Consider the following 270,435-nt stretch of genomic DNA (forward strand, 5'->3'; position numbering starts at 1 on the left):
GGGAGTGGAGAGGGCGATCAATGGACAGGTGCATTCTGGAGACGGTGGATGTGAGGTGTGAGAATGGGGGTGTCGCTGGTTTGAGAACCCCAGCGGGTGGTGCAGCATGACACCTGTCATCAGTCTGAGTTCACAGACACAGGAGGCTGCGGAAGCCGCTTGGTGGTCGCTGGCGTGGCCATGCCCAGGTGTTTAAAGATGCCATGACGTCACAATCAGCACCCAAGGGCACAGCTGTGCTCGCCAGCAGGGCTGGTGAAGGCTGACCTTGTAGCAGCAGCCATGGCCAGGGCCAGACCACCCGCACCTCTACCCCACGGTAGTCCAGGTGTGCCCATCTGCACCCTCAGCCCCAGTGTTCACTCACCTGATTGTGCTTGGCAATGGCCTCATAGGAGCGCTGCATTGCCCAGAAGGCCTTGGCTTTCTCCCGCAGTGCATGCTCCATGTTCCTGCACTTGGCCTGCCAAGAGGGACCAGAAGGAGGTGGGTTAGGGGGAGAGGCCGGGCAGGGATGCAGCACGCCACATCACAGCTGGAGGTGCACTTCACTGTGGGTACCTCTCGACCATTATTTACTGAACCCAGTCCAGCTACATGCTGGGGGACACAGTGGGGTAAGCTCAGCTCTGATCCTGCACCTGATGGTGTACAGCACAAAGGGCCTCCGATACCCTCTAACCCAGCACCTTTGTTTACACCTGATACAGATAGGGAAACAGCTGAGGAGGTACAGGGACTAGTTTCCATGCTGGTCACAGGACAGAACAGAAGGACATCCTGCTAAGCCTAAAGCAGGCGGAGTGAACAATGTGCTCACAGGCCCCCTTCACAACTTCACGAACTGGACAGGTTTACAGTCATGAAAGAACAGGTCTAATCACGAGGTTAACCCAGTTCTTCCCACAGGACCTTGTCTAAACCACAGTCATCCTGGGTTGCTCCTAGGATCCCCACAGATACTGAAATCCCACGATGCTTAAGTCCCTTATGTAAAAATGCTTCAGTGCTAGTATAAAAGTCTGTGTAAGTAGTTGTAAGTACAATGTAAATGCTATGTAGATAGTTAACAGAGTGGTAACTTTAAGCTGTGTTTTTAGTCCCTAAAGCCTCATCCCCACCTAGGCCTGGTTTAGATGACAAGATTCTGGACTCTGAGCTAATGCTATAATGGGACAAGATGACTGGGGATCCTGGGAGGGGGTGGGAGTGCTCTGCAGGTGGGAGGGACATCAATCACTGGGGCCAGACTGCAGGCAGCTGCCTTGAAAATGACTCTAAGGATCCCCCTTCCCAGTACTGCACTGCTGAAAGCCCCTCCCTGAGGGCTGGATCTACAGAAGACATGCTTCTAATCAACAGAATATGGCAAAAGTGACGGGAGATGAGCTGAGGTGACAAAAAGCCTGCACTGACCCTTTCTCACCCTCTTTTGCTCCCTATCAGATGGAAGTGATCCAACCAACAGAGCAGCCCATGGGGATAGGAAGTAAGGGTATCTAACCAACAGCCCATGAAGACCTGAATCCTGCTGCCGACCACATAAGTGAGCCTGAGTGGGGATCCTGGCCTCCTCGGGCTTTCAGATGAGACTGCAGCCCTGGTCCACACTGCCGCACCATTGAGACCCTGAGGCAGAAACACCCATCCAGTCATGCTCGATTCCTGACCCACAGACACCATGAGACAGTAGACATTTTTGTTTGAGGCCACTATGTTTGGGGTAATTTGTCCCACAGCAGTAGATAACTAGCTCATGTGTCCTACTCAACAGTCTATTCTTTTAAACACACTTCTACAGAAAATAAACAGTGATTTCCTTTACTGCAGGTTTAGTTTTTTTTTTCAATTCATTCTGGTCATCCTTATGTTCTTCTTGACAATATTTAACAGATTTTTAAAAAATATTGTTTTCTGTAATATCTCTAAGGTGTGTCACTTCAATAGCAAAATAACATTAGCATAAGTGTCCCACAAAACCACTGAAATGTCATCCCAATGTGTTATTTGATGGGACGAGATGTTTTGTAGCAAAGTTATGTAATATTATCCCAAAGAAAAATCCCATGATTTGTGAAATAACTGTGAATGTCAGGGGTAAAGCAACTGCCCACACACATTACCCAGGGCTGTGCTAGCCCCAAAGAACACACCCGACCCTCTGCCCTTCAACCTCAAGTTAGGGCAATGAAGAGGGAAGGGGTAACAAGTCCCTTGTCTTTCTCAAACTTTTTAATCACTTGGAGAGTTCTGCTTCAATTCAGCAAGTCCCAGCCCTAATATGTGCCCTTCTCTGAGTTGCTCGCTGGTGAGATTTACCAATGATTGTATTATCGCTGTGCTACGCTAAGTCACTTCAGCCATGTCTGACTCTTTGCAACCCCATGGACCATAGCCTGCCAGGTTCCTCTGTTCATGGGATTCTACAGGCAGGAACACTGGAGTGGGTTGCTGTGCCCTCCTCCAGGGGATCTTCTTGACCCAGGAATCAAACCCACATGTCTTATGTCTCATGCACTGGCAGGCAAGTTGTTTACCACCAGCGCCACCTGGAAAGTCTGTATTATCACTAATGAACAGTGATTACTGAGCATGCACTTTGCACAAGGCACTAAATCAGGTCCTTTACAGATATCATTCTATTGAATTCTTTTATTTCTGCAAGGTAGGCACTATATTCCTAACACATAAAAGAGAAAAGCAGCCCAGAAGAATTAAGTCACATGCCAAAATTATAGTTAGCAGCAAGACCAGGCTCTGTCTGCAGAACTGCCCAAACATAAAGGCCACAGTGTTAACCACAACATTACCCAACCTGTTTCATTAAGGGAGCTACTACTCTGTTGTCCAGTTGTCTTCTGTGTTTCCAAATGTGCCATCTTATTTCCAAATTAGTTGACATCAAACATATTGTCAATGTCTTTGTTTCTGGAGAATAAAAGCTTATAATTCTGGCCATACTTTGCCCAACTCCTTACATAACCTAGCATGTTAATGAAAATTTCCTCCCATAAATGTCTAACTGAACGACACATCTTAAAAACTTAAGGAAAATCAAAAATTGGAAATGACCCAAATGTCGATCAACAAGAGATGGGTGAATAAATGATGATATTATTAAATGGAAAGCTGGGCTTCCCTGGTGGTTCAGATGGTAAACAAACTGCCTACAATGCAGGTGACCCAGGTTCAATCCCCAGGTCGGGAAGATCCCCTGGAGAAGGCAATGGCAATCCACTCAATATTCTTTCCTGGTAAATTCTATGGACAGAGGAGCCTGGTGGGCTACAGTCCATGGGTCACAAAGAGTTGGACAAGACAGAGCAACTAACACTTTAACTTTTACATATGGAAAGCTGCTTAGCAATAAGGAATAAATTATTGATACATATACAGACGCATTTTCTGTGATTATGGTTTCAGTGTGTGTCTAGACACACTGAAACCATAATCACAGAAAACTAGCCAATTTGATTACACGGACCACAGCCTTCTCTAACTCAGTGAACCTAAGCCATGCCGTGTGGGGCCACCCAAGACGGATGGGTGATGGTGGAGAGGTCTGACAGAATGTGGTCCACTGGAGAAGGGAATGGCAAACCACCTCAGTATTCTTGCCTTGAGAACCCCATGAACAGTATGAAAAGGCAAAATGATAGGATACTGAAAGAGGAACTCCCCAGGTTGGTAGGTGCCCAATATGCTACTGGAGATCAGTAGAGAAATAACTCCAGAAAGAATGAAGGGATGGAGCCAAAGCAAAAACAATACCCAGCTGTGGATGTGACTGGTGATAGAAGCAAGGTCCGATGCTGTAAAGAGCAATATTGCATAGGAACCTGGAATGTCAGGTCCATGAATCAAGGCAAATTGGAAGTGGTCAAACAAGAGATGGCAAGAGTGAACATCGACATTCTAGGAATCAGCGAACTAAAATGGACTGCAATGGATGAATTTAACTCAGATGACCATCGTATCTACTACTATGGGCAGGAATCCCTTAGAAGAAATGGAGTAGCCATCATGGTCAACCAAAGAGTCCGGAATGCAGTACTTGGATGCAATCTCAAAAATAACAGAATGATCTCTGTTCGTTTCCAAAGCAAACCATTCAATATCACAGTAATCCAAGCCTACGCCCCAACCAGTAATGTTGATGAAACTGAAGTTGAATGGTTCTATGAAGACCTACAAAACCTTTTAGAACTAACACCCAAAAAAGATCTTTTCATTATAGGGGACTGGAATGCAAAAGTAGAAGTCAAGAAACACCTAGAGTTAACAGGCAAATTTGGCCTTGGAGTACAGAATGATGCAGGGCAAAGGCTAAGAGTTTTGCCAAGAGAATGCACTGGTCATAGCAAACACTCTCTTCCAACAACACAAGAGAAGACTACACATGGATATCACCAGATGGTCAACACCAAAATCAGATTAATTATATTCTTTGCAGCCAAAGATGGAGAAGCTCTATACAGTCAGCAAAAACAAGACCAGGAGCTGACTATGGCTCAGATCATGAACTCCTTATTGCCAAATTCAGACTTAAATTGAAGAAAGTAGGGAAAACCACTAGACCATTCAGGTATGACCTAAATCAAATCCCTTATGATTATATAGTGGAAGTGAGAAATAGATTTAAGGGCCTAGATCTGATAGATAGAGTGCCTGATGAACTATGGACAGAGGTTCATGACATTGTACAGGAGACAGGGATCAAAACCATCCCCATGGAAAAGAAATGCAAAAAAGCAAAATGGCTGTCTGAGGAGGCCTTACAAATATCTGTGAAAAGAAGAGAAGTGAAAAGCAAAGGAGAAAAGGAAAGATACTCCCATTTGAATGCAGAGTTCCAAAGAATAGCAAGGGGAGATAAGAAAGCCTTCCTCAGGGATCAGTGCAAAGAAATAGAGGAAAACAATAGAGTGAGAAAGACTAGAGATCTCTTCAAGAAAATTAGAGATACCAAAGGAACGTTTCATGCAAAGATGGGCTTGATAAAGGACAGAAATGGTATGGACCTAACAGAAGCAGAAGATATTAAGAAGAGGTGGCAAGAATACACAGAACTGTACAAAAAAGATCTTCACGACCCAGATAATCACAATGGTGTGATCACTCACCTAGAGCCAGACATCCTGGAATGCAAAGTCAAGTGGGCCTTAGGAAGCATCACTACGAACAAAACTAGTGGAGGTGATGGAATTCCAGTTGAGCTATTTCAAATCCTGAAAGATGATGCTGTGAAAGTGCTGCACTCAATATGCCAGCAAATTTGGAAAACTCAGCAGTGGGCACAGGACTGCAAAAGGTCAGTTTTCATTCCAATCCCAAAGAAAGGCAATGCCAAAGAATGCTCAAACTACCACACAACTGCACTCTTCTCACACACTAGCAAAGTAATGTTCAAAATTCTCCAAGCCAGGCTTCAGCAATACATGAACCATGAACTCCCAGATGTTCAAGCTGGTTTTAGAAAAGGCAGAGGAACCAGAGATCAAACTGCCAACATCCGCTGGATCATGGAAAAAGCAAGAGAGTTCCAGAAAAACATCTATTTCTGCTTTATTGATTATGCCAAAGCCTTTGACTGTGTGGATCACAATAAACTGTAGAAAATTCTGAACAAGATGGGAATACCAGACCACCTGACCTGCCTCTTGAGAAACCTATATGCAGGTCAGGAAGCAACAGTTAGAACTGGACATGGAACAACAGACTGGTTTCAAATAGGAAAAGGAGTACATCAAGGCTGTATATTGTCACCCTGCTTATTTAACTTATATACAGAGTACATCATGAGAAACGCTGGGCTGGAGGAAGCACAAGCTGGAATCAAGATTGCTGGGAGAAATATCAATAACCTCAGATACGCAGATGACATCACCCTTATGGCAGAAAGTGAAGAGGAACTAAAAAGCCTCTTGATGAAAGTGAAAGACGAGAGAGAAAAAGTTGGCTTAAAGCTCAACATTCAGAAAACGAAGATCATGGCAACTGGTCCCATCACTTCATGGCAAATAGATGTGGAAACAGTGGAAACAGTGTCAGACTTTATTTTCTGGGCTCCAAAATCACTGCAGATGGTGACTGCAACCGTGAAATTAAAAGATGCTTACTCCTTGGAAGAAAAGTTATTACTAACCTAGATAGCATGTTAAAAAGCAGAGACATTACTTTGCCAACAAAGGTCCATCTAGTCAAGGCTATGGTTTTTCCAGTGGTCATGTATGGATGTGAGAGTTGGACTGTGAAGAAAGCTGAGCTCCAAAGAATTGATGCTTTTGAACTGTGGTGTTGGAGGAGACTCTTTAGAGTCCCTTGGACTGCAAGGAGATCCAACCAGTTTATCCTAAAGGAGATCAGTCCTGGGTGTTCATTGGAAGGACTGATGCTGAAGCTGAAACTCCAATACTTTGGCCACCTCATGCGAAGAGTTGAGTCACTGGAAAAGACCCTGATGCTGGGAGGGATTGAGGATTGGAGGAGAATGAGATGACAGAGGATGAGATAGCTGGATGGTATCACCAACTCGATTGAGTTTGGGCAAACTCCAGGAGTTGGTGATGGACAGGGAGGCCTGGCATGCTGCGATTCATGGGGTCGCAAAGGGTCAGACACAACTGAGGGACTGAACTGACTGATACATAGATGAGTCAAAAAGTATATGTATATATTATTTTGCAGGAAAGTACATACAGTTTCATCCCATTTATGTGAAGATCAAGATCAGCACCACTAATCCACGTTGACAAATCAGAATTAGTGCTCCTTGGTTTTAAGAAATACTTCCCTCCACTGAGGTCATAAAGATAATCTTCTACAGTATTTAAAGCTTTACAGCATGTCCTTCCACATAGACTGCTGCTTCTATCCAATCCCCACCTGCTTCACGCAACTATCCCAACATGGCCTTGAAAACTCGACTTGGGCCCCTCCCCCACTTCCTCTAGAACCCTGCTTTGATTTCCCCAGTGTAGTTTAGTTGCCCCTCCATGGACACTTTTACTTCATACCCAGCATCATTGTCTCACATTCCTGGAAAGGCTGCAGGCTTCCTGGGGATAGGTCCTCATGCCTGGTCCTCTCACCAAGCACACTGATGCTCCATAAATTGCAGACAGAATGAAGGCTTGCTCTGCAGAGGCAGAGGCTTTCATCCACTGCTCCCTGGTGGCTCAGGCGGTAAAGAATCTGCTTGCCAATTCAGGAAATGGGTCCAGAAGATCCCCTGGAGAAGGAAATGGCAACCCACTCCAGTATTCTTGCCTGGAGAATCCCATGGACAGAGGAGCCTGGCAGGCTATAGTCCATGGGGTCGAAAAAGAGTCGGGCAAACCTGAGCAACTGAGGATACATGCACATATTCGATAATGCCCACCTGACTCCAAGAAGGCAAGGGATTGGCCTGGCACAGAGCAGGCACTCAGTTCATACCTGCTGGCCCACTGATGGGGGCCCTCATGCACACAAGCCTCTAAGAACCCAAACACAGAGGCAGCTGCCCTCACAGCTCCTGGAAAATTGGGCTGGTAGGGAAGACCTTAGCCCGACACCAGAGAAGGGTCTATCAATGTCACTCACTGGAGTAAGAGCAGAGCAAGGCCCCAGGTGGACTCTACAGTAACTGCTCTGGCTTTAGACAAGTTACTTAATCTCTCTGAGACTCAGTATTACTGTCTGTAAAATGGGAAGAATAGTACCCAGGTGTAGTAAGCTGAATACCAGTTCCTCCAGAAATGTGTGCTAAGTTGCATCCAATTCTTTGCAACCCCATGGACTGTAGCCCACCAGGTTCCTCTTTCCATGGGATTCTCCAGTCAAGAATACTGCAGTGAAAGTGGGTTGCTATACTTTCCTCCAAAGATGTCCTCGTCCTAATCTTGGGAATGTGTTACCTCGTGTGGCAAAAGTGATTTTGTAGATGTGATTAAAATATGGACTTTAAGATTGGGAGATCATCCTGGATTGTCCACAGGGGCTCCCTGTAATCATGAGGGTCTTTTCTTGAGGGAGTCAGAGAAGAGAATGAGACAACAGAAGCAGAAGCTGGAACGATGTACTTCAGGATGAGGGAGGAAAGGGCCTCACAAAGCTGGACAAGACAATGAAAGAAACCCTCTTCTGGCTTCCAAAAGGCACAGAGTCCTGCCAACACCTTGATGTTTGGACTTCTGACCTCCAGAACGGTGGGATAACAAATCTGTGCTATGTTCAACCACAGTTTGTGGCAATTTATGACAACAGCAATTGGAAACTAATACACAATCTCATAGAGTTTTTGTGAGGACTAAATGTGTTGACAAAAACACTTAAGAGTACCTGGTACATAGTAAGTGCTCAAAAAGTATTGGCTGCAGACTTCCCTGGTAGCTCAGTGGTTAAGAATCTCCCTGCCAGTACAGGGGACACAGGTTCAATCCCTGGTCCAGGAAGATCCCGCACGCTGCGGAGCAACGAAGTGTGGGCAACTGAGCCTATGTGCTGCAACCAGAGAGTAGCCCCTATTTGCCACAACTGGAGAAGACCTGCATGCAGCAACGAAGACTCAGCACAGACAAAAATAAATACATAATTTTTTTTAAAAAGGATGTTGTCTGGTATGGTTGTTATTTTTGGTGGAGTATCTCATGTGGTTGCCAAAGCAGTCTCCAACACACAAATCAAACTGCCAAACCCCCATGCAAAAGCTTTTTGGGCTCCCCATTGGCCCTTTCTCACCTCTCCTGCCTTCCCATGCTACTCTCCCTACACCTCCACCTACTCCAATCATCCAGAACTACAACTTGACTCTCTGCTGGCTGAATTCCCCCAGCTCCATGGGGCGAGGGCTCTGGTTTACTGACCTCTGCAGCCTCAGCACCCAGGACAGCCCTGGCACACAGCTGTCTAATACAAGTGATGACAGTTGGCACCAGGCTGAGCACACTCCTCAGATCTTTGGGACTGGACTCCTTGGCCCCTCAGACACTGTCCTGAGTGATCACTGCTCGGATGGCATCCTTCCTCTGCTTAAAACACTCCCACTACTTCCCAGTCTTTTGGGGGGTTTTTTGAGATTTTTTGTTTTGATGTGGATCATTTTTAAAGTCTTTACTGAATTTGTTAAAATATTGCTTCTGTTCTATGTTTTGGGGTGTTGTTTTCTTTTTGGACTCGAGGCATGTGGGATCTTGTCTCCCCAACCAGAGATCAAACTCGCACCCCCTGCAATGGAAGGTGAAGTCTTAAACATGGGACCACCAGGGAAGTCCTCTCTCTACAGTCTTCAGGATAAAGGATAAGCCTGGGACCTCCTGGCTCCTTCTGCATCTCCATCCTCATTCTTTCTCACCCTGAAATTCTCTAGGTACTAGAAAATCTGGCCTCCCTCCTCTGGACCCTTACACATGCCACTGCCTGAAATACCTTCCCTGACCCCTTTCACCTGGCTGCTGCTGCTAAGTTGCTTCAGTTGTGTCCGACTCTGTGTGACCCCATAGATGGCAGCCCACCAGGCTCCCCCATCCCTGGGATTCTCCAGGCAAGAATACTGGAGTGGGTTGCCATTTCCTTCTCCAATGCACGAAAGCCTGGCTAACACCTCCTTATTCCTTGGGTCTTTGCTTAAAGCTCCGTGAAGATATGAATTACTGTTCAGCTCCTGTTGTGCAGTATACCCAGGGCCTAGCAGTACAAGACATCTGTTGAATAAACAGTAACAGGTCATTAGACCGTATGTACTTCCTGGTACCTGGCTCACTGATCTTGAATCCTGGCTTAGCCCTGACCTGGAGGTTCTGCCTTAGTGTTCTTGGCCTTGACCCCCACCCACCTTCCTGATCTATATCTGCCAGCCCCACAGTGACTCATCACGACTTGATCCATGGTGTCCCCTTACCTCGACACCAGCCCCCAGGATGCCCAGAATGCCCACACTTATTAATACATTGGCTGTCTCAAATCAGGACCTGGCAGTTCTGTCCGGTGAAATAAGAAAAAGCATTGCTGTGGGCCACTGTTCAAACACTCTTCAAATAAGCATGTGGATGACACTCTCCTTCACTTGAACTTTGCCAAAATGTATATGGAACTGTCTACTTCCACTGTGAACTTCCCTGGTGGCTCAGCAGTAAAGAACCCGCCTGTCAATGCAGGAGACACGGGTTCGATCCTTGGGTCAGGAAGACCCCCTGGAGAAGGAAATGGCAACCCACTCCAATATTATTGCCTAGAAAATCCCATGGACAGAGGACTCTGGTAAGCTACAGTTCATCAGGTCATAAAAGAGTCAGACACAGCTTAGTGACTAAACAACAACAACAAAGGCATTAAAACAAACTAAAACAGTATCTGAAGAACAGGCATTCTTATAGAATTATTTTCAACTTTTTGAAATACACTTATTTTCAATACACTCATCTTCAGAATAGCTAACCAGTGTTCTCCAAACTGTGGGTCTGACCTATGTATTAGTTGGTATTAGTAGGTGATAAAATAATGTTTTATAGCCTGTGCAATTTTTAAAATATAATGACAGAAAATGCCAGACTACAATAGAGATTTTCACAGAATTTTTGTTTCCACTGATACAGAACATGATACATACATGTGGCTGTTCTGAGTCACAACGTAAAAAAATATTTCTCACTGTGGGAAGCCTGGTGTGCTGCAGTCCATGGGGTCACAATCAGAAACGACTGAGTGACTGAACAACAACAATGGGCCAGCAAAGGTCAAAAATTCTGAAAACTCCTGAGCTGGCTAACCTTTATTTCCTGATCATTTTCCTTCCTATGCCAAAAACTTCATGTTAGTTTTCCCTTATAAGTTGCTCCTTTATTTTTCTTGTTCAGTCACTCAGTCATGTCTGACTCTTTGTGGCCCCATGGACTGCAGCACCCCAGGCTTCCCTGTCCTTCACCATCTCCCAGAGTTTGCTCAAACGCCTGTCCATTGAGTCGATGATGCCATCCAACCATCTAATCCTCTGTGGTCCCCTTCTCCTCCTGCCCTCAATCTTTTCCAGCATCAGGGTCTTTTCCAGTGGGTTGGCTTTCCACATCAAGTGGCCAAAATATTGGAGCTCCTTTATTTATAACCAGTGAAACTCCAGGCATGGGATATGCTGAGAGAGTGATCCAGGGTATACTAGCTGGCCATGGCCAGAGGCCTCCCCAGAGCTATCCAATACATGGGGCCCAGGAAGTAGGTGAGGGAGGTGCTGCTGCTGCTGCTACGTCACTTCAGTCGTGTCCGACTCTGTGCGACCCCATAGATGGCAGCCCACCAGGCTCCCCGGTCCCTGGGATTCTCCAGGCAAGAACACTGGAGTGGCTTGCCATTTCCTTCTCCAATGCATGAAAGTGAAAAGTGAAAGTGAAGTCACTCGGCCGTGTCCGACCCTCAGCGACCCCATGGACTGCAGCCTTCCAGGCTTCGGGGGAGACCTAAAAGCTCCATATCCTTGACCAGGACTTCGGGTGCTGCACCTCTGCCTTCTGTGTACCAAGTTCCAGGGTTACTGGACTTACTCAACCTGTGCTTCTAAAATGGGCATGAGCCACAGTCGCCTGGTAGAAAGGGTGCAGAGCCTCAGCCCTTCAGAGGTGGGCGGGCGGTCTTAAGAACATCTTGTAACCCCAATTCTCAGACTTCCTGTTGACAGTCTCTCCTCCATCTCAGACCCCTTGGGCGGTGCTCGATGTAGGCTCTGTATGTTACCAGAAGAAGACGGGGTCCTGAGAAGGCACTAGCAAGCTGGCAGGGAGAAGAGGGACAGGACTAGGCACACCCAGCCCTGGCAGGCTGGAGTGCAGGAGCAGCGGGGTCAGGATGCTAGGTTCCGGTCCACGTGCGCGCTCTGCCAACCCTCGCCCGCAGAAACTCTTACCCGAAAGTCGTGGGCGGTGTCCTTCACCGGCTGCACGCGGTGTCCCTGGTGCCGGGGGTCGGCCTGGCACGAGCAGCACAGCAGCTCCTTGTCGTCGAGGCAGAAGAAGTTGAACTGGCTGCGGTGCAGGCGGCAGAGGCGCGGGGAGCGGTGGCCGGTCCAACGCGCGCCCTCGGCCTCCTCGCGCAGCAGCTTCTCCACCAGGTTGTTGAGGGTGTGGTTGGTGCGCAGGTCGGCGAGGGCAGCGCGGTCCTTGCACACCGGGCAGGTGGGCGCCACCTGAACCTCCCAGCAGCGGGTCACGCACCCGCGGCAGAAGTTGTGGCCGCAGCGCAGGGTCACGGCATCGCGGAAGGGGTCATAGCAGACGGCGCACAGCAGCTCCTCTTTGAAGGAGCGGGAAGGCCCAGGGGACGCGGTGGGGCCTGGCTCCATAGCCTTCCCGGGTCTCGAGCCGGTAACTTTCGCTCCAGTCCCTCCCACCCGCCTGACTGCTCTCTGGACCCTGAGAGAGGCGCCCACCCTCTTCCGTTCGGAGCACTGAGCGACAGCGGCCCCGGCCAATTGCTCGGGGTGTGCTTAGGAGGCTCCGCCCCAGTTCCGGTCAGCTCGGGAAATCCCGGAAGAGTGGGGCGCAGCCCGTCTGCTCTGCGGTCTGCGCGGGTTCTAGGCGTGCCCGTCAAGTTTAGCCAAGAAAAAGCTACCCGTCCGTGCTCAAGGGCTTCCGCAGCATTGAAACCTACTTCCGATTTCAAATGGAAAATGAAGTCTAGGAGACACTTCCTTAGTTCCCGGAAATCTCAGGCCCGCGAGGTGGGAGAAGCCAGAGCTCCTTACTTCCTGGTTCCGAGTACAGTGTGATCTTACAGCGTTGTTAGCGTTTTCACCGCTTGAGTTTGCAGTGCCCCCTTTGAAAGATCTATGCACGCCCTTGAATTAGTTGTTCACTTATTTTGGCCTGTTTAGTTCCTGCCTGCTGGGGTAAGGAAGAAGCGAGAGCAGGGGGCAGTGGAAGACCTCTGAGAAGACCCAATTCTTGTCTTGTTTGGGCAGGCAGGCAAGTCACAATCTTTAACAAAATCTATTTCCTCCTGAGTGAAATAGAGATCAAAGACGTCTGCAAAGTTAGCTATGGAAACTACAGTCCAGGCTGAATTTTCCCGCCAGGTACAACAGGTCTGAGTCGCTGAACTTGTCTCAGGTTGATCACCTTACAGCATTCAGATGTAGGATTCCTTTCATTAACAGTTTCTGCTGGAAGACAATTCTCCACCTGTATGGTGTTCCTGTATGTTATCCAGAGATACTGCCATTTTTGAACTGTCATTTCAAGGATGTTTCTATGATGAAGAGCCTGGGAAGAGAGACAATGTCACCCTTCAGGCAATCTCTCTGCATTGTAAAAGTTTTGGCTTCTCAACCCAATCAAAACGTGGGCCAAAGAACTAAACAGACATTTCTCCAAAGAAGACATATAGATGGCTAATAAACACATGAAAAGATGCCCAACATCACTCATTATTAGAGAAATGAAAATCAAAATGATACAGTGAGGTATCACGTCAAGCTGGTCAGAATGGCTGCCAGCAAAAAATCTACAAACAATAAATGCTGGAGAGGGTGTGAAGAAAAAGGAACCCTCTTACACTGTTGATGAGAATGCAAACTGGTACAACCACTATGGAGAACAGTGTGGAGATTCCTTAAAGAACTGGAAATAAAACTGCCATACGACCCAGCAATCCCACTGCTGGGCATACACACCAAGGAAACCAGACTTGAAAGAGACACGTGTACCCCAATGTTAATTTCAGTGCTGTTTACAATAGCTAGGACATGGGAGCAACCAAGGTGTCCATCAGCAGACAAAATGGTTTAAAAAGTTGTGGTACATATACACAGTGGAATATTACTCAGCTATTAAAAAGAACGTGTTTGGGTCAGTTCTAATGAGGTGGATGAAACTGGAGCCTGTTACATAGAGTGAAGTGAGTCAGAAAGAGAAAAATCAATACAGTTTATTAACACATATATATGGAATTTAGAAAGACAGTAATAACAATCCTATATGCAAGGCAGCAAAAGAGACAGATGTAAAGAACAGACTTTTGGACTATGTGGGAGAAGGCAAGGGTGGGATGATATGAAAGAATAGCATTGAAACATGTATGTTACCATGTGTAAAATAGATGACCAGTGCAAGTTTGATGCATGAAGCAGGGTACTCAAAGCCAGAGCTCTGGGACAACCCAGAGGGATGTGGGTGGGGAAGGAGATGGGAGAGGGGTTCAGGATGAGGGAACACATGTGCAACCCATGGCTGATTCATGTCAATGTATGGCAAAACCCACCACAATATTGTAATTATCCTCCAATTTAAAAAAAAAAAGATTCAGATTCTCTAAGCTCCATCCTCTGGCCCACTCTACAATGCCTTTTGGGAATTAAGTCAGGAAACTGGCTCAAGTGACTATCATCTGACTACTGAAATTGCTGTTTGTAATAAACTGTCCTTTGTCTCTGATCCAAGAGTTTCATCTACCAGCATTCCTGACACTTGCATACTAAAGTGTCAACTGGAAAAAAAAATCTTAAAGTTGAGGATCATGTTTTATTTGGTGAACAAAACTGAGGACTTAAACCAGGGACACAGCATCTCAGACAGCTCTGAGAGACTGCTCCAAAGAGGTAAGGGAGGAGCCATATATAGTTTTTGCAACAAAGACCAAGTAGTCAAAACTTCAAAAGATTGCTGTTAAGGAAAAGTAGATATCTCAAGGAATTTAGCACTTTTTCTGTGTACGGGAAAATACAACAGTCTGGACTCACTGAAATCATTCCTTTGGTATGCACCTCAGCTTTCTGAGGCCAGTGCCTTCTGCTTTCTCCTGCTGAGCCTCTTCAAGGCACATCATTGATGGGTGGCTGCAGTAGCTGACTGCTAGGTTGGGGCAGCATTACTATGATGGCTTGATGGCTGCAGCACCCTTTGTTGACTGATAAGGCAGGAACCTTTTTTTTTTTTTTTCCATTAATAATTTGTTACCTTGCAAGCAGGCTAAAATGTCAGACCTTTATAGTGCTAGACAATTTCCTTCCAAACTTTTACTCAGAATAGGCCTTTAGCCACAATGCCTAGGGGATGGATGCCACTAATTCTTATTGCCATCTGCAGTATGCTGACAAAAAAATACATAATGTGAGAGTTGTGAGTTAAATTTCATTGGGGGCAAAATGAAGACTATATTCTGAGTTTAAAAAAAAAAAAAAGGACTATAGCTGGGGAGTTAGCATTTTAGATAGCTCTGAGAAATCGCTCCAAAGAGGTAGGGAGGAAGGTCAGTATATATGTGATTTTGGTGAGGGGAAGTACATGAAATCAAGCACATATATTTTGCCAAAGAGGTCTGCTAGTCATGAGGAGCAGATGTCACCGTGAAGGATGTTAGTGCTTTCTAAACATGAGGAGATATAAGAATTGGGCTCATAAAATCAGCTCCTGAAAATATCTAACTATTTGAAGATCTATCCTGCTAGTTTTTCCCAGAGTACAGAGTCTCATTTCTGCTCTCTACCCTGAACTCCTTTCAGAGGTGTTGAAAGTCAGCATCTGCAGCAGCACATGACTTAATCCTTGCAGAGGTAGATGGCAAGTGACAGTTTGTTGTTGACAAGTGTTTCTTGCTCAGTGCCAGTTTGTTTCCTCTATAATCACCTGGGGCACTTTCTAGAAGCACAGATTCTTGAGCCCAGATTCTTTGATCTATTTGCCTCTTTGGATGGAAAGGCCTAGGAATCTGCATTTTCACACCCAAGTGATTTTTTTTTTTTTTTTTCAGATACTCCAGTTGAGTTTGAAAGTATAAAGAGTTACTTGCTCGGTTGTGTCCAAGTCTTTGTGAACTAATGGCTCCTCTGGCCATGGAATTCTCCAGGCAAAAACACTGGAGTGGGTAGCTAGTCCCTTTTCCAGGGGTTCTTCCCAACCCAGGGATTGAACCCAGGCCTCCTCCACGTTGCAGGCAGATTCTTTACCATCTGAGCCACCAGGGAAACCAAGGAATGCTGCTCCAGTTCAAAAATTAACCTTAAGCAATATCCAAAAGGGCCACAAGATGGGGCTCATAACCCCACATGATACGATGTTGTTTAGTTGCTAAGTCATGTCAGACTCTTTGCGACCGCTTGTACTGTAGCCCAATGGGCTCCTCTGTCCATAGGAATTCCCAGGCAAGAATACTGGAGGGGGTTGCCATTTTCTCCTCCAGGGGATCTTACCCACCCAGGATCAAACCCATGTCTCCTGCGTGGCAGGTGGATTCTTTACCACTGAGCCACCGGGGAAATCACATGCCAGGCACCTTGCTGGAAAATCTTATCTTCTAGTCTTGTTTTCTTTCACTGTTTTATTGATGTGTCTCAGTTGCTCTTTGAATCTGTTTTGCTATATATTTGTTTCCTTCTGTTCTTATGATGTTCCTTGTTTGTTTTGTTGTTGGTTTTTTCTCAACTCTCTAAGTAGAGCCACAAATCAAAGGTAAAGAGTGTATATTAACAAATGGATTTTTATTTTTCCTTAAGTAGAATACAAAGGTTAACATTAAACCAGTAAGGTCTTCCTGCTTTCTGGAAATCTAGAAAGGATTTGGTTCTATTTCAAGCTCTACCATTAGCCGGGAACATGACCTGGGAAATAATGTTTCACTTTTCTTACTTCCTTTTCCTCAACTGTTAAGGAAAAATTGGACTAATTGCTGAAAATTCTTACTAGCTCCAACACTCTGAACTTTTTTTTTTATTCTTTGCATAATTTCAGGAAAGAGGGTGACTAAGACATAGAAACCAGGAAAGAGAAGTCTTGGTGATCATAATTCATGTGTCAGCAGCTCCTGTTTCTTCTTCCGGTATAAAGGACCTTCCTTAGAGGCCCTGAAGTTCAGATCTTCTGTACACCAGTTAAACTATTGCAAAACTTGACTGGCAGTTCTCACTGCTATAACTTCCCCCTTTCCATTCCAACCCCAGGCATTTTTGCCAGGGAATACCACATTTCCAACCCCCTGCTATCATCATATACATTTTTCTATTTATTTTAATTTTATTTTTAACTGGAGGATAGTTACTTTACAATATTTGTGATGGTTTCTGCCATACTTCAACAGGAATCAGATATAGGTAAACATATGTCCTCTCCCTCTTAAACCTCCCACCCACCTCCCTCCTCATCCCCCTTCTCTAGGTTGTCACAGAACACTGGGTTAGGGTTCCCTGAGTCATACAACAAATTCCCACCAGCTATCTATTTTATATATGGCAATATCACAAAAATGTATGTCGGGAATGACTTCTCTTTCTTAAGTGTTGTGTTAGGAGAAAAAATATATATTCCTGGGTGCAGAAAGAAGAGTGACTTTTTCTCTCCTTTTTTAAAAGCAGTTGATTAGGAAGTGACTACTGCAAATAAAAAGCAGAGATTGTTAGGTTAGATAAAAAGGCAAGACTCAACTATATAAGGAAACCACTTCACATGTAAACCTACAGGTAAGCTAAAAGTAAAAGAATAGGAAAAGTTATACCACACCAACATGAATCAAAGCTGGAGTGGCCCTATTTTTTTAAGATTTTTTTTTTTTTTGATGTGGACCATTTTTAAAGTCTTTATCGAATTTGTTACAATATTGCTTCTGTTTTGTGTTTTGGTTTTGGTTTTTTGGCATGTGGAATGTTAGCTCGTCAACCAGGGATGGAACCCATACCCCCTGCACTGGAAGGCGAAGTCTTGACCACTTGACTGCCAGGGAGTCCTAGGAGTGGCCCTATTAATACCAGACAAAGCAGATTTACTATTGGAGAATATGATAGGGATAAGGAAGATGACTTCTATATTTGACAGTTACAGAGCTGGAAGTAGCATGAACCATTTTTAGAAACAAGCAACCAGAGATGCCGACATACTTGAACTTGTTCAGCAACATTACCAGGGACGTCTTTGAGGAAATCAGTGTAGTCTCACACTTGATAGTGGACACTCTGGTGGCTTGGGCCTTCTGTCAGGCCTACACCATGAAGAAAAGGAGCTGGGGGTAGGGGCAGTGGGGCTCTGAGTTTGCTTGACTAATGCGGGGAGAACTGTCCTAAGAAACAGTCCTTGATGCAAATGACTAGGGAAACATGAAATGGCAACCCACTCCAGTACTCCTGCCTGGAAAAATCCCATCAACAGAGGAGTCTGGCGGGCTGCAGGCCATGGGGTGGCAAAAAGTCAGGCATGGCTTAGTGACAAATCAACAAAAACAAAAGGGAAACACCTGAGGTAGTAAACCATTGGCGTCTGGATCAGATTCAGTTGCAGACTTCTTTTATTGGATCCATATTCCCCCTCTGTATCACTTATGATCTTCTAAGCTGCCACTTGTATGTATGATCTCACGTAACAGAAAGTCTAGAGGCAAGAAGGCTACATCCAACCCAATGACACAGACCCCCAGATTCTTTCCATTTTTCTGGTCTGCCCATGGCTGCCTTTGGGTTGGAAAATTACTGCACTGCCCCAGACATCTTATCGTGATATAAACCAATGTCCAGTAATGGAAAGGACCATTTCTCCTTAGTATGTCTCCTTTTCAGACCCAAGAAACCCTTCCTACAAACCTCCAGAAGACCTTCCCTCACACCTTATGGGTCAGAACTGGGTCACATGCCTACCTCTAAATCCATCACCAGCAAGGAAGATGAGCCTACTATGACTGGCCTGAATCAATTAGGTTTTACCTGAATCAAGTGCTGCAGAGATTGTCACTGAGATACATCCGGGGCTTGGCTATTTATTACCAAAGAGGGGGAAATCACCACGAAATAGGCAACTAGAGGCCCAAAACTGTTGCCATCATATGCAAATTGGGAGATTTTCCATTTAAAAATAACTTTGCTTTCCCATTGTTTAAAAAAAAATTTAGTTGTGCTAAAATAAGCATAAAATTGGCCATCCCAGGGACAGGGGAGCCTGGTGGGCTGCCGTCTCTGGGGTCACACAGAGTTGGAGATGACTGAAACGACTTAGCAGCAGCAGCAGGCATTTTTAAGTACAGTTCAGTAGTATGAAGTATATTCCCATTATTGTGCAACACAATACCCAGAACTTCTCATCTTGTAAAACTAAAGCTCTGAATCCTTTAAACAAATAGCCTCTTCCTCCTTTCCCCTCTCCCTGGCAACCACCAGTCTACTTTAGGTCCCTAACAATTTGACTAGGCTAGGTACCACAGATATGGGGAATCAAATAATAGTTGTCTTTTTGTGACTGGCTTATCTCACTAAGCATAATGTTCTCAAAGTTCATTCATCTGGTAGCATATCTTAAAGTTTCCCTCCTTTTTGAAAGCTGAATAATACTCCACTGTCTATATGTACCACATTTTTGCTAACCCATTCATCTGTTGATGGACATTTGGATTGCTCCCACCTATGGCTATTGTGAATGATGCTGCTGTGAACACGAGTGTACAAATATCTCTTTGGGGCCCTGTCTTCAGTTCTTTAGAGTATCTGCCCAGAAGTGGAATCCCTGGATTGATTTTTACTTTTTTTAGGAACTGACATACTGTTGTCTACAACAGATTCACCATCTTAACATTCCCAACAGTGCCCAAGGATTCCAAATTTCTCTACCTCCTGGCCAACACTTGTTATTTTCTTTCTTTCTCTTTTTTTTTCTTCAGTGGCAGGCATCCTAATGGATGGGAGGTAATATCTGCATGTGTTTTTGATCTGCACTTCCCTATTGATTAGTGATGTTGAACATCTTTTCCCATGTTTGTTGGCCACCTGGATATCATCTTTAGGGAAATGTCTGTTAAGTCTTTTGCCCCTTTTAAAATCAGGTTTTTCAATGTTTTTGTTGTTGAGTTGTATGAGTTCTTTATATATTCTGAGTATTATCCCCTTACCAGATCACTTGAAAAATATCTTCTCCCATTCTATCATTTTGTTGCCATCCATTTTCATTTTGCTGCCATCCATTTTCATTTTGCCTCACAGAATTTTTTTTAGTTTGATGCAGTCAAATTTTTCTCTTTTTATTTTTGTTGCCTGTGCTTTTGATGTCATATCCAAGAAATCATTCCCAATGTCATGAAACTTTTTCCCTATGGTTTCTACTAAGAACTTTATAGTTTTAGGTCTTATGTGTAAGTCTGCATTGTATTTTGAATTAATTTTTTGTACATGAAGTAAAGGAAGCGTCCAACTTCATTCTTTTGTATGTGGATATCCAGTTTTCACACCACCATTTGTTGACAAGACTGTCCTTTCCCCCACTGAATGGTCTTGGCACCCTTTTTGAAGACCATTTGACCATATATGCAAGGGTTCCTTTCTTAATTCTCTATTGCACTGACCTATATGCCTGGCTTTATGCTGGTACCATGCTGTTTTGATTACCGCAGCTTTGGAATAAGTTTATAAACCTGGAAGTATGAGACCTCCAACTCTGCTTTTGCTTTTAAAGATTATTTTGAGTGTTGGGGTCTGTTCAGATTCCATATTAATTTTAGGATTTTTTAAAATCTATTTCTGTATTAAATGGTGTTCAGATTTTCATAGGAATTGCATTAAATCTGTAGATAGCTTGGGAGTAGTATTGCCATCTTAACAATATTGCCTTCCAATCTAGGAATGCAGGATATCTTTCCATTTACTTGTATACTATGATTACTTCCAAATTGGGAAAGGAGTACATCAAAGCTGTATATTGTCACCCTGTTTATTTAACTTATATGCAGAGTACATCATGCAAAATGCTGGGCTGGATGAAGCACAAGCTGGAATCAAGATTGCCGGGAGAAATATCAATAACCTCAGATATGCAGATGACACCACCCTTATGGCAGAAAGTGAAGAAGAGCTAAAGAGCCTCTTGATGAAAGTGAAAGAGGAGAGTGAAAAAGCTGGCCTAAAACTCAACATTCAAAAAATGAAGATCATGGCACTTGGTCCCATCACTTAATGGCAAACAGATGGGGAAACAATGGAAACTAGTGAGAGACTTTATTTTCTTGGGCTCCAAAATTACTGCAGATGGTGACTGCAGCCATGAAATTAAAAGACACTTGCTCTTTGGAAGAAAAGCTATGACTGACCTAGACAGCACATTAAAAAACAGAGACATCACTTTGACAACAAAGGTCCGTCTAGTCAAAGCTATGGTTTTTCTAGTAGTCATGTATGGGTGTGAGAGTTGGACCATAAAGAAAGCTGAGTGTCAAAGAATTGATGCTTTTGAACTGTGGTGTTGGAGAAGACTCTTGAGAGTCCCTTGGACTGCAAGGAGCTCCAACCAGTTCATCCTAAAGGAAATCAGTCCTGAATATTCATTGGAAGGACTGATGTTGAAGCTGAAACTCCAGTACTTTGGCCAGCTGATGCGAAGAGCAGACTCATTGGAAAAGACCGTGAAGCTGGGAAAGATCGAAGGCAGGGGAAGGGGACGACGGAGGATGAGATGGTTAGATGGCATCACTGACTCGATGGACATGAGTTTGAGGAATCTCCAGGAGTTGGTGATGGACAGGGAAGCCTGGCACGCTGCAGTCCATGGGGTCACAAAGAGTCAGACACAACTGAGAGACTGAAGTGAACTGATGATTTCTCACAGCAATGTTTTACAATTCTCAGTGTACAAGTCTTTCGCCTCCATTTTATCCTTTTTGATACTATTGTAAATGAAAATATTTTCTTAATTTCCTTTCCGAATAACCAGTCTGCCTTTGCTCTTAAAGAAGGAAAGATCTGCCGACAACTGCTACGTTAAGCTCCCTCTTCTACGTGGCAGGAGACTTGAGCTGAAGAGCAGCTGCTCCCTGAAGGAGGAACATTTGTCCCTGTTTGCCGTGTTCCCCATCTAGCCAGCTTCCCTCACACTCCCTGCCTCCATCAGCATTTGGGGTTTTGGCTCGTTGTTTGGAGGTCCCCCTGGTAGCTCAGGCAGTAAAGAATCTGCCTCCAGTGCAGGAGACCTGGGTTTGATCCCTGGGTCTCAAAGATCTCCTGGAGAAGAGAATGACTATTCATTCCAGTATTCTTGCCTGGAGAACCCCATGGACAGAGGAGCCCGGCAGGCCATAGTCCATGGGGTCACAAGGAGTCAGACACAACTGAGCGACTAACAATAACACTTGGAGGTCCCCAGTGAAGGCTACACATTACTGCTACTCCTTATGAAGGAATGAGGGTGGTAAAAATACTCTGGTACAGACTGCAACTTGACAACTTGACAAAATGAAATCTAAACCGAGGTTCCATGTTCCTAAAATTTATCTTTAAGCCCCCAATTATTTTATGGCAAACATTTTCAACAGAAAAGATTTTAAATTACATCATGTGCCTTTCTCTCTCTAAAATAGAGGACGCAGAATATCATTTAAACTTTTCTTCATGACTTACCAAAATAGACAATAATCACTGGGCTAGGCTGGGTAATAATGGGGTGCCCTCAGAAGTTAATGAAGTGTGCAGGATTCTTTTTCTCTGCCCCTTCAATGGCCACAGATCCCTGTGATTTGCAGGTTCTTGCATCGGCTGGGCTTTCTTTCTTTCTTTGTTTATTAGAGCCTGCCTATAGCAACCTGTACTTCTTCCTAGTTGACGCTTCTAGCATAGTGTGGGCTGGGAGCTGATAGCCATGTGTGTTAGAATCTCTGGCATCAACAATGGCAAAACAAGATTCACACAGTCATTTGTGACTTCAGAACTTTTCCATAGGCTGGAGGTGGGGGGACCTGGTGAATTCATCCACAGGTGGGGCTAAGGATTGAAAACCAAAGTAAAAGTCATAGGACACAGAGCTGACCCCAAGTGGGCAAGGCAGGCTCCCCTTCCATGCAAGCACCCTCCAGCAGCATCCCAGAGCCCACTGACCTGCCTCCACCTTGAGGGGCTACAGAAGGACTGGCAGCAGTGCCCCAGGCTGTGGAAACTGCTGAAAAAAAACAATCTTCTGCCTTATCCATCTGCCCTTCCCCTTGGATACCCAAATTAATTTCTCAGTGCATTTAATATCATTTTATTTTTCCAAAGGAGATACTTTGGATTGTGTCCTGGAATTCTTCCCCCCCCCCCCCATGGAAAGATTTTATTTATTTTAACTTTTTTACTATGAATATTTTCAAACACAATGTTAGAGAGAATAGTATAATTAACCCCCACATACCCATCATTCATCTTATGTCAGTTCTAAATTTTGCTGTTTTTGTTTCTCTTTTCCCCTATACTATTGGAGGCAGGATATGGAATATTTCAAAGTAACCATCATTTTTATTTCAGGAACACATTTTTTAAACTTACAACAGGTTATAACACCTCCCATTATTGTCCACTATGAACCACAGCACTAGCAAGAAAACTTGCATGTATTATTTCTAGTCTTCTCACAACTCTGTCAATTATTCCCATTTTATAGATGGGGATGTTGAGGTTCTGCCTTAATTTGTATACTTAAAAAATGAACTAAATGATGGTATATTCAAATGGGCTAAAGGATGCAGTTTTGGCTTTGGTTTTCAACAGAAAAGCCTCAAGGCAGTAGTAACCTGAATGACTGAAGTGTTTCTTTCTCTCTCATGTAAAAAGTTTACCCAGGTCCAGGCCAAGTCTGGGGCCAGCATAGTGGCTTGACGGCATTCAATAGGGACCCAGGCTTCGTCTCTCATGTTGCTTAGCTGCTCTCAAATGCACAGGCCAAGAAGACTGCTTCAGGTTCCATCATCAGGTGGAAGTGGAAAAGGGACTAGTGGAGGGCATACCCATTGACCTGAAGGAAGGACTTGGTCCTGATGCTGCACATATGTCTATGCACCAGCCATCACCCAGAACATAATCACCCAGTCACACTTGCAAGGCAGACTGGGAAAGGCAGTCTTTATTTGGGGCAGCCTCTGGCCAACTAAAACTCAGGGATACTACAATAAGTGAAGAGAGGAGGACAAGCAGGAGTGCTTTTGTGGATGGAATAAAGGATTCTTTAGAAGTCAAGGGCGTGGTTTTGAGTCCTTCATTTTGGCGTCAACCGTGGCCCATTTAGTACACCTAGTGGTACCTGGTTAAATTAGAGGCAGATGGCTTTGGGTCATGAACAACTTAATTATTTAGTCCTTGTGCCCGTGAGTTTTTTCTTTGTTTTTTGCTCAGGACACTTATAACCATGCTGTCCTTTTCAAAAGGAAATGAATTGTAATAGTGAATTTATATTATGTGATTTAACTCCATTGTCCATAATGGAGAGACTCCAATTACTACCATCATGGCCCTGCTATTAATGATTAATAGATTCAGCTTCTCTCTTTACCACGTGGGTGGTGGACAAATTTTTTATTTACCTTCTCCAAGCCTTTTTTACCTTTCTGCAAAATAGGAGTATTATAATCAACCTGAACTGTTGTGAAGATTACTTAGATGATAGGTAAAAGTTCTGGTCATAGTGAATACTCAATAAACTGTATAAATATAACAGATACATATGAAAATCTCCCCACTAATCCCATCCTATTTAATTCCTATCACATCTAAAAATAATAATTATAGTATTTTATAGCATTTTCATAGCTGTTAGGCATTACAGAACCTTATGAAATAGGCAGTGAAGGTAGTCCTTAATCTTCTAGATTAGGAGATAGGAGCTCAGAGAGAAGGATTCCACCTGCTCAAGTTCACGTCTTCCTTCTCGACTGGATCCTTCCCATGTGCGTTTAAACCTGCATCTTAAGCAAAGGATGAAGCAGCCATGTTTCAACCCACAAGCGCCTCAGCACCCCGTCTCGTCAATTTTCCTTTCAGCCAACATGCTGCCTACATGTTCTAACTTCTATTTCATTCATTAACTCCCCCCACCCAACTGTTGCCTCTTCATTTAAGTTTGCTCCTGGCAAGAGCCGGACCTTAAGATCTCTGCTCCTTCTCACTGCTGTCCCAGACCATCTCACCTATTCCTGTGGTCTCAGATGCCAACTGGAAGCTCATCACCTGATCAGACCACTTTACTGAACTCCGGATAGCAGTGTGGGACAGATCAAAAGAATCCTTTTCTTAAGTCTAGGTGTAAAACAGACCGTCACCCATGGCAGGGGCAATAGGACTAGAATGAAAATGATGAATAGGAGAGATGCTTAGAAGGATTCCCAGAACCTAGAGACTGAATGACTATGGGGCAATAAAGGAGAGTCAAAGATGAATCCACCTGCCAATGCAGGAGCGCAACGCACACGGGTGCCATCCCTAGGTCTAGAAGATCCCCTGGAAGAGGAAATGGCAACCCATTCCAGCATTCTTGCCGGAAAATTCCATGGACAGAGGAGCCTGGTGGGCTACAGTCCATGGGGTTGCAAAGAGTCAGACACGATTGAGCACACACACATTGGACAGAATATAAGAAGACCTGAAGATGGAATTATACGTTGCAGGGAATTCCTCAAGGTCTCTTTCACAAATAAAACCTGTGATGCTACAATTCCAAGAGCTAGATTTTGGAGATTCAAAAGAATTTGCTAAAGACTTCAACAATCTAAATATCTGAAAACTTTTCTTCCCCTGAATTGAGTCAATGAAGATGTAGTTCATGGATTTGGCCACACAGAGGCAGCATACACAAATTCACCTTTTATTAAACCAGTCTGGAGTAGCGTTGCTCTTGAGTACCCATTGTCAAGACCAGGCACCAGACTTTCCCCAGTTCACACAGGTTCTCTTGCCTTCACACCACTGGACCTTCATCACCTCATTCCCATGCCAGGAAGACAATCAGGTCACCTCCTTTCTGATGCCCTCTAACAAGTTCCTCATAGAGTGGTCAGTTAGCGCCTCATCTTCCCCCATATGTCCCCTACTAACTCCAGTTTACCCTATCTGACTCGCCTTGTTGCCCAAGCCCTGCCCAAAGTATCCCTGGATACCTACTTGTGTGTCTTCTCACTGCTTTGTAGACCCCGGCAACACTTGGTGCTGAGAACACGGCTGATAAGTGTATGGGATTAACAAGGCTGTGAGTTCCAACAGATGGGTTGTAAGTTACCCTGCATGAGTGGGTGGGTCCCAGGCTCAGAGATTCTGATTTTCAGTAGCCCCAGAGTCACATCCAGGTATCTGCATTTTAAGAGCTACAGACAGTCCACTGATCATACTTGCAGGAAACTGACTTTGATTTTGCAGCCTTGGACATTTTAATCTAAATCTGTTTTCTTTTCAGAAAATGGGAAGAATGAAAGGAAATGTTAACATAGATAAAATGTAAACTGAGTGTTCCTTGGCACAGTGGTTGGCATTTAGATATACTAACCAAATGCTGGCTCTTCTCCTGGGGTGGCCCGTCCTCTGAGTTTGGAAGTGGTGGGGGAAGGAAGACTGGGGCTGGTTGTAGAGTACACTGGGCTGTCACAGGCAGCTGCACAACACCAGGGGGTGCCATGCTCAGAGATGCCTTTGTGAAGAGCATCCTCTAACAGTGTGGGAGATCCCAGTTCTCAGGATACAGAATGAAGTTTGGGGTGGGGCTCTGGAGAGGAACTTTGAGAAGGTGAGGAATGCTGAGTGACACACCAGCTTTTTGACTTTATGCTAAGTCCTGTTCACCTGCTCCTACTCAAGAAAAAGTCTAGAATCTTTCTAGTGACAGAGAAAGGGGTTACTAAGTGTCCTTGAGTCACTGCCTCGACTCTTGCTGCCCTGCTGGCCAGAGTGAAGAAGTAACCAGGCTCTTGGTCAACAAACCAAGTGGACTGATGTAGAGAGGGGACGAGAAAAGGCTGCCCGGCATCTCTGACTATTGTGCCTCTGGTCCTGGCTGTTGTAGTGCAGAGACCTGGTCTATGGCATTCAGACCCCTGGACCAGTTCTGCCAAAGCCCCTGGTGACAGTCACCTGATCTCTGGTGCCCCCACCCCATCCTCCCAAAGCAGCACTTTAGGCCTTGAAGAGACCCGGAGGGACAGCGATGCTGGGAGTGTGGCAGGCTGCTAACAACAGTCTCTAGCTCTGCAACAGACCTGGGAGCTAAGAGGAAAGCTTCCCAGTGGAGAGGAAGGGAGAGCGAGGAGGGGTGGAGTTGGGGGTGCTCAACGGCTCACGAGGTGGAAGCGGTGGTGACAAAGACTATCAGGAGACCCCACGTGGGGTTGGGGGTGGCAGAGATGGCCCCCTCCCAGGTGGGCACGTGCAGCTCCGGGAATTGGCAGCGGCGTCTATTTCAGAGTTTATGGTAAGAGGCTAGAGCTACACACGCTCCGCACCGCAGACAACACACCCCACCCTTTAAGGAAGTGGGGAGGAGAGCGGCAGGGGTGTGGTTAAGCCGGAGGAGGAGAAGGGGAAAACACAAACCTGTCAGCGCTCTTACTCAGCGGAGGCCTCCCGAGCCGCCGCGAGCCCCTTCGGAAGCGCCCCTTACCTGCCTAGCCCCCGCCGCACCTGGCCGAGCAGAGGAGAAGCCGCAGCCGTCGCCACTGGAGCCGGCGCTTCGCCCCGAGTGAGTCCCCTCCCGCGATCGATCGGCGCCGAGCGCCCAGCCAGAAGTTGGAGGCTGGACGAAGGAGGGGTGGGGGGGCGACTCCCGGACCGCGGACCCAGAAGTGGGCGCCTCTGGGCCGGCTAGCCCTCGGCTAAGGGGAGAGGGAATCTATTTGGGGAGTTAATTTGAAACTCAAGGATGTTTTCTTTCCCCTCTTAGTTCTCTTATCGGGTTCAGAGAGGGAAGGCCGGGATTATGATGAGAGGACTCAGAAGGGCCGCCTGCCTGCAAAGGTCAGATCAGAGAGCTTTCAGAATCCACCTTCCACTCCTGCCTTAGAGCCTTTGCCGGCGCCCCGCACTGCACCCCCACCCCCCGCCCCTGCCCCTGAAGACAGCGCGCCTACCCCGGTCACCGGCCCATGAACACCCCGAGGCTCCCCGCATTGGATTCTTGTTCCCCCACCTGACCACCTCAGGAGGCATCTTCTGTATGTTGCACCCCCGACTGGAAGCGAGCAGGGCTCTGCAAGGGCGTAGAAGCAGGACTAATGTGTGTGTGTGTGTGTGTGTGTGTGTGTGTGTGAGTACCTGTGTGCCCTGGGGAACTAAAGTTAACACCCGCTGCCGCCCTGGGTCTCTGTGAAACTACTTGGGAGTGCCCCTAAAGAGTTAAGCTCCCTGCCGCCTTCTGCTCCTGGCAGGCGGTGCGTGGGCAAAGCCTGGGGTGGGTGAGCAGGCAGCATATGGGTGCTGTTCTGAGCCCAGCAAGAACCCCACCAACTGCCCTAACCCTCAGCCATCTGACACTCTCTACTCCCTGCACCCCAAACTTGGTGCTCAATCCAGTTAGACTCCTCCAAGGGTCAGGAAAGGAAGGAACAGAATTTGGGACGCAGGGGACACTCACCAGGGGCACTCAGAAGCCAAAGCAGAGCTTCCCCTGACCTGTAGCTGGACATGAGCCCTCGGGGGCAGTTGGTGCCAAAGATGAGGGAAGGGGCAGGAGGAGGCCCCTCCCTCGAGGGCAAGGAATGCAGTTGTGGACCTAACCCCAGATTTCACAACTCCTCTGGGGGCGGGTGAGAGGAGGCAGAGATGAAAAAGTGAGTGAAGATGGACGGAGGGAGGGAAGTAGACACACCAAGAGACAAGCTCTGGCAGGACACTGGGCTCTCATTCCTTCATTCTGTACACATTGGCTGACTTCCTACCCCAGGCCAGGTGCTAGCACTGGGCGTCGGGGACCCCGGTGTGCACCATCCGCACCCCCCAGCCACCCACCACCCACCAGCAGTGCTGTGGGGAGGAAAGCAGCAGGTGCTGACCGCCCAGTGCTGGGGACTGTGGGAGGAACCGGTCAGGGTGTCCAGGAAGGCTTCTTGGCAGAAGTGGCTCTAAGTGGAGACCTGAAGGATCAGTAGAATTAGTCTGGGAGAGAAAGAGGGGGATGAACAGCGCAGGGCACAGCAAGTGCTGAGACTGGAGGCCAGGAACAGCATGACGCACCGAGGAAACTGAAAGTAGCTCGGGGTGTTCAGTGCGTGGAGAGTGCAGGGGCGAAGTGACGCTGCAGAAGTGGGGAGAGAAGCTCCAGGAGGGTCTGCTCGGGCTGCCATGGCAACTCCTGTCTCTCAGGCCGTAGAACCAGCAGCCTCTGACTTGACTCAAGGGCGGGGCTTCCAGATTTAGCAAATGAAAATATAGAACACTTGGATTTGAATCTCAGATAAGCAACGGTGTATTTGTCAAGTACGAGTATGTCCCAAGCACTCTTTGGGACATACTTGTACTAAAACATTATTCACTGTTGATCTGAAATTCAGGTGTGACAGGACGTCTTGTATTTTATCTGGCACCTGTCTTTCAGTACAGTGGTCCCCAATCTTTTTGGTACCAGGGACCCATTTCATGGAAGACAATCTTTCCACGGACTGGAAGGTGGGGAGGGATGGTTTCAGGATGATTAATGCTCATTTGTTGTGCATTTTATTTCTATGACTTTTACATCAGTTCCACCTTGGATCCCCAGGCATTAGATCCCAGAGGCTGGGGACCACAGGCCTGGGAGAAAGCTGAGGATGATACTGTGCTTGGAAGTGAGGGGTGGGTAGTGTGCAGGCACCAAGGGAACAGTCTCAGGACATATCATCTTGTAGCCAGTCCTCCTAGATTCCACTTTGGGGCTTGTCCACTAATTGACCATGTTGTCTCTTAAAAACAAAACCAAACAAAAACAATTCCTTAGTCTTTGGAGCTGAATGGACCTGGTCATATGCCAGCTTGGCCACCTGCCTGCTGTGAGACCCCCATAAAGCACTTAGCTCTTCAGAGCCCCAGAACCTCTTCTCAGAAATGAGGACGAGAGTACCTGTTTGTCCAGGTTGTAGGTTGGATCCCTGGTCATGTATGTAAATTACCCAGGGAATGCTGAAGAAAAAGTGGTAGATATTAATCTTTGTAACACTTTACCAGGGGTGACCAAAGTAGCATCCTCAAAGGACTTGGGGCTCATTTATTTCTGTTTTTATTTATTGAGTGCTCAGAGGTACCATGGAGAAGGCAATGGCAACCCACTCAAGTGTTCTTGCCTGAAGAATCTCAGGAACGGGAGCCTGGTGGGCTGCCGTCTATGGGGTCGCACAGGGTCGAACACGACTTAGCAGCAGCAGCAGCAGCAGAGGTACCAAAGTCTTCCCAGATGGCACAGTGGTAAAGAATCCGTCTGCCAGTGCGGGAGATGTGGGTTCGATCCCTGGATCGGGAAGCCTTGGAATAGGAAATGGCAACCCACTCCGGTATTCTTGCCTGGGAAATCCCATGGACAGAGCCTAGCGGGCTACAGGCCATGGGGTCATGTGGAGTCGAACACTACTGAGTGATTGAGCACAGAGGTCCCAGGGGAAATATGCGGTGGGGATCCCACTCCCAGGGAGAGAGTGGGTTAGCTCTTTAGAGGGAGAGCCTGGCTCATTTTTCAACTTTGTCTTTGACCTGCTGCCTAGATGCCCTGCTTCAAGGGAAGAGATAACCAGCTCTTCTATTGGAGGATACTGGGGGTGGGGGTGGGGGCGAGGGGAGGGGAATGATTCAAAGAATTAACTGAAAGGAAATGTGAATGAAGTAACAGGGAGAATCCAGGTAAACAGCTAGCACAGTGGCTGACAGAGACACATGTGCCATAAAATTTGGCTGTCAATATTCGCATTTTTATATTTTTAAAGATGTATTTACTCGACTGTACTGGTCTCCATTGCTGTGCCTGGACTCTCTCCAGCTGCCTCCAGCTGGGGCAACTCTTTGTTGCAGCGTTCAGGCTTAGACTCTAGGTGCATGGGCTTCAGTAGTTGTGGTGCACGGGCTTAGTTGCTCTGCTGCCTGTGGGGTCTTCCCAGACTGGGGGGTTGAACCTGTGTCCCCTGCATTGGCAGTCAACCACTAGACCACCAGGGAAGCCCAACGCACCCATTTTTATACTGAGTAACTTATTAGGAAAATAGAGCTCAGGGGTAGAAGAAGTAAGGATGCCTTGTTTTGACTTTTATGGGGGTGTTTGTAAGAGCAAATTAACTGGCATCCTGAAAGGGAACATGGAAGGAGCTAAGAATCTGTTAAGAGAAAGAGGAAATGGAAAGTGTGTTTCCTTATGAGAACTGCTGGATTAAAAATGGCCCTTCTTTCCAGTGGTTGAATCTCCCCATCCTCCTGCCCAGTGATAAGCATTTTGTCCCCAGCTCTTAGAGCAGCATTTGCCAAACAGTATTCAGAGGAACTCTGTGCCATGAGATGGTTACAGGTCTTCCACTGGTGACACGTTCCAAGGAGGCCACTCTCGGATAAATATGCATTTGTCCCGCATGTTTGCATGATCTAGACCATGGTCAATTCCACAGAAAAGTCATCTGTATCACTGAACTTACGTGGTGGTGGTGGTTTAGTCGTTAAGGCATGTCCAACTCTTTTGACCCCATGGACTGCAGCCTGCCAGGCTCCTCTGTCCATAGGATTCTCCAGGCAGAGAATAGAGTGGGTTACCATTTCCTTCTCCAGGGGATCTTCCTGACCCAGGAATCAACCCAGGTCTCCTGCATTGCAGACAGATTCTTTACCAACTGAGCTATGAGGGAAGCCCCAGAAGTCCCTAAATTTGACTATAGACCCCTTGTAGTGGGTTGTTGTTGTTCAGTAGCTAAGTCACATCCGACTCTTTGTGACCCCATGGACTGCAGCAGGGCACTCTTCCCTGTCCTTCACCATCTCCCAGAGCTTGCTCAAACTCATGTTCACTGAGTCGATGTTGCCATCCAGCTGTCTCATCCTCCGTCACCCCCTTCTCCTGCCCTCAATCTTTCCCACCACCAGTGAGTCAGCTCTTCGCATCAGGTGGCCCAAGTATTGGAGCTTCAGCTTCAGCATCACTGCTTCCTATGAATATTCAGGGTTGATTTCCTTTAGGATTGACTGGTTTGATCTCCTTCCAGTCCAAGGGAGCTCTCAAGAGTCTTTTCCAGCACCAAAAGCATCAATTCTTTGACACTCAGCCTTCTTTATGGTCCAACCCTCACATCTGTATGTGTAGTGTATTGGAGAGGCCACTATTACCTTCTCAAGGGAAACAGCCAACCCACACCTAGTGACTGTTGATGTGAGTGCAGTTCTTGGACCAAGCAGATCTTTCCATGGACATCGTTCATCCCATACCTCTAGCCTGGACTCAGCAGTGTCTAGCTTATGGAAGATCTTCAGGTACTTGGTACCATGTGCCCTGTCCTAGCATCACTCGTGCCTCATGTACACAAACCCCGACACGTGTCAGCCTACAGCCTCCTACGACAGTTCCCACCCATTTCCCATGGTTCAGAGGACCCTGGAAAAGTATGTCTCTCAGCCCATAAGCCCTCTGGGGTGATGGAGGAGTTCCGTGTGTTCAGATACTATTAAGTACAATTGAGGTAGGGGAGGGGAAGGAGTGTACCTTGGGCGAACCCTGCATGATAGGTCTCCCGACCCCTAGTTTTCTCCCTGCCCAGGATTCCTAGACTCAGGGACCATGTGGTCCCAGCCTCCCAGGTAAATGGAATAGATATGGATAATCCGAGGTGGCTGGAGTAGAGATGGACAATTGCCAAGATGTGCGAGCAGAAGGGGTGGTAATTAACACAAGTTCTTGCTGGCTCCTGATCTAGAGTTTCTCTTAGACTCTGGGCCAGTTCTAGAGTAAAAGGGGAGGAAGGGGGAGATGGGTAATGGTCTCCAAAACACTAGCGTGGTTGGTGGTTCTGTGGGCCAGTGCCCGGACTTGGTCAGCCAGCCCAGGTTCCAGCTTCAGCTCTGGGACTCATGGTATGACATTGGTTTGGCCAAGCCCTGTCCTCATCTCTGAAATGGAGACTATGACAGGGCTTTCTGTGAGGGGATACCAGGAGTAATAGCCAAAATATTAACAGCTGCTAAGGCCTGGGCAGGAATCTAACAGAACCCAGCCCGTTGTGTCAGTGCTCATGGGTAACCTGGGGGGTGGACCAGGTAGGCAGCCAGGGTGCTGGGGGAGTGGACGTTTACTGACTTGGATGGACTGCTGTGCTGTGCTAAGTCACTTCAGTGGTGTCTGACTCTTTGTGACCCCATGGACTGTAGCCCGCCAGGCTCCTCTGCCCAAGGGATTTCCTAGGCAAGAATACTGGAGTGGGTTGCCATGCCCTCCTCCAGGGGATCTTCCCAACCCAGGGATCAAACTCATGTCTCATGTCTCCCCCATTGGCAGGCAGGTTCCTTACCACTGGTGCCACCTGGGAGGCCCTCCAGTTTGGAGGGACTAGTCCAGTGTTTTCATCTCCCAGATGGACTTATGCACCAGCTTCATCGCCTTGACTGTACATAAGACATTCAGTCCTTTATCAGGCACATGGTAGGCATCCAATAAGTGTCAGCTCTCCTTATCATTCTGTAGTCACACTTAGAGTTAATCTGAGCTGATGGGGAAGGAGCTTTTTTTTTTTCCCCTGGTGATAAGTCCTTCTTCTGAGGGGCAGAAGTCAGCTTCTCACATGGACTGTCTCACCAACATGCAGTCACATATGAGGCAGAATTTGTGTCTTGCCTCCAACCCATACCCCTTACTCCTGCCCCCAATTCACTCTGTCAGCAGCCTGGCTGGATCAGCTCTTTAGCCAACTGAGAGCCTTTCGACTCCCACGCATCAGACACTAGAGCCTGTATGGTCACTGAAGGTGCACAGAGGGCTCACAGGAGAAAATGGTGGCTTCAGCTTCCGGGGCGCTAGGCATCCAGCACAAAGCTCTGAGCTGTGTGAGGGGGTGGTGTTGGGGGAGGGGTGCAGCTTTTTTAGTCACTCTGCTGTTTCCCAGGATATAATTATTACTCATGATGATGGTTTGATTAAGAGAGCAGGCTAGAGACTGTGCTCCGATGTACTTTTTACCTAGACCTGAGGAGTGGGTTGATAGCGGTGCAAGATTTTGTCTCCAAGTGACCCTCTCAGTGGACTGTGAGTAGGCTGCAGACCCCACCTAGCTCTGAACTTACCCAGCACTAAAGGCAGCCAGTCAGTGTGATTAGAACCGAGATCAGCCACCTCCAGTGCCTTGGAAGGGAACCTTCCTCTTTTTTTATCCTAGTGACCATCCACTAACATTTTCCTCCTCTTCTGTGTTCTTCCCTTTTGTGTCCTGAAATTCTCCCTCACAGGACCTGGCACCATCACTGCCTAGACAAGAGTTCAAGGAATCCACTGGCCTGGTGTTGAGAGCTTGCTCCTGGGTTTAGTTCTTGTCTCGTGGACTATCTCCCTTTCAATAGAACAATTCTCACAACAACTTGGAGGGCACTCTGTTTCATGCCCCTTTTTTCTCTGACAGTCTTCCAGCTGGCTCGCTGACTCCCCAGCTGTTGCAATCCCCCTGGGACACATGCAGGGTGACCCGTGCAGGGCCCAAGAGTGGGCTCTTGTCTGACACTTGGAAACGAGTTGTCTGAGGAGACACACATACTGAGAAAGCAAGAGACTTAATGGGGAAGGAGGTGCCCAGGCAGAGAGCAGCCGGGTAACAAGGACCCAGGAGAACTGCTTTGCCACACGACTCACAGTCTCAGGTTTTATGGTGATGGGATTTGTTTCTAGGTTGTCTTTGGCCAATCATTCTGGCTCAGGGTCCTTCCTGGTGGCTCACAAGTTGCTCAGCCAAAGTGGACGTCAGCGAAAAGGATTCTGGGAGGTGGTTGGACACATGGCATCTCCTTTTGACTTTTCCCCAACTCTTCTGGTTGGGGGTGGCCTATTAGTTTAAGACAGGATCTCCTGTCATAAAATAACACACACAAATGGTTACTATGGTGCCTGGTCAGGGTGGGCAGTTTCAGTGCTTCCCCTAACAAGCCCATTGGGAATTCTACCCCAAGTTCAAGTTTTGCTCTTCTGAGGGCATGGGTGCCATTTCCCACCAGTGAGAGAACAGTCCCTCCTCTGGCCCGTGCCATTTGGAGCATCACATCTTTTTCGGGTTTCTAAATTAATGTCAATTGTCCCTCGTCAACAACCCCCCAACTTCCTCTCTAGCCTTAAGTAGTCTCTTTGTTCTTCTGGAGCTTTGAGGGTGAGAACCCAGCTCCTCTCTCTTTGGCTCAGGTGTATGCTCTTCCCACCCTTAGCTCCTGCTCCGGCAGGTAACCAGAGATCTGATACTCCAGCACCTTCGAAGATGCTCTTTCCAGCATCAGCTTACCTGTGTTAGCTATGACATAGACACCAGGCGCTGAAACACGGCCATGCCCATCGAGCCAGTTGTGAGTGGTTGTCCCCAGCTGAACTTCTCGAGTCCCCAGCTCAGCACTGACAGATTGTCAGCCTGGGTGAGTGGGAAAATGGTCAGGGGTCAAGGGTCAGGAGACCTGGCTCTGGTTTAGGTTCTTCCAGTCGCTGGCTGTGTGACTTCGGGCAAAGTAACTTCACTTTTCTCATTCAAAATGAAGAAATAGTACCGTGAGTTTGATAGGGTTGTTGAGCAAAACACCTAACTTGTGTGAAGTTGCCCCATAAGACACCCCAGGCATGATTCCTAGAAAGATGAAGAGTTTGGGTCAGAAAGACATGGGTTGAGTCTTTTTTTTCTTGTTATTTATTTATTTCTGGGCTATGCTGGGTCTTCGTTGCTGTGTGGGTTTTTACCTAGTTGAGGTGTGCAGGCTTCTAATTGCAGTGGCTTCTCTGGTTGCAGAGCACGGGCTCTCAGGTGCCCTGGCTTCAGTGGCTGTGACTCCCAGGCTCTAGAACGCAGGCTCAGTAGTTGTGGAGCATGGGCTTAGCTTCCCCGTGGCATGTGGAGTCTTCCCAGACCAGGGATCGAACCCATCCATGCCTCCTGCTTTGGCAGGCAGATTCCTATCCACTGGACCATGAGGGAATCCCCATGGGTTGAGTCTTGATCTGTCACTTTTTTCCCTATATGACATCGCCAGTTATGAAACCTCTCAAAGCCTGAGTTTTCTCACTTGTGATTCATTCTTGGCATTTGTTCAACATTTCTCCCCTCCTTCAGCCCCCTTGTCACTCACAGAGTATATTCTTCCCCGAGTTTGAAGGATTGTATCTTTCCTCAAAGAGTTTGCAGTCTTCTTAGGAACACAATGAAAGTGAAAGTGTGAGTCTCTCAGTTGTGTCTGACTCTTTGCCACCCTATGGACTGTAGGCTCCTCTGTCAATGGGACTCTCCAGGCAAGGATACTGAGTGGGCAAGCCACTCCCTTCTCTAGGGGATATTCCTGGCCATAATACATAAAGATAAATAACTGTGAGACCAGACAGGGACTTTTGGTTCCATAAAGGAGGCACCAATAAAGTACAATGAGGCCAGAGAACAGAGAGAATTCTTCTGTCTTGGGAGTCTGGGAATGCTTCCTGGATGAGGTGGAATTTGAAAAAGCTCTCAAAAGATGTCCAGAGTATGACCCTGGAAACATGGGATGGTGGCTGTGGTCAAAGAGCATGAATTAGAGGGAGGCTGGAAGGCATGATTTGAATGACTCATTTTGGCTGGAGCCAAGAGTATCAAAGGGCGATTAAGATAGGGGTGGAAAATAAGATAAGGTTGGAACATGATGGCTGAGGGATTGGACATGATTCTGCAGGCTATTGGGAGCCACTGGACTTTGTTCTGAACGTGGGTAAAGGGTTAATGATCAGGTTTGGGCAGCAGTGTATAAAGTAGATCAGAAAGAAGAGAGCTTGACCTGGAAAGAGGAGCATGGAGGAGTCTATTATAACAGCTCCTGCCTCAAGAGTCTGGATAAATTCTGTGATGATTTGCAGGTCCTGGAGAGTGTCTGCTGGTTAGTCAGAGGCTTCTGTGTTCTCTGAATTGAAATTGGTCCTGACATGGATTTAACAGATGTAGCATTTATGGGAACATCAAACTGTTTAGGTTATATAAGTAATTTGTCATTTCCCTTAATCTTCTCCTTCCTCCACCTTCTTGGTTCACATGTAAGCCATTTCCCGTGGACCTCATCTTTGGTGGAGATGCACTGCCATCCTGTCTTGAGATCCTATAGCAAGCTTTGTAATGGCGGCCTTCTGGAGAGGCATACAGCTTTATCTACCACCTCCCACTCATCACTTCAGAGTGGTTCCCTCCTCCTGCCTGACCTCCTCCCTTGCTTCAGCTCTCCACTTCCAAGAAACTGTAAGAGATGTCCACTTGAGTAACTCATCTTCAATGCTGCAGGTTGAAAAACAAAACTTGCTGTTTCTTACCCCAAAGCCTTGCCTTCTGGCTCCCCTCCTCTGCGCAAAGTTACAGTTCTCCTGGGCACGCAGTTGTAGTTCTCCTAGTCAGAAACTTCGGGTTATCTCCCCTTTCTCCTCTGCTCACATCTTACCCATCACTAATCCTGCAAATTCTTTCTTCGTGCCTCTCATTCCTTCCTCCCCCTTCCCATGCCCCTACTCTAGTCTAAGCCATGTTACCTGATATCACCGGATGTTGCCTCACTGCCTCTCCTTGCTTCTAGATTCCTCAGAAGGTCTTGTGCCTCTAGGCAGATCTGGATCCCTTACATTTACTGTTTAATGCCCTCTGTAATCTCACCTCCATTTACCTTCTCTCCTAACTTCCCCATACTTTCCAAACTAAGCCCTTCACCCCAAGTAGCCTGGTCTGCTTGCTGGTCCCCATCAAACCTATGCCCAAATCAAATCTCTGCCCAAATCCTCTTGGGCTACCTGCTAGGACTGCCAGCCCCTTCACCCTTCTTCAATCAGACTCCTCCCCCAGGGCTCAGGCCAAGCCCCACCCACTCATCTATCCTTCTTCCAAACTCCCTCAAAATTCCAAGGGTTGGAGATTCCATCTTCCTCCTTTACACACTCATCTGGCTTGGCTCCCTGGGGCCAGATGCAATCTTTGTCCTTCTCTGTGCTGGGCTTCAAAACAGCCGGTTGCAACAGAGAGAGGACTGCATTCTCCATGTCCACCCACCATCCCCTACCCCCTCCTCCCAACCCCCTGAGGTCAGGATGCTTTCCTGGCCTCTCAGGGAATGTGCAGGTTTTTGAGAGCCCAGAGAGGGGGAGTGGGTGATTTAGAGTTTAATAATTCCTTTGTTGAGCTGCTCCTGTCTCTAATCCATTGGATCCTTTCTTTCTTTTCCCTCTCATCTTCCTGCTTATTTGAAATCATCCTAGCCAGGCTGAGTGACAGTAGAAAGTCAGGGAGTAGGAAAAAAGACCAGAAGCTCTGGTCAAGGGTGAAGTCACTTTGAGGATACAGGAGAGATTTGCAAGGCACAGGTTAGCAAAGTGATTTGTTCAGGGGTACGTACATGGTGGTAATGAGAATCTCACTTAAGATTCAGGCTTTGGATGCTGGAAAAAGAGTCTCTCCTCCACTGAAAGCCTGAGTGATAAGGAGATCCTGAGTGATGAGAGCCACAGTTTTTAGCCACTTGGACTTCCACCCACCTGTGCATAGGCCTGGGGCTTGTCGTGGTGGCTGCAACAGAGCTGTCCAGAGGGTGGCTCTCCATGGTCCCGAGTGGCCTCTGGACCTCCTCCTTCTTTCTCTACCTGACTCTCTGTCTAGAAAAACTCTTCCTGCACCTGTTTGCTAAACGCTTAGCGGCCAGCCTGAGTTCACTCCTGGGGAGAGGCGTGGGGACAGAGAGAGTGCTGCCTGGGAAGCAGACCCAGGAAGTGGCCGCTCAGTCACCTCGTTGTCACTTGACCTTGGGTGAGTCACTTGGGTGGGCCACTTCAAGCCTCCGAGTTTTTATTTGTACTTAAAATAAGGGGGCTTGGGAGTTGTTAACCAGAGGATATCTTCTTCAACATGGATCTTAGGGGAAAGCCCAGTGTGTAAACCAGGTCACAGTAGATCTTCCCAAAGTTCAAGCAGGGAGGGCAGGTCCCTCCATGCATCTCGAGGGGCCCAGATCATCTGGGATCCTCTCCAGGCCTCCAGTTCCTGAGGTCCTCATTGTTTATGTGTCTAAACACACAGACAGTGGACAGCAGGTCTAGATTCAGGTGCATTCAGTGAAGAAGGAACTCAAAGTAAGGAATGCAATCTGGGGCATGGCATGTGTACTGCAGGAGCTGAGGAGGGATTGCATACATGAACACCCTTGGAGAAGATGCATAATTTCCACCTCTGAGGAAATGCACACGTTTATGAGAAGAAAGTCCAGAGCTTTCCTCTAAGCTCCAAGGAACCTATGGCACCCCTCCACCAAATATTAAGAACAACCCACAGGGTTTTGTAATCAATTTTACAGATTTTTAAAGGAATGATCTCCAACTTAAGCTCTGTTTTAATTCAAGTGAACTAGGCTGTAAGCTCTGTGGAGGTCAGAACACAGGTCTCAGCGTTTGCACTGAGAGTGAGATGGACAGGTGGTGTTTGATACACAGTTGGCATTTGATACACACATGTTTCATGCCTGGGCACATGTGTCTCCTGATAAGGAGGGTTTCACAGCTAATGTAAATATGTAGACATTTCAAAATGGGTTTCCCAAGTGTCTCAATGGTAAAGAATCTGACTGCCAATGCAGGAGATGCGGGTTTGATCCCTGGGTCAGAAAGATCCCCTGGAGGAAGAAATGGCAACACAATCCAGTATTCTTATCTAGAGAATCCCATGGACAGAGGAGCCACACAAACGTTTCAAAATATTTAGACACACATTTTAAAGCACTTGCTATTTATATAAAATATTACATTTAAAGTATGGCTTTTCCCCAACTCTCCCTGTTTATGAAACAGTCAACATTTCACACACATCTTGACTCCAGTGACCTCGTCACTTTTTGAATCAGCTCTCTGTGTTGTGGCCTATATCACCATCCCAACAGTCTAAAGAGAGTTGGCTATTTCTTATAAACACAGAAGATGTTTGTAGGTTTTTTAGTAACAGCCTTTTGGAGATAGAATTCATATATTATAAAATTCATCCTTTGAAAATGTACAGTCTGGTGAATTTGCATCTACAGAGTTGTGTAACCATCATGGCTGTCTAATTGCATGACATTTGTATCACTCTCTAAGAAACCTCATCCTGTCAGTGGTCACTCGTCATTCTCCCCTCCTCCCAGTCCCTGGCAACCGCTAATCTACTTTCTGTTTTTGTGGATTTTTTTTATTCTGGACATTTCATATAAATGGAATCATGTAACATCGTAGGATTTTTGTGACTGGCTTCTTTCACTTACAGTAATGTTTTTAAAGTTTAGCCATGCTGTAGTGCGTATTGGTCCTTCATTCCTTTATATTTCCAGTTAATAGTCCACTATTTGTATATTCCACATTTTAGTTAACCGTTCATCAATTGATGAACATTTGAGTTTTGTTTTTTTTTTTAATTGTTTCTAATTTTTGAGCATTATGAGTAATGCTTCTGGAAACATTCATGTACAAGTTTTTGCATAGACTTATATTTTCATTTCTCTTAGTTATAAACCCAGAAGAATTGCTGGGCCATGTGATAACTACATTTACCATTTTGAGTAATGGCCAAACTACTTTCAACAGCAGCTGCACCATTTTATACTCCCATCAGCAATGTGTGGTGGTTTCCATTCTTGGAACTCTTGTTATTGTCTGTAATTTTGATTCCCTGGTGGCTCAGATGGTCAAGTGTCTGCCTGCAATGCGGGAGACCCGGGTTCAATCCCTGGGTCGGGAAGATCCCCTGGAGAAGGAAATGTCAACCCACTCCAGTACACTTGCCTAGAAAATTCCACAGATGGAGGAGCCTGGTGGGCTACAGTCCATGGGGTCGCAAAGAGCCAGACACGACTGAGCGACTTCACTCAGCAGCCATGGTGGTACCCTGACGTGGTTTTCACTTGCATTTCCCTAATGACTGAGGATTTGAGCATCTTTTCATTTATTTATTGACCATTCATACAGCACTTTGGAAAAATGTTTCATCAAACCCTATAGAAGATATTTCATTTAGATGTCTAGAACATAACTACTTAGCATATTGCTTTTTGAAAAATGGTCTTTAACAAAATTCAGCACTATACCCTCAAACAAAGCTATACCCTCAAACAAAGTTTCTGAATCTATATTATAGTACTATAATATGGTGGTAAACTTTAAAAACATTACTGTAAGTGAAACTTATAGTCCTGCACTTCTCTAAAACAGTTCTATCAGGTAACCTTTGTAAACAGCCCAAACTAACATTTATTATAGTGGCGTCAAACTAATATGTTTTCCCAGCTTGTTCCAAATAGGGTGATTGTGAAAGCAGCCCATGAAATGAAAGATTACATAAGGACTAGAATGCAAACTTCCTGTTTTCTGACAGATAATTTGGGGAGAGAAAGAGCACACATATTTAAAAACAGATGATTGATGACCGAATGGATGGATGGATGGACAAATAACTTTAGGAATGAATCAATGAACAAAGGAAGGAATGCAAGCTGGTGAGACAGTCAGTCAAGCAGCCACAGCAATCTGGCCCTTTGTACTTCTTTATTCTCATGGAGAAAACCAGCACTGGTCTTTCATCTATACTCCATAGAATCATATATAAATTATTAACTTTTTTGAAAACTTGTAGTTCCAAGTTGGAAACAAGACACTAGATTTTCTGTTGTCTGACAGTCTTTCTCACCTTCTTTAAAATGGGAGAACCAGAGTCTGCCTGGTTTCTAATAGTGGTTGAGAAACCAAAGACCAGGTAAGAGGACTGCATGGTTGAGGGCTACGCGTCGGTGGAGCAGGACCTTTAGGGATGTGATGTGGTGCAAGGGTTTTCTTGGGTTTGCCCTGATCAGGCTCCAAGTCCACCACTGCTCTTCCCACTGGTGTGAGGACTTGGGGTGTCTAGCCCTGGAGGCTTCTCTCCCTCGCTCCTCGGGGGTGGGATGGTCTGACCATCTCACAAACCACATTACCTGGTGATTCACCAGCAGACTCCTCAGAGAGAGACTGGCCCTTCCATACTTCCCTTCTGGTCTTCTCTTAAGACACATGTGAGCTGGAGCATATACCCCTCCTGGGTTGGGAGTATTGCTGCTGCTGCTCAGTCGTGTCTGACTCTTTTGACTCCAGGGGCTGTAGCCCACCAGGCTCCTCTGTCCATGGGATTCTCCAGGCAAGAATACTGGTGTAGGTTGCCATTTCCTTATCCAGGTGATCTTCCTGACCCAGGGATTGAACCCACATCTCCAGCATTGAAGGCAGGTTCTTTGCTACTGCGCCACCTGGGAAACCCAGGTTTGCTGTAAGAGTGAGGAAGGGAAAGAGGAAGATTGACTGGCAGGAGGACCAGAGTGGAAGTTGTGGCCAGACGTGTGAAGAAGTGACAGACAGGGATGGAAGCTTGAGGGGTGGCTTTTAGAGGCCCAGACCCCGGAGGGGAAATCAGTGATGGATGAGACTGCTCTTTAGAAAGACCTTCACAGCAGTCACAGAGAGACAGCCACAGTGTGGCCAGTTTGAGAGGCCATGAACAGCTCAGGGATCCTGGACCCAGCAGGACTGCAGTTCTACTGGAGTGTGTGTGGTTGGAGTTGGAATCAGAGAACAAGGGGTGATGAAGGGAAGTGTTGATGGGCCTGGTCCCCCCTTCCTTTACAGATGGTGGTCCTAAGGGAAATGGGCAGCACATCTGGTAAATCAGGCAAAACCTGGGTCCCTTCCCACGACTTTATTTTCTTTTAAAGTTATATTTTTTATTTTTAAAGTCCTTATTGAATGTGTTAAAATATTGCCTCTGGTTTATGTTTTGTTGTTGTTATTATTGTTTTTGCCACGTGGGATCTTAGTTCCCTAACCAGGGATCAAACCTTCAACCCCTGCATTGGAAGGTGAAGTCTTAACCACTGAACTCCTAGGGAAGTCCCTCCACCACTTAGTCCATTCCTAGGCAGGGTCCCAGCATCCTCCAGTGACAGCTAGTCCTTACTTCTTTGCCAAAGCGGGACTGAGTCTAAGCTCTCTTCCCCTCACCCACCCCCCGTGTGATTGTTTATCTTGATGTTAAACCTCTGCAAGGAAGGAGAGTCTGTATTCTTCCTCCTTGAAGTGCTGTTTCCTTCTTTAAGAATGTGGGATCAGTGGGAGTGTTATGTGGTGAATCTGAAGCCCAGCTCCTCATCACTTAGTACCAACCTTGGGCCAGGTGATAAGCAAGGTGCCAGGGTTACAAGGGTGCACAAGAGAGCATCCTCAAGATGAAAGAACCATGCAAGAGCCACGGTAAAACCAGATGGGCTGCGAGATGATGGCCAAACACTGTAGATACACAAGGTCAAAGCCACCCATGTTATTGGGGGAGGCTAACAATGCTATACTGTTGAGGTGATGCTGGGAAGGGTTTTGAAGAAAGGATAGGAGTGTACCAGGCAGAGAAAGGGCAGGGAGGTGCCCCACCAGGCAGAGAGCACAGCAAGTTTAAAGACAAGGCATCAAAGAGTGTGGATGGTCTGGGAAGCTGTGAACAGCTCAGGGAGGCTGGAGCTGGCTGGACAGCAGTGGGAATAAAGCTGGAGGGATGCAGAGAGGCACTTTATTATGGTCACTTGGCACTGGACTTTGTTCTCTAGCAACAAGAAGCAACAAGACTGATAAGAGAGTGTGTCTATAGGATGTGTAGCCGTAGGAGTTTTTGAGCAGGGAAGCGAGTCAGATTTTTGTTTTGGGAAAGAGGACTCTGGCCCCAGACCAGAGTGGCTCGTGCGCCAAGTGCAGACAAGGATTGGCTCAGAGACCCGTAGACAGGCATTTCTGGGGCATGGGCATGGTCAGCAGCAGTGCCGTGCCAATGGCCCAGAGTTCCCGTCGTCAGCTTGGGTGTCGCAGCTCCCCACACCGCTGGCTGGCCAGAGACGGTGGTGGCGAGGGCTGGCCCACAGGGCTGGCTCTGAGAAAGAGCCTACTTCTCGTTTCCTTCCCCTGGACATCCATCCTTGTGCAGTGAGGAGGGGTCTGAGTGCACAGAGAGGGGCTTGGCCAGGGGAAGAGGAACCAGCCTGCCTTCAGTGGGCAGGTGCAGTGGGTAAGACTTAAGCTGCAGGAATCTAGGAGAGGATGCCTGCTGCGAAGCAAGGGGGATGCCCAACACCCTTCAGTTGGAATAGGGTGTCCCACAGCTATTATGGGATGTATAGGATATTCAGGGCTTCTCAGGTGGCGCTAGTGGCAAAAAGCCTGCCTGCCAATGCAAGAGACATAAGAGACCCAGGTTTGATCCCTGGGTCGGGAAGGTCCCCTGGAGGAGGGAATGGCAAGCCCACTCCAGGATTCTTGCCTGGAGACTGAATCCCATGGATAGAGGAGCCTGGTGGGCTACCATCGATAGGGTCTCAAAGAGTAAAACATGACTTGGAGAGACTCAGCATGCTTGCACACATAGGCTATTCAGGGCCGGAAGACTCTGGGTGGGGAGTGGTGGGCAGAGGGATTTGTCACAGGATGAAAGCTCACACTCTGCCTCCCCCGAGCCCCCCTCCTCCCAGAGCTCTTGGCTGTACCCTCCACTTATGCCAGGCACATGTTATCTTGAGATAAAATTATTTTTTCACAAGTACACGCCTTGTTCAATGGAATGGGGGAAGGCGGGGACCTCACCTCCTGCCCCTGTGTCTCCCGACACTATTCCAGCAAATGTCAGGCTACAAACTCGTGCTCAGTAAACACTTGTACAGACGGAGCTTTTAGGGAAGAGAGCAGAGGAAAAAGTGCTTTATTTAGAGATGGTCTCCAATACTGGTGAAAATGAGGGACATCAGAGGAGTTCAGATAAAGCAGGATGTGAAAAATCTCATCAGCTGCTGAAAGAGACAAGTGGGCAGAGGACTTCCTGACCCCAGGCCACGTGTACCTCGGAGAACTTTTCAGGGCGGAAGCAACCTAGGTCCTCCAGCGGAGCAGACAGTGGTGCTGATCAAACATCAGTGCCACCTCAGAATCAGCTGGAGAGCTTTCAAAAGCACAGGCAACTGGGCTCTAACTCCCTCTGTGTTTCTGCCAGGTTTAGAAGTGACGGTGATGCTGCTAGCCTGGGGACCACTCTGTGTGTTGTGACCACTCTGTTACCCGGGGTGTGTCTTAGAGCTCCCCTGGAACCTCTGTGTCTGTCTGCAGTCAGACCCGCACAGACATCTCTTCCCTGTTTTGGTTTTGCTCTGTTTTGTCCTTAACGCTCCCCAAATGGCTCTGATGCCCACCGAGGTTGAAATACCTACTGCATCTGCACAGACTTTGACATGACGCCTTTCCTGTCCACAGCCGCAGGCTGGCTTCAGCTCAGCATCCTCTCTATCCCCAACACTCTCTTCCTGACTCTGCTAGCACTTTCTTCCTGCCTTGCTTTGTCATTTATTATGTGTGTGCCCTCTGTCCGAGTCAGTGCGGTGGCCATAACGAACTCAACTGAGTGGTTTAAACAGCAGTCCTTTATTTTCTCATGGGTCTAGAGGCTGGGAGGCTGAGGTCAGGCTGTCTGCACGGTTGGTTTCTGGTGAGGACTCTCTTCCTGCCTTGGAGATGGCCACCTTCTTGTGTGTCCTTTCTTGCTTTATCTTTGGTGGGTGTGTGTGTATGAGAGGGAGGGAGAGAAAGAGGGAGAAAGAGAGAAGGAGGGAGGAGAGCACGCTCTGGTCTCTCTTCCTCTTCTTACTGCCACTGCTGCTAAGTCGCTTCAGTCATGTCCGACTCTTAGTGACCCCATAGACGGCAGCCCACCAGGCTCCCGCATCCCTGGGATTCTCCAGTCAAGAACACTGGAGTGGGTTGCCATTTCCTTCTCCAATGCATGAAAGTGAAAAGTGAAAGTGATGTCGCTCAGTCCTGTCCGACTCTTAGCGACCCTATGGACTGCAGCCCACCAGGCTCCTCCGTCCATGGGATTTCCCAGGCAAGAGTACTGGAGTGGGGTGCCATTGCCTTCTCCGCTTCCTCTTCTTACAAAGACATTAATTCCATCCAATCAGGGCCCACCCTTACAACCTCCTGCATGTGTGCTAGGTTGCTTCAGTCACGTCCCACTCTTGGCGACCCCACGGACTGTAGTGCACCAGGCTCCTCTGTCCATGGGATTCTCTAGGCAAGAATACCGGAGTGCGTTGCCATGCCCTTATTAAAGGGATCTTCCTGACCCAGGGAATGACTTCATGTTTCTCACGTCTCCCACATTGGCAGGCAGGTTCTTTACCACTAGCGCCACCTGGAAAGCCTCTTAAGACCTTATTTATCCTTAATTACTTCCGTAAAAGCCTTATCTCTAAATACAGTTGCATGAGCCATTAGGGCTTTCACATATGGATGGGGTGGGGTGGAGGGGGTCAGCGCAGTGGGAAGGTCTCTCTGTCCATAACAGGAAACACTCTGTCCATAACACTGTCTTTCCCAATTAAACTGGAAACCTGGGAGATCACAGGCATGGTGCCCACATGCCCCTCAATGGGTCTGTAGAGGACTAATTCAATCTGTGTTTGCTGAATCACACTGAGCGTCTGAAAGAAACCAAAACAAACTGAGAGCTGTTTACTTTGGCCTCCCCTGGGCCCCCGTTCTTGAAAGACTGAGGTGATGGAGAAGAGAAGGCATTTGCTGAACCCCATCCGTGAGCTGATATGGCCAGGTCCCAGCATTGTGGATGGGCTCATCAGCCTTGAAACTAATTTGATTACTAATCTGTATCACTCAGGGAACTACCACCCCCAGAGCTGTATTAAGAATGTTTTTCTCAGGCAAAAAAAAAAAGTGCTGTCTTTGGCATTCAAGGCAGCCTCAGGAATTTCTTTTTATGATTGATTCTTCTGTTTCTTTTTTTTTTTTTTTGCTCCTTCCTGTACTCCTTCCAGATCTCTCAGTTGACATATAACCAACCCCCATACTACCCTCTCAACACTCAAAAAACTTTCCAACATAGTTACCTTCCCGCAACACTGTCTTGCAGTTCTTGTTAAGAGAACTCACTCCTTTCCAGTGGGGCTGCTGAGGTTCACCGGGAGTTTGGTCTCCCTGCCCTGAGGACTCCTCGTGAATCACAGAAGCCCCAGGTGACCAGCATACATCTCTGGGACCACTGCCCTTTGCTATTTATTTACAACTGTCTAATGACATGTGACTGAATGGTAAAGAACCCACCTGCCAAAGCAAGAGACTCAAGTTCGATCTCTGGGTCGGGAAGATCCCCTGGAGAGAAGGAAATGCAACCCACTCCAGTATTCTTGCCTGGAGAATCCCATGGACAATTCTCCCTGGAGAATCCTATAGCCTGGCTGGCTATAGTTCATGCAGTTGCAACAGTCAGACACAACTGAACAACTAAACAACAACAAATGACAAAGTCAGCCGGGAGGAGACCACAGTTTGCAGAGGCGTGCCCTTGGTAATCCTTCTACAAGCTGTACATTATTCATTAACCTTGTCCCCTGCCTTCTGGCCTTTCCTCTCTGTTTTGTTCCTCTGAGAGCTGTGACTAAGTTAAAAATGGCCTCAGATTGGAGAATGGGCTCCCGGACTCTGTTCTTGACCCCCATCTTTCACTTCTCAGGAAAATGGCAAGCATATCAGCTGCCTTATTTGTGTACAACCACCCCCCAACCACTCCAAATTCTCCCCTCCCCAGCCTCCACCGGCTCCCCAGCACAAGCCTGGGTCTGACATTATTCCTCACTTAAACATGGGGAGTTGAGTTTCCCAAGGAGGCAGAGGTTCACCCAGCTCGCACAAAAACAGTGACAATCCATCAGCGAGCAGCGTTGGTAACTGGAAGGAGCAGTGGTCTGCATCCTGCGCCCAAGGTGTGGCTCCTTACTCCCCAGCCATGTGGTTGCTAATCCTCAACTTTCCTCCCAAACAGTCATCAGGCTAGTGCTTTCCTTAAAGGGATACTGCAGAGATTATAGAGACATAATATGGTTATGTATGTAAAGCACTCGGCCTGGGTGCAGGGCATGTAACAAGTACTCCATTCATGGAGCAGTTGCTCTTATTAATGGTACCTACGATTGGAAGACAGAAGAAAGTGCAGCTGAAGTGTCTCCGGGGGTCCTTGCTCCTCACCTGTCTGGTCATGGTTGACAGAAACCCCAGTTCCATAGCCCATGCCTGCCCATGATCTCTGCCAGTTTTAGATTCACTTCCTTGTGCCTCTGGTCATCTGCCATCAGGTCTTTTTTCTGTCACGTCTCCCCAAGGCCCAGAGCTCAGCCCCCTTCCCCAGTTCCCTACACACAGATCCTACAACGTTCCATTCATTCTCTGGTCTCCTCTCACCCCACCCCTTCCATTCATTGTCTCCATTCTTTCCCAACACAGTGAGTAAAGCATACCTGCCGGGATTCCCTGAGCTTCACCTCCTAACTCCAGTGATGCAATAGAGTATTACCTTAGTCGCTTGACAGCTGAAACAAGATACCATAGATTGAGTGGCTTATCAGCAGAAGAAATTTATTTCTCAGTTCTGTGACCTGGAAATCCAAGATTAAGTCACCAGCAGATTCTGTGTCTCATAGGCACCTGCTTTCCGGTTAGATAGAAGTCTTCTCGCTGTGTTCTCACATGGTGGAAGGGGCAAGAGATCTCTCTAGGGTCTCTTGTCATGAAGGCCCCACCTTTATGAACTCATCATCTCCCACCTCCTCATACATCACTTTATGAGTTAGGATTTCAACATATGGATTTGGAAGGAACACAAAGATTCAGACCATAGCAGACATATTTCTAAGTAACTACAGCTTTATTCCTGGAGGAATTCTGTTATCATCTCCTAAGGGAGTAGACATCTCATCATTCTTTTTATTGATTGATTGATTGCTTGCTTTAGCAGTATCAGGTCTTAGTTACAGCCAACAGGATCTTTGTTGCATCATACAGGATCTTTCCTTGCAGCACGCAGACTCTCTAGCTGTGGCCTATGGGCTCAGTAGTTGTGGCACATGAGCTTAGTTCCTCCACAGCATGTGGAATCTTAGTTCCCAGACCAGGAATCAAACCCTCATCCACTGCATTGCTAGGCTTATTCCTAACCACTGGACCACCAGGGAAGTCCCTCTTTATTCTCTACATGTGTTTAAGCAAACACAAGATGTTGCCACATCCTGCCAACAGGACCCCAAAGTTCATGTCTGGGGAGCTGAAATGGTGAACAAGGGGACAGCTGCCCATGGCTGGGGACAGAGCAGTCGGAGAATAGAAATTATGAAACAGATGCCCACTCCCTATGAAGGTAAACTGAGCCTAGTTGGGGTGTTTACTGCTCATGAAGGGCGGCAGACTGCAGACCAGGCATTCTGGCGATGAGACTTGTTAACTCCCACATGGACTTCCTGATCAAACAAGTCAACAAGAGAGAGAGAGGTTCTGTTAGCTATGGATGAGTCAGACTTGGAAAATCGAACCAAACCTAAGGCAGGGTTGATGCATCCCAGGGCAGGTGAGTCAGATGAAAATGTACAAACAGCTGCCATAGAGGAGACAGGAGCTCACGACCCTGGAGGTCTCAGCAAGAACTCCAGGCTGTGGTATGGAATTTTGAGAAGCAGGAGAGGCTCAGGGAGGGACTAAGCCTGTCCCACTTACCCCATCACAGGGGTCCAAACGCCCAGTCCCCCAAAGTGCTATTTGCTCTCACACTTTTTCCCAGAAGGGGATTCTCTGATAGCTCAGCTGGTAAAGAATCCGCCTGCAATGAAGGAGACCCTGGTTCAATTCTTAGGTTGGGAAGTTCCGCTGGAGAAGGGATAGCCTACCCACTCCAGTATTCTGGCCTGGAGTATTCCATGGACTGTATAGTCCATGGGGTTGCAAAGAGTCAGACACAACTGAGCGACTTTCACTTCACTTCACTTTTTTTGCCAGAAGCGCTGTTTCATCTATCCAACTGCTCCTCAACCCCACATCTCACTCTTTTTATTCACCCTTTAAAATTCTTCTCATCTTTCCCCCACACCACCCGTGAAGGGCCTTCCTGAGTTCCTCTTGCCCATCATCAGAGTGAACCGCCCTATTCTCACTGGTCTCCTAGCTCACAGCCTTGGGTGACAGTGGGCATTCCCCTCCTTCTGACTCCCAGTGAACTCTGTAAAACAATCTAACCTGTTTTCTAATCCACTCTCAGCCTTATCTAGTGGCTTCAAGTGTCTGGAATGCAGTAAGGTCTCCACAAATCTTTTAGAAATCCACGCAATGAAATTCTAAAATTTCAGTTTCGACTGAAAGTCTGGTCACTCAAGACCACGTTTGGTGTCATGGGCAGTTGGCCCTTGTGGAGTTTCCACTTTCCACTTGCAGATGGGGAAGAAAGAGCTCAATAAGGATGTTCTGTGGATCCTTATTTCTACTCTATTCTTGTAGAACTACTTGCCTTCTACAGGCCATGCTGCTGTGAGTAATGAGAAAAGTGATGGAGAATTTCTTCTGAGCACAGAAGAGCAGAGCATCCCTAAGGACCAGAGATTACCCTGCTGATCAGAGCATTATTTGGGGGAAGGAGCAGGTGGCCTGCTGAAGTTGTCTAATCTAAACTCGTGAAGAAAACTCTTCTTTTCCTTGAGCACTTATGGGAAATGCCTCATCCATAGAACTCATTGTTGCTGGAAAAGTCTTATAGCTAGAAGGTTCTTCCTTTCACTGAGCCAAAGTAGCTCTGAAACACACCCCACCAGTGCTAGATCTGCCCTCTGCAACAGCTGTGATCATGACCTTTTCAATATGGCTGCCCTGAAAGATAGGGACCACCCACCCCATGATTCTTGTTGAAGGCTTCACGTAAAGAACTGTTTCACCTCTTCCTTGTATGACATAGTTTTCAGATGCCCTGCCTTTCTGGCTCTCCACTTCTGCGTGAGTGATTTTGTTGCCATCTTAAAAATGCCAAAGCCAGCCATAGACATAAACACTCCGTGAGAAACAAGACTTATTAGCTGGTTCCAGCCTCTTTATCACTTATGGGCTCCCATCTTTCCCCTGTGCAAGTGGGACTTCTGTTTTGAAACATCCTCATTAAACTTAAAAAGTAAAACCCATCTACAGTCCCTTTGAATTCCTCAGCCTGGCTCTCATGTTCCCAGAAACTCCCATCGGTTTCTCTCTGGTCCATTCTCTCAGTCTTGCTTCTCATCATTCTTGTATTCCTCAGCTCAGCCACGTAACAAATACCGCTGACTGGGCAGCTTAAACAAACATTTGTTCTCTCACAGTTCTGGAAACTGAAAGCCCAAGATCAAAGATTCGCAAGATTAGCTTCTTCTGAGGCCTCCCTCCTTGACTGATAGATGGCCACCTTCTCCTGTGTCCTCACGTGTTCTTCCCTCAGCTCATATCCTTGTCTGTATTTCCTCTTCGTACAGGGACACCAGTCATGCTGATGAGGGTCCACCCCCAATGACCTTGTTTTACCTTAATTACCTCATTAAAAGTCGTAGGTCCAAATACAGCCACATTCTGAAGTCCCAGGGGTTAGGACAATAACATGTGAATTTGTGTGTGGGGTAAGACAATTCAGCCCATTACATTCTGCCTTACTTTTGCTGGTTTGACCCAGTCTTCTCAAAACACATCCTTTACTTTCATCTCTCCTGCCTTTGTTCCTCCTGCTTCTTGCCCTGCCTACCCTGCTTCTCCTTCAAGGCCACTTTTCATAGAAACTCTCATGCCAAGTGGTTGTCCAGTCTGTGTAGACACCCCAGAGATGAAGAATTCCTGTTCTCCTAAACCAGTCCTTTCTCCTGGCTTCCACAGCTTTCTATACCAGCAACATGTACCTAGAAGCTCCAAGCTTCACAAACAGAAGGAGCTTCCCCTTCCAATTTAGATAAAATGATCCCAAATAAATAAAATGATCTCTGGACACAGTGAGAACTGAATAGCATGTGGGGGAAAAAATCTGAAATATTCCGGAAGTTGAAAACTAGTGAGACTAGATGCCTGAGAACTGTCTACCCTGAGATATTGTTCCTGAGATACAGACTTAAACAGAACTCAGTCCTCTTCTCATATGGTAAATAGTCAGGTTTCTTCATTGGTTCCTCACAATTCAGAGTCTTGCAGTCTCCTCCATGTTCCCTCCACAAGACAAGGCTCTCCCAGACTTCACCTGTCGAGATGCCTGAGTTAAACTGAAATCCACAGAGCTTATTTCTCTTTCCACTCCACTCTGCAACTCTTCCTCAGCATGCACACTCTCCAACACACATCTCCCAGAGCTTCAGCCTGGCATATCATCTTAATGCTGTTGCTTAGCAACGAGCAGGGGAAGTGTGATCACACCTCCGCGCACTGTCCATGGAGCACTGCAGACAATACAAACAGTTCCCTGGTTTCTCTGTGCAACAAGAGGAAGGTAACTGTCAGAGGTGGCCAGCATCATGCTCCAGAGATATTGGCTCATCCCCCGGGAACCCTAAATTGGTTGCCGTTTCGCTCTTACTTGGCATTGGGTAATGTCTTTGTGGGGGCGGCTGGGTAGGTGGTTCTTGAAGGGCCGGATCTCTCTGCTTGCACTTGTTCTCAGGATGCCTGTGATGCAGACAGGGCAGCTTGCAGATCCTCTCTGCTCCCACGCAGCCCTGCCCTGCTCCAGGCCCGCGTCCCCCAGCCCCCAGCCGCCGCAGTTCCCCTCACTTTCTTCCGTTTGGAGGTGGTTCTTCAACGTGCTGGCACTGCCCCTTCCCCACCCCACCCCCTTGCAGCCCCCTGTTCTTCCAGTCCCTGGTCCCTCTGCCTTTCAGATGCGCCTCCTGTGACCAGACAGCCCCCAGTTCCTCAGATCAGCAATTCCCCTCACCTTACCGCCCCCCACCCCCCGCCCCCTCCTCGCCATTTCCTGTATTCCTGCATGTTCTTTACATTCCAACCTCAGGCCACTGGGCCAGACACCACTCAGTGGACTGAAGTCCTCCTCCTACCCGCTGTTGGTGCCCTGATCAGAACCGGATCTTTGTGAGTTGGAGTTCACCGATGTGGTGTATGTAGCATGAAACAGTAGAGAAGGTGAGAGTCTGAAGTCTGAAGACCTATATTCCAACTCCTGATCCTCCTTTTTCCCCTTGATTCTGTGATTTAGATCAAGTTTCTCTAGCCTCTCCAAGTCTTTGTTTTCTAAGGGGTTTGGAATATTTGCCTCACCAGGCAATGATGACAGTCATACAAGGTAACATAGAAAGAGCCCAGCAAAATACATTGCAGAGAGCTGGAGAACTCTGTTTTTGTCCTCCTTCCATCTCTATCTCTTTACCCTTTCTTTGGCAGCTTCTCCCTCTCAAGGGAAAACCAGTTTTCCGGTTGGATTCTCAAGTGGCACCACTGTGCAATGACAAGGACATGGGGCCCAGAGGGGGTGGACATGCTCCAGGTCTCCGGGTCAGTTCCTCTGATCTTGGGTCCTGCCTCAATAGCCCTGAGGTTCCCTCTGTTCACCTGTAAAATGGAACTAAGAACACCTGAGTTGTCGAATGCATGTTCAAATGCATGTTATCTCCTTTGAGCTGTGTGCATGCTAAGTTGCTTCAGTTGTGTCCAATTCTGCAACCCCAAGGACCATAGCTCACAGGCTCCTCTGTCTATGGGATTCTTCAAGCAAGAATACTGGAGTGGGTTGCCATGCCCTCCTGCAGGGGACCTTCCCTACTCAGGGATCAAACCCACATCTCTTATGTCTCCTGCACTGGCAGGTTCTTTACCACTAGCACCACCTGGGAAGCCCATCAATATCCTTTACACATTTTAAAGTCTTTCACAAATTTTAGAGATCAGGATTGTTTTGGACAACCTGGTCCCATTTCCCTCCTTGTCAAATGAAAGAGTTAGATTAAAAAATGCCTAAAGCCCCCATAAATGCAAAAACTATAGCAAACTGAGAAATGGCAGTGCCCTTCAAAGGCCTCTGTGGAGAGAACTGAATCCTTCTTTACAGAGTGTATTTGTCCTGTGGCCAGAAGAATAGATTCCTCGTCTCTGGACCCCATGACCAAGGTGGCTGTTTATTATCCAGTTAGAGGCTTTTTCTAGTTCTGGTTTGGAGTTATATGGAGAGCTCTGTCTTTTCAATAATGAAAACGAATGAGTCAGAACGTGCCCAAGGTGTGACAGAGGTGCTGAGGAAGAGGCGTTTGGATGGGTATTGTGGAGACTTCCATGGTGCTTCTTTGTTTAATAGTGACCTGAAAAGGCTGAATTTGCAAATCCAGGAGTCCTGAAGCCAGAGATACAAAAGTTTGTGACGTAAGCAGTTTACAGGAAGTTAACAAAATTAAAGTGTAGCCAAACCATAGATTTGGATGTTACTGAAATCTTGAAGGGACTTTCCTGGCAGTACAGTAGTTAGACTCCAGGCTTCCACTGCAGGGACTGTGGGTTCTATCCCTGGTCGATGCAGGTAACTAAGATCCTGCATGACTCATGGTGTGGCCAAAAACAAAAATCTTGGAGCTTGGGAGTCTGGCCAAGGATGAACAAACATTCCAGAGCCTTTGCAGTTTCTTCAGTGAGACTTCCCCAGGCAAGCACAGTGTCTTCATACAAGGAAGATCCCAAGAGGAAAGATGGATACTTTAAGCAACTCTCAAAGCTCTGGCTTTGCCCAGAAGATCTATTTCCAAACCCTTAGGAGAGAGGGGTCAATTTCACTCAGGGCCTTTACCCATTCTCCAATCCCATGGCTTCAGGGGAAAGATGAATAAACACGTTACAAAGTTGGGAATTCTTCCTGGAGAAGGAAATGGCAACCCATTCCTGTATTCTTGCCTGGGAAATACCATGGACAGAGGAGCCTGGCAGGCTATAGTCCATGGGATCGCAAAAGAGTCAGACATGACTTAGCTGCTTTGCTAAATAACAATCTCAGGCCATGGGGTATCATTTTTTAGCAATCATTTGTGAATCACTTAAAATTTTATAATAAAAATTTGATATTTTTTGAGAGTCAACAAAAATTTGGGAATTCTTGCTTTGTAATCAAGCTGCAAGGGGTCCTGTATTGTACAAGTATCAATGGTTAACCACATATTACCACTAACTTTTCAAAAATATAGGTGTTTGGTGGGGGAGCGCCAGGGAGACAGATCTGATGTCTGTTATGACTGGACCCATGTAATAATTTGGCTTCCCAAGTGGTGCTAGTGGTAAAGAACCCGCCTGCCGGTGCAGGAGATGTAGGAGACGTAAGACATGTGAGTTCAGTCCCCGGGTCGGGAAGGAGGAGGGCATGGTAACCCACTCCAGTATTCTTGACTGGAGAATCCCATGGACAGAGGAGCCTGGTGGGCCTGGTGGGCTTGCAGAGTCGGACACAACTGAAGCGACTTTGCATGCACACGTGGAATTATTAGTCATCGAATTAGAGAAAGTTAAGCTGGAAGGGACCTTGGGCATCACCCATGACAGTCCTTTGGTCAACGAACAAGACAAGAGTCTGTGACATGTAAACAGTACTTCATTTGGAATTGTGCAAATGTGGGTGACCACCACTTTCTAAATTTTGCTTTTCAAATAAAAATACAAAAATGAGAAACCCGGAAAGTGATTTGCCTGGGGCCCCATAGAAGTGTCAGGACAGAACCTGCCAAGCCCCCCTGTCAACTTTTGTTCCTCTGCTTGTCCCCAGAGGATTCCACCCAGGGCTAGACCTAGGCTTGCCAAAAGATCGTTTACAATAAGAACAGAATCATGCCTCCAATGAGACTCCACAGTTTAAAACCTGAAATGATCAGCGTTTTCCAGTCATCCAGGTTCATCTTATAAACATTTTCTGTTGAATACCAAGGAGCCTCACTCTGTGTTGGTCTTGCTGCTGTTGTTTAGTTGCTCAATTGTCTCCGACTCTTTGTGACCTTATGGACCACAACCCACCAATCTCCTCTGTCCATGGGATTCTCCAGGCAAGAATACTGGAGTGAGTTGCCATTTCCTTCTCCCTGGGATCTTCCCGACCCAGGGATTGAACCCGGGTCTCCTGAATTGAAGGCAGATTCTTTACCACTGAGCCACCAGGGAAGCCACCTCACTCTCTGGGGAATGTTAAAAGTAAAACGTCAGTTGTAAGCCAGTCTCTTCAAACACACCTGGTTTATGGGGTTAAACCCGCCCACTGAAGGAGGATGTGCAAAATGGAACCTGTGTTTGATTTTCTTAACCCACAGCCCACGTAGCCCGTCCACTTGAGGAAAGAGAAACGCTGCTAATGGGTGGTAAAAGCAGTGTGAATGCTGGCCCCCGCACAGGCTCCCAGTGACAGCTTTTGTTCCCATGGTCTCTTCAATAAGTATGACTCAATCCGCTGTTCAGGCTCCGCTTCCCCAAGCTGGGAGCTGACTTCGGCACTTGCTCTGCAGGGCCTGTCATGCATGACTCAGGGGGCATGTTGCGGAGGGTGGGGGGGTAGTGGGACCCTGATTGAGTTACCTTCCCTCTCCCTTGCTGATCCCCCTTCTGTTCTTTTGAGCTCCAAGACCCACACACTTCCCACCTTTCAAAATGCTCACCCATTAATACAAATGGTGTCCCCCTACCACCCCGTTTTTTAAAATGTTCTCTACACATATCCTGACAAAGTGCCAAAGCTTTTTTTCTCACTCACCTACTCATCCTCAGAATTGGTAGTCTCCAGCATAGGCAACATAGGCATGATACCCTGAAGGCCAAGTCAAGGTCAACATGGGTTCCTGTGAGCAAGGAAAACAAAAGACAGGAAAAGCCTTGCAACCAGCTTGCCTCATGTCAGTGCTTGTTAGAGCAAGAACACTATCCTCACCATGCAGAGGGGACGTGTCATCAGGGCCAGCCCACACTTGTGGGCTTGTTTTGGCTCTAGGAGTCAAGAGAGGAAGTTTAATTAATCGGAAGGCACATGATTTTGAACCCAAGGGGATGGCATGGTGTCCTGGCATTTTCTATCTCAAGAGCAGCAAGAAGCATTGAAGGAAAAGCGTGTCTCCTTCCCCTGAGACAGAGGAGGCCACGCCCCTTCAAGGAGACACAAGGCAAAGAACTACATGCTCACAAGACTGCCTATCTAGTCTCAGACTTGAAGGGGATTCATTCCAGAATCCTACTCCAAAAGAGATCCAAAAAGTCTAGAGCAGAAATTTGCCATGAGCTCTTCATGGATGGGGTTGTTCCTGTTGGAGGTTTGTTCTATCAGATGTTCAAGATGAAGGCAGTGGGGCAGATAAAGAGCTACCAGGCCAAGCCAGCGAGTCACCCTTAATTTGGGGATGGGCTGCCTGTCCCAAAAGTCTATTGTTTACAAGGACAGAGACAGTGTCCATTGCTTTCTAATCCATTGTCAAGTTTTTTCTCCCTCCTTTCTTTTCATGGGATTCGCTCAGTCATGTCAGACTCTTTGTGACCCCATGGACTGTAGCCTACCAGGTTCTTCCATCCATGGGACTTTCCAGGCAAGAATACTGGAGTGGGTTGCCATTTCCTTCTCCAGGAGATCTTTCCCACCCAGGGATTGAACCCAGGTCTCCTGCATTGTAGGCAGACTCTTTACCATCTGAGCTACCAGGGAAGTCCAAGGAAGGAAGGGCTCAGCTTGGACTAATTGTACGTGTTGACCTATGAATTATTCTTGTTGCTGTTTAGTCGCTCAGTCTTGTCTGACTCTTTGAGACTCCATGGACTGTAGCCTTCCAGGTTCCTCTGTTCATGGGATTTTCCATGCAGGAATACTGGAGTGGGTTGCCATTTCCTTCTCCAGGGAGTCTTCTCGACCCAGGGCTCAAACCAGTGTCTCTTGCATCTCTTACATTGGCAGGCAGATTATTTACCATTGTGGCCACCTGGGAAGCCCTGTGAGTATGAATAAGCAAAGTCCCTAGTGCACTCATTCACACATTCACAAGCTCTCTCTCTCTCTCTCACACACACACACACACACGCACTCATGCTTTGTTTACCACAACACAATCTCCATGTGTACCCTGTAATGGCAGCTTACATCAAGACCAAAGCTTAAGTAAAAGAGGCACTTTGGTCGCAGGATTGTTCTAAGGTGATGCTGCTTTGAAGGTATGATCTCCCACTATTCATCTGCTTGAGGATGACTAGCCTGCAAGTGCCTACTCATGAAACATCATCAGTCACATGGGTGGCTTTGGAATAAGTTTCCCAAAAGCAGGAGCAAGAAAGCATCCACAGAAAAGAACCTGCTGTTGAGGATAGAGCAAGAAAAGGAAGGCATCCCACACCTGTCATCGCCACTGTCAATAGCCTTGTAGATGCAGATGACACAAACCCCAAAGATGCTAGTCCAAAGACAGGATTTGCAGGATCACATATCCAAACTAAGGGAAGATTCAGGAAGCAACTGAACTCAGGGTCAACTCAAATCAGGCATTTAGACATGGCCACGGACTCCTGGCTCTGCCCGTCTGCCTCTCTGGCTCTCATTGCATGTTGGCTTCATTCTTTCAGAACAGCTTCTCCAAAAGCCAGGGGCATTGCCACTAATTGTGTCAAGTTTTCATCCACAACCTTCTCACCCAAAAGGGAAATCCTCACTCCCTAAGCCAAAGTTTGAAAAATGCCAAAGAAAACTATGATTGGTCTGGCTAAGGTCATGTGTCCTTTTCTGGGCCACTGACTCATGTGAAAAGACCCTGATGCTGGGAAAGATTGAAGGCAGGAGGAGAAGGGGGATGCCAGAGGATGAAATGGTTGGATGGCATTACTGACTCAATGGACATGAGTTTGGGTAAACTCCAGGAGTTGGTGATAGACAGGGAGGCCTGGCGTGCTGCCGTCCATGGGGTCACAAAGAGTCAGACATGACTGAGCAACTGAACTGAACTGAACTGAACCTCCTGGCCAACAGGGCGAGTGCCATTTTGCCCTAGCGAGGGTGTCGCATCCTATCTGTGGTCCAGACAGAGGGAGGAGATGGTCTCCCATGATGGCCAGCTTCCACTAGAACCAGCTGGTTGCCGTGGAAGGAGGACTAGCTCTGCACAAAGAGAACTAGGGAAATTCTGAAGAAGGTGAAGGAGGTTTGAAGGCAGACAAAACAATGGAGGTCCCCCTGCAGTAGTCTTCCCAACTTTGATCATACAGCAAAGTTACATCTGCTGGCAGGTATGTGTGTCTGTTGGCAAGATAATTCAACTTGAGGAATGGAGGGAAATGGTGACATCTAAAGTGCTTGGGAATTGGCAATGTAGAATTATGTTACAGCCAAGGATTAAATACAGCTTTGCAGAAAGGACGGGTTGTAAGGTCATAAATTATACGTCCATAAATCATTTAATACTGCTGGACTGCTTGACAACAGTTATTATATGAAGGAGGAGATGACTGAGTTCGACTTCCTGGTCATGCAGTCAAGCTTGTAGGATCTCCCAGACCAAGTCACCTGCTCACTGGTTTTTCTTTCCTGGACTTGAAGGCAATGTCACTAATAGTGGTGATCTTCCCACAGAATCATCCCTGATTTTCTTTTTTATTTATTTATTTTTTTGGCCACACCATGCAGTACTTGGAACTTCCCCATCCAGGGATCGAACCCAAGCCCCCTGCAGGGAAAGCCCAGAGTCTTAACCACTGAATCATCAGGGAAGTCCCATCCTCGGTTTTCAAGAATGACATTTTTATTGTACTGCCTATGTCTGAAATTTTAAAACCAAAGTGTCCTTTTGTCATGAGTGAAAGTTGTTTTTAGAGTAAATGACTATTTTCAATTCTGCCTCTTCAGTCTCTAGACTACGCTTTGCTCTTGTTCAAAAGGAGTCTTAATGCTTTAGTACTGTACACCTGGTGTATAATCAGAACCTCCCAAAGATGGCCAGGTCCTAATCTGAAAACCTGTGAATGTGCTGATTTACAGGGCAAAGGAGACTCTGCAGATGTGCTTAGGTTAAGGACCTTGTGATGGGCAAATGAGCCTAAGTTACCTGCTTGCCTATCACATGGGGTCTTATAAGAGGGTGACAGGAGGGTGTGGGTCAAAGAAGGTGATGTGACGTCAGAAGTATGGCTCACATGGAGAGTGTTGAAGATGTTACTCTGCTGGCTTTAAAGATGGAGGTTGGGACCAGCAAGCTAACAGACAGTTTCTAGAAGTTAGAAAAGAGAAGGAAAGGGTTTCTGAAGGAATGCAGCCCTGTGTATCTGTGTCTGTGCTCATTCATTAAGTTGTGTCTGATTCTTAGCGACCCCATGGACTGTAGCCCACCAGGCTCCTCTGGCCATGGAATTCTCCAGGCAAGAATACTGGAGCGGGTTGCCATTTCCTTCTTCCTTCTTCAGGGGATCTTCCTGACCCAGGGATCATACCCACATCTCTGCATTGGCAGGCAGCTTCTGTACCCCTGAGCCACCAGGGTGGCTCACACAATCCAAAACTACTCAGTAAAAAGAAAGGGACTGTTGATAAACACAACAACCTGGATGAATCTTGAGGGCATTATACATAGTGAAAAAAAAAGAATCAATGCCAAAAGATTCCTGTATGATCCCAATATGTAACATTTTTACAAGACAAAACTGTAGAGATAGAGAACAAAGCAGTAGTTGCAGAAATGAAGGGTAACACAAGTGAGTTCTTTCATGGTGTTGGAACAGTTCTGCATTTTGATTGGGGAGATAGTTACACAATCATACACGTGGCATAAGATTGCATAGTACTACACACACAAATCCTTGTGGAAAATGGTGAAAATTGAATTAGGTTTGTTGTCCATGGTGAAAATTGAATTAGGTCTGTTGTCCACTCACAGCAGTAAACCGATGTCAGTTTCCTGGTTTAGATATTTCAGCATCACGGGAAGATGGATCAAGGGTACTTGGACTCTGTACTACTTTTGCAACTTCCTATGAGTCTACAATTATTTCAAAATAAGAAATTTTTTAAAAGCTACCAACTAAAATTCATCTGTCTGATGATATTTCTTCTGTCCCTAAGAACTTCCTCACCACTCAAATAGTTCTGGGTCCATTTCAGTTATTGTTTGAACACTTCATGGTTCCCCCATCACTTTTAGACATCTGCTCAGGATGGGGAGATGATGCTAGCAATTGACAGCAGAGAATAGAAAACTCACCTCCTCCCAGATCTCTAGTGCTGTGCAACACTCCACGCCTGCCTTCTCCCTCAACAATCACCGGGAGCATCATTTCCTGGTATATAGGGAGATTGACTGCGTTTATGAGACACACTGGACATATGAGAACCTGGCTTTCCTCTGTTTCCTCTGCCAACTCTGGATGAGGGAGGGGAAATGGCCAGTAAACAGACTGGAGAAAGGAGAAGCCTTTGTTGTGGGAGGAGATCTGGGGGAAGTGAAGAGACAGATAGTTAAGATTAAGATGGGTAAAATAGGTGCTATAACTTAACAGAAAAAGCACAGACTTGGAGTGTTATCTGAATTCATCCATTGATTCAGCAAGCATCTTTATCTGTTCAAGCTGCTGTAACAAAAGAACCATAGACTAGGTGGCTTAAACATCGAACATTTATTTCTCACAGTTCTGGAGGCTGGGAAGTCTGAGATCGAGGTGTCTGCAGTCTAGTTAGAACCTGCTTCCTGTTCACAGTTGTCTTCTCCTGGTGTCCTCACGTGGTGATGGAAGAGTAGTAATTCCTCTGATATCTCTATTATAAGGGTGCTAAACCCGTTATTGGGGCTCTCCCCTCATGACCTAATCACCTCCTTGGTGACTTGGCTTCTAATTCCATCACTTTGGGCACCTGCACAGTTCTGTAGAGCTCAGACCACATGAAGTATGGAAGGTGAAAATTCTTCATGTATTTCTGTTCATTTTTGCTTTATATTTTTATTTCATTGTGTTTTGATATGTTCATTATTGTATCTTCTTGGTAAATTGTTTTCTTTTAAAAATCATTCTTCCTCATAATCATATTTTTATTTTTTTCTTCAAATCCAGCTAGTTTGTTATTTTATATACTTGTATCAACTATCTTTCATTTAGTAATGGTCTGATTTACAGTTTTCCCCTTATCTTCAACTTTTCTAATATTTTAGTTTTATTTCTTGTAAAGTACATAGAACTGTTTTTTTAAAAATTGAATCCAAAGGTTTTTGTGTTTTAACAGGCAATTTAAGCTTTTTTTTAAAAAAGATTATTAAGACTTCTAATATATTCAGTATGTTTCTACTATATTATTGTATATTTGGAAATCCATTTTCCCTTTGTCTTTTTCCTGGCTTATTGTCTTTCACTGGATTGACTGTGCTGCTTTAATTTCCTCCTCTTTAACCCTCCTACTTTAGAAGTTATACATTATAGTTCTATTATTTTAGTGACTTACCTCATCTTTAACATGTTACTTGATTTGAAAGTCTGCTGCTGCTGCTGCTAAGTCTCTTCAGTCGTGTCCGACCCTGTGCGACCCCATAGACGGCAGCCCACCAGGCTCCCCCATCCCTGGGATTCTCCAGGCAAGAACACTGGAGTGGGTTGCCATGTCCTTCTCCAATGCATGAAAGTGAAAAAGTGAAAGTGCAGTCACTCAGTCGTGTCCAATTCTTAGCGACCCCATGGACTGCAGCCTACCAGGCTCCTCCATCCATGGGATTTTCTGATTTGAAAGTCTAGCATTAGCTAATATCATTGTCCTCCTCTGCAAAGTGGAGGATAGGACACCTCAGCTCCAATCTTTGACCCTCCATCTTTCAAGCTATTACAGACAAGCATTTTAATGTCACCTTGTTTTTAAAATTCTCCCTCCCAAATTTAGCCTAATTATCATCTTCCATTTCTCATATCTTTCCCCTGCCCACTCTCACATTTACATATTTGAAATAGACTCTTTATGGTCCTGGAATTATTCTGTTAACCCCAGGTCTTGCTTTTCTTTTCTTTTTTTTTTAATTTAAATTTATTTATTTTAATTGGAGGCTAATTACTTTACAATATTGTATTGGTTTTGCCATACATCAACATGAATCCACCATGGGTGTACACACGTTCCCTATCCTGAACCCCCCTCCCACTTCCCTCCCCATACCATCCCTCTGGGTCATCCCAGTGCACCAGTCCTGAGCATCCTGTATCATGCATCGAACCTGGACTGGCGATTCATTTCACATATGATATTATACATGTTTCAATGCCATTCTCCCAAATCATCCCACCCTCACCCTCTCCCACAGAGTCCAAAAGACTGTTCTATACATCTGTGTCTCTTTTGCTGTCTAGCATACAGAGTTATTGTTACCATCTTTCTAAATTCCATCTATATGGAATACTGTATACTGTTATTATACTGTATTGGTGTTTTTCTTTCTGGCTTACTTCACTCTGTATAATAGGCTCCAGTTTCATCCACCTCATTAGAACTGATTCAAATGTATTCTTTTTAATGGCTGAGTAATATTCCATCGTGTATATGTACCACAGCTTTCTTATCCATTTGTCTGCTGATGGACATCTAGGTTGCTTCCATGCCCTGGCTATTATAAACAGTGTTGCGATGAACATTGGGGTACACGTGTCTCTTTCAGTTCTGGTTTCCTTGGTGTGTATGCCCAGCAGTGGGATTTCTGGGTCATATGGCAGTTCTATTTCCATTTTTTTAAGGAATCTCCACACTGTTCTCCATAGTGGCTGTACTAGTTTGCATTCCCACCAACAGTGTAGAGGGTTCCCTTTTCTCCACACCCTCTCTAGCATTTATTGCTTGAAGACTTTTGGATCGCAGCCATTCTGACTGGTGTGAAAGGGTACCTCACTGTGGTTTTGATTTGCATTTCTCTGATAATGAGTGATATTGAGCATCTTTTCTTTTCATGTGTTTGTTAGCCATCTGTATGTCTTCTTTGGAGAAATGTCTGTTCAGTTCTTTGGCCAGGTCTTGCTTTTCAAATCTAAGATTTTTGTCTGCTGAGCCTTCTTCACAGGTGGGTTGTTAATCTGCATGGTTTGTAATTTTGAATTGTGTGTTTGTATATGTGAAGGGTGGGGATTCCCACTTCATTTCTGATTGACTTATCCCCCCCTCAGCAAAGAGTTTTGTTTTTTCCTCTGCCAGAATCACTTGTCACTATTTCTATATTTGTTTTCATTGATTATTTTTAGTCATGCCACCACCATGGCATGTAGGATCTTAGTTCTTCGACCAGGGATCAAACCCGCAGCCCCAGCAATGAAAGTGAGGGGTCCTAACCGATGGACCACCAGGGGAGTCCTTGAATTTGTTTGTTTTAATTACTTGGATTAGAATTCCTGGTGCACATTGCTAGAATGGCACAGGCTTTGGTTTCTAGGAAAAATTTCTTTCTTTCTTTTTTTAATCGGGCCCCAGACAGAGGTCAAGCTTTCTCACCTCTCTGGGCTGGTAAGCGGTGTTCCCAGGGCCCATCTCTATTTATTCTCTGTGCTCCACCCTTGCCTTGAAAGGATCTGGACCCAGAAGTCACCCTCTGCATGTGTTCATCTATTCTGGCTGTGAGTGCTTCCATTTCTGATACCTAAGAATCTCCTCTCTTGATGTTGGCTGTGATAAGATTTTTCTGTTGTATTCTGTCTAGCATTTCTACATATTTGGAGCAGGGCGGGCCAGATCTATACTAGGTCAGTCTCACTATGACTGTAAGTCAGCCGATCACATCTCACGTTCTTAACCCTGACGGAAGCCCACTTTCATTCTTTTCAGTCAGCAAACATCACTGAGCCAATGAGCTCAGAGGGCTACAGTGCAGAGTGAAGATCTGCCCTGCCCTCCCAGAAGGTAACACCCAGAGAAGGAGAAAGCCTTGAATCAGGTAGCCTGAGAAATAAGTGTAAATTTGCAACCTTAGCTAAGAAAAGGCATGTTATTGTGTCCCAACCGAGGCCTGATTCAGCCAGCAGTCATGAGCAAAGCAGCCCAAATGTCACAAAGGCTGAAGGACCAGGCACCCGATGTGATCCAACCTTACAGGTGTGGGAATGGGTGGCAGGGGCAGGATTTCCCCTGGCACGATGCCCTAAAATACTGCAAAATACCCTCACATATGATGCCCATATATGCTGTGAACAAAAAAAGAAAAAGGATGTGAAAGACTTGTCTGTGGAACACTGCACCTGGTATATTTTGACTGGCAGGATGGAGGGGCGGGGGAAGGCAGAACTGTGTTTCTTTTGTCTTCTGGGTCTAGGACTGGGGAGTCCTTCTCCTTCCAAACGATGACCAGAAGAAAGGGTCCTCGATTATCCTCCAAGTACAACATTTTGGTTATTCAAATGGCCCGGGGGGTGAAGAAGGATGGGTGCGTGCATGCATGCCAAGTCGCTTCAGTTGTGTCTGACTCTTTGGGACCCTATGGACTGTAACCCACCAGGCTTCTCTGTCCAGGAGATTCTCCAGGCAAGAATACTAGAGTGGGTTGCCATGCCCTCCTCCAGAGGATCTTCCCGACCTAGAGATCGAACCTACCTCTCTTATGTCTCCTGCATTGGCAGTCAAGTTCTTTACCACTAGTGCCACTTGGGAAACCCGAAGGATAGATGGGGAGGATGCTTTACAGGAAAGAGCCCTGGGAGAACCACGGCCCAGGTCTTTCTCCAACTTCCTGATGGGACCACGGTCAGGGGCACCTGGCACCAGGCCCCTTCTCTGTAAGGTGAGGAGGGCTCTGGGTCTGGAAGGACCCTTCTACCTCTGATGTTCAAGATGCCTCCCAGGGGAAATGGGGTGCTGGGGAGGCCCAGCCACCTGGTTCCCCCAGGGTCCCCAGTGAACTACCCCTATTCATGGGGCTATGGAGCAGCCTCCCAGCTCACCTCTGCACCCCGCCTCCAACTTCCTGTCACTGGTGACCCTGTGATCCAGCACCCTCCCTTAGTAATTCTTCTCGTCTTCAAATCCATCTTGGCAGCCAGCTCAGCCCTTTCGTGCCAAGAAAACAGTCTCTGCGTCATGAGTGTGAGTGTGCACCTTCTCGGTGTTTACCAACCTACCCACATCGGGTGGTGGGGAGCCTGGGCCTGGTCTCCCTTTGGAACTTCCATTTATGGACACAGACTGCTGACCAACCCTTTACAGGCCTGTACTAATCCAGGGCTGGCCCTGAGCCTTCTCCCTCCCCCAGTTCTGCTGACCCAGTTTATAAGCCTGCAGGCAGGGCAGATGGAGTTGAAAAGTCAGAGCCTGCAGCAGTCAGGAACCCCAGCTTCCCAGGGCCTCATTCCCCTCCCCTTTCCCCCACCCCGAGCTTCTCTGGGCCAACCAGTTCTCCCCTTTCCACTTCCGGGGCGTGATTCACTCAGAGGCTCCCTCTCAGCATGGCAGGTGTGTGTCATTTCCTTATTGCTCTGAGACCCAGGCTTTGAGCGTGTCCCACCCCCCGCTACCTCCGAGACCCCTCTGATCTGATTGAACTGGACCAAAAGGGTTGGACCTTCAAGCCCACTGCAGCATCCTGGTAGGGATTTATTTTTGGAGTGAATTTATCTATCACCTGCGGGAGAGGCTGTTTGTGTTTTCCACCGGGAGGTGTTTGGGAAAAGCAGGGGCCTGGGACAGTGGGCTTCATCTTGTTCTCTGCCACCTCCACCCCCACCTCCGTCCCCACACCCTCCCCACCAGTCCCCAGAACTGTCCCACTTTCTCTTCACCTTCCCACCAGTGATGCATTCTTTGGCCTTGTGGGCAACCCTGATGTGGCAGCCTGCCGCTCCCTGGGAAGGCCAGCGGGGTGATGCTAGGCGCTGTGACTGAGCAGGAAGGATCCAGCCTCACAAATCCATCCCTGGCCTTCCTGGTTAGAGCAGGATGGGAGAGACCAGCAAGCAGGCAAAGAGCCGTTCCGGGGTGAAAACTGGAACTGCTGGGTGGAAATGAGGTTCCATCATGCGGGCATGGCACCGCTCGTAGGCACTGTCCCGCCTCTCCGTGACCTGTGGTGCCTGTGATGCCCACACAGCCAGAGATCAGCCAGGAATCCTTGTGATGTGGGCTCCAGGGGCAGGTCTTCTGAGGAGAGCAGCCATCCTGCTGCTCACCGTGGGAAGTGGGGAAAAGAGCAGGGTCCCATTGACCTCAGGGAAGTCTCCCTGTTGGCAGAGGGACCAGGATTGGGCCAGCACAGTCTAGGAGGCCGTGGTACTTCTGTGGTCTCAGACCCAGTTCTGGAGGGCCCCATCTCCATATAATGGTACAAAGCTTGCTGGGAGGATCTAGGTAGATGAAGGAGCCGAAGGTCGCGCGAGAACTGTCTGAAGGGCTGGAGAACCCCTGGAGGAGCAGGTGAGCTGCTCTCTGCTACCAAAAGGCTGTTCTGTGAAAGTGAGGTGTGCTTTGTCAAGTGGAGGTCCAGGAGACAGACTCAGAAAGTTACAGAACAGTGTATCTGTTCTGGATACAGGAAACAAACGCCTGCCTATAATGAGAGCTTTGAATAGTGTGAACAGACTGCTCACATTTTGAGATAGTGAGCTTCTTATTGCTAGAGGAACTCAAGCAGAAGTTGGCCAAAACGGAGCTGCTGCACCTGGGTTAAAGCTCAGGCTGCAGGGTTATTCCACTCTCGCCTCTAAGAGTCTCTGATCAGCTCTAGCTCTGCCTGTCTTCCAAACCCACATCACTCTTGCCGCAAATCTCCATCTTTGTCATCGTGGGACTCCTCCCCTGAGCGAGACAGAAGCCCACAGTCTGGCCTGTGCTCCGGCCTGGGGTGGCGCTAGTGGTAAAGAACTGCCTGCCAATGCAGAAGACACAAGAGACATAGGTTTGATTCCCGAGTTGGGAAGATCCCCAGAAGGAGGGCAAGGCCACCCACTCCAGTATTCTTACCTGGAGAATCCCATGGACAGAGGAGCCTGGCAGGCTACAGTCCATAGGGTCACCAAGAGTCGGACATGACTAAAGCGACTTAACACACACACCAGCCTGGGGTGGGCTGGGTGACAGCTCTTGGCAGAGGCCCCAGAAAAGTCTGCCATGTGTTGAGCCAGTCCAGTCACCAAGCGTTTCTGTGACACATGTCTGTGAGTTCTTACTGGTCATCTCATCTACCCACCAGTCCTGTGGGTCAAGATTACTCTCCCTCAGGCTGCAGATGAGGAAGTAAGGAAATATCCAGGCCACTGCAGGGCTAAGATTAGGCCTGGAGCCTGGCCTGCTCTTTCTGACGCTGTTCATGGGGTGCCTGCATGTTGTACATCCTACACACAACCTCAAGTCAAATCCTTAAGGCCAGTCCGAAACAGCTGTGTTATCATCTCGTTGCACAGAGGAGGAAACCGAGGCTCAGAATAGTTGGAACTGTGCATAGGACACAGCTAGTAAGGGACAGAGCTGTGCTGCTGGCATCTCCACCAGGAGCTGTAGGGACATCCCGTGGACTTGCCGGAGGGAGCCCCAGGCAGCTACCTGCATGTACTCCAGGGTTCAGGACCGAGCAGTTCCATTCCATACTCCTGGAGGTGTGACCTTCTCCATAGATTCCAGGCCCTGTGCTAAATACAACAGGGGTGGAGGGAGGAAGAGTACGAGGTACCATTTCCAGCTTATGAGAAAGCTGTGGTCCCAAAAAGTGAACATTGCGTGTTCACAATAAGCCAGGTGCACCTCACTGGGCCTAAGAGGTCAGCGTATTGAAGGACAGGAGGAAAAGCTTCGTAACAGAGATGGAACTTGAAATGGACTTTACCAACAGGAGCCTTGGGTAACAGAATTGGACCTGTGAAGTCTTGAGCTGTTGTTTAAGCAAGCATACCTGACCCTCAAATTTGCTCTATCCACCCTTGGGTGGCCCCAGCCCCCAACAGAACTGTTCAACCCAAGCTTCTCCTCTGACTTAACAAAGAGCCTTACCAGGCTGCCAGCAACTGGAGGTTGTAGTAGGCGACATCAGGGCCTCTTCCAACCCACTAGTGATGCCTGCAGCCTCTCTGTGGACACCTCCCTTTATCTATCCTTTACTGCTACCTCCTATCCTAGCCGAGACTCCCATGCTTCTTGATTAAATCAACCTGTCAGGCACCAGGGTCTTTCCCTGCAAATCCACCTTACGCATAGTTATGCGTAGAGTCACCTTTATAAACCTTGGCACTTCGACTGAATCCACAGCAAGACTTCCCTTTGCTGTGGTTTGGCCCACATTTATTCTAGGCTTTGCTGACAACCTTCCCTGCCCGTCTCCTTTGTTTTACAAACTGTTTACAAACCTCACCACTCCCGCCTCCCAGTGCCGCACCTCCTCAAGTGAAGTTAACTCCTTCTGTTTCCTTGCTCGGGGGTGGGGGGGGTGGGGGGGGTGGGGGGGGTATAATTGGATCTATGCTCCTCTGCTAGCACATAGGACACTTTGCCACATGGAGTTAATCTGTGGACACGCCTGCCTGTCTGCCTAGCTTGGCTCTAAGTTCCCACATGGCGAGTCACTTGCCTTTGTTGTCCCTCTTCTGTCAGCCCGCTCATGGATTTGATTGTAATCACAGGGCCTGAGGTCCAGCCCCAGACTGAAGGGATGCAGATGGAGACCCTGGGAAAGCAGCTGCACACAGGGCTTGACCTTGGCAGAGCACCATACACGCTTTCTATGGGAAAAGAAACAAGTTAGCAAGAACAGGGACCTGCCATTGCCATGGCTGTTCTCCTCCACTTTGTGACAAAGTCCTGTATGTTTCCTTGAGAGATGTGTGATATACTGTGAAGGAAGTGGGAGCCAGATCTGCAGCTTCCAAGCTCCATGACCCTGGAAAAATCATTTAACCTCTTTGTTCCCCACAAGTAACATGGCAGGAGAATAATAGTGTTGACCTCTTTGCTTCATTTTGAGAATTAAGTTAATATTTATGTCACTGGTATATTAAAAATACCCAATATGTGTTATTATTTAAGGTTATTATATTAACCTTATAAGTATAGTTGTGTTCGTGCATGTGTGTGCTAAGTCGCTTCAGTGGTGTCTGACTGTGTGACCCTATGGACCATAACCCACCAGGCTCCTCTGTCCATGGGATTCTCCAGGCAATAATACCGGAGTGGGTTGCCATGCCCTCCTCCAGGGCATCTTCCTGACCCAGAGATCGAACCTGTATCTCTATGTCTCCCACATTGGCAGGCGGGTTCTTTACCACTAGCACCACCTGGGAATACTATAACCTAAATAATGTAATAATAATATATTACTAATAACCTGGCCTCCTCCTAGCAGGCAAGAGGCACATATCTGAGAACCAGAGATCCTGAAGGGGGCCCAAGTGATGGGTACGGTTGGGGATAGTTGTTGGAAATGTACCTTCCTGACCACAAAACAGACCCTGGGAGGGCTCAGATGTGAGCTAAGGTCTGAGGGGCTGCTGACTGAGCAGTCCTGAGAAAAGGACTCACAACACTCTTCAGATCTCATGTTATAATGTTTCCCACTGGCGTTACCCCAGAAATACAAGACCTCCAGCCAGCAGTCCTACCAGCACCCTCTCCTTTGCTCAGCCTCTTTCTCAAATAGAACAGTAACCCATCTGACATTCCACTTCCTGTGCTCAACAGGAAATCTGAAACCAAACAGGCAAATCAGGCTAGGGACTTGAGTCTCAGGGAAAGCAAGCACATTCTAGAAAATCTTAAGGGACTCCAGAATTAATTCAACCTCCCTGAGGACAGGTGCCCCCTGGGCACTCCCATCTTCCTCAATCCCTCCATCTGGTGTGACCTGAATATGTGACCCCACCCCACCCTGTCACCACACACAAATCCATGTGTTCAAGTCTGTAACCCCCTCAGGTGATGGTCTTAGGAAGTGGGGCCTTTGGGAGGTGATGAAGTCAGGAGGGTGGAGGCCTCATGAATGGGATTGGTGCCCTTATAAATGAGACCCCCTCCTAGTTTCCTTAACCTCTTTTCCCATGTGAGGACAGAGTGAGAAACCTGTCAGCCGACCCAGAAGAGGACACTGTCACCCTGATCTCAGACTTGCCAGCCTCCACCTGGCTGCTCAGCCACCCCACCCTGCCCCTGTAGGCTTCAGACTTATTTCAGACTTTGGACTAATTCCCACCCCTCCCTCTTGTGGCATGATAGATTTTCCAATAACCCAGTTTGTTTCCCATGTAAACTGCACAGTCTGTCCAGGCAAAACCAGCTTCTAAAGATGTGGATGCCTCATTCAGTGCAGGTCTTTCAGCTGCCCAATCAGCATCTGCCTTGAATGGTCCAGAGTCTGTCCCAGGCCAAGATCAGAGTGGCATCAGGGGATGGCAGAGACCTTCAGCCTCTTCCTTGTCCCCCTTGCTACCTAACCTTCCCCTCCCCACCCCCACTCACCGCCAGGGAGGTACTGCCTGAGCAGAGCTCCTGTGCTTATCTGGTCAGACTGCACAGTATGCAAATTGCTCACGACAGAACCTGTATCCCCCAGGGAGGCAGTGGAACAGACTCCAAGAGAGAACAGCTCAGGGCTCTAGCTCATGTTTGTCTGGGGTGTTTGTGCTTATGGGTCAGTGTGGGGGGGTTGTAGGGTGGGAGTGGGGTGGGTGCTGGGCAGAGGGGAGTGATAAGCAGCAAGGGAAGTGGAGGAGAGAAGATGGGAAGGGAGAGAGTGAGAGACTATTCTCTGGCTTACCTGGCGTTCGAATCTTCAATTTTAAAAAGTAAAAGTTCCCTGATGATGGGGACTCTCAGGTTCTAGAGAAGTCTGGACTACTTCCATTTTTGGAGGCTCTCTGCATTAAAAAAGCAGAACTATCAAAGGAGGGCAACAGATATCATGATGCAGTTTAAATGTTTACTTTCAACAACTAATAGTTTTACATACAAGACACACACACAGAGATATATGGTGACTTTGTGAAGAGACTCACTTAGAAATAATAACAGAGGCCCTTTGTCCTGTGAAGCCTGAGCCAGTGGCCCTCTTGGCTTTGAGGCAGCCCAGTCCTCCCTGAGGGACCATCTTGGGGGCACTGGGGGACAGAAGGAGACCTTGCATCCTGGGAAGTTAACAGAAAAGTCCAGAGCCAGGGACCAGGAAGGCCCCATGAATCAAGACTCGGTGGAGTCAGGCCTAGGCTGGGCTGTTCTATGTGGGAAGTGGCCCACACTGCCCGTGTGACCAGTTCCAGGTAGTGAGAACTGTCCTTTCACTCTGCCCCAAGGTGACCATCTTGTGGCCCTTATGAGAGCTGATGCTCATTCTGATTTGTTTCTGAGGAAGGAAAGAAGGGAGGCAGCAGCTCTTCATCCCAAAACTACTCTCTACTTCCATCCTGCTGACAAGGACCCTGTCCTTGACCGAGCTTGAGTCAGGAGCCCTCTTCTCAATGGGGCCCCATCCTGGGCCTGACAAGTTCAGTGCTGGAATATCCCCGCCCCTGACACCTAACCAAGTTGCTCTTAGTCATTTTCCATCCACTAATTCCCTCTACTGCCTGTTTGCTGTAAGCCCCCAGCTGCTTCTGTTGTATGGAGATGAGCTCATTCTCTCTCCCCTGCTGCAGTAGTCTTGAGAAAAGTCTGCCTGGCCTGTTGGCCTCCCTCCCGTGCATTGTTTTCTTTGTGTACATGTACCAACACGCTGTTAACAAACTCTCTGGTTCTGTTGGGTCATCTCATTATCTCTCCTGAGCAGAGGAAAGCTGCTGGGAAAGGATATTCAGGTCCAGGGAGAGTAAAGCCATCTGTCACACCCTGCCATGGGAGCCATCATGGGGATGGGTTGATCACTGTTACCCAGGCCTGCAAGTGATGGTAGAGCCATGTTCAGCTCCAAGCCCTGGGACTCTGGGAAGAACCACGACTGCCCTGAACTGGAGGGGACAAGAGGGAAGCCGTCAGTGTCCCCTTCTAGGCTCTTCCTGCTCCCATTGCTTGAAAAGAGCTGTTCTAACCTTGGTTCCCGCAGAAACATTCTGTCATTAGAGGCGTTTCTTGGCATATCTATTTTGGAGCTGCAGCTGGTTGCTTCTCAGAATAAACAGAGCTGTGATATTGAGATAAAAGAAGAAAGGAATATCATCTCCTCTTTATGCCCTCACTCCTCCCCATGTTTTCTAGTCTCCACCTTCCTCTTTTTACAGGTCTTCCCCTAAAATCCTTCCACTTCCCTCCCTGCCCTGTAGCCCTCCTTCAACCATCTGATAATCATAGAATCCCCTCCCAGTCATGGATGGGTCCCTGCTATAGCCAGCCTGTGCTAGGCTTGGGGGCTCCTGGGCCTACAAATAACCCAATGTCAAGTGATACAAGGATTCATATACTAAGGACTTGGGTCATAGACTGTTAAGAACTGGCTCAGTCCCTCCTGCTTAGATAAGCAACTGATGTCTTGCTGGGGATGTCCTGTGCTAAGGATTAAGGTAGGAACTGTAACACCCTGACTTGCAGTTGTCCTCAGACCCTCCTGTTTTGTTTTCAGAATGGGTGTGGCTTTTTGTTCTGTTTTGTTTGTCTTTTATTGAATTTGTTACAATATTGCTTTGGTTTATGTTTTGGTTTTTTGGCTCTGAGGCCTATGGGATCTTAGCTCCTCAACCAGGGATCAAACCTGTACTCCTTGCATGCATGTGTGCTAAGTCGCTTTAGTCGTGTCAGATTCTATGCAACTATATGGACTGCAGTTAGCCAGGCTCCTCTGTCCATGGGGATTCTCCAGGCAAGAATATTGAAGTGGATTGCCATGCGCACCTCCCAGGGATCTTCCTGACTCATGGATCGAAGCCAGGTCTCTTATGTCTCCTGCATTGGCAGGCAGCTTCTTTACCACTAGTACCACCTGGGAAGCCCCCTGTACTCCCTGCACTGGAAGGCAAAGTCTTAATCACTGGACCACCAAGGAAGTCCTGGCTGTGTTGTATTGCAATCATTGAAATGAGAGCTCGTTGCTTCTGGGACAGAAAGAGAAACCAGACTGTTGTTTGTTCTAGATAAAGCAAATGTGGCATATCTAGAGTACTTATGGACTGAAATGGCCCCCTGGAGGGATCCAGACAATGATGCTTTCCAGATACATGCTGGTGGGAGGGGTTGGTCATTAAGAAGCAAATGAAGAGACGTGTGTATGTGGCCACATTCCAGACCAAGTTCTTAGTCATCCTTTGCTGTGCCTTCTACTCCAGATGGGTCTCATGGGCATCCATGATTTGGTAAACCTCCCATCTCTTTGTGGTCCATCTGGAGCTCCTCCTTCACCTCCCACTCCTGCCTCTTTCCTGTGCTTGCTGTGTTTTGCCATTCATGAGCTTTACCTAACTCCACTCACCACCCACTGTGAGCTGACACTTGCTGTGCAGCTTGACCCACGTTGGGTTACAGAGGCCAAATGTAAGGAGGTAGTAGTTTCTAGAAATTGTGCACATTTCCTCAAAGCCTTCTTCCTTGCCAGGGCCAAGAGTGGTCAGCTCCCCTCAGTCGCTTTATGATCTGGCCTCTCAGCCTGGGCGTCTGCCTGCTCAGTCTCCTCTGTTCCCTGAGGCAGTTCTGAAACAAGGAGGTGAACAAAGACCTCTGCAGCCAGTTTCCCGTCTTGCTTTTGTCTTATTTTTAAAAATGAAACTGTGGTTAGATGCTCAAATTAGTCTTTCAAAACCTCAGTGGACAGCTTGGTAGCAGGGCTATCAGTGTGCAGGCGGGTGAGGGGTGCTGAGCTGTGAAGGCTCTCACTCCAAGCATCCACATTGGCTAAGAGAGTGGTAGGCATGAATGTCAAGGTCAGGCACTGGAGACCACCACCCTGACTCCAGGTTCTTCCATGTTCACTGGGAAGAGGGCTGAGGGTCAGGAATGTGGGATGCTAACTCAAGTGATCTTGGGGTTGTCTCAGCTCCACCATTCCTTAGTCTTGTGACCCTGGGTATTATTAGCATCTCTGAGATTCCATTTCCCCACTTGTAACATGAGGATATTAACTGTATCTCTTTTTAAGAACATTTAATTCAATGCATAATTCATTGACCACCCTCTTCTTGGTAAGTACTTGCCAGGCACGAGCATCATTGGTGGGAAAGATTGATATGGCTCTTGTCCTCGTGATACTCAGGTATTCCAATAAAGGACTAGGTGATGTTCAGATTAAGAAAGTACATGTGTATATGTATTTGTGTGTATATATGTGTATGTGCATGTTACCTATCATCATACGTGCTTGATAAATGGTAGTTGTTACTGTTATTATATTTCTTACATCTAACACTAAAATATGGTGTAAATGGCCAGGCAGAGAATCAGAAATGATGTTTTCATTCAGTAAAATATATAGCTTCTTCAGACTTATAGTTCTCCTTTGGTTAAAGAAAGACTGTATTAGGCAGGGTCTCCCAGAGAAACAGAAACGGTAGGAGATGGGTGTATATATATATATATATAATATATATATTAATATATATGTATCTCATATGTATGATGCATATATGTGTGTGTGTGTGTGTGTGTGTGTGTGTGTGTGTGTACGTGCTATGCACTGAGTCATGTCCAATTCTGCAAACTCCTGGACTATAGTCTGCCAGGCTCTTCTATCCATGGAATTTTCCAGGCAATAATACTGGAGTGGTTTGCATGTATATGTGAATGTATAAAGAGACTTATTATAAAACATTGGTTTATGTGATTGTGGAGGTTGACAAATCCCAAGATCTGAAGTCCCAATCTGGAAACCCAGGAGAGACAGTGGTATAGTTGGAGCCAGCAGCCTCAGTACTCAGGAGGAGCCAGAATTTTAGTTCAAGATCAAAAGACAGGAAAAATCCAATGTCCTACTTCAAAGGCCATAAGACAGGAAGAATTCTCTCTTATTTGGGGGAAGTTCAGCCTTTTTTTTTTTTCCCTATTAGGCCTTCATCTGATTGGATGAGGCCCACCTACATTCAGTTCAGTTCAGTTCAGTCGCTCAGTCGTATCTATCTGACTCTTTGCGACCCCATGAATCACAGCACACCAGGCCTCCCTGTCCATCATCAACTCCCGGAGTTCACTCAGACTCATGTCCATTGAGTCAGTGATGCCATCCAGCCATCTCATCCTCTGTCGTTTCCTTCTCCTCCTGCCCCCAATCCCTCCCAGCATCAGAGTCTTTGCCAATGAGTCAACTCTTCGCATGAGGTGGCCAAAGTACTGGAGTTTCAGCCTCAGCATCATTCCTTCCAAAGAAATCCCAGGGTTGATCTCCTTCAGAATGGACTGGTTGGATCTCCTTGCACTCTAAGGGACTCTCAAGTGTCTTCCTCAACACCACAGTTCAAAAGCACAATTCTTTGGTGCTCAGCTTTCTTCACAGTCCAACTCTCACATCCATACATGACCACTGGAAAAACCATAGCCTTGACTAGATGAACCTTTGTTGGCAAAGTAATGTCTCTGCTTTTGAATATGCTATCTAGGGTGGTCATAACTTTTCTTCCAAGAAGCATCTTTTAATTTCATGGCTGCAGTCACCATCTGCAGTGATTCTGGAGCCCCCAAAAATAAATTCTGAAACTGTTTCCACTGTTTCCCCATCTATTTGCAATGAAGTGATGGAACCAGAAGCCATGATCCTAGTTTTCTGAATGTTGAGCTCTAAGCCAACTTTTTCACTCTCCTCTTTCACTTTCATCAAGAGGGTTTTTAGTTCCTCTTCACTTTCTGTCATAAGGGTGGTGTCATCTGCATATCTGAGGTTATGGAGGGAAATCTGCTTTATTTGGTTTACCAATTCAAATGTTATGTGCTAATGTGCTCAGTCATGGCTGACTCTTTGCAAACCCATGGACTGTAGCCCACCATGTTCCTCTGTCCTTGGAATTTTCCAGGCAAGAATACTGGAGTGGGTTTCCATTTCCTTCTCCAGGGAATTCAAATGTTAACCTTAATCCAAAATACTCCTACAGAAATATGCAGAATAATCTTTGATGAAATATCTGGGCACCCCAGTCAAATTGATATATCACAATCAACCAGCCCCGGGACCTATGGCTGGAGGATGTTTTAGCTGAGCAAGTCCTTGAGGAATCACTGAGTGACCAGCTTATCCTGACAAGGAGGGTAACCCTGGCTGAGGTCAGGATAGGATGCAAACTAGTTGTCCTGGGGCTCTGTCCAATCCAAAGATGTATTGTTGATGATTTATGCTGTACTTAATAAGTTTGTGCCAACATCTTGAAGAGTTCCTATTAAAAGTCTGAATTTCTAGCTTCTTATTAAAAAAAAAAAAATAGAAGGCTTCCTCAGTGGCTCAGTGGGTGAAGAATACACCTGCAATACACAGGAGATGCAGAGACACAGGAGACGTGGGTTCGATCCCTGGGCCAGGGGAAGATGCCCTGGAAAAGTAAATGGCCACCCCCTCCTGTATTCTTGCCTGGAAATTCCCCCATGGACAAAGGAGCCTGGCAGGCTATAGTCCATGAGGTCACAGAGAGTCAGATATGACTGAGCACATGAAAAAACAAAAGTGATTGTGTAGAGGTTAGACATCTGAGCTGGGGCTGCCCCCCACCATGAGGTACCCCCAACCTGTTGGCTTAGCCTCCATCACCCACTCCTGACTTGCTGCACTCATGTCTATTACTATCACTCTGCAATGTGGGAGACCTGGGTCCAATTCCTGGGTAGAGAAGATCCCCTGGAGAAGGGAATGGCTATCTACTCCAGTATTCTTGCCTGGAGAATTCCGTGGACAGAGTAAGTAGCCTGGTGGGCTACAGTCCATGGGGTCACAAAGAGTTGGACATGACTGAGTGACTAACACTTTCACTTATTCACTGCTATAGGAACAGAGACACCCGACCTGAACATCAGCACCCCACCACCACCACCCCCAGTGGAGGGCCTGTGCCAACAGCAGGCTGTGTCCTCTCCTTGTGAGAGCAGAGGGAGAAGCAAGGATGAGACTGTTCAAAGCACTCACCAGGATCTTGCCCAGGTCTCCTCACAAGCTTCTCTAATAAGCTTCTATCCAAAGTAGCCCCATGGCCACAGGCCCTCCAGAGTTCCATGACTGGGAAGGATCTTGGATGGTGGTGGGAAAGCTCGAGATGCCCTCCAACCAGGGAACAGCCAAGCCATCCAGAGGGAATTGGCCTTGAGTGAGTGGCTGGGCGCGGACCAGCAGCCCCATGCTACTACCATGTTTTATGAGTTCATAGCAACATTTAAAAGTTCGATTTCAGATTCAAAATGTCATGAAAACCTAGGAGAAGTGGTCACATGTAAGTCAGGCATCTTTAAGATCAGGGTGTCGTTTCTTCTTCTTCAAGCCCAATGCTCAGAGAGGGGCCTTGGGATGGAAACATCTAGAGTCACAGAATCATGAAAAACATGACTTTCCACTAATGAAGCACAGTGAAGGAATCGGGGGTGTTGAGATGGGAGAAGAAGTGCCTCTAGGGCAACCAAGAGCTGCTTTTAAAAAGCTGAAGGGATGTCATATGGAAGTTTGGGACTGCACCAATTTGGTACATCCCCAGAGGGCAGGCATCAAACCGGGGACCAACAGTCATGAGAAGGCAGGTTTGTGGTGAGCATAATGCAGACTTTTCTAGCAGAGAAGGCTCCTTGGAAGTAGAAAGGCATAGTGCATAATACAGTAAAGCCCCATGGCCATGGGGACTACAGAGGGGATTTGACCTGTAGACTGGAGGATGACTGTATCAAGAGTCCCAAACCTCCTTCATGGGTGGTACACATAGGCAATGAAAATATTCTTACGACAATAGGAGGTTGACTAGTGGGAATTTTAACCCTTAAGGGGTTGCATACCAGCCCAGGGTTCTAGGCCATGGCAGTTTTGAGGAGATCAGGGCTTATTATTATTGTTTAATAATTTCAGTTGTTTATTTGTGGCCATGCTGGGTCTTCACTGTTGCGTGTGCTTTCTCTCATTGTAAAGAGTGATGGCTAGTCTCTGGTTGTGGTTCGTGGTCTTCTGATTGCAATGGTTTCTCTTGCTGCCGAGCATGAACGTTAGGTACACAAGCTTCAGTAGTCATGGCTCCCAGGCTCTAGAGCACAGGCTCAATAGTTGTGGCGTGTGGGCTTTGTTGCTCCTCGGCATGTGGGATCTTTCCGGATCAGCGCTCGAATCCATGACTCCCGCACTGGCAGGCAGATTCTTTACTACTGAGCCATCGGGGAAGCCCAACCAGGGATTATTTTTAAGCAGGTCTGGAAAGATGTGCAGACATGGAGATGACAGGCATGCAGGAATAATCCTGTGGACAGAAGAGCCTGGCGGGCTACAGTCTACAGGGCCGCAAAGAGCTGAAGTGACTTAGCATGCGTATCATGCAGGAAGAAGTTTACACACATGGGTTTCTAGAATAAAAGGCAAAACATGCCACACAGGGGGCCACATAGGGAAGCACCAAGCTGTGTCAGGAGGCAGCGTGAATGAGGGGGGAAATATGGGGAAGAGCCATCCATGTGATTTTTTTTCTGAATAACATCAGAGGACTCTGGGGCATGGGGACTGTCTCTGGTTGTCTGATACCTGGCCCTGGGATGATGAGGAGAAGGGGGTAGCGACCAGAGTATGAGAACCCAGTAAATAAGGTGATTAGGAGTGATTAGGGACTCAACTGGATTTAGAAAAGGCAGAGGAACCAGAGATCAAATTGCCAGCATCCACTGGATCATCGAAAAAGCAAGAGGATTCTAGGAAAACATCTACTTCTGCTTTATTGACTATGCCAAAGCCTTTGACTGTGTGGATCACAACAAACTATGGAAAATTCTTCAAGAGATGGGAATACCAGACCACCTGACCTGCCTTCTGAGAAATCTGTATACAGGTCAAGAAGCAACAGTTAGAACTGGACAACAGAACAGTTCCATGTTCTGACATGGAACAACGGACTGGTTCCAAATTGGGAAAGGAGTACATCAAGGCCGTACATTTTCACCTGCTTATTTAAATTATATGCAGAGTACATTATGCAAAATGCCAGGCTGGATGAAGCACAAGCTGGGATCAAGACTGCGAGAGTAATATCAATAACCTCAGATATGCAGATGACATCACCCTTATGGCAGAAAACAAAGAGGAACCAAAGAACCTTTTGATGAAAGTGAAAGAGAAGAGTGAAAGAATTGGCTTAAAACTGAACATTCAGAAAATGAAGATCGTGGCATCTGGTCCCTTCACTTCATGGCAAATAGATGGGGAAACAATAGAAACAGTGAGAAACTTTGTTTTCTTGGGTTACAAAATCACTGCAGGTGGTGACTGCAGCCATGAAATTAAAAGAAGCTTACCTTGGAAGAAAAGTTATGACCAAGCTAGACAGCACATTAAAAAGCAGAGACATTACTTTACCAACAAATGTCCATTTAGTCAAAGCTATGATTTTTCCAGTAGTCATGTATGGATGTGAGAGTTGGACTATAAAGAAAACTGAGCACTGAAGAATTGATGCTTTTGAACTGTGGTGTTGGAGAAGACTCTTGAGAGTCCCTTGGACTGCAAGGAGATCCAACCAGTCCATCCTAAAGGAAAGCAACCCTGAATATTCATTGGAAGGACTGATACTGAAGCTGAAACTCCAATACTTTGGCCACCTGATGGGAAGAACTGACTCATTTGAAAAGACCCTGATGCTGGGAAAGATTGAAGGTGGGAGGAGAAGGGGACGACAGAAGATGAGACGGCTAGATGGCATCACCGATTCAATGGACATGAGTTTGAATAAACTCCAGAAGTTGGTGTTGGACAGAGAAGCCTGGCGTGCTGCAGTCCATGGGGTCACAAAGAGTTGGACACGACTGAGCAACTGAACTGAACTGAGGGACTCAGGATTGGCAGGTTTTTACATGAAAAGCACCTTCTCAAGAATTTGCTAGCAGAGGGAGGAGCAGTCCCTCCAGAGTCAGCGCAGACCCTGGAGTCAGAGCACCAAACACAGAAACGAGGAAACATGGTGCTTAACAAGGCTCGGCCCACATGCTGGGGGCTGAGGAGATGGGTTCCTCCAGGTGTACCAGGAGGGGAGCGCCAGGCCAAGTGATGCCTGCATCTCCTTCCAGCCCAGAGGTGCTGTCAATCAGGTAGCACCTCTAAGCCAGAGGTAACCCAAGAGTCCAGCCTTACTCTTGCTTTGTTCAGAGGGGACCCTGGACCCAAAGGGGTAAACAGACTCAGTCAAAGTCTCAGGTTCACTTCAGAGAAGGGCCTGGAACCCAGTGCCCCTTTGGCCACTCTCTGTGGTTAGAAGGGGCTAGAGGGAGGCGGCACAGATTCCTCATGCATAAAAGTCCACAATGGGAGAATGTGGACTAGCCAGCATGTCCTAGGGGCTGGGGCTCCTGTTGTTGCTAGTCACCAAGTTGTGTCCAGTTCTTTGCATCCCCCTGAACTGTAGCTGGCCAGGCTCCTCTGTCCATAAGATTTCACAGGGAAGGATACTGGAGTGGGTTGCCATTTCCCTCTCCAGGGGATCTTCCTGACCCAGAGATCAAACCCACTTCTCCTGCCTTGGCAGGTGGATTCTTTACCACTGAACCACTTGGGAAGCCCCTGGGGTTCCTAGGGCAGGTCAGAAGTGCAGTTTCTGGTAGTGTAGCAAAGCTCCTGATTTCCCCTCCTCTGCCCTGGAGGCAAAAGGAAGACCTGGAACCAGGGTCTGCAAGCAGATTCAGCCTGGGGGGAGGAGGTGCCACACTGGTCTCAGCTTTGTTGGCCCTGCTCCAAGTGTCTCACTTGGGCAGCTATTTCCCTCCCTGTCATCAGGCTTATCAACTGTGATCCAGTCATTCCCAACCTGCTGCCTGATATCCTCCCTGTTAAAATGAAGTTTCCTCTTTCTTTGCCCCACCCACTCATTCTGCCTGATAGACCTTGAGTTCTACTGTGATACTGCTACTGTTCTTAGTAGCTCAGTCGTGTCTGACTCTTTGCCACCCCATGGGCTGTAGCCCACCAGGCTCTTCTGTCCGTGGAATTCTCCAAGCAAGAAGACTGGAGTGGGTTGCCATTTCCTTCTCCACGGGATCTTCCTGGACCAGGGATCAAACCCATGTCTCCGGCACTGGCAGATGGATTCTTTATCACTGAGCCACTATTGACTTCACTTTTCCCTAATTACTTCTTTAAAGGCCAAGTCTCCAAATGCAGTCACATCTGAGGACCTGTGGGGAGGGCTTCAGCACAGGAAGCCCATAGCCCTGTCTCCTGAGGCTACGTTTCTGCTCTGGCCCACATGTCTCTCCCACAGTGGGCCTCCCCCAACCCGAATCCCACCCCCCATTATGCACTTAGCCCTGCTCCCCACTGAGCCCAGTGTATACAACAAGTGCACTGTGTCCATCCACATCAGGGTCAGCATTCTGCCCATACCAGCTGTTCGCCCTCAGAAGGACTGTGGGCTGCAACGTGGGGCAGCCTGTGCTCTGGGTTCTTTATTCCCCTCACCTGGCACATGGCCAGGTACAATTAGACACTTGACAATCGATGGCGGCGGTGGTGGCAATATTGACAGCTGAGAATAGTGGGAGGTGAGTCTGCTCAATGGGTGCTATAGGGACTAAAGGGGGCAGGTATGGTTGCCCCCCCAGCTCGAGGATGAGCAAGGACCAGTGCTCAGAGTGGACTGAATGTCCCCAGGAGCCACATCGGTGACTACAAGGCCATGGGGAAGATCTAGTCTTCAAAGTCTGTTTGTTGTTGTTGTTTAGTCGTCCAGTCATGTTCCACTCTTTGTGACCCCATGGACTGTATCCCCACAGTCTCCTCTGTCCATGGAATTTTCCAGGGTAGAATACTGGAGTGGGCTGCCATTCTCTCCTCCAGGGGATTTTCCCAACCCAGGGATCAAACCCATGTCTCCTGCATTGGCAGGCAGATTCTTTACTGCTGAGTCACCAGGGAAGCCCTTCAAAACCCATGAAGTGAAGAGTTAGTCGCTCAGTCATGTCTGAGTCTTTGCATCCCCGTCGACTGTAGCCCACCCTGTTTCTCTGTCCATGGAATTCTCCAGGCATGAAAATTGGAATGGGTTGCAATTTCCTTCTCCAGGGGATCTTCCTGACCCAGGGATCAAGCCCGGGTCTCCTTCTTTGTACAGAGATTCTTTTCCATCTGAGCCAACACATATGCAGCTCTAAAATCCTAAGAACATAAGTCTAGATCCAGAGACCTGGGACCTGGGGCAGGCTCAGGCCAGGCAAGTCTGCAGGCTGAGTGGTCTCTGGAGGTGTCCAGTTGCCATCACACTGGTGCTGGCATAGCTCATCCATTTGATTTCTATGGGTTTCTTGCCATTAAGATGTGTATGTGCAGCAGGTGGTTCTGGTGTGGAATGATCCAAGAGTCCTGCAAACCCCCCTATTTCCCTGCAGCCTTGTGTTTGGAACCAGGACTGGCTGTGCCAAGGATAGGTGAAGGGGCAGAGCTCATGATTAGCAGCTCCCGAGGCAGGTCCAGCACTTACTGATATAGAAAATTGCCTTTAACACATTACAGGAAAAACCTCTCTAGTACTGAAATTGGCCCCAACACGGGACAAATGAGTTCTTTGACAGGAATGAGTCCTTGTCACGGAAATGTTTGTGCAGATGCTTCAAGGAACCCAGGGATTGTGGATTAGGTATGATTATGACCAGAGCTCAAGGATTTAGTGTTTCCCCAGTGCTTTTTTTTTTTTTAATATTGTTGTAAAGTTCAGTTGCTAAGTCATGTCTGACTCTTTACGACCCCATGGACTATAGCACGCCAGCTTCCCTGTCCTTCACTCATTTTATTTATATATTTATTTTTGGCTGCGCTGCTCTTTGTTGCTGCCCACAGGCTCTCTCTAGTTGCAGACAGCAGGACTACTCTAGTTGCTGTGTGCAGGTTTCTCATCGCGGTGGCTTCTCTTGTTGTGGAGCACAGGCTCCTGAGCGTCTGAATTTCTGTAGTTGTGGTGCACAGGCTTATTTGTTCTGTGTCATGAGGGATCTTCCCAGATCAGGGATCGAATCTATGCATTCCAAGACAGACTCTTAACCACTGGACTGCCAGAGAAGCCCCTATGAAATGCTTTTATATACAGTTTTTTTTATTCTTCTTCACAGCAGTTCTAGGGAAGATAGTATTAACATAGCTAAATTTTGTGAGTGAGCACACTGAGATGCAGAGAGGTAACAGAATTTGTCCCAGATGAGTGGCCTGAACCAGGACAGACCTCCAAACATGTGCTCCTTCCAGCATGATATGAACTTTGTTCTCCTGGAAGGCCTCCTTTGGCTGTTGATTTGGGAGGCTTCAGTTCTGTTTCCAGCTGAGCCATGGACCTTAACTTTTCTAAGCCAGTGTCTCTTCCTCTGTAAAGGGATCAGTACCACCTCCAGAGAGAGGAGGAAGGAGAAGGACAAGTTCTCTGTGGACTGTTACTTTCGACTACCTGTGTGAGGGGGGAGTGTTTCTCGCTTGAAAGTGTGAAAGTGTTAGTCACTCAGTCGTGTCCAGTTCTTTGCGACCCCATGGACTGTAACTCACCAGGCTCCTCTGTCCATGGAATTCTCCAGGCAAGAAAACTGGAATGGGTTGCCATTTCCTTCTCCAGGGGATCTTCCCAAGCCAGGAATCAAACCCATGTCTCCTGCCTCTCCTGCATTGCAGGGACATTCTTTACCGCTAAGTCATTGGGAAAGCCCCGTTTCTAGCTTAGGTCGCCATTGAAATGTAGACTTCCTTTCTGGGCAGCAAGAAAGCTCTCCCAAGAGGGCTGTGCATGATGGGCAGGGCAAGGTAAAGAACACAGAAGTGTTAGAAGGAGATGCAGAAGGTTCTAGAAGGCAGAGTCCTCCTCTGTTTAACCCTGTTCCTGGCTGGCATCACCTACATAGTCAGTCCCTATGGGGTCGCCTGGACTCTAGCACCCACAGGGGATGCCCTTTTGGTGAGATGGACCTCTTGACAAAGACTCAGGCCCCCCAAGTTCTGTGGCTGACACATCAAAGGGCCCCTGCTCTGCTCCCCCACATCAGGATTTCAGCTCCGTGTCTTTGGGAAGGTCACTTGATATCTCCGACCTCAGTTTCCTCACCTAGAGGTGAGGTAAAAATAAGACAGAAGAGGTAAAAATATGTCATTTATGAGCCCCTTCAGCTCTGGTTCTCACCACCAATGAGCTTATAATCAGAGTCATTATGTTTTCTCACTCATCAATATCCCAAATCATTCCTTTTCTTTTTGTACTCATGACTTACCCCTCCCTGCCCTTGTTTGAATGACCCAGGGTCTCTCCTTGGGACTAATGACCTCAGCTCCCAGACTTTTCCATCTAAGAGGGCCCTTTGGGAGGCATCTAACCTGGTCCAGCTGTTCTAGCCTGGAACTCAGGGCCATTGAAAAGGACTTGGGTGGGGGGTTGCAAAAATGGAAGCATTTTCAGCCAAACAATGAGCTGAGCCACCCCAGGAACCCCTTTTAAAGTGAAACGTTCGTGCTCTAGACTTTGTTTGGAAAAATCTTCCTCTTACCCAATCCCCTCACTTTTTAGATGAGAAAAATGAGGTCCCAGCAGGTGAGGTGACTTGGCATAGTTAACCAAGCATTTCTTTGGCATTTAAGTTAGATGTGATTCAAAAGAATTCACATGCTATAGCTTTTGTGGGTGTATGTGAGGTAACCAGAAAATTCTCAGTCAACAGAAGGAGGGAGGTACCAGAACTGGGTTCCTCTGGAGGCCCTACAAGACCTGGCTGTGGACATAACCCCTGCTGCTACCCTCCCACCTATTTCTGCTGTCTCCCATCCCTGCCCTGTGGGGCACGGAGGGCCCACCGGTCCCCACACCCCTCCTCTGACACGAGGCCCTTTCTGGGATCTCCTGTGCTCTGCACCCCACCCCCACCGCTTCTCATCTGTGGTGATGCTGTGGAGGAGTGGGTTGCTGTTCTTTTTTCTGACTTCCTGTGTGCTTCGGAAACCTCAGTGAAAGACCAGCTAAAGGAAGAAAGGGCCAAGGACCGTTATGCCAAACATAGACTTACATCCGACATGCAGGGAGCTAGATTCATGACTTTTATAGACCCAGACCCCAAGATTCTGACCCCTACCTGGTCTCTAGGGAACACAAACGCCTGGAAGTAGGTAGAGGGATCCTCAATATTTTCAGGCTTGGGTCCACTATGCCTTGGGAGGTAGCCCAAATGATTCTTGAGAAAAATGTATCACCGAAATCAAATGTGTTAAAAGAGAATGCTTACTTACCTCTTTACCACAACCATTTTAATTTTTCTGTCTGCTTTTCTGCATGCAGCTAGTTGTAACCATGGGAGCATATATATTTGTGTAACGAATATGCATTGAATCTTTGGAGTTTTTTTATATTACTTTAATTTTATATGCCTAAGTTGTCTCTTTATTAAATACTTTTTAGAACAGACCAGAAGTAATATATGAGTGAAATTTTGTACCTGGGTGAGAAAGACAAAACTGTGGAGAAATACCAGGCTCCTCCTTTCTTTCTCTTTCATTTTTCCTTCCTTCCTTTCCTTGTTTTATTTTTTTTTTAATTTTTTTTGATGGCACATTGCTGAGCTTCTGCCCATAAACCTCCATCCTCAGGGCCTCCTACTCAAATCATGACTCAAACTTGGGTCCCTAAGGGTCAGTTCTTCCCCATCTTAGCCTGGCCACCTGGCATCAAGTTTGTATGCCTGCCTTTGGGTACATGAGACCTTTTCCTTGCATAGCCCTTGTAAAAGGCTAACAGTAATTTTGCTACCTTTTGGGCTCAGGAAATTTTGGCTTGGGTTTTCCCTTTCTATTTTGTTTTATTTTTCTAACCAGGGAAGGAAAAAAAATCCTACCACACTTTGAGAAGTGGTTGAGAAGATAGTGAGAGAAGGGGTATAAGCTGGGGGATTTCTTGCCACTGCACTGAGGGTTTCCCTCCCTTGGAACTACAGTGGCTAGAATTTTCAAAGACCAGAGTTCCCCCAAATTTTCTGATTTTTCTGAGCTCTGAATAACTGAAGCCACCTGTCTCTTGTCGCTCAGTCCATTTCCCAATAATAGGCTTGGGTAACAACAAGAAACTGAAATAGAAACCAGTACTGTGCTTTGCACTCAATCTCAATGACAGCCAGGAAGGCCCCACACTTAAGAATCATAACTCACTGAGACCTGTCTGCACCAAGTGTTTATCAGACACCACCCTGCTAGTGGGAGCCTGCAGCCTGGGAATGGGGAGACCTGGGGTTCAGCCGAGTTCTCAGATTTTAGTCTCTCTGAAACTAAGTGCTCACCAGGGAGACAAAGGCCAAACCAGCTGTTCTGCACCCTCAGTGTTATGTATCAGAATCACCTAGTATGTGATTTAAAAAGTAGATGACTGGGCCCCAGCACAGAGGGCGTCTTCATTCATGGAAACTAAGATGAGATGTCTTGTTCTTTAGTAGCTCAGTCGTGTCCGACTGTTTGTAACCCCATGGACTATAGCCCGCCAGGCTTCTCTGTCCATGGGATTTCCCAGGTAAAATTGCTAGAGTGGTCTGCCATTGCCTTCTCCAGAGAATCTTCCCGACCCAGGGATCAAACCCGAGTCTCCTGCATTGGCAGGTGGGTTCTTTGCCACTGAGCCACCACGCTTTGGTATATTTACACATGTAAATTGTTAAAGCAAAACTATTAACATTCAGAGGCTCGCTAAAGAATGGTAAGGCAGACCTTATTCAAGGGAACTACTACAGTGGGTTTTTGCAGTAGGGGAAAGAAATTGAAACAAAACAAGGGAAAGAGGAAATTATTGCCAAGAACCAGAGTGGGGGATGGGGGTCAGTGAATAGACAGAGTAAGAGGACAGGGTATTTCTTTTCTAAGTTAACCTAACAGGATTCTTACTGAAGGCAGGCTACAGCAATCAGATGTTACCTTGGGAGTGGGAGTAGGGAGCTATAGAAAGTAGGGAGTTCTGACTAAATCCGCTTAGTGAGATTCTTACTAAAATCTGGACTCTACAAAGACAGAAACAGAGAAGCTGATATCCAGGCCTAATAGAGCAGAGGGGCTCAGACGGGCCAGACTAAAGTTTGGTCAAGGAGAGAATCTTTATCCATACGTGTATTAGCACATGAGCTCACAGCCAGCTGAAGAAGGCAGAGTCCAAGTGCTGTTAGGTGTTATGTATCAGGTCAAATAGTCCACTGTTTTCACCATTAGAATTCAGAGCCCCCAAAGGAATTACCCTGGTGTCTGTGTGCCAAGGCCTCCTCCCCAAGTAGTCCCAGACACAATTACTGTGGGGTATGGCAGTCAAGAGCCCACACTCAGAGCCCTCGGGACAATGAGGAATCCTTTTTGGTCTCTGCCTCCCCTGTGACCTTGGGGAAGTCACTTTGCTCAGCCTCAGCTGCCCCTTCTCAATTTGTTGTTAGGGCTGAACAGGCTTTGTGTGAATTGCTGCCAGTTCTCAGAAGTGAGCCTTCCACAGGCGTGCAGGGGAGAAGGAAGGGAACATGGGCCCACGCTGGAGACCTGTGGCAAAGAGCCCCCCACCAGGTCTTGCCATGTGCTCTGGTCTCTTGGAGGACTGTCTTGGGCTGATGGTAACTTTCTATAGCTCCGGGTTCTCTTGGTAGCTTTTATTGAGCTCCCTCTCTGCCTTTTTACCCCAATTCCTGCTTTGAGTGGGATGCTGACATCTAGATATGGGGTCTGTTTGCTCTCTAGTCAAGCTCTGGGGTAGGAAGATTGGCCATTCTGGGCTACATGAAGAGCACAGAAAATAAGAAAGTCAGACCATCAGAAGGGGAGCTGGAGGTCAGAAGGAGAGACAGGGCCAGCTTCTAGCCTTGTAGGAGCCACTTAATATTTGCTTATATTTAACCAGAGAGATAGACATTGTGTGCATTCTCAGTTGTGTCCAACTCTTTGCGACCCCGTGGACTATAGCCCACCAGGTTCCTCTGTCCATGGGATTTCCCAAGCAAGAATACTGTTGTGGGTTGCCATGCTCTCCTTCAGGGGATCTTCCCAACCCAGAGATCAAACCCAAGACTCCCGGGTCTCCTGCATTGGCAGGCGGATTCTTTACCACTGAGCTACCTGGGAAGGCAACCTAACATCAAAAGATCTTAACGTCTTTGCAGTTCAGTTCCGTTCAGTTCAGTTCAGTTGCTCAATCATGTCCGACTCTTTGCAACTCCATGAATTACAGCATGCCAGGCCTCCCTGTCCATCACCAACTCCCAGAGTTCACTCATACTCATGGCCATCAAGTCGGTGATGCCACCCAGCCATCTCATCTTCTGTCATCCCCTTCTCCTCCTGCCCCCAATCCCTCCCAGCATCACAGTCTTTTCCAGTGAGTCAACTCTTCGCATGAGGTGGCCAAAGTATTGGAGTTTCAGTTTTAGCATCAGTCCTTACTGTATGTAATTCAGAATGTATTTTTACATAGTTACAATCTGTACGTAAGCCCCATTCCCTGTCACTTAACATTTTTAATATAAACATTAGATTGGCCAAAATTCATTCAAGTTTTTCCATACGATGTTGTAGGGGAACCCAAACTAACTTTTTGGCCAACCCAGTATTTTCATGAATTACCACTGTTCATGTTTTTAAATGGGGTTTATCATTATGGATATTGCCTAGATAGAATTCCCCCTCAACATTTCCCTGAGCATTTTGTTCTGATTTCACTTTTACTCTATTATAAATATTATAGTTATGAACATTTCTGTGCACGTGATCCTTGCTTCCTCTTTAGATATGTGGGGTGTGCATTTCCCAAAGTTGAACGGCCATGTCAACCTATATCAGTTACTTGTTTTGTTTTTGTTTTTGAAGTATAGTTGATTCACAGTGTTGTATTTGTTTCTGGTATACAGCAAAGTGACTGTTATACATATATGTGTGTGTGTATATTGTGTATTTTCTTCAGATCCTTTTCCATTAGAGATTATTACAGGATATTGAATATAGTTCCCTGTGCTGTACAGTAAACCCTTGTCGTTTATTTTATATATATATATATATATATATGTATGTGTGTGTGTGTATATATATATATATAGAGAGAGAGAGAGTAAGGTTGTTCTGTTAATCCCAAACTCCTGACTTATCCCTCTCTCTCCCCCTTTCCCCTCTGGCAGCCATAAGTTTGTTTTCTACGTCTGTGAGTTGTTTCTGTTTTATAAATAAGCTTATTTGTATTGTTTTTTAGATTGCACATATAAATGATATCATATATGTGTGTTTGTCTCACTTAGTGTGATAACCTCTAGGTCTATCCATGTTGCTGCAAATGGCAGTATTGCATTCTTTTTTATGGATGCATAATATTCCATTGTGTGTGTGTGTGTGTGTGTGTATCACATCTTCTTGACCCATTCATCTGTCAGTGGACACTTAGGTTGCTTCCACATCTTGGTTTTTGTAAATAATGTTGCTGTGAACACTGGGGCACATGTGTCTTTTCGAATTATAATTTTCGTCTTTTCTGGATATATACCTGGGAGTGGGATTGCTAGATCATATGGTGGCTCTATTTTTAGTTTTTTAAGGAATCTCCATACTGTTCTCCATAGTGGCTGCACCAGTTTACATTCCCACCAACAGGGTCGGAGGGTTCTCTTTTCTCCACACCCTCTCCAGCATTTGTTATTTTTGATAGACTTTTTGAGCCTAGCCATTCTGACCCGTGTCAGGTGATGCCTTGCTGCAGTCTTTATTTGCATTCTTTAATAATTAGTGATGTTGAGCATCTCTTCATGTTCCTGTTGTCTTCTCTGGAGGAATTTCTGTCTAGGTCTTCTGCTCTTCATCAGTTGTGTTCTATTCAACTAGCTTATTCTTCAGGAAGCTGGTTCTGAATCAACTGGCAATTGTACTAGTTTTATTTCAGGTCCATAAACATAAGATTGTATTATTTTCTCCAGCTATGTTGGCTTGTTTAAAAGGTTTGTAGTGGTGCCTCAAAGTGTTTTTTTATTAGTATTTTTAACTGCTGAAGATTTTCCCTTCTATTTTTAATTTTCCCAAGTCATTTCACACACAGGTAGCATCCTGTTTACTTGACAGGGCATCTAATTTCACTAAAGTGAAAGACAATCACTGCAGTGTACAGACTGGGGCCACCAGCATGTTTAATGGCTTGGATATCTGTGTACAAAAAGCAAATTTGTAGTGTCTACTGAAGTTGCAAAGAGCAGCATACTGGGGGCTGTCAGGTGGAGAAGCTTGTTCAGGAGGATGTTTTGGTTGTTTTCAAGTGGTACTAGATGAGAAGACAGTACCATACTGTCAGACCTGGGTTTGTACTATCTAGTTGAAAATAAAAAAAAAACTTGAGTTTTCTTTTCATGGTCAATTTTTTTCTGTTTATTAAATGTATCATCAAAGATAAAATTCTATACACCATGATTATAATATTAATATATCAAAAGGCAAGTATCCTTTTTGGCACTGCAGGGCTGGAAATTTGATGTTTATGTGTGAGCTTTCGTCTGAGCAGAATTCTAGGGGCCATATCAGAAAAGCAGTGTCCACCTGAGCACAGGAATCACTTGCTGTGTGAAGACAAAGCACAGAGTTAGGGGACTCAGGCTGTGGGCTTTGTTTGTTGGGTTAAGATGGGAAATTCTGTGTTCTGGTCCTGCCTCTGCCATTTAACAACAGTGACCCCAGGCAAGCTACTTGATCACTTTTCCTCATCCTCCAAATGGGAGTGAAGTCTGCCTTGAGAGAGAGCAACAAGATAGCAAGTGATGGTGCAAACAGTCCAGAAATGGGTGCACAGAGGGTATGATGTGTGTATAAAGACCCTCTTTCCTCCCATCCGTCTGTTGCACTTTTAAAATATTTTTTAATGTGGATAATTTTTTAAAGTCTTTGTTGAATTTGTTACAGCATTGTTCCTGTTTTGTGTTCTGGTTTTTTGGCCTCGAGTCATGTGGGATCTTAGTTCCCCAACCAGGGATTGAACTCGCACCCTTTGCTTTAGAAGGCAAAGTCCCAACCACTGGACTACCAGGGAAGTCCCTGTTGTACTTTTTTTAAAACAATGACCTGAATGGGGTTAGTGAGTCCATCTCTTGCATGGCAGCCCTGCAACCATTTGAAACCAGCCATCCAGTCCTCACTTCCCAGGACTCTCATCTCCCTTTAGCCTCAGGGTCGGCCCTCCAGGTTTCCAGGGCTCTGAGTGTCCTGGGAGATTCATCTTAGAACACAGCCTATCAAACCTAGGAGCCCTAGACCAGCAGTTCCATAGATGCAGTTGTTACCATGCAGAGCCCCAGGGGGAAGTCACCATCCTTATATTAGGGATTTTTTCTAGTAACCCCAACAGTGTTAACTTTTTGGCAGCTATTTCATGGTGACACAGCTTACGCCCCACTTTTTAATCCATGCTGTTGTTCAACCACATCTTCCTCATTCCAGACTGAGGGAGATTTTTTTTCTCTACATGAAGAACTTCACATTTAGCCCATTTCACTGGTTGCATTCTGTTTCCCTTGGTATGTCTTCCCTCTCGTGCAGATGTCAGGGGTCCTTCAGCCAGAGCCACAGTCTCCCCTAATCCTGTGCTGATCTTGGTGCTTCTTGTCTGACCACCACAAACTCCTTAAAGCCAAGTGCAGCAGTGTGAACAAGAGCCAGTTTGAGCAGCCATTGGTCCTCAGGTTAACACAGACATTTGATCAGTTGTTGGGGAAACCTATTGACCAGTTGTGAATTCACCTGCTTGTCATCTGGCATCCTCATTCACTTCTCAGGAAAATGGGGAAGAGCTCAAAACACCCAATGGAGCATGGATTCATCATGGTGCCAGATTTCCCAGCCCAACAACCAACACTTAAGCCCGCACAAAAAGAGAAATGGGGTTTGCTGGAGCTGAAAGCTGGAAGAGATGGAAAAGCCTGAGACTGGGACTCATAGTGGAGAAGTTGGAGAATTTAGTTGATGGTTAATGAGGACAGGGTGTGGCTTTGAAAACTACAACTTTTAGGAAACTGAAAAGAAACAGAAGTTCCTTGAAAAAAGGAGCTAGTCTTAACATTCTGTGCTTCTGGATCTTCCCTGGTGGTCCAGCAGCTAAGACTCCATGCTCCCAATGCAGGAGGCCAGGGTTTGATCCCTGGTCAGGGAGCTAGATCCCACATGCCCCAGATAAGGGTTCTCCTGCCCCAACTAAAGTTCCCACATGCTGCAATGAAGGTCAAAGATCCTGCCTGCCGCAACTAAAACCTCGAGCAGACAAATAAATACAATAATTGTATATATTTTAAAAATTCTGTGCTTCCGTACACCTTATAGTATGTTGCTATCTTGAAGTACTGGCTGGCCATATCGCTGCCAAGAGCAGGCAACATCCAGGGTCAGAGGTGGGCCTGAAGCAAGGGCTCTAGTCTCTGCCCCCATCCTACTCCCAGATCTCTCCCTGATAAAGCCCTGCAGTGCTGGAACCAGCGTGAGACACCCCTCTCTCCCCGAGTCTGCTGTCAGTGAGGTCACACTGGTAGCTTGAAAACAGAGATGTCAGAAGCATTTACACCAGAGAAATCTACAAACACTGCAACTGAGCCATCTTTCCTCTGGATTGCTGGTTGTGAAACTCATGTGCATGCTCAGTCACTTAAGTCGTGTCCAACTCTTTGCAACCCCATGGACTGTAGCCCGCCAGGCTCCTCTGTCCATGGGATTTCCCAGGCAAGAATACTGGAGTGGGCTGCCATTCCCATCTCCAGGAGCTCTTCCTGAGCCAGAGATGGAACCTGCATCTCCAGCATTGGCAGGTGGATTCTCTACTACTGAGCGACCCGGGAAGCCCAATGTGAAACTCATACAAAGGCATTACCTGAGCCTCTCCTCCTGCCTCCCATCTCTCACCTATGCTTCACTGTATGGCCCAAATTCTATTTTCTGAATGAAAATCTGCCTCTCCACAGGGTGGTGTGTTGCTACCACCTCATCTCATTTCCCAACAGCCCTTCGGCACCCTCCTGGCCAGCCCTGTATCATGTCACATGATTTCCTGATCTTACTGTGTCCCCTTTTCCTGAGACCCCAGGTGCCCAGAGGCAAGTCCTCTTCTTTGATCCTCTGACACCTAGGGGAGACCCCATTAGATCCTGTATCACATTGTGGCTGCTTTGCTTAATCCTTTTCCTTTTTACTGGATGAGTCCCTGCTTATGGGGACCCTCTTCTTTCTTCTGTTTATCTTCTTATCTCTGGATTCTGGCATGCCTCCTGAAACATAGCAAAGCAGAAAGGGAGAGAGAAAAGTGGGGGGAAGGAGGAGAAGGGAAGAAGAAGAAAAAGAAGGAAAGAAAAAAGGAAGGAAGGGAGGGGGAGAAAAACCAGCCAGCCCAAATCACTCATGAACTGGCCAGTTAGAAGCAAGGGGAGGGGGATTTCATGAAGGGTTGGGGAAACAGGGGTACCCAGAAGTCACCAGGAGGTAAAAACTCTCTGCCCAGCTGTAGGGCTCAGAGCCCTTGAACCAGTGAGAGAACAGAGGTTCTGTGAACAAGAAAGGGCAGGTCTCCCACCCCCCCGAGAGCCAGCCCCAGTCAGGTGACCTCTGGTCACAAAGTGCTGGTAAGAGAATGATCCGAAGTAGGTAATGTGTGCGGAGGTGGCAGGCTGAAAATGCAATAGAGTCTCAGTAGAGGATTTTTGAATGACATTGAATTACAGCTGGCATTAATCACAACCTTCCTGGGTCCTTCCTTTGCAAGGTAGTGGGGAGGGATGCTTGGAGAGGAGGGGAAGGGATTAAACAAGTGATGGATTGGGCTTCCCTAGGGTGAGCAGAATGCTGCCACCCAGTGGGAACTGGAGCTTGAAAGGGCTTGGGCTGGGGAGGGGCACTGCATGGAGCCAGTAGGGCCCGGCTTCCCAGAAACACAGGCCTCACTCCCCAAGACTGCAAGGTCATTGCCAATTCGTTAAGTGGCTGTTCTCAGCAGGCCTCTGCAGAGGAAAGGCATGTGTTCCCCATTTTGTTGATGTGGAAACGGCAAGAGGAAGTGACTCAGAGACAGAGTGGAAATAAAGTGTGTGTCTCATGACATTCTGGCTTCTGCTGGACGCAGAGGACTGGCCTTTCAACTGTGTCCTAGGGGGCCTCCTTCCATGTACAGAACAGACGATGGCTCTAAGTGTGAGCAGAGGGTTAGAGGCGGAGGTGATCTTTTCAGGTGCCAAGGTAGATGGAGTGGGTGGCACTGGTACTGGAGATAGGAAGGATTGTCACAACCCCCTGAGCCTTGACTTACTGGCTCTGTTTAATCTTTTACAAGCAGACACTGGTATTGGGTTTCTAGTTCTTTCTTCTGCCAAGTCACAGGCATTTAAAAAAATACACATGCCAGGGAATCTATCTAAGTAATCTCTGATTTTTCAGAAAATTCTCTAGGATAGGTAATGTTAGCCTCCTATCCCAAGAAAGGAAACTGAGGTCTTGAGAGATATCCTTGTCCAGATCACACAGCTGAGAAGCAGCAGAGATTGAAGGCCACCACATTGCCTAACTGTGAAATCCCTCGTGAGTAACGCCCCAGACTTGTGCAGCATGGCAGCCCCGGGGACATGAGTTTTAAACCAGGTTCAAATGAGTCAGGTGTCTGTGCTCTCTTCCTGATACTGTGCCATCTTCCTGACTAATGGTGCCCTGTCTCTGATCCCTGAAATCCAGGGCAGAACTTCCAGTCCTCAAGACTTTGCCTTTTACCCTTGGAACTCCCAGTGTCACCTCAAGTCTGGTTGCCCAAGAGGCCCAGCTTCAATGTCAGTTGCTAAAGGCTATTACTGTCATCTCATAAATTAATGAACATTGGAAAACCAAACCAAAAAAAAAAAAAAGGTGGAAAGACAAAGAATGAAAGACTGCCCCTGCACTTCAAATGGAATACATTGAGCTTTATGATGGATTCTCTATAGTGTCCTTATTTTTTCTCATTTTTCCAAGGACACAGCAAAATATCACCAAAGGCCATCATCCACCTGCCAGCTGCTGTTTGGGAACTCTGTCCCATCCCAGCCTGACGTCTCAAGGTACAAGGGCTGGTTGGTGGCAGAGCCGGACACTTGGTTGGCAGGACGTGATACCATGGGCCCTCTAATCTTTGGCAACTCGGCAGCCTTAATACTCTGCCCTTACCAGTTGTGTGATCCTGACAAAGTCACCTCACTGGACCTCTCTAACATTACCTATCCTGCAGACTGTTTCTAGAGAATGAACGGTTGCTTACACAAGCTCCCTAACACACAGTGTGTGTTCAGTAAGATGTAACGTTACCCTGCAACATCTTCAAAAACAAGAGTATATTTTTCTAACAGAAACAGACTCATAGACTTAGAGAATGAATTCATGGTTGCCAGGGAAGAGGATGGGAAGAAGAGATAGTTAGGGAGTTTGGGATGGATGTATACACCTTGCTATATTTAAAATAGATAGCCAACAAGGACCTACTGTATAGCATAGGAAACTCTTCTCTATGTTGTGTGGCAGCCTGAATGGGAGGGGCTTTGGGGAGAGAATGGATACATGTATATGTATGGCTGAGTCCTTTCACTCTCCACCTGAAAGTATCACAACATTGTTAATCAGCTATCCTTGTTCAGTTGCTAAGTCATGTCTGACTCTTTTCGACCCCACAGACTACAGAACACCAGGCTTCCCTGTCCTTCACTATCTGCTGGAGTTTGCTCAAACTCATGTCCATTGAGTTGGTGATGGTATCTAACCATCTCATCAGCTATACTCCAATATAAAATAAAAAGTTAAAAATAAATAAATAAATATCCTAATTTCCCCCCTGCCCCCTTCAGGCAGATGAATGTCTCGTGTTCAGGAAGAATGTCCTGTATTTTTTTCCTGAAGTCTTCAGGGATGCAAAGACTGTTCAGCTTCCGTCAGTGCCCTTGGCAGGTCTTGTCCAAGACGTTCTTAGAGCCAATCAAAACTTTTCCTGTTTTAATTTGAGCCCATTTCCTTGTGTTTGTTATTCTTTGGCTCTGACTTGGGCGGATCTGGGGGCTGGGAGGCAGCCTGGAGCCCACACTGGCTCACTGCCAGGGTTCTCCCCAGGGTGGTGGGATGATCTCTGCTCTGCCAGTGCTCGCAGGGTCTGGGGCTGGCCGGGACGCAGGGAGAAGGGGTCACCAGGCAGTGGTCCAGGTCTGGACTGGAAGGCAGGGGTTTTGATTCACACATGGAGAGCCAGAGGATTTTGTGATCATCAAAATCCAGAGGCAAGCTGTCAATGAGAGATTCAAGTTATCAGGCAAAGTCTGGAGGGACAGGCAGGTTGTGTTGTCAGGAAGCATGAGCTAGAGTCAGTGGGCTATTCTCCTGTCTTCCACACTGAGTCCACTGCCGTACGTTGGTAGATTGAAATCAGCCGTGGTGGGCTGGGAGAGAAGACCATGCATGAGGCTGAGGGCTGTTTTCTCTAAGACCCCAGGAGGGACCCCTTTGGCAGTTCACTGCAGATCTGCACTGACAGCTGGTGGTTTTGGATGCCCTTGAGGGAGTTGCCATGTGTCATCAGAGATGTGGGTACCACCTTTCTGGACTGAGGTCTTTTGTCCAGACTCTTAAGTCCCTCCAGGACCTGTCATGACCACATCCTAGCTTGGGAAGGGGTGACACTCTCTAAGCCAGGAGGATTCAAGACTCTTTACAGATTGGGATGTTCCATGTTGGGCTGACACTTTTTTTTTTCTTGCATGGAGTTTGTGCCAATATCAGTGGTATCAAGGTACAGAGATTTCCTATCTACCCCCTACCCTCAAACATGCATAGTCACCCTGGCTACTAACATCCCCCACCAGAGTGGTACATTCATTACATTCTGGTGTGTAGTGTATGTTCAATCGCTCAGTCATGTCCAACTCTTTGCAACCCCATGGACTGTAGCCCACCAGGTTCCTCTGTCCTTGGAATTTTCCCATCAAGAATACTGGAGTGGGTTACCATTTCCTTCTCCAGGGGATCTTCCCAACCCAGGGATTGAACCTGCGTCCCCTGCTTGGCAGGCAGATTATTTACAACTGAGACACCTGGGAAGCCCAGGTCCTTATTAGTTATCTATTTTATATGTAGTAGTGTGTATATGTCAGTCCAAATCTCCCAATTTATCCCTCCCCTCCCCTTATTCTCTGGCAACCAGAAGTTTGTTTTCTACATCTGTGACTCTATTTCTGTTTCATGAATAAGTTCACTTGTCACTCCATCCTTCAGCCCGCAACTCCTAGTCTAGGAATGTTCCCCTAAAATCACAGTCTCTTGTTAGAAGGGAGAGATTTCTCTGTAGGAATGGGTTTTGATGAGAACTAAACTTAGTCTAGAATGGAAGTTCCCAACCTAGCCTGAATGTTAGAAACATCCTTGGAAACTTAAAAATACCAGTGCCAGGCCTCCTGCAGACCACCTTACTGACAATCTCTGGGCATGGGTCTAGATTTATACTTTCTTAACAGCTTCCCAGGGGATATTAATGTGGAGCCAAGGTTGGCATCTCCAGTCTGGTGTCAGACTTCCTTTGCTCCCTTTGAGCATTCCTAAAGCAGGAATAGCTTTAGACCAGTGATGGTAAACCCTACAGAGCTGTTGTTGAATCAAGAAGCCAGGGCCAATGTTGGCTGAGATTCGGGGTGAACTGAAGAGTCCCAGGATACTTATAGTCCATGTAGATGTCAACCAAACTGTCGTCAGAACTGGGCTGGGTCTTCTAGGGGCCCAGTCGCACCCCCTAACCCCCTCGACACCCCTCCTCCAGCAGAAAGACCTCTCAGATTGGGATGCCAGGGTGCCATCTGATATGGTGACAGATGCTCTGGGAGATGACTTCCAGTGGGACCGAGGCTGCCAGCCCTGAAACCCAGGCTGGCGGCTGCAGGTGGGTGCGGGCAAAGCCATCAGCCCCCGGCTGGTCCCCTACCTGGATCCTTTCCTGGCTTCCCCATCCCACTGCCCTCCAGGCTACCCATTTTCCACTTCTGTTTTTTCCCGGCTTCTCCCCCCTTGTCCCTGTTCCTCTCCTGCTATTTTCTACTGTCTTGCTTTTCACTTTTTCTGCTCAGCTGTGCCTTGGAATCATGCTGGGGCCGCCTCCTCTCACAGCTGCGTTTGCAAAATGTGGGCCCCTTGCCTAGGAGCCAGTGTGGGAGGAAGAAAGTGATGGGGAGAAGGGGCCCCTCACAGAGAGCGCCCGCCTGCACACACCCGATCCCCTGGCTGGTACCTGGAAGTTCATTCAGACTGCTCCTTTGCACTTCCGCTTCCCCATCCTCCAAGCTGGATGCCTTTAAGAGGCGTCTTCAGGAGTAGGAGGAGGTGTGCTTGCTGGGTGCTGCCCCTGGGGGGTGAGGCAGGTGGGCCCACGCCCATCATTTCAGGGCCATCCCTCTACTGTCTCCGCAGGACTGCGATGTGCTGGTCCTAGCCGCCGTCAGAGAGGATGTCCAGGGTGTCTGAGGCCCTGAGCCGAGTGAAGGTGGGCACATTACGTCAGCCTGAAGGCCCCCCAGAGCCCATGGTGGTGGTGCCAGTAGACGTGGAAAAGGAAGACGTGAGGATCCTCAAGGTCTGCTTCTATGGCAACAGCTTCAACCCTGGGAAGAACTTCAAACTGGTTAAATGCACTGTGCAGAGCGAGATCCGGGTGAGTGTGGCGGGCACCACCTGCTCCATCCATTTGTCCATCTCTCCCTCACTCTTCCTGGGTGGCTGAGCATCTCTCCTTCAGCCTGACAGCTCTCCTGTATCCACTCCCTGGATGGCAGGGACGAGTGGGCACCAGAGGGATGCTCTCCTCCTGCAGCTCTGGGCTTCCTCTCCAAGGCTCTGCTGCTCTAGGGGTGGGGGCAGAGTGTGTAGCCTTCCTTCAAACCCTAGGTCATTTGCTCAAGCTTTGATTTATATCTCATTTCAACTTGTTCCTTATTTATGACATTTGAGGCTCTGCAAGGGATATACATGCTCCCTCTCGTCTCAAAGAGCTCACACTCTCATGGAATTGGAATACACAAGTGATTGCATTGAACACAGAACAAGAGTGATTTTCCCAGACATGCCCTGGATGCTTAGAAAAGGGAGCTGTGGAGGCATTTAGAGGATGGTAATAAACTAGAGATGCCCTTGACCAGGTGCCTGGTTGCCAGGCCCTTTCTGAGGCTGTACTTCAACTGGTTCATTCTCATCCAGAGTCACAGAATCTGTTTTGCAAATCCAAGTACCCACAGTCACCAGGGCACCTTGACACCAGGAAGCTAACTCACCTTAACCAAATGTATGAGAGCTTGTCATCAGAAGCAGAGCCACAATACACCGATTAATTTTAAATGCAACATTTATTGAACAATTCCTATATACATGGGGCTTCCCTGGTGGCTCAGATGGTAAAGAATCCACTTGCAATGCAGGAGACCCAGGTTCAATTCCCAGGTCAGGAAGATCCCCTGGAGAAGGACATGGCAACCCACTCTAGTATTCTTGCCTGGAGAATCCCATGGACAGAAGAGCCTGGCGGGCTACAGTCCATGGAGTCACAAAGAGTTGGACATAACTAAGCAACTAACACTTTTCTTTCTTTCCTATATACATGCCTGAATCAACCCCTCTACATTATCTGGTTGAACCTTTGCGATAGATACAGCAAGGATATCACTTTCCACTGCTCAGAGTATTCCTTTCTGATGATGCGAAAGTAAGCCAAGGCCAAACTGATTCTCCAGAGCTGGCTTTGCTGGGTTTGTCATTTGAACAAAGGAAGCAGGAGGATCTTTGGAACACTCATCAGATCTGAGAGAGCTGGATGAACCATCTCTAGTCCTGTAATCACCAACCCTGCCATGTCCCAGAAGTCACCATTTCCCAGACTCAGAAAGCGTCTCTTCCAGTCAGCACTGGCAGCAGCCTCTCCACGTCTGTGCATTTGGCTGCCTTCTGGCTGTAATAGCACATGCTGTGCTTCAACACGCCGAGCCAAATGTAATTGATTAGGTCTCTGTCTTGGCCTATTGTCACAATTGATTCTGGGTTGGTTCTTCCCTCTGTTTCCTATAACTGATCTGATGAGGGCCTTGTCTGCATCTTATGGTTCCAGATATGTGTGTACAATTGTGTCCCAGGAGAAAGTCCTAGGCACTTTCCTCCAAAAGGATGTTTTCAGATCTCCTTAACTCTCTACTTCTTGAGCCTTCCTTTGAGTATGTCATCTTTGCAGATAGCTGATGCCATCTACAATGGGGTTTACTAGTTTAATTTCAGAAGGCAATCCAATTTCCATGTTTGGAGCATCTTCTTGCCCTTTCTGGCTGAAACCCAAAGAGCATGTAGTTAAACTAATCAGATTAGGATGTGCTCTGTGGTGTGCACGCATGCTCAGTTGCTCAGTTGTGTCCAACTCTTTTCAACCCCATGTACTGTAGCCCATGCTTCTCTGTCCATGGAATTTCCCAGGCAGGAATACTTGTGAGGATAGCCATCCCCTTCTCTAGGGTGCCTTCCCATCCCAGGGATTGAACCCAGGGCTCCTGCATTGCAAGCAGATTCTTTGCCATCTGAGCCACCAGGAAAACCCATGTTCTGTGGAGGTATGGTGAAAAGGAACCCAAAAGGATTGGTGGATTGGAAGAGGCAGTACTGAAGAGGGCTTTCTAAGAGGAGGACACAGCAAGAACAAAGACAGGGAGGCTGCTGAACAGTGGGTAGTTGGGTTTGGCTGGGGCATGTGTTATATTTAGAAAAGTATCTAGAGTGAAGATCAAAAAGGAAATTTGATGGCGGATAAGGGAGGGGCTAGAATATCAAGCTGAGAAATCTGGGCTCAGACAGGCACTAGAGACACACAGCTTTCAAGCAAGAGAGAGGCTTTCCTGGAGCCATCTGATGTCTTGCTGGGAGCTTAAGGGGAAAAAATAGAAAAGCCTACAGAAAGGGCAAGGAGACCTGAGCTTAGAAAGAATGGTTCAGGGACTTCCCTGGCATCCAGTGATGAAGACTTCACCTTCCAATGAAGGGGGTGCAGGTTCAACCCCTGGTCAAGGAGCTAAGATCCCACAGGCCTCATGGCCAAAAATCCAAAACACAAAACAGAAACACTGTTGTAACACATTCAATAAAGACTTTACAAATGATCCACATCAAAAAATCTTAAGAAAAATGAAGAATGGCTAGTACTTGAAGTATTATCTGGAGAAGTATAAAAACAGAGGTGGAAAAAACAAAGAAAGAAGTGGTAGCCTCCTAGGAGTTAATGTCCCAGCCTTCTGATTTTTCCTGTTTCACATCTGTCCTAGAGGCAACATGTCACCTGCCCACTGAAAACAGCCATGCCTTTAAAATCGTCTAGACCTTGAGCTTTATACCACTCTACCCTTACTGGTTGTATGGCCTTAGACCCAACACTTAGCCAATCTGGCTCAGTCCCCTCACCTAGGGACTATGCCTGCCTGTAGCCTCATTGTTAAGGATCAGAGTTGGTAGATGAGAAGCATCCAGAATATAGCAAGAGCTCAATCTTTGGAAGTTATTGACTGTGTGGGTATTATGTCCTTACCCTGCTCAAGAATCTCCAAGGGGTTCTAATCCCCTGTAGAATAAAATTAAAATCATCTTCTTTTAGTGTTTATCCACTTACCTGTCATATCTTCAAGTAAAGTAAGATGATCAGATTTGTAGTTTGAAACAGTTTGTAGTGTCCTGCAAGATGTTAGGAAGTACATTCTGGAGAAGGTTTTTTTAAGGTCAAAGGAGTTTGGAGATGCTTGGTTAAATAATTCTGAACCAATTCCTTTGTGACAGGACTTCTTAGAATCTTTAATATGCTGTTCTGCATGATGGGTTCTAATAAAGAGCCACAGCAGTGATGTTCTCTTCAGTTCAGTTCAGTTCAGTCCCTCAGTCATATCCGACTCTTTGCAACCCCATGAATTACAGCACGCCAGGCCTCCCTGTCCATCACCAACTCCTGGAGTTCACTCAAACTCATGTCCATTGAGTCGGTGATGCCATCCAGCCTGTTGTCTCCTTCTCCTCCTGCCCTCAATCCCTCCCAGCATCAGAATCTTTTCCAATGAGTCAACTCTTCACATGAGGTGGCCAAAGTACTGGAGTTTCAGCTTTAGCACCATTCCTTCCAAAGAACACCCAGGACCAATCTCTTTTAGAATGGACTTGTTGGATCTCCTTGCAGTCCAAGGGACTCTCAAGAGTCTTCTCCAACACCACAGTTCAAAAGCATCAATTCTTCGGTGCTCAGCTTTCTTCACAGTCCATCTCTCACATCCATACATGACCACCAGAAAAACCATAGCCTTGACTAGACGGACCTTTGTTGGCAAAGTAATGTTTCTGCTTTTGAATATGCTATCTAAGGTGGTCATAACTTTCCTTCCAAGGAGTAAGCGTCTTTTAATTTCATGGCTGCAATCACCATCTGCAGTGATTTTGGAGCCCCAAAAAATAAAGTCTGACACTGTTTCCACTGTTTCCCCATCTATTTCCTATGAAGCAATGGGATCAGATGCCATGATCTTTGTTTTCTGAATGTTGAGCTTTAAGCCAACTTTTTCACTCTCCTCTTTCACTTTCATCAAGAGGCATTTTAGTTCCTCTTCACTTTCTGCCATAAGGGTGGTGTCATCTGCATATCTGAGGCTGTTCTCTTAAGTCAATCATTTCTTATTTGCCTAAGAAACACTTTCTCCTATAAGTTGGACAACCAGTTCTCTAAGAAATCATTTAGGGATCTGTTTCCCTCAACTCCTACCAAAGTACAAAAAGTGTAGGAGAGAGGAAAGGCTGGTGAAAGGCAGAAGAATTAGAAAGCCATGGCTGTAGCGTAGGTGGGATATGATAAACTAAGGGAATGGCATAGGTTACAAAGACAAGTCAACAGATCCAAGTGCATCTAAACAGGCAGAATCAATAGAACTTGATGATTAACCTGATGTAGGGAGGGAGAGAAAGAAAGGAAACAAGGATGATTCAAGCTTTTGCTTGGGCAACTGAATGGGCGTTGGTACCATTCATTGAGATACCAACAGAGAAAGGAAGGACATTCTGAGATTTCAGCTTTATGAGTGTTCTGTTTGACATATTTATGAAACACCCTCATAGAAGGGCATGGACTTGGAGCTGAGGAGGGAGAAAGGCCCTAGAGATGAGGATTTGGGAGTCATTATGCAGTGGATATCATATGAATAGGTAGGATCACCCATGGAGAATTAGAAGAGCAAAAAAAAGGTTCTAAGTAGGAAAACTTGGGCAATCAACTTCTAAGGGGATGATCAGTTCAGTCGCTCAGTCCTGTCCGACTCTTTGCAACCCCATGAATCACAGCACTCCAGGCCTTCCTGTCCATCACCAACTCCCGGAGTTCACTCAAACTCACGTCCATCGAGTCAGTGATGCCATCCAGCCATCTCATCCTCTGTCGTCCCCTTCTCCTCCTGCTGCCAATCCCTCCCAGCATCAGAGTCTTTTCCAATGAGTCAACTCTTCACATGAGGTGGCCAAAGTATTGGAGTTTCAGCTTTAGCGTCATTCCTTCCAAAGAATACCCGGGACTGATGTCCTTTAGGATGGACTGGTTGGGTCTCCTTGCAGTCTAAGGGACTCTCAGAGTCTTCTCCAACACCACAGTTCAAAAGCGTCAATTCTTCGGTGCTCAGCTTTCTTCACAGTCCAACTCTCACATCCATACATGACTACTGGAAAAACCATAGCCTTGACTAGATGGACCTTAGTCGGCAAAGAGGGGCAAATGAAGGAAAAAAGAAGAATCATCCAGAGGAAGATGAAAAGAACCAAGAGAGCAGAAAGGAGAGACAAAGGCAGAGGAAACATTGAGGGAAGAGTGGTTAGCTGTGTCAGATTCTCAGAAAGGTCAAGTCAGATAAGGCTAAAAGTAGACTCATTGACTTTACCAGCAGGTGCTATAATGCTCTTTTTCTGGTCAATTTCAATGAAAAGATGGGGGAAGAAGCCATTGTGCAGTCAGTTGGAGAGCAGAGACAGTGAATGTCACCATTCCAGAGAGGCTTTGCTCATGTAAGGAAGGAAAGAGGAAAAGGCAAGAGGAACAGTGTTACTGGCAAAGTAAAGAGCTTTTGCTAAGATCCTGAAGTGACCAATACACCTGTTAGTTTTGAGGCTAAAGGATGTCCAAGGCTGACTAGCTATTTTGGATTTTACCCCATCTTCCATGGAGAGCTACTGATATAGTTTAATGTGAGTGACATGAGATTGTGTTTTTAAAAGATCACTTGGGTTACACAGTGGAAAATAGATTGGAGAGGGCAAGAATGGATGTAAGAAGATGTTAGGGGGCTATTGTGATGATCCAGATAAGAGATGATGGTAGTTTAGATTAAGACTGTAGCCATGGAGGTGATGGTGGTGATCACGATGGTGATGGTAATCTTGAAAGGGTTGATGATGCTGGTGGTGGTGATAATGGTGCCGGTGGTAATGATGGTGGTGATAATAATGATGACATTTATGGTGATGGTGATGGCAGTGATGATGGTGGCAGTAGTTGTGATGATGACAGCGGTGGTGATGATGAGGATCAATGATGATGATAATGTTGATGGTACTGATAGTGGTGGTGATGATGATGGTGTTATGGTGATGGTAGTGATGGTGATGATGGTAGTAATGGTGGTGATGGTAGTGATGGTAGTGATGATGGTGGTAGTGATGTAATAGTGGTACTGCTTATGGTGGTGGTGATGATAATAGCAACTAGCAATTTTGAAAGTACATCATAAGCATTATCTCATCAACTTCTCAGAAGAAACCTAGAAGCACATACTACTATTATCTCCATTCTCTATATATGGAAATAAGGTTCAGAAGTGTTAAGCAAATTGCTAGTAAGTGGTGAAACCTGTTTTCAAACCCAGGCAATCCCCTTCCAGAGCCTGCACTCTTAATCACCATGGTCTATGGAGAGAAGTGATTGTAATCCAGAAAATTTAAGAGATGAAAATGAAAGGTTTTGCTAATGAACCAGAGATTCAGAAACAAAGAAGAAGGTGTCAAGAACAGCAGCCCTAGTTCAGGTGGTCAGGGTCCCAACTCCCTAAGGTGAAAGACACTTGAAGAGAAACTGGTTGGAGAGTGGGGAGATCCCAGAACCAGTTGTGGACTGTTGAGTGCAATTGGGATGCTCTGACATTTTCATGTTACATTATATATGTGAAATCTTCCCTGGTGGCTCAGACAGTAAAGCGTCTGCCTACAATGCAGGAGACCTGGGTTTGATCCCTGGGTCAGGAAGATCCCCTGGAGAAGGAAATGGCAACCCACTCGAGTACTCTTGCCTGGAGAATCCCATAGACGGAGGAGCCTGGTGGGCTATATAGTCCATGGGGTCGCAAAGAGTCGGACACAACTTCACTTTCACTTTCACTTTCACTATATATGTGAAGATGTTGAGTAGACTGTTTAATACGTGATTCTGGAGGAAAAACTGGGCTGGAGATAGACACTTGGATCTTGTCAGCCTCTGCATGGTGGTTAAAGCCGTGAATGTGGGTAAAATCATCAAAGAAGCCCTGAATAATTTCATCATCCATTTTACAAGGATGTGTTGAGTGCCCCCATGTACCTGGCACCATGCCGGTTATGGCATGGAAGTAAAATCAAACCCCAAACACAAATACAATCCCTGCTTTCAGTGGGCTTTCAGGCCAAGGACCCACAGAAATGAATGACACTGACCCCCACTGATGAATGAACCTTCACAAATGGAGACAAGTGCTCCAACAGGAAGAAAGAAATTCTGTGAGAGCACAGAGTACAAAAGATCTTGGTCTAAACATCAAGGAACTGTTTAGCTATTCATGGCCTGTTTGTAGATGCTATGTTCCAGTCATGTAGATGCTATGTTCCAGTCATGTAGATCCAGACCAGTTTCCCTGCCTGGACTGGGCCCTCCCACTCTCTGCTTCCAGTATTTCTTTCCCCAGCTGGGCTTCATCCTCTGATGGATTTTTCTCCTTGCAGCTCTGTATCTTCTTTCACTATCTTTTCTGCGTCAAAGTACTGCCAGTCCTTTCAAGCTTGCCAAGCACTTGTCCTTCCACAAGAACACTCCAGAAATTCTGACCTCCAAATAGTGGAGGTGTCAGAATTGTGTCTGATGGAATATATAAGCCATGCAGAATGGCCCTGGCACAGTCCACTTGGCAACACATTTCCAAAACATAGTTACTCCATGTGTACTTGCTGATCTTGTGTTATCCCCTTTTTTCTCAGCCTCTTTCTACATAAATACAGTTGCCTCAAGATGTTTTCTCTAGGTTGTTAAAAGCTTTGTAAATAAGCTCTGGCCCCTGTGTTTAGGACCCAACAGAAATTAGACAGGTGTTGGAGAGAATGGAGCAATGTGCTGAATGAGAAATGGAGACTGCTCCTCTTGATTTCCTGTTTCCCTTTTGTTTGATATTCATAGGAAAATGTGGGGCGGGGGAGCTCTGGAGCAAGTGGAGGCTTCTATCATCATATATTTTTCTAACAGCTAATTTGCTTGTCTGGGAAAGAGGTTAAGATAACACTTTGCAAACAAGCAGCTGAGTGCCACCCAGACATGCCCACACAGGGCGTCTCTCTTTGACTCTTACTTACAGCCTCTCCTTTCTCTCTCTCTCTCATCTCCCTCTCCCTCCTCTTTTCTCCTTCTCTTCTCTTTCTTTAGGGTGTGTTGACCATATGTCCCAGTTGTATGGGAGAGTCCTTCTTTCCACACACTGTCCAGGGATGAATATGAACAGTACCCCTGCCAATCTCAAAAGCATCATGATTCGGAGGATAAATCACCTACGGCTAAGTGCCGTTCTCACTCCTCTCTGCATAACACACTGATTGGCTGGTTCATGGTGTTTTCTCTCCCCTGCTGACACCAGCTGACCCACACCCTGCATGGACCCATCTCTCTCCATCAGTGGACCATCTGTGTCTCACACAAGAGGGCCTTAAGCAGAAAATGAGGCACTTGTCTGTGATACGGTGTGGTTCCAAGGATGGCAGCAGAGCCCCCACATTAAAACCCTCTCCCTCGGCCAGCCTCTATTGTGCTGAAAAGCCATGATCAAGATCTGTCCTTGGGACTTCCCTGGGGGTCCAGTGGTTAGGAGTCCGTGCTTCCACTTCAGGAGGCGCGGGTTCACTCTCTGGTCAGGGAACTAAGATCCTGCATGACATGTGTACAAAAGAAGACAAACAAACAAAAAGATCCATCCTTCCTTAGTCCCGAAGCATCACCCTACTTAGAATCCACGTCTACATCCCTGGGAGGGTCAGAGACAGAGCCATCCTGTGCCCTTTCCCGGATGGTCCAGTTCTGTCCCCTCCCCTCTACAGCAAGGATTCCAGGCTGTGGGGCGGCCAGTAGAGGCCACTCACCTGGCGAGTGAGGAGAGCACAGTCCAGTCCAAAGGCAGCCTGCTGTACACCTGCTTGGACTCATTGCCCTCCCTGTAGATTCAGTGGTCTTAGAGTACATCCCAGAATATTCCCAGAGAGGCCGATCTCAGATGCTGCCACCCATTGTCCCTGCCCTAACTTGTCAGACATTCATCCCAGTTACTCTTGAGTTTAAACCTATCACTTAACCAGACACAGGGAATTATGGCTTGAACATGTGACCCCTCCCCCCTAGGTGGCTCAGTGGTAAAGAAACCACTCTGCCAATGCAGGAGACATGGGTTTGATCCCTGGGTTGGGAAGATCCCCTGGAGAAGGGAATGGCAATCCACTTGTCTTCTTGCCTAGAGAATCCCCATGGACAGAGGAGCCTAGTGGCCTACAGTCCATGGTGGTCACAAAGAGTCAGACATGACTGAGTGACTGAGCAGGCACGCCCCCTCCAAAATCCATATGTTGAAATCCTGACTCCCAGTGCAGTGGTATTACGAGGTGGGCTTGAGGTCATGACCTTTAAGCTCCCATGAGGTCTTAGTGTCCTGAGAAGAAGGTGAAGAGGCCAGAGCTCTGTCCCCTGCCATGTGAGGACACAGCCAGAGGGCAGGTCTCTGCAAACCAGGAAGACAACGCCCACCAAGAATGGGGTCTGCCAACACCTTGACCTTGGACTTCTCAGCCTCTCCAACTCTGAGGAGTACATGTTGGTATGTAAGCCACCCAGTCTATGGTTCTGTGTTACAGTAGCCTCAGCAGACAGAGGACCAAAAGCTCCTTGTGGTCAGAGGAGGGTCTACAGGCCACAGTTCATGGGCTCAGGTTGTTTCCAGAACAATCCAAGCTGCCTTTATCATGTGTCTCTGGGGCAAACCATGAGGCTGAGGGGTAAGAGGAAAGGAATTCATGTCCTGGGAAGCTGCTGTTGCTAAGAGAAATGTTACTCTAAAGAGCCACACAAGACCAGCCCCCCATGCAAGACCAGTCCCTGGAAACCTGAGACAAGGGGTTCAGCCAGGAAACCACAGATCGACACCACAGAGACACAGTGGGACAAAAAAAGGTACATTCACAAGGACCTCCTCCTTTCAGCACCCTCTCCCCATTTCCTGTGTGTGTTTGGCAGCCCAGCCCACCCACCCCCAACACCCACAGAGGTGAGTGCGAGGCAGCTGTGCAGACCTCTGTGCCCCTTTATTCACTGCGCACCCAGATCCATGACATCCACAAATTAGCAGTGAGGTGCTAGTGCTCACATTTCTATTTTTAAATGGCAGTGGCATCACTGAATGTCCTTGTTTAGCACATACAAATGAATGCTTTCAGAGTGATAAATCATGTTAACTTTTATTATTTTGCTCTTCAGGCACTTTTTAAAAATTATCCCTTAGGTGTGTGGAAAACTCAGAACTTGTCCTGCTGTTGTTATTTGTTTCCTAGAGCGGCTGTTGTAAATCACTGTGATCCTTGTGGATTCAAACACAAAAGTGTTTTCTCGCATGGTTCCCAAGACTGGAAGTCCTGTATCAAGGGGTCCCAGGACTGGGCTCCCTCGGAGGCTCTAGGATGGAATCCTTCTTTGCTTCTCCAGCTTCTGGCCACTCCAGACTTCTCAGCTTGTGGGCTTATGGTTGCATCACTGCACTCTTTGCCTTCATCTTCATGTTCCATTCTCTCTCTGTTTCACTCCTTTGTGTGTCTTTTATAAGGACACTAGTCATTGGATTTAAGAGCCGCCCCCCACCTCAGATAGTCCAGAATGATCTCATCTTGAGATCCTGAACTTGATGGCATCAGCAGAGACCCTTTTTCCAAATGAAGTCATGATCACAGGTTCCAGGACACCCAGACTCATTTTCAGGGGGCCACCATTTAAGCCCTCAGTGGGATCACAATGGCAGATGCTGGTACCCTCGTTCAGGAGCCCATAGGCCTGTGTACACAGTACACAGAGTGATGTGAGTACTTTGCACACCTTTGCACACCTTTGCACATCCACACTGACACAAGGCCAAGTGTCATAAAGTGACCACAGGCTGATGAAGGCCTATCACTTTGCCCTGCTTTCTCCTGGGACTCTCAGTTGCTGGCCAGCTGTGGGCTGTCCCCACTCCAGCCTGATTCCCATGACAGTCAGCCCGGGTGACACCATAGGCTGGTCCCTTGTCACTCCGCAGGTGACCTCCAGTCACAGAGCCTGAAATTCTGATTTTACCCAGTGGCACCTAAATGTGTAATACTGGCTCCAGCTTCCTTCCATGACCCCAGGCCATAGGTACACCTACCTCCCCGCCATCTCTACTGGCTGCCCACCTCCGTGTGAAGAAACAGCTCAGAATGCTCTCCTGAAATTCAGCTTCTCCTCCAGTCTTTCCAGCTCCATCAACTGCAGCTCTGTTCTTTCAGTGACCGTATCTCCAGCTGTCAACCTCCGAGTCCTCCTTGAATTCTTTCTTTCTGTCACACTCTGTACGTCATGTATTAGGAGATCCTGTCTGCTCGACTATTAAAACATATCCAGATTCTGAGCATTCCTCCTCAACACCTCCGCTGCCTCTTTCCTGGTCTAGGCCGACAGCATCTCTTACCTAGAATAACGCATTCACCTCCTTCCTGCCTCTGCCTGTATCCCCGTGTGCTCCATTCCACAGGCAGCAGACACGGTGAATTTTTCAAACACAAGTCAGTTAGAGGGATACCGTTAAGGTACACCTTTGATCATATCACTGCTCTGCTTTAAACTCTCTGGAGCCTACTTTCCTCACCCAAGGTAAAATCCAAAGTGCTTGCCTTGACCTGCAATGGGGCCTGGAGGCCAAATATGGCTCACTACCTGTTTTTGTTAACAAATTTGTGGTGGGGGGGGAACCTAACCACACTTGTTTGTGTATTATTTCTGGTACATTTGAGCTACAATAGCAGAAGTGAATAGTTGCAACAGAAACCATCTGGCCACAAAACCTGAAGTATTTGCTACCTGATCCTTTCCAGAAAAAGTCTGCTGACCTCTGGCCTGGCCTTCTGACATTTTCTGCCGTCATCTCCTCTGTGCCTTCCCCACCTCAGCCCCACTGGCCTCTTTACAGTTCCCCAAATGTGCCAAGCACACAGAGCTTCATAAATGCTCCCCTCGGGGACTCTGTACTTCTGGTCCCTTTGCCTGGAAGATCCTTCCCCTCACAAGGCCATCCTTCTCTCCCTGACTTCCTTCAGAGATCCATTCAAATGCCCCCTTATCAGAGAGGACTTTGCTGGCCACTCCACCTGGAATGGCTCAGATGTTAAAGAATCTGCCTACAATGGAGGAGATCAAACCCAGGTTTGATCCCTGGGTTGGGAAGATCCCCTGGAAAAGGAAATGGCAATCCACTCCAGTATTCTTGCCAGGGAACCCATGGACAGAGGAAACTGGTAGGCCACAATCCAGGGGGTCTCAAAAAGCTGGACACAACTGAGCACACACAAACACACCACACAGAATAGCAGCCTCTCCTGACCACCATTCTGCTGCCCTGCCTTCTTTGTTTGTCTTCCTGGTATTTATTAGGACCTATGATATTATTATGCTTATTTGTTTATTGTTAACCCTCCTCCCAACAGAAAATAAGCTCCATGAGAGAGCAAACTTTTGTTTTCCCAGTTTGCTGAATTGAGTAGTTACTTAATGATGGATGGGTGGATGGATGAACTCCAGTTATAAAGTCAACAGAGACTGGCTGGAATTCCATGTCTCAACTCTAGATTCCAGCAAGGGAGAGAGACTTTTGGACTGACCTGGTGTGTACAGAGGGCATTGTCTGGGGTCAGTGGCATTGAATGCCAAGAGATGCTGTGAATAGGGCAGGCAGAGGGGTTCAAATAACCACTACTACAGTCTTCCCAGATGAGGCAGACACGCTAAGTCACCAGGGAGACTGAAAGTATCAGTTTTCCAAGTCACATCCCAAATTCACTGCTTTGAAATCTCAGGTTGCTGGGATTTGTCACTGCCCCGAAGTACCCACTTCTGCCTGCAGGCTGCCCACCTAGCTCACATGCCCTGGAGAAGAATCATCAACCATCACCCAGGTGGGCCGGAGCCCAGGCTACAGAAGCATGGTAGAGGATCTGAGAGCTCACAAGATACTCAGAGTCTTGGAGGATCTGTGAAAAAGTGACAAGAGTAGGTGGGATGGGGTGAGGTGTAGGTGGGTTTCATGGGGTTGGAGGTGGTGCCACTGTGCTCCCGTTTCCCTAATCTGAGCCCTAGAAAGGTTGTACGGTGCCTGCCTCTTGTCAGCCTCTAAACAGAGGTGGCTTCCTGGAAAGCTGGGACTATGTCTCATTCACCATTGTCTCCCCAGTGGCCACTTAGTGCCTAACAGAAAGCAGACACTCGGGTCTGTACAATAAATGGATGAATGAGTGAATGAGCTGAGCCTGTAGGTCACAGAGCAGACCAGGAATCTCCTACGTCACTTGATGTAAAGACAAGGAGGAAGTTGACCTCAAGGAAGCTTGGCCTTCATAAGTGATAAAGTATAGGAGAGTTAACAGCATTTCAGCTGGCTTAAAATAGAATCTCCTGTATATTCCTGGGCAAGTCACTTGACCTCCCAGGCTCGCAGTTTCTTCATTTAAAAACTGAATCAAATTAAGTGATCTCTAAATTTACTTAAGAGTCTAGAATTCCGGTCTAAGTTTTATGAGCTTATTAATGTCTGAATATTTGAATATCTGTGGAGTTTTAGATTGTATTGCTGTGGTTGCATCAGTGAGGTTTGCTTTTACATATGAGCTTCCAGGATCCAGAAGGCAAAATAGTTGTTCAACTTAACTTTCATCAAGACCTAAGTGAGTTTGGGCCATTGTTTTTCTTTGATCCTGTGACATTTGCTGTCCAGTCAGCATTTTAATTTTAGAGTGTTATATTGCCCAGGGAGTTTGTATATCTCTTAGGAGCTGATCCTATAAGTTGGGTAGGAGGTCTCTACTGGGTAGCATGTGAGCCAAGCATGTAAGCAAAAGTTACCATTTGTCTCAGACTGGAAGCCGATGTCTGCTCTTATTTCACTGTGGATTTTTTATGCCTCATCTGCTAAACTAAGCCTAATAGCCAAATTTAGACGTTTATTTTCAAAGTTTTTTACAAGTATAATATGAATATATGAAAGACAGACATGAATGGAAAACTATAAATCATTATCTCTCATGAATATACAGGCAAAAATACTCAACAAAATATTAGAAAATTGAATCCAATGATATGTAGAATGGAATGCATGTTCATCCAATAATAGTACTTGCTGTTGTTGTTGCTGTTTTTTAGTCGCTAAGTCATGTCCGACTTTTTTTGTGACCCCTTGGACTGTAGCCACAAGGCTCCCCTGTCCATGGGATTCTCCAGACAAGAATACTGGAGTGGGTTGCCATTTCCTTCTCCAGGGGATCTTCTTGGCAGGCAAATTCTTTACCACTGAGCCACCAGGGTATATATATACTACACCTCCCATTTATAATAGAAGTGTTTTCAAAAGTGATTACAAGCTATTTATACAATTTTTGTAAAATTATACTAGCACATAAACCCTATGTGGTCCTCCCATCACTTTAATGGTCCTTTTCAAACTATTGGTGGCTTATGCTGGGGCTTTTGCTCTTTTTACAACTGCTACAGTGAGTTTCTTTGTAGACAGAATATTTCTGGGGTTTGAATCAGTTCATCAATTTATGCTTTGGCTGCTGTGACAGCGTGGCCACCATAACAGCATGGCCACCGTAACAACATAACACAGGCTGCGGGGCTTAAACAACAGAGAGTTGTTACTCCCAGTTCTGGAAGCTGGAAATCCAAGACCAGGGTGCCAGGAGGGCTGGGTTCTGGTGAGAGCCCTCCTCCTGGCTTGCAGACAGCCACTTCTTGCTGTCCTCACATGACAGAGAAAATGTTCATCACCCTTTTGTCTCGTCTTATAAGGGCACTAGTCTCCTACGTGAGGGCTCCAGCATCATGACTTATCATGACCTATCAAAGGCTTCACTTCTAGATACCATCGCATTGAGTACTAAGGCTTGAGAATATGCATTTGGGGCTGACACTAGCAGTCTATAGCACACTTCCAGGCATAGAACTAAATCCAAGATATAAACACATTTCGGATACTTGATGTTGTGCTGTGCTTAGTCACTCAGTCATGTCCAACACTTTATGACCCCATGGACTGTAGCCCACTGGGCTCCTCTGTCCATGGGATTTCCCAGGCAAGAATACTGGGGTGCATTGCCATTTCTTCCTCCAGGGAGTCATCCCGACCCAGGGATTGAACCGGCATCTCCTGCATTGGCAGGCAGATTCTTTACCGCTGAGTCACTTGGGAAGCCCTTCAGATTCTTGATACTTTGCACTAGGATGGGAGCTCCCCAGGTACAGGACTTTCTCTCATTCTCTGCTGTATCCACAGCACCTAGAAGGGAGCCTGATGCAAGAGTATGTTAATTATTGAATGCATGGATGAGAATCATTGAGAGGTTTTCTTGTGTAATTTTTGGTGTCGATACATGCAGAAGAAAACAGTACCAAATAGATGAGTTGGCAGTTCACCCTGAGGGCTGTTCCACATCTCCTGGAACCTGGCATTTGGAAACATGTAGGGGCCTTCTTTTTTGCTTGTCACATTGTCATCATTGTCAGAATGACGGGGGCAAGGCATTCAGTAGGCTGCAGCCATGGGTGCCACATGGCACCACACAGCAAAGAATCATCTGGCCCCAAATACCAATGCCTGTTAGGACTCACTGATGTGAGTTATGGAGCATTATGGTGAAATGAACAACCTGGAACCCATATCCCTATGTGAGAATAAAGCTTCACCAGTCACACTGAAGCAAACTCGCTCTAAGGCAGACACTATACGCCACACAAACAAATCACCAAGTCATGACTTCAAGAGATATTTTGGTAGGAAGACTTTTTCAAAGAAGGACATGAGGGACTTCCCTGGTGATCCACTGGTAAAGGACCCGCCTGCCATTGCAGGGGATAAGTGGGTTCGATCCCTGGTTCTGGAAGATCCCATATGCTATGGAGCAACTAAGCCTGGGCACCTAGAGCCTGTGCTCTACAATAAGAGAAGCCACTCCAATGAGAAGCTCGTGCACCTCAACGAAGAGTAGCCCCCACTCACTGCATGAGTGAGAGCCTGTGTGCAGCAATGAAGACCCAGTGCAGCCAAAAATAAATAAATGAAAAAATGAAAAAAATTAATATTTAAAGAAATGAGAAAGAAAGAAAGAAGTACATGAAGTCCTCTTGGTTCTGTCATAATGGATTATCTCATTCCTCCTCCCTATATTAATAAATCTCAGCCTGGCAGCCAGAGTCTTTTCTTGGGGTTTATTAGTAAATCCAAACATTTGACAGAATGGTCTTATTCTTAACAGAATATTTTCCAGAGGACACCTCTTATATTCTGTACAAGTCATTTAAAAAGAAGTCCTTTTCCACCTATTTCTGCCTTTCTCAGAACTTCACTTCCTGTCTCTACGTGTGGCTGAAGGGGAAAAGAAGAAGCCTGCTATCATGAGCTTTGCCTTGGGAATGCAAAGCCCTTTGTGGCTTTCTTGCTCCGGGCAGAAGGAAGTCATTTTTCTCTGCACTATTTCTTCCTGGGCGACTTCTCCATGGCCATCACCTGACATCCTCTGAGGCTCATTCATCATTCGTCAGCCGCCTGCTCCCACCAGGACTATCTTCAGCTTAGAAACAGTCTCAGATCCTTTTACCAGAGACGGCTTTCCTTAGCCACCCGGACCCCTTCGATGGAGCTGAAGAGCTGTTACCAGAAGTTACTGGTAACCATGGCTCTCTCTTTCTCCCTCAGCCTCTACTCAGATAGTTTCTCCATGGGTCCATTTCCCAGGGCGCCAGCTCCCACTAGGCTGGGAGAGTCAGAGGAGCCTCTGGTCAGGCAACTTTAGACTCTATTTCAGGCTCTCAGATTTTGTGTCTCAGCTATAGACTTCTTGGGGATCTTCCTGGTGGCTCAGTGGTAAAGAATCCGCCTGCAATGCAAGCTGCACGGGTTCTATCCCTGCATTGGGAAGATCCCCTGGAGAAGGAAATGGCAACCCACTCCAGTATTCTTGCCTGGGAAATGCTGTGAACAAAGGAGCCTGGTGTGCTACAGTCCATGGGGTTTCAGAAGAGTTGGACATGACTTAGTGATGAAAATGATGACAAAATAGACCTCTTGAGTTCATTAACCCAACTCCCAGGATAACTTGACCTTGAGCCAAGCTCATCTCTCCTCCTTTGTCCACCCACCCTGACAATGGCCACTGTTTATCAAGCACCTCCTCCTCTGTGTTAGTTTAAGGCTAGGTAAGCTTGCTATGTAAGCTTTCTACGTAAGCTCTTTACATGTCTGGAACCCACCAAAGCTTGGCCAGCTTACTTATCCTTGAGGCCAATCTTAGTAGTATCACATTCCAAAAAATTATTAGTCTGCTATCTTAAAGTCCATTCTGAAGGAGATCAGCCCCGGGAAGGAATGATGCTAAAGCTGAAACTCCAGTACTTTGGCCACCTCATGCAAAGAGTTGACTCATTGAAAAAGACTCCGATGCTGGGAGGGATTGGGGGCAGGAGGAGAAGGGGACAACAGAGGATGAGATGGCTGGATGGCATCACTGACTCGATGGACGTGAGTCTGAGTGAACTCCGGGAGTTGGTGATGGACAGGGAGGCCTGGTGTGCTGCGATTCATGGAGTCGCAAAGCGTCCGACATGACTGAGCGACTGAACTGAACTGAACTTGAATCTTTACAGTAATCTCTTAGGGGAAAAATATCATTGAGGGATCACTTTTAAGAAAAAGAGCAACATTTCTTAACATTTTAATAATCATGTCTTAATATCCAATAGGGTTGACTGCTGACCAAAAATATCTTTACTTGCATTTTTTAAAAATTCCTGAAATCCAGCCCACGAAGGCTCTTATCTTCCTTCCCTCTACTGCTCATGGCAAAATCCATTCTTCTTCTTTCCTTAGTCAATTCTTAGGCTCCCCAGGTGGCACTACTGGTAAAGAACTCACCTGCCGATGCAGGAGATGTAAGAGACTCTGGTTCGATCCCTGGGTTGGGAAGATCCTCTGGAGGGGGGCATGCCAACCCACTCTAATATTCTTGCCTGGAGAATTCCATGGACAGAGGAGCCTGACGGGCTACCATCCATAGGGTTACAAAGAGTCATACACAATTGAAGTGACTTAGCACACACACGTACAGTCAACTGTTTGCTTCTTCCAGTGTATAATTCAAATTCAACTGCATTGCTTCATGCTCCCCATTACCAAGTTCAAGAGTTGAGTGGTACATGGAAACCTCCTTAAAAGGTGGAAAAGGGACAGTGTTACATGTTTATAATTTTATATCTGCTCCTTATATTTATACCACATGTTATCTTATCTAATCCCATGCAAAAATCTCATAACAAAAGAGGTATTCTCCCCATTTTTCAGATGAGAAAGTAGAGGTTAGGTAACCTGGTCATGGCCTACTACACAATCGGCTGGATCTGATAGATGCCAAAGTCTTGGTGATGCCATTAGCCACCACACTCTTGATTTCTTGAACATCTTTTAATGTGGGTCCCTGTCTCTCATGACCCTGACTTCTTATCCAGAGAGCTGGCTTCTATTCATTTACTCATTCATTCATCCCGCTTCTTTATGATCTTGAGACTCTCCTGTGGGCCAAGCACTGGGCTTGTCAAGAGGATAATATTGTATGTAAGGTTTGGCTTCCGACCTTGCATTTGAAAGGTTAGAAAGACAAATATCAACCATTGTCTTAGTTCTAATTGGTGAATGTCTGTATTAATTTCTTCTGGCTTCTCTAACAAAGTAACACAAGTGGGGTGAGTCAAAACAACAAAAATCCGTTTTTATCACAGATCTGGAGGCTAGAAGTCCAAGGTCAAGTTGTTGGCAGGGCCATGTTCCCTCAGAAACCTGTAAGAGAACAATGTTTCCTTGCATCTTCCTCACCTTGGGTGGTTCCCAGCAACCATTACCATTCCTGGGCTCGCAGAAGTGTCACTCAGAATGAAAAGGAAAAGTTAAAATTTTACATAACCTCCTGCTCTTTCTGCCTCTGTAACTCAGCTTGCTCCTTGCAAAGTCTGGATCACCTATATCATTTAGTCTCAGAAAGTGGGGACTTAAAATACTAGAAACTGGAGCTTATCTCACTCACCCTTGTGCTGCTTTTTGCAAGGCCCTGCAAACCTGCTTAATCGTGCCTCTCCATGTAAAGGTCAGGCATCCCCTTCCCCATCTTGACTGCTATTCCCAGTGCGCGAAACCCCTTAGTTTAAACCAGCCTATTAGCAGCTAGTGTTGCCCACTATAGTCTGTCTATAAAAACTCTGTAACCCCTTTGTTTGGGGCTCAGAGCTTAGAGTGTTAACTCCTGTGGTCCTGCCGGCGTCATAAACCTGAGTTCTCCAACTCTGCGAATATGGTGCTTGGTTTCTCAATTACTGGTTTCTGCAATAAGATCCCCTATCTTCACATGGCATTCTTCTTGGGTGTGTAACTCCCATTGCATCCGAATTTCTCTTTTTTATAAAGACACCTGTCATATTGGATTAAGGTCCACTCTAACTACTTCATTTTAAGTTGATTAGTTTCTAAAACTCTTGCTTCCAAATAAGGTCATGTTCTAAGGTCTGGCAGTTCGGATTTCAACATATCCCAGTGGGGAGGGTGGGAAATTCAACCCATAACAGCAACCTGAAAGACAAACATGAAAGTGAAAATCACTCAGTCGTGTCCAACTCTTTGCCATCCTATGAACTGTAGTCTTCCAGGCTCCTCTGTCTGTGGAACTCTCTAGGCCAGAATACTGGAGTGGAGTGGATAGCTGTTCCCGTCTGCAGGGGATCTTCTCAACCCAGAGATCAAACCCAGGTCTCCCGCATTCTGCGTTGCAAACGGAATCTTTACCATCTGAGCCACCAGGGAAGCCCAACAGCATCTTAGAGTGTGCAAACTTCTTTGGGAACCCAGGGACGAAAACAAACCCTGTCAAGGCAATTCAGGCAGGGCTTCCCAGGGGACCTCAGAGAGCTTGTTGTTATTGTTAAATTGCTAAGTCCTGTCTGACTCTTTGCAACAGGCTTTGCTGTCCTTCACTATCTCCAGGAGTTTGCTCAAATTCATGTCCATTTAGTTGGTGATACTGTCTAACCATCTCATCCTCTGCTATCCCTTTCTCCTTTGGCCTTCCATCTTTCCCAGCATCAAGGTCTTTTCCAATGAGTAGGCTCTTCGAATCAGGTGGCCAAAGTGTTGGATCTTCAGCTTCAGCATCAGTTCTTCCCATGAATATTCATGGTTGATTTTCTTTAGGACTGACTGCTTTGATGGGACTGCTTTGATGCAACTCAATCAGGAGAGGACAGGAGGGGAGGGGACCTGGCATCCTCTAGGAGGGAAGAGCCTCCTGGGCATGGAGAGTAATACTGGGAGATGGCAGGTGCTTAGAATTCATTGTGTGTCAGCGTGGGAGATGATCTGGAAAAAACAAACGGAGGAAAATTCCAGAGAGCCTTTTATGCCTCATGTTAAAGAGTCTGGATCTTATTGTCTAGAAAATGAGAACCCAGTAACAAATGTCACCTCCTTAAATGTGCCTTTCATCTCAAAGGGGTAACTTTTAAAGTACAATTTAAGCAGGACTTTATAAAACCAAAGTTTCAAGTTATTAAAATTTTAATTTCTATTATTTTTAAAAGATTTTTTTAAAATATGGACCATACTGTTTCTGTTTTACATTTTTGTTTTTTGGCCAAGTGCATGTGGGATCTTAGCTCTCTGACCAGGGATGAAATCCAAACCCTGTGCATTGGAAGATGAAGTCTTAACTATGGACCATCAAGGAAGTCCCTAAGTTCCATCATTTTGTTTTCATAAGCCAAAGAGTAAGAAGTAAGGAGAGTGAGTTAGATCAAGCCTGGAAAGCAAATGAAGGCCAGAGCCTCAGGTGGGTTCCCAGAAAGCAGACCCTAATGATCTTTGCAGGCAGGAAGCATCAGTGAGCATGCCCATGAACCTCACCTGGAGCGAGTGATTAAAAAAAACAGGACTGGGCAGAGAAAAGAGTTGGGCTGTGAGAGGACATGTCACAGGGAGCACTGGAGCTGGGATGGGACAGCTTTGCTGGGCATGAAAGGATAGGGGCTTGAAACCCCCTCGGTGACCAATCACTGGTTGCAGGCTTCCCCCAGTAAGGGGTGTGACATCAGGCATGATGGTTTAGTTGCTGGCCATATCCGACTCTTTGTGACCCCCTGGATTATAGCCCCCAGGATCCTCTGTCCATAGGATTCTCTAGGCAAGAATACTAGAGTGGGTTTTCATTCCCTTCTTCAGGCAGTCTTCCCAACCAGGGATCGAGCCCGGGTCTCTTGCATTGCAGGCAGATTCCTTACTGTCTGAGCCCTCACACTATATATAAAAATCAATTTTAAAAAAAAGTCAATTTCAGATGGAAAAAAAATGTGACTCAACTCCAACAAAAGAGCAAGAAAATGGATTGAGGACTAATTGCTTGGGTGATCTTTTTTCTTTAGAACTACATTATCCTGGGCATGGGGATAGGCATCTAGTCCTGCCTCTTGTTTGTTTCTGACCTGTAAGAGGAGATGCCAGAGAACAGGGAGAGAGGTGAAGACAGTCTGAGGTCTTCACGCTGGTTGATAAAGCCAATACTTTTATGTCAGCCAAGCAGGAGGAAAAGCCACAGAAATCCCACTGTTTGCACATCTGAAGCTGTGACCCATGGGCTGATTGGGGGCCTGCCTTTCAGTAGCCCTCGCATGGGCAGAAGGAAAGATTTTCTTGTAGCAAAAAAAAAAAAGAATCCTGGGCTTAGCTCAATAATAATTGATAAAATTAAGACACCTTCCCCACCCCTCCTTCCTATCATGTTACATATGGCAAAAAAGAAAGAAATATGGAACTCATTAATGACAGTTTATGAGCTGTGGGCAAAGGGCTGATACTGCTGCTCCCACCGTTTGGACAAGAAGCTATGTGGATGTGAGAGAAGAGGCAGTGAAGGGTGAGGGGGCTGCAGGATTGATGCCAAAGCTTCCATGGTGAGATCATGTCAAACCTCAAAGTTTTTTTTCTTTTAAATTGATTCCCCAGCTCACTCTAGGGCCCCCCTCCACTTAAGCCACTTTCTCCCTTCTACTCCCTGAAAAGAAGCATCTTCTTTTTTATTTATTTTATTTTTAAAGTTTTTATTTTCTACCAGAGAAGAGCCGATTAACAATGTTGTAATAGTTTCAGGTGAACAGTGAAGGGACTCAGCCGTACGTATACATGTATCCATTCTCCTCCAAACCAGGCTGTCACAGAACATTGAACAGAGTTCCCTGTTCTATATAGTAGGTTCTTGTTGGTTATCCATTTTAAATATAGCAGTGTGTACATGTCCATCCCAAACTCCCTAACTGTCCCATCCCCCCATCCTTCCCCTTGGCAACCACGAGTTCATTTTTAAAACCTGCAAGTCTATTTCTGTTTTGTAAATAAATCCATTTATATCATTTTTCTTTTTAGAGTCTGCATAGAAGGGATATTGTATTATATTTCTGTTTTTCTATCTGACTTACTTCACTGAGTATGACAGTCTCCAGGTCTGTCCATGTTCCTGCAAATGGCATTATTCTATTCCTGTTAATGGCTGAGTAATATTCCATTGTATTTGTGTATCACATTTTCTTTATCTATTTGATTTGATCTTCCAACCTTCCACCTCCTCCTCCTCAGCCAGGCTAATATCATGTAATTCAAAGTTCTAAATCTCTAATGACATGGTTGGTTTTTCCAACAAGGCCAGCCCCCATCATGAGACTTTTCAGGGGCCCGCCATGAATCACTTCATCAGCATAAACCTCAGTCCAAGGAACCCACCAGGAACAATAAAGATACTCTAAGTGATATTTAGGAAATTTCAGGGGTTCAGAGGCTCCCTTCCCAGAAGCAAGGACAAAGAGCAACCAAGTTCTTTTATGTACAACATCCTTTCATCAGTAACTAGTGGGGTGACAGTGATGGTGATGGTGGGTGGAGTAGCCATTTGGTAAAGCTCTCTCCCCGCAGGAGCTTCAGGTTTCCTCCTCTAGGAAGAATGCCTTCTGGTAAAAGCCTGCTCCGTACCAGGCAGCCCCCCAGATAGTACACTTCATACTCTTCCTTACCTGAAGCTGAGATCAATCTTCCTGTGAAAATCTGTTGGATGAAGAGTCTCTTAATGAATTTCCACTCTAAAGATCTAGAGTTAACCTTATCCCAACATCTCTATGATAGAAGTTGGTTGCATTTTAGAAGGAAACCTAGGGGAAAAAATTTGCACCAGTTATGCCCTGGAGAGTTTTACAAACCACAGAGCAAAGAGTGGATACAGTCTGGTTCCTCTCAGAGACTCTGAGTGGAAGAGAAGCTGGACGCAAGGCCCCTGTCCAGCTGGGCAGAAATTCTATCAGTCCATTTGATATGGTGCCTTTAATTCTTATATGGCTGGGAATCTCCCTTACCAGAGACTCTCTTCATTTTGAAATTATTTAAAACATAAAAAAGTTGAAAGACATGGCCGAAGTCCCGTATCACCTACATCCAGATTTCCCAGTCATTTAAATGTGTCATTTTCCATATGTAGTGGCCCTATCTCTTCATAAACATGCACACACTATTCCCACTATCATTATTCTCTTCCTGAGTTATTTGAAAGCAAGTTGCAGCAGTACTGCTCCATCACTGAAAAGACTTCAGTGTTTATTTCTCCCACACAAGGTCACTCTTCTACAGAATTGTGACCGTCTAAAGTGGGAAATCACCATTGCTACAATCACCACTACCATCTAAACCATTTGTTGTTCAGTTGCTAAGCCATGTCCTACACTTTGTGGCCCCCTGGAATGTAACCCACCAGGCTCCTCTGTCCATGGGATTCTCCAGGCAAAAATACTAGAATGGGTTGCTATTTCCTTTTCCAGGGGATCTTCCTGACCCAGGGATCAAACCCATGTCTCCTGCATTGGCAGGTGAATTCTTTACTACTGAGCCACCAGGGAAACCCAAACCATAGAACCCATTCAAATTTCACCAACTGTGCCTAAGATATGTATTTTTCCTGTCTAGTCCAGGAACACACATTGCATTTGATTGTCATATCTCTCTGGTCTCCACCAATCTGAAAGAGTTTCTCAGTCTGAGAGAGTTAACCCCTTTATTCCATCTATCAGTCTCTGAGGAAACCACTCGCCCAGGTCCGTGCCTAGACTCATCGTGAACTCAGAGCAGAGACAGCACAGAAATGATGTCCTGTACCCATCTCAGTGTATCAAGGTGGGAGGCATGTCCTCTTTACCTTGTTCTAGCACTGGTGAAGTTATCTTTGTTGACCTGGTCATTTATGTCTGCCAGGTTTTCCTTTGTATTTGATTAGTGTCTGAAAGGAGATACACTCAGACCATGTCAGTATCCTCTGCCCTCCAGCCTTATCTTCCATTGATGAATTATGCCTGAACTAACCAACACTGAGTTTGTTGACGGTTATTTTCTATTTCCATCCTTTCTTCTATATTTCCTACTTAGTATTCTACTCTAAAGAAAAGCATCCTCTTCTCCCCCATTTATTTACTGATCTGTCCTAGATTCTGTTTTATTCTGTGGATGCACTCCACCATGGTAGACTATAATGCTTATGTTCTCCCAGACTTGGCTTGTCCAGCTCCTTTAAGCTGATACTGGTTCCTTGTTATGCATCCCCCAACATTCCCTAAACACTTCCTTTTTTTCTAGCACAAAAAGATATTCCAGGCTCATCTCAGACCTTCTTTGTCCCAGCCGGGGAATCAGCATTTCTCCAAGGAATCCTGGATCTGTTTATTACAGAAGGGTATTTGGAAAGTAAGACTGGGTGTTTGGTATCCAGCTGACTGTCAGGGTGTCATTGGTCCTAGGTTCTCTCAATAAACAGACCTTTCTCTCTCAAACCATGTTGTTGTTGTACAGTTGCTAAGTTGTGTTGAACTCATTGTAACCCCATGGACTGCAGCATGCCAGGCTTCCCTGTCCTTCACTATCTCCCAGAGTTTGCTCAAACTCATGTTCATTGAGTCAGTGATTCCACCCAACCATCTCATCCTCTGCCGTCCCCTTCTCCTCCTGCCCTCAATCTTTCCCAGCATCAGGGTCTTTTCCAATGAGTCAGCTGTTTACATCAGGTGGTCAAAGTATTGGAGTTTCAGCATCAGTCCCAATTGTTAAAATTAGGAATGAATTTAACAAAAGACCTGTAAAACCTATACACTGGAAACTACAAGTCATTGCTGACAAACATGAAAGACAAGCAAAATGAGTGGAGAAGTATACCATGTGTGAAGATTGGAAGGCTCCGTGCTGTTAAGATGCCAGTTCTTCCTCGCTAAGCTATAGATGTAACACAGTCTCAATCACAATTCAGCAGATATTTTAAATAGAAAGTGACAAACTGATTCAAAAATGTATATGGAGATGCAGAGACCCAGAATAGCACAATAATCTTGGGGAAGAAATGGCGGAAGGCTTATGCTGTTTGACTTCAAGATCTCCTCCAGGGACCTCCCTGGAGGTTCACTGGTTAAGAATGGTGGTTTGGCGGTTCACTTGTTCTCTGGTCTGCCTGCCAATGCAAGGGACACAGGTTCAATCCCTGGTCTGGGAACTAAGATCTCACATGCCCTGGTACCACTAAGTCTGCACACTGTGACTACTGAAGCCCAGGTACCTAGAGCTCCTACTCCGAAACAAGGAAAAGACACCACAAAGAGAAGCCCGTGTACTGCTCCTGGGGAGTATCCTCCACTCACTGCAACCAGAGAAAGCCAGTGTGCAGCGATGAAGACCCAGCACACCAAACTAAATAAAATAAATAAATAAAAATTTAAAAAATCTTATCTAAAGCTACAGTAATGCAGACAGAGTGGCGTTGGCACAGTGCAGGCAGAAGTCAATAGAACAGAACTGAGAGCCCAGAATTTATATGGCCAATTGATTTTGACAAAGACAGCAAAACAATTCGATTAGGAACTGAAAATCAACAGCCAATGCTGAATAACCATAGATCTTTATGATTAAAAAAAAGTTTATTTGACCCCTACTTCATGCCAGACACAAAAGTTAACTCAAATTCAATCACAGAGACAGAGGTAAAGCTAAAACTATGAAGTTTTTCTTTTATAACCTTTTAAAAATCAATTAATTTTTGGCTGCACCAAGTCTTTGTTGCTGTGTGCAGCCTTTTCCTAGTTTTGGACAGCAGGGGTTCCTCTCCGGTTGCAGTCTGCAGTCTTCTCTTATTGTGGAGCATGGGCTCTAGGGAACGAGGATTCCAAAAGTTGTGGCACACAGCTTTAGTTATCCCTCTGCACATGGAATCTTCCCAGACCAGGGATTGAACCCACGACCCCTGCATTGGCCACTGGACCACCAGGGAAGTCCTAAAGCTATGAAGTTTATACAAAAAAACAGGAGAATATATTCATGATTTGGAGACAGGCAAAGATTTCTTAAGATGCAAAAAGCACCGACCATAAAAGAATATTTTGGTAAATGAGACTTTATTGAAAGATGCTGTTAAGTAAATAAATAATAGGCACAGTGCAGATCTGGGCTTCCCTGGTAGCTCTGCTGATAAAGAATCCACCTGCAATGCAAGTGATCCTGGTTCAATTCCTGGGTCTGGAAGATCCCCTGGGGAAGGGATAAGCTACCCACTCCAGTGTTCTTGGGCTTCCCTGGTGGGTGAGATGGTAAAGAATCCACCTGCAATGTGGGAGTCCTCAGTTTAATCCCTGGGTTGGGAAGATCCCCTGGAGAAGGGAATGGCTACCTACTCCAGTATTCTGAGCTAGAGAATTTCATGGACAGAAGAGTCTGGCAGCCTACAGTTCAAGGGGTCGCAGAGTCGGACATGACTGAGCAACTTTTACTTTCACTTTCTTTCACAGGACAAATCTAGAGAAGATATTCATAAAACATATGCAGAGTACTTTTATCTAGATTGTATAAAGACCTCCTACAATCAATAAACACACACACACACAATGGACAACGAATTTGAACAAGTACCTCACAAAGGAAGATATATCAACTGTTATAGGCAGATGGAAGAGTGCTCAATATTGTTAGTCTTCAGGGAAATGCAAGTTTAAAACACAGTGGGATACTATGCATACTCACTAAAATGTCTAATATTCCACATGGAACAACAGACTGGTTCCAAATAGGAAAAGCAGTATGTCAAGGCTGTATATTGTCACCCTGCTTATTTAACTTATATGCAGAGTACACCATGAGAAACGCTGGGCTGCAAGAAGCACAGCTGGAATCAAGATTGCCAGGAGAAATATCAATAACCTCAGATAGGCAGATGACACCACCCTTATGGCAGAAAGTGAAGAGGAACTAAAAAGCCTCTTGATGAAAGTGAAAGAGGAGAGTGAAAAAGTTGGCTTAAAGCTCAACATTCAGAAAACGAAGATCATGGCGTCTGGTCCCATCACTTCATGGCAAATAGATGGGGAAACAGTGTCAGACTTTATTTTGGGGGCTCCAAAATCACTGCAGATGGTGACTGCAGCCATGAAATTAAAAGATGCTTACTCCTTGGAAGGAAAGTTATGACCACCTTAGATAGCATATTAAAAAACAGAGACATTACTTTGCCAACAAAGGTCCGTCTAGTCAAGGCTATGGTTTTTCTGGTGGTCATGTATGGATGTGAGAGTTGGACTGTGAAGAAAGCTGAGTGCCAAAGAATTGATGCTTTTGAACTGTGGTGTTGGAGAAGACTCTTGAGAGTCCCTTTGGCTGTAAGGAGACCCAACTAGTCCATTCTGAAGGAGATCAGTCCTGGGTGTTCCTTGGAAGGAATGATACTGAAGCTGAAACTCCAGTACTTTGGCCACCTCATGTGAAGAGTTGACTCATTGGAAAAGATTCTGATGCTGAGAGGGATTGGGGGCAGGAGGAAAAGGGGACAACAGAGGATGAGATGGCTGGATGGCATCACTGACTCGATGGACATGAGTTTGAGTGAACTCCAGGAGTTGGTGATACACAGAGAGGCCTGGCGTGCTGCAGTTCATGGGTTCACAAAGAGTCGGACACGACTGAGCGACTGAATTGAACTAAACTGAAAAACATTTCTAACACCAAAAGTTGGAGAGGATGTAGTGTAATGGACATCTCATATATCACAGTATATATATAAAATGGAATCATTGTAGCAATCACTTACAAAGTTCATCTACCTTTGACCCAGTCATTTCTCTCCTAGGTATTTGTCCAGAGGAAATGACAACACACATACTCAAAAAGACTTGTACATTAATGCTTATAGTAATTTTATTTACAATAGCAAACATGAGGAATAGCCCAGGTATTTAGCAACAAGAGGATGAATAATATATATGAAATGATTCCAATTATATAAAGTTCTACAACAGGCAAAGCTAAGTAAAAGTGGGAGGGAAAAATTGTCGCCTAGAACCGGAAGTAGGAATGTACCATGAAAATTGACTGAAAAGGGATACGAGGGAACTTTCTGGAGATCTGGAAATATCTTAATTGATACGTGGGTTGCACAGTGTGTTCATGTGTCAAACTGCATAGCTAAACTTTGTGTCTTTAAATTAATATAAATTTCACTGTGAAAGAAGAACTGTAAGAATTGATGATAGTTGAGTGGTAGTTAAGTAGTAGATGGTGGTGTTATAGAATTAAAAATGGCGAAATGTTAGTAACTGTTGAAGATGGGTGGGGTATACATGGGGATTTATTATACTAAACTACTGACTTGTGTCTTCTTCATATATATTTGAAGTTTTCAATATTCACAGGGGTCTCAGACTGAGTGACATGTACTGCAAAGATACTCAGCAGAGATTGGTTAGTGCTTGTGAGTTTTTCATTTGCCTTTAGAGTACTTTTTACTCCATCGGGAATGGGCTTGATTGACCAATTATGTGTGGAACTCCATGAGTAACCTGAGTTAAAGTGGAACCAGTGTGACTTCAGAACTAGGCAGGACTTTATAGATGGTGGTTTTCCAGGCTGCTGTCAATAGGCCTGTTAATGCAACTCAGGCTCCAGGCCAGGAAGCTATGGCATCAGGCTGTGAGGTGAGCTGGCTTCTGGTCAAGAAGGAATAAGGAGGGCACCTAATTTTTTGTCAACACTCTGTTTCTGGTGGCCAAGCTTCCTGTGCAGAAATGGTGCCACCTAATCCCTAGTGCGAGTCTGCCCTTCTATCTTACCCTGCCCACCTTTCCATGAAGCAGCTTGATCTGCTACTAGTCCTCAGAGTCCAGGGCTCAGAATCCATATTCCAGCTTAATGCCATGAGCTGTGTGATCTCCATTAAAGTGAAGTGAAGTGAAAGTCGCCCAGTTGTGTCTGACTCTTTGCAACCCCATGGACTATATAGTACATAGAATTCTCCAGGCCAGATTATTGGAGTGGGTAGCCTTTCCCTGCTCTGGGGGATCTTCCCAACCCAGGGATTGAACCCAGCTCTCCCGCATTGCAGGCAGATTCTTTACCAGCTGAGCCACAAGGGAAGCCCAAGAATACTGGACTGGGTAGCCTATCCCTTCTCCAGCGGATCCTCCCAGGCCAGGCATTGAACTTGGGTCTTCTGCATTGAAGATGGATTCTTTACCAACTGAGCTATGATCACCCCTGTGATCTCCATAACTTTCCCCATCAGCCAAATGGGGAGGTAACACCTGCTCCCTTGTGTTGCACAGATTCAGTGAAATAATGTATGCACAGTTCCCAGAAATGCCTGCTGCAGACGCTTAGTAATGCTGGCTGAACTGGAAGCCATTCAGAGGGTGCTTCTTACATGGTCAGTTATGGATTGGTTGGGTTGGAATGAAATGCATAAGCATGGAATCCATGCTCTTTGCCTCACTGCATTTTCTCCTTTGCTTCTCCTCTCAGTTCCTCCATCTCTGTCTGACTTTGCAAACTTGCTCATTCATCACATAGAGCCTTACACTAGGTGCTAGTGAATCAGAGACGAATAAAACGTTTAAGTCAGAATCCCACCCTAGAGAATGACACTTCCAGGGGCTCTGTGAGGACTGTGGGAGCCCAGAAGGGCATACCCCTGAGTCAAGCCTCCTCTTTTCTCCTCTGTAGGACGTCATCGCCTCCATCCTGCTGAGCGGGCGGATCGGGCCCAACATCCAGCTGGCTGACTGCTATGGGCTGAGGCTGAAGCACATGAAGTCAGACGAGATCCACTGGCTGCATCCGCTGATGACAGTCGGGGAGGTGCAGGACAAGTATGAGTGTCTGCATGTGGAAGCCGAGTGGAGGTAAGAGAGGAGCCGCGGGTTCTGGAATGGGGGCGGGGAAAGGAGGAGACCCTGGGAGGCCTTTCCTCAGAGCACTTACCAACCTCTGAGAATATCCTAGAAAATCTGAGTGGCGTATTAGGTTGGCCCTTCTGCAGCATCCAATGCATGTGTTTGCTGAGACCTAATAAGGGCTCATCACACATCCGCATTCCAAGATGGATATCTAGGTGCATCCCTGGACTGGATGCTCTTGGTGCTATGGAGGAGGAGGAGCAGAAGTGCAAGGAGGAGGGGAAGCCAGGCCAAGGGCTGGGGAGTGAACCTAAGGAGAACAGCTACCATCGTGGGGAGGAGAGGGAGAGTCAGAACCAGCGCTGACTACTGTGGCTGGCAGCCCACCCCTCTGTCCTCTGCGGTCCTCCACCCACCCATGGAAAAGAAGGAAAGAAGGAGCAAGTCCTGAATGGGTAGCCAGGAGCTCCGTGGGCAGCCCCTGGTGGGACCAGCTTCCCTCTGTCAAGCAGAGAATTTGAACTTCCTGTCCCAGGTATGACCTTCAAGTCCGCTACCTGCCGGAGGACTTCATGGAGAGCCTGAAAGAAGACAAGACCACGCTGCTTTATTTTTACCAACAGGTAAAAGTATTTTATCTTCCAGTCCCCTGGGTCCTATGACCATCCTCTCCTGGGGAGATGGAAAGACAAGGCTTGCATTTTGAAGGTCTCATTCCAGGAAAGTTCTCTCAGGGACATTCCTTGGTCCCTGGTCAGCTATCCAAACCTGCTTCCTTCACACCTGAGGGCTGAATGACCCCTCCCCATAGGCACAGGCCCTCTTGGATTTTCCTAGTGACTATTTTCTACCCAGACAACCTGGCTGGGGAAGCAGGCAGAGCACGTCCAAAGAGAAGGGAAGCAATCATAGCACACAGGCTCAGCTGTCTGACACACCTGGTTTCTAGCCCAGTTTTGCCACTTCTCAACCTGAAACCCCTCGGGACCTAATTTACCTGCATGAGGTTGTTTCCTCTTCTATAAAAAGGGGGTGATAAGAATACGTACATTACTGGGCTGCCATGAAGACCTAACGATAGTACTAGCAGTGTTCTGATTTGTAGTACTTGCCAATTTCCATGGTGTAAATAACCCCTGGTAGCTCAGGCAGTAAAGAATCCACCTGCAGTGCAGGAGACCTGGGTCCAGAAGATCCCCTGTAAAAGGAAATGGCAACCCACTCCAGTATTCTTACTTGGGAAATCCCATGGACAGAGGAACGTGATGGGCTACAGTCTGTGGGGTCTCAAGAGTCAAACACAACTTAGCAACTAAACTAAATCAAATACTCCCATCTTGGCCTATTTCAAAAGATTAATATATCAAGCAGCTCACAAAATTTTGGAAAACTTAATAACTGACTTCCATGAGCTGTTTGGAGCTCACCGCACTCCTGGCTGTAGTGCCCCTGAGGTGCCCAGCACAAGACATGGCGGCGAATAAGCACTCCGTGCACGAGAGCTGCCATGGCCATTTTGTGTCTGGCCTTTGCCCCAGCCTACGTCTCCTCCCGGTCCTCTAGAGACCGAGTCAGACTTTTCTCATATCTTGAGTGACATCCGTCACTACTTACCAACAAAGCTTTGGGTAAATTACTGTGTGCGTGTGTGCTCAGCCACTCAGTCATGTCCGACTCTTTGCAAACCCAAGGACTGTAGTCCGCCAGGCCCCTCTCGCCTCTCCAGGCTAGAATCCTGGAGTGGGTTGCCATGCCCTCCTCCAGAGGATCTTCCCAACCCAGGAGTCAAACCCTCATCTGTGTCTCCTGCACTGCAGGAGGATTCTTTAACTCTGAGCCATCGGGAAGCCAGAATAAATGACTAACTCCTCCCCCGACCCCCATTCCCAGTTTCTTTATCTCCAAAGTGAGGGGTGGGAGAGGGGAACCTGAACTTCCTGTCTTGTGGACCCTTAAAAAAATGTGCTATGAAAGTACTTCAAAAACTCGATCACGCCTGTGGGGGCACAATCAACACTACCCAGGGCACCTCCCCCTCCTGCTACACGGTTGTGCATTTGCGGGGGGAGGGATGAGAGACCACTCAGGGCAGCAGGATGGTGTTCAAAGCCCCCTCCACCTCCTGGGGCCTCTGCTCATCTCAGGGAATGGGGAGCAAGGGCGGGAGTCTGAACCGTGGCCTTTCTCCCTGACAGCTCCGGAACGACTACATGCAGCGCTATGCCAGCAAGGTCAGCGAGGGGATGGCCCTGCAGCTGGGCTGTCTGGAGCTCAGGTAGGCGGCCTCCAGGCCACTCCAGGGAGGTTGCCTGCTCCTTCCCTCCTCCACTGGGCTCTCGGCCAGCCTGGACTCTCGGCCAGCCTGGACTCTCCTCCAAGGCAGGAATGTGAGAGCCAGAAGGGGACAAGTGGTGGCTGACAGACGGTAAGGCCCCGAGGTGCTCACCGTCTGGCCCTGGGAAGAGAGGCGCCAGCCCTCTCTCTGGTCGGTGTCCCCTGTCTGCCTTTCGCTGCCACTGTTCTTGCCTCCAGGCTCTGGCTTCTTCCTTCTACCTGCCATCCAGGTGATCCAGTAAACGTTCCTTTGAATACTAGGCAAGCTTCTGGGAGATACTCGAATGCTCTGTGTTGCTCACTGCTGTATCCCCCGCTCCAATAGGTGCTAATAGATGTGTACAGAGTTAGTAAATCATCCAGCTCAGACACTCAGTCACTTCTGACTCTGTGACCCCACAGACTGTAGCCTACCAGGCTCCACTATCTGTAGGATTCTCCAGGCAAGAATACTGGAGTGCGTCGCCATTTCCTCCTCCAGGAGATCTTCCCAACGCAGGGATCGAACCTGCATCTCCTGAACTGCAGACTAATTCTTTATCACTGAGCCACCAAGGAAGTCCCCAGAGTTGTTTGCTTTCCCTCAACAGTCTTAGAAAACCTCAGAGCACGCCTGTGAAACACACCTTGATAACGGGCAGGGTGACCCTGGGCTCTTCCTACAGTGCCCACTCAGGGGTCTCTCCATCTTGAAGTCCCCCGTTCCCCAGGTCCACCCCACCTACCCCTCCCTGCGCAGATTGGCCATAAGGCCGTATGTGTCCACCACTCTGTCAGATGCCAAGTGGTCCACATGCGCTAGTCTGAAATCCGTCAAATCCTTGAGCTCTGGGTTGGTGCCACCTTCTCCTGGCACACAATGAGGGCACAGTATGAATTTGTATGACTGGGTAACCGTGAAAGATCTGAAGACCTCTTTGCTGGTGGACACGTGCTGACATTTATTTTGTAGAGTTACTTAACTGCATGCAGCATGCCAATATGGTCAGTTACCTGGAAGTACATTTGCAGCTCACCCAACCCAGGGGTGTTGCGGATGGCCACACTGCCTTGTACAGTGTGGAGTATTTGGAACATGTAGAGAAGGAGAAAAAGTGACTAAAATCATTCGAAATTCCATTAACCAGAGATAACCTCCATTAGCAGAGTAGCTCCAAGTCAGGTTTTTTCCAATGCATTTTTTTTCCTCTAAAATCGAGACCATAATTATTACTACTTATCTTGATTGACAATATGTTCAAAAATACCATTTATTAAAAATTGTTAAGGACATAGCACTACATGTTTTAAGTTTTTATGTAGATCTCTTCTATGATTTCATGCTTTAGATATTCTTCTCAGTTCCATGATTTGAGAATATTTCTCTAGCTTTTCTTCTAGTTTTAAAATAATTTCATTATTAACATTTTCCCTTTAATCTATCTAGAATAAATATTTAGAATAAAGTGTGAGATGAAGGCCTAACCATACTCTTTTCTAAACACTGTAAATTTTGTAAATTTATTGTTTATGAATCATAAGTTACTTGCCCTTCTCTGCTTATGGTATCAAAAGCATAAAACTATTCCCAGATGTGCACAAGGACACATGGGTTAAAGTAACATTGAGTTACTAATGTATGATCAGGAGCAGGACAATGTCTGCAACAGTTGAAGAAATTACTAGACACAATGATCCAAACGGGGAAGGGAAGATAAGACAAATAGTATTGGCTATTTGGTCTCCACGTAAACAATTATTATAAATAAGTAATACCCAAAAATCTCTAGGAAGACATATATTTTAAGGGAAAATCATACTTAAAGAATATGTATAAAAATTTAATAGATGTCACCCCAGGTGGTAGGATTATGGATTTGTTTTATTTTCTTCTTCTGTCTCATAAATGCTAAAGTTTTTATATGTACTATATTTTATAATTATTTGCATGCATACACATAGATTTTCAGAGGTAGCAAATGAGGGGAAAGGAAGTCACAAAGGGAACACAGAACCTAAAAGGTGGATGTCAGTGTTTCTCAGCTATAAGTCGAGTGTTGGCTGCCTTGGGTCATTTATTTTTAGAGAACACTGATAGAACCCCTGTCCTCCTCCTCTGCCCACCAACTGCATAAGCCAGAGGTGGACACCCTGGAGTACAACTGGAGTCTTGCCTAGGAAGGAAATTTGTGGGTTTTCTAAAATTCATAGTTTTCTAAATACTGAATTTTTCACCTCTCCTTCCTTTCTCCCTCCTAGTGGTTCCCACATCAAGCAGGGGAGGGTGCTTCTGGGCCAACATGTGGGTGTTGGGTGGCCCAGCTCTGATGGCTTGTGGCTTCTCTCTCTGCAGGCGGTTCTTCAAGGACATGCCCCACAATGCACTTGACAAAAAGTCCAACTTCGAGCTCCTGGAGTAAGTCCTGGGACTGGCCCCAGCCTCTCTTCCCTTCCCCTCTCCTGCTTTGCTCTTCTTGCTCACCTCCTTTACACCTCCATCCCTAGACCAGAGCCAGGCAAGACCCATCTCCCTGGTGTGCTCACCTTTCCCTGATCGGCCCGAAGTCCTGAGTTAGGGATATAGAAAGTATTAATCACTCAGTCTTGTCCAATTCTTTGCAACCCCATGGATGGTAGCCCACCAGGCTCCTCTGTCCATGGAATTCTCCAGGCAAGAATACTGGAGTGGGTTGCTGCTGCTGCTGCTAAGTCACTTCAGTCATGTCTGACTCTGTGTGACCCCATAGACGGCAGCCCACCAGGCTCCACCGTCCCTGGGATTCTCCAGGCAAGAACACTGGAGTGGGTTGCCATTTCCTTCTCCAGAGGATCTTCCTGACCCAGGGATCGAAACTGGGTCTCACGCAACACAGGCAGTTCTTTACCATTTGAGCCACCAAAGTGAACTCAAATGCTGCTTTTCCCCCTCTTACTTTCAGGAAAGAAGTGGGCCTGGACCTGTTTTTCCCAAGGCAAATGCAGGAGAACTTAAAGGTAAGGAAACCAGTGGATGAAGAGCCCAGAAAGTCTCCCTTCATGTCTCCCTTATGTCGCCCAAGGAATAGATCTGTAAGGGATGGAGCTGGGGACCTGTGGGCAAGCCAGGGTGTCTGTGCTGCCTTAGGCCATCTGGACCTGGGACTGCTCCATGCATCCCGTGGGCCCATCTGTGTCCAGGAATCAAGAAACCCTGCTCTAGTTCCACATCAAAGGCCAGTTAGCTCTATGGCCTGAGCACCGGGGGTGCTACCACCCCTGCCTGCCTCCCAGGGCCATGGTGAGCTCCCTTGAGACCACCATGGTGTAAGAGATCACCACTGCCCTCAAGGTCTACAGAGGCCTAAGGAACTGTCCTACAGCAGTGTGCAGGCCTGTGGTGAGATCCTAAGGGAAGGAATCGGGCCCCGCTCACCCCTGACCCTCTCACCCAGCCCAAGCAGTTCCGGAAGATGATCCAGCAGACATTCCAGCAGTATGCCTCGCTCCGGGAGGAGGAGTGCGTCATGAAGTTCTTCAACACCCTCGCAGGCTTCGCCAGCATTGACCAGGAGACCTACCGCTGTGAACTCATTGTAACACCGCCCTCTTTTCATTCTCTCCCTGACCCAAATCCCAAGTCTCTCCAGAGAGCAGGCCATGGGGGCAACTCAGGGTGGGGATGGGGGTTGAGACAACCCTCCAACCTACTGCCTGTAGGTTCTGTGGCACCAGGACCTCCCCCAGTATATCTGAAAATGCAACTAATGCTAAGCTACTTGCTTGCCAAAGGGAGCTGAAACCTTGGCTCCAACTCTGGGAGGAGGTGGGCAGTGCTGGCAGAGTGTTGGGAGCAGGGTGATCTGTATGGTGGGAGATTAGGATAGAAGGAGCTGGAGGGTCCAGGAGACATGGCTTGTGTCTAGCTAGTGAATTGTTTTCAAGCCTCTGAAATATGGGCAGACAGAACAGAGGCAACAACCTGTCTCTCCTTTGATTCCAGCAAGGATGGAACATTACTGTGGACCTGGTCATTGGCCCTAAAGGCATCCGCCAGCTGACAAGCCAAGATGCAAAGGTAGAGAGAGATGGGGTGGGGAGGGGGGCAGGCCCCACCCAGCTCCAGGCAGAGCGCTCTTTCCCTTTTGGCTGCCTCCCATCCTGGCCTGTCCCATCGGTTCTTCCACTCCACTGCTGAGAGCAGAGAGGCTCTTGGTATCAGCAGCTGTGAGGAGGCTATTTGGGATAATGGGATGGGGAGCGTGGGCCATTACATCCCTGGGACTGTCCCTGGCACAGAGCGGGTGGGGACAGGTGTGGTTAAGGTGGGGGAGGGGAAGAGGGAAGGATACTACTGTTGCTCTTCTGGCAATAGTAGTTGCTCTTTCAATGGCATATGGGGCTATCACGTCCCTGGGAGTCAGAAGAACCAGGTTCAGCCCTGGCCCTACCACCAGCTTGGCATATGACCGTGGGCAAACCTTGACTCTTTCCAGGTTCATTTTTTCTTCTGCAAGGGGCTTGGGCTAGGTGATCCTTCTAACCTGAATGGTCTTTGATTCCCTCTTCATCCCCGCCGAGAGACTCCAATGCCTGGTTCTTCCTCGCTCCCTACCCCCACCCCATACTGATCAATCCTCGTGGCCCGATCCCAGGAATGGCATGGTCTGAAGGAACCCCTCCTTTCCCACAGCCCACCTGCCTGGCTGAGTTCAAGCAGATCAAGTCCATCAGGTGCCTCCCTCTGGAGGAGGGCCAGGCAGTACTGCAGCTGGGCATCGAAGGCGCTCCCCAGGTGAGCATTTCTGAGAACACTGGGCATGCCTGCTCAGGCCAGCCTGGCCAGGGCTTCCCTGGCTGCTGAGATCTTGTTAAGTAAAGGGCACCTAGTTCTTAGACCAGGTAGCAGGATGATGTCAAACTAAGGAAAAGTATATCAGGAAGCAAAACTGTTGTTAAAAATGTCAAGAAAGAAGTTGTAGGAAGTTTGGGGGAGGGCAGGAGTAAAGTGACCAGAAATCAAGGTACAGATCAGAGGTCTAACTGTGAACAGGAAACAGTGACTCAGAGCCAAGACCTTGGGGACCCATGGCTTTTTGTAGGTGGGAGAACGAGAGAGACCTCAGACCACAAACAGATTGTATGCCCGTCCTTTCATCCACGTGTCCTCTGCCCCACTCCCTCCCTCTTCCCTTTTCTCCCTTTCTGCTCAAGCATACAAGGCATGTGCTGTGTGCTCAGTGCCTAGAAAAAGGAATTCCCTTCCTGGAGTGTAAGGTGGTCAGTTGGGCGCGGTGACGAGAGCGCCCCCTGGTGGCAATGGGGAATACAAGCCCAGCCCCAGAAGAGGAGCTGGTGGAGTCCAGGCAGGCCATGGTTAGAAGTCCTGCAGTCCCGTGGGGGTGACTCTAGCCAAGGCTCTGGGGTCTCATCCTTGGCTGGTCTCTTCCCTGCAGTCCTTGTCCATCAAAACCTCCTCTCTGGCAGAGGCCGAGAACATGGCTGACCTCGTAGATGGTTACTGCAGGCTGCAAGGGGAACACAAGGGCTCTCTCATCATTCGAACCAAAAAAGGTGTGTTTCCACTTGAAGGTAACCTGGCCCAACAGGCAGTGGGTGGCATACCCGAGCCAAACCTCTGGGAAGGAGCAGGAAAAGCTAAACCATTGACGGATGTGTGAATGAAGAGCATTTCGAAGTGTGGGGAGGGGCTCCCCCAGCCCTTCTGGACACTCCCTGTAATCCCATCCCAGATGCCTGGCTACAGCCCTGGCCCCGCTGACCAAGGGTGGCATGGGGTGCTGGGGGCAACTTCTGATGGAGAGATGTTTGTCACCCCGGGAAGATCAAAGCTGTTGCCAGAACATTGCTGGTCCGTCCTGTTTGGGGATGGAATCAGAAAGCAAGAGTCAGGCTGGGATGTGTGGCAGTGGCAGAGGAAGTCTGAGAGTCGCTTCTTAGTGCTAAAGGGTTCCAGTTCAGGGCAACAGCCTATCCAGCTTCCACTCCGACTCTCAGGAGCCGTGGAGTGGTGGGAGGGGTCTCCTTTGTGTCGGCTGGTAGAAGCAATGAGGTCCATCATCCATCTGGGACCCTGTGTCCCTGGTTCCAGCTCCCCTTCTTCCTCTCCTCTCCCCAGATGGTGAGAAGCGGAACAGCCTGCCCCAGATCCCCATGCTGTGAGTACAACCAGCCGCGAGGGAGAACCGGCCCCGTCCTCAGCCCATGTCCTTACGAAGGCAGACCGAACAGGGAGGGGGCCTCCCCTGCCACGTTTTCCAGTTTCTGGCCCCCAGGAGAAAATGCTGGAATTCCAGCATTTCACAAGTGGTTATTTTTCACCAGTAAATTTCTCCCAGTAAATTCATGCAGGGTTATTCCTATGTCCTAAAGCCACCTGGCACCATCTTGGGCGGGGGAGGGCGGAAGCGGGGGTGATTGCTGCTGTCCCCTCAGGTGGCGTTAGTGGTAAAGCACCTGCCTGCCAGTGTAAGAGACATGGGTTCAGTCCCTGGGTTGGGAAGTTCTCCTGAAGAAGGGCATGGCAACCCACTCCAGTACTCTTGCCTGGGGAGTCCCACGGACAGAGGAGCCTGGCCGGCTACAGTCCATAGGATCGCAGAGTTGGACACGACTGAAACGACTTAGCAAGAAAACCTCCCTCCTGTCTCCTGGTGGCCTGGGCCATGCTCCCAGCTTAGTGCCATCAGAACACGCTGCTTCTCCAGGCAGGGTGGGAGGAAGAGAGGGGGAATGAGGCTGCCCTGGGTGGGCACTGCCAGGCTCTGAGCTCACTTGGCTCCTGCCCTGTCCTCTCCTCCCGTAGAAACCTGGAGGCTCGGCGGCCCCACCTCTCAGAAAGCTGCAGCATAGGTAAGCCTGCCCACCTGCTGTCCTCTGCCTGCGCCCAGAACCTCCCTTCTGCCTGCTCTTGTGGCATCCTGAAGGATTCCCTCAAAGTTACAGAAAAATGAACTTTTCCTATGACTGCTCAATGACAGCTAAAAATATAATAGCTAATATGTATTGGGCGGGGCTTCCCTTGTGCCTCAATGGTAAAGAACTGACCTGCCAATGCAAGAGACATAGGTTAGATCCCTGGGTCAGGAAGATTGCTGGAGAAGGAAATTGCAATCCACTCCAATATTCTTGTCTGGAGAATCCCAGGCAAGGCTACAGTCCATGGGGTTGAAAAGAGCTGGACACGACTTAGCAACTGAACATGAGCACAAACATGTTAGACAGCTAGTATGAGGCACCATGTTTGTCTTGGTCAGCTCAGGCTTCATAAAAAAGCCACAGACTGGGGAGCTTAAACAACAGACACTGATTTCTGACAGCTCTGGAGGTGGAAGTCCAAGTCCAGGTGCCAGAGTGGTGGGGTCCTGGTGAGGTCTTTCTTCGTGGCTTGCAGACAGCCGCCTTCTCTGTGTCCTCGTGTGGTGCACAGATGGAGAGCTCTAGTCTCTCTTCCTCTTCTTCTAAAGACACTCATCCCACCATGGGGGCCCCACCCTCAGGACTTCATCTAACCCTAATCACCTCCCAAAGACCCCTTCAAACACCACCACTCCTGGGGTCAGGGTTTCAACATATGCATTTGAAAGGACACAAGCATTCAGTTCATGACAGTGTTAAATACATAATCGGTATTGTTTTCTTTAATATTTACATTCCCCAGAAATAGTCATTTCACACAAAGGGAAGCAGATTAAAGGAGATGAACCAACTTGCCCTAAATAGACAGGCAGCAGCAAGGAGGGATTCAGGCCGAGGACCCTGGGCCCTGTGATGTCAGCTTAGTTCCATTGACCTGTGGCAGGCGGGGCAGGAAGGGGGCTCATACCTGGTTCCTGGTGATGTCCCCCTCAAGGCATCTTGCCCATGTGGCGTCCTCCTGTCATTTCAGAATCAGACATCTATGCTGAGATCCCTGACGAGACCCTACGAAGACCAGGAGGTAGACCCCTGACCACCCCCCAACCCATGTCAACCACCGCCAGGGCCGTGGGATGTGACATCTGGGGACACATATGACATCACAGGGGGACTTTCTTTCTTTCCTGTGTCGTCTTCCATGTGTGTCTCAGCCAGGGACACAACTGAGTGAGGCACCTGTGATTTGAAAGCAGAGATCACTGTTTTTATCCCATCACCGTTGACCCTTGGTGTGTCTGTGGTGGAGGAGTGTGCCAAGAGCATGGACATGGGACTCAGCTTTCCCAAGTCTGAGACAATGGAACCTTCTAGACCCCCTTTCCCAGCCTAGCCCCTGGTTCCTGGCTGAGGCGTTGGTGGGGGAGGTCTGGTCACACCTGGGCAAGAGGGGTCGGAGCCTGGTGTTAGAGCCTCTGGATACTCAGAATCCCGGGAATATGGGCATTCAGAATCCCCAGGGACGTCGATTCTTGGATTCCCAGGGGGTGCCAACCAGTTTCTGTGCCCCAGGACTGTCTGTTTTATCACCTGTGCAGGCCCACAGTATGGCATCACCCGGGAAGATGTGGTCCTGAATCGTATTCTCGGTGAAGGCTTTTTTGGGGAGGTCTATGAAGGTGTCTACACGAATCACGTGAGTTTGTGATATGCAAGTTCTGTTCTTCTGTAGAAAGAGAAAGGAGCTCAAATACTCTAGTGTTGGGGGAGGGGGTGTGCTGTGGTGTGTGGAAATTCACACATTTGGCCTTTGCAGTGTTTATGAAATACGCAGAGAGTGATGAAAACAAGAGTCATTTCCCAGTAAGGCTGTAATTGCAGGGATCGGAAGAGAGGCAACATCTATGGGGCATGGGATGGGGCCCAGCGGTGGGGACTGACTCTTATGGGAGAACATGAAGGGGGAAGCTCCATGTGACGCACTTGTGAGAAAGGGAAGGTGGACTCCAAGGTCGCTGATGGGGCTGGACAAGTTTGCCTTTGTGTTTGTGCTTCAACCAGGCCTGGGGGAAAAGCAAAATTGTAAAAACCAACAATAAAGAGAAAAAGGCCTGGACGCCATATCTGACAATGGCCTTGCATGTGACCTGCACACACTCGCTAACTTTGGGCAGGTTGCGTGGACCCCCAGCCTCTGTGTCCTCACCTGGACAGCCAGGGGCTCAAGAGATCTGATCTTCAACGTTCCTCCAGTCCAAATGTACCCTGATCAGGAGGAAGTGGGTGTGGAAGAGAGGAGGGGAAGAGATAGGAAGTGCAGGCTTTGCAGAGACCCAGATGTCACCTATCTACTGGGGACGCCGGTGAGGGGAGCTCTGGACAGAACTGAGGGTCCCTGGACACACTCTTATTGCAGAAAGGGGAGATGATCAACGTGGCTGTGAAGACCTGCAAGAAAGACTGCACTCTAGATAACAAGGAGAAGTTCATGAGTGAGGCAGGTAGGTGTCCCTGGGGAGACACCAGCACAGGGGCTGGAAAAAAGCCTGGAGACTATGCAGACCGGGAAGCGGGAAGGGGTTGAAGCATCTGCGGTGGAGGTCAGGGAGGCAGTGGACAGAGCTGATATCCACAGGGGGAACAGGCTGCACCCCTGGCTCTGGGTCCAGACAGCAGACCTTGATTGTTGCTTTGGACCTTTGAGGCGCTGGAGCACCTATCCCTAACCCCTAGTTCCTAGTCCCTAGCACCTAAACCAAACCCCTCACCCTAACCCTAACACCTAACTGCTAACCCTAACACCTAACCATAACTCTAACAGCTAACCCTACCCTAACCCTAAACCTAAACACTAGCCCAAACCCTAACCCTAATCCCTAACCATAACCCTAAACGCTAACCCTAACCCCTAAACCCTAACCCCAACCCCAACCCTAAACCTAACTCCTAACCCCGAACCCTAATACCTCACCCCAACCCTAATCCCTAACCCCTAAACCCTAACCCTAACTCCTAATCCCTAGCTCCTAACACTAATCCCTAACCCTAACACCTAACCACTAACCATAACACCTAATCCCTAACCCCACCCTAACCCTAAACCTAACCCCTAACCCTAACCCTCTCACCCCCACTTGCAGTGATCATGAGGAACCTGGACCACCCACACATTGTGAAGCTGATCGCCATCATCGAAGAGGAGCCCACCTGGATCGTCATGGAACTGTACCCCTACGGGGAGGTGAGCTGGAGCCAAGGAGGACCCCTGTGATGACAGCTGGGCTGCAGTGGAGCAACACCTAGAGAGGGGGTGGCCAGGGAGCATGCATCTGGAGCCAGCGGCCCTTAACTCCCGGCAAGGCTGTTTGGAGAGGAAGTTGCCAGATTCTTCTGCCAGCCTGGGTGTCCCCTACCCCATCGCCCAGCTCCACACCCAGGTCAGGCAGAGTCCTCAGGGCATCTTCCCTTTCCTGCAGCTGGGCCACTACCTGGAGCGAAACAAGAACAGCCTGAAGGTGCTCACTCTTGTCCTGTACTCGCTGCAGATCTGCAAGGCCATGGCCTACCTGGAGAGCATCAACTGTGTCCACAGGTGGGGCTGGGGAGGGGCCTGGAGAAGGTGGGGTCAGGCACAGACCAGGGTTGAAGGCCTGGCTTTGGTCCCACATAGGACAGCTTGAGCACCTTCTTGGGACCCATGTCCCCCTCTAAAAGTACAACAGCCAGAGGTCCCTCCCAGGATTGCTAGGAAGAGGAAATCTGAAATCAGGGGTGTCTGCCTGTAACTCAGTAGCCCACATCCCTGTGGGTGCAGGAAATCACTTCCCTGCTTGCTGCTCACTTATTCTCTGGCATTTCCATTTGGTGGCACTCAGCCTAGCAGGAGAAGGCAATGGCACCCCACTCCAGTACTCTTGCCTGGAAAATCCCATGGACGGAGGAGCCTGGTAGGCTGCAGTCCATGGGGTCTCGAAGAGTCAGACACGACTGAGCGACTTCACTTTCACTTTTCATTTTCATGCATTAGAGAAGGAAATGGCAACCCACTCCAGTGTTCTTGCCTGGAGGATCCCAGGGACGGTGGAGCCTGATGGGCTGCCATCTATGGGGTCGCACAGAGTTGGACACGACTGAAGCAACTTAGCAGCAGCAGCAGCAGCCTAACAGGAGAGACTGGGTTCTGGCAGCACTAGGACAATCCTGGGGTCCCGGGCCTTCCAGCCCAAGTGAGTGGCACTGCCCTGGTCTCTGACACCTCCAAGCTGCCAAGTCCAGTCCTCTGTGTGACTGTGGCACTGGTCCCTTCTCTACCTGGCTTTGTCCCCTTCCCTGAAGGGAGGTCTCCATCATGGGGGATACGATCCTCTGGAGGAGACAGAGTTCAGTTCAGTTGCTCAGTTGTGTCGAATTCTTTGCAACCCCATGGACTGCCCCACACCAGGCTTCCCTGTCCATCACCATCTCCTGGAGCTTGCTCAAATTCATGTCCATCAAGTCAGTGATGCCATCCAACCATCTCATCCTCTGCCATCCTCTTCTCCTGCTTTCCATCCTTCCCAGCGTCAGGGCCTTTGCCACTGAGTCAGTTCTTCACATCAAGTGGCCAAAGTATCAGAGTTTCATTTTCAGCATCAATCCTTCCAATTAATGTTCAGGACTGAATTCCTTGACTGATTTGATCTCCTTGCAGTCCAAGGGACTCTCAAGAGTCTTCTCCAACACCACAGTTCAAAAGCATCAATTCTTCAGCACTCAACTCTCTTTATGGTCCAACTCTCACACTCATACATGACTACTGGAAAAACATAGCTTTGACTAGACAGACCTTTGTTGGCAAAGTAATGTCTCTGCGTTTTAATATTCTGTCTAGGTTGGTCATAGCTTTTCTTCCAAGGAGCAAGCATCTTTTAATTTCATGGCTGCAGTCACCACCTGCAGTGATTTTGTAGCCCAAAAAAACAAAGTCTGTCACTGTTTCCATTGTTTCCCCATCTATTTCCCATGAAGTAATGGGACCAGATGCCACGATCTTCATTTTTTGAATGTTCAGTTTTAAGCCACCTCTTTCACTCTTCTCTTTCACTTTCATCAAGGGGCTCTTTAGTTCCTCTTTGCTTTGTGCCATAAGGGTGATGTCATCTGCATATCTGAGGTAATTGATATTTCTCTCTGCAATCTTGATTCCAGCTTGTGCTTCATCCAGCTCGGCATTTTGCATAACGTACTTTGCATATAATTTAAATAAGCAGGTGAAAATATACAGCCTTGACGTACTCCTTTCCCAGTCTGGAAGCAGTCCGTTGTTCCATGTCAGGTTCTAACTGCTGCTTCTTGACAGATTTCTCAGGAGGCAGGTCAGGTGGTCTGGTATTCCCATCTCTTCCAGAATTTTCCACAGTTTGTTGTGATCCACACAGTCAAAGGCTTTGGTGTAATCAATAAAGAAGTAGATGTTTTTCTGGAACTCTCTTGCTTTCTTGATGATCCAACTCAAAGCCCTGAGATGAGCAGGTGAATTCTTCAGTCCAACACCATCCCCCTCAGATATGGGGCCATATGGCTGACACTATGCGCAGCGATGCTGGGGGATGTGAATATGCATCCACTCATTCATTCACTCACTTGTGCAGCAAATATGATGGAACTCTTCCTGTGGGCCTCCAGGCAGTGTCCTAAGCTCTGGGATTAAGTCACAATCAAAACAAACAGAAACCCCTTTCCTTGTAAAGCTCATCTTCTAGCATCTTCTAGGATGAACAGTCAGGGGGCAAAGTGGTATAATAGATTTGCATCCTTGTGTGACATTGTTGGGCTTTGAAGTCATCTTTTCAATAACAAAGACAAACAGTGGGGTGCAGAACCTGCCTGGGAGAAGCAAGAGATAGATAGAAGTGATGGGGGGTTAGAAGTGATGTGGGGATTCAAGATGACTGAGTGGGTAAGGGCTCCCAGAGTGGGGGATTGAAGTGGGGGGGTGAGAGCTCAGCTCTGGGTGGCACCTCTCACCTGCCAGCTGCCAGGTGTGTTCCTCCAGCTCTCTGCCCCACTCTCCTCCATACCAGGGGTTCCCAGGGACTCTGAGCCAGGTCCTGGCTCTCCCAGTGCCCCCTGAAAGTGAGCTGTGAGCGGCTGTGGGGTCACAGAACAAGGAGAGGTTAATTGTGATCAGGAAAGTGGTCAGGCTTCCTCCCTGAAGTGTGAGCGGGGTGACGGCATCTCCAGCAGAGGGGACAATACATGCAGTGACTGGAGCAAATATGGGGAACACAAGACAGGCTTGAAGGTGGAGATGCATGAGAAGGGATGACGGGAGACAGGGCTCAGCAACGAGATGCAAGGAGGCAACAAGGGTGTGTAAGCAGCAGGAAAGACCAGCCAAGGCTCCTGCCTGAGCCAAGTTCCAGCAAGACGAGTTGTGGGGCCAGGAAGGGCTGACCCACAGAAGCTGCTTGATTCTCCTCCGGAGGCTGGGGCCCTGAAGCTCTCTTCTCCTCTGCCTCTCTGTCCATCTGTCTGTCCCCCTGAAGTGTTATGAACCACCTCACCCTGGTCTCTGCCTCCTTCCAGGGACATTGCTGTCCGGAACATCCTGGTAGCCTCCCCGGAGTGTGTGAAGCTGGGGGACTTTGGCCTTTCCCGATACATTGAGGATGAGGAGTATTACAAAGGTGAGGTGGGGGGTGTGTTACAGCTTTGTCCCCGAACGGCAGTCCTGAAGCCAAAATCTCCCCAAAAGATGACTATAAGGCAAGTCTAGGCCAACAGTCTCTGGAGAGTAAGCTGCCTTTCTGGATAAGTCTGGATCGTTCTTCTCTAAGAGCTCCCATAAACCCTTGGTCCACCCACAGCCTCTGTGACCCGTCTGCCAATCAAATGGATGTCCCCCGAGTCCATCAACTTCCGCCGCTTCACAACCGCCAGCGATGTCTGGATGTTTGGTGAGCAGACTCTCCATAGGGCGTGGACAAGGGTTTGATTACCTCTCTGTGACCAGGATAAGAGGGGGCACAAGAAGCAGGGGTCTGGACCCTCGGGTTCTGTTTTGCTGCCACCACTGAGGAGTCCCGGAGGTGGGGAGTCAGTGGTGGATTGGGGGTGACACGAGCTAAGGGCAGCCTGCATTCATCTTCATGGAAAAGGCTCTTGATATGAGCGTGAGCTCCCAAAACAGCCCCAGGACTAAGGTGAGGCCACCCCACAGGGGACCCTCAAAGGCAGAGCTGAGCTCTTCTCAGAAGAAGGTGCAGGGTGAGGAGAGAGGAAAACCAAGTGATGGACAGCCACTTAAAAGGCACACAGCCATGTAGATCCTCTGTCTCAGATCTCCACAGCCTGCCCAGTACAATCTCATCATTCTTCTTCCCATTTTCCAGACAAGGAAACTGAGGCTCAGCAAGTCAGGGGCTTGCTCGTGATCACACAGGCAGCAAGCGTTGGCTCTAGGCTTCGTATGCTAGCTTTCTGATGGAGGCTTGGTTCCTTTGACGGTCCCCTTCTCCAGAATCCTAACAGCTCCATGTGGAAAGGGCCTGGGTATGGGAGCTTAGTTCACTTACAGTCATAGGCGATTGATCCCTTAGCAGACCACCACATGGGCAGGACCCCCAGAATGCTATCTATAGAGGAGAGAGAGGAACACAGGGCGGTCCCCAGGAGGCACTGAGCGTTGACCGCACGGCGCTCTCTGGAGAGGGTGGGCTGCCTCTCCAGGTTCGAGTCCCCTCAGCACGGGCCCTGAGCCCTCTCCTCCCGCCTGCAGCTGTGTGCATGTGGGAAATCCTGAGCTTCGGAAAGCAGCCCTTCTTCTGGTTGGAGAACAAGGATGTCATTGGGGTGCTGGAGAAGGGGGACCGGCTACCCAAGCCTGACCTCTGCCCGCCCATTCTCTACACCCTCATGACCCGCTGCTGGGACTATGACCCCAGTGAACGACCCCGCTTCACCGAGCTCGTGTGCAGCCTCAGGTGAGCAAGGAGACAGGTATGGGGTGGAGGACTGCAAGCCCAGGGCCCCCTGAGAGCAAGTCTCCTCTTTAGCAGCACATAGAGGTTTATAGCTGTGTGTGTGTGCTCAGTCACTAAGTCATGTCCAACTCTTTGTGACCCCATGAACTGTAGCCCACCAGGCCCTTCTGTTCATGGCATTTCCCTGGCAAGAATGCTGAAGTAGGTAGCCATTCCCTTCTCCAGTGGATCTTTCTGACTCAGGGATCAAACTAGGGTCTCCTGCATTACAGGCAGATTCTTTACCATTTGGGACCACATGAAAATAGATTTGGGGGCTATATTTGGCCTGTGGGCCTAGTTTGCTGGCTCCTATTTTAAGGAACCCAATGCTTAATTAACATTAAATACTACAGCTTTAAATACTCTAGGCAACTTTTGGGCATTTTTTTAGAAAATCATCCCCAGAAACTGCCATTTGGGAAGGCACCACAGGAGAGGCTGGGAATCCCAGGTCCGGACAATGGGAATCTTTGAAAAAAATTTGCACAGTGTGAGAGCTGGGAGTTAAGTTTTGTTGCAGGCAAAATGAGGACTGCAGCCTGGGAGACAACATTTCAAATAGCTCTGAGAAACTGCTCGGAAGAGGTGAAGGGGGAGCCAGCTTATATAGAAGTTTTGCAACAAAGGGCAGGTTGTCTGAACAGCAAACAATTATTGTTAATTAAAGAAAACCAGATACCCATGTTAAAGCATTGAGTGCTTTTCTATGTATGGGAAGATCTGAGAGTCTGGGCTCACTGGAATCACTCCTTTGATCTGCATCTCAGCTCTCCGGGGCCAGTATCCTGTGTTTTCACACCCTGAGTTTCCTCAGGGCTCACCATAGGGAATGGCTGCAGTTTGATGGCTCCCAGATGGCAGGTTTTCTTTCCTTCCTGAGTTCCCTCAGGGCTCACCAGCTCACTATCCATGGTGGAGGCAATTGCTGATGACTGTGACATCCTTGTTTACTGATATGGCAGGAAATATTCATTTCTCAGAATGATAGTGCATTTGTTTATAGGCAGGGCTCTATAAACAAGCTGTATCATGAATTTTTGTATTGCACACAATAGAATGCATATAAATCTGAAAACATGGTACCAAATATTATATGTTTAGTAGTACTGTTTAGGGCTTCTCTGGTGGCTCAGATGATAAAGAATCCACCTGCAATGCAGGAGACCTGGGTTCAATCCCTGGATTGGGAAGATCCCCTGGAGGAGGGCATGGCAACCCACTCCAGTATTCTTGCCTAGAAAATCCCCATGGACAGAGGAGCCTAGTAGGGGGCTACAGTCCATGGGGTCGCAAAAAGCTGGACATGACTGAGCAACTAAGCACAGCACAGTACTCTTTAAAATGATTAAACAAAGCAATTTAAGTGATGCAGACAAACTTTTACACTGCGTGAAGTGGCCATCTCCATTTCCAAGGGCCAGAGCAGTGGCAAATGGGAGCGGACGGTAGGACACTTTTATAGGATAAAGAATAAGGAACAAAGAAGAGATAATTAGAGAATGAATAGGGAATAGGAAACAAATATAAAGCTGAATGGGCTTCCCTAGTGGCTGAGATGATTAAAAAAATCTGCCTGCAATGCAGGAGACCTGGGTTCAATCCCTGGGTTGGGAAGATCCCCTGGAGGAGGACATGGCAACCCACTCCAGCATTCTTGCCTGGAGAGTCTGCATGGACAGAGGAGTGTGGCAGGCTGCAGTCCATGGGGTTGCAAAGAGTCAGACACTACTGAGCAACTAAGCACATAAAGCTGAATTGGCATTTGGATTGGCATTTGGGTTGGCATTTGGGATGGTACTTTAATTCTGATAAAGCATAACATTTAGAAGGATGCAAAAGTTATCTGCATTTTGACCTGCTGATGCTACCCCCTGGGCAAAGGCAGCTCCATCTTGGGCCTATAAATGTATTTCAACAACACACAATCCCTGTCTGCAGACAGTGCTTGGTACACTTGTGGATTCATGGACCCCCTGCCTTTATTCGAGTCCTTGGAGGTGTGTGGTTCCCAGGTTGGGAACCACTGTTAGGTAAAAGAAAAAAAAGGCAAGAAGCGTGCATTCAGCTAACCTCGGAGGAAATCCACGGCCCTTTCCCATTAGCACATACCAGGAATGCGTGTGTACCCTTTCCCATTAGCACACACCAAGAATGCATAGGTTGGGGCGGCTGCAGGGTCCACGATACTGTGGCCTGTCTCCTAGGGATCTCCCCAGTGCCATCTGCAAAGGACATGGGAAAAGACTTGGGAGTAGGATCCCAGCCGCAGTAGAGCACAGAGGGGAGCCCCCAGGAATGTATCTGACCTTGTTTCTGTCTCCTTATCTGACCTGACTTCCTGGCAGTGACATTTACCAGATGGAGAAGGACATCGCCTTAGAGCAGGAGAGGAACGCTCGCTACCGACCTCCCAAAATCTTAGAGCCCACACCCTTCCAGGAACCCCCACCCAAGGTGAGCCAAGCCCTGAATTCATCAGCCCCATTGGCCCCATGAATCACAGCGGCCCTGTCCAGCCCCTCCCAGATCTGACTGTGCAGCTCCCCTTACAGTGGCAGTCAGATGGGCCCCGGCGTCTTCTCAGCCCTTCCACCCAACCATCCATCAGCCCTGAGGTCAGCCCCCATCAGTCACCTGGGCAGATGGAACCTGAGACAGCCAGAGAGCAGGCATCTTGTGGGACTGCTCGAGCAGGCAGTCACCCTGGAAGACACTTCCCTCGGGAGACAGTAGCACTTTCCCTTTTGGTGTTTTTAGGGACAAATTATATTCCCTTGGAGGTACGTAATGGGGAGCCCTGAAGTCCAGCCTCTGATGTCCATGGCATCTCTGGGCACAGGAGCCAGTGCCCTTCTGCCCCACTATTAGACGGGTGGGACCATGTCTGTAGAAGTCAGCTTGGGCTGCCATACAAGATACTACAGGCTTGGCAGCTTACACACAGACAGCATGGAGGCTGGGAAATCCAAGATCAAGGTGTCTGGTGAGGACTGTCTTCCTGGATGGCAGACGTGTCCTTCTCACGTGTCCTCACATGGTGGGGAGAGTGAGCACTGGTGTCTGTTATTGTTATTAGTACAACTGCATGCTAAGTTGCTTCAGTCATGTCTGACTCTTTGCCACTCCATGGACTGTAGCCTGCAGGGATCCTCTGTCCATAGGATTCTCCAGGCAAGAATACTGGAGTGGGTTGCCACGTCCTCCCCATGGCCTCCTCTAGGGGATTTTCCCTACCCAGGGATTGAACCCACATCTCTTATTCTCCTGTATAGGCAGGCAGGTTCTTTACTACCACCTGGGAAGTTTATTAATGGTACTACTAATAATAAGAATCATAGGAGTCCTACCCTTGTTACCTCATCTGATCCTAATTACCTCCCAAAGGCCCCACCTCCAAACACCATCACCTTGGGGGTTAAGACTTCAACATATGAATGGGGTGGGTGGGGTGGGGTGGGGGAACAAACATTCAGTTCATAGCAAAGCCCTGTGGGTGCTGGGCCTCTTTTCGAGGTCCCCCTGATCTGCTGTGCCCTGCACCTTCCCGCAGTCAGGCCCAGCTCAGGTTTCATCACCTCCAGGAAGCTGCTATGGACGCCTGGGCCTCCATGACTCACCTCTGGATGTCTGCAGCTCCTGATTACTGATTTGGCAAACTCTGCACATCCAGGGTTCACATACTGTTGAAGCCTAGCTTGAAGGATTTTGAGCATTACCTTGCTAGCTTGTGAATTGAGTGCAACTGTGCAATAGTTTCAACATTCTTTGACACAGCCCTTCTTTGGGATTGAAAAACTGATCTTTTCCAGTCCTATGGACACTGCTGAGTTTTCCAAATTTGCTGGCATGTTGAGTGCAGCACTTTAACAGCATCATCTTTTAAGATTTGAAATAACTCAGCTGGAATTTCATCACCTCCACTAGCTTTGTTCATAGTAATGCTTCCTAAGCCATAGTTGACTTCATACTCCAGGATGCCTGGCACATGCAGAGAGGCTACACAGAGACTGGCAATGCCTCCAGTTAGCAGTGACCTCCAGAAGAAAGGCCACTGGCCTCATATCACTCAGCAGTGATAGATGCACAGTTAGCGGACATGAATGACTTTAGTGATTACTCTGTCCCTCGTCTTCACCATCCTGAACAACGCTGACCCGACTCCTACCTGATATTCCCCTTGGTGAGCTGTGCTCCCTCAAGAGGACAGAATGAGGGACTGACTCATCTCCATGTTCTCTCTGCAGCCCAGCCGACCCAAGTACAGACCCCCTCCCCAAACCAACCTTCTGGCACCCAAGCTGCAATTCCAGGTAAACACGTAAACTGGAGGGCTGGGGAAGTGCAGGCCTCATCTCTGTCCTTCCTGAATTTCCATCCTCGTGCCTTAGCAGAGCAGCAGTCCTATCTACTCAGGCAATGGAAACAGTTCTTCTTGAGTACCCAGAAAAGAACTAAAACTCAAAGTGCCCAGAGATCAAAGAATCTAACTGAACCTCTACCAGGTTGTCCTCAGTTAAGACGACTTCAACCCACATCTGTCTGCCCACAGTATTGGCTGCTGCGTGCGCCCACCTACAGCTAAGTCTCTATTCCTGGCCTCCCCAGCCCTGAGCTGAGCCTCTGAAAAGGAATCCAGGCAGCTAGGGACCATTGATGTTCCCCAGAGAATGGAGCTGCTCACTGGGGCTCCCTGCAGGGACCCTGCTGAAAACCTCAGTAGCTGGTGGAGAGAGAGCAGGGTTCCCCCTGTGCTTCCCCCACCCACCACCTCCATGGTTACCAACCACAGGACCTGCCCAAGCTGTTGGTCCCCCTCAGGATGTCTCTGTCCTGTGTCTCTCTGTTGCATCTAAGTCAGAAGGAGCCAGGGGCCCCCTCTCTTTTCTTCCTTTTTATCCCTCAGCTCAGAGTCCCTCCTTTAAAAATGGAAACAGTGTCTTTTATTTGGTGCTTCTTCATTTGGTGTCCTGTGGTCAAGGAAATGCTCCTGAGCCAAAACAAGCCTAACCAGGAACAGACAGACAAACCATCTTCATATGAAAAAAAGAAAAAGAAAACAGACCTCAAGGCAGAAGACAGGAACGATATCCCTAGAAAGAAATATACCCCTTTGTGATGTTTAAAATAGTGGGTTTTATTTTTTTTTAAGATTTTTTTTTTAATGTGAACCATTTCAAAAGTCTTTGTCCAATTTGTTATGATATTACTTCCATTTATGTTTTGGTTTTCAGGCCTTGAGGCATATGGGATCTTAGCTCCCTGACCAGGGATTGAGCCCAAACCCCCTGCATTGGAAGGTGAAGTCTTAACCATGGGACTGCCTGTGAAGTCCCAAAATAGTGGTTTTTAAAAATGTGTGTGTGTATATATATAGACTTCCCTGTGGGCTCAGTGGTAAAGAATCTGCCTGCAATTCAGGAGATGTGTGTTTGATTCCTGGATCAGGAAGATACCTGGAGGAGGAAATGGCAACCCACTCCAGTATTCTTGCCTGGGAAATCCCAGGGATAGAGGAGCCTGGTGGGCTACAGTCCACGGGGGTTACAAAAGAGTCAGACATGACTTAGCAACTAAACAACAACATATATATACACGCATATGTTTGTTTGTTTTAGTTGCTCAGTCATGTCCAACTTTTTTGCATCCTGATGGACTGTAGCCCGCCAGGCTCCTCTGTCCTTGGGATTTCCCAGGCAAGAATACTGGATTGAGTTATCATTTCCTTCTCCAAGGGATCTTCCCAACCCCGGATCAAACCCATGTCTCCTGCATTGTAGGCAAATTCTTTACCACTGAGCCATCAGGGAAGCCCGTACACACACATACTTGTGGGTTAACAGTATCTGTTAGTTTCTAACACAATGATGACTTTTCCCTGGAGAATCCTGAAGGAGGAGATGGAGTCAGTAGGTCAGCGCCACCCGTGGACCTATGGTATGCACAGCATCACGGGAACGGTTGTTAGATGGAAGAACAGCCACCACGTCTGTGCTGACTTCTAGCCAAGAGCCGTGTATGTCGCTCTGCCACGTCTCCCAAACAGTACCAGTGAAATGCCCACACTGTGTTCTTTATAAGCTCCTGGAGCGCAAGTCCCATTTCTCCCATGGAGCTCCTGTGTCGTTTCTCTGTGCTCGTGTTCGTAGCAGCTAACTGTCCACCTTCTTGCCTTGTCCCCGTGCCTGGTGCTCCTCTGCTTCTCCTGAATAGGTCCCTGAGGGTCTGTGTGCCAGCTCACCCACGCTCACCAGCCCTGTGGAGTACCCATCTCCTGTAAACTCGCTGCACACCCCACCTCTCCACCGGCACATTGTCTTCAAGCGCCACAGCATGCGGGTAAGAGGGCTCTGCATGCTGGGTCCCGGCCAGGACAAGGAGGCTGCTGGAGGGAGGTGCCTGGGATACTGGGAACCCTGCGTCCTCAGGCTCAGGAGGTGCCCTCCCTACACCAGTCAGCCACAGAGAGGCTCTGTGCCTCCTGCACCTCTACAAACAACAGAGTTTGGGGGCCAAGCCAGGCACTGCCCTTGAGACTCCAGCTGGACCCAGACCTGCCCCATCCCTACTCTGATGCTGTGGCCTTCCCTCAGCTCTGGTGATAGTGTGAAAGCTCATGAGCAGAGGGCAAGGAAGCCTGATGGTGCCAGAAAGTAAAAGATCCTGGAGGTCTTGTCCCGCTCTGCCCGTCCTCCTGCCTGATTGTTGTGATTGTTCAATTTCTCCTCAGTCAAAGGAAAGTCTGCCTTGTGGTTGCCACTCCTGCTGCTTTGCAAAAGTTGCTGCTATGTGAGAACAAACTTGGGGACTAGCACAGGGCTAAGCCATACCCTCCCCAGTCACCTCTTTGTTGTCAACTACCAATGAAGCCTTGAGTATTTCATTGTCGGTCACTCAGTCACTCACTCATGTCTAACTCTTTGCAACCACATGGACTGTAGCCCTCCAGGCTCCTCTGTCCATGGGACTTTTCCCCAAGAATACTGGAGTAGGTTGCCATTTCCTCCTCCAGAGGATCTTCCTGATCCAGGGATCGAACCTGAGTCTCCTGTATTGACAGGTGGATTTTTACCACTGTACCACCTGAAAACTATCTTCTAATTGTCAGGTCTCCTTTAAAAAAAAAAAGTGCACCTTTGCTTGTCCACTTGTTACTAGTCACCATCCATCTTTTCTTCCTTCAAAACAAATGGCCCCCATGGTCAGTTGCCATGAGCATTTGATATATTTCACTGAACTGAGTCTTGATATGTGATATAACATACTAAAACCCTTATTACTTTAGCTCTAACTCTGTAACCATGCATCATATTTCAGACTCAGGTATATAGAACTCTAAAAATTGGGGGAGACTACATTTCTATTACAATAGATATACAAAAGTGTAGGAAAGTATGTTGAGATATACTTGCTGTTTTTCTTAATTTAGTAAAACTATGAAATGATTAAGATAACTTAGAATTCAAGGCAGTGAGAGCTTAGTGGAATAGGTTTTCCCCTGACCTAGCTCATTTTTCTTTTTTACGTTAGTTTAACCAATTTATGTCTTAGCATATACTCAACGATAATAAAACTGCATCTGTAAGCATGCACTATCTTTTAGGTAGTGCTCAACTTCTCTCTCCTGCTGTTAACTCTTTATTGATAATTAATTGGGTTTTAGTGAGTTTGGCTTTAAAATATGCCCTTTCAGAAAGAAAGTGTTTTGCACATTTGAGGGTCGGCACTGCCTTTGTCTAACCCCTGATTCACCATAAGGACTTTGTTCCCTTCCATAAAGACAAACTGTGCAGCAGGAAAAAGGGCCTTTTGTGTCAGGGGTTTAGATGTACTTGCCATAGGAAAGCCTATGAACATAAAAAGAACATAATAAGCATTTCTTAAAATAAGCAAAAAAGAAAAAAGTTAAAAATATAAACTCCATTTTGTGATATGCATCAGAAACACCGAGAAAGCCTCTTCCAGGTAGAATGCTGAAAAGGTATAATAGACTCCCTGCAAAGCATTTGAAAGCATTTAACGAAAATCAGAGATGGTTTTCCCACAAAAACAACTTTTCTAGTGACTAACTCTATTGCCTGACTCATCTGAGAATCTGTGGGATTCAATTCCGGAGTCAGAATGGCAGCAGTCTCCCTCTTGAAGACCTCACAATTGAAGTTTAAAACAACAGTTTAGTAAACACCTTTTTTTTAAGGGACACTTTGCTGGGCGCTGTCCTAGGTGCTGAAGGGAGAATTGCCTTCAGTGAACTTACCATCAGCCAGAAGGAACAGGGCAGATGGTTGCCTATAATGTAAACCAGAGAGCTGTGAGTAGCACACAGAGGTACAGCCAACATGCAGCAGAAGTTTAGAGAGTAAAACAACCCTTTCCAGCTTCTTCTTCTTCTTCTTTTTTTTTTTTTTTTTTTTTTTGCAGTTGGGCCTCAATGGATGGGAAAAATTAGAAGGATCCCAGGGGATGAGGAAGGCAGAAGCATGAGTTGGGGCCCAGATTGAATGATGGGAAAATTTACGATGAGTGCAGGAGCTGTTTAATTACAATAGAAATAGGCCTGGCAGGATGAAGAGTCAATTCCTGGAAGGGGTCACAGCTTATCAGAGTCTTTTTTAAACACCCCAAAGGTCTAATTCCTCTTAAAAATGACCAGCAATGAAAGCGTTCATTGCCTGATAAGAATTCTTGAAGTATACTTTGGACAGTAAGCCCTAAAGAGATCAAGTGTTTTTTTTTTTTTAAAGTCTCATTTGCTTCTTGAGTTTTATTAGAAAATTGGAAGACATAGGAATACATCCACCAATATATGTTAAAATATTTGGTCAGATGGTGATCAAGCCTGGGGCATACTAGACATTTGAACGGTAGGAATCTTCTTTGGCAATTTCAAAACTACAAAGTGTTTTCTTGAGTCTGGAAACTCCTCCTGTCAGTATCTACTCTAATCTTCTTCTGTCCATACATTTTCCTTACTTGGAGATTCCTAATGCTATATTCAGCATGTTTGACACTTAGTTCCTATTTGTCATGATTCGCCAATAGCCTGATATAGACACACCATTGTGTTTGCACATGCTGGCATTTAACTGAGGATATTTACAGCCCTAAAACCCTTTCATTTGGGGGGCATAAGCCTTTATGAAGTAAATCTTATGTATTTTATAAATCCTATGATGATAAAATAATCTTATGTTCTGAAATTTGCTTTTATTTTTTAATTGGGATAGGTATAGTTGCTTTACAGTGTTGTACAATGAAGTGAATCAGCTATAGTATACATATATCCCCTCCTTCTTGGACCTCCCACCCCATCCTACCCCTCTGGGACATCACAGAGCACTGAGCCAAGCTCCCTGTGCTGTTCAGCAGCTTCCCACTGGTTATCAGTGCACATACGTCAATCCCAATCTCCCAGCTCATCCACCCTCCTCCCCCACACCATGTCCACAAATTAGTTTAAAATAAGGTCTAACTGAGTAAGTCAACTCTGGGTGGACATTTGGTAATGTGTGGAGACATTTTTGTTACAACAGGGGAGGTGCTGTAGGCTTCTAGTGAGTGGGGTTGCTGTAAGCATCCTACAGGTTACAGGAAATCTTTCCCCAATAATGAATCATCTGGCCCCAATGTTAATAGTGCTAAGGCTGAGAAACCCCAGTCTGCAATTGGTTCCATAGCCTCATGAAAACAGGAAGGACACTGCGTATTTAACCATCACTGCCCTCCCAGCCCAGCCTGGCCCAGCCCTGTCCCTGCCACATAGTAGTTGCTCAATAAACAGTCGTTGACTAGCGTAATGAACAAGGACTATTTCAGCAAGACATCTTATAAGGAGAAGTATTGTTAGAAATTGAGAGCAGTTATTGTAGCTGACAGCCTAGGAAAAACACACCAGTGTCACTATTTTCAAACTGTGCTGTTGAGAGACTTTAGTGGAGATAATCTTTTTTAGAGGCTTGGCAGAGATTATGGCTTGTTAAAGTAGACTGAGAATCATTTTTAGCATTTTATGTAAGTGACTTGTATGTAAATGGGCCAGTTCAAAGAAAGGGATCTGAGCAGCTTGCGGACCTCAACGTCATAAAAAGGTCACCTGCCCCCAGCAAAGGTCACCCCAGGCTTTACACAATCAAAAGAATGCTGGTAACACTCGTATGTCCAGGAGACCCAGGTAATCTTGGGCAGCAGAAAAAAGCAAGCCAGTTTAAAGGAACTGAGCAGATATTTATATAAATGAAACCCTGGGGAAGATTGAGGGAAGAGAAATAATAGGAAAGGGAAACATGCAGGGAGACATAACAGGGAGAACTATGAATAGTCCAAAGCCCCACAAATGAGTTGAAATGGGGTTAGATTAATAAAACTCAGGAGAGGAACCACTTATTGCATATCCATAGATCCTTATTTCTTTAAATTTTGTGCTTCACTTTATCTCTTAGCTCATGCATCTCTTTTAACCTTTGGTATCATAACCCAGGCTAGTTTCTTAATCAAGAGAATGATGCAGAAAGATTCTTTACCTTCTGAGCCACAGAAAGTGAAAGTGAAGTTGCTCAGTCGTGTCGGACTCTTTGCGACCCCATGGACTATAGCCTACCGGGCTCCTCCATCCATGGAATTTTCCAGGCAAGAGTACTGGAGTGGGTTGCCATTTCCTTCTCCAGAAGATCGTCCCAACCCAGGGATCGAACCCAGGTCCCCCACATTGCAGGCAGACACTTTACTGTCTGAGCCATCCATAACTAGGATGGGGAAGCCCAAATAACGAGTATCTTCTGATAAAAAGGCACAATCAGATGGGCACACGCTCTTGCTCCTTCTTTCAGTCTCCACCCTTCAGTGGACAGCTTTGGGGGACCACACACCACTGCTCCTTGAAGCTTCCAGACCTACCATCTTGGTTTTAGCTAAGCACTCAAGGCCTCCTGGAGGGCTGGCTTTGCATTCCTAAGTGTAAATTCAGTGACAGCAGCCATGACACGTGCCAACTGAGAAAATAATATTAGGACAGTCACTTGAAAATAAAATGGTACTAACGGATCACGTGACGATTTGAAACCAGTACCTGTTAAGCCCTATACCCTATACCCTGTGATTCAGCATTTCACGGACACACTGCATGTGATTGGGGCTGATGGAGCCAACAGTAATAACCATCTGCATAGATGGCTGCAGATCTGAGGCCAGTGAGGCCCAAGGCGTGTGGCTCCCACAAGGCTCTCCAGAGGACTGTCCTCCCTGGGTGCAGAGACTGGGCTGACTGTGTCCTCTGCCATCTCCCCCCGCTGTGCTCCCAGGAGGAGGACTTCGTCCGGCCCAGCAGCCGGGAGGAGGCCCAGCAGCTGTGGGAGGCAGAGAGGCTCAAGATGCGGCAACTCCTGGACAAGCAGCAGAAGCAGATGGTGGAAGATTACCAGTGGCTGAGGGAGGAGGAGAAAGCCCTGGTGAGGAGAAAGCCCAGCCAGGGGAGGGAGACGACATGCCCCCACTGCTGGACACCTTCTTTTTTAAAATAATTTTACTTATATTTTTATCTTTGGCTGTGCTGGGTCTTCATTTCTGCACACGGGCTTTTCTCTAGTTGTGGCAAGCTACTCTACAGTTGCAACACCCAGTCTTCTCATGACGGTGGCTTCGCTTGCTGCAGAGCACAGGCTTTGGGGAGCTTGGGCTTCAGTAGTCGCGGCTCACAGGCTCTAGAGCACAAGCTCAGTAGTTGTGGTGCATGGGCTTAGTTGCTCCGCAGCATGTGGAATCCTCCAAGACCAGGAATCAAACTGGTGTCTGCTGCATTGGCAGGTGGACTCTCTACCGCTGAGCCAGCCGGGAAGCCCCTGAACACATTCTGCTCCCCTGGGAGAGATCCATGCCATCTTGTCCCGTTACGGCTCCCCACCTGGCTGGAGTGAACTGCTCTCCAGGCATCCTTGGAGTTTTTGGTTATAGAATCCTAACTCCTCTGATTTGTTTTCCCCCTCTGTAGGACCCCATGGTTTACATGAACGACAAGTCCCCATTGGTGAGTCACCGGGAGAGCACTCTACCTGGACGGAGGGCTTGCAGGGTAGTTAGTGGGACCTCCGACTCCACACCTGCCCACCTCGCCCTCTCTGCCTCACACCACGAGAACACCTTTTCCCACTTCACTCTGATCTTGGGGTCTCCTTGCTGAGCTCACACTTGATCTGCACTCTTAGCACCACCCCGCCCCAGCACAGGCCGCCCCCTCCCCAAGTCACTTCTGGTCAGGGAGTCCCCAGGTCCCCCTGCAGCTATGACCTCCAAACCTCTCAAGGGGGATGGGAACAAGCTAAGGGGGGACATGGGTGGCCCCCAGAGTTGCACCAGTGACCTCTTCTCTTTCCTTCCTTCCAGACCCCAGAGAAGGAGGCCGGCTACAGTAAGTGTGAGCACCCTTCCTCTTGGCGGGAATGTCCCCGGGCGTGGCATCTTGTGTGCAGCCGCCTTCCCTGCCCCTTGCAGAGAGCAAACGGAATATATTTGCCATAGAAAGAAACATCTGTCCTGAGTTCAGAGTGTGCAGAGAGGCCCAGTTTGGGAGTCGATATTACACCACCTCCTATCCTCCACCTCTACCCGACTGCTGCCCTCAACCCCTCTCACGGCATGGCTCCGGTTCCCGCCTCTCTGCTGCATTTATTTGGAGGACTTGGTGATCCTTCCTGTCTCCCACCCACTCTATCGGAAGCTCTAAAGTAGCGCCATGGCATCTCTCCCAAATGACTCTTCGCCTCCCTAGGCCCCAGTAAGGGAAGAAAGAAAGAGGGCGGGGCCAGCTGATTTTCCCACCTACCCCTGCCCCGACCCCAGGGTCTTTCCAGGAGCCTCCCTGAAAGGCAGGGAGGGAGTGGTATCGGGCAGGATGTTGGCCTTTCCCAATTAACAGAAATTGACTAGAGGCCTGACAGGAAATTCAAGCAAAGTTTATTGGGCTCCTGCGCTGCAGGCTGCAGGAGGAAGTGAAAACAGGCTCCCTTGCTTGCTCCCAGAGGCAGGGGTGAGTTCATTCCTTACATGGGGTGAGGATGGGGTGGATCCAGGGCTCATGCAGGAGGGGTGGCTTAGGTGGTTTGCCCACCCTTCTGTGATGGTGCGTGCAGTGGGGCATGCAGCAGTACCCTGCTTTTGCTCCCAACACCCAGTTTTTCGCTCCTGGCTCTTCAGAAATGGTTCTTGGGTTTTATTTTGGGTTTCCTTTTTGTCTTTTTTGTATCTTTTGGTCCAGAATTTGCCCCAACTGCGGCATGGACACAGCTATTTTTAGTCCCACATCATTTCTTTGTATCGTGCTGGTGCAAAATTTGCTGCAGAGGTTCCCAGGTCCCTGCAGTGAGCCAGGCTCTTCATCACCATGCCAGGGGAATGAGGCTGATGATGACGGTGATGGTGACCATGGCAGCCACCAGACCCAGTGAGAAGCACTGACCCCAGTGCTTGAAAATACAGTTTAAACCCCACAGCAGTCCTTCCTATGCAATAGGTACAGTGTATCATGATGCCCGTTTTACAAAGGACATGAAGCATACACGGGAAGGGCAAGCGACTTACCCAAAGTCACACAGCTAGTGACTGCTGCAGCTGCTGCTAAGGCGCTTCAGTCGTGTCCAACTCTGTGCGACCCCATAGACGGCAGCCCACCAGGCTCCCGTCCCTGGCATTCTCCAGGCAAGGACACTGGAGTGGGTTGCCATTTCCTTCTCCAATGCATAAAAGTGAAAAGTGAAAGAGAAGTCGCTCAGTCTTTTCTGACTCTTAGCCACCCCATGGACTGTAGCCTACCAGGCTCCTCTGCCCATGGGATTTTCCAGGCAAGAGTACTGGAGTGAGGTGCCATTGCTTTCTCCTCAGCTAGTGATTAGCAGGGCCTAGATTTGAGCCCAGGCATCTGGCTCCTGCAGGGCCCTTCTAAGCAAACCTCCTACTTGACAGATGACACTTAAGGCCCGGGGCCTGTCAGTGAGCTGCCCTAGTCTCACGCCACTCTGGGGGAAGAGTCGAAAGTGGAATCAGGTCTTCTGACTGTTACTCCAAGCAGTCCCACGCGGCCTGTGTGTCTTTGTTCATCAGAGTGGCCAGAGAACAGCCTGCTTCTAGCAGTTCACTTCCTTGACCCCCAGATGGACAAAGCAGACAATAGGGAAGCTTCACAAATCTATCATATAGGTGGCTGTTGCACCCACTGGGTGAAGCTCCAGGATCACCTGCTGCCTTCAGAGCAGGTTTCTCCCTCATGACAGTCAAGATCAGAGTCTCAGGGCCCAGTGTGCTGGAACACCCACCGCCATCACTCCATCTCCACGGGGACTTTGGCTTTTTCTCTCTTTGAAATGGACAGTAGTACCTGTCCCTGCATACAGAGGACGAGGGAGACCAGAGGTTACTTTCCATTGTCCTGGGTTTCAGGTCCCATTTCCCTGGGGTCTCCTGGTAGTAGTGGAGAAGGGCTGGGCTTGGTCATCAGCACCTATGAAGGGAGGGGTCAGGGTGCTGAGGACAACCCCTACTCATTGTCCCTTCCCTTTGCAGCGGAGTTCACAGCCCCCCCGCAGAAACCACCACGGCTCGGCGCACAGGTATGTGTTGGCTCTGCTGAAGCTGGTCATGGATTGGAATCAGGGCCCCACAAGACTGAAGGCCTGGACTGCAAAGACTGCAGAAGCCCACAGAAAGAATTGAGTCCTGTATCCTCATTATATAGCTGAGGCCCAGAGAGGGCAAGTGCCTTGTCTACAGCTAATTCATTAAAAAAAAAAAAAAAAACAGGGGGAAAACCAGCCCCCTCCCTGACCTGGAGGAAAGCTCACCTGTCCCAAGGAGCAGGAGGTGTGGACCCCCATTGGCTCCCTGCACCCCCGTGTTCTGGGGTAGCTGCTGCTTTCTTCGCTCTGGAGCAGCAGTTCTCAGCGTTGGCAGCCCATGAGAATCCTCCGAGAGCTTTGACACTGCCTGGCCCCCACGCCCAGGTGATGGTTTGGTTGCTTTGCTGTGAGGCTGGCCTCCAGCACTTTTTTAAGACACCCAGGCAGACTCTCACATAAGAACCATTGCCCCAGAAGCAGAAGGGAAGGAGGCCCCCCCAGGCCCAGGCACTATTATTTCAGAGAAACATCTTGGTGGCTGAATTGGCACCACTAGTGCATGCCCAGGAAAGAACAGTGTGTCCCTCTGACTCGCCACCCTCCCCTCCGGCCACCTGCTTCTCCTCCTCCTCTCCCCGCCACAGTCCATCCAGCCCACAGCCAACCTGGATCGGACCGACGACCTGGTGTACCTCAATGTCATGGAGCTGGTGCGGGCCGTGCTGGATCTCAAGAATGAGCTCTGCCAGCTGCCTCCCGAGGGCTACGTGGTGTTGGTGAAGGTGAGAGCCAGGGAGGAGCCAAGGACTTAGGGGACGGAGGCCACTCAGCCCATCCCTGGAAGGACGTGGGAGGGGCTGAGCTTCCCAGTCTGCCTGATTAGACCCCATTAGAGCAAGGTTGTCAAAGAGAAGTTAGTTCCAGGTAGCCTCAGAAGGCAGGCACCATCCCAGGAGGGCTCTTCTCAAGGGAGACATGGCTTTCTCAAAAAGCAAAGGGTGGGACTTCCCTGGAGGTCCAATGGTTAAGACTTCACCTTCCAGTACAGGGAATGCAGGTTCAATCCCTGGTCGCGGAGCTAAGATTCCCACATGTCTTGGGACCAAAAAAACAAAACATAAAACAGAAGTAATGTTGTAACAAATTCAATAAAGACTTTAAAAAAAAAAAAAAGCAAAGGGTGACAGCCACCCGTCCCTCTCTCTCCCAGAATGTGGGCCTGACCTTGCGGAAGCTCATCGGCAGTGTGGATGACCTCCTGCCCTCCTTGCCGTCGTCTTCACGGACAGAGGTGAGTGTCTCGGTGTCCCTTGCCCCCTTGTCCTGCTCCAGCTGTGTTTCAACAGGAGACCCACAAGGGCCACCTGGGCAGCTCCATGTCCTCTTTGAGCCTTCAGGTGGCTCTGCACTGTATATCCCTGCAGGTACCACTAGGGGGCGGAGTTGGAACCCAGGGACCTCGCCGGCTTTCTGGGGCGAATTTCCTAGTTTAGGTCTCAGATCGTGGCAGTGACTTCTTAATGCCTGAGGACAGGCAAAGGAAGACACACATACTCCTTTTTAGCCCCATCCTGTCCATTACTCTTTGTCTAGTCACCCTTCTTACTAAGGTTAAGGTGAGTGTGTCACAGAAATAGCAGTTAAGGTTTCTTCAATTGATCATTTAATCTTCTTTATTTAAATGAGAAGCAACCACTGAAAACCAAAATGGGAGTGCCAGTGCTCTATCTTGAGATGGTGCCAGTGGTAGGCAGAATAATGCGCCCCCATAAGATAGCTGGAAAAGACCCTGATTCTGGGAAAGATTGAAGGCAAAAGGAGAAGGTAGCAGCAGAGGATGAGATGGTTAGATAGCATCAGCGGACATGAGTTTGAGCAAACTCCGGGAGATAGTGGAAGACAGAGGAGCCTGGCATGCTGCAGTCCATGGGGTCACAAAGAGACATGACTCAGCAACTGAACAACAACCAAATAAAGGATGTCTGGGTCCTGTGTGACTTTACATGACAAACAGGACGTTGCAGGTGATTAAGTTAAGGATCTTCAGATGAGAAAGTTATGCTGGATTATCCAAGTGGGTCCAGTGTAGTCACAAGGATCCTTGTAAGAAGGAGGTGGAAGCAGAGGTTTGTTTCATAAGAGTCAGAGAACAAGATGGGATAACAGAAGCAGAGGTTGGAACGAGGCCATTGCTGGAAGGATCCACAACCCGAGGAAGGCAGCAGCCTTGTGAAGCTGAAAAAGGCAGGGAACAAATTCTCCCCTGGAAGAAGGAAGTTCCCTTTCTGGCAGAAGGAACTTAGCTCTGCCGTCACCTGGCCATTGGCCCCAGGGGACCCATTCCAGACTTGTGACCCCCCAGAACTGTAAGAGCATAAATCTGCCTTATTTTAAGCCACTGTGTGGTAATTTGTTATTGCGGGACTAGAAGCAGGCAGTGCCTCTGAGCATTCTGTCTGGAAACCCAGTCACAGACCCCCACACCTCCTGCCAGGCTATAGCTTAAGCTGCCACTGTCTCCACCATCTGTGACCACTCAAAACAGGCAGGACAGGGCAGGGGGGCCTGGGCACTTCCCAGGTCCCTTCAGGGTGGCTGCGGCAGGCCAGCGGAGCACCCTCTGGGTTAGTCCCGTCTGGCATGAGAGCACCGCACCTGGGCAGTGAAAGCCAGTCTTTTCTTTCACTTGATAAATATCTCTTGAGTGCCAAGTCTTTGTTCAGCAGTGCACTAGATACCAGGATATAGTGGTTAATAAAACCCTACGAGCCCAGACCACAGTCTGTGATCTCCTGATGTGATTGTAGAGAGTTAACAGATGTGTGGAGGCGCTTGACTTCTCTCCATTCACTCTGTGTCAGGCCAGCACCCAGGCATTTTGCCAGGGAGGAGGGAGTGTTTGTGGGGCTGGATCAGAGGGGGCTGACTTGGGTAGTTTGGGGCCTGGGGTGCCTGCAATGTTTGTCCTAGACGACCTGGCTCCAACCAGCACGGGCCTTGGACTCAACCCAGGGCTGGGTCAGACCTGGCCCCAGCCCCTCTCCAGGCCCCACCTTCCTGGGCCAGCACCGAGGTGGACCTCTGTAGGGCTTCCCTGTCCTCGGGGTCTGGACTTGGCAGCTCCTCAGGGTCCCAGCCCCTCCCCTGTGCTCTTCCTGCAGATCGAGGGGACCCAGAAACTGCTGAACAAGGACCTGGCGGAACTCATCAATAAGATGCGACTGGCGCAGCAGAACGCCGTGACTTCCCTGAGTGAGGAGTGCAAGCGGCAGATGCTCACCGCCTCCCACACGCTGGCCGTGGACGCCAAGAACCTGCTGGACGCCGTGGACCAAGCCAAGGTCCTGGCCAACCTGGCCCGCCCACTGGCAGAGTGAAGAGGGCGGCGCCCCGCGCCCGCATCTCCGCCCCACCCGCCCGCCCCTCCCTGTTCCTGCCCTTGCCCCTGCCTCGCCTTCGGTCCGTGGGCCCACTTGGGGAGGGAAGGCCGAGAAGGGTCCTTCTTCCCTTGCTGTTTTGCACGACCCCTCTCCTCCACCCTACTCCCAGACTGTGCTGCCCAGGCCGCAGCTGGACAGAGGGGACTCAGGGCTGCAAGACACCAAGGGGCTACAAAGAGGCTCAGAGGGAGCATGGCTGCTGCCCACCAGCCACTCCTACCTGGCCCAGGGGGGTCACATGGCAGTCCCTTGTGGCCAAGATGGCTTTACACAGGGACAGGGCAGGCCGATTGGGGAACCAAGCTAGTCCTTCTCCTTCCTGCTCCGCCCACGGAGGTCCCCTCCCCTAACCGCGTGCACAGAGGGAGGGGCCGAGAGGGGTTTTCAGTGGGGAGGCCGGTGGCTGGTGCCGTGAGGGATGGACCTGGCCTTCTTGTATAGTGTATATTGGAATTTATTTAATGTGAGTCTGGTCTGGACAGACAGCCGTGCGCCCCCACTGAGGGGCGGAGCAGGGCCTGGGACGGTCAAGGGACAAGCTATTGGGAGCTGGCGCCCAGGAGGCTGTGTCCTCCACACGCAGAGAGGGGAGGAGGGGAGGTGGGGAGAAGCAAGTCCACACTGGACCTGGGCGCCTTCCGCACTCCTCGCCCCGTGGCTTTCCTTCCCTCCCTGGCCCCTTCCTTCTCTCTTCTTACTGTCTTTTCTTACTTGTCTTTTCTCGCCCACACCCTGTCTCCCTCCCTCTCTTGTGTTTGTGCAGAACACTCTTTTACCTCCTTTATATTTGACTTGTGGATGAATTAAAATTGTACCATTTGCTTTGTGGTTTGATTGTTTTGTTTGTTTGACCTTCTGAGACCCTGGAAGGAATCGATTGTGCTTGTGTTGGGCAGAGATCAAAAAGCCGAAAGAAGCCAGGGCTCAACTCCCAGTTCAGTTCAGTTCAGTCGCTCAGTTGTGTCCAACTCTTTGCGACCCCATGAATCGCAGCACACCAGGCCTCCCTGTCCATCACCAACTCCCGGAGTTCACTCAAACTCACATCCATCGAGTCAGTGATGCCATCCAGCCTTCTCATCCTCTGTCATCCCTTTCTCCTCCTGCCCTCAATCCCTCCCAGCATCAGAGTCTTCTCCAATGAGTCAACTCTTCACATGAGGTGGCCAAAATACTGGAGTTTCAGCTTTTGCATCATTCCTTCCAAAGATCACCCAGGGCCGATCTCCTTTAGAATGGACTGGTTGGATCTCCTTGCAGTACAAGGGACTCTCCAGAGTCTTCTCTAACATCACAGTTCAAAAGCATTAATTCTTTGGTGCTCAGATTTCTTCACAGTCCAACTCTCACATCCATACATGACCACTGGAAAAACCATAGCTGTGATTAGACAGACCTTTGTTGGCATGCTTTTCAATATGCCATCTAGGTTGGTCATAACTTTTCTTCCAAGGAGTAAGTGTCTTTTAATTTCATGGCTGCAGTCACCATCTGCAGTGATTTTGGAGCCCACAAAAATAAAGTCTGACACTGTTTCCACTGTTTCCCCATCTATTTCCCATGAAGTGATGGGACCAGATGCCATGATCTTCGTTTTCTGGATGTTGAGCTTTAAGCCAACTTTTTCACTCTCCTCTTTCACTTTCATCAAGAGGCTTTTTAGTTCCTCTTCACTTTCTGTCATAAGGGTGGTGTCATCTGCATATCTGAGGTTATTGATAGTTCTCCTGGCAATCTTGATTCCAGCTTGTGCTTCTTCCAGCCCAACGTTTCTCATGATGTACTCTACATAGAAGTTAAATAAGCAGGGTGACAATATACAGCCTTGATGTACTCCTTTTCCTACTTGGAACCAGTCTGTTGTTCCATGTCCAGTTCTAACTGCTGCTTCCTAACCTGCATATAGGTTTCTCAAGAGGCAGGTCAGGTGGTCTGGTATTCCCATCTCTTTTAGAATTTTCCACAGTTTATTGTGATCCACACAATAAAGGCTTTGGCATAGTCAATAAAGCAGAAATGGATGTTTTCCTAGAACTCTCTTGCTTTTTCCATGATCCAGCGGATGTTGGCAATTTGATCTCTGGTTCCTCTGCCTTTTCGAAAACCAGCTTGAACATCTGGAAGTTCACGGTTCACATATTGCTGAAGCCTGGCTTGGAGAATTTTAAGCATCACCTTACTAGCGTGTGAGATGAGTGCAATTGTGCAGTAGTTTGAGCATTCTTTGGCATTGCCTTTCTTTGGGATTGGAATGAACACTGAACTTTTCCAGTCCTGTGGCCACTGTTGAGTTTTCCAAATTTGCTGGCATATTGAGTGCAGCACTTTCACAGCATCATCTTTCAGGATTTGAAATAGCTCAACTGGAATTCCATCACCTCCACTAGCTTTGCTCATAGTGATGCTTCCTATGGCCCACTTGACTTCCCATTCCAGGATGTCTGGCTCTAGGTGAGTGATCACACCATCGTGAATATCTGGGTCATGAAGATCTTTTTTTGTACAGTTCTTCTGTGTATTCTTGCCACCTCTTCTTAATATCTTCTGCTTCTGTTAGGTCCATACCATTTCTGTCCTTTATCGAGCCCATCTTTGCATGAAACGTTCCCTTAGTATCTCTAACTTTCTTGAAGAGAGCTCTAGTCTTTCCCATTCTGTTGTTTTCCTCTATTTCTTTGCATTGATCACTAAGGAAGGCTTTCTTATCTCTTCTTGCTATTCTTTGGAACTCTGCATTCAGATGCCTATATCTTTCCTTTTCTCCTTTGCTTTTTGCTTCCCTTCTTTTCTCAGCTATTTGTAAGGTGTCCCCAGACAGCCATTTTTCTTTTTTGCATTTCTTTTCCATGGGGATGGTCTTGATCCCTGTCTCCTGTACAGTGTCACAAACCTCCATCCATAGTTCATCAGGCACTCAATCTATCAGATCTAGTCCCTTAAATCTATTTCTCACTTCCACTGTATAATCATAAGGGATTTGATTTAGGTCATACCTGAATGGTCTAGTGGTTTTCCCTACTTTGTTCAATTTGAGTCTGAATTTGGCAATAAGGAGCTCATGATCTGAGCCACAGTCAGCTCCTAGTCTTGTTTTTGCTGACTGTATAGAGCTTCTCCGTCTTTGGCTGCAAAGAATATAATCAATCTGATTTCAGTGTTAACCATCTGGTAATGTCCACGTGTAGAGTCTTCTCTTGTGTTGCTGGAAGAGGGTTTTTGCTATGACCAGTGTGTTCTCTTGGCAAAATTCTATTAGCCTTTGCCCTGCTTCATTCCATATTCCAAGGCCAAATTTGCCTGTTACTCCAGGTGTTTCTTGACTTCTTACTTTTGCATTCCAGTCCCCTATAGTGAAAAGGACATCTTTTTGGGTGTTAGTTCTAAAAGGTCTTGTAGGTCTTCATAGAACTGTTCAACTTCAGCTTCTTCAGCATTACTGGTTGGGGCATAGACTTGGATAACTGTGATATTGAATGGTTTGCCTTGGAAATGAACAGAGATCATTCTGTCGTTTTTTAGATTGCATCCAAGTACTGCATTTCAGACTCTTTTGTTGACCATGATGGCTACTCCATTTCTTCTAAGGGATTCCTACACGCAGTAGTAGATATAATGGTCATCTGAGTTAAATTCACCCATTCCAGTCCATTTTAGTTCGCTGATTCCTAGAATGTTGACATTCACTCTTGTCATCTCCTGTTTGACCACTTCCAATTTGCCTTGATTCATGGACCTAACATTCCAGGTTCCTATTCAATATTGCTCTTTACAGCATCGGACCTTGCTTCTATCACCAGTTACATCCACAACTTGGTATTGTTTTTGCTTTGGCTCCATCTCTTCATTCTTTCTGGAGTTATTTCTCCACTGATCTCCAGTAGCATATTGGGCACCTACTGACCTGGGGAGTTCCTCTTTCAGTATCCTACCATTTTGCCTTTTCATACTGTTCATGGGGTTCTCAAGGCAAGAATACTGAAGTGGTTTGCCATTCCCTTCTCCAGTGGACCACATTCTGTCAGACCTCAACCCCCAGGGTACATGCTAAAGCCAGGGTGGTGGGGTCAGGTACCTGCGTACTCCAGCCCTTTGCCCCGGTGCCTGACCCAAGGGCGGCTTTCCAGTGGGGACCCAGACAGCCCTTCCACTGCCACAAAGAAAAGCCGGTGCACCCTCCCAGCTGCCATCCACGTAACCAGGGCTCTGGGGGGCTGGAGAGGGGTCCTAGCTGCCTGAGCAGTGACTGCGGCTTTATTTGCTCTCTTTCCTCATTTGCAAGTTGGTTGGAAGACGGATTAACCAGAAGGAATATCTCTACATCAGGAGGTCAAGGCTGGGAGCATCCCTGCTTCAGGAGAGGTGGGAGGAGGGGTAGCGGGGCTGGGGCTGCATCCACAGAGCAGGAGGGGTCAGAAATAAGAATGACCCCTGGAGGGGCGGGTCTTGGAAAGAACTGAGGCAGGTGGACTGGGCCTGGGGTGGCCAGTTTTCCCTGGAGTGTCAGGGAGAGCATGTGGAGGTGTGGAAGGGGTGGGCACCTGAGCTGCCTGTCCCCTGAGGCACGCTCTCCCCACACACCCCTCCTTCGATGTCTGAGCCTCCTCACGTGGCCCCATCACGCCCCCTGGGTCCCCCAACTTGGCCCTCCCATCCTCTTGCATGCCAGGAGCATCTTATCACCACATCACCATCTTCACATCGTCCTCACCACATGGTAACCCTCTGCAAAGCAAGTTCCTCCTCGCCCAACGCCTAAAACCCAAACAGGGCTCTGTACCCAGCAGATTCTCAGCACATAGTATAAACATGTCAAGTGAAGCATTCTAAGAAGACTTGCACGTTGGGACTCCATGGAGAGACACCTGCAGTCGGATGGCGTTGACCCCAAAGGCGAACTCCAGAGGTGGCAGCAGGGAACGACAGTCGGCCATGCCACCTCTGGGCCAGAGCAGGTGATGTGACATCAGATCATTCCAGCCAGGAAGGGAGGGAGGAAGAGTCCGACGGTCCCCAGGAAGCAAACGAGGATAAACAACCAGAGGAATATCCTATCAATGACCATGGCCACGTACCTCCAGTCTTCCTTCACCTGCAGGGGGAGATGGGTGCACAGTGAAAGGGGAGGTGACCCATCAACACGCAGCCCCTATGAGGATGGTGCTGGGGGCGGTGGCAGCCCCACTGAGACCTTGGGAAGCTAAGGCAGTGGAGGGGGCGGGGACAACAGAGATGTCTCAAGACTCAAATAACCCTCACTTAGTGATTTCCACCCTATCCCACCCCTAGGACAATAGCCCACAGCCTTTCCATGGGCTCTCAAGTTCCAGGTTATGGAAGTTAGAGGGACACAGAAGGTTCTAGAATCACCCAGAGGCATGAACCCTCCCTGGAGGAGGGTGATTTTCAGCACAACACTCAGAAGTTGCAAAATGGTGAAGACTTTGTTTCCTCCACAGTTGCCTCCCCAACCACTCACCCAGCCCCTGGGAAGGTAGGTGAGGGTATGGCCCAGAGAAGGCTAGCAGGCGGTATATGCAGTGGGGGTTGAGGGTTTCATGGATGGGGCTCACAGCCCAGCCAAGTGCCTCCAGATTAGATAATAATTAATTTTTCTTATCTACTCAACAAGGCCACCCAGTCATAACCTCCTGGCCTTTCATCCTTCCCAAGGTTGGTGAGAAGAATTCTGTGACCCTGGGCGGTGGCCTTGTCACCTAATATGCAGAACACAGCAGGGATGGGATGGAGGGGAACCCACTTGGCCCAGCCAAGCTCCTCGGGGTTTGTGGGTAAATAGTGAAGTTGACAAAGTGCCCAGAACCCAGGACAAGGACAAGGAAGGGGAGCCCACCAGGACAAAGGAGTCGGCTGGTTTGGGGGGATCTCCTGATGAATCCCCTCCGCCTGCCTTCGCTCATCCCCATCCACCCACCTATGGGCACTGATGGGAAATGGCTGGCATGAGGATGGTGTGGGGGACCCCTCCTCCTCTGTCCTGCTGCCTCCCAGTTAAGCTGAGCTGGGACAGCCTTTACTGCTGTTCTGCCAACAAATGTCATAAGAGCGGCCAGCCAGCTGTTCTCCATCACAATGTATTCCAGATTCCAAGGCCATGACTAAGGGAGTTGGTCCTTATGGGGGAGACTGGGGTGGTGCCAGCTAACACCCTTGGGGGAGGGGGAGTGGTTCCATTCTAGGCTGGCAAAGTCACCCAGGGGAGGGACCCTCCCCTAGCCCCCACTCACCGAGGAATCAGCATCCTCAGCCCGCAGGTGATCAGCAATATAGTGCACACCCTCCAGGGCCTTCTGTACACGAGGGGAGAGCAGGAGCCCGCCCTCCAGCACCTGAGCCTCTGCCTTGGGACCCGAGGCCGCTGGGTGCAGACTACCATGGGTGTAGACGCCCATGGAGGGGGACGAAGGACCCGCACACACCCATCTGCCTTCCTCCTCCTCCTCCTCTCTCTCCTCCACATCCACGTTGGTCTCCAGCCAGTGATAGGAGGGGCAGAGCTTCAGATCCGGAGTGCCTCGGAGCTCCAAGGGTGGCAAGGGCCGGCTTATCAGGAGCCACCGGGACACACAGCCCAGAAAGGCCACCCTCACCCAGCGGGGCATGTTGTGGGTGCTGGCAGAGCGGTGGTGGACATTGAGCACAAAGACAGTGATGACAATGGACAGGGTGACGAAGATCATGGTGAAGAGCAGGTACTCGCTGATGAGTGGGATGACCAGCGAGGTGGACGGGATGATCTCGGTGATGAGCAGCAGGAAGACGGTGAGTGAGAGCAGCACAGAGATGCACAGGGTGATCTTCTCGCCGCAGTCGGAGGGCAGGTAGAAGACGAGCACGGTGAGGCAGGAGATGAGCAGGCAGGGGATGATGAGGTTGATGGTGTAGAACAGGGGCAGGCGCCGGATGATGAAGTAGTAGGTGACGTCGGCGTAGACCTCGGCACAGCAGTCGTACTTCTTGGTGTTGTAGGTGCCCGTGGCGTTGACGATGGCCCACTCGCCGCTCTCCCAGTAGTCCTTCAGGTCCACCGTCTGCTCCATCTGCTCCAGGTCGATCTTGGCCTTGTCGTACGACCAGGAGCCAAACTTCATCTTGCAGTTCTGCTGGTCGAAGGGGAAGAAGGTGACGTCGATGCTGCAGGAGCTCTTGTAGATGGCGGGCGGTGCCCAATGCAGCAGGCCCGAGGAGAAGAGGTGGGCCTTGGTCATGTGGGTCACCACGAACTCCCCATCTGCACTGAGGAGAGGAGAGGCGTTGGAGGGGGCGGGGGGCCTGGGGCACCCCAGCTGCCCAACCCAGGCTACTCCAGATAACTACCAGCAGGGGGACCCCGATAACACAGCCAGACCACGCCGGGTTGTTGGGACTTGAAGAAGCAAGACTCTTCAGCACACAGACAGCTAGAGCTACCTGAGTTGTCTTTCAAACACCATCTTCTTAACAACAAAAGTAGGAATTTTGAAGAATATAGGAAAAGTACCAAGAATTTTAAAAATAATCACTGTTGTTGATGATATATGTATATATATACATATCACATATATTTGCTCATCATCTAGATAACACATATAGAATTTTTATATATTTGTGATCATAGGGTATATACATAGTTTGATGGCCTGTTTGTATTCATTTAACATTTTAGGGTAATTGTGCTGTGACCCCATGGACTGGAGCCACCCAAGCTCCTCTGTCCATAGGATTTCCCAGGCAAGATACTGTAGAGTGGGCTGTCATTTCCTTCTCCAGGGGATCTTCTCCAGAGGACTCAGGGACTGAACCCATTTCCGGCATCTCCTGCATTGGCAGGCAGATTCTTTACAGCTGAGCCACCTGGTTGTTTTTTATTATATCCCCCACCATGTAACTGCAGGTGGTGATGAAGTCCCTCTGCTGGAGGTCTTGTCTTTTCTACCTGGGATTTTAGTTTCTTCCTCAGCAGAGACCTGATAATTTTGCTGGTGAAGAAGGAATCCACCCAGTTAACAGGCATATTTGAGTCAGCTGCCCCCACCAGGGCCACTATAGGGACTGGTAGGGGGATGAGGTGGGAGACTCAACGCCTGCCCTGAGGGAACCACGAGGAAAAGATGAGCCTCGAGCATCTACAGTCCAAGGGAGGCAGTTTGGCAACAGCATTAGGAGGCCAATCAGAGTGCTCCCCAAGAACTATTGGGGGGAGCTCCCTTCTGGTGAGCAAGCTGCCATTTTACCAAAGCCTTCATGGATGGATGGTAGGATCTGGCAGAAAGCTGGGGTGGAGAATGGACCAGCAGAGCTTCCGCAGAACAAGGAACGGAGGATGAAAGGCTATGGCTCACAGACAATGCTTGGGCTAGGGAACTGCTGGACGGTGTGTTGGGGGCGGGGTGGGGCCTAGGTGGGGGTTGTGAGAGAGGAAGCCAGCAGCGTCCTGAGGCTACCCATCTAAGGGCCCATAAGGACGCTGGTGACACTGGGACAGCGGTGACCAGTCCAGTTGGGCTTCTTGGGAGCCTGAGTCCCTGACTGCCCCTACAAAGTGGCACAATGGGCTCTTAGCCCCAGCCATACTTCCCTCCACAGTTTCCACAGTCAATCCTAAAAGCAGGTGAACCAGAATACACAGGAAGAGACACTTCTTTCCCTTGCAGTAGTTCCAGGCTAGAGATTTAAGCCGAGTGGAAACCGGAATTTTGAAAAGGAGGTACAAACTGATTAGGGCAAAAGTTTGTTTAATTTCTTAAGACATCATACTCAATGACCACTAGATGGCACCATGGACCCCTATTTTGAGGAAAGAGCCAAACACTGTCCTGGATCTTCTTAACCTGAAGTGGAGGGTTTGGCTGGAGGAAAGACCTTTCTTCAAATGTCTGTAAGAATTTGATTTGAACTTTTGTTCTGTCAAAGGCATTTCCTGTTAAACCAGGTAACACTGGCCTTATTGGCAATCATAAAACTCCAGGCTCTAGCTGATGCGAGGACTTTGCTCCTGCCCTCTGCCAGAAACGAGAAGCAGAAACTAGAGGGATCCTGAGTGAGGTGAGTGGTCTAACAGTGGCAGTGTGAGACAGTGCGGATAATCCCTGCCGATTGTGTGTTTACAGAGATGGCTCAGATGAAAGGGCTCTGGACCTGATTGGGGCTGGGCAGTGTAAAGGGATCACTGTCGTCTTCCTGACCCATCTAAGGACACCAAACTTCAGAATTGAATCTGTTTCCCTTTATTCTATTGTTTAAAAATAGCTTTTTCCAAATTTGGGTCAAACGAATTGGGAAATGCTGGGCTCAGGGGGTGTCTTGTCTGTCCAACTTCTAACAACATTTAAAACGACATTTTCCAAAGAACTAGGGATGGGGTGCCAAAGGGGTTTTAATGACATACAAGGTTATCTAGAATTATTTGACCACAAAACTATTTTTCATACCTAGTCATATCTCCAGGGACTAGTGCTTTCTGGAGCCCCACTTTAGAAAACATTTTTAGACAAATATCATGCCAAACATCTCTTAATTTTCAGTTCTTGACTTCTAAATAAATAATTACTGGCTACTAAACATAAATGAAGTTATAGTTCTTTATATCTTCCATTTAAAAAAAACCAACCTAGTCCTCTGGGGCTCTCTTTAGATTCCCCTGCCTTTTGTTTTGGGGCTTCTTTGGGGGCTCAGATAGTAAAGAACCTGCCTGCTAATGCAGGAGACCCAGTGAACCTGGGTCAGGAAGATCCCCTGGAGAACTTCTAGTCCTTACACTCAAAGACTGATCTTTTTTTGGGTCTGAATACAAGGCAACTATAAATAATATTTTTAAATGTCATTTTCACTCCCTTCAAAGGTGCTGCCGGGAGATGCTGCTTACCTGTTCCAACAGTCATGCCATCCTGCAAAACTCCCACCCTTAGGCATTGTTTTCGCAGCCTGCATCAACCGCATTTTTCAAACAATATTCAGTGTTGGCAAATCTGTGTCCTACTAGCAGAGCGCAGGCACGGATATATAGTAGGTTCTCAGTAAACTTGGGGTGTGTGAGTGAAAGCATGAAATGAAAGAAGATAATCAAGAGACAAGGTGGAGCGTCGAGCAAAGCAGGAGTTTGAGAGGAAGGCAACGCAGCTGGGCCACGAGGGGGCGCGCCTCCCAAGGCCAACGCAGCCCAGCACCCAGTTACCCGCCCCTCGCAGGCACGGTGTCCCAGGACCCCAGCCGCTTCCTACTTGTTGTAGAGGACTATGTCTGGGATCCAGATCATCTCCGAAGGGACGCGGAGGGATGTGATGTTGCCGAAATCGACCGGGTTCCAGCGCAGCTTGTAGTCGCTCCACTCCTGTGCGTGGGGAAGGGAGTCCTGTAAGAGGCCCTGCCAGGGGAGGGGGCCTGGGAAAACCCCAGGCAGCTTAGAGACGCCCCGCAGCCGATTACAGAGCATCCGGAGCTCCTCATCTGATCCTGCAGCATAGAAAGGGCCACGATGCCCCAAAAGGGCCCTGAGATGGGAAAGGGGAGTTCAGTCTAAAACAACCAAGCTCTCGGTTTTGCCCCAACTCTAGTACTCAGAGTCCGGGTCACATCTGACCATGGGTCACCCTACTCCCTCCTTTGTTATGCCGGCAGTGGCACCCTACTCCAATACTCTCGCCTGGAAAATCCCATGGACGCAGGAGCCTGGTAGGTTGCAGTCCATGGGGTCCTTAGGAGTCAGACACGACTGAGCGACTTCACTTTCACTTTTCACTTTCATGCATTGGAGAAGGAAATGGCATTCCACTCCAGTGTCCTTGCCTGGAGAATCCCAGGGACGAGGGAGCCTGGTGGGTTGCCGTCTATGGGGTCGCACAGAGTCGGACACGACTGAAGTGACTTTGCAGCAGCAGCAGCAGCTGGACGACCCCGGCAAGCAACCTCACTCATTTATAGTAACATTTGTTTTTTTCAGTGCATCACAGCTTACAAAGGTTTTTCACACCCTCTGTCTAGAAAGAGCCTCAATGGGAAGACCTGGGCAAAGAGGGCAGAGCAGGTAGAAGTGTTGCCCCATCTAACAGATAAGGAAACTGAGGACCAGATGGATAAAAACAACACACCAGTTACACAGCTGAGAAAGGAGAGTCAACCAGTGACTTTCCAACTGTGCTCCAGAGCGCCCCCTAGTAGCCCTGATTCCACTGGCTGGTTCAAGTGAATCTGTGTTTTTCAAGTGAAGCTTGGAGGGTATGCTGTCAACAAGTGGCGGCGCTAGGGCTTGAACCCAAGTCTCTGAGTTGTCAAACTTGCCCTAATTCTAGGGGTCATTTTTCTTTTGTACATTTGCACTAAAATAGTGCAGTGGTGCACTCTTGAAAAGGCTCCCGTGCATGGTAACCTTTCCCCTTCTAAGGATAGCTGTGAAACATTTACACAAACTCATCAACTGGGTAGGGGTCCAAGAAGGAAAACAGGAGGCTTTGCAGGAGGCAGGCGCATGAGAGGAAAAGCATTGATCCTCCTCAATGATTCCCAGACTTCAAGCATTCAAGCCCCAACTTCATAAGTTTTGCCCATATATATGCACCACCTTAGCAGTGTGTTAGCATTTACTTAGCTTTAGTATTACGCATTTACTTAGCATTTTCCTTTAAACTGATTCACTAGCTTAGTTTAGTTTAGTTTAGTTTAGTTGCTCAGTCGTGTCCGACTCTTTGCGACCCCATGGACTGTAGCCTACCAGGCTCTTCCATCCTTGGGATTTTCCAGGCAAGAGTACTGGAGTGGGTTGCCATTTCCTTCTCCAGAGGATCTTCCCAACCCAGGGATCAAACCCGGGTCTCCCATATTGTAGGCAGATGCTGTACTGTCTGAGCCACCAGGGAAGTTCTAGTTAAGCTTACATAAATTCTTGAATTTTACATCACTGAAGTAGCTGGAAAACCCACATCATTTGAAGCTATCTACTAAAATATACATGTATGACTTTTTAAAAAGAGGTTTTGGAGCCAACTAAAATCATCTCAAGAAACTGCCATTGGTACCAAAACCATGCTTGGGAAGACATTGGCTTAGCAGTGGTGCTAATTATTTGTGTGTAGGTGAAAGCTTCAGAGAAGGAAATGGCACCCCACTCCAGTACTCTTTCCTGGAAAATCCCATGGATGGAAAAGCCTGGTAGGCTACAGTCCATGGAGTCTCAAAGAGTCGGACATGACTGAGTGACTTCACTTTCACTTTCAGATGAAAGTTTAGACAGAAAGAGAAGCCAGATTGCAAATAGGAAAGATAAAAATGTTCCTAAAATTGTCATGATTTTTCAGGACATTAAGGAACCATTTTGAAAGGGATTGGCCTTTGCAAATATTTCCCTTTCCCCCAGTCCACTGTGTGTCAAGTTTTCAGATTCGACCAACAGTGGAGGGGCATCCACACCAAGATGGGTTATATTAATTGGCAGATAGATTGTAGTATCCCCATTTTACAGATGAGAAAAGTGAGGCTCTGAGACTAACTTGCATGGTATCACAGGCTGGTCAGAGGCGGTGCTGTTGGCCTGACTCCTGCTGCGGTGCTTCTTTCTCTCTTTACTACCCCAGTCCCTGAAGCCACAGGGACAGCTGCAGTCACCCAGGTTCAAGATCTGATCTTCGCACTGCTGTGGCTTTAAGTCCCTTCATGGCTCTGCCGCTCATCTGTAAAGAGGAACCTCATGGCCCCCGCAGTTCCAAGGTCAATAGCATCAGAGGGGTCTGATCCACGCCATCCATCTAAATATCCAGTTGTAAAGCCTGAATGGCCAGCAGACAGCCCCCCACCGTCTACAGCCTATGGAGCAGGAATGGCACACCCGCCACTGACCGAGTATCCCTGGTAGTCCAGTGGTTGAGAATCTGGCTTGCTTCTGTACAGCACAAAGAACTATAGTCAATATCTTATAATAACCTATAGTGGAAAATAATTTCAAAAATAATGTGTGTGTATAGGCATAACTGAACTACACAAAAAAGAAACCTACTTTTTAGATTTAGTTATGTTTATCTTTTTGCCAGTTTTTCTAAATGTCCTGTGGACATCTAATAACAGCATATGAGATACAAAAGTTTAAATATATTTGTGTAGGATATAAGATTTATACAAAATAACATAAATGGAAATCTATCATATTTAAATTGTTAATAACATCATTCAAGATGCTCCTATTCTTATTTTTTCTGCACTTGATAAAATATTCTCAGAGAGATGTTAATGTGTCTCACTATTATATTTTTTTCTTTTCCCTTATATTTCTTTCGATTTTTGCTTTATATATCTTAGCTTCTTTACTGTTTAGTGTCTAATGGTTTATGATGTCTATTTCTTTGTGCATTGTACCTTTTTTCGTTAAAAATATTCATCTTTGTTTCACTTAAAAATAAATTAATTAAAAAAAAAAAGAATCTGGCTTGCAATGCAGAGGATATGGGTTGGACCCCTGGTCTGGGAAGACCCCACATGCTGGGGAGCAACTAAGCCCAAGCACCACAACTACTGAACCCATGTGCGGCAACTACTAAAGCCTGAGTGCTCACCATACTCTGCAACAAGAGAAGCCACCACAATGAGAAGCACGTATCCTGCAACTAGAGAAAGCCCATGCACAGCAACAAAGGCCTAGTGCAGCCAAAAATAAATATATACATTTTAAAGTGACTCAAACAGAAATGTCCATCAAAATTCTGATGGTTATAGTTTTCAAAGTGCCAGCCTCTGAGATGGGGAGGGTTAGGTTGCCAGTGGGTTGGGGAGAAGATGCCATGGGAGGGACGTAGGCAAAGGGCTGAGCCCTCTTTCTTGTCTTCTCCCATCTCCACTTCAGGGTCTGGGGAAGGGTGAGCAAGGAGGAGGGCAAAGGAGAGAGATCTAAAAAGCCCGTGCACCCGAGTTCTGCCCTCGTGAGTGGCACATCAAAGGGGGCCCCGTTACCAGAACTGACGCTGAGCCAGTTTCTGGTTAAGAGGCAGCAACTACATTTCCTGTCTCTTGGGACCCTTTCTCTGGGGTCCCTGGGCCATCAGGTGAGGAGTCCAGCGCCTCTTCTGGAGAGAACAGATGGAGAGACCCTGAAAGTGCCTGGAGGAGAAGGCATGGCTGGGCCTGGCTTCCAGAATCTTTCAGAGTCTTCCAGACGTCCTTGCTGAGGGATGGACAGGTGAGTGAAACCACCTTGGACCCTCCAGCCACCAGCCAAGTGCTGCCAGGAGTCTCCAAGCAAAGCACTAAAATGCCTGGCCATAAAATCTCTTGCTATAATAAGCTATCTGTTGCTTTAAGCCAGTGAGGTCTGGGGAAGCCTGTTAGGCAGTGTAGACACAGAGCACTCAGTGTTCTCCAGTAGAAGGAGCCTGGGATACACAGTGGGACACACCTGGCTTCTCTTCTAGCCGAGATGCACTCTGCTTCTGTTTCCCTTGGCTGTAAAGTGGACAGAATAAAACTGCCCATGTTTCCAGTGACAGTTCAGTGAGCTGACCTGCAAATGTAGCAGGGATGTAGGCAATGTCCACTCCCGGAAAGGGAACCATGTGGCTCTTGCAGGTGGAGTCTCTATACTGGACTCAGAGCCTGGCCACAGGAGCACAGCCCCTCGCAAGAAGCGGCCTGAAATCGGCTGGTTTTGGAAGGGCCCTGAGTGGCAAGTCTCAGGCAAAAGGTGAGTTTAGAATTATGCTGCTAGCGAAAGAGTCCTGGGAGGGTCTGGGGTTCATGAGTTCCCACCCTGCTCCTGCCTTGCCCCGGGGAGGGACACTCACCTGCTTTAGCCAGACGTTGGTAGTCATCATTTGGTTCTTCTCATCCTGACCAGTAGCGGGAGAGAAAGCAGTTAGACTGAGGAGCGAGTCCCAGGAAACAGGGCAGAGTGGGAGGAGCTGATTCAGGATCCCACTCACCAAAGAAGCTTTGACATGACACCCCAAGTCCAGCCCACCCTCCGCCCCTCCTGATACTGCCCTCCTCACTCAGATTCTTCAGGATCACACGGGCCTCTGGGTCCTCTGGGCTTATGTCAGGGGACACAAGGAGGGCATTTAGAAAACCCACTGCTGCCAATCACCATCCTCCCTGGAGGGGCTCCAGGGCTGAGAGTGGGAAGGAGACTGAACACCTGTGAGGCTGAAGGGTGATGCTCTGACTGAGGTGGGCAGGGAGGCCTGGAGATGGGGAGGAACAGAGGAGCCCTGGAAAGGGGTCCGTGCTCGGGGCTGATCCCAAGGGGGAAGGATGGTAGGACAGACGCACCACATCGATGAGCTGGGCGATGGACAGCCCAAAGCGCACGATCACCACGTCCGAGGTGTTGGGCACCGGTCTCGCCCAACGGTTGTAGCCCCTAAAGAGGTGTTTGAAGAGGCGGTCCTCAGCATGGGTGTGGGGGGCCCTCTTCGAGGATACTGTTGGACAGGAAGGGAGATGGGGGTTTCCAGGAGTGCTGGGTGCTTGGCTCCCTCTCCCGTCCAACCAGAGCCACTCAACCTCACTGAACCTTAGTTTCCTTATCTGCAAAATGGGCACACTAATCCAGTACCTATGTCAAAACACTGCTGAGAATGAAATATAATAATGTCTGTTCGAGCTTACAAAGCAACTGATCAGTGCATAGTGGGCACTCAAGCAACATCAGTTATTCTATGACTACTGGATAAGGACTGATGCTGAAGCTGAAGCTCCAGTACTTTGGCCACCTGATGCAAAGAGCTGACTCATTGGAAAAGACTCTGATGCTGGAAAAGATTGAGAGCAGGAGGAGAAGCGGGCAGCAGAGGATGAGATGACTGAATGGCATCATAGACTCAATGGACATGAGTTTGAGCAAACTCCAGGAAATGGTGAAGGACAGGGAAGCCTGGCATGCCAAAGTCCACGAGGTCACAGAGTGTCGGACACAACTTAGCAACTGAACAGCAACAACAATGGATAAAGGGTGAAAACAAGTGCTCAGAGGGGTGCAGAGCAGTGGGAAGAAGTCAGACAGAGGGAAAAGATAAGCCTGAAACTGAGGAGACCCAAGGGACAGCAAACTGTGAGAGGCACCTGATTGTGAGGGGTGAGCTGGCCCTGAGAACTTTCACTCCCATCCTCTTATAAGGAACCTCTAATGCTAACCATGAAATTCTCTGCCACTCGGAGAATCTCCCCTGTTTTTCCTCAAACCACTGGTATCTGCTCCTTCTCATCAGCTAGGTAAAGTGTCCCCAGATTGTCTGATGGAATCACCCTTGTCTGGTTTCACCCTGTTCTGCAAACAGCTTCATCTCTTCAGGGTTCTCCTGCCTGAGCAGATCGAGAACCACCGCTCTAAAATTCAAAACATCGATAGCAGCTACTATTTATGTATCTCAGGTGCTAGTCACTAGCCTTCATTCCACACCACACCCCCATGAGCCCTGGGAGGGTCACAGCACAGTTAGCATTTTGCAGATGGGGAGAACTGAGCTTGCGAGGTTCAGATGCCGCAGCGAGCGCCCCCTACCTTCCCGCGATGGAACAGCTACCCTGAGACTCGCGGGTCACCACCAACCAACCCACTTGCAGCAGTTTCAACCCGAGGCATGTGCGCTCGCATGTGTGAGAGGATGCCCTGGGGACCGCCCCTGCTCACCTGCCGGGATCAGAAGAAGCCACCAGAGCCCGATCTTTGTCTTGAACGGGATCACAAGACGGGAGGGACCCATGGCTTCAGAGGACGGGTCTGGCTGCTGAGAGACATCAGAAGGAAGGCCGGCTTGGGCTTGGCTGTGGGTTGAAGCTGGGACCACTCTCCCAGCAGGGCCTGGAGAGCTAGCACGGCAGAACTCCCTGGGTGATTCCAAGGGGGTTCCTTCTCACCTCAGAACCTGAGTGAGCCCAGCAAAGTGTTCTTAGGGTGATGCCTCCTTGACACAAGAAGGCATCACCTCCAGTGCCTCACACCTTTGACGTCATTTGGACCTCCCATCAATCCTAAGAAGGTACAGGGAAGGGGATAGTATTATCCTTTTTATTTAAATTAAAAATACTGATGATCAGAAAAATTGACTGATTTGCCTGAGGCCACATAGTTATTGATGCTTTTAAATTGTGGTGCTGGAGAAGACTCTTAAGAGTCCCTTGGACTGCAAGGAGATCAAACCAGTCTATCTTAAAGGAAATAAACTCTAAATATTCACTGAAAGGACTGATGTTGAAGCTGAAGCTCCAATACTTTGGCCACCTGAGGCGAAGAGCTGACACTGGAAAAGACCCTGATGCTGGAAAAGACTGAAGCAAAAAGAGAAGAAGGCGGGAGAGGGTGAGATGGTTAGATAACATCTCTGACTCGATGGACATGAATCTGAGCAAACTCCAGGAGATAGTAGAGGACAGGGAAGCCTGGTGTGCTGCAGTTCATGGAGTCACCAAGAGTCGGACACAACTTAGCAAGTGAACAACAACACAGTTAACAATTGATGAAGTTGGAATTCAAGCTCACATCTCAGCTTCTCAACTATAACGTGTTCTAGTGCCACTCACTCAGCGGTGGCAGCTAAAAAGATAGTTGTGTATGGGCGACTCGGCCAGTACTGGCCTGTGTTTTGTAGGTTGTGACTGTCATTGCTCTGCCACAGTCACAACTGAGGTCTGTGAAAGACAGGTGTGACAAGGCCCAGGTGCCCTACACCAAAGCCAGTCTCACCTAGATCCAGAGTTCTAGGAGATTCCTCCATGCACAGCTTCACTCCCTTCTCCTTCCAACCAGTATCATGGCTGCAGATCCCAAGACTATAATCTGTTTCACCTTCCCACCAAGGGCACTAAATAAAAGCATGGTTTTTTCCCCCAATCATAAGAACAGGGGGAAAAGAAGTAGAAATCAAGGCATGCTGAACTTGCACCATATAAAGATTCAACCAGAGACATCCAAGACCCTCTGGAAGAATATGCAAGGAGAAACTGTTCCGGGTAATTAGCAGTAACTAGAGTAAATTTCCACCTCTTGTTAGAAAGATATGAAAAGAGAAAGAGCCCCAAACCCTTTAATCTTCTACATGCCTGGACTGGCAGGTTAGAGGGGTGGTGCCTGCAGGGTGATGACCCTATTTGTAAAGTGGGTCTGGATGAAGAGGGTGCACGGGGAAAGCTATGCAAAAAGTATTACATATATAAAGGACTCAAGGCTTCCGTGTGGCTCAGATGGTAAAGAATTTGCCTGCACTGCAGGAGACCTGAATTCCATCCCTGGGTCAGGAAGATCCCCTGGAGAAGGGAATGGCTACCCACTTCAGTATCCTTGCCTGGAGAACTCCGTGGACAAACGAGACTGGCAGACTACAGTCTATGGGGGTTGCAAAGAGTCAGACATGTGACTAACACTTTCACTTTCATTTCAAAGGGCTCAGACATGCTCACTGGGCTTGCATTGCCATGACTAGAGCTCTGTACACCCCAACCCAAGCCAGCCTCTCTTGCCCACATCCTGAACCCTGATTCCACTGCAGTCAAGGTGGTATGCACTGACTTCTTCATCCATCTTCCCACGGCAGATGGTTTTCAACTTCTCACACTGTTCTACTCTTTTCACAAGGCTCACCTTCTCCACTCCAGTACTTTTGCCTGGAAAATCCCATGGTTGGAGGAGACTGGTAGGCTGCAGTCCATGAGGTCGCTAAGAGTCAGACACGACTGAGCGACTTCCCTTTCACCTTTCACTTTCATGCATTGGGGAAGGAAATGGCAACCCACTCCAGTGTTCTTGCCTGGAGAATCCCAGGGACAGGGGAGCCTGGTGGGCTGCCGTCTATGGGGTCGCACAGAGTCGGACACGACTGAAGTGACTTAGCAGCAGCAGCAGCAGCACCTTCTCCATAAAACCTGTTTGCATCTCGCTGAGCCCCTGTCCATTACCCGGCACATCCCCAGGCACGGGAGTCATTGCTCTCCTGTAACTGTCAATACCCCAGAGAAAGTCCCTCGGTTAGAGGAAATAATAATGTTTCTTCTTCCAAATCACTTCATCAGAACTGCTTAGGCAGTGATAGAGAGAGCCTGTTTCTAGCTTTCTTATGATTGGCTCAATATATTGATTAATCATAGAAGCTTAACCTCTCAAGGTTGGATGGAATCTTAAAGGTCATCTGGATTACCACACCAGCTGGTCATTTTCCTGGTTATTTTCTTTTACAAATTCCAGCCTCAGGGGGGAAAAAAACAGCAATGATAGAACTTGCTACTCTCCAAGCCAGTGAATACCATGGATGTCTGTTAGACTTTATTCAAGGATATGGAATACTGAGTGAATAAATAGATGACAAAAGAGGAATAGTGATATTAAAGACATAGAAGCAGATTCAATAAAGTAAAGCCAATAATGCCTGAGATTGACCTACCTTCACAGTGAGAGGAGGTGACTGTCACTGGACTTGTACAACCCCAGCAGGGACAACCAAAAAACTAAAATTTTTATAGAGGCAGGCATCCTCCAGCAGTCTGACATACACCGCCCCCCGACAAGTACCCAGGAGCTGCTAATCCTCTCATATTCCTTTGACTCACCCACTTAATGTCCACATACCCACCAAGCTACCAACCCATGCTGGGGGCGGAGGGGGGCCCCTTTCTTACCTGTGACCACAGAGAAGACAAGCCATTCAACAAACCAGCCCAGTTTGGAGGTCCTGATCAGCTGGCAAAAGTTCCCCGTCCACTCCAAGAATAGAAAGTCAGGCACAAACCAAGGCTGGGTGACTTCTCTTCCTGGTCAGACAGATGCTGGGGCAGGACTTGCCTCGGTGCGTGAGAGAGGTCTGACTCTGACAGGCAGGTTGTCTTCCTGGGGAGGGCTGATTAAGTCCTGAAGTCAGGCTGCTGTTTCCAGGCTCTCAGCTCTGGAGGCAGAGAAGCTGCACATTTAAGTCCTACAGAAGAGCCTGGCATGGAGGCTTCTGCAGGTAAGAGTCAGGCAGGTCCAGGGCAGGGATTGCCAGCTTGGCAAGCACACAGATTCATGCTCGCATTCTGTTTCTCTCTCTCTGTGTGTCTCTTATACGCGCACACACACACACTCTAGAGGGGAGGAGGAGGAGCCTCTGACTTTCCAGTCCGTGTCCAGTGGGGACCGACAGCAGATTGCTCACCCTCTGCGTGGTTACCAGGATTCTTCATTCTTTGCTGTGAAGGATTCTGTGCTCCAAGATCACTTCCTGGGCCCCTGACCCTCACCCATTAGATGGGGAACCTCCTGGGTCCATCTGTCGATAGAGCAGTGTAGTTTCGAGTAAAGCAGGACCACAGAGAGGGCGGCAGGTCGGCAACCTGCCATCCTCTCCTTTCCCTCCCCCCGCTAGGAACCACTCCCCCAGCCCTGCCTCCTCCCCGCAGCCAGCCTCCTGCAGGACCCAGGGTCACTCGTGCTGAAACCTGGTTTGGCTACAGCTTTCCTGTCTCCTCCTCAGCCCCCTTGCCAGTGACCTTGCCTTCAATTTCCTAGACAAGTAAGGTCACCTGACTTCAAACCAGAAACTGACCCCTTGCCTCCTTCTGGACCACATCAAACCAGGACTCCTGTTCCTCCTGCCATGTATGGTATATGGTGGAGCTTGACCCTGGGGTTCTGACAGCGACTCCATCTATCAGATGTCCCCAGGCTTCCTCATCTCTTCCTCTCCTCCTTGTTCTTGCCCCTCAGCCCATAAGGAAGCTCATCCTCCATTCTAAATACACCCTTTGGGGTCTGCTCTCTGCTGTCTCATCTCCCATATATTGTTAAAAGCCAAGGACCCAGGATATGACTGCCAAGGTTTTGCTTCGCGTTCTGCTCCCTAAAAGCTGTATGGTTTTGGACAGGTCTCTAGTAGAGCTTTCTGTGCCTCAGTTTCCTCATGTGTAAAAGGGGGATGTGAATATTGGTTCCACTGAATAAGTGTGTAATGATGAGTAAATGAGTCAGTATAAATAAAGGGCTTAGAAAATGGAAATTATACATGATACATATATGTAAATATGTAAATATATAGGTGATACATATGTGCGATAGCTACAAATATGGGAGCCCTGGTGACTTAGTGGTAAAGAATCTGCCTGCAATGCAGGTGATATGGGCTCAATCCCTGGATCCCTGGCTTGGAAAGATCCCCTGGTGAAGGGCATTGCAACCCACTCCAGTCTTCTTACCTGGAGAATCCCATGGACAGAGGAGCCTGGCGGGCTACAGTCCATGGGGTTGCAAAGAGTTGGACACGACTGAAATGACTAAGCACTCACACGCACACATATGCAAATATGATATATATTTACATATGTGTAGATGATAAATTATCTTTTAACAAAAAGATAATAACCCATAAAATACAAAAAATTTAACTACCCATATTCCTGCTATCCAGAATTAATGAAAGGTAATATTTTATCATGTGTACTTTCATATTGATATATATGAATATATATTTAACTGTGTTCATAGAGTTAAAGTATTAAAGGCATAAAGAGAGAAAGATTAAAGGAAGGAAGGAAGGAAAGGGGGAAATAATCATTGATTGTATCAATCAGGGTTTTTGGTTTGAGCAATAAAAAAATCTATTGATTAAGCAGAAAGCAATTTTATTAAAGGGCAACAGGAAGTTCATGGGTGCACTTACAAAGCGAGAGAACCCCATTGGGGCACAGGTGAGAGTGAGGGAAATGCCTGTTGGAGTAGAGCCCGAGTCACAGGCCATCCCCTGCACAGTGGGCCCTGCTGCCACAGAACTGGATGTGAAGGCTTGCACCATCTGTCACTGGTTCTGTGTCACCGCTGTCCCTGGAAACCAGCCACTCCTGCTGCTGCCAGAATTGCTTCTCCTCTCTCCCTGCTTCTCTGTGTCACTGGCTCCCAAGATAAAGGTCAAGACAGATATATCTGATTAACCTTGTGCTGGCCAACTATCTGTATGAAGCCTGAGGAAGCAGGAATCTGGTGTTTTGAGTTTCTATGTGGAAGGTAGCCTCTGCCTCCTTCAAGGGGGGGGATCTTTCACAGAATATAGTAACCTTCTGGTTGCAAACTTTCAAAGATGAGAACGTGCATCTGGTTCCTGCAAGGAACCAGAGCCTATGCCATCAACGTCAGGTGTGAGTGAAATCACAGCCTGCCCTCCGTCTTCCGTGACTGATGACCCTTCAGCTCCACCATCTACCACCTCCTCTTCCCCTGCCAATCAGTAACTCTTCTTGCCTGGTCAGGTGATCCCAGCCTCTGTATGCCAGCTGTCGTACTGGACTACTGTACTTTTCAAGGTACTGTACTGATTAAAAATGATTAATGATTTAAATCTTTAATGATTAAAGATTTTAAATGTTTTATTTTTGTGGGGTTTTTTTATGTATTATTTGTGTGAAAAGTATTATAAACCTATTACAGTACAGTACTATATAACCAATTGTGTTAGTTGGGTACTCAGGCTAACCTGTTGGATTTACAAACAAATCAGACCTACGAATGCACTTTCAGAATGGAACTCATTTGTAGGTAGGGGACTTAGTGTATTAGAAAGCAATTTAAATGCTGGGAAGCTCCCCCAAATCAAGCACTTTGGCTCTTACAATAAAAAAAAAAAAAGAGGTTGACACACCCAAGTTTCTTTCGTAATTACCCTTTGAAAAAATGCATACATCTACATATCCTGTTCTAAAATGTATACTGAGAATCTGTTTTAATCAGGTATGGTAAGACATGCAGACATGTGAATGATTTCATGGAGGAAGAAGTTTATATGCACAGATCCCCAGAAGCAGGAATCATAGCATGTACGGTAGGGCCACTTGGGGAAGCACTTGGGCCAGACAGGGCAGAAAGGGCAGTGGAGAAAGCAAGTCCCAGAGTGTGTACTGGAGTTTCTGCAGGGAACACAAGGCAGGACAGGGCAGCAGCCTGGGACTGGAGGTTTGGGGTGTGACCGCTTCTCCTCCCAGGTTTGTCCTTTGAACCTGCATGCTGGGGCATGTGGGGACCCAACCCTTGTTCAAGGTTAGAGGCAGTGAGAGGTGGTTAGGGGAGGGAAGAAAGATGGCTTGCCCGAGATAAATCTTTTAGATGAAGAGGGGAAGGGAGTCAGGGGAATGAGTGAAATAGGCAAAGGACACTAAGAGGTATAACTCCCAGTTACAAAATAAGTGAGTCAGGGAAATGAAATATACAGTGGGGAATAGAGTCAATAATACTGTGATAATTTGGTAGAGTGACAGATGGTACCTAGACTGTGGTGATCCCTTTTGTAGTGCATAGAAATAGCGAATCACTGTGTTGTGCGGACGGAATTAACAGGGTGTTGTAGGTCAATTATACTTCAACAAAAAAAATTTAAGATTAAAGAATAAAAATCCTTAGGTGAGTTTGTTGCAAGAATTTTTGCTAAGGCAGAAACGAGCTCATCTGATAGAGGAAGAAAAATACATTTCCCTGACAAGGGAGGCTTCCTGGCATTTGTCCTGGGATCTTGCCCACTCCCCTGCTATAGATGCTATAAATTAAACTGACACAATAATTAGGCAAATCACAGGATCTAAACCTGAGTTTCAACTTTACCGCTCTAATCAGTTATCCAGGTTCAGCCTCTCATTTCTAAATGTAGCTCTGACACATGTTTCAAGCATTTCTCCTTTGAAGGGTGCATGATGCTAAGCATTCTCAGGAGAGAATTCTGAGGAGACATTGCAGGTGGAAGAGAGACAGGTTTCCTGCAATTCCCAGCACAGACAGGGCTGGGGTGCAGCTTGTAGTCTCAGCATGGCAATCACTTCTCTGCAGCTTTTTGAACATGAAAACCAGAGGCCTGTATGGCCTTCACACAGAGCTGTCTGTGGCCAGGCAGTCACATATGAGAAAGACGACAGAAGAGAGAGTTTAGGGAGGAGGAGATCAGTTGAGATAACCAACAGGATGAATGTAGATGAAGAAGAGAAGAGGCCCAAGGACTGACTTTTAACTTAGAAATCAGAAAAATGATGGGAAGAGGGGACTTCTCTGGTTGTCCAGTGGTTAAGACTTTACCTCCCAATGCAAAGTGTGTGGGTTGGATCCCTAGTTCGGGAGCTAAGATCCCACATGCTTCCTGGCCAGGAAAAAAAAAATATATATATATATATATATAACAGAATACGAAATTCAATAAAGAGTTGAAAAATGGTCCACATCAAAAAACAAAAATATTTTTAAAAGAAAGGAAGAAATGATAGGAAACCTGCAAAGAACACTGTAACTGGTATTGCTTAAGGCGGAGGGCCATGGCACCTGCATCACCTCTGACAGCTGTGGACCCAGATGCTGCTGCCGCCCTGACAGTGCCAACCAAAACCCTTTTCCTCTCTCCTTGTTCTCCTCACCAGCCCCTGTTGTATAGTCTGGGCTGGGTGCCTCTGATTTGCTGGGCTAAGCTAACTGATCTTCACCCCCGCCTCAAAGCAGGGAGCTGGGAAAGTGAGCACTTGGCAGTTTTAGATTCTGTGGTCAAGGTGGCTCTTCCAAGATTCATAAGGTAGCTACATCTGGAGTGTGTGCTAAGTAGCTTTAGTTGTGTCCAATTCTGTGAGACCTCATGGGCTGTAGCCCACCAGGCTCCTCTGTCTGTGGGATTTCCCAGGCAAGAATACTGGAGTGGGTTGCCATTTCCTCCTCCAGGGGATCTTCTAGACCCAGGGATCAAACCCATATCTTTTATGTCTCTTGCATTGGCACTAGCGTCACCTGGGAAGTCCTAGCTACGACTTATGGGGTTCTTATTTGCTACCATAGACATTTCTCTTAGTCTTACAAGAAAAAAGGGGCTTATTGCAGGATATTGATAGCTCACAGACTCTCAGGGAGGATGAGAGAAGCAGGTATGGAAACCACACAGCCAAGAGTAATGTAGTGACAGCAAATCATGCCAGCACAATGTTAAGAAGGCCACCACTGTGCAACAAGCACGCCCAAGATTAGACTGCAGAAGCTCTGTCTCAGCTCCCCAGTGAGTCTGAAGTGGGAGATAGATGGGCCCCTGGGCTGGACAGCTGGTGCTCATCAAATGGAGGATCACCCAGACACTCCAAGGACAAAGCTAGTGGCAGAATCTGAGCTCTGCTGAAGTGAAGGGATAAGATGACTGCTCCTGAAGTCAGGAAAACTCCCCTGCCCACACATACACAGGAAGGCTCCTTGGGGGTAAAAAAGGGAGGGGGTGTGGACATAATAAGTGTGGACATGCACCCATAGTCCTCTGTGGTGGGATCCATCTTAACAAAAAGTTGCATATAGATGTTGGGGAGGGCCCTAGGGGGAAAAAAAAACGAGATAATTGGCCAAAGGTAAACAAAAACTAGGAAGGACTGTCCTATACAAGAGATTTAAATCAGGAGTTCACAACCTCCGGGATCTAATGCCTAGTGATACTGAAAGGTATGTGGTGGGCCTGGCTGCTTGCCTCTCCAAAGCCAATGAACAGGCCAGGTTGGTGGAAAGGAAAGTTTGTTTTATTTCAGAAGCCAGCAACTGGCGGGGGAGAGTGGACACCTGTTTCAAGGCCAATTCCCCCAACCCCGCATGACAAGCAGGGGGTGACAGCTTCTGTGGACAGAGTGGCAGGAACAGCTTTTGTGGCCATGCAGAAACAGCACAGTCAGCTCTAAGAGCCACCTTCAGATTGGTTGTCGGTGGTCTCACCAGCATCCTCTTGGTTGTTTTAGATACATGACTCGATGGACATGAGTTTGAGTGAACTCCAGGAGTTGGTGATGGACAGGGAGGCCTGGCCTGCTGCGATTCATGGGGCCGCAAAGAATCGGACACAACTGAGCGACTGAACTGAACTGAACTGAATCTTCAGCTTCAGAGTCTATTTGTTACCATTTCTCTGTGGTCAGTTCACGGAATTGTGGCAGCTTATGTCATGGCTACAATCTGGTCATCAAGCAAGTAACTTCTCCACCTGCTGTTTTAGTATCTATAAGACAGCTCATAGGACATGGCTCAGAATATTATCTGTGGCCCTCGAGAAAGAACTAAATGTCCTTGACTATGTTTAATGACTCATTATCATTATTTGGTCTCCTTTGACTATTTTCCTTTGTTTTCACACGTTCTCACTTCTCTGATTAAACTTATTCTTTGACTAAAGTTTTCCAGACAAAATGCAGGCAGAGGACTTGGTAGGACAAGGACCATATTGTCCTGCTCTGTTTCAATTTGAGATAGAGGGGATGTAATAATAATAGAAATAAAGTGTCCAATAAATGTAATGCACTTGAATTATCCTGAAATCATCCCCTCTGCCACCGCCAGATCTGTGGAAAAACTGTCTTCCACAAAACTGGTCCCTACTGCCAAAAAATGTTGGGGACTGCTGATTTAAATCACCTCTTTAATATGTTCCTCATTCAGGACACCTGTGCTCCTCCCTGGGTGTGTATTGCTGTCTCACTTCTGCTTTAAATAAACAAACTGTTTCTCTGTGTGCTCTCCTACATATTATGCTATGTCTCTAATAATAAACTTTACAACTGTTTGTAGAGTTTTTGCCTCCTTGAAACGTTCTTGCTTTCAAACCTGGAAAGAGCCAGGGCCACTTGGCTTCTTCCAAAGATGGAGAAGCTCTACACAGTCAGCAAAAACAAGACCGGGAGTGGCTGACTGAGGCTCAGATCATGAACTCCTTATTGCTAAATTCAGACTGAAATTGAAGAAAGTGGAGAAAACCACTAGACCACTCAGGTATGACCTAAATCAAATCCCTTATGATTATACAGTGGAAGTGAGAAATAGATTTAAGGGACTAGATCTGATAGACAGAGTGCCTGATGAACTACGGATGGAGGTTCATGACATTGTACAGGAGACAGTGATCAAAACCATCCCCAAAAAAAAGAAATGCAAAAAAGGAAAATGGCTGTCTGGGGACACCTTACAAATAGCTATGAAAAGAAGAGAGGCAAAAAGCAAAGGAGAAAAGGAAAGATATACCCATTTGAATGCAGAGTTCCAAAGAATAGCAAGGAGAGATAACAAAGCCTTCCTCAGTGATCAATGCAAAGAAACAGAGGAAAACAATAGAATGGGAAAGACTAGAGATCTCTTCAAGAAAATTAGAGATACCAAGGGAACACTTCATGCAAAGATGGGCTCGATAAAGGACAGAAATGGTATGGAACTAACAGAAGTGGAAGATATTAAGAAGAGGTGGCAAGAATACACAGAAGAACTGTACAAAAAAGATCTTCACAACCAAGATAATCACGATGGTGTGATCACTCACCTAGAGCCAGACATCCTGGAATGGGAAGTCAAGGGGGCCCTAGGAAGCATCACTACAAACAAAGCTAGTGGAGGTGATGGAATTCCTATGAACAAAGCTAGTGGAGGTGATGGAATTCCAGTTGAGCTATTTCAAATCCTGAAAGATGATGCTGTGAAAGTGCTGCACTCAATATGCCAGCAAATTTGGAAAACTCAGCAGTGGCCACAGGACTGGAAAAGGTCCGTTTCCATTCAAATCCCAAAGAAAGTCAATGCCAAAGAATGCTCAAACTACTCCACAATTGCACTCATCTCACACGCTAGTAAGGTGATGCTTAAAATTCTCCAAGCCAGGCTTCAGCAATACGTGAACCGTGAACTTCCAGATGTTCAAGCTGGTTTTCAAAAAGGCAGAGGAACCAGAGATCAAATTGCCAATATCCACTGGATCATGGAAAAAGCAAGAGAGTTCTAGGAAAACATCCATTTCTGCTTTATTGACTATGCCAAAGCCTTTGACTGTGTGGATCACGATAAACAGTGGGAAATTCTAAAAGAGATGGGAATACCAGACCACCTGACCTGCCTCTTGAAAAAACCTGTATGCGGGTCAGGAAGCAACAGTTAGAACTGGACATGGAACAGCAGACTGGTTCCAAATAGGAAAAAAAGTGCATTAAGGCTGTATATTGTCACCCTGCTTATTTAACTTCTATGTAGAGTACATCATGAGAAACGCTGGGCTGGAAGAAGCACAAGCTGGAATCAAGATTGCTGGGAGAAATATCAATAACCTCAGATATGCAGATGACACCACCCTTATGACAGAAAGTGAAGAGGAACTAAAAAGCCTCTTGATGAAAGTGAAAGAGGAGAGTGAAAAAGTTGGCTTAAAGCTCAACATTCAGAAAACGAAGATCATGGCATGTGGTCCTATCACCTCACAGCAAATAGATGGGGAAACAGTGGAAACAGTGGCTGATTTATTTTTCTGGGCTCCAAAATCACTGCAGATTGTGATTGCAGCCATGAAATTAAAAGACGCTTATACTCCTCGGAAGAAAAGTTAAGACCAACCTAGACAGCATATTCAAAAGCAGAGACATTAGTTTGCCAACAAAGGTCCGTCTAGTCAAGGCTATGGTTTTTCCAGTGGTCATGTATGGATGTGAGAGTTGGACTATAAAGAAAGCTGAGCACTGCAGAATTGATGCTTTTGAACTGTGGTGTTGGAGAAGACTTTTGTGAGTCCCTTGGACTGCAAGGAGATCCAACCAGTCCATCCTAAAGGAAATGAGTCCTGGGTGTTCATTGGAGGGACTAATGTTGAAGCTGAAACTCCAATAATTAGGCCACCTGATGCGAAAAGCTGACTCGTTTTAAAAGACCCTGATGCTGGGAAAGATTGAGGGCAGGAAGAGAAGGGGACGACAGAGGATGAGAAGGTTGGATGGCATCACTGACTCAATGGACATGGTTTTGAGTGGACTCCAGAAGTTGATGATGGACAAGGAGGCCTGGTGTGCTGTGGTTCATGGGGTCGCAAAGAGTCAGACACGACTGAGCGACTCAACTGAACTGAACTGAACTGAACTTCGCTTCTAGCTTCTAGCCCCTGGCAGTCTAGTGGCTAAGGTTTCTGGTTTTCATCCAGGTTGCTGCTACTGCTGCTAAGTTGCTTCCGTCGTATCCGACTCTGTGCGACCCCATAGACGGCAGCCCACCATGCTCCCCCGTCCCTGGGATTCTCCAGGCAAGAACACTGGAGTGGGTTGCCAGTTCCTTCTCCAAAGCAGAAAAGTGAAAGTGAAATCGCCCGACTGTTAGCAACCCCATGGACTGCAGCCCACCAGGCTTCTCCATCCATGGGATTTTCCAGGCAAGAGTACTGGAGTGGGGTTAACATATATGTAAAACAGGACAACCACAAATCAAAAATATACAATAAATTCACAAAAACCAAAATGAAGAGAACATAAGCATAAAATAAAAGGAAATAAAACCAAAAAAAAAAAAAGAAAGAAAGAAAAAGGAAAATGGAACAAAGAACCAACTGGAAAACAAGGTTTAAAATGGCAATAAATATATATGTATCATTAATTACCTAAATGTCAATGAAGTGACAGCTCCAATCAAAAGACATTAAGTAGCAGACTGGATAAAAAAACAAGAGCTTTGCTACCTGAAAGAGACTTATCTTAGGGCAAAGGACACACACAGATTGAGAGTGAGAGGACTGAGAAAGACATTTCGGGCAAACGGAGATGCAAGAAAGGGGAGTCAGTATTCGTTCAGACAAAACAGACTTAAAGGTTACCCAGGTTCAATTCCTGGGCAGGGAGTTAAAAATCTCTCTTCAGGACCACTCATAGCTATCTCTCCAAGATCAAAGCTAGATATTTCTGCCACTGCCAATGCTGGAAGCAAGTTCCACCTCACACGACTGTCACTTCAGCTTGCTCATTCCCTTACCCAACAGGCGAGCACATTGACTGGCACCACCCAAGTCATGTGATCAGTAGGACAGCCTGACTAATGTGGTGCTTGTGTAAAATTCAAAATGTGAGAGATATCAAAATAGAGAGATGTTTGAAGAACATTATGCATCTCTGACTGACAGATGTCCACTTTGGGGCAGAATTTTCTAAAGGTAGCAAGAGTTTATAAGTGTTGCTGCTGCTGCTGCTGCTGCTAAGTCGCTTCAGTCCTGTCCGGCTCTGTGCAACCTCATAGATGGCAGCCCACCAGGCTCCGCCGTCTCTGGGATTCTCCAGGCAAGAACACTGGAGTGGGTTGCCATTTGGCAGCCCAAAAACTGACAAGAAAAAACAACTTAAATTTTAAAAAAAGTCTGGCAACTTTCAAAATACAAGCTTTACACTTCTATTAAGCTTATTTTTATTATTTTATTCTTTTCGATGCTACTATAAACGGAATTGTTTTTTACATTTTGTTTTCATATTTTTCACTGCTAGTGTATAGAAATACCGTTGACTATTTTATATTGACCCTATGTCCTGCAACTTGCTCAGCTTACTAGTTCTAGCAATTTTTAGTGGATTCCTTAGGATTTTCTATTTTTAAGAACATGTCTTCTGAAAATAAAGACAGTTATATTTCTTGCTTTAAAAAAAAGGTAGCTAACATCACTATTCCCAGTCTCATTTTTCTCATTGCCCCACAAGCAACTGGCAACTCCTTAATTCATCATTACACTAAAAATGGAAACTTTTCGTTCCTATTTTTGGTCTGTTTTATTTCCCAGTGGACCCCAAGTGCTGAGAAAGTACCTGGCACACAGCAGGTACTTGATACGTATTTGTTGAATGAATAAAAGAAATTCATTTGCTGCACTGAATAAAGACCAACCCTCATGTGAAATGAGGGCTTAGAAAACACTTGAGACAATTTTGAGCTTGATTCAAACACCTACAGCAGGAGAAGCAGCGCTGTGAACCTCTCTCTCAACTATTAGGAATTAAACAGAGTTTTAAAATAGGGTTGGAGGATTTCCCTGGTGGTCCAGTGGTTGAGAATCATCCTGCCAATGCAGGGGCCATGGATTCAAACCCTGGTCCACGAATATCCCACATGTCATTGAATAACTAAGCCCATGCACCACAACTATTGAGCCTGTGCTCTAAAGCCCTCAAACCACAACTGCTGAGCCTACAGACCACAATTACTGAAGCCTGTGGGCCTAGAGCCCGTACTCCACAAGAGAAGCCACCACGCTGAGACGCCTGCACACCACAATGATGAGTAGCCCCTGATGACTGCAGTGAAGACCTACTGCAGCCAAAACTAAATAAAAATAAATACGTCTGTAAAATAGGGTCGGAAGACCAATGTCTGGCAGGAGGTGGGGAAGGGGTTGCAGGGGCAGAAAATCCAAAATAAAATCTGATAGGCTTATTACAAATTGAGTGGTTGATAGCAGGTATAATTTCTGAATTTCCACTACTATACTGGTCATGTTTTATGATTCCAGTGCTATCACCTCAAACATATTTATAAATATTAAGATTAGTAGACATAAGAGTTAGGATTTACATCCCAAAAAAGTATACCATTTCCATTGTCCAGCTGAGTGAACACACATCTTCCTATATCTTGTGTGGCAGAAAACAGAGGGGGACAATGACCTATGAGAAAAAGTGGAACACAGAGAAATGCAATTGAGACCTCTCATCTTTCCCTAAGTAATTCATCCAGGAAGTCCTGTAACTCACAAGGTATTATACAGTAGTCCAGATCAAAGCACTCTCCTAGTTTACAGCCCTGGAATAAACAAAGGGTCACAATTTCGTCTTCAGCAAAGATGATTTCCATCTAAAGTGGGGTCTCATATTCTAACTTTCTTATTTTTTTTCTCAAAGGGGTGATTTATAAAATATAATTCTGCTGATGTGACCTTCCTCTTCACTTCGCTGTATTTCACAAACACATATATGTATTCCTAAACAGTACTGCATCAGTCAGGCAACAGAAATCACTCTAGTTAATTTAAATAGTGAGAGACTGAATACAGGAAATTAGGAACCTGTAGAATCTTTGGGGGAAAAATGGCAGAATGAGCTCCAGACAGGGCCTTTAAGAAAGCAATAGCATATGATATTCCTCTTTCTCTGTCTGAACTACTTCATTCAGTATAACAATCTCTAGGCCCATCCACATTGCTACATATGGCATTATTTCATTCTTTCTACAGCTGAGTAATATTCCATTGTAATGTGAAACAAAATATTTTGCCATATTGGTGGGTAAGAAATGTCACAGCTATCCATGATCCTGGCCCTCCAAATGTGAGTTTCTGAACCATGTTGACAAGTGCTCAAGTTCCTACATGACGAACGTAAGGATTTTATAATCATCAGTGATTATAGCACTCCAGTGTGAACTGCAAGGTCTTAAGGAAATTCAAGAAAGAGAAAAATATCTCTGTGCAGGATGCTGGCCCCAGATAGCTGAGATGCATATGAAAGGAATGACTTCAATAATCCCATACTCTTGCATCTTTCCATGCATAGAAGAATGCTAAATTCCCTAATTTGATATCTGGTTTTCCTTACTTCACAATAATCTTTGATGTTCAGACTGCCTGCTCCCTATGTTGCAAACTTGCATATAGCCTGATTCCCACTCCTGCCTCTTCAGAGCAGTCTTCTCATGGCTGCTGAAATGATATCTCCCAGGCTTGGAGTCCTTAACATCCCCACCAAATAAAGTAACTCTACTTTCAGGTTGTGATTAATTTTTTAGTCGACGGTATATATGTACCATATCTTCTTTATCCACTCCTCCGTCGACGGACATTTAGGTTGCTTCCATGTCTGGGCTATTAACTTTAGGGTACATGTATACTTTCAGACATGTTTTTCTGCAGATGTATGCCCAGGAGTGAGCTTACAGGATCATATAAATGGGAAAAGAATTTGAATAAGGATACATGTATCACTTATACAATATGTATAGCTGAATCACTTCTCTGTACATCTGAAACTATCACAACATTGTTAATCAACTCTATGATAAATTGCATATGTTGTCACTCAAATGTTCATGATTAATTTATAAAAGGATGATTAATAAAAAAGATTTTATTTACTTAAAAGAAAAAAAGACTCCCAGAAAAACAACACCACTGAACTGGAAGCTGTCACCTCTGCCCCAATTAGCCAGCCTCTACTGGGATTAAGTTCAAGGACACACTTAGCTGGAAACCAGGGATATGTAAGCCGCTCCGAGTTTTTTAGATTGAGCCACTGCCTGAATGGAAATACCCTTTAGTAAGACCTGGAGCAGACTTGGGAGGTGTGAATGCAGCAAGAACTCTGTTTCAATCATGAGAAATTCAAGATGCCTATGAGATATTCATGAGAAGGTACTGAGTAGGAAATTGCATGTGCATATGTGGAGACCACAGAGAAGTCTAAATTGTAGATTTCAATTTAAGAGGTTTTAAACTACATAAGTCAGGCAGCCATTTCCTTTCTTTTTTTTTTTTTGACTCAATTTTACTTTTGAGATCACCAACTTTTTAAAAAAATTTTCTGATGTGGATCACTTTTAAAGTCTTTTAGTGAATTTATGACAGTATTGCTTCTATTTTATGTTTTGATTTTATGGCCCCAGGCTTCCTGACCAGGGATGGAACCTACACCCCCTGCATTGGGAGGTGAAGTCTTAAGCACTGGACCATCAGGGAAGTCCCTAAGATCATCAACTTCTTGAGTGACTACTGTGTTTATTCACTTTAACTCTGGCTCAGTCTTCAAACCTAGGGTCTTTGAGCATGCATCCTAAGTTGCTTCATTTGTATCCAATTCTTTGCAACCCTCCCTGTGGACTGTAGGCCCCCAAGCTCCTCTGTCCATGGGATTCTCTAGGCAAGAATACTGGAGTGAGTTGCCATGCCTGCCTCCACGGAATCTTCCCAACCCAGGGATCGAACCCACATCTCAGCAAGTTGGAACATTAGGCCAGGAATATGCTTTAACTCACAGAATTTACTACAAAGGCACAGAGAATCCATCAACCCATTAGTAAGCACAGCTCGGACACTCCTAAGGTTTAGGTTTTCCAAAAACACAAATGAGCCAAGAGTTTAGTTTAAAATGAAGTTCAAACATTTTAAGGCAGCATTAGCATAAAAAGAATGTACAAAGGAGTAATCATAGTTCAAATGTATGTCTTTTGTAGGAATTCAACCCTGAATAAAAAACTCATTGGAAGGACTGATGCTGAAGCTGAAGTTCCAATACTTTGGCCACCTGATGCAAAGAACTGACTCATTCGAAAAGACCCTGATGCTAAAGATTGAAGGCAAAAGGAGAAGGGGGAGGCAGAGGATGAGGTGGTTAGACAGCAACACTGACTCAGTGGACATGAATTTGAGCAAATTCCAGGAGATCATGAAGGACAGAGAAGCCTGGCATGCTGCAGTCCATGGGGTCGCAAAGAGTTAGACAGGACTGAGCGACTGAACAACAATGTCTTCTAAACCTCATTCCACAAGAGGCTGGGGTGGATGTATTCCGGGTTGGCATACCATACCTGGGGCATTCTATTTTATTCCAGAATTACATTTTGACTTGACAAACAAGTGTGACTAGAGGCACATGGTCAGGATAGTGAGGAATCTGTATGTACTGAATCCAGAAAATAAGGGACACAAATCTATTATTTTCCTAGATATTCCAACTGAGATGAATATAGAAGATCCAAATATTGAATGAAGAAAGATTTGGCAACACACACACTCTCTCTCTCTCTCTCTCTCTCTCTCTCTCTCTCAAAGGTTCTGTGGCCTCTGGCTTTTTCTCAGGTCCCCATCTTTGCCCAGACTGGAAATTCTGGCAAGTACACTTTAAAGCCTGTCAGCCCATTCCCTGGCCTGGGTCCATCTCTTTAAGCAGCCACTGCTCCGGCCTGAGGCTACTTGTTGTTTAGTCGCTCAGTCAGGTTCGATTCTTTTGTAACCCCAAGGATTGTAGCCCACCAGGCTCCTCTGTCCATGAGATTCTCCAGGCAAGAATACTGGAGTGGGTTGCCATTTCCTTTTCCAGGGGATCTTCTTAAGAATTTCGTTTTGGGGACAGAAGATGATGCAATCAGAAGCGAGATTCCAGCCCCAGATCCAGGCGCCAGGAGGCAAGGAGATGGAATCCGGGCCTCGGACGGTGCGGGTACATCAAAGGAGGCCTCATGGGACCTCCTGGCGACCCCAGCGGGGACCAGGACAGGAGCCAGGCGGAGATGGGTGGCGACCAAGTCTGGCACGGGGGGGCGTGGCTGAGGCGGGGCAGGGGGCATGTTGGAGGGGCAGGGGCGGGGCCGGGATCAGGGGATGGGGCGGAGGTGGGTCGCGGTCGAATCTGGTACAGTGGGGCATGGCAGAGGCTGGGGCAGGGGCGGGGCCGGGGCCAGGGCAGGGGGCGGGGCGGAGGTATGTCCAGTCTGAAGGCAGGGGGTGGGGCCGAGCTCGACTTAGGTAGCCTTGGTGGCCCGCTGCTCCAGTCTGGCCGCTCGGTTTTCGTGCATCTTGCTTCGCTTGGTTTCCAGTTGAAAGATCGCCATGGCGCTGCGTGCGGCCGTGTTCGACCTGGCCGGGGTCCTGACTCAGCCCTCGATTACCAGTTTCTGGGATCGCGCCGAGGAGGAGCTCGCGCTGCCCAGGTAAGGGACCCCGCGTCGCTGCCAGTGCTCAGAAGCCTGCGTGGGTTGGTCCGGGCGGCTGGGGCGCCACTCCTTGGAGAAGTTGCTTTTCGAGACTCCGCAATTCCGATTTCAGATTGCTTGCTGTAGGGAGAGAGCGCTGGGTGGAAGGTTAGAACAATTACTCGGCCCTCAAATACCACTCTGTGTAAGTAGATCCACTGTCTTTCTTTTTTTTTTTTTTTTTAACTTTATTTTACTTTACAATACTGTATTGGTTTTGCCATACATCAACATGAGTCCGCCACGGGTGTACATGTTGAGTGTTTAAAGCTCTCTGAGGACTCCAATGGCACCCCACTCCAGTACTCTTGCCTGGGAAATCCCATGAACGGTGGAGCCTAGTAGGCTACAGACCATGGGGTCGCGAAGAGTCGGACACGACTGAGCGACTTCACTTTCACTTTCATGCACTGGAGAAGGATATAGCAACCCACTCCAGTATTCTTGCCTGGAGAATCCCAGGGATGGGAGCCTGGTGGGCTGCCGTCTATGGGGTCGCACAGAGTCGGACACGACTGACGTGACTTAGCATCAGCAGAAGGACTCCAAAATTGACCTTTATATTGAAATCTTTTCTTAAAGTCAGAGAAATTACTCCCTGAGGTGTCTGCTGCCCACTTTCTTCTCTGTAATGGAATGGGCTCGGGCTTTCCTTGTGGCTCAGCTGGTAAAGAATCCGTCCGCAATGAGGGAGACCCGGGTTCGATACCTGGGTTGGGAAGATCCCCTGGAGAAGGGAAAGGCTACCCGCTCCAGCGTTCTGGCTAGAGAATTCGATGGACTGTATAGTCCATGAGGTCGCAAAGACTCGGACACGACTGAGCGACCTTCAGTTCACTTAGAGAGCTGCGCTGAAGGTTTCCAGAGGAAAATCCTGTGTTTGCACAATGTTAACAGCAAAGCAGAAACGGCCCCCAAACCTAACTACTGGAAAATGGTCAACCAGGAAGCGTAACCAGTAACCGCAGTGTTCAGGATGGAATTTCAGTGACGTCAGAAAATATCTGTTATAATAAGTGCAGAAAAACCAACCCACCGAATGTACAATTCTTTATACAGCTTGGAAACTATGGGAAAACTATTTCAACTATGGAAAAACAGCTACATGTTGAAGATGCCTGAAAGAAATGTTCCAAAATATCCTTGTGGCTGCACCAATTTACATTCCAGTCAATAGTGCAGGCAGGTTTCTCATTCTCCACATCCTTGCCAAACATGTTATTGCTTGTCTTTTGATAATAGCCATTCTAACAGATGTGAGGTGATATCTCACTGTAGTTTTGATTGTCTTTCCTTGAAGTCCTTTTAACCATGGGATTGTTTCACTTTTTTTAGCCTGTAAGTTGTATTATTATTTTTTTTAAAGACGTAAAAAGAGAGTAAGGTATGTCGTATGTTTATACCTGTGACTTCATCAGTTGGGGAGAGAACATGACTTGTGAATGTACAAGTCACAAGAATACTTGTCAGTATACCAGTGCATATACTTGAGAGTATATCTGTGAGTACACAGGTCACAGGTAGTCGTTTACAAATGTACAAAATTTCAGAGTCCAGAGTGCTAACCATTACACAATGGAACCCACAAATGTACAAAATTTCAAACAGCACTGAACTTTGAGTCTGACCCAGGTTAAAAATCTCAGTTCTAACACTTAGCATTGGGCCACCTTGCTTAACCTTACTTACTCAACTCAACTGAGACCTTAGTCTTAAAATACCTCCCCTCAAATTTCTGTATGGGTTAGATTAGATGACACGTAAAATAGGTGGGCCACTGTGTTCCTGATCCATTTTTTATTTATTCGGTTCTCATGCACAGGGAGAGCAATGTATTGGGATGTTCTGTTCATCCAGTGTGGCACTGACTCACACACTATTTCCGTGCCCGTGGTGAGGATTGTTCCCAGTAGTCACAAAACACTATAGCAAAGCTAGCTGACCCCGGAAGTCAAAGTCCATGACTTTGAACTTATTAGCCTGTGGACAGAAAATGGAAGTGCCTCTTCACTTTTTCTTGTTCCTCTCTACATCCCAGACATCATCATGCTGCTAAGTCGCTTCAGTCATGTCCGACTCTGTGCGACCCCATAGACGGCAGCCCACCAGGCTCCCCCGTCCCCGGGATTCTCCAGGCAAGAACACTGGAGTGGGTTGCCATTTCCTTCTCCAATGCATGAAAGTGAAAAGTGAAAGTGAAGTCACTCAGTCATGTCCGACCCTCAGCGACCCCATGGACTGCAGCCTTCCAGGCTCCTCCATCCTTGGGATTTTCCAGGCAAGAGTACTGGAGTGGGGTGCCATTGCCTTCTCTGGACATCATCATAGTTGATACATAAATCATTTAGGCAAAACCCAGGGTTTTATTTGTTTATTTATTTTATAATCTTTTGGCAGCAAAATCTGACCTGGCTTCACTTGGTGGCAAGTCTGATCTGAACAAGCATGAGGTTATTTATCACTGTTATCTCTCCTACTACTGTAGATAATCACATGTGCATGTGGCTTGTGTTCTCAGTCATGTCTGACTCTTTTGTGACTCCATGGACTATAGCCCATCAAGCTCCTCTGTCCATGGGGTTCTCCAGGTGAGAATACTTCAGTGGGTTGCCATATCCTCCTCCAGGGGATCTTCCCAATCCAGGGATTAAACCGGCATCTCCTGCTTCTTCTTCATTGGCAGGTGGATTATTTACCACTTGAGCCACCTGGGAAACCTCAAATAGTCACACCTTTCACTATAAATATATTCATGAGTTTGATTACACAGGCTGCCTCAGGCCCTCCTGGAGATGTTACTTAATATATGGTATATCCCCCATTTTACCTTTACAGTCTGAAAAATGCAGACACATTTATGAATACATTGGTTAGTAGGTAGGTAGGTTGATAGACAGGTAGGTTTAAAACAAACAGTAGAATTCTAGTACATGTATTGTTCTAGGTTTTAACTTTTTATTTAATCTTAACCATTTTATTTCATTCAGCAGTTGGATGTCTTTTTGTTTACACAGACCTACTTTTCTCTTTTTATCCACTCCATAGTATTCCACAATATGCAAGTTACATAATTTATTTAACCATTTTCCCCTGTTGGTGGACATTTATTTGTTAGTGGTCACTATTACAAATAATGTCACTGTCATATTTCCATAGGGTAGTTTTCTAAAAGTGGAGTTGCCAAGTAAAAGCAAATAGTATTTACATTTAAAATATCAACTGATTCTGCCAAGCTATTCTCCAAAAAATGCTGTACCTGCCCTGACTATGCTTGAGTAGGCCAGCCCAGATCATCCCTAAGGTGGAGATGACTCTCTTGAACTTTTGCCAGACATAGAGGGAAAAACGTTATCCTGCATCAGTCTGCATTTTCCTCTCTGCTATTCATTTTTATTGGTCATCTGTATTTTTTTCCCCTTGGTATTTACCTTTTTATACCATTTGCCCATTTTTGCATTTGATTGTCACTTTCTTCTTGATTTCTAGGAACTTTTGATTTCTACCATGATGTTTTATGTTTTTTACTTACCATCTCTTCTGCTACTTCTTTTTAAAAAAATATTTATTTATTTGATTATGCCATGGCATGTGGGATCTAGTTACCTGACCAGGGATCGAACCCAGCCCCTAGCTGTGAAAGCTTGGAGTCCTAACCACTGGACCACCAGGGAGTTCCTGAAATTGTTTTTTTTAAAAAAGCTTTTAAGGCTATCTTTTGTGTAATTTCAGTGGTATTTTAGACAGAGAGAGGAACAGATAAGTGCCCAGAGTGGTGTCTTGGTACAATCCCCTCTTTCAATAGCATCAGAGCTGTAAAGAACAAAGTTCTTGATTTAGGAGTCTTAAGAACGGCAATTCAGGAGAAACAAATTTGGGTAAAACCGAGAGTGTTTTGGGGAAGAGAAAGAGTCAAGGGCTTATTAAGGCAAAAGCCACGAGGCTGTGCTCTGATTCGAGAAAGGAAATAGTTGCCCTTTGGGGAGGGAGCCTGAGTTTCTGGCAGGTATTCTGATGTCTTCTAGGACAGTACGTAGAACAATACATGGTCTCACCTAGAATGAGACTTACATAAGTCACGTGTCCTCAGCAGCCTCCTGGCTCCATTCTAGACCACTCACTTATTCATTATTGATATTGCTCAGTCATTCAGTCGTGTCCAACTCTTTGAGACCCCATGGACTGCAGAATGCCAGGCTTCCCTGTCCTTCACCATCTCCTGGAGTTTGCTCAAATTCATGTTCATTGATTCAGTGATGGTATCCAACCATCTCAATCTTGGTTGCCTCCTTCTCCTCCTACCCTCAGTCTTTCCCAGCATCGGGGTCTCTTCTGGTTTTCCTTTCACACTATTTTAATCAGTGAATAACGTTGTGTGCCTTATAACTCTACTGCATAAATGTTTGTGCCCTTTGTCAGTATAAAAGTTCTCAGTAGGTATACAATTTTTCTAAAGCAGTTGTACCAGATTCTGCTCCTACCAGAAATATAAGAGAGCTATAGTTTCTCCACATTGTCATTAGTACTTGATGTCATTCTGTTTAAATTTAGCAAATCTGGTGGGTTTATGGTGTTATCTCATGGTTCATTTGTATGGTTTTTAGCCCTTGTATTTTAATTTTTACAATGTTGTGTTGGTTTCTGCCATACAACAACTCAACTCAAATCAGAAATAATTATACTTGTAGGCTCTCCCTCTTGAGCCTCCCTCCCTTCCCCCCATCCCACAGAGTGAAATAAGTCAGAAAGATGAAAACAAATACATATTTATGCCTAAATGTGAAATCTAGAAAAATGGTACTGATGAATCTCTTTGCAGGGAAGGAATGGCAACACAGATGTAGAGAATGGACCTGTAGACATGGAGGAGGAAGGAAAGAGTGGGACGAATAGAGAACGTAGCATCAACATATATACACTATTGTGTATATGTAAAATGGATAGTTAGTGAGAAGTTGCTATATCACACAGGGAGCCTGGCCTGGTGCTTTGGCACCATGGCTTTAATTTGTGTTTTTCTGATGAATAATGATGTTGAGCTTCTTATTAGGTGCTTACTGGCCATTTGATAATTCTCTTGAATGAGATAGTTGTTTGTTATTATTTCTTTTACACCATTTCTTTGCTCTTCTCAGGATTTTTATTTTGATCTATCTTTAAGTTGGCTGGAAGTCTTTCTTGTTTTTTTTTTTTTTTTCTTCCTTCCAGGAAAGTCATGATGGCAAACTGCTATATTAGCTTTCCCTGCCTGAACCTGGTCTGTGTGGGTCTCAGCTTAGCAATAACCAATGTTCTGTTTAGGCCAGTCCTCGAGGTTCTTATTGTGATTACAAGACACCCTTCAGCAGTAGCCATTGGGGAACTTAGAAAAAAATAAAGGTTTATTACTTATGAGACCCAGAAGTTGCACATCACACCTGGGGCCACATAGTGAGGATATGAGGAGAATGAGAGCACCTGGGCCTGGGTTCTGCTTTTATCAGGGTTCAGGATGTGGGCCATGGTTTCATGGGCTCACTCTTTATTGGTGAATTTCAAACAAGAGCAGGAATTTAAAGCATGGAAATAGAACAAATAGCCCATTTGATCAGTTATGAAAATCAACCAAGATCTCTAAAACAAAGGTGTCTCCTTGGACATAAGTTGTCTGGGGATAGACTTGGGGGGCATTCTTTCTTGGCATCTTTTTATCTCAATGTCTAGTGTGTATTACTCCACCATTTTCTCACATTAAAAGCTGCAAGCATAGAAGGCTGTTGTCAGTCTGAATTGTTCTTCTTTTGTGTATAGTCTTTTTTTTTTTTCCCCAAAATGTTGCCTTGTTAGACTTTCTTATCCTAAGAATTGAAACATTTCCCCACTCTCTATCTGCTGTGGTTATTTTTTCATTAATTTTTACTGGTGAACACTTTTTTTTTTTGGTGAACACCTTTGATTTAAGAACTCAGATTTTTCTTTAGCCTGGAAACATCTTCTCCCATTTTTCCTTTGACTATTGCTTTCTGATCTTCCCTTCTATGATTCTTCTTGTTTATTGAAGGAATTTGGCCTCCATAGGCCTTATCTTTTTGTACATTAATTCTTTTTTTTAACTTTTTAAAAAATTGAAGTATAATTACAATGTTGTGTTAACTTCTACTGTACAACATAGTGAGTCAGCTCTGTGTATAAGTATATCCCCTCCCTCTTAGACCTCTTTTCTCATCCTCCACCTCTCTAGATCATCACAGAGCACCAAGTTGACCTCCCTGCTTGCACATTAATTTTAATTGCTTCATCATTTTACTCTTTGTCCTTGGAAATTTTGTTGGGTCTTTTGATTCACTAATTTCATTTCTGTGATAGCCATTTCACTGTTCCCTGCTTTTATTAAGCAACCTTAAAATTTGAAAGTCATGCTTTCCGGTGCCAACAACTTATCTCCAATTGCTTCACTGAGACACCAGTAAAAATATTGCCTCCTTTTGTTTTATAGAGTTATCAACCTCTTCTTCTTGTTCAGCTACAGTCTTCCTTCATTTCCTCTTCTTTCGCTGCCGCTGCTGCTGCTAAGTCGCTTCAGTCGTGTCTGACTCTGTGCGACCCCATAGATGGCAGCCCACCAGGCCCCTCCATCCCTGGGATTCTCCAGGCAAGAACAGTGGAGTGGGTTGCCATTTCCTTCTTCAATGCGTGAAAGTGAAAAGTGTAAGTGAAGTCGCTCAGTCGCGTCCAACTCCTAGTGACCCCGTGGACTGCAGCCTTCCAGGCCCCTCCGTCCATGGGATTTTCCAGGCAAGAGTGCTGGAGTGGGGTGCCATTGCCTTCTCCGTCCTCTTCTTTTACTACCCCCAGTTTCAGGCAGCAAAATCAATTTTCCCTGTGCTTTTCCATCTCACTCATCCAGTGTGTAATAGTTATTTATTTGTTGCCTCACTTGTTCTCCTAGGAGCTCCCTAAGAATATATCCATATTTTTTCATTTTTCTATCACAGCACCAGACACAATGCCCTGACGCCTTAGGTCCTCAATGAAATATTGTTGAGTTGAACTGTGTGTTGTTTCTTAAAAGTGGGTGGCAGCTAAGAAGGGCATGAGGGATCTTTTCGAGGTGATGTACCATGCTGTGCTTAGTAATTCAGTCATGTCTGACTCTTTGTGACCCCATGAACCGTAGCCCACCTCTGCCCATGGGGATTCTCCAGGCAAGAATGCCCTCCTCCAAGGGATATTCCCAACCCAGGTCTGGATCGAACCCAGGTCTTCCCCATTGCAGGTATATTCTTTACCATCTGAGCCACCAGGGAAGATAGAAATGTTCTAAAACTGCAACACAGTGATGTTCGTACACCACTACAAAAATTACTACAAGTCATTGACTTGTACACTGAAAACTTGTGAGTTTGATGACATGTAAGTATAATTTAATAAAGTCATATCTGACAAAAAGACAATCAGTGGCACAGATGTGCCAAAGCCATTGTTAATGTTGGAACAAGGCTATAAATAGTAGGGATATATATTTTTTTATCTTATGTCTTAATGTTAATCATTGTTACCTGCAAGAGGATTAGTTGGGTAAAGGTTGTTGACTTATCAGATATGAAACTCCCAGATATCTGTCCTCTTAACATGGAATGTTAAATATTAATACTTTCAACTGGGTTGCCAATTCCATTCCATTCTAAGTTTTTGCCTAGAGCACTATACTAAGAAGGACTATAAATCAGTGTCTGAATGCAGTGGTATAGGATGTGATGGGTTAGAAACATCGGCCAGGAATTTGAGGTAACAGAGTTGTATGTGCCATCTGCTAACTGTCTGCTGTCACCCAGCCAGCCATGGGAAGTGAGAAATTATCAAGAAAATGGAATGGAACCTTTTGTTTTGTAATGTAGGAAAGTAAGAGGGTAATGACCTGGTCTCTCTCTGTCTGCCTCTCCTCTGGGCCACATACACAGGATGAACATGAACCAATGTATTAATCAGCTAGGGTTACCGTAAAGAAGGACTACAAACTGGGTGTTTTCAACAGCAATTCCAGAAGTTAGAAGTCCACCATCGAGGTGTCTGTCCCCTACCTGCTACTGTGATGAAGTCATTTAACCGTTCCCAATGTTTCTTTGTGTCTTGCAGAGGCTTTCTGAGTAAAGCTTTCCTGAAAGGAGGCCCAGATGGTCCCAGCACCCGTGTGATGAAGGGAGAGATCACATTTTCCCAGGTGCAGTGATGTCTCATAGACCCCCTTAAGGAGATGTTCTGTGCCTACACACCCATCTTCCCCCACTACCCATAAGCTCTGTGAGGGCAGGACCACATCTTCTGCCTCATCCATTTACCCCTTATAACACTTAACTCACAAGACTGGTGTGGAGACATTTCAGGCTGGTTTACTGTCTCTTTGAGCCAAACAGAGGGGCATGCCCCAGTGACTAGGAAATTCCCCAAGCCCTTGAAGATGTGTGCCAGGGAATTACAGCAGCCAGGGTAGCTTTTTCTCCCCCTTAAGCTGTAGTTAAATACATATCACATGAAATTTACCGCCGTGATCATTTTTAAGTATACAATGCAGTAATGTTATGTATATCCACATTAGGTAACCAAATCCACCATCCATCTCCAGAACTGTTTTTTTTTTAAATTTTAATTTAATATGTTGTATTTTCTTTCTTTCTTTCTTTTTCGGTCACATGGAATATGGAATCTTAGTTCCCCCACCAGGGATTGACCCTACACTCTGTGCTGTGGAAACTCAGAGTATAATCCTTTGGACCACCAAGCAAGTCCCAGAATTCTTTTTTATCTTCAAAAACTGAAACTCTATACCCACTAAACAGCAACTTCCCACCCCTCCTTCCCCCCAGCCCCTGGCAACCACTATTGCATTTTCCATGTATACTTTACATGGGCTTACCTGGTGGCTCAGATGGTAAAGAACCTGCCTGCCTATGCAGGAGACCCGGGTTCCATCCCTGGGTCGGGAAGACCCCCTGAAGGAGGAAATGGCAACCCACTCCAGTATTCTTGCCTGGAGAATCCCACATGCATAGAGAGAGGTGCCTTGTAGGCTACAGTCCCTGGAGTCACAAGGAATAGGGCACAACTGAGGTAACTAACACTCATGCAGTATTTGTCCTCTTGTGACTGGCTTATTTCACTTTGCATGAAGTCTTCAAATTTCATCCATACTGTAGCCTGTGTCATCATTTCCTTCTTTCTAAGGGTGAATGGTATTCCACTTATGCATAGACCACACTCTCTTTATCCATTCATCTTTCAAAGGATGTTTGGGTCTCCTTTTAGTTATCATGAACAGTGCTGCTATGAACATGAGTGTACAAATATCTGTTTGAAACCTTGCTTTCCGGTTTTCTGGGTATATATCCAGAAGTGGGATGGCTAGATCATAGGGCAGTTTCACTTTTTAATTTTTTGAGGAACCACCATATGATTTTCCATAGTGGCTGCACCATTTTACATTTCTCTGCAACACACCCTAGGTTACCAGTATTTCCATATCCTTGCCAACTTATTATTTTCGTGTTTTTTTTTTTTTAATGGTAGTCATCCTTAGAGTAGTTGTTTTCAGGCCAAGCCACTGGGTCAGAGGCAGTTTTGCTAATTAATAACTATGTGATGGGTGGACTTTGGAATCTAGGGACAGAATGTGGGTCACAGTTCCCACTTACAGATGTGTGAGCACACCATGTCACAGAAGCTCTCAAAGTCAGTTTTGCCATCTATAAAATGAGACAAATAACACTGTCCTTCTCCTAGGCTGTTATGAAGATTGAAAAGTGCTTAGCACAGTGCTTGTCATGTAATAAGTGCTTAAGAAATAGTAGTTATTATTATTACTACAACCTTGACTTTTAAAATTTGTAGTGTATGCATGCTCAGTCGCTTTTGTTGTGTCCAACTCTTTTGTGACCCTGTAGGCTGTAGCCCACCAGGTTTCTCTGTCCATGGGATTTCCCAGGGAAGAAGAATGGAGTGGGTTGCCATTTCTTCCTCCAGGGTAATTTTCCCATCCCAGGGATAAAACTCGTCTCCTGCTTGTGCTGCCATTTTTTAAAAATGCCACAGACTAGGTGACTTAAACAACAAAAATTGATTTTCTCAGAGGTCTAGAGGTAGAAGCTCAGGATCAAGGTGTCAGCAGGGCCGGTTTCTCCTGAGGCCTCTCTCATTTGCTTGCAATTGGCCTCCTTTTCCCTGTCCGGACACTTTGGTTCTTCTGTGTGTATCTGTGTCCTGATCTCCTATTCTTTAAAGGACACCCATCAAATTGGATTAGGGCCCCCAGTGACCTCATTTTACCTTAGGGAAGTGAGTGAGTGAAAGTCACTCAGTTGTGTCTGACTTTTGGTGACCCCATGCACTGTAACCCACTAGGCTCCTCTGTCCGTGGGATTCTCCAGGCAAGAATATTGGAGTGGGTTGCCATTCCCTTCTCCAGGGGATATTCCCAACCCTGGGATCAAACCCAGGTCTCCCGCATTGCAAGTGGATTCTTTACCATCTGAGCTACCTTAATGATTCTTTAAAGACCCTCTTGTCAACGACATCACATTCCAAGGTCCTGGGGTTTAGGACTTCAACATGAATTTGGAGGAAACAAAAGTAGGCTCATAATAGGGATATTTGAGTAGTTTCCAACTGGGAGCTCTTGGGAATATCACTGTTAGAACACTTTGGCTCATGTCTTTTGACATGTGTAGACAATTTCCACTGGGTATGTGTATATGATGCTGGGAAAGATTGAGAGCAGAAGTGAGAAGGGGGAGGCAGAGGATGAGATGGCATCACCAACTCGATGGACATGAGTTTGAGCAAACTCTGGGAAATAGTGAAGGACAGGGAAGCCCACTGTGCTGCAGTCTGTGGGGCTGCAAAGAGTCGGACATGACTGAGTGACGAACAGTAATGTGTCCAGGAACAGATCTGGTGGATCACAGGCAATGCATGTGTTCAGATTAAGTACGTGCTGCCCAAAGCTTTCCCAAGTGGTTGCACCGACTGACAGTCCCTCATCAATTCACTTTTGCAGTGGGTGCCGTTCATGGAAGAAGACTGCAGGAAATGCTCCAAGGACTCTGGAATCTGCCTCCCAGAGAATTTCTCTATAAAGCAAACCTTTGAGAAGCTACTTTCAGCAAGAAAGATCAACTATCCCATGCTTCAGGCAGCTGTCACTCTCAAACAGAAGGGTAAGGATCCGATACTGGCCATTCTCTGAGCTAATTGCAACAGACCCACTGGGAAGGTCAGGTTGTAGTATGCTGAAATGTGATTTGAGATCAAGAATCTTCTGGGCCTAGATGGAGAGCTATTCTTCAAACACAGCTTCAAAGCAAGTTTTAGGAAATGGCCAAAATAAGCACTATCAGAATATCTGGAAGAAAGAATTTTGTTTAATTAGCAATTTATGCCTCATGAACAAAATTTTCTCCCTACCATGGTACCAGTAATGACCTGAATGACCCAACCTCTTGTCACAGTGATTATAAAACAAAGCCTTTTTATTTTGTTTTGATTGTGCCATGAAACACAGAAAATCTAAGTTCCCAACCAGAAATCAAACCCTCACCCCCTGCAGTGGAAACGCAGAGTCTTAACGACTGGACCACCAAGGAAGTCCCAGAAAACAAGGCCTTTTAAGCAACCATGATTTTCTCAACCTCTTCACGTCACAGTGGTTGAGCTATATGAGCTGGCTGACATGGATTCAAGTGGTGTCAAATAGTCCCGGACATGAGGTCATGTCCATTCAATAGGCATTTATTTATTTATCACAGAAATTTTAATTGTTAATTACAAAGATGATTTAAAATATGGAAAAATGGTTTAGACAGGAGGTTAAATAATAAAAGCAGAATGGTAAAACTGTCAGAACACTAAGATTATACTTATGTAAAAATGTAGTTGGGTATAAAGAAGGAAAGGGCTTCCCAGGTGGCACTAGTGATAAAGAACCCACTTGCCAATGCAGAAGACTTGGGTTTGATCACTGGGTCAGGATGATTCCCTGGAGGGAGAGCATGGCAACCCACTCCAGTATTCTTGCCTGGAGAATCCCATGGACAGAGGAGCCTGGAGGGTTACAGTCCATAGGGTTGCAAAGATTCAGGCACAACTGAACACACACACACACACACAAACAACACATACACTAACAAAGTTTGTAGTAACGTGGCCTTGGAGGAGGATGGAGGGTTGGAGTGGTAGTCAGAAGGTGGGATTCTAGGCCTTGCTTGGCTCTACCTGTACTGTGTGGCTCTGGGCAGGTTAGAATTTGTCTGAGCTTTCATTTTCCTGCTGGTAAAGATGGGATGGTAAGGCCTACCCTGCCTGCCCTAAAGGTGTAAGGATCAAAGGGGCTGATGAAAGTTAAAACACTTTGATCAGATGAGCTGACAAATGCCACAACTTCTTGCTCTGCAATTGCAAGGAATGAAGGGATGTATCATCTCCATCCAAAAGCCCTTGGTACACACCATTAGCTGGATCTCATGTCTGCATCAGAAGGGGTGGATGGGTAAAGATGGTGCTTTTCCAACTTGTCAGTTGAGAAGCCAGGCATCAGGAGATTGATGTAAGTGAGCAGAACCCTGTTTGGCCCCATCTTTGGGACTCCCTCAGTGGGACACCCAGAGCTTCTCAGAGCAAAGTTCTGTAGCTGGCCGATTCACTGGCACCTTCTTGCTTAGGATTTACAACCTGCATCCTCACCAACAACTGGCTGGATGACAGCGCTGCGAGAGGCAGCATGGCCCAGATGTTGTGTGAGCTCAAGCCACACTTTGATTTCCTGATTGAGTCATCCCAGATTGGAATGGTCAAGCCTGACCCTCAGATCTACAAGTTTGTGCTGGACACCTTGAAGACCAGCCCCAGTGAGGTACGTGGACACTGCCTTTCAATGGAAAAGAATGTTCTAGAGTGATTGCAATCAAGAAAAATTGAGGGACCTTCCCTAGAGGGTCCAATGGTTAAGAATCTGCCTTCCAATGCAGGGGACACAGGTTCAGTCCCTGGTTGGGGAACTGATATCCCACATGCTGTGGGGTAACTAAGCCTGAACACCCAGGTGGAGAGATCCCAGGTGCCACAACTAAGACTTGATGCAGCCAAATAAACAAATAAAATTTTAAAACATTAAAGAGGTGTGAACAGGTAGGGGACACCTGGGACTTGGCTTAGTGGTCCAATGTCCAGTGGCAGGAGCGACTTCTCCCAGGCCAGGACTTCCAAAGGGTTTTCACCTGCCCCTTCAGTCTAGGAAGTTCTACCAGAGATGGGCCTCTGGTTAATCTCTGTGCCTCTTGCTGGACCTGGGTTAAAACAGGCATCATTGTCCAGACCATTCAGAATGGCTTCCCAGGTGGCGCTGGTGGTAAAGAACCCACCTGCCAATGCAGTGAGACTTCAGAGATGTGTGTTCAATCCCTGGGTCGGGAAGATACCCTGGAGAGCTTGGTTAAAATAGTCATTATTGTCCAAAGCTGCCAGACCAGCTGCCTGCATTTACCTATAAAGAAAGATAGACTCTGGGAGACTTTCCCAAGACCACAGGCTAATGTCACCCAACCAAAGGCTGTACAGGAAGGGGATCCAATCCTACAGGAGTCTCCTTGTAGGCACCCCCACACCCCTAACTCCTGCCTTCATGCCGTGTCTAGGTTCTCTGGTCTAAAATGTTGTTTTTGTTGTGTTTCACTACTCTATTCTCCACAAACGCGGTTGGCCCAAGACAAAATTCCTCTCTGACACTTTCCTGTTGGCCCCTTTCACCCATAAGCTGATTGTTGTGACACACGGACTCTCTAGTTGTGGCGTGCGAGCTCAGTAGTTGCAGAGGCGGACTTAGTTGCTTTACAGCATGTAGGATCTTAGTTCCCTGACCAGGGATCTAACCAGTGTCCCCTGCATTGCAAAGCAGATTCTTAACCACTGGACTACCAGGGAAGTGCCAAAGGATCTTTTTTTTTAAATTTAAATCAGATCTATTCAGAATTTATATAGGGAATAAGTGAAGGAAGGAATAACTTTTCTTCCCCCCAAACAGTTGAAATATTTAATCTTTTAAGTAATCCTTTTCCTTACCAACTGGGCATGACACTTTTATTAGAAACTAAATTCTCATTTGTGTATGAGTCTATTCCTAGACCCTTCTATTTCATTAATATGTTTATCTCTTTTCTAGAACAAAACTTTTTCTTTTTACCTTTTATAGCTTCATATTTTATGAAACCTTTTATTATCTGACCTTATTATAGGTCTATTCCAAACATTTTTTGGAGAGGGTCTATTCATACATGTTGATTTTCCTAGATGAATTTTAAGTTTCATCTGGTAAGTTTATATGCATCTTTCATCTTCTTACAGTTTCAGATTCAGGGAACATGTGTATTTAACTGTGTGTTTATATGTATGCTTACATAATTAAATTAATTACAAAATTAATTTTAAGAATGAACAGTTACATGGAGGGAAAAATAACTCAATATTTTATCAATCTGATCATGAGATTACTAATCCTTTTTTTTTTTCTTTTAAGATTTTCTTATATGGACCATTTTTTAAGTCTTTATTGAATTTGTTAACAACATTGCTTCTGTTTTATGTTTTGGTTTTTTGGCTGAGATGCTTGTGGGGTCTTAGCTCCCTGACCAGGGTTAGAACCCACACTCCCTACACTGGAAGGCAAAGTCTTAACCACTGGACTGTCAGGGAAGTCCCGAGATTACTAATTCTTAACCTCAGCCACCGTCCACATTGTAGCATATTTCAGGCTAGTGGCCCTCATGCTTCAGTTTTGCTTTGATCAAACTAACGCTACCATCCATACTGTTTGCATTCAGGTGGTTTTCTTAGATAACTTCGAAACTAATCTGAAGCCAGCCCGTGAGATGGGGATGGTCACCATTTTCATCCACGACATTGATGTGGCCCTGAAGGAGCTGGAGAAAGTAACCGGGGTGCAGGTAACTTTCCATCTGTACCGAGTCGGATTTCCTTTCACTTGCCTGTGTTTAGCCACACTCAACAAAACACATGGAGTTCCAGGCAAGGACCTCCTGGGTGGAAGACTGTTACCCTTCCTGTAACCAGCATGATGTCTGTGATGAACTTCCTATTGCCTTCTCTGCAGTCAGCAAACAGAGAAAGGATGCTCAGAGAGCAGGAATCTATATTGGTCAGAGGCAGGGGACCAAGACTAGAGCAAGGCCCTCAGAGTCACACATTCAGAGTAAATAATGAGAATGTCACTGCTGGGTCCTCCCCTGCGGTGGTCAGGAGCTCTGTTCTCTGATCTGCCAGGTGATGCTTCTGGAACTCGGGCATAGTGGTTTGGTTCCACCTGGGTCACACCCTCTTGGCAGTCAGAGGGAAGGCCCCAAAGTTAATCTGTTCCTTTCTTAGGAGACAGAGAGGCCCACCAAGATGCTGCTGGGGGCTGCTAGAGGTTAGCTTGCTCTGGCAGAAAGGAGGCATCTTTTGTTCTTTTAAAAATATACTTATTTATTTGGCTGCATCAAGTCTTAGTTGCCACACACTTTCTTTCTGACACTTATTATCACCAAATATGTGGAGGTTTTTCCCCACACCAAGCAGTCCTCTGCTGTTGGGATCCTTTAATGCACCAGAACCTGGTGGTCTGGCGTCGACAATAAGAAAGTGAAAGAAGGAAAGAGGCTGATATTCCCCGGGTTACACAGCTGGCCTTCGCACTCCAGGGAATAAGCCAGAAATAGAGAGAGAGAGAGAAGAAAAGACATGGGGACCCAAGTCTGATGGAACAAGGGTGCTTTATTGAATTCTGTGTGACTATATATACCATATTACAAGGTAGCTTCTTCAGATAAAGATCAAAAGACCAGGCTTTACAAGTTACCAAGGAAACAAGGAGCAGTAGAGGCCTTAAGGCCAAAAGGCAATCCATATCAAAAGAGGGTCGTAGATAATCCCTTTACCAAATGGAAAAGCTAATGCAGGAAATCCTGTGCGAGAATCCCATCTCTTTGACCTCAGTCCTGGGAGTGGCTTGCCACTCCTCTCGCTCCTATCAGGAACTCATAAGGAACCGAGGGTTCAAGAGAGATAGGAAACAGCACACAGGAATCCTACTGTTGAACATTCCCTGACAATCTGCCACATGACCTGGGTGGCCTACAGTTTAACTTAGTTCTGACACCATCTACCTGGAGAGGGTATCGGAGCTCACAGGTTAAGGGCTCAGTCTGACAAGACTGACCCCTCGACTTCAGATGCCAACCCCACATTCAGGTTGTCACCCGTGCTTCCAACTGATTGGCTATAAATTGGAGAGTCTCAGAACCCCACCCCCCAAATCTATTAACTTGTCACAGTGGCTCACGGAAATCAGGGAAGCACTTTTGTTTACCAGTTTATAAAGTGTTATTCGGCCTTTCCTGGTGGCTCAGTCGGGAAAGAATCTGCCTGCAATACAGGAGGCCCAGGTTCGATCCCTGAGTTGGGAAGATCCCCTGGAGAACCCTAACGCTAACCAGTTTATACAAGAATTTAATAAAGGACACAGATGAACAGCCAGATGAAGGGAGGCACAGGGCAAGATCTGGGAGGGTCCCGAGCACAGCAGCCTCTGTCTCCCTGGAGTTGTGGCATGTTACCCTTTCAGTGTGGATTTCACCAGCCTAGAAGGTCTCTGAACTCCATGCTCCTGGAGTTGGGTGGATGTTCATGGAGACTTTCTCATGTATGCTCGATCAATTATTAACTCTACTTCCAGCCCTTCCTCCCTCCCTCCCCTTCTAGACGTTGTGGAGGAGGGGGAGGTAGCTGAAAATCCCAAGCTTCTAATCCTGGCTTTGTCTTTCTGGTGATGAGCCCCGACCCAGGAACCCACCCAGAGTCACCTCATTAGAACAAAAGATGCTCTGAGCACTCTTCAGTTCAGTCCAGTTCAGTCACTCAGTCATGTCCGACTCTTTGTGACCCCATGGACTGCAGCATGCCAGGCCTCCCTGTACATTACCAACTCCCAGAGTTTACTCAAACTCATGTTCATTGAGTCAGTGATGCCATCCAACCATCCTCTGTCATCCCCTTTTCCTCCTTCCCTCAGTCTTTCCCAGCATCAGGGCCTTTTCCAGTGAGTCAGCTGTTCCCATGAGGTGGCCAGAGTACTGGAGTTTCAGCTTTAGCATCATTCCTTCCAAAGAACACCCAGGGCTAATATCCTTTAGAATGGACTGGTTGGATCTCCTTGCAGTCCAAGGGACTCTCAAGAGTCTTCTCCAACATCACAGTTCAAAAGCATCAATTCTTCGGCGCTCAGATTTCTTTATAGTCCAACTCTCACATCCATACATGACCACTGGAAAAACCATAGCCTTGACTAGATGGACTTTTGTTGGCAAAGTAATGTCTCTGCTTTTTAATATGCTGTCTAGGTTGGACATAACTTTCCTTCCAAGGAGTAAGCATCTTTTTATTTCATGGCTGCAATCACCATCTCCAGTGATTTTGGAGCCTAAGAAAATAAAGTCTGCCACTGTTTCCATTGTTTCCCCATCTATTTGCCATGAAGTGATGGGACCAAATGCCATGATCTTCGTTTACTGAATGTTGAGCTTTAAGCCAACTTTTTCCACTCTCCTCTTTCACGTTCATCAAGAGGCTTTTTAGCTCTTCTTCACTTTCTGCCATAAGCGTGGTGTCATCTACATATCTGAGGTTATTGATATTTCTCCCCACAATCTTGATTCCAGCTTGTGCTTCTTCCAGCCCAGCATTTCTTACGACATACTCTGCATATAAGCTAGATAAGCATGGCGACAATATATAGTCTTGACATACTTCTTTTCCTATTTGGAACCAGTCTGTTGTTCCATGTCCAGTTCTAACTGTTGCCTCCTGACCTGCATACAGATCTCTCAAGAGGCAGGTCAGGTCGACTGGTATTTCTGTCTCTTTCAGAATTTTCCACAGTTTATTGTGATCCACAGAGTCAAAGGCTTTGGCATAGTCAATAAAGCAGAAATAGATGTTTTTCTGGAACTCTCTTGCTTTTTCAATGAGCACTCTTACTACTTAAGAATTTATAAGGGCTTAATGAGCTCTGTGCCAGGCACCAGGGGCAGAGACCAAAATACATTAATACATTTTCCTATCTCTTACACAGTCATTGTAGATCCTCAGTAACAGTGGTGCTTCCTTTGCACAAAGCATGTGGTGAAAACAAAGCCAGACCACAGTGGTGCTGTGAGGGGTCTTTTGCAGGGAGTTAAGAGTGGCTCAGTAGTAAAGAGCCCACCTGCCATTTCAGGAGACTCAGGTTCCATTCCTAGGTCTAGAATATCCCCTGGAGAAGGAAATGGCAACCCACTGCAGTTTTCTTGCCTGGAGAATCCCATGGACTCAGAGGAGGCTGGTGGGCTACAGTCCATAGGATCGCAGAGTTGGAGAAGACTGAAGCAACTTAGCATAGCAGACACAGCACAATGACTTCACAACGTTAGAGCGTCTCTCCCAAGCTTGATTTGTCTTTCCGCAAGCCCAGAAGACTTGTGCAGCAGAGAAGAAAGCGCCAAACCTGGATTTAGAGTGGCCACTTGCTGGTCCCACTTACAAGATTTATCCCCTCATCACATCTGAGTCACACACACCAGCCTTGTTGCAATAGGGAAAGTAAGCTATGTCCCACTTGTCCTCCTAAGAGCCATGGGGAAGGTGTAAGGAAAAATGCTAATCATTCCTTTTTAAAGAGGGAAGTGCCTTTTATCTGTCAGAAAGGCTATGGGAATCAGTCATGAGTGGGCTTTATAAGCAGGACAAAAACATGGGAGAACCATGTGTTTGTAGGAAACCCCCACCTTCCCCTTCCATGGAATCAAGGAGACATCCCCTAGTGTGTGACCTGGGAAGTTGGGGACACATTAGAAAAAGGACTCCAGGGTACACTGGCCCTGGGGGCTGTCTTGACTCCCTCATCACTGTCAGAGGTATGCAGTTACCTATCCCTGCTACCACACCCTGGGTCCTTTCTGAACACTGCATAGGTGGAGACCCATCAGTCTCACCCTCTACAGATTCCCAGGCAGACTCTTCCATTTTTAAAAGGAGGTCAGTTTCACAGTCTACTTCCTCCATTATTTGCATGTGGATTTTCACAGGTCTGGTGGTCAGACCACACTCTTCTTTTATTTTTCATGCATTTAAAAAATCTTTTCCATGAGCTTCCCTGGTGGTGCAGCGGTAAAGAATCCTCTTGCAATCCAGGTGATGTAGGTTCAATTCCTGGTCTGGGAAGATCCCCTGGAGAAGGAAATAGCAACCCACTCCAGTAGCCTTGTCTGGGAAATCCCATAGACAGAGGAGCCTAGTGGGTTACAGTCCATGGGATCGCAAAAGAGTCAGACACGACTTAGCGACTACACAACAGCATTGAATATAGTTCCCTGTGCTATATAGTAGGGCCTTGTTGTTTAATCTGTCTTATATATAATAGTTTGCATCTCAGTTCAGTTCAGTTCAGTCGCTCAGTTGTGTCCGACTCTTTGTGACCCCATGAATCGCAGCGCACCAAGCTTCCCTGTCCATCACCAACTCTCAGAGTTCACTCAGACTCACATCCATCGAGTCAGTGATGCCATCCAGCCATCTCATCCTTGATCGTCCCCTTCTCCTGCCCCCAATCCCTCCCAGCATCAATTTGCATCTACTAATCCCAAACTCCCAATCTATCCCTCTCTTCCCCTCACCCCCACCACCGGCAACCACAAGTCTCTTCTCTTTGTCTGAGTCTGTTTCTCTTTCACAGATAGGTTCATTTGTGCGTAGAGTCTACCTATAAGTGACAGTATGGTATTTGTCTTTCTCTTTCTGAGTTGCTTCTCTCAGTATGATCACCCCTAGTTGCATGGGCCATACTCTTTTGTCTGCTACCCATTGGCCAGAATTCAGTTACCAGACTCCACTGACCCAAGGGGAAATGGAGGGAGTGAAGCCTGGCTATGACCCGAGGGGAGAGGGGGCCAGTAGGTCAGTCACGTCATCGGCTCAGGAGGCCATGGCACAACTTGGGGCTCTCTTGCAATACTTTGTGAACTCAGAGGTCTTGTGGACAGAAGCAGAGCCATCTCCCTTACTGTGTGTCTCTTACTTTCAGCTTTTCCAAACCGCAGTCCCCCAGCCCATCTCATGTGATCCAAGCACCGTGACCCATGGATACGTGCCCATAAAGGTGAGTCCATGCACTCTCGCTATCAGCCGAGTCCTCTCCAACCAGCACATGTAAGACGACTCATGAGACATTTGTGAACTCTCCCGGGGAGCTGCACACCCACTATTTACAGGGAAAAGGCCTTTCCCACAAGCATCCAGCTTCCCTGGTGGCTCACTGGTAAAGAATCCACCTGCCAATACAGGAGATATGGATTTGATCCCTGGATCAGGAAGATCCCCTGGAGAAGGAAATGGCAATGCACTTCAGTATTCTTGCGTGGGAAATCCCAAGGACAGAGGAGCCTGGTGGGCTATATAGTCCATGGGGTCAAAAAAGACTGGACATGACTTAGCAACTAAACAACAACACAGCAAAAGTATCATTCCTCAGAACTTGACAACAGACGTGGGCCAGTGTGATCAGACTCCCACCGAACAACAGGCCACGTGGGGGCCTTGCTCGGCCTGCACAGCCTGTGTGTCTGGCCCTTAATTTCATTATTTCATCTGGCGGGTGTGATTGGGGCCTTCCTTTGTGTCAGGCATGAGCCAGATATGAAGGGTGCAGGGAGGCACAAGACCTGTACTGGGGAAACTGCAGGGAAAAGAAAAACAGGGAGATGGCCAGTTTTAAGCCCAGGGATCAGGGCTACGGCAAGACCAAGGCCATGTGCAGAGGGGCCCTGACTTCCGACCCAGTCGGCATACAGGACAGGGCTTTGGGACATCTACTCAGGTCCATTTTGGGATCTTTCTTCATTTAGCACTGTTACAATTTAACTAAGAAATCAAGTATAGCTATGGGTTAGCTGACACACACAAAAAAACCCCAACAGTTGCTTTGGAGCCAGAAAGAACCAGTTAGAATCCTGCTTTGGCACTTACTAAGTCTGCATATATGTGTACGTTTCTTAATGTCCCGAACCTCAGTATACACAGCTATGTGACGTGATGGTGCTAATACCTGGTCTTGGTGTTCTTGTAAGGATTAACTGAAATATCCTGTGTTGATCATGGGGTGTAGTGCCTCATGCTCCACAAAGAAGAGAGCTGAGGACAAAGAGAGCAGGTGTCCTGAGCTGTGGGGTCTGGGACCTGGGTGGGTGGTCGGGGGGGTGTGCCTGATGCCCTGGAGGAGCGCCACAGGGATATTCAGGGAGCATTTGCTATTTGCTCGGCACCTCAAGAAATAACCTAGATGAATGGAGGTCTTCCATGACCTCGGGGCTGTGTGGTCCGCAGTCTGCCAGGAAAATATTTCCCGTGGTGACATCATCGCATGTGGCCTTCCTGGCAGTGACTCAGGTACTCAGAATGGGCGCTATGGAGATGGAGAAAGTGACTAGAATGTAATTGCTGGGGATGAGGCTCAGTGGCGAAGCGGGCCTCAGAGAATGAGTGGGATTTGAACAGTGAGAAAGGGCATTTCTGGTGAGCATCAGTGAGTGTGGTCCTGGGTACTCCTGGAGTGGTGAAGGTTTCATAAGCTCCCTCCAGACCTCATCTCTAATACTGAAGCAGCATGAGGGCCTCCTTGCCTGGGGCGTCTCCAACCCAGTGGACAGTGTTTGTTCTCATAATCCTCCTGATGTTTGCATATCCAGCCAGTTTCAATAGATTCCTATTTGACCTTGAAGGAGTATGATTCAGAGCTGCCTAACCACCTCCTCTGGCCTCACCCCAAACTTAAGGACTGGAGTAGTGGCCTCTGGGGATCCCAGACTCTGAGGGTACTGTTGCCTTGATGCCAATGAAACTCAAAGTGGGCTAATAATAGATCCCTGATTTCTGGCTTAATGACAGTTGTGTTAACAAGTCGTTCAAAGAATGGGAAAATGCATGTGTTTGCTGAGCTACTCAGCTAGAAGAACAAACCTTTTGGTTAAGATCCATTAAGAACAGAGGGTGGTTAGGATCATTTGACTGGACAACAGCACTGTAATATTTTTCAATATAAAGGAGTATAGAATTTAAAGTTCAATTCTCGGAAAAGGAAATGGCAACCCACTCCAGTATTCTTGCCCGGGAAAATCACATAGACAGAGGAGCCTGGTGCGCTATAGTCCATGGGGTCATCAAAGAGTCAGACATGACTTAGCGACTAAATAACAACAATTTTACATATAAAATTCAAGTTTTACAAATTAAAGCATATTAACTGTTGCCTAAACAAAAAAGTTCAATTCCCTTTCTTTGCCAAGTACTGAAGGAAAGACTATAGAACATATTCTGATCAAAAAAAAAAAAAGGACTATTGTCCATGAAATAGTTTGTGAAACATCAGCCTGATGTTTTCTTGAGCAAAATAGCTCATTGGGAATTATGAGTGAAACTTCCAGTTTGGAATGCCCACCTTGGAGTTGTATGAGATGCAGTGAAATAGAGTCATTCCAAGTAGATTTCCGTAAGATGGAGCTTATTTTTTTTCATTTGTTTCCATTAGAAATTTAAAGATATGTATTTTGAGGGGGAAATAAGGTGCTTTGACTATATACTGTTTTAGCTTTTTTGCTTAGACCCTGCTGTAATGGTCAGGGTAGGCTCGGTGCTGTAATAAATAGCCCCACACTTTCAGTGGCTTGACTCCCAAGTTTGTTTCTGTCTGGCAGCGCAATCCAGTGTGGTTTGGGAATGGGCTGTCTCCTCACAGTCATTCAAGCTCTCAGGCTTCTTCTTTTTGCATGTTCTTCCTTCCTCACGGTCCAGTCCATTTGGGTACAGATAGGAAAAGCAAGGGGGAACCAGGTGAGAGAGGTTCATGGCCCAGATGGAACACAGGGCTCTTGCACTCAGACAGCGCTGGCTAGTCACACGGCCACACCCACTGCAAGGAGGTTGGGAGAGGCCTGGAAAATGTCAGCAGAAGCCAAGGAGTAGAGAAGAAGGTGGATTTTTCAGCCCAAGCAGTCTTAGGCACACCTGTGTAGTCCACAAAAGACCAGAAGTATAGCAAAGCTGGGGAAAAAATTTAATATTCAAGAGACAAACAGCTTTTAACGGAACAATCACGGTGTTCTGCACCTTCATGTGAATATTATGCCCTGCACAAGATCAGCCCCCAGTTTACTTTATTTTTAATTAATTGATTGATTTTATTTTTGTTCGTGCCGGGTCTTTGTTGCTGTTCGAGGGCTTTCTTTAGTTGCAGCAAGCAGGGGGCTGCTCTGTAGTTGCGGAGCTCAAGCTTCTTGTTGCCGTGCCTTCTCCTGTTGCAGAGCGTGGTCTCTAGCGCAGGCTCCAGTTGCTGCCGCTCTTGGGCTCCAGAGTGCAGGCTCATTAGTTATGGTGCACGGGTTTAGTTGCCCCGTGGCATATGGTACCAGGAACCCTGACAGGATATGAGGGCCTTTTAGGGAGGAAGGCAAAGTCAGTTTGTTTTCCCATGTTCACTTCAATTCAGTTCAGTTCAGTCATTCAGTCATGTCCAACTCTTTGTGACCCCATGAACCACCACAGGCCAGGCCTCCCTGTCCATCACCAACTCCTGGAGCCTACCCAAACTCATATCCATTGAGTCAGTGATGCCATCCAACCATCTCATCCTCTGTTGTCCCCTTCTCCTCCTGCCCTCAATCTTTCCCAGCATCAAGGTCTTTTCAAATGAGTCAGCTCTTCGCATCAGGTGGCCAAAGTATTGGAGTTTCAGCTTCAACATCAGTCCTTCCAATGAACACCCAGGACTGACCTCCTTTATGATGGACTGGTTAGATCCCCTTGCAGTCCAAGAGTCTTCTCCAACATGACAGTTCAAAAGCATCAGTTCTTCGGCCCTCAGCTTTCTTTATAGTCCAACTTTATAGTCCAATTCTCACATCCATACATGACTACTAGAAAAACCATAGAGGGACCTTTGTTGGCAAAATAATATGTCTGCTTTTGAATATGCTGTCTAGGTTGGTCATAACTTTTCTTCCAAGGAGTGTCTTTTTATTTCATGGTTGCAATCACCATCCGCAGTGATTTTGGAGCCTAGAAAAATAAAATCAGCCACTGTTTCCACTGTTTCCCCATCTATTTGCCATGAAGTGATGGGACCGGATGCCATGATCTTAGTTTTCTGAATGTTGAGCTTTAAGCCAACTTTTTCACTCTCCTCTTTCACTTTCATCAAGAGGCTGTTTAGTTCTTCCTCGCTTTCTGCCATAAGGGTGGTATCATCTGCATATCTGAGGTTATTGATATTTCTCCCCACAGTCTTGACTCCAGCTTGTGCTTCTTCCAGCCCAGCGTTTCTCATGATGCATATAAGTTAAATAAGCGGGATGACAATATACAGCCTTGACATACTTCTTTTCCTATTTGGAACCAGTCTGTTGTTCCATGTCCAGTTCTAGCTGCCTGCATACAGATCTCTCAAGAGGCAGGTCAGGTGGTCTGGTATTCCCATCTCTTCAGAATTTCCCATAGTTTATTGGGATCCACACAGTCAAAGGCTTTGGCATAGTCAATAAAGCAGAAATAGATGTTTTTCTAGAACTCTCTTGCTTTTTCGATGATCCAGTGGATGTTGGTAATATGATCTCTGGTTCCTCTGCCTTTTCTAAAACCAGCTTGAACATCTGGAAGTTCACAGTTCATGTAATCCTGAAGCCTGGGGTGGAGAGGTTTGAACATTACTTTACTAGCATGTGGATGAGTGCAATTGTGCAGTAGTTTGAGCATTCTTTGGCATTTTCTTTCTTAGGGATTGACATTATGATCTTCTTTTCATGCTTTTCTTGTTCCAGTGAAACTGCCTATTTCTGTTGCAGTTTGGCCATTTGTTTCTTCCCAGAAATTTTCTTCTAACATTGAGGGTTTTTGCTGAGAAAGCCAGGCCAGGCTCAAGTGATCTGGGAGCATACTGAAAAGGCCATGTGGTCTGGGGAAGAGGTGTTGGTTCCCTCTGGCCTGCAGGCTGCGATCACTCCCTGTTCCCCTCTCTCTTCTACAGCCTGGGGTGCGTCTGCATTTTGTGGAGCTGGGCTCCGGCCCTGTCGTGTGCCTCTGCCATGGATTTCCTGAGAGTTGGTTCTCTTGGAGGTACCAGGTAAGGGAAACTGGGAGAAGGTACACCCCAGTCAGGTGAGGGGAGAGAAACATCTAGATGGTGTGACCCAGCCTTGGATATCATTAAGAAGCTGAAACCTTGCTGTGGAGCCTCATCTCCCAAGGATGACCATGATATCTCTGAAATATTGGGGTCGGAGATGGCTTCAGAGCTCAGAGCTGTGCTAGTCCCCATATTCCCTTTGCAGATTACATAAAGGTCAACTTCTTCAAGATGCTTCATGCCACCTGCTGGGAAGTGTCTGTAATGATTGTAAAAATCTGCAAGGTCTTTGCTAGGAAAGCTGCTCTCTCTGGTGCTGCATTAGGTGCAGAGTACAAACCCTACCACCACCCATGGCAGCCCCATCCCAGTGAGATTCTGACCCCATGGCGAGGATTCCAGGTAGGGTCATGTGGCACTTAGAACCAAGCCATTTATAGGAAGCAAAGAGGGAGTGTCCAAAAAATACTGATGAGACCACACTGGAAGGGTTCTGAAATGTTTGTGCTCTAGATCCCTGCTCTGGCCCAGGCGGGTTTCCGGGTCCTAGCCGTGGACATGAAAGGCTATGGAGAGTCATCTGCTCCTCCTGGTGAGTTACCTGTTTTACAGCTTTTCCTGTGTGGGTCATGCCCTGGTCCCATGTCAGAGCAGGCAGCCCTTCCAAGAGGTCTGACATCCCCTCTCCCCTCCCAGTTCCTGCAGTGTCCATGTCTGTGCACTTTGGGCCCCAGACGACCCTGGTCCTCATACTCTGAATGAATATAAGAAATCCAGCGGTCTGTGCCCCCAAGGGAATCTCCTGTGAGTCAGTGAGGATATAGAGTATAACTGGTGCCATCTAGCTTCTTTTTTCATCTTGCAGAACTGAATCTCTGGACCATTGACCAATGGCTCCCCATTCTCCCTCCCCTCAGTTCCCACCAAGCTCCCTTCTGCTCTCTGATTCTATAAACTCGACCAGGTACCTCATCTAAGTGGATCATACAGTATCTATCCTTTTGTAATTGACTTATTTCACTTAGCATAATGTCATCAGGGTTCATCCATGTTATACTCCGTATCACAATTTCCTTCCTTTTTAAGGATGAATAATATTCCATTGTGGGAGGCTTAGTAGATCAGTGATAAAAGAATATGCCTGCCAATGCAGGAGCCTTAGGAGATGCAGGTTTGACTCTTGGGTCGGGGAGATCTCCTAGATGAGAGCATGGCAGCCCACTCTAGTATTCTTTCCAGAATAATCCCATGGACAGAGGAGCCTGGCAGGCTATAGTTTATAGGGTTGCAAAGAGTCAGACACCACTGAGGGACTGAACACACACACACACAATATTTTCTTGTATGAATAGACCATAGTTTGTTTATACATGCATCCATTGATAGACACTGGGATGGCGTCACCTTTTGGCTATTGTGAATAATGCTGCAATTAACATGGGTGTACAAATATCTCTTTGCATCCCTCCTGTCAGTTCTTTGGCATATATACCCAGAAGTGGAATTGCTGAATCATACAGTAATTTGTAGGCCAGATTCTTACTTAACCCAGCATCTACTGGTCCTAGTGGGAGCCCATCTGAGGATGTCAGGGCCTGGGAACCCTTGAGACCACGTGTGGGTATATGAGCATTTTCCCTGGGAAGGAAGGAATCCATTATATTTTTAAGATTTTTTTTTTAATTAGGACAATTTTTAAAGTCTTTGTTGAATTTGTTACAACAGTGCTTCTGTTTTATGTTTTTGGATTTTTGGCCAAAGGCATGTGGGATCTTGGCTCCCTGACCAGATATCAACCTGCACCCCCTGCACTGAAAGGCAAAGTCTTAACCACTGGATTGCCCAAGAGTGCATTGTCTTTATCAGTGTCAGAGAGATCCTCAGCCCCCAACCTTTAAGAATGTCACGTGGAGGAGGGAATGGGAAGCAGTCAGGTGTGCAGAAGAGTTGCTGGTCCCTCTGTCGTCAAGGATGCTCTTAGCAGCTTAGTGGGCCCAGGCAGTGGCTCACCACCCCTTTCCTGAGCTGCTGCAGCCACATTCACATCAGCCCTGCTATGTTGAGTTAGAAGCCCACTGACATGGGCTGGGGCTCTCAGGCACTCAGGGGCCACCTCCAGGCCACTCAGCCTATCATGGCAAGAGTGTGCCTCTGTGATTGTTCCCTAAATGTCATCATGTCCCATGTCAACTCAGCTTACTACCTCTTGAATGATGCAGAAGCATTTTAGATAAAAGGAAGGACTCAGTCCAGATATTCAGGAAAGATGTCTAAGGGTATTTTCTTTAATTATTTAAGTGTTTATTTTCATTCATCTCTATTGTAATCTTCCCTGAATCCCTTGTACGGACTATATCAATCTAATCATGTAATACGATACTTTTTTTTTTTTTGGAAAGGGGCCTTTTTAGTGTGTTGGTAACTGGGAGGGATTGGGGGCAGGAGGAGAAGGGGACGACGAGGATGAGATGGCTGGATGGCATCACCGACTCGATGGACGTGAGTCTGAGTGAACTCCGGGAGATGGTGATGAACAGGGAGGCCCGGCGTGCTGCAATTCATGGGGTCGCAAAGAGTCGGACACGACTGAGCAACTGAACTGATTGGTGATGCCATCCAGCCATCTCATCCTCTGTCATCCCCTTCTCCTGCCCCCAATCCCTCCCAGCATCAGAGTTTTTTCCAATGAGTCAATTCTTCGCATGAGGTGGCCAAAGTACTGGAGTTTCAACTTTAGCATCATTCCTTCCAAAGAAATCCCAGGGTTGATCTCCTTCAGAATGGACTGGTTGTATCTCCTTGCAGTCCAAGGGACTCTCAAGAGTCTTCTCCAACACCATAGTTCAAAAGCATCAATTCTTCGGTGCTCAGCCTTCTTCACAGTCCAACTCTCACATCCATACATGACCACTGGAAAACCCATAGCCTTGACTAGACAGACCTTAGTCGGCAAAGTAATGTCTCTGCTTTTGAATATACTATCTAGGTTGGTCATAACTTTTCTTCCAAGGAGTAAGTGTCTTTTAATTTCATGGCTGCAGTCACCATCTGCAGTGATTTTGGAGCCCACAAAAATAAAGTCTGACACTGTTTCCACTGCTTCCCCATCTATTTCCCATGAAGTGATGGGACCGGAGGCCATGATCTTCGTTTTCTGAATGTTGAGCCAACTTTTTCGCTCTCCTCTTTCACTTTCATCAAGAGGCTTTTGAGTTCCTCTTCACTTTCTGCCATAAGGGTGATGTCATCTGCATATCTGAGGTTATTGATATTTCTCCCGGCAATCTTGATTCCAGCTTGTGCTTCTTCCAGCCCAGCGTCTCTCATGATGTACTCTGCATTTAAGTTAAATAAGCAGGGTGACAATATACAGCTTTGACGTAGTCCTTTTTCCTATTTGGAACCAGTCTGTTGTTCCATATCCGGTTCTAACTGTTGCTTCCTGACCTGCATACAGATTTCTCAAGAGGCAGGTCAGGTGGTCTGGTATTCCCATGTCTTTCAGAATTTTCCAGTTTATTGTGATCCACACAGTCAAAGGCTTTGGCATAGTCAATAAAGCAGAAATAGATGTTTTTCTGGAACTCTCTTGCTTTTTCCATGATCCAGCGGATGTTGGCAATTTGATCTCTGGTTCCTCTGCCTTTTCTAAAACCAGCTTGAACGTCAGGGAGTTCACAGTTCACGTATTGCTGAAGCCTGGTTTGGATAATTTTGAGCATTACTTTACTAGCATGTGAGATGAGTGCAATTGTGCGGTAGTTTGAACATTCTTTGGCATTGCCTTTCTTTGGAATTGGAATGAAAACTGACCTTTTCCAGTCCTGTGGCCACTGCTGAGTTTTCCAAATTTGCTGGCATATTGAGTGCAGCACTTTCACAGCATCATCTTTCAGGATTTGAAACAGCTCAATTGGAATCCCATCACCTCCACTAGCTTTGTTCATAGTGATGCTTCCTAAAGCCCACTTGACTTCACATTCCAAGATGTCTGGCTCTAGATTAGTGATCACATCATCATGACTATCTGGGTCGTGAAGATCTTTTTTGTACAGTTCTTCCGCGTATTCTTGCCAACTCTTCTTAATATCTTCTGTTTCTGTTAGGTCCATACCATTTCTGTCCTTTATCAAGCCCATCTTTGCATGAAATGTTCCCTTGGTATCTCTAATTTTCTTGAAGAGATCTTTAGTCTTTCCCAATCTGTTGTTTTCCTCTATTTCTTTACATTGATTGTTGAAGAAGGCTTTCTTATCTCTTCTTGCTATTCTTTGGAACTCTGCATTTAGATGCCTATATCTTTCCTTTTCTCCTTTGCTTTTTGCCTCTCTTCTCTTCTCAGCTATTTGTAAGGCGTCCCCAGACAGCCATTTTGCTTTTTTGCATTTCTTTTCCATGGGAATGGTCTTGATCCCTGTCTTCTCCACAATGTCACGAACTTCATTCCATAGTTCATCAGGCACTCTATCTATCAGATCTAGGCCCTTAAATCTATTTCTCACTTCCACTGTATAATCATAAGGGATTTGATTTAGGTCATACCTGAATGGTCTAGCAGTTTTCCCTACTTTCATCAATTTAAGTCTGAATTTGGTAATAAGGAGTTCATGATCTGAGCCACAGTTAGCTCCTGGTCTTGTTTTTGTTGACTGTATAGAGCTTCTCCATCTTTGGCTGCATAGAATATAATCAATCTGATTTTGGTGTGACCATCTGGTGATGTCCACGTGTAGAGTCTTCTCTTGTTTTGTTGGAAGAGGGTGTTTGCTATGACCAGTGCATTTTCTTGGCAAAACTCTATTAGTCTTTGCCCTGCTTCACTCTGCATTCCAAGGCCAAATTTGCCTGTTACTCCAGGTGTTTCTTGACTTCCTACTTTTGCATTCCAGTCCCCTATAATGAAAAGGACATCTTTTTTGGGTGTTAGTTCTAAAAGGTCTTGTAGGTCTTCATAGAACTGTTCAACTTCAGCTTCTTCAGCATTACTGGTTGGGGCATAGACTTGGATAACTGTGATATTGAATGGTTTGCCTTGGAGACGAACAGAGATCATTCTGTCATTTTTGAGACTGCATCCAAGTACTGCATTTCGGACTCTTTTGTTGACCATGATGGCTACTCCATTTCTTCTGAGGGATTCCTGCCCTCAGTAGTAGATATAATGGTCATCTGAGTTAAATTCACCCATTCCAGTCCATTTTAGTTTGCTGATTCCTAGAATGTCGATGTTCACCCTTGCCAGCTCTTGTTTGACCACTTCCAATTTGCCTTGATTCATGGACCTGACATTCCAGGTTCCTATGCAATATTGCTCTTTACAGCATCGGACCTTGCTTCTATCACCAGTCACATCCACAGCTGGGTATTGTTTTTGCTTTGGCTCCATCCCTTCATTTTTTCTGTAGTTATTTCTCCTCTGATCTCCAGTAGCATATTGGGCACCTAATGACCTGGGGAGTTCCTCTTTTGGTATCCTATCATATTGCCTTTTCATACTGTTCATGGGGTTCTCAAGGCAAGAATACTGAAGTGGCTTGCCATTCCCTTCTCCAGTGGACCACGTTCTGTCAGACCTCTCCACCATGACCCGCCCATCTTGGGTTGCCCTGCAGGCATGGCTTGGTTTCATTGAGTTAGACAAGGCTGTGGTCCTAGACTAGGACCTTGTCTAACTCAATCACACAAATTAAATTAAATTAAATTAAATGTTTCTTTTATTTATAATTGCAGAAATAGAAGAATATTCCTTGGAAGTGTTAAGCAAGGTAAGAAGGGTCTTTGGGTAACATCTGTAACTTCTTTTCCATCCTGTGTTTTCATTGATAAAAGACAGAAGTGTGATTTAAGTCCTAAGAATGCAGCATTTCACAGCATTTGGGTATAAGTTCTTTCTGAAGGTTGAAATATTTTGAAATAATAGCCAACATTTACTGTATATCAAGTAGGTTTTCCCAGGTAGTGCTAGTGGCAAAGAACCTGCCTGCCAAAGCTGGAGACGTAAGAGATGCTGGTTGGATCCCTGGGTTCAGAAGCTTCCCTGGAAGAGGACATAGCATCACACTCCAGTATTCTTGCCTGGAGAATCCCGTGGACAGAGGAGCCTGGCAGGCTACAGTCCATAGGTTTGCAAAGAGTCATGACTGAAGCAATTCAGCATGCATGCACACCCTGTATATCAAGTATTTTTCTAAGTGTTTGATGGAAAAGGAAATTGAGTACGAGGAGTCATATAATTTGTCTGAGATCAACAGTTTTAGAGCCAGGTTTGAATTCTGTAGTAGCTCCCCTGCTCCTGCTCTTAACTACTCCACCATATCACCTTTCCATCCTGAGAATTTTATAAAATCACTTTATTTTGGTAAAGACATTTTTGGTCAGACCCTGGAAGTGAGTGTGTGGACTGGAGACTGCAGTGGTCTTTCTACTCTAAGGCAATAGCACCATTAGGAGGGAGACCCTCATCTCAAGGCTTGCACCCAAACCTCCATCAGCCCTAGAGCAAAAGCAAAGGCTGGAGGGACCAGGAGGAAGAAACAGCCTCTTGTGTGGCCTGAAAACTGGTGATGCCACTGATTATGCTAAAATTACAGATGCTTATTACTGGCAGGATAAGGGGACCGTGGTCTGCCCAGGTATAAGCCTACCTGTCATACAGAAAAAGTACACTTAGTGAGTTTTCCAGTGGACAGTTATCTGGGTAGACCCCTGAGAATATATATGGATCCAGGACGTTCCTTCTGGAAACGATTTCCCCAGGACCAGAGATCCTTCAGGGAACTGTGAGAATGATACTATTTCTTGTTAGAAATGAAATGGTCACAGAAACAGCACAGGATTCTGGCTGCCCTGGAATTAGTGACCCTGACTTCACTCTGGCCTGTGAACAGCCTCTGTAAGTTGCCGAAAAGCAAAGCCCATGCTCTGAGTTGCTTCCAAAGCAGGGTTATGGACTCGGCAAACAGTGCCCGTACACAGGCAAGTCTGAGAACCCAGAAAGTAAGGGAATAATAAAGAAAGAAGGAAGTGGAGAGATGCTCTGAATACAAGTTTAGTGCTGAGGGAGTGGTATGGACAATATCAGCTAGGAGGAAAAGGTAAAGGGGTTCCTGCGTTTCCTTCATTTCCCACATTCTTCCTTAATTGTTTTTCTCGCTCATGGGGGACTCAGATCACCCCAGTCACTGTAGCTGGACCACAGTTCTGCACCCTTCACCCCTTAGAGATGCTCTTACATCAGACAGTCTGTTAGTCAGGAACCTCATGGGTGCTGCCACTTTGCATGTCATGGAGTTTCTGGGAATCCCTCAGCTAAATTCCCCATTAGTGTGTACATTAGTTGGCTCAAGCTTACGTGACAAGACACCACAGACCAGAGGGCTTAAACCACAGAAATGTATTTCTCCCCTTTCTGGAGGCTGAAAGTCTGGGTTCTGGTTCCAATAGGCTCAGGTTCTCGTGAGGGACCCCCTGGCCTGCAGGTGACTGCCTTCTTGCTGCATCTTCACATGGCAGGGAGAGAGAACAACTCTGGGGCTATTCTTATAAGAACACTAATCTTACTGGCTCAGGGCCCCACCCTTATGGGCTCCGTATATGTGGCTCTGTAGACTTATTGTACTGAGCAGAGGCCCTTTGCATTGGCTCAGACAAACAGAGATGGTGTGACAAGTTACCTGGGAGTCTTTTTGGAGAAGCAGGACTGAGAAACAGGAAGCCATAGTTGTTTTCCCTTTTATATTGGATTAAGGCTCATCCTAATGACCCCATTTAACTTCATCACTTTTTAAATGAGTCTACCTTCAGATTTAATACAGCCATATTCTGAAGTACCAGGTGTTAGGGGAATTGGGGGATGGGATTAGGGGTGGGGAGGACACAATTCAGACTGTAACAAAGGCAAACACAGTAATTCTAATCTTCAAGCTGCTGAGTTGGATGGCTACAGTTCTGATTTTGCTGTGTGTTTTCTTTCTTAGGACATGATCACCTTCCTGGATAAGTTGGTAAGTTATCTTGAACTGATCTCTTTGGAGAATTCTGTTTGGGGCTGGGAAGTTAAAGAAAAGACATAACCCTAGAAGATGTCATCTGTCAGAGCTCTCAAGGGGGTGGCACAGGCCGGGAAGTGGGGGTGGTGGGTCGGAAGGGAACACAAAGACAGGTTTGGAGAATACACAGAAGCATTTGTTTTGGTTCTTGTTTTATGAAAAGCATCTTCCGAAGGATAGGATATCTTTGTTGGCTTTAAGCCAGGTGGAGAGCCTTAGTGCCAGGTTAAGAAGTCTCAAAAATATCTTAATATTCCCACAGTGCTTCCCAGGTGGCTCAGTGGTAAGGAATCCTCCTGCCAATGCAGGGGACGTGGGTTTGACCCCTGGGTCAGAAAGATCCCCTGGCAAAGGAAAATGACAGTCCACTCCAGTATTCTTGCCTGGGAAATCCCATGGACAGAGGAGTCTGGCAGGCTACAGCCCATGAGGTCACAAAAGAGTTGGACATGAATGACTTAGCAACTTTATGCAGCAACTGTATGCAGGTCAGGAAGCAACAGTTAGAACTGGACATGGAACAACAGACTGGTTCCAAATAGGAAAAGGAGTGCATCAAGGCTGTATATTGTCACCCTGCTTATTTAACTTATATGCAGAGTACATCATGAGAAACCCTGGGCTGGAAGAAACACAAGCTGGAATCAAGATTGCCAGGAGAAATATCAATAACCTCAGATATGCAGATGACACCACCCTTATGGCAGAAAGTGAAGAGGAACTCAAAAGCCTCTTGATGAAAGTGAAAGAGGAGAGTGAAAAAGTTGGCTTAAAGCTCAACATTCAGAAAACGAAGATCATGGCCTCCGGTCCCATCACTTCATGGGAAATAGATGGGGAAACAGTGGAAACAGTGTCAGACTTTATTTTTTGGAGCTCCAGAATCACTGCAGATGGTGACTGCAGCCATGAAATTAAAAGACGCTTACTCCTTGGAAGAAAAGTTATGACCAACCTAGATAGCATATACAAAAGCAGAGACATTACTTTGCCAACTAAGGTCCGTCTAGTCAAGGCTATGGTTTTTCCAGTGGTCATGTATGGATGTGAGAATTGGACTGTGAAGAAGGTTGAGCACCGAAGAATTGATGCTTTTGAACTGTGGTGTTGGAGAAGACTCTTGAGAGTCCCTTGGACTACAAGGAGACCCAACCAGTCCATCCTAAAGGAGATCAGCCCTGGGATTTCTTTGGAAGGAATGATGCTAAAGCTGAAACTCCAGTACTTTGGCCACCTCATGCGAAGAGTTGACTCATTGGAAAAGACTCTGATGCTGAGAGGAATTGAGGGCAGAAGGAGACGGGGACGACAGAGGATGAGATGGCTGGATGGCATCACTGACTCGATGGATGTGAGTCTGAGTGAACTCCGGGAGTTGGTGATGGACAGGGAGGCCTGGCGTGCTGCAATTCATGGGGTCACAAAGAGTCGGACACGACTGAGCGATGGAACTGAACTGAACTGAACTGACTTAGCAACTGAACAACAATATTACACAACTTTTAAAAAGTTACACCCCTTTTGAAATATTTAAAATCTAATGCCTTCATTTAACGTGGTTTGGAATGTTTGAGCATATAATGAGGCTCAAGGTCTATTTGAGGTCGAACCTTTTGCCATCTTGGGCCTAGTACGTTCTAACAGATTTTTGTGATATCCTGTTCTTAATGGTTGTATCATTCTTTTAATGATTGTGCCCTGCCCACTTCCTTCCAGTGAGGCTTGGAAGGATCTGAAGGCCCTAAATGTGATCAGTAGGTAGGACAGAGGAGGGAGCCCAATTTTAGGTTGGGGGCTGTGTGCATGCTAAGTTACTTTGGTAGTGTCCAGCTCTTTGCAATGCTATGGACTAGCCCACCAGGCTCCTCGTCCATGGAATTTTCCAGGCAAGAATACTGGAGTGGGTTGCCATGCCCTCCTTCAGAGGATCTTCCTGACTCAGGGAAGCATCTCTTATGTCTCCTGCATTGGCAGGTGGATTCTTTACCACTAGCACCACCTAGGAAGTCCTTAGGTTGGGGGACCTGGGTCTGACCTCCACCTGGGACCTCTGCCACTTATCATCCATGCAGCATGGGCAAGTTTCTTGACCACTGTTAGCCATCTTTTCATTTGCAAAATGTGTGTTAGAAGACAAAGAGCTGTGACTCAGTAGGTCTTCCATGGACAGGAGTGTGGTCATTCGTGGTTCCAGCAGCAGAGAAGAGGAAGATGCAGGAAGAAATCAGGAGATATAAGATGCTTTTGAGGCTCTCCTGGCTACTTAGGGGAGAGAAGATCCCAAAAGAATGAGGAACAGAATAATAACCACTCAATGGGAGATAAGCACAGGAGAGGAGGGGAGTCCTTCTAACTTTAAGACAAATAGGAGGAAAGAAGGTGAAAAAAATTTTGATTGGAGAGAAGGTAGAGAGGGAATTCGTGGCCAGTGGCCTCAGTCTTCCAAGAAGATTTGAAAGGCCAGTTGTTTGTGTGGCAGATCTGTGGGGCCCACACATGGGGACAGAGGTTTCAAGACAGTGGACATTCGAAGTAGTTGCTGTGGTTGGACCTCAGGGGAGAACCAGGGCTCCAGCTTTCAGCACCTATCCCCCATCCCAGGAACCTGCTCACACTCTTCCCCTTTCTTTGTCTTCCTAGGGCATCTCTCAGGCTGTATTCATTGGCCACGACTGGGGCGGCATGCTGGTGTGGACCATCGCTCTCTTCCACCCTGAGAGAGTGAGGTAATTAGGCAATGGGCATCAAGAGTTTGGGTCAGACTGGACTTGAATTCCCTAAAATCCTTCCTCAGGTCTTGAGTTCTAGAAAACATCTTGAAAATGGTAGGTTGTTATCTGAGAAGGTAAAACCTTATTCCCTTAGCTCACTGGTGTGTGAGTAGCGTTGAAAAAAATTTTCACAACTCAAGTGTTGCAAGTTTTATTTGCAGCAAAGTGAGGACTGCAGCCTGGAGACAGTGTTTCAGATAGCTCTGAGAAACTGCTCTGAGGAGGTGAAAGGGGGCCAGGTTGTACAGCAGTTTTGCAGCAGATGGCAGATGTATGGCAGAAACAAGCATCATATTGTCAAGCAATTATCTTCCAATAATTTTTTAAAGTTGATTGTTAATTAAAGAAAATGAGATATTTCAAGTTAAGGGAACTGAGCACTTTCCCATATATGGGAAGATGCAAGAGTCTGGGCTCACTGAAACCATTCCTTTGACATGCACTCAGCTATCTGAGGCCAGCATGCTGTGCTTTTACATCCTGAGTTTTCTCAGGGCTCAACATAGGGAGCGGCTGCAGTCTGATGGCTGCCGCTGCTGCTGGTAAGTCTGGTCAGTCGTGTCCGACTCTGTGCGACCCCATAGACGGCAGCCCACCAGGCTTCCCTGTCCCTGGGATTCTCCAGGCAAGAACACTGGAGTGGGCTGCCATTTCCTTCTCCAGTGCGTGAAAGTGAAGTTGCTCAGTTGTGTCCTGCGGGGTCCAGCCCCAGTGGATCCAGGGTATTTCGAAGGGGAGATGGAATCGGTGTCCTAGCAAAAAACTTACTTAATTACAGATATAGAGAGAGATTAGAAAAGGATAGTGTAGTAGGAAATATTAGTGGAGAAAAAGAGGCTGAATAACTTGGTTTACGTGGGATACCAATAAAATTCCAAGACAAGGAATTTGCACCATCTACACTGGGCCACCGGCACCACTTGAATATTGGAAGGTGCCCCTCCTTGGTCTCCTTCTCACGTGGAACTTAAAAGCTGGGGCAAGTAAGTAGACGTGGCAAGCACCCATGCTCCAGATGGGAATTCAGCCAGAAAAACAGGGAGCAAGAAAGAAACAACACAGGGGAATCAGTCTTTCCAGAAACTGATCCGATTTCTTTATTTTTTAGGTTTGCTTATATACCTTGTGTTACACATAGAGATAAATGGAAATTTTAAAGTCACGTGGGGGTCAGCAGTCCTGACCTTTATCAAAATCAGGTGCTTTACATAAAAGTATACATAAGGTCTTAGGGGTTTTACATCATCATCTGGCCATGAGGCCTGCTGACATTTTATGATCCTTTCTTTCTGATAACCAAAAAACTTATTTTTTCCAAGGGTGTTTTTTCTTAAACCAGGCACCACCCTCTGAAGGTAGCAGATAAAGTTGCATTCCTACAGGGTGAGGGTGTAGTGGGTTACAACTAAGAAAGGAATTTATTTAACCTAAGGTTAACATGATTAATCTTAAAGGTTAATACTTATTTCTCCTATATACTAGTTATATTCATTATAAGGACAGAGAATATGGAGATTTAGCAGCAAACATCAGCCCAATAAATGAAAACCCTTCACCAATGTTCCCCTTAAGATCTATTTAGTCTTAAGATAGTGATAAAGTTACATTTTTGCATAGCAGGGACACAGTGATTTATAACAAAGTACAGTGATCTATAACAAAAGAGAAAATTCATTAACTCAAAAAGTCTAGTATTGCTAACATCAAAAACTACTATATTTCCTTTTCTATATTCCAAATAGATTGATTAATATATTCCCAGGTGCCTAAGGATATGGAGGCCTGGCAGCAATCATTGACTCAACAATGAGAAAAGCCCTCTGCTAATTAAGACTTTCAAAATACTCCAAACTCTCTGTGCTATTTATGGTTGAGAGGTTGTCAGACAAGCTAGTCTGTCAGCAGAGAGGTTTGACCTGAGACACCCTTGTCACACCCAGGGCAGGGAATTAGCAGCAATTATTGGCACAACAAATGAAAAACCCTTCACCAATATAATTCCTAACCAACTCACTATACCAATAATTTCTAACTTCCCAAAAGAATCTGCCTTTAGTAAGTCTAAAACATCTCGTGCCTCTCACTGTTGGGAGGCTGTAAACAATCACATGTGGCCGGACAAACCCGTACAGGCAGACTAGATAATCTTCAGAGGAGTTCATAAGTTGAAACACTCTTGTCGTGCCCAGGAATTTTTATTGACTTGGAGCTGTAAGTTAACTCCTTCTCCGAGAGAGGTAATGGGGGTCAGCCCCAAGTAAAGTCAGAGGTATAGGTGAGAGCATGAAACAGTAAAGTAGGTAGACTCTGGTTTTGGGGGTAGATGCTCAGGAACAGGGGGTTTCCTGAGGCTCTATCCCACCTTTGCATATGCTGAAGCCTCCTTCCTCATGACCTTTGCCATGGGCGGAGTTCCTCACGCTGGCTCCCGGCATCCCGACTCTTAGATGGTAGGTATTCTTTCTTTCCTGAGTTCCCTCAGGGCTTACCTGCTCACTTTGGAGGGTTGCAGTTGCTGATGACTGTGACATCCTTTGTTGACTGATATGGCAGAAAATATTCCATTTCTTAGTAGGGACAGTTTAATGAGCTAATGTCTTAGGCACAAGGCCTGTCCCAGTCACCAGTAATGCAGCGAATAATGCAGCGCCCAAGTAGCCAGAATGCAGGACAATGAGCGTGGACTTTGAAGGGAGTGGGTGAGGTAGCAGGGATGTCAGCTTATAGAATTGAGGGCCAGGAGAGACTTTAGCCCTGGTCAGAGTCAAACTTCACCCATTAGACCCTGGTTTCTTCAACCACAAAGTGGTGATTGCCACTCCTACCCAACTATTCCAGGGCTTCCCAAGTGGCTCTGTGGTAGAGAATCTGCCTGATAACATAGGAGCTACAGGAGACACAGGTTCAATCCCTGGGCTGGGAAGACCCCCTGGGGGAGGAAATGGCAACCCACCCCAGTATTCTTGTCTGGAGAACCCCATGGACAGAGGAGCCTGGAGGGCTACAGTCCAGGGGGGTGCAAAGAGCTGGCACAACTAAACGACTGAACACATACACACACACGGCTACCCCGCCTGCAAAGTGCTGTACAGAAGTCAGGTTGGAGTGGTATTTCATGATCATGATCACATCACTCATGATCATTTTCAGAATGGCATTTCAGGCACCCATGGGAGCTTTCAGATGACTTGTTTTGAACCTGGAGGGTCAGATGATCTTTGTGGCCGCACACCACTTGAATTGGTAACTGCAGTTAGAGCCTGTCTGACCTCCCATTTCAGCCTTCTATCTTAGCAAATTAACTAAAACATCATCCTTAGCAGTCATCTGTGTTTCCCTAACTAACCCAATTACCTTTTGTTTGGCAGAGTTTATACAAATGGAAACACTTGAGAGACTTTAAAAATATTTATGCTCAGTTCAACCCCAGTTCATACGGTTGGGTGATCTCAAAGACCAGAAAAAATCAAACATTTCCTAAAATAGTTTTAAAGTTTTTGTGCTCTGTTCTTCTGATCTTTTTAGCTTCTCTCTCTGTTCTCTCTCTCTCAGTCAAAAGCAAGGTAAAAAAATCATCTCTTAAGAATCAGTTTCACCAAAAAGTTACTCTGCAGACTGTTAGGTGCTTCTTCTTTTTTTATTTATTTGATTGCACTGGGCCTTAGTTGTGACTTAGTTGCCCTTCAGCACGTGGGGTCCCAGTTCCCCGACCAGAGATTGAACCCGCAGACCCTGCATTGGAAAGCAGACTCTTAACCACTGGGTCACCAGGGAAGTCCCTGGATGCTTCTTGAAGGGAACAAAAAGAAATAGAGCAACAACATATGGTCTACACATTGTTGTTACTCTATTAAACTTAGTCTCTCTCTCTCTTTGTCTCTTTCTCTCCTATGAGAATTTTAAAAGACTTAACATGAGCCAAGTGAAATTTTGTGCATAATAACATCAGACCTGAGACATGCAGGCATGCTCTGGTTTCCTGTTTCTTTTCTCCTTGTGCCGTTTCCACCATGTCTGCCGTTGGTTCTGGGGTAGTAGCTTCTCCTCCATCTGCTCTCATCAAATCAGCCCTGTTACCTTATTCCTGGGAGGTTGTAAGGGAGCAGAGACCCTCTCAGGGTCTCACATCTCTGGGTCTCCAGAGAATGGGACTGCGCATCTCTGGGTCTGGGAGCATCTTTTATTAAAAAATATTGTTGACAGCACTGATTTTTGCCTTTCTATTCAGACAATGAGTGAAGGAAAAAGAAAAGGCAACATTTGATGTGGAATATTTCTTTGAGTCATAGTTTTGCCTTTCTACTGAAATAAGCTTTGGGGACCTATTTAAAATAAGGATGTACTCACTTGTTTGTTTTATATCCTTTCTTTAACAATCACCTAAAGATGCTGCTGCCAGGAGGCTATGGTTCAGCTTTTTGTAATCTTAATGCAGTTTATACGTACTAAGTAGTCTTTAAGTATTTCAGTTCAGTTCAGTTCAGTCGCTCTTTGTGACCCCATGAATCGCAGCACACAAGGACTCCCTGTCCATCACCAACTCCCGGAGTTCACTCAGACTCATGTCCATCGAGTCAGTGATGCCATCCAGCCATCTCATCCTCTGTCGTCTCCTTCGCCTCCTGCCCCCAATCCCTCCCAGCCTCAGAGTCTTTTCCAATGAGTCAACTCTTCGCATGAGGGGGCCAAAGTACTGGAGTTTCAGCTTTAGCATCATTCCTTCCAAAGTACACCCAGGGCTGGTCTCCTTCAGAATGGACTGGTTGGATCTCCTCGCAGTCCAAGGGACTCTCAAGAGTCTTCTCCAACACCACAGTTCAAAAGCATCAATTCTTCGGCGCTCAGCCTTCTTCACAGTCCAACTCCCACATCCATACATGACCACTGGAAAAACCATAGCCTTGACTAGATGGACCTTAGTCGGCAAAGTAATGTCTCTGCTTTTGAATATGCTATCTAGGTTGGTCATAACTTTTCTTCCAAGGAGTAAGCGTCTTTTAATTTCATGGCTGCAGTCACCATCTGCAGTGATTTTGGAGCCCAAAAAGATAAAGTCTGACACTGTTTCCACTGTTTCCCCATCTATTTTCCATGAAGTGATGGGACCAGATGCCATGATCTTAGTTTTCTGAATGTTGAGCTTTAACCCAACTTTTTCATTTACATGCTATCATCTCATTTAGTGATGGGTTTTTAATATCTAATAAATAATGTGTCAAAGTGATTAAAAAGAAAACCCCATTCTGTCCCATTCTATTTAGTAAACCCATTCTATTTAGTAAAAGTTACAATTTCTTGACTTGTGACTTAAATAATGCTTAAAATGGGTTCACTATGGTATCATTAGAAACCTATAGGCATAAATATAACTTAACCATGGCTATTGAACCTTTGAAATGTGGCCAGTTTTGAATTGAGATTACTATAAGTAGAAAATGCCTTCCAGATTCCAAAGACTAAGTATGAAAAAAAGAATGTAAAATAGCTTCTTAATAATTCTTAATATTGATTACATATTAAAATTGATATATTAGGTTAAATATTAAATTAATGTTTCAGTTAACATTAAATTAAAATTAATATCAAATTAATTAATATTAAATAATGTTTAAAATTAACCTCACATATTCCTTTTTACTGGTTTTAATTTGGCTACTGTGCTGTGCTTAGTTACTCAGTCATGTCCAATTCTTTGCAACTCTGTGGACTGTAGCCTGCCAGGCTCCTATATCCATGGGGATCCTCCAGGCAAGAATATTGGAGTGGGTTGCCATCCCCTCCTCCAGGGGAATCTTTCCAACTCAGGAATTGAACCCAGGTCTCCTGCACTGCAGGCTACTAGAAAATTTTAGTCATATGTGGTTTGAATTATATTTCTATCGGCTGGTATGGAGTAAGCCTTACCAGTCCTTCCTCTGATTATTTCTTTTGCCCTAATTATCCCATTGCTCCTATTTTATATATAAAATACATATATTTTTATATATTGCTTACTCCTTGGAAGAAAAGTTATGACCAACTTAGATAGTATATTCAAAAGCAGAGACATTACTTTGCCGACTAAGGTCCGTCTAGTCAACACTATTGTTTTTCCTGTGGTCATGTATGGATGTGGGAGTTGGACTGTGAAGAAAGCTAAGCGCCGAAGAATTGATGCTTTTGAACTGTGGTGTTGGAGAAGACTCTTGAGAGTCCCTTGGACTGCAAGGAGATCCAACCAGTCCATTCTGAAGGAGACCGCCCTGGGATTTCTTTGGAAGGAATGATGCTAAAGCTGAAGCTGCAGTACTTTGGCCACCTCATGCGAAGAGTTGACTCATTGGAAAAGACTCTGATGCTGGGAGGGATTGGAGGCAGGAAGCGAAGGGACGACCGAGGATGAGATGGCTGGATGGCATCACGGACTCGATGGACGAAAGTCTGAGTGAACTCCGGGAGATGGTGATGGACAGGGAGGCCTGGCGTGCTGCAATTCATGGAGTCGCAGAGTCGGACACGACTGAGCGACTGAACTGAACTGAACTGTTTTTAAATATATTTCATATATCTGTTTTTTTTTAATTTAATGGCTTTTTTTTTAACTGTTTATTTGGGTGGCAGGGGGGGTTGTGCCTAATGGCATGTGGGTTGTTAGTTCCCTGACCAGGGGTCACACCCACACCCCTTGCATTGGAAGGACAGAGTTTTAACCAGTGGACCACCAAGAGAGTCCCCTATATATCTGTTTCTTTTATAGGAAAAAGTTTCCCCAAGGTAAGAGTGGGATATGGAATTCTTGGCAACCAGTCAAGCTAACTGCATTCCTGGTCAACTTCTGTTAGTTCTGCATTCATGGGGTCTTTCAAATTCACCCTCTCTTTTATTCCTATGGGAAGCCTAGTAATTCAGATGGTAAAGAATCTGCCTGCAATGCAGGAGACCCAGGTTTGATCCCTGGGTCAGGAAGATTCCCTGAAGAAGAAAATGGCAACCTGCTCCAATATTCCTCCCTGGGAAATCCCATGGACAGAGGAGCCTAGCTGGCTGCAGTCCATGGGATTGCAAAGAGGCAGGCACTACTGAGCACACATGCACGTATTTGTCTAGGCTTCCTATTAGACTATAGCAAGCTCCTGGAGTATCGGTTTTATGTTTTCTCTCCCCTAGTATGTGGCAAGGAATTACACTCAACACAGAGGAAACAGTGAGTGAAGGAAGGAAGGAAAAATGACTGTGTTTTTAAAATCTAGAGAAAGATTATGCTATGCACTTATTCTAATCGAGATAGATATACTGCGTGTAACATACATGAGGGCATGCTTGTATGCAGTCTTTGTCGAAGGCAAGTAAATGAGAAATACTGCAGTTATGGTTGCTGGGGAGAAGGGATAGTTAGGAACCTTGGGAAGGTCGTGTACACACTGCTATATTTAAAATGTATAACCAGCAAGAACCTGCTGTACAGCACAGGAAACTGCTCAATGTTACGTGGCAGCCTGGATGGGAGGGGAATTTGGGGGGAAATGGATGCATGTATATGCAAGGCTGAGTCCCTTTGCTGTCCACCTGCCACTACCACAACATTGTTAATTGGTCATACCCCAATAAAAAAATGTCTTTGGTTTTGTATTGGGGTATATAAAATAAATAAAAATTAAATTAAAAAAAAAAACCACTGGACTGGAAAGTCAAGGAGGGTGGTTTAGTTTTAGGTCCTGTTCTCCATGCACTGCTGGAGTGAGATCATGTATGTGGAACTCCCCAACTCCGAGCTCACGTTTTGACACATAAGATCCTTTCTGGTCCTTGCAGACTGTCTTCTTATGGAGTCTATGTCTTGACGCCTCTTCTTCCTACAGGGCTGTGGCCAGTTTGAATACTCCCTTCATGCCGTCAAATCCCAAAGTGTCCTCCATGGAGATCATCAAGGCCAACCCCGCCTTCAATTATCAGCTCTACTTCCAGGAACCGGTAAGTTCGGGGCCCTGCCAGCCCACCGAGGGTTTTGTTCTTTCTCCTTCCTCCCTCCTTCTCCCTGATGGTCTGATCTGTCTCTGCCCTCTTGAGTTTTCTGTGGCTTCAGTGAGAAAGGTGTTCACAAGAAGGCTCAGGTGAAGCTGAGCTCAGCTGGTCCTTCCTGAGTGATGGCAATTCTGGATGCATGTGTGTGTATTCGGGGAGTTGATGGAACAGCAGTGTGGTGGATGGGGTTCTCCTGCTTCTCTGAAATGGGGAAGCAGGGGGCTGAGTGTTCGTTTGGAGCCACCTCTTAGTTCTCTGGCTGAGCGGCTGGTGAAACCCACCTCTAGTTGTGAACACCTCCTGGCTTCCTGCCTGGGACCTGATATTTCTGTGTACTGAGGAGTGATGTTTGTAGTTACAGACAGCACCGGAGCCTAAAAGCCCCTCACCAGAACCCCTGCAGATGTCCTTTGAGAGATGTGGGAGGCTTCTAGGTATCACCTGTGTGCCTCAAAGCCTAGGATGCCTTTCAGAGTTGCCTCCCAGGGTTTGGGTGCTGTGTGACGCATGTGGCTGCTTTCCACCTGTCCCTGGATTCCCTGAGAGCAACGTCGTCCAGCCTGGCTGCCCCCCTGCAGCTGCCCTCATCTGATCCTCCTCCGTTTGTGGGCTCTGCACTCTGATGCCCAGCTATGTCTGGGTAATTCCAGAAAGGATAAAAGATGCTCCCTAACACTCCAAAGAGAAAAGGATGGATCGTGTTTATCGATAAAGATCATGACAGCATCTCACCACAGCTATCATCCAGCCTTGCCTGTCTGCTACTCGTGTGTGTGTGTGTGTGTGTGTGTGCTCAGTCACTAAGTTGTATCCAACTATTTGCAACCCGATGGACTGTAGCCTGTCAAGCTCCTCTGTCCATCAGATTTCCCAGGCAAGGAAACTGGAATGGGTTGCCATTCCCTTCTCCAGGGGATATTCCTGACCCAAGGATCTAACTCACGTCTCCTGGATCAGGAAGATCCCCTGGAGTTAGAAATGGCAACCCACTCCAGTATCCTTGCCTGGGAAATTCCATGGATAGAGGAGCCTGGCATACTACAGTCCATGGGGTTCCAGAGTGGGACACAACTGAACATGCACACATGCATGCAGTATCCCACTGTGCGTGTATTTGGCTCATCCATTCTTCCCTAGAGAGCATATTCAAAAGCAGAGACGTTACTTTGCCAACTAAGGTCCGTCTAGTCAAGGCTGTGCTTTTTCCTGTGGTCACGTATGGATGTGAGAGTTGGACTGTGAAGAAGGCTGAGCGCCAAAGAATTGATGCTTTTGAACTGTGGTGTTGGAGAAGACTCTTGAGAGTCCCTTGGACTGCAAGGAGATCCAACCAATCCATTCTGAAGGAGATCAGCCTTGGGATTTCTTTGGAAGGAATGATGCTAAAGCTGAAACTCCAGTACTTTGGCCACATCATGCAAAGAGTTGACTCATTGGAAAAGACTCTGAGGCTGGGAGGGATTGGGGGCAGGAGGCGAAGGGGACGACCGAGGATGAGATGGCTGGATGGCATCACTGACTCGATGGACGTGAGTCTGAGTGAACTCCGGGAGTTGGTGATGGACAGGGAGGCCTGGCGTGCTGCGATTCATGGGGTCGCAAAGAGTCAGACACGACTGAGCTACTGAACTGAACTGAACTGAACTGATTCTTCCCTTGATGGACGCTTGGGTGCCTATTGGGCCAGGTAGTTCTGTTGGCATCATCACGTGGCCTTCTCTCCCATCTTTTCAGCTGAGCTGGCTTGAGGAGTCTTACTCAGCGGCCTGAGACCAGACACTCGACTGGGTCAGGATGCTGACCTTGCCTTGTTTGTCTTCAAAGCCCTCACACCTCCTCTTCAGCCACACTCAGAGGGAGTTTGGATTTAATCTGTGCGTCCTGTGCATCCAAGCAGGGAGGGGAGGGGCAACCCAGGATAAGCTCAAGGTCAGAGTGACCTCAGGGGAGGGGGAACGATGCTTACCAATAACAGTCATTGTAGAGCAATGATTTTTGTTTCAAAGTTTGTTACAGTCATTGTGGAAAAAAATCAGTACCTTTATTGTTCTGTGGTCACTGTTTGGGGCTGGCTTTGTTCTTAAGGACAAAGCTTCTTGGCAGGGAAGTGTTCTATATTCAAATTAGTGATCTGGCTACTAGAAGACCAGATTGAGTGAATCCAGTATCTGGGGCTGGTAGGATGGGCCCCAAGCTCGATCTTAAGGAGAAACCATGGTGGCTGATGAGTCCCTCCAGCCTGTATACTCCCTGCTCAGTGAAGAAATGGACAAGCCCTGTCTGCTTCTGTCTCTACACTCAAAAAAGGTGGGTCTGGTTGGATAGTTTTCATCCAGGTGATAGCTTTAAAGATAAGCTGAATTCAGGCCAATAAACAAAACACAACATAAAGCAACTCTTTGATTCAGGGGTGGGCCCTGGGAGCCCTGGGCTTCCTATGTGGTGCTAGTGGTAAAGAACCCACCTGCCAGTGCAGGAGATGTCAGAGACTCAGGTTCAATCCCTGGGTCAGGAAGATCCCCTGGAGAAGGGAATGGCTACCCACTCCAGTATTCTTGCCTGGAGAATCCCATGGACAGAGGAGCCTGACGGGCTACCGTCCATAGGGTTGCAAAGAGTCAGACACGACTGAGTGACTCAGCACGCCTGCAGGCACTGGGAGCCCCTCTTTCCCACCCTTTACCTACCCTGCACCACCACCACCACCCTCCTACCTACCACAGCTGCCACCTTTCTCCAGCCTGCAGGTGGCATATGTGAGCTCTCAGGGGTCCAGACTCCTGTCCCCAGCCCTCCCACCTCAAGTTCTTCCGAGCACCTCGGGATGTAGCTTAAACAAAAGCCACGTTGAGATCCAGCTCTTTGAACTATTAGCCAACATGTACTGTTCTGTCCTGGGAACTCTCCAAGTCTGGTGGAAATTCAAATCAAAAGCTGTGTTTTTCTTCTCAGGGAAGGGATTATGACCTTCACCTTTTTGTAGGAAGAAAAGGAGGAGGTGGAGAAGGCAGTGGCAGCTCAAGACAGCAAAGACAAATAGAACTGGCTAGGTGACTTCAGTACGACCTGTTCCATTTATTTTTAATCTTAAGATTCTGACCCTGGGGACATCTCAGCACGTCCAGTGTGTCCTATTAACCCTGCCCTCTCCCACCCCCAATACTGCTTCCTCTTTATTTCTCCTTAGCAATGTATTTATATTTTATTTCTTTGGAGATTTCATGGTGCCCATGGGTGTGCACGTGTGTGTGTGTGTAAAACCATAGCTATGGGCAAATTTCAAGCACCAAACACACTTTCAGGTGTTTAACCAGCTGAAAAACTAGGGAATAGAGAGAAAATTTAGGGGGAAATTATAGGTAATTAACAGAGATGGTTTTGAGATAGAAGGAAGGAACCCTGATATCCACATCCACATTACCATCTACATCCACATTACCCTTGATGTTTTGAATCTTTCTTAATCCCCGCTGTTGCTGCTGCTAAGTCGCTTCAGTCATGTCCGACTGTGAGACCCCATAGACGGCAGCCCACCAGGCTCCCCCATCCCTGGGATTCTCCAGGCAAGAACACTGGAGTGGGTTGCCATTTCCTTCTCCAATACATGAAAGTGAAAAGTGAAAGTGAAGTCGCTCAGTCGTGTCCGACTCTTTGCGACCCCATGGACTGCAACCTACCAGGCTCCTCCATCCATGGGATTTTCTAGGCAAGAGTACTAGAGTGAGGTGCCATCGCCTTCCCCATCTTAATCCCTAGAACACAGTAATTCCTTGAGCTACAGAGACTGCTGGTGGTTTGTTACATCATTTATTCTTTAGGTATTTCATGGTTGCTATCTGAAAAAAAGTACTGAGTTGTCTAAAATAAAAGTCAGATCCCCCTTCACTTCTGTAGAACTAGCTACTATGAATAGCTTGATGAGTATTTCCCAGATGTTTTAAAACTAGGCTTTTAAGTGTGCCTGTACTTAAGCATATTGTTGTTCCGTCTCTCAGTCATGTACGACTCTTTGCGACCCCATGGACTGCAACACTCCAGGCTCCACTGTCCTTCACTATCTCCCGAAGTTTTCTCAAACTCATGTCCATTGAGTCAGTGATGCCATCCAACCATCTCATTCTTTGTTGCTCCCTTCTCCTCCTGTCCTGAATCTTTCCCAGCATCAAGGTCTTTTCAGTGAGTCATCTCTTCCCATCAGGTGACCAAAGTATTGGAGCTTCACTGTTAATCTTTCCAGTGAATATTCAGGGTTGATTTCCTTTAGGATTGACTGGTTTGATCTCCTGGCTGTCCAAGGGACTCTCAAGAGTCTTCTCCATCACCACAGTTTGAAAGCATCAATTCTTTGGCACTCAGCCTACTTTATGGTCCAGCTCTCACATCTGTACTTGACTATTAAAAAACTATACAGACCTTTGTTGGCAAAGTAATGCCTCTGGTTTTCAGTACACTGTCTAGGTTTGTCCACCAGGGAAGTCCCAGAAATGCACAATTTTATCCAAGTCAAATTGAGGACTGTAATCCAGAAACAGTCTCTCAGAAAATTCTGAGAACTGTCCTACCAATTAGAGGTCTAGACACAGTTACACTTTTTGAGACAGAGAGCTGTATATTAAATGATATCTTATCAACAGTTTACACAATCTAGTGAGTCATCATGGTTCATCGTGGCCCCTTACAAGGTCAAGGTTATCTTGTAAGGAGTTGTCTTGTTGATATGAGAAGAATGTTGTTCTTTATGGTTGAGCAGGTTGAGCAGGTATTTCTGCTGATGAGGATTTGTTCCATGTCTAATGCAGATACACAGTGCACAGTGTGGGGGAGAGGAGGCCAAAAGGCACAGAAAAAAAAATTTATGTCTAAATTTTTCTTGTCCTGCCATCAGTTCAGTTCAGTTCAGTTGCTCAGTTGTGTCAGGCTCTTTGCGACCCCATGAACCACAGCACTCCAGGCCTCCCTGTCCATCACCAACTCCCGGAGTTCACTCAAACTCATGTCCATCGAGTCAGTGATGCCATCCAGCCATCCTCTGTTGTCCCCTTCTCCTCCTGCCCTCAATCTTTCCCAGCATCAGGGTCTTTTCAAATGAGTCAGCTCTTCGAATCAGGTGGCCAAAGTATTGGAGTTTCAGCTTCAACATCAGTCCTTCCAATGAAAATCCAGAACTGACCTCCTTTAGAATGGACTGGTTGGACCTCCTTGCAGTCCAAGGGACTCTCAAGAGTCTTCTCCAACACCACAATTCAAAAGCATCAATTCTTCAGCACTCAGCTCTCTTTATACTTCAACTCTCACATCCATACATGACCACTGGAAAAACCATAGCCTTGACTAGACCGACTTTTGTTGGCAAAGTAATATCTCTGCTTTTTAATATGCTGTCTAGGTTGGTCATAACTTTCCTTCCAAGGAGTAAGCGTCTTTTAATTTCATAGCTGCAATCACCATCTGCAGTGATTTTGGAGCCCAGAAAAATAAAGTCAGCACTGTTTCCACTGTTTCCCCATCTATTTGTGATGGTCATCACTTCCCCATGAAGTGATGGACCAGATGCCATGATCTTAGTTTTCTGAATGTTGAGCTTTAAGCCAACTTTTTTCTCTCCTGTTTCACTTTCATCAAGAGGCTCTTTAGTTCTTCTTCACTTCCTGCCATAAAATCTGCATTTTCTTTCACATTTTCTTTGATAAATAGGAGCCTACAGTAGAGGGCAAAAAAATAAAACAATCCATGTGGTCATTTAGAAGACATTCCTACCAAAGTCTTTATCTCACATTGTTTCCTTTTTTCTCCTCTCTTCTTCTCATCCATCTAGCCTTTGTTGGGATGTATTTATTACCCGGGCTATCACAGTGGGAATAAAAATATAAGTAAGATACAGTGTGTGTCCCTAAGAAATCCCCAGGCTTGTGAGGGGACCAGATCCCAAACTAGACAATTCTCATGCAGTCAAATAACTTTTAACTGTTAGGTAGTTAGAATAGGAAAAAGGAGTCCAAAATGGTGGTGGCTAAAAGACAAAGAAAGGAAAAAGCCTTCAAAAATGGAACAAAAGAAACTCCGAGTCACTTTTAACTATGGAGGTAATAATAACAACAATAATCACCATTTATTGGCATCTCTCCTATGTATACTCTCCTATGTATACCAGGCATGATCAGAAACAGGCATTATCTCCTGTTATCCTTATAAAACTCCCATTTTACAGATGAGGAAACTGAGGCTCTGGAAGATTAAGTTGCCCAGTTAATAAGGAGAAGTAGTGGGGCTGCCCTGGTGGCTCAGACAGTTAAGAATCTGCCTGCAATGCAGGAGACCCAAATTCGATCCCTGGATTGGGAAGATCCACTGGAGAAGGGAATGGCAACCCACTCCAGTATTCTTGCTTGGAGAACTCCACAGACAGAGGAGCATGGTGGGCTACAGTCCATGGGGTTGCAAACAGTTGGACCCAACTACGTGATTAGCACTTGCAGTGGGGCTTGAAACCTTGTTTGTTGGGTTCCAAAATTCATCCTTTAATTCTGATCAGGAGCACAGAGGGAGGAGCCACATCCAGTGAACTAACAGGAGGCTTGTCATTGGTCTGTGGGACTTAAAAATAGAGTAACACCATTTATAAATTACAGAGAGCCTGAGAATATCAACAGGGCACACCACCAGAGTGCAAACACTCTTATCTCCCCCTCTGGCCCTCACCTTTGTCCTCATCACCTCTGTTGATCTGATATGCTTTCACGTGGGTGGACAGACTTATTTACCTTTGTGTTCTCTTTGATTTTCTGGTTGACCCTTTTGATATTCATTTGCTCTTTTACGGACTGTTTGCACTCTGCAGCCTGTCCAGACCTCTGACCCCGTGGAGATTCCTCCACATGCTGAGACATATCCCAAGCTCAGGGGGCTGCTCACAATAAATAAGAATGATGGGGCTCCCCTGGTGGCTCAGTGGTAAAGAATCCACTTGCCAATGCAGGAGACACAGGTTCGATCCCTGATCCAGGAAGATCCCACATGCTGCAGAGCAGCTAAGCACACAACTACTGACCCAGCACTTTAGAGCCTGGGAGCCACAACTGCTGAACCCACATGCTGCAGGCATGGAAGCTTGGGCGCCCTAGAGCCTGTGCTCCACAATGAAGCCACCGCGATGAGAAGCCTATACACTGCCACACGAGGGTAGCCTCTGGGGGCTTGTCGCAACTAGAGAAAAGCCTGAGCATCAGTGAAGACCCAGCACAGTCAAAAATAAATAAATAAGAAAGCAAAGAAACCAATAAAAAGAAGAAGAAGAATGATGACCTGTGGTAACATGCGGGGCCTTTACTGAGCCCATAAAATGCACTGCCATCCATGGCTGTTTCTGGCCTCAACATTCATCACGTCACTGACGGCCACGACTGATTCTCCATCATGATGGAATCTTATGCTTGTCAAAGGATTATGATTAACATGCCAACATTGCTTTCATCAGAAAACCTCAAACCGCCGATGTAGCGCTGCTTGATGATAAATGTTTCCTTGCCTGTAGTGCTGCTGCCTTGTAAATCCAGAGCTCTCGTGATGTGCAACCTACACAATAAACAAGTGCAGGGTAGTAGGACCTCTTAAAGTGTGCAGGGTCTGAGGGCCACCAGCACACTTTGCCAGCCTGGCTTACAGTACCCTCCTCTTAAAACAGAGCAGGACCCTATCAGGGTCCTTGCCCCAACCCCACCCATATCGTCTGCCAGCCTTTTGTCTGTGGAAAACTGTAGTCAGAGAATAAGTTTAATCAGACAAGTGAGAAACAGTTAAAACAAAGGAAAAGAGTCAAAAGAAACCAAATAACTGTAATGTACTCATTAAGCATAGTTGAGGACCTTTAGTTCTTTCTCAAGGGCTATAGGTAATATTCTGAGTCATCTCCTGTTAAGTTGTCTTATAGATACTGAAATCCCAGGTTGAAGATGTTAACTACATGATAACCAAACTATAGACATGACATGCTGCTGCTGCTGCTGCTAAGTCACTTCAGTCGTGTCTGACTCTGTGCAACCCCATAGACGGCAGCCACCAGGCTCCCCCGTCCCTGGGATTCTCCAGGCAAGAACACTGGAGTGGGTTGCCATTTCCTTCTCCAATGCATGAAAGTGAAAAGCGGAATTAAAGTCTCTCAGTCGTGTCCGACTCTTCATGACCCCATGGACTGCAGCCCACTAGGCTCCTCCATCTGTGGGATTTTCCAGGCAAGAATACTAGAGTGGGGTGCCATCGCCTTCTCCAACAGCCATGACATAAGCTGCCACAATTCCAAGAACTGAGCTCAGAGAAATGGAAACAAATGGACCCTGGAACTGAAGACTGACTGTACCCAAAACAATCAAGATGATGCTGGTTAGACCACCAATGACCAATTTGAAAGGTGACTGTCAGAGCTGACTGTGCTGTTTCTGCGTGTAGTTTCCCCACCTTCTGTCTATAAAAGCTCTTGCCCACTGGTTGCCAGTCGGGGTTGGGAATCAGCCTTTGGACAGACATCTGCCACCCTCCCCCTCCAGTTGTCGACATCTGAAATGAAGCAAACTTCCTTTCCACCAACCTGGCCTGTTTATTGACCTTTGAGCAGCAAGCAGCCAGACCCCACACCCTGCTTTCAGTAACACTCTCTGGGAATGTTACTAGCAGGAGACGAATAAACCTTTCACTACATCCAGCCACTGGTCGGACAGATGCCCCCCGGAGTGGATGTTTTCCTGCTTTCTCAGGGTGGACCACGGAGAGCACATGAAAGACCCAGTAGGATCCAGGAAGAGCAGAGCTGTTTTATTGTGATGAAGGAGGTGGGGCTTCAAAGAGAAGGCAGGGTTTGGTACATGGTTTGATTAGGCCTGGAAATGACCAAAGAATCAGATATGGATGAAAGAGTCCAATGTACCAACTTGAGCTCTCATGTGGCAGGAAGAACTGGGAGCACAAATGATACGTGTCCCAGCTCCTTAGCCAAAGACACCTTACTGTCCTGTTCTTGGGGAGACAACCTGGGTCCAAATCAAAGGAGTTGGTTTTGACGTCACTATGGCAATTCGAGACCCATGGTTGGAACCGCCTTTGGCTTCTAGGCCTCCTCCAAACCCTCCTCTTCCCCTCACCACCCTTCTGCCCCCAACACTTCATTCCTGCACCAGTCTATAATAATAAAGCGATTATTATAAGTATTACATTCTCGTTGTAAAAATTTAGAAAAAGAGAAAAAAAAGTGATAGCCATAAACCTACCTTCCAGGTTTAGGGTGGGGTAGAGGGAACCACTGTCAGAATCTCATATTTTATTTGAAGCTTTAAAAAAAATGTTTTTCAATATGAAAATTCAAAATTATACACTTCTGGTGAATCTTGGGCTGGATGGGACAGAGGTCACGGGCTTCTTGCTTTGGGTCAGATAGGTTTCTGAGATCTCTGCCACATCTTTCATTTTGCTTTCTTGATTGTTTTAGGGAGTGGCTGAGGCTGAACTGGAGAAGAACCTGAATCGGACTTTCAAAAGCTTCTTCAGATCAAGCGATGAGGTGAGGAGTGCGGGGCATGGGGTGGGTTTTCAGCAGAAAGTAGGAGCTGCAGGGGTGCAGCTGCCTCCTCCGGGAGGATGCAGGGATGGGAGGATGGGGGTGTCAGCAGTTAGCAACTGGCCTGCTTGTCTTTGACTTCTGTGGTCAGGGTGATTGGGGTCCTCACTCCCACTGGTCCCTTCATTATAATGGGGGAAGATCTGGTCCTAACTGAAACACACCAGGAAGGCTTTGAAACATATATATATAGATGAGATGGTTGGATGGCATCACCGACTTGATGGACATGAGTTTGAGCAAGCTCCAGGAGCTGGTCAAACAGGGTTGGTCAGACAGGGAAGCCTAGCATGCTGCAGTCTGCAGGGTCGCAAAGAGTCGGACACGACTGAATAACTGAACTGAACTGATCATAATGGTGACAGTTAAGAAGTTATTACCATTATCATTTGCATATGCGTAATTGCTTATGAAGGTACAGAGTGAATTGATGCTTCTAACTCTTTTCTGGAACAATGCAAGAGCCTAGACTGCTTTATCATGGTAACCCCACTGTCCTGTCTCATGTGTTAGGAGTCACCGTTGCTTTGTCTGGTCAGTGCCTGCTCAGATGTCCCAATTTTTGCCAGTTTCTTTGCTGAGCACTTCTGGCACCTCACTCTTTGATATTCAGTTCAATTTCTTTCTTCCTGAAGTACCTTCTTTTGTAGTTTTTTCAATAAGAGTCTGTTAGGAATAAACTCATCATCTTTTGGTCTAGAAAATATCTTTTTTTTTTTTTTTTACTATAATTTACTTTACAATACTGTATTGGTTTTGCCATTTGCTCTTAGGCCTGAGGAACAGTTTATCAGAGCATTCTAGGTTGACAATTATTTTCTTCTAGAAACTTCTATCACTGTTTGTAAGAAATCAGTCTCAAGTCTACCTTCTGTGTATTATTTGTCTTTTAGTCATGTCTGATCCACAGTTTAACCCATCTTTGAGGTTTTAATTTCAATGAACAGTTTTTTGGTTTTTTTTTTAATTTTTGAAAGTTGTATTTGATTATTTTTCAAAGCATTCAGATCTCTGTCCATAGAGTCTTGTTGTTCAGTTCCTTCTTCTATCTTAATCTGACTCCATGTGACCCCATGGTCTGTCCATGGAATTCCCCAGGCAAGAATACTGGAGAGGATTGCCATTCCCTTCTCCAGGGGATCTTCCCCACCCAGGGATTGAACCTGGGTCTCCTGCACTACAGGCAAATTCTTTACCATCTGAGCCACCAGGGAAGCCACATTAATCATTTTAAGCATACTCATTTTTTATTCTTTCTCTGTTCAGGTTCTATCACTTAGTATTCTTGAAGAGTCTTGTTTACTGTTTGCTTTGCTTGCTGTCTCTTGCAGTGGGGCCTTATTGTGTATGTGGGGGTAGGGGAGAGAGTTCTGTAATTTTGGTTTGCGAGCTCATCTTCAGTAGCACTTAATCTGCTCCAACCTGCTTCAAATGAAATGGAGGAAATGCCCTTCCTGGGTGGTCCAGCATTTATTGCTCCTGCTAGGCCTCCTGGTGGAATTTACCAGCCCAAGCTCCCTTTCGCTACTGTTGTGTTTTACTTCACTTACTGGGGCTTTCCAGATCTCACAGTGTGGATTCAAACTCAAATACATGCAAAGGCAGACTTATAGCTATGATTTCCTAGGGAAGTGTTTTTAGCGTTTTCTATTCAGTATCAAACTGAATAGACAGCTCCCTTGATTTCTCTCTATCATGGTGGGTGGGTTTTTCCTGCTGCTGCTGCTGCTAAGTCGCTTCAGTTGTGTCTGACTCTGTGCGACCTCATAAACAGCAGCCCACCAGGCTCCTCTGACCACGGGATTCTCTAGGCAAGAATACTGGAGTGGGTTGCCATTTCCTTCTCCAAGGTTTTTCCTAGTCCACCCTTTAACTGATGACTCCAGATTGACTCTGTGGATAGCGGGGACAGTCTGATTTTTAACTTCCCATCTGCCATAGACCTAAGGCCTAATCTCTTGTTCCTATTGGTTGGTACACCCAGGTTTTTACGTTGCCAAGACCTGTAAACACCCAGAAGCAGCTGTAACCTGGAGCTTGGTGGGAGCTATCTCTACTCTGAGCACTCAGGACCTGCCTAGCTCTCCTGGGCATTTAGAATATTTGTATGGTCTGCTGGCACACACAGGGCTTTTAGATGCCCTGTTCATATGTATTTCCTTTGCTTGACCCATGACATTGTTTCTAACTTTTCTCCCTCCAGACTTTCATCACCGTGAGCAGAGTCTGTGAAATGGGTAAGAGACATTCTCAGGAGGAAAGGGAGACAGGAGGGGCCATGGCAGGAACCAGCTGAACGTTAAATGATTGTTTTTCCATCTGCCAGCTGTGGGCAGAAGCAGTCACCTGCCAGCCTGAACTCTGACATGCTTAACATAGAGCCTCTGCTGGTGAATCACATTTACCCTAACCCAGGGTGACCATGAGGCCCCGGCTTCCCTTTACCCACAGAGTTTTAGAGCCAAGAGCTTGGAGAACTCTCAGAGCTTGTCAAAGCATCCTCTACTGATTAGGACAGAGACCCAAGATAGAACCTGACCTCTGCATGGTCACCTGGTGCAGGTAGGGAGGAAATCAGGCCAGACCCCAGCCAGGTCACTTCTGTCACAATTCCCTGGCCTCCCCCCCATCAAGCTCTATTCCAACAGCCCCCGTTCTCCCTCCCAGTTTGGAAATAAGCAAGGAGCCAGAGCCAGAAGCAGACCAAGTGCTCATCCTCTCAGCTCCTGGATCCAGCACTGTTTCCAGAGAACCTTGCTTGGCACCAAGGCTGTGACTTTGCCATGATTCCCTAGTATTTTGTATTAATAACAATGATCACTACCACTTGTTTGAGCACCTACTCTGTGCATCAGACACTGGGCTAGCCCTTTTTAGTTATATTATTTATAATCCTCATGACATCCCTGAAAACTCTCACTATTATCTCTGTTCTACAGATGAGAAAAATGAGTCTTACAAGACTGCCAGAGTTTGTCCAAAGTGTCCAGGCTTAAACTTCTGTCACTAGTCAGGAACATCTCTCCCTTCCCTCCCTTCACCCCTTTACTCATTCACATGGTCACTGATTCATTCCTTCATTCCTCAAACACTTAAAGTGTACACTTGGTGTAAAAGCAGGAGCAGGTATCCAAACCCATGGGACAGCGTCATTGCCCTCAGGGAGTCCCAGTCTGTTTTTTAAAATTTATTTATTTTTAATTGGAGGATGATTGCTTTACAATATTGTGTTGACTTCTGCCATATAGTCTCTGGAGGAGGCAAAAAGCACCCTAATAAGACAAGGAGAGGTGGTGAATGGTCTCAAGAGACACCAAGGTGTTGTAACTCAGACATCTGACCCCGGGGAGGGGATGGTGGTGAAGAACAATGGGAAGGGGATGGTGGAGAAGAAGCAAGTGGCTTTTTGCAGGAGGACTCCTTGTGAACACCCCAGAGGAGCCCACCCTCAGCAAGATGGTCACTGAGGAGGACATCCAGTTCTACGTGCAGGAGTTCAAAAAGTCTGGTTTCAGGTAAAGAGGACAGCGTCCCAAACGCAGGAAAGAGAAGGTGGGCAGACAGCCTCTTCTGCTCACACGTGCAGGGCGAAGCCCAGTGATCTTCCAGCTCAGCCCCCTTGAATGTCTGGCTAGCCTCTGCTTGAATGCTTCCAGCGTCATGAGGCTCTTTACTGACGATGCTAGGCCTGCTCTAGTTTGGAGAGTTCAGTTTGTTCTCCCTTATGCTTAGGAGTCCCTTCAGAGCACATGTTTTTAGCTTTTTTTCAGTCGTGATCTCAGTGAGGATCAGAAGACAGTTCTGAGTTCTTACTTCAAAAGAACATAAAAACCCATGTAAACTCAAAACTGCATACGTATTTCTAAAGTGGGTAGCAATTTAGGAGCCTCAGATTGGGGCACAGATGTGCTATGGAAAGGAGCGTAGAAGGCAATCTGCTCCAGCCCCTCCTCTCACAGGAGGGGAACTTAGAAGCCCCGAAGTATTAGAAGCCCACTCCAGTACTCTTGCCCGGAAAATCCTCTGGACAGAGGAGCCTGGCAGACTATGGTCCATGGGGTCTCAAAGAGCCAGACACAATTGAGCACACCACTCACATACACTTGGGGCTTCCCTGGTGGCTCAGTGGTAAGGAATCTGCCTGCAGTTCAGGAGACTTGGGAGACATGGGTTTGATCCCTGGGTCTGGAAAATACCCTGGAGGAGGGCCTGGCAACCCACTCCAGTCTTCTTGCTGGGAGAATCCCATGGACAGAGGAGCCTGGCTACTGTCCCTGGAGACAGCTGAAGCGTGCATGCTGAAAGGACACATGGCTCGTCTACGGTCTTTCCAGGCCCTCGTTCACACTGGAGAAGTCTCAAGGGCCCAACAGCACCAACCCCTCCTGTGCCTGAGGACTGGGAGAATGTTCCAGGCACAGCCCTGGGGCCACCCTGCTAGTCCGGTGGAGACACCTCGGCATCACTCACTGGTGTCCCATTAGGAGGAAGCATCTCCCCATATCCCTTTTCTTGGGTTTCCTGGGGCAGGGGGAGTGGCTCTGGCTGGTGAGGGCACTAAGCCAAGTTCCCACTCTCTTCTGAGACAGCCCTGGGAGGAAGCAGAGAGTCCTGTGGGGCTGGCTTCTCTGTGTCCCCTCATGCTGGTTTCAGAGAGTGTCAGCTCTCAGTCCGGGGCCATGCCTGCACCAGGCTGTGCTTCGTAAAGCCTGGCAGGCCTATAGGGCACCAGGGAGTGACTCCCGGGCTGTGTTCTCCACCCCCTGCCAGAATCTTGGCTCTTCCTGGGAAGACTGGCTCTACGCTGAGCTGGTTGCTGGTGGGGTCTGTAGCACAAATATCTACTAAAAGCTTTCCTCTTTTTATTTCCCAATCTGCCCCTCCCAGGGGGCCTCTAAACTGGTACCGGAACATGGACACGAACTGGGAGTGGAGTTGCAAAGGCTCAGGGAGAAAGGTGAGTCCCATGCCGTTCTCTCCCAAGTCACCCTGCGGGCATTCATGGACCCAACCTATCTGGTCGGAGTTGGGGGTGGACAGACTGCCAGCTGCTCTGGGAAGCACCTCCACTGCAGGCTTTCCTCTTAGGACCTCTGTGCGGCTGCTGCTCTTGGATGGCAGAGGGTGGGGCGGAGGGGGGCAGGGGTCTGCCAGGTGACTGCACCCAGGTGTCCCAGTGGTGTCCCAGCTCAGGGTGCAGGTGGTCCAGGGCAACCCCCAGAGATCACAAGGTTGAAGCCCCCAGCTCACAGAAGGAGCATCACGTGCTTTCAGAGAGACAGGAGAGATAGGGCTTTAACCCCTGGGTGTGTCACCTTGACCAAGTCAGTCTGAGTCTCAGTTTCTTCACTTGTCAAGCAGGAGACAGGTTTCCAGTCTCCAGGTCAGCAAACGGAGTAATGGAGTCCCAGGTTTACACTCAGAGCATTAAAAATCTAAGGGAAATTGCATTTTCACGTTCCCCAGCTCATTCAGTAACCCCAGCCATCTCCTTGATTCAGTTGAAAATGAACATCCTCTATGTGCCAGGAACTGTGCTAGACTTTGGGGCACCAGACAAATAAAACAAGGGAGGTCCCAACCTCTCGGGATCAGGTATTCAGGCAGGAGAACATGAAACATAGTAGTTAAGAGCAGGTGGGGCAGGGATTTGCCTGGGGTTCCAGTGGCTAAAACTCCATGCTCTGAGTGCAGGCAGGCACCCAGGTTTGATCCCTAGTCAGGGAACTAGATCCCACATGCCGCAGCTACAAGTTTGCACATCACAACTAAATATCTGGGCTTCCCTGGTGGCTCAGACGGTAAAGAATCTGCCTGCAATGCAGGAGACCTGAGTTCGATCCCTGGGTCTGGAAGATCCCGTGGAGGAGCATGACAACCCGCCATGCTTGCCTGGAGAATCCCATGAACAGAGGAGCTTACCAGTTTGCTGATCATGGGGCTGCAGAAAGTCAGACTCAACTGAGCACATATAACTAAAGATCCCATGTACTGTGACTAAGACCTGACAGCCAAATAAATAAAATTTAAAAAAAGAAAAAAGAACAGGATGGGCAGGATGGCCTTGTAATCCCTGTGTGACCTTGGGCAAGGCACTTACCCACTCTGTTCTCTGTGGCTGCTTAAGATGGAAATGACAAGAGCGGTGCCTTCCTCAGGATCTGTGTAAGGATACAGTGGGTTGATGCATATGGAACGCTGAGCTAGAACAATGCTTGATACATAATAGTGGCTTAATTAATGCTCTTGAGCCAATCATCACTCTACTCTGTGATGGACAAAACCCCAGTGTGATCAGTAGATTCTCTCATAGCGTGAGGGATGAAGATGAGGTCTTTAGGGAGGTGAAGCCCAGGGATCTAAGGTTAGGGACCCCTTCTTCTGAGGTTTCCTTTCAGCTCTTCTCTCCCACCTCCTTCTACACCTCTACTATGCCTTCACATTTTCCCTTGGAATACTGTGGAGGGCGTCCCTCCACACACCCCGACAGGAGCCTCAGGATTCATTTCAGCCACAAAGCCACCCCTGGGTCTTCATTCCTCAGAGGAGGGGGAGCAGTGAGAAGCACACAGCTCTGCATTGTAGGTTAAAAAAAAAATAGTGCAAATTCCTTAACCAGAGACCATGAACGCTGTCTGGAAGTTGTAATGGTGGCGTGAGAACAAGAATAAAGAGGGGTTCTCTCGATCTGGCAGTGCCCCATTTATCAGTGGATAAAAGTGAAGTCATTTTGCTGCCTCGAATGTCACGCTGGTTACCATGTGGCTGGCCCAGTCACACTCTGGCTGCCCTTCTGAAGCATCCGTTCAATTCAAAGAAAAGAAATATCAATCTCCATCCATCCAAGGGCATCTTCCTCCTTCCTGGTGCCATTTGGTTGGTTCCAGAAATATCAGTCCCCGGAGCAGACCACATGCATGTACTTACGCACACATGCACGGAACCTGAGTGGTCACTACATGCCCGAATCCATCCAGACTGAGAAAAACAGTCTTTTCCTTCTCTGTGTCTCTTTTACTTTCACACAAAACACTTTCTTCTTTTAAAAAAAAAAAAAACTTATTTATTTATTTATTTGACTGGACCAGGTCTTAGGTGCAACATGTGGGGTCTAGTTCCCCAACCAGGGATCGAACCCAAGCCCTATGTATTGGAAGCAGAGAGTCTTATCCACTGGATTGCCTGGGAAGTCCCCAAAACACTTTCTTTCTGACACTTATTACCACCAAATGTGTGGTTTTTCCCCACACCAAGCAGTTCTCTGCCACATGACCTGGGTGGCCTACAGTTTAACTTAGTTCTGACACCATCTACCTGGAGAGGGTATCGGAGCTCACAGGTTAAGGGCTCAGTCTGACAAGACTGACCCCTCGACTTCAGATGCCAACCCCACATTCAGGTTGTCACCTGTGCTTCCAACTGATTGGCTATAAATTGGAAGGTCTCAGAACCCCACCCCCCGAATCTATTAACTTGTCACAGTGGCTCACGGAACCCAGGGAAGCACTTTTGTTTACCAGTTTATAAAGTGTTTTTCGGCCTTTCCTGGTGGCTCAGTTGGGAAAGAATCTGCCTGCAATACAGGAGGCCCAGGTTCTATCCAGTTGGGAAGATCCCCTGGAGAACCCTAACGCTAACCAGTTTATACAAGAATTTAATAAAGGACACAGATGAACAGCCAGATGAAGGGAGGCACAGGGCAAGATCTGGGAGGGTCCCAAGCACAGCCGCCTCTGTCTCCCTGGAGTTGTGGCATGTTACCCTTTCAGTGTGGATTTCACCAGCCTAGAAGGTCTCTGAATTCCATGCTCCTGGAGTTGGGTGGATGTTCATGGAGACTTTCTCATGTATGCTCGATCAATTATTAACTCCACTTCCAGCCCTTCTTCCCTCCCTCCCCTTCCAGACGTGGAGGAGGGGGAGGTAGCTGAAAATCCCAAGCTTCTAATCCTGGCTTTATCTTTCTGGTGACCAGCCCCCATCCAGGAACCCACCCAGAGTCACCTCATTAGAACAAAAGCTGCTCTGAGAACTCTTACTACTTAGGAATTTACAAGGCTTCAGGAGCTCTGTGTCAGGCACCAGGGGCAGAGACCGAGATATATTAATACATGTTCTAATCCCTTAGACAGTCATTGTAGATCTTCAATAATAGTGGTGCCTCCTTCGCACAAAGCATGTGGTGAAAACAAAGCCAGACCACAGCGGTGAGGGGTCTTTTGGGGGGAGTTAAGAGTGGCTCAGGAGTAAAGAACCCACCTGCCAATGCAGGAGACTCAGGTTCCATCCCTGGGTCTGGAAGATCCCCTGGAGAAGGAAATGGCAACCCACTTCAGTTTTCTTGCCTGGAGAATCCCATGGACAGAGGATCCTAGCTGGCTACAGTGCATGGGGTCACAAAATAATCAGACACGACTTGGTGACTAAACAAGTGGAGGAAGCTACAGGGCGTGAAAATAACATTTCCTTTCCCAGGTGATGGGGGAGCCCAAGCAGGGAAATCGCTTCTACTTCCTGTTAATCTCTCCCCAGATCCTGATTCCAGCCCTGATGGTCACTACAGAGAAGGACTTTGTGCTCACTCCTGAGCTGTCCAAGCATATGGAGGACTGGGTAAGGGAAGTCAGGGTCATCGGGGCTTCCTGGCAGAGGGCTCAGGTGTCCCAGAGGATGCAGAGTGGGATGTTCAGGGAAACCACTTGCTTGATAAGGCCTTCCTCCACAGTGAGATAATCACCTTTTGGGAGTAGCGATGAAGACTTCCTTTCCACCAGCCTTCTGCAGTCTCTCATCACTCACTCACTCTTTCATCTCATGGGCTTTTACAGTGCACTGAGACGCACTGGGATAGTGCTAGGTACCAGGGAGGTAAAGATGAAGAAGGTACAGAGCCTGCCATGCAGGAGCTCATGGCCAGCAGTTAATGCAGTATGCAAGAGGCTTGGGAGGATGGGGGCACACCTGGGAGCAGGGGCTTCACAGAAATGCTGACCACCACTTCTGGGCTTGAGGAACTCTTAAGGCTTTCCTGGCAGAGAGAGAATGGGAGAGGAGATGGGGTGCTGAGAGGTGAGGGCAGCTGAAAGAGCTCAGAGGATGACAGGAACCCGATAGGCATCAGGGTTTCCCTGAGCCCGCGAGGAGCTGCTGAGCTGCACGGACCTAAGCGCATGGGGACCACTGAAGTGGAATCGATGTTCGGTCACTAAGTGGCGTCCGACTCTTTGTGACCTCATGGACTGCCACACGTCAGGATTCCCTATCACCAACTCCCGGAGTTTGTTCAAACTCATGTCCGTTGAGTCCGTGATGCTATCCAACCATCTCATCCTCTGTTGTCCCCTTCTCCTGCCTTCAGTCTTTCCCAGCATCAGGGTCTTTTCCAATCTTTCCCAGCATCTAGTTTTTCACATCAGGTGGCCAAGGTATTGGAGCTTCAGCTTAAGCACCAGTCCTTTCAATGAATATTCAGGGTTGATTTCCGGGGATTGACTGGTTTGATCTCTTTGCTGTCCAAGAGACTCTCAAGAGTCAAACCTGTGATTTGGAAGTGTTCTCTGCCAAAAGCTTGGAGGTTGGTGGGAACTGGGAGGTCTTGAGTGGGGTCACCGTGACTGCTCAAGTATCGCAGCTGGATACTGAGAGCATTCACCTGCACTTGGCTGTAGCTTTGTTAGCATCATCTCATGTGACAGAGAGACTGTGTCTCAAGGGCTGCTGCAAGGGATGCCCTTTGTGGACTGTGGAACCAGTCAAGAAAATGCTGTGACCTACTTTGGGGGTTCAGGTGCCAAAGAGAGGCAGAACAGCCCTGCACGCAGACCACCAGGGAGGAGGGAGGCAGCCTGGGGAGGGTACAAGATCATGGCTGCAGGGCAAGAGTCAACCAAGCTTGACTTGGCCTTTTCCAGGCAGCGAATGGACCAAGGCCTAATGGTTCTGAAGGGAGGCAATCTGTTGTAATGAGTATGGGTCAGCCTGAATTTGAGTCTTAGCTCAGCCACTTTCTGTGTGGCTTTGGGCCAGTCACCTAGCTTCTTTTCTGAGCTTTCAAGTTACCCAGAGGATCATGGTCGAAGTGAAATGATGCAGTGTGTTTAGAGCACCTAACACATAGTAGGAGCTTGAGCAGTGCTCATTCCTTTTGTAAATAATGTGGGGTTTTCAGCAGGGTGGCCTGTGGGAAGCAGAAAACTTGCCTTCTGCCATTTACTTTTCTGGGTGGGATTTTCTTCCAGATTCCCCACCTGAAAAGGGGACACATTAAGGATTGTGGACACTGGACACAGATGGAGAAGTAAGGAGATGGGGGTCCCTGGGTGGGGGACATCAGGGCTCCTTGTTCACCTCCAATAAGCCGCTCGCTTTGTCACCGCTACCTGCCCACGAGCCAGGTGAATGGGTGGAGACAAATGGGAATCGCCTTCTGTTCCCTTTCAGGCCCACCGAGTTGAATCGGATCCTCATTGAGTGGCTGGAGACTGACGCCCGGGACCTGCCGGTGGTCTCAAAGCTTTAGGGTGCGATGTGTCAGCTGCCAGCAGGCATTCTGACCTCTTCACCTGCTGGGGCACTGCTCTGGTACCCACATGAAGCTTTACATGTGTCTCTCACAACCAGCAGCATCATTCAGAAGGGGTTCACAGCCAAGAATTATTTTCTTTCAATGAAATGAGTCAAGTTTGACCTAATTTTAGATACAGAAAAAATCACATGTGATTAATTCTCTGGGTACAAAGGCATCAATTTGTCTCTAAGGATGGTTAGTGTTCTGTGGGGGACAGAATGAGATGATCAGGGGGTGATTTCTCTTTAACGGATCGATTCACTGTTTTGATGATGCAGAATCAGCAATTGAGAAGCTTTTCAGCAGAGATGAGAGCTCCTTTATTCAATAAAGCAAAGCCAATGATGATACTGCTGTTTTCATTCTTGGGAGGAAGGCAGGGTAACTGTTCTAAGAAAATATCCTGTTCGGGTGAATCCAATTCCCTCTGCTCTTGTGTATGAAGGACTCTGCATGGCCTAAAACAACACTGTCAGGTAGAACTTTCTGATGTTATATAAATGATCTGTTCTGTGCTGTCGGATAGAGGGGCCATCAGCCAGCCACACTTAGTCTTTCACCCTGTCTCCCTGCTCCCCTGGCATGGTGTCCTCAGTAACTTATGCTCACCTCCCTTGCTGCTCTTCCTGCAGGGAAGTCTTGTGGACAAGGTGGTGTCACCAGGCTGAATTCTTTTTTTTTTTTTTTTTTTGAAAAAATTTTTTTTGAATTCTGATGAATATAAATCAACTAGGGAAAAAACAGTATGTGTATCTAGATATATGCAGAAAGCAAGGGGTAGGTTAGAAATGTTAGCAGCTATCATTCTTCTTTTTAAAAAAATATTTATTTTTATTTATTTGGCTATGCCTGATCTTAGTTGTGGCGCACGGGATCTTTAGTTGCAGCATATGAACTCTTTGTTGCAGCATATGGGATCTAGCTTCCCGATCATGGATTGAACCCAGGCCCCCTGCATTGGGGGCATGGAGTCTTAGCCACTGGACCACCAGGGAAGTCCCAGAAGCTCATTTTTAATTACTTCTGTGTGCCTGGAGCCCCATACAGACCATCTCTTATTCTTCCCATTTAACAGATTAGGAAACTGAGGGTCGGATAACTTGCCCAAGGTCACTTGGCTAGTGTGGGACAGAGCCTAGATTCATATGCATGGTATCTGGTTCTTCAAGCAGAGCTCCTTCCAGCAAAAGCTCTTCTCTTTTCTAAATCTGGAGTCAGACTACCCAGATCAAACTCTGCTGGGCCACCGATCACAGTGTGACCTCAAGAAAGGATTTCCTCTGCCTCAGCTTCCTCTGTAAAAAAAAGGACATTAATAGCACTAAACTCTTAGTGGTTGTGTTGTGGAATCTGGAGTCACAAAACAGGACAACGGAGTACAGTTTATTACTCCAGCGGGTCCAAGGGAAATCAGTTCCCAACAAGGACCCTGATGTTTCTGAGAGACTTAGTTTTATACCTCTAGCTAAATGACTGGTTACATGTTAGCAACCTCTGATGTGTATGATTGAGCTTTACAACAAGCAGGTGCGAGGAGAAAAAACAATTAAGTTTAAAGGGTGGGAACAATGATTATACATCTTTGGTGGAGGGAGGGGGTGTCTCCATGGTTAATCTAACAGGAGCAACCAGACTTCAACTACAATCTCCATTTGCCATCTCTAGGGAGGGAAGGAGACCTGTTTTTTGTTAGCAATGGTTTTCTCATTCTTGAGCAGAGTTCAGGCCCAGTTCACATCCTTTCTTTAAGATGTATGACAGGGTTCAAGATGGAGTCTCTCCTGCTTTCTTCATAGTGACCCCAACAAAAATGGTATTAAATGAGTGAATATATGCAGGACCCCTAAAGCAGTGCCTGGCACAGAGAAAGTGTTCCAAAGCGTTAACTGTACGATTTCCATTTTTAATTCTTAAAGAGATGGGAATACCTTACTACGTTATCCACCTCCTGAGAAATCTGTATGCAGGTCAAGAAGCAATAGTTAGAACCAGACATGGAACAATGGACTGGTTCAAAATTGGGAAAGGAGTACGTCAAGGCTGTATATTGTCACCTTGCTTGTCTAGCTTATGTGCAGAGTACATCATGCTGGGCTGGATGAAGCACAAGCTGGAATCAAGATTGCCGGGAGAAATATCAATAACCTCAGATATGCAGATGACACCACCCTTATGGCAGAAAGTGTCGACTAAGGTCCGTCTAGTCAAGGCTGTGGTTTTTCCAGTGGTCATGTATGGATGTGACAGTTGGACTGTGAAGAAGGCTGAGCGCCGAAGAATTGATGCTTTTGAACTGGGATGTTGGAGAAGACTCTTGAGAGTCCCTTGGACTACAAGGAGATCCAACAAGTCCATTCTGAAGGAGATCAGCCCTGGGTGTTCTTTGGGAGGAGTGATGCTGAAGCTGAAACTCCAGTACTTTGGCCACCTCATGCGAAGAGTTGACTCATTGGAAAAGACTCTGAGGCTGGGAGGGATTGGGGGCAGGAGGAGAAGGGGACGACAGAGGATGAGATGGCTGGATGGCATCACTGACTCGATGGATGTGAGTCTGAGTGAACTCCGGGAGTTGGTGATGGACAGGGAGGCCTGGCGTGCTGTGAAACATGGGGTCGTAAAGAGTCGGACACGACTGATCGACTGAACTGAACTGAAGAGGAACTAAAGAGCCTCTTGATGAAAGTTAAAAAGGAGAGTGGAAAAGCTGGCTTAAAACTCAGCATTCAGAAAACGAAGATCATGGCATCCGGTCCCATCACTTTATGGCAAATAGATGGGGAAACAATGGAAACAGTGACAGACTTTATTTTCTTGGGCTCCAAAATCACTGCAGATGGTGACTGCAGCCATGAAATTAAAAGAGACTTGCTCCTTGGAAGAAAAGCCATGACAAACCTAGAGAGCATATTAAAAAACAGAGACATTACTTTGCTGACAAAGGTCCATATAGTCAAAGCTATGGTTTTTCCAGTAGTCATATATGGATGTGAGAGTTGGACTGTAAAGAAAGCTGAGTGCTCAAGAATTGATGCTTTTGAACTGTGGTGTTGGAGAAGACTCTTAAGAGTCCTTTGGACTGCAAGGAGATCGAACCAGTCCATCCTAATGGAAAGCAATCCTTAATATTCATTGGATGGAGTGATGCTGTAGCTGAAGCTCCAATACTTTGGCCACCTGATATGAAGAGCTGACTCATTAGAAAAGACCCTGATGCTGAAAAAGATTGAAGGCAGGAGAGAAGGGGACGACAGAGGATGAAATGGTTGGATGGCATCACCGACTCAAAGGACATGAATTTGAGCAAGCTCTGAGAGCTGGTGAAGGACAGGGAAGCCTGGGGTGCTGCAGTCCATGGAGTCGCAAAGAGTCTGCCATGACTGAGCCACTGAACTGAACTTTCCAGTTTATCCCAGGACAAGGTTTCTGAGGACTTTAAACTCCCAACCACTTCACCACCAGCTCCTCTCTTTTGGATCTGAGAATTAAAGGACTCATTTCAAATGCAAATATGTGCCCCGGAGGGGATGACTACAAAATCCGGATAACATTATTTCACTGTGTCCAGGCTTATTTGTCAGGGAGCAATTGCTAGAAGAAAGTGAAAGTGAAGTCGCTCAGTCGTGTCCAACTCTTTTCGACCCCCTGGACTGTAGCCCACCAGGCTCCTCCATCCTTGGGATTTTCCAGGCAAGAGTACTGGAGTGGGTTGCCATTTCCTTCTCCAGGGGATCTTCCCGACCCAGGGATCGAACCCAGGTCTCCAGCATTGCCACTTTACCGTCTGAGCCACCAGGGAAGCCCAGTTGCTGGAAAGAAGAATCTTAAAACATCTTTCACCAGAAAAAACACAAATAGGCAAACCTCTTCAACCTATTTGCGTTTCCAGAATTCTACGCAGAAATCTCCGTAAACCATTCAGTGTTCAGAAATTCTCTTTTGGCAAATAAGGGCCAGATGAATCAAGTTCATAGGACTGCAACACAAATATCACCAGTCGTATAAGACTTCAGATCATTAAAAAGAAAAAACTGCTTCATTGGGAAAAAGTGTTTAGGTCATTCCCAAAAATACTTTTCAGAGGCCATGTTAAGTACAACTTGTTTGATGTATGTTCAAACTGCTTTGATTTTTTTTAATGTTATTTTTATTTCAGACTACGAAGGCATAAATAACAAAGAGTCTTTACCTCTGTGGAGGGAGCTAGTGCTCACTCATGTCCAGCTCTTTTGGGACCCCATGGACTGTGGCCCGCCAAGCTCCTCTGTCCATGGGATTTCCCAGGTAAGAATACTATAGCGTGTTGCCATTTCCTTCTCCAGGGGACTCTCCCGATCGAGGGATCAAACCTGCATCTCCTACACTGGCAGGCAGGTTCTTTACCACTGAGCCACCTAGTGAGCCTTTTAAAAGAAGCATGGCAGACCCCACGTTCTCTATGACACCCACATCCCACTGGGGGCAGGAATGCCAAGCTCACTCACAGGCTTGGCATTCACAAGCCTGTGACTCATTCACACCCAGTGACTGTCAACTAGCAGTGTCCAAGGTTTCCAGAAGAAATGTCTTCTAAAAGTGGATCTATTTATAACATGCAACAAAAAGCTATTTTTGTCTCTCTTGGAGCATAATGAAGCCATGGTTTTAGGCCCGCAGTGACTCTAAGGCCCACTGTTCACACTGACATTAACATGAACACAAATTTAAACCAAACTGGTTAAAATATGTAGGTCAGAGAAGAAAATATATAGATCAGAAGCTCAAAGATTTTAGAAACAAGAATTGGAGACTTCCCTGGTGGTCCAGTGGTTGAGACTTCATCTTCCAATGCAGGGGCTGGTAGTTTGATCCCTGATCCGGGACTAAGATCCCACATGCCTCGGGGCCAAAAACCAAAACGTAAAACAGAAGCAATATTGCAACAAATTCAATGAAGACTTTAAAGATGGTCCACATCAAAAAAAAGAAAGAAAGAAAAAGAAAAGAAATAAGAGTTGCGTGGAAAATATCATAACTCGCTATTCAAGGGAACACAGCTGGCCACAAACGATAAAATACTTTCTTAGCAATAGGGAAGTTTCTTCCCGATGTTAGCTAAATACATTTTGTCTAATTTCCATCCATATTTCCATGTTTCAGATGTTGGGTGCATAGGCCTTTGCCCCTCTGTCAGAAGAGTAAAAAATCCAACTGCAATGCAGGAGACTCAGGTTCGATCCCTGGGTTGGGAAGGTCCCCTAGAGAAGGAAATGGTTACCCATGCCAGCATTCTTCCCCAGAGAATCCCAGGGACAGAGGAATCTGGTGGGCTACAGTCCATGGGATTGCAAAGAGACAGATATGACTGAGCGACTAACAGTTTCTCTTTTCACTTTCAGTGCTGTGTAGATGGTACCATTTAGAAAAAATTTATTAAAAGAGAATGAGCTGGCTGAGCAGGTCAAGGAAGTAGTATCTGCCAATCGGAAATCATTAAACACTCTTCCAGATGTTCACGGTGTTTCAAAGAAATGTGTTAAGTTGTGCAGTCACTAAATCATGTTCAACTCTGCAACCCCATGGACTGCAGCACACCAGGCTTCCCTGTCCTTCACTATCTCTCGGAGTTTTTTCAAACTAGTGTCCATTGAGTTGGTGATGCCATCCAACCATCATCTTCTGTCGCCCCTTTCTCCTTCTCCCCTTAATTCATTGTATCTTAAGGACTCATTTTCACTGATTAATAAGCACAGGAGGGGAAAAGATAAAAACAAGCTTCAGTGGCCATCAAGACAGTCACATTAATTTCCCTTGTTAGCAAATGTTTGAAAAAGTTAAGACTCAGCAAGTATAGAAGCAGCTGAGTCCTTCAGACAAGGAGTAAGCAATAAACCATCGACCGCAACCACGAGATGGCAGCGACGCAGATTGAATTAACTGATAGACACCATTTCTGCTGATCTTCTTATTTCTTTTCATGTCATTTTATTTTCTTCAATAAGGGCAATTTATAGGAGTGATGCTCCTGGCTTGAGGGAGGTAAAGGAGGACGAGTTCCATGCAAGGGCCGCAGCACAGTGAATAGAGCAAGCCTTATGGGTGACTCCAGGCTCCAAGGGGTCTCAGCGGGGCAC

At 46.9% G+C, this 270,435-nt stretch overlaps 4 protein-coding genes across 9 annotated transcripts in view; 2 read left to right on the top strand and 2 right to left on the bottom strand.

The window, feature by feature from the left end:
• TRIM35 (tripartite motif containing 35) overlaps positions 1–12,401 on the bottom strand; it is a 22,867-nt gene extending 10,466 nt beyond the window's left edge. Inside the window, exons 1-2 of the mRNA XM_040243512.1 lie at positions 11,873–12,401; positions 368–463 (exon numbers count right to left, since the gene is read on the bottom strand). Of these exons, the coding sequence (XP_040099446.1) occupies positions 368–463; positions 11,873–12,307 (531 nt within the window). The 5' untranslated portion in view covers positions 12,308–12,401. The remainder of the gene's footprint in view (positions 1–367; positions 464–11,872) is intronic.
• Positions 12,402–27,191: 14,790 nt separating this feature from the next.
• Positions 27,192–165,524, top strand: LOC120866066 (protein-tyrosine kinase 2-beta). Of its 5 annotated transcripts, none has more exons than XM_040243526.1 (31): positions 27,192–27,380; positions 99,062–99,302; positions 129,316–129,494; positions 130,024–130,111; positions 131,684–131,763; positions 134,155–134,217; positions 134,741–134,795; positions 135,233–135,373; positions 135,781–135,855; positions 136,471–136,572; positions 137,234–137,351; positions 137,917–137,956; positions 138,604–138,650; positions 139,687–139,737; positions 140,252–140,349; positions 141,070–141,154; positions 141,794–141,894; positions 142,130–142,245; positions 145,221–145,321; positions 145,502–145,591; positions 146,413–146,617; positions 149,005–149,113; positions 150,904–150,969; positions 152,870–152,995; positions 157,954–158,100; positions 158,640–158,675; positions 159,032–159,062; positions 161,204–161,250; positions 161,901–162,038; positions 162,467–162,547; positions 164,418–165,524. In XM_040243526.1, the coding sequence occupies exons 2-31, from the start codon at positions 99,099–99,101 to the stop codon at positions 164,631–164,633; spliced, it is 3,036 nt and encodes a 1,011-aa protein (XP_040099460.1). In that variant the 5' UTR covers positions 27,192–27,380; positions 99,062–99,098; the 3' UTR covers positions 164,634–165,524. The 5 variants fall into 5 exon arrangements, with proteins under 5 accessions (XP_040099460.1, XP_040099478.1, XP_040099487.1 ...); XM_040243544.1 differs by having other exon boundaries at positions 159,032–159,056; XM_040243535.1 differs by lacking the exon at positions 27,192–27,380 and adding an exon at positions 93,811–95,688.
• Positions 165,525–168,877: 3,353 nt separating this feature from the next.
• LOC120866089 (neuronal acetylcholine receptor subunit alpha-2-like) lies at positions 168,878–184,977 on the bottom strand. 2 transcript variants are annotated; one of them, XM_040243575.1, is made up of 7 exons: positions 184,278–184,977; positions 181,300–181,534; positions 179,940–180,091; positions 179,453–179,497; positions 174,914–175,023; positions 170,942–171,950; positions 168,878–169,785 (listed from the first exon to the last, which is right to left on the bottom strand). In XM_040243575.1, the coding sequence occupies exons 2-7, from the start codon at positions 181,370–181,372 to the stop codon at positions 169,660–169,662; spliced, it is 1,515 nt and encodes a 504-aa protein (XP_040099509.1). In that variant the 5' UTR covers positions 181,373–181,534; positions 184,278–184,977; the 3' UTR covers positions 168,878–169,659. The 2 variants fall into 2 exon arrangements, with proteins under 2 accessions (XP_040099509.1, XP_040099516.1); XM_040243582.1 differs by lacking the exons at positions 179,453–179,497; positions 179,940–180,091; positions 181,300–181,534; positions 184,278–184,977 and having other exon boundaries at positions 170,942–171,814; positions 174,914–174,995.
• A 14,887-nt stretch (positions 184,978–199,864) lies between these two features.
• Positions 199,865–264,675, top strand: LOC120866098 (bifunctional epoxide hydrolase 2-like). Its single transcript, XM_040243596.1, has 19 exons — positions 199,865–200,073; positions 208,228–208,312; positions 211,142–211,301; positions 212,802–212,992; positions 214,956–215,078; positions 220,247–220,321; positions 225,236–225,331; positions 225,848–225,926; positions 231,065–231,099; positions 233,311–233,337; positions 236,023–236,108; positions 243,992–244,103; positions 253,630–253,701; positions 255,962–255,995; positions 257,171–257,273; positions 258,646–258,715; positions 262,291–262,371; positions 263,997–264,055; positions 264,199–264,675. Exons 1-19 carry the CDS (start codon positions 199,973–199,975, stop codon positions 264,275–264,277), a joined length of 1,668 nt encoding a protein of 555 aa, XP_040099530.1. The 5' UTR covers positions 199,865–199,972; the 3' UTR covers positions 264,278–264,675.
• Positions 264,676–270,435: the final 5,760 nt, after the last annotated feature.

This window comes from Oryx dammah, unplaced genomic scaffold (genome assembly GCF_014754425.2).
Source record: "Oryx dammah isolate SB20612 unplaced genomic scaffold, SCBI_Odam_1.1 HiC_scaffold_1, whole genome shotgun sequence".
Taxonomy (NCBI): domain Eukaryota; kingdom Metazoa; phylum Chordata; class Mammalia; order Artiodactyla; family Bovidae; genus Oryx; species Oryx dammah.

What these genes read in the sequence shown, in the direction of transcription:
- LOC120866066 (XM_040243526.1), top strand. Translation starts at nt 99,099, where the DNA reads ATGTCCAGGGTGTCTGAGGCCCTGAGCCGAGTGAAGGTGGGCACATTA. An exon ending in GGGAGGAGGAGAAAGCCCTG is followed by an intron (nt 158,101 to 158,639) that starts GTGAGGAGAAAG and finishes CCCCCTCTGTAG; the next exon opens with GACCCCATGGTTTACATGAA. An exon ending in CGTCGTCTTCACGGACAGAG is followed by an intron (nt 162,548 to 164,417) that starts GTGAGTGTCTCG and finishes CTCTTCCTGCAG; the next exon opens with ATCGAGGGGACCCAGAAACT.
- LOC120866089 (XM_040243575.1), bottom strand. Translation starts at nt 181,372, where the DNA reads ATGGGTCCCTCCCGTCTTGTGATCCCGTTCAAGACAAAGATCGGGCTC. An exon ending in GCTTCTTCTGATCCCGGCAG is followed by an intron (nt 180,092 to 181,299) that starts GTGAGCAGGGGC and finishes CCTGTCCAACAG; the next exon opens with TATCCTCGAAGAGGGCCCCC. An exon ending in TCGCCCAGCTCATCGATGTG is followed by an intron (nt 179,498 to 179,939) that starts GTGCGTCTGTCC and finishes GCTACTGGTCAG; the next exon opens with GATGAGAAGAACCAAATGAT.
- LOC120866098 (XM_040243596.1), top strand. Translation starts at nt 199,973, where the DNA reads ATGGCGCTGCGTGCGGCCGTGTTCGACCTGGCCGGGGTCCTGACTCAG. An exon ending in AGAAAGTAACCGGGGTGCAG is followed by an intron (nt 215,079 to 220,246) that starts GTAACTTTCCAT and finishes TCTTACTTTCAG; the next exon opens with CTTTTCCAAACCGCAGTCCC. An exon ending in CACTGGACACAGATGGAGAA is followed by an intron (nt 264,056 to 264,198) that starts GTAAGGAGATGG and finishes GTTCCCTTTCAG; the next exon opens with GCCCACCGAGTTGAATCGGA.